The 246,706-nt window shown below is 45.6% G+C and overlaps 3 protein-coding genes and 1 pseudogene across 45 annotated transcripts; 3 read left to right on the top strand and 1 right to left on the bottom strand.

Moving 5' to 3' along the window:
* The first annotated feature begins 46,838 nt into the window (after positions 1–46,838).
* CMBL (carboxymethylenebutenolidase homolog) lies at positions 46,839–70,745 on the top strand. 2 transcript variants are annotated; one of them, XM_086361228.1, is made up of 6 exons: positions 46,839–46,977; positions 58,696–58,929; positions 62,237–62,344; positions 65,938–66,080; positions 69,050–69,141; positions 69,995–70,745. In XM_086361228.1, exons 2-6 carry the CDS (start codon positions 58,715–58,717, stop codon positions 70,172–70,174), a joined length of 738 nt encoding a protein of 245 aa, XP_086217354.1. In that variant the 5' UTR covers positions 46,839–46,977; positions 58,696–58,714; the 3' UTR covers positions 70,175–70,745. The 2 variants fall into 2 exon arrangements, with proteins under 2 accessions (XP_086217354.1, XP_086217352.1); XM_086361226.1 differs by lacking the exon at positions 46,839–46,977 and adding an exon at positions 50,684–50,846.
* A 6,916-nt stretch (positions 70,746–77,661) lies between these two features.
* On the bottom strand, positions 77,662–91,334 carry CCT5 (chaperonin containing TCP1 subunit 5). The gene is made up of 11 exons (XM_086361190.1): positions 91,176–91,334; positions 88,489–88,549; positions 87,792–87,956; positions 86,281–86,479; positions 81,761–81,953; positions 81,531–81,680; positions 81,206–81,325; positions 80,441–80,626; positions 79,683–79,820; positions 79,091–79,271; positions 77,662–77,857 (listed from the first exon to the last, which is right to left on the bottom strand). The coding sequence occupies exons 1-11, from the start codon at positions 91,278–91,280 to the stop codon at positions 77,730–77,732; spliced, it is 1,626 nt and encodes a 541-aa protein (XP_086217316.1). The 5' UTR covers positions 91,281–91,334; the 3' UTR covers positions 77,662–77,729.
* Positions 91,335–91,704: 370 nt separating this feature from the next.
* ATPSCKMT (ATP synthase c subunit lysine N-methyltransferase) lies at positions 91,705–180,032 on the top strand. 42 transcript variants are annotated; one of them, XR_015148614.1, is made up of 8 exons: positions 91,705–91,732; positions 95,847–96,136; positions 96,818–96,955; positions 98,782–98,832; positions 145,869–145,993; positions 150,819–150,917; positions 174,893–175,097; positions 178,777–180,032. XR_015148614.1 is itself a non-coding variant. In XM_086361212.1 (6 exons), the coding sequence occupies exons 1-5, from the start codon at positions 91,717–91,719 to the stop codon at positions 175,049–175,051; spliced, it is 654 nt and encodes a 217-aa protein (XP_086217338.1). In that variant the 5' UTR covers positions 91,705–91,716; the 3' UTR covers positions 175,052–175,097; positions 178,777–180,032. The 42 variants fall into 42 exon arrangements, 32 of the variants coding, with proteins under 32 accessions (XP_086217338.1, XP_086217320.1, XP_086217322.1 ...); XR_015148615.1 differs by lacking the exons at positions 174,893–175,097; positions 178,777–180,032 and adding an exon at positions 159,817–160,746; XR_015148610.1 differs by lacking the exons at positions 174,893–175,097; positions 178,777–180,032 and adding an exon at positions 159,817–160,746 and having other exon boundaries at positions 91,705–91,912.
* Positions 101,034–101,133, top strand: LOC147350077 (U2 spliceosomal RNA; annotated as a pseudogene).
* Positions 180,033–246,706: the final 66,674 nt, after the last annotated feature.

Below are 246,706 nucleotides of genomic sequence, written 5' to 3'. Positions count from 1 at the left end.
CCACCAGGTAACTATTTTCAGGTTGTGATTACATCCTTTTAGTTGACACGTTGTGCACAGGGCTTGATACATTGAGCTGTGGACGTTTACCTGGCCAGAGGTGAATTGCTTCTGCCTGATGAAAGACAGCCCTGCCTGGATCAGCACACACCTTTCCTCACTGTAATTCCTGCTTTTTACTCTAAAGGAAGAACTGTCACACAACATTTTAAATCAACCATACTCCAATTTAAAAGAAAAAAAAAACCTATTTAGAAAATACAAGTTATGTCACCATCTTTGAATTGCCTGAGTAGAACTAGAGATATAGGTAATCCTAAGAAAATATATTTCAAAGACTATATAAATGAATTGCAAAAATAAGAATGCTAGCAATACTTTTTCTATCTGTGAGAGTGAAGGAATTGGGAAGATCCCCGCTTCCTGTAAGCCTCATCAATCAGAATGAGATGTAGATTAAAGATAATGGAGGACTTCCAGAAAAACAGAAGCCTTTGAAGACTAATGCCATTGATTTTTCCAGTCACTCTTGTTGCCCAAGGTGGGAAAGAATTCAAATTCTTGATGCAATAATGGAGGCCCACTAATTTCAAGGGCTGACCTTGAGAATTGAACATATTTAAACTTTTCCTTAAATATGTTTGGACTATATTGTCTCCCAAGAAATTGTATCTGAAGGAGACTCATACCTCAGTCCCCACTCCTCCCACCCAACATGTGGAGCAGGCACGTCCACTCTGAGGCCTGTGGCAGGGCACGTCTCACTCAGCTCAGACTAGGGGCGCAGTTCACCACCACCAGTTCAGACCCAGTCTCAGGTGTCATAAAGCAAAAGGGGGTAGGATTCTGAGATGTAGACTTTGAGATTTACTGAGGGACGTGCTAGCGGTCTGTCAGAGCAGGTATGTGAACCTCCGGGCAGTAGAACAGGGTTAGAATTGGAGGAAGGTATGTGGTGTGGGTGGAGGGCTCCCTGCCTTTGTCTTTACGTCTTTCTGTGGTGCTCTAAGGAAAGTTACTTCAAGAATTAAGCACTGCCCCAATGTTTTTTCATTCAGCCTTTGGAGTTTAAAGATAAGAGTAATCAACTAACATCTGCTGAGTCCTTACTATGTGTCAGGCAGTGGTCCTTACAACAGGGCCTTGGAAATAAAGTCACTCAGCTAGCGGATGCAGTTAACCGTTGACAGTAACCCAACTAAGCCCGCAGACAAAAGGGAGGAGTGTACTGTTGACATGAACAAACTGTGACAAGTGTAGTGGTCCAGTGGGCCTCTGGAACTGCTGGAACTAGAGTCTTCCCTCTGCCCACACCCCTCAGCTCTGCTTCGTTCTGTACATCAGCTTCTTGTGGTCAGACCAGCTTCCTCCACGTGGCTGGGGACTGATAGCTCTCAAGGCCATATCTTCAGCTTCTCCATCAGACAGGCTGAGGGTGACGCTCTCCAGCCCCAAGTCAGTAATTCTCAGGGAAGGACAGTTAATTGGTCCAGCGAGGTGCACATCCCTGAACCCAATGATGAGGGTCTGTAAGAATATGTACGCTGCCAATGAACTCGGTTGCTGAAGTGCAGAAAAAGCATTTCCCAGGAGAAAAGGAGCCCAAAACTATAGAGAGGTGTTATAGTTAGAATTCTCATTGTTTTCAAACAAGTACACCAAGATTGTAAAAAAATATTTTAATTTGCCACACTTTTATCCAAGGAAACCAATTAGAATTCATACAGAATTTTACCCTGGGAAAAGTTATTTTAGTCAAAAGAGACACTTAAAGGTATAGCATATATGTGGTTCTAGCCTGAGTGTGTGTGTGTGTGTGTGTGTGTGTGTGCATGTGCGTGTGTATGTGTGTGTCTGTGTTACTCTGCCATGAGAATACTATAGTAATTCTGGGTTTCCATATAGCAATAAAATGAGCAACAGAGCTTGTGTGGGAAGACAACAGTATAAATTTTTGAGCACTAACTCTAACACACTAACAATAACAATAATTAACCCTAATCCCTATTATGAATGAACATTAGTAGCAATTTGTGAAGAAAATATTATACCCATTTTATAGATGAGGAAACTGAGACTCACAATTGGTAAGTAACTTGCTTTTGGCCATATGTAGAAGAGGAACCAAAATTAAAGCACAGGTCTTTCTGACTCCAAACCTCTGATTTTTAAACCTCACCTGTTTCCCATTAACAGCCATACTCTTAACACTACCATTACACTCTCAACTTTTTACTGTGAGCCCATGTTTACAGAGAACCCAAGACTTTGCAACAGTTACACAGAATTGCTTCTGATACAGCAATTAAGCAAAATGCCTTGCTATAAGCTTAGCATTATTAACATCCACAAATTATTGAAGACATTATCTTAACATTAAACTCACCTTCCTTCCTGTTCTCTTTTTCGTCTTATTTCATCTTCCCTTCCATTTTTCTCTTCCATTTCTCTTCCTTTCCTGTGATGAGATACAACAGTAATGTGGGCAAGAACATGGGTGCTGAAGGGAGAGGCACGCAGGTGGCAGAAAGGGGAAGACTGGTGGGGTTGGACAATTTTTTACATTGAATAATGACCATCAGATTTTCCATTGTTAGAGAAAATACTAACGTGGAAAAGGAGAAGGCTAGGAAGAACCCTGAGTCTTGGACTGGAACTATAGATATCATTAGGAACTCATTTTTAAACATATAAACAGATATAAAAATATATACAGTTGACCTCTGAACAATGTAGGGGGTTAGAGGCATGGACACATCCCCTCCACCCAGTCCAAAAGCTGACTATAACTTTACAGTGAGCCTTCATATCTGTGGTCCCACATCCTTGGAGTCAACCAACCTCGGATCATGTAATACTATAGTACATATTTATTGAAAAAGTCCAAGTGAACCCATGCAGTTCAAAGCCATGTTGTTCAAAGCTCAACTGCATATGTATGTCTACAAATATAACATGTAATACATATCAGACATTAAGTATGTATACTGGTAAATATATATTATGTAATGTTATATATGTGTTATATATATTTCTTAGGTCTGTCCCCTGAGAGGATTTCCATGCAGTGATGTCCCAGTAGCTATGAGCACACTGAAAATACAGACTTTGGTCTCTAATACCATGTCCCACTAAAAGGAACCAAGACTGTATGATACCATAATGATAGACATATGTCATTATCCATTTGCTCAAACCCACAGAGTGAAGTGTAACGCAAGTCATGGACTTGAGGTGATTATGATGTGTCAATTCTAGCAAATGTAGCAAAGATATCATGGGAGAATGTTGATAGCGGGGGTGGGGGGGCAACTATACAGGGAAGCCTGGTGTGCTAAAGTTCATGGGGTCACAAAGAGTCGAACGTAACTTAGTGACAGAACGACAACAACAAGCATGGGTACTTGGAAATCTGTGTACCTTCCTCTCCCTTTCTCTGTGAACCTTGCTGCTGCTTCAGTTGTGTCCAGCTCTGTGCGACCCCATGGACAGCAGTCCCCCAGGCTCCTCCGTCCACAGGATTCTCCAGGCAAGAATACTGGAGTGGGTTGCCATTTCCTGGAAACCCACTCTGGAAATGCTTTACTCAGAAAATAAATTGCTGTAGACAAAGTCAGCCACATAACAAGTCACTCTTAGATGCTTGAGCGCTTTCCTGAAGGAGACAAAGAGGCAGGTTTCAGCCGTCGGTACCATCGTGAGCACCCTGGGTCCTTAAACTGCTCTAAAAAAATAAAGGTCAAAATTTTACAAAAAAAGATTTATATGGGGAAAAAAGAGGAACCAAGACTCTGAGGAAATGTCAAATTTTAGGGCTAGGGCAGGAAAACCAAAGACAAGCCTAGAACATTGTGAACAAGCTAAGGAAGTGCTCAAAAATTGGCAGGGTTATGCTAAAAGGATATAGAAACTGGCCCAAAGAGGCTCCCACTTGCCATGCTGGGGACAATTTGAACATGAAAATACGTACTACAGTAACAGATTATAGCCTATTGAATAAAACAAGAATCCATGAGCTCATTGTGATATAAACCAGTAGGGAGAGAAAAAACTTCTTCCTCTGCAGTATAACGCCACCCAGTAAGTGTAAAAAGGAATGATACAAACAGAAAAACCACTTACCAACCTGACGGTGGTTCAAACTGGAGTTGTCAATAAAGGTTAAGAATGGGTAAAGTTTCAATGAGGAAGAGCATTTTAGCATATTACTGCAACATTTCCCAATCATTAAAAAGAAAAATAATAGCTTTACAGTGACTATACCAAACATAACTAGATGATCAAGGTTGCAGTCATCAGCTATGGGAAAGACTGACATAATGAGAAAATCAAAGTTTATCAGGAATGCATGCCTGAGTCTGAGAATAAGGACACATCCAATGGAATTGGGTTGAGTGCCAGTCTACAGGCCTGTATTCTCTTAAACTCTCAAGGACATGATAGACAGAATGACTGAGGAGCAGTTCCAGATTGGAGGAGGCAGAAGACACATGACAACTAACCACAGTGTATGAAAATCCTGGACCTGAAGACCAGAAAAGACATTTTCAAGACAAGTAGCAAAACTGAAATTCTAATAGGTTCTTTGAATGATAGCGTTGTATCAGTGCTGATTTCTCGATCTCTTGAGGGGTCCTCATTTAGAGAAATGCACATATTTAGGGGTGATGTAGAATCAGGTCTGAAGCTTGTAGTCAAATGGTTCAGAAAAAGACTAAATGTGTGTTTGTGTGTGCAAGTGTGAGAAAGAGAGAGAAATGTTAAAAGCTGGTGAATCTGGGTGAAGGAATATGGGAGCTTTTTTGGACTGTACTTGCAACTCTTCTGTGAGTCTGAAATTCTTCTGACATCATTTTTTAAATGAAAGTTGCTAAGTTCTGATAGAACTGTGAAGTAGTGGTTCTCAAATTTGGGGAATCTCAGTCATAAGCACCTCTTACAATCTGACAAAATCTGCGGGCTTTTTTCCCAGAAAAATTGCATAAACTCAAAATGTTGCATACAGTTTCCTGAGAGTTCATGGATGCCTTCAAGTCTGTGCGGAAACCTCAGGTTAAAAGAGTTTCTCATAAACCCACACACCTGTGAGCACCTTATCTTTGACAAAGGAGGCAAGAATATACAGTGGGGCAAAGATAGTCTCTTCAATAAGTGGTGCTGGGAAAACTGGACAGTTACGTGCAAAAGAATGAAATTAAAACACTTCCTAATGCCAAACACAAAGATAAACTCAAAATGAGTTAAAGTCCTAAATGTAAGACCAGAAATTATAAAACTCTCAGAGAAAAACATAAACAGAACACTATGACATAAATCACAGAAAGATCTTCTATGACCCAGCGGTCAGAGTAATGAAAATGGAAACAAAAATAAACAAGGGAGGCCTGATTAAACTTATAAACTTCTGCACAGCAAAGGAAACTGAAAAGACAGTCCTCAGAATGGAAGAAAATAATAGCAAATGAAGCAACTAACAAAGGAATTAATTTCTGAACTATACAAGCAGCTCATAAAACTGAATACCACAAAAGCAAACAACCCAATCAAAAAGTGGGCAAAAGACCTAAAGAGACATTTCTCCAAAGAAGACATACAAATGGCTACTAAACACATGAAACGATGCTCAGCATCGCTCATTATGAGAGAAATGCAAATCAAAACTACAGCGAGATACCACCTCACACCAGTCAGAATGGCCTTAATCAAAAAAATCCATAGACAATAAATGCTGGACAGGCTGTGGAGAAAAGGGAACACTTTTGCACTATTGGTGGGAATGTAATTTGATACAGCCACTCTGGAAGACAGTATGAAGACTGCTCAAGAAACTGGGAGGAGAACTGCCATATGACCCAGCAGTCCTACTTCTTGGCATATACCCTGAGGAAATCAAAATTGAAAAAGGCCCATGTACCCCAGTGTTCATCTCAGCACTGTTTACAATAGCTAGAACATGGAAGCAACCTAGATGTCTATTATCAGACGAATGGATAAAGAAACTGGGGTACATATATACGATGGAATATTACTCAGCTGTAAAAGGAATGCATTTGAGTCAGTTCTAATGAGGTGGATGAGCCTAGAGCCTGTTATACAGAGTCAAGTGAGTCAAAGAGAAAAACAATGTATATTAATGCATATGTATGGAATCTAGAAAGATGGTGCCGATGAACCTATTTGCAGAGCAAAATGGAGATGCAGACAGAGAATAGACTTGGGAACATGGCGGGGGAGGGAAGAAGAGGATGGGACGAATGGAGAGAGTGGCATGGAAGCGTATACACCATACGCAAAATAGACAACCAACAGGAATTAGCCGTGTGACTCAGAACTCAAATCCGGGCTCTATAACAACCTAGAGGGATGGGAAGGGGTGGGAGCTGGGAGGGAGTTTAAAGAGGGAGGGGACATACGTATACCTGTGGCTGACTCATGTGGATGTATGGCAGAGGACGACACAGTATTGTGAAGCGATTTTCCTTCCATTAAAATAAATATGTTTGAAGGGGGAAACAAACACAACACTTCTCACTTAAAGTATTGAGAAAAATTATGATGTTCACTTCCCCTTTCTAAGAATATAGCAGGCCAGGTTATTTAGACCAACAGTTGAAAATGCTTGACAAAATATAAAAAATATATTTGTAAAACCACTGACACATTGACAAAAAATAAAAACTAACAGGCCAGAATCTAAGGACCTGATGTAAACGGAACACAGCCGTGACTTTTCCTCTACTGATACAGGCAAACTTTGAACTTGTGTATTGACAGATTCCAGGGGCAAGAATAACATCAAAGCCCAGAGCCTGCCCAAGGGGAAACAACTATTAAAAGACCTTCTCCCAGGATCCTCCCCCAAGGCCCACAGAGCTGCTATCTCAAGAGGATTAGTGAACCAAAAGTCAAGCCCCCTCTCTGAAAGTTCTAGGAAAAGTTGGTTTTGCTGAGCCTTATGAAAATTGTACCCATGAACCAGCCCTGGAATGGATTGCATCTCAAACTCATGACACCCCAGTGACCAAATAATCTCAAGCAGTAAACGTCGTTGAAAATGATCTTGTGCTGCTGGGACCCCTAAGGATCTGGCAAAAGCAAACACAAATTCTCTCCAGAGGAAAGCACTTGATTTCTCGCTGCCTTAGTCTGCTGCTGCTGCTGCTGCTAAGTCGCTTCAGTTGTGTCCAACTCTGTGCGGTCCCATAGACAGCAGCCCACCAGGCTCCCCCGTCCCTGGGATTCTCCAGGCAAGAACACTGGAGTGGGTTGCCATTTCCTTCTCCAGTGCAAGAAAGTGAAAAGTGAAAGTGAAGTCGCTCAGTCATGTCCGACTCTTAGCGACCCCATGGACTGCAGCCCACCAGGCTCCTGCGTCCATGGGATTTTCCAGGCAAGAGTACTGCAGTGGGGTGCCATAGTCTGCTAGGGCAGCCCTAAAAGAATACTACACACTGGGGGATTCAACAACAGAAATGTGTTTCTCACAGTTATGGAGGCTAGAAGTCCAAGACCAAGGTGCCATAAAGGTTAGCTTCTCCTGAGGCCTCGCTCCTGGACTTGCAGATGGAGACCTTCTCTGTGTGTCTTCACATGACCTTTGCTCTGTGCTCATGCGTGTCTGGTGTCTCTCTTCCTATAAGGACACCAGTTCTACTGGATGAGGGCCCTCCTCTTATGACCTCCTTTAACCTGAATTACCTCCCTAAAGTCTCTATCTACAAATACAATCACACTGAGGGCTAGGGCTTCAACAAATTAATCTTAGGGAGCCAGCTCAGTCCGTAACACTAGCCTTCAAAGAATTTTCACAAATGGACTCACAAAGAAGTTGAGCTGCACATTAAACATGACCAAATATATATGTGAAGAAGACCAGACAACAAATAACAGAACCCATCCAACAAGGACTTCAGATATGGGGATTACCAGACAAAGATTTTAAAGAACCTGGGGGGTGTGGGGGAGGTTCAAGTGGGAGGGGACATATGTATACCTATGGCTGATTCATCTTGATATACGGCAGAAACCAATACAACACTGTAAAGTAAATATCCTCCAATTAATAATTTTTAAAAGACTATAAAGGAATCATACTTACTTGGATCGTTTCTTAAAGTGATGGAACAATTTAAAAATAGGAATTTTACTCCAGAATTATATCTTTGCTACCATTTAAACATACAATGAGAAACTTTATTTATCAAGAAATGAAGTTAATAATTTTTTAAGGTATGCACAAGCAAAATCTTTAGAGAATTCTGAACTTAGCATAAATGAGGCTACCTCTGTCCTTGTGCATTTGGAAGTCTGTGGTCTTGGATCTTCAACAGCAGTGCCCTCACCCACCCCCCACCCCCAACCACCCATCTTTCATTTATTGATGTTTCCCTTAGGCCAACACAGGCGTGGCATGTAGCAGTAAGTCAATAAATATTAGCTTAATAAGCAAAGCATAATTTTCCAGGAGATACTTTTTTGTTGCCGAAATAGCAACATGTGTATGAATGCCTTTCTTAGCAAGAGATTCAATTATGTGGCAGCTGAAATATCAACTGAGCAACAACAGTGTATTAGGTTTGTGTGTCTGTACTTTTATATCTGTTCTCAGTAATAATGAATTCAATTTCAGTGCTTCAAACAGTCTCAACAAGGAGGTACATTGAATCAAATCAAATCATCAAAACAGAGTATCAAGTGTTTCTTATCCCTAACGCATTCAGATACAACAGTCACATAAAAATGACTTGCAATTTAGGCCAAAGTGTTACTGAGATGAAGGCCCTCAAGACCAGGTTTTTTCCTGCACATTTTATTATGAACATTTTCAAACGTACAGACCTTGGAGAAGGAAATGGCAACCCACTCCAGTATTCTTATCTGGAGAATCCCATGGTCAGAGGAGCCTGGCAGGCTACAGTCCATGCGGTCGTAAGAGTTAGAGTTAGAAACAACTTAGTGACTAAACCACCAACCAAACGTACAGAAAAGTTGAAGGAATAACGCAACGAACACCTATATGCTCTCAGCCTAAATTCAATTATTTACATTGAATTAAACAATTATTTTAATGTTAAATTAAATGTTAAACAATTATTAACATTTAGTCATATGGATTTTTTAAAATAATTTTTTATTTGTTTATTTGTGGCTGCCCTGGGTCTTCATGACTGCCTGTGGGCTTTCTCTCGCTACGGCGAGCCAGGGCTACTCTCCAGTTGCAATGCGTGGGCTTCTTATTGCGGTGGTTTCTCTTCTTGCAGAGCACAGGCTCTAGGTTACACAGGCTTGGTACTTGTGGCTAGAGGGCTTAGTTGCCGCACGGCACATGGAATCGTCCTGGACCAGGGACTGAACCCACGTTCCCTGCGTTGGCAGGTGGGTTCTTAACCACTGGACCACCAGGGAAGTTGGAGCCATGTATTCTAATCATTGTGTTTTTCTGCGTCATTTGAAAAAATGCGTGTGAACAGCTTTCTGCCTAAGCACTTTAGCAAGTATCTCCTACAGTTAATGTCCTTTAAAGCCATCATATCTAGAACCTAAAGTCTCTATAATTGTCCCAAGAGTGTCTTTTCTAGTTTTGTTTTGATTTTTTCGAACAAGTATCCAACTGACCTTCATGCATTGCTGCTGATTTAAGCCTATGTAGTCTCCCTTAATCTAAAATGGTCCTTGTACTTTTCATTTTCCGATGACAATGCCTGTTGGAAAATCACAGGACACTTGTTTTATACAATATTCTTCATTCTAGATTTGTCTGATTGATTTGTCCTGGCTTAATTTAACTGTTCCGTCAGCCTCTGTATTTCCTATAAACTGGAAGATAGCCTAGAGACTTGAGGCAACTCAAGTTAAGAATCCGCCTGCAATGCAGGAGACCCTGTTTTAATTCCTGGGTCAGGAAGATCCACTGGAGAAGGGATAGGCTATCCACTCCTGTATTCTTGGGCTTCCCTTGTGGCTCAGCTGGTAAAGGATCTGCTTGCAATGTGGGAGACCTGAGTTCGATCCCTGGGTTGGGAAGATCCACTGGAGAAGGGAAAGGCTACCCACCCTAGTATTCTGGTCTGGAGCATTCCATGGACTGTATTGTCCATTGGGTTGCAAAGAGTCAGCCACAACTGAGCGACTTTCACCGTCAAGAAGAATATTTCATAGATGATGTGTTTTTCATATGGTAGCACATCACAGTAGCAGCAGCACATCAGGAAGTCAGAATGTCAGGTTGGACCATGATTACTGTTACTGAGTTGATCCGTTGGTTGAAGTAATAGTTACTGAGTCTCACCATTCATTAATAATCAATAGAGTAGGGACTTCCCTCCTGGCAGTGGTTAGGACTCTGTGCTTCCAATACAGGGGGCTTGGGTTTGATCCCCAGTCATGGAGCTAAGATCCCACATGCCTGTGGCACAACAAAAAACATATTATTATTATTATTATTTAGGCTGTACTGGGTCTTCCTTGCTGTGCAAGCTTGTCTCTACTTGTGGCTATCAAGGGGTACTCTTTAGCTTGATGTATGGGTTCCCCACTCCAGTATTCTTGCCTGGAGAATCCCAGGGATGGTGGAGCCTGGTGGGCTACCGTCTATGGGGTTAGGACATGACTGAAGTGACTTAGCAGCAGTAGCAGCATGGGTTTCTCTTTGCAGTGGCTTCTCTTGTTGCAGAGCAGAGGCTCTAGACCACAGGCTCGAGAGTTGTGGCACACGGGCTTAGTTACTCTGTGACATGTGGGATCTTAATGGACCAGGGATCAAACCCATGTCTCCTGCATTTTGGCAGGCAAATTCTTTACCACTGATCCACCAGGGAAGCCCCCAAAACATATTTTTTTAAGTAAAAACAAAATCTGTGGAGTAAAACATGAAAGCTACAGTCCTTCACTTATATCTTTTTCACGAGTAGGACAACCAAATTTTTTAATTATTCTTTCATTTGAAAGCACATGCTACCATTAAAAACTTTCTTGATATTCACAATGACAAGTGTATTTTTACAAAATCTCTTAAGCTCTTTATTAAAAACTTCTCCTGTAATTTTCCCAATGAAAGACAACCTTGTTCTGTTTGTGTCCATCTCCTAATCCTTGCAAAGAAAGAGTGAAAAAAGGAAAAGAAGAGAGAGAGAAAGAAAGAAAGGGAAAGGAAGGAAGGAGAGACAGAAAAAGAAAGGCAAATCACTGTTGACTCCTACAGGTCTTCCCAAGGGACAGCATCCTGACTGTCCATGCGATGTAACTGGGCCTTGAAAGTTCCTTCTGAAGAGACCCATGGTAGAAAAAGAGAAGTTGAGTGTAAGTCCCACAAATTTAAATTGAGTTACCGCATCTGACCTTCTTACTCAATGAAGCAGCTAAAGGAGATGCTCTATTTGGTACCATGGCCACAAAAGCTCACCCACATGCCCCTCGATGATTGTAAAAGAGCAAAATGTGAGGAGGACCACAGAGGATGTGCACAACAAAGGATTCTGTACTCTCTGCTGTAACTTCAAACAAGTCAGTAAGTCCTGGGCAAACACGGCTGAACCCTGGGGTAAAGCAGAGTGTCAGCAGGCAAGCTGGTGGCTAACAGAGACCAGAGTCCACTACAGTCAGCAGTTGGCCCAAGTTCCGAGATTGCAAATAAAGCCAGGAAGGAGGTGGAATCTGACATTCCCTCATTCTGCCAACACAGAAGACACAGTGCAAACATCTGAGGGTACATTTCCTCTTCAACAGGTCTCCCTTCCAAAGCCAAGTATGATTTCTGAGGGGCAAATACTGGGCTTCTCCACCATAGGATTTCTGAGTGCCTTTAATCTATTTAAATGTATTGAGGATCCACAGAGCGGGGATACAGTCACCAGTGTTGTTCACACATTCTTGATCACTGAACTCTTTTCTCAGAGGCCATCTCACACAGCTGGAGTGCCTGGGCATGCAGTCTGCAAAATGCTGAGCCATACAAGCCCCAAGGACCCCCAAGGATAAATGGACCAAGAAGTCCACCCTTGAGAGTAGAAAATCATCTATGTTGGCCATAAAAACTTCCATATCCAGAGGATCCTTTAGCCCAGGAATTTCATGAAACCCTGTTGGATATCCCAGCTATGTCAGATTACCACAGGCTGGCAACGAATGCCATCTCCAAGGGTGAATGGATGATGGGCTATTCCATTTGAGCTCATCGGTTCAGCCCTAGAACATTCCAGGAGCTCCATGGCATGCAACAAGCATTTTCAGGAGTGAACTCTGAACGTCTTAATGTTCTCGCCTTGGGAAGATGAGTGTCATGGGCTAAAGGTTAGCCCTCGAAAACACATCCTTGGAACCTGTAAGTGTCACCTTATTTAGAAAAAGTCTTTGCAGATGTAATTAAGGATTTGGGGATGAGATCATCTTGGATTATCCAAGTGTTAGTGAAAGTGTTAGTCACTCAGTCATGTCCAACTTTTTGCAACCTCATGGACTACAGACCACCAGGCTCTTCTGTCCATGGGATTCTCCAGACAAGAAAACTGGAGTGGGTAGCCATTACTTTCTCCAGAGGATCTTCCTAATCCAGGGATCGAACTCAGGTCTCCTGCAATGTAGGAAGATTCTTTGCCATCTGAGCTAGATTATCCGGGTGGACCATGAATCCACTGGCAGGTGTCCTTATTAGAATGAGGCAGAGGGAGATCTGAGACACACAGAGAAGAGGGCCACGTGAAGATGAAAGCAGAGATTGGCGTGGTGCAGCCACAGGTCAAAGAACACCAGCAACCACTAGAAGTTGAAGGAAACAAGGAATGAACGCTCCTCAGGGCTTCTGTAAGAAACGTTGTCCTCCCAGCACCTTAATCTCAGACTTCTCAACCCCAGATCTGTGAGAGATGAATTTCCATTGTCTTAAGACACCCAGTTTGCCACAATTTGCTACAGCGGTCACAGGAAACTAACATGCATGCCTCATCACCCATCTGAACCTCAGTGTTGACTCACTGGCTCCAGGGGCTGCAACCAAACCTCCAGGGTCAACCCTCTGCCACGTGTGGTTACATGCAGCCTCCAGAGGCAGCTCCCGGGGCCCCAATGGACGGTGGTCTCTTTAATCGATGAGTCTGTTGAAATATGCATTTTTCTCTGATACTTTGGGTTCTAATCTGAAATTGTGTAGTTGCCCTAAAGCGAGTTCTTCCCAGAAATTTTTACCTTAGGTAGTGTGGAGCCCAAAGGAAACTTCAGGGGTTACCTGGCACCCCTCACTCCTGTATTTATGGACACCATTATGCTCTTAAGCTGAATCTCCTGTTGTCCTCTTGTAAGCCTTCATTATCATTCAGTTCAGTTCAGTTCAGTCACTCAGTCGTGTCCGACTCTTTGCGACCCCATGAATCGCAGCACGCCAGGCCTCCCTGTCCATAACCATCTCCCGGAGTTCACCCAGACTCATGTCCATTGAGTCAGTGATGCCATCCAGCCATCTCATCCTCTGTCGTCCCCTTCTCCTCCTGCCCCCAATCCCTCCCAGCATCAGGGTCTTTTCCAATGAGTCAACTCTTCACATGAGGTGGCCAAAGTACTGGAGTTTCAGCTTTAGCATCATTCCTTCCAAAGAAATCCCAGGGCTGATCTTCAGAATGGACTGGTTGGATCTCCTTGCAGTCCAAGGGACTCTCAAGAGTCTTCTCCAACACCACAGTTCAAAAGCATCAATTCTTCGGCGCTCAGCCTTCTTCACAGTCCAACTCTCACATCCATACGTGACCACAGGAAAAACCATAGCCTTCGCTAGACGAACTTTTGTTGGCAAAGTAATATCTCTGCTTTTGAAAATGCTATCTAGGTTGGTCATAACTTTCCTTCCAAGGAGTAAGCATCTTTTAATTTCATGGCTGCAGTCACCATCTGCAGTGATTTTGGAGCCCCCCAAAATAAAGTCTGACACTGTTTCCCCATCTATTTCCCATGAAGTGATGGGACCAGATGCCATGATCTTGGTTTTCTGAATGTTGAGCTTTAAGCCAACTTTTTCACTCTCCACTTTCACTTTCATCAAGAGGCTTTTTAGTTCCTCTTTATTTTCTGCCATAAGGGTGGTGTCATCTGCATATCTGAGGTTATTGATATTTCTCCTGGCAATCTTGATTCCAGCTTGTGTTTCTTCCAGCCCAGCGTTTCTCATGATGTACTCTGCATATAAGTTATATAAGCAGGGTGACAATATACAGCCTTGACGTACTCCTTTTCCTATTTGGAACCAGTCTGTTGTTCCATGTCCAGTTCTAACTGTTGCTTCCTGACCTGCATATAGGTTTCTCAAGAGGCAGATCAGGTGGTCTGGTATTCCCATCTCTTGAAGAATTTTCCATAGTTTATTGTGATCCACACAGTCAAAGGCTTTGGCATAGCCAATAAAACAGAAATAGATGTTTTTCTGGAACCCTCTTGCTTTTTCCATGATCCAGCGGATGTTGGCAATTTGATCTCTGGTTCCTCTGCCTTTTCTAAAACCAGCTTGAACATCAGGAAGTTCACGGTTCACGTATTGCTGAAGCCTGGCTTGGAGAATTTTGAGCATTACTTTACTAGCATGTGAGATGAGTGCAATTGTGTGGTAGTTTGAGCATTCTTTGGCATTGCCTTTCTTTGGGATTGGAATGAAAACTGACCTTTTCCAGTCCTGTGGCCACTGCTGAGTTCTCCAAATTTGCTGGCGTATTGAGTGCAGCACTTTCACAGCATCATCTTTGAGGATTTGGAATAGCTCAACTGGAATTCCATCACCTCCACTAGCTTTGTTCGTAGTGATGCTTTCTAAGGCCCACTTGACTTCACATTCCAGGATGTCTGGCTCTAGGTCAGTGATCACACCATCGTGATTATCTGGGTCGTGAAGATCTTTTTTGTACAGTTCTTCTGTGTATTCTTGCCATCTCTTCTTAATATCTTCTGCTTCTGTTAGGTCCATACCATTTCTGTCCTTTATCGAGCCCATCTTTGCATGAAGTATTCCCTTGGTATCTCTAATTTTCTTGAAGAGATTTCTAGTCTTTCCCATTCTGTTTTCCTCTATTTCTTTGCATTGATTACTGAAGAAGGCTTTCTTATCTCTTCTTGCTATTCTTTGGAACTCTGCATTCAGATGTTTATATCTTTCCTTTTCTCCTTTGCTTTTTGCTTCTCTTCTTTTCACAGCTATTTGTAAGGCCTCCCCTTACAAATGTTCATTATCATTAAACATTTACTGATCATTTATTTTGTGAAATATGTTTTTAAACCCAGAAGATAAGCCCGTCTGGTATGTCTAAGACCTGATTCCTGTGCTCAAAGGTTATCACTGAATTAGTATGACTACCTAGTTTTAAGGGCATCCCTGGTGGCTCAGACAGTAAAGAATCTGCCTGCAAAGCAGGAGACCAGGGTTCAATCCCTTAATCGGGAAGATGCCCTGGAGAAGGGAATGGCAACCCACTCCAGGACTCCTGCCTGGAAAATTCCATGGACAGAGGAGCCTGGTGGACTACAGTCTGTGGGGTTGCAAAGAGTAGGACACAGTTGAGCGACTTAGTGTGCACACACACACACACACACACATCTAGCATTACTGGGAAAAAAAACTTTTTACAACCTCACTCTGAAAACCCATGTCATGATTAGTATTCTGACTGCTTAGATGTAACTCCGGGGTCTAACTAGAATTTCTACAGTTCTTAGGTTCTAAATTTCTAGATTTCTTAGGTTGAAGTCTTCTTTTTGCACAGACTTTAAGCATATGACCACACAGATGTGTTATCTGTGTGTGTAAAGCTCTTCATCCCCCCTTCTCCTAGCAACAAGATCTGCCTCTCTTTCAGAGAATGGCTCCTTCTTCACTCTAAACTCAGAGTTTTAGGGGACTTGCCAGGCTCCCCACTGGCCTATGCCCCACTTTCTCCTCTGCCCCTGGGGAAGGCATGCAGTCTAGGCTGAACCAAACATATATCCTCCTGGTGCCCACGAATGATGTGTTTCCATTGCTGGCCCCTTCAATCCACTCATCACCACCTTTCTTCACCCTAGTCTGCGGTTAGATGTTAGACCCTTCTACTGACATGAATCCTAATGGTACACTTAATTTCATTTTTTCACCAATTATTCAGAAACTCTAACATAATATTTTAAAAAAATTTAGCATTGACCAATCACTTGCCAAGTGCCAGGCACAGTCCAGTGAACTTGACCCACATTAACTCATTCAGTTCTCCACAGTCTGAAGGGAACACTTAGGTTCAGTGAGTTACTCAGTGAAGTGGCCTCACATGGCGTTTAGAACCCTGTGTCAGTAACAACCTGTGAGTTCCTGACTCACAAGAGACTCTGTGAATCCCCATCAGAGGTGCCCTACACCCTGTATCTCTGAGTTCAGATGGGTGTTTAACCTGTGATGCTTCAGTCCCACTTCTCCTGGGGTGGGCCTCAGAGGTGCCCCCCCCCACCCCGTACACTGCACAGTACCTCACTCCCTCCTTAACAGGACTGCAAGGACTCCTCTCCTGACTATCTCCCATCTAGGTATTCATTGAAACCCTGAATATTCAAAGTGACAACAGCCAGGCCGTATATGACAATAGAACTCTGACCACAACCTGCTGCAAACAACCCGGGGAAGCCAAACCACAACCTCTGCAGCAAGCAACCCAGAACGGTCAGCATCCCTAATTTTTGGCCCTGTTTCCAGTGCAGGACCAATCAGAGAACGCCAAATAAGCAATCCTGGCCAATCACACAGGATGACACCCCCCACCCCCATCCCCTTAGGCAGCCTCCAGCTTCCCCATGACAACCGCCTCGGATCAGGGCACACCTGCAGGCTTCCCATTTTCTTTTTTAGCGCTCGGCCACTCCTCCCCGAGTCTTTGAGCCTCTGCCAAACACAGGAGTGTGGCTGACTGCTCCATCAGCAAGCTCTGAATAAGCAGCGTTTGTTTTTCTCGTTTGGGTGATCTTTGCTTATGTCCACCTCTTTTCGGTTTTAGCTGGGCCTCACCTCCTTCTGTTGATGCCCTGACAACCCCTGCCCTTCAGATAACCTTCACCACATTCTCTGAGGCCTGGGTCCCCCCAGTCTCAAATCTGTCCCGTTTCTGCATGAGTGATCCAGTCTAATTTTCCTGCAGTGACTCATCAGTTCCCTCCTGAGGCCACACGATTCCGCAGGCAGGTGAGACCACCAATCACGGACTGACACCCACGGAGCCTCATTTTAGCCCCAGAACCCAGCGAGCAGTTGCCATAGCGATAGATGCGGCAGGCAGGCGGGATGGCGGCTCGCTGCAGCCAGCCCACTTCCGCCGGGGCGACCGAGCTGGTCCACCCCGGGGTCCTCACCTCTTCCCAGCCCCCTACCACAGAGCACAAAGGGGCTGGGGGTGGGGATTGTTCGTGCTGAGCACTCTAGGATCCTTGGCTTAGCAACATCCCCTAGGTTGGCTATCAAAGTAGGCGTCGCTTGGTTGTGCTGTTTAGACTGTGTTGCTTAGCAACGAAATAACAAACAATGTAAATCGAATCTCCATCGAGTCTGAGCGAATGCCTTGTTTACGTGGACGCAATCTCAGCGCGCAGGTCGAGGTGGGGATGGGGGCGGTCTAAACCTTTTCAAATGGAGCATACACGCAACAGGGTAAAAAGTGCGCAGAGCTTAATTACAACGTCTTGGAAAACTTGTAACTTGGGCACCCAGATCAAGACACAGAACATTTCCAGGACCGCCCAGAATTCACTCCTGCCTTCCCAATCAATGCCCACTGCCCCCCATATGGGTGGGATTTCCATCACCATCCATTTGTTCTGCTTGTCTATTATTATTACTATATATTTCAGGTGTACAGCATTGCAATTCGACGTTTTATAATTTTTATACTCTACAGTGAAGTGAAAATCGCTCAGTCGAGTCCAACTCTTTGCGTCCCCGTGGACTATACAGTCCATGGAATTCTCCAGGTCAGAACACTGGAGTGGATAGCCTTTCCCTTCTCCAGGGGATCTTTCCCACCCAGGGATGGAACCCAGGTCTCCCGCACTGCAGGCAGATTCTTTACTAGCTGAGCCGCAAGGGAAGCCCTATACACTACAAGGTGATCACCATTATAATAGTTACCATCAGTCACTGTACAGTTGAACCCATTTCGCTCACTCCCAACCCACTTCCCCTCTGGTTACTGCTAATCTGATTTCTGTATCTGTGAGCTGGGTTTTATTTTGCTTGTTTGTTTGTTTTTAAGATTCCACATATAAGTATTTGTCTTTCTCCATCTGCCTTATTTTTTCCCCACCAATCACTTCTGGGCCTGAGAGTTAGGGCATCTCAGGGCCAGGGGGGCCCAGACAGTTCACTGCATCTCAACCACAGACATTAGAAGTGTTTTCCCCAGACGGTGTTTCATTTCTTTCCAATTATTTCCCTCTTCTAATTAAAAAAAAACAACTTATTTTGAAATAATTTTAGACATTACAGAAAAGTCTGGGTAATTGTACAAATTCTCATATACATTACACCCACGTTCCCCAAATGTTAATGCTGGCTTTGCCAGTCTTTCTATACAGACATGGATAATTTGTATATAAGTGTATACATTAAATATATACTTTTTTAATATGTATAATATAAACCATTTGAAAGTAGATTGTAGACATGTTGCTTCTTTACCCCTAAGTACTTCACTATATGTTTCCTTTTTTTTTTAAAGGACACTTTCTACATAAGCACAGAACACTTATCAAAAAGAAAAAATTAACAATGGTACACCATTGTTGTATAATCTACAGACCTTATACACATTTTGCCATTAAGAATATCCTTTTACTAAGTTGCCATTTTTAAAAATTATTTTTATTATGGTAAAATATATTACATTTTACCATTTTAGCCATTTTTAAGTGTACAATTTGTGGCATTAAGTACATTTCTTATGTTATGCAACCATCACCACTGTCTTAGTCCATGTGGAATGCTACAATAAAAATAAAAATACCACAGGCCGGCTGGGTGGCTAGAAACAGAAACCTGTTCCTCACAGATGCAGAAGCTGGAAGCCACTGACCAAGGAGCTGGTGAACCTGCTTTCTGTTTCACAGGCTGCCATCTTCTCACCGTGTCCGGTAGTGACACACTGCAGTATTAGATACTTCTCAGATGTCCAATACTTTGACCACTTGATCTGAAGAGCTGACTCATTGGAAAAGACTCTGATGTTGGGAAAGATTGAAGGCAGGAGGAGAAGGGGGCGACAGAGGGTGAGATGGTTGGCATCAACAACTCAATGGATGTGAATCCCAAAGAATGTTCAAACTACCGCACAATTGCACTCATCTCACACACTAGTAAAGTAATGCTTAAAATTCTCCAAGCCAGGCTTCAGCAATACGTGAACCGTGAGCTTCCAGATGTTCAAGCTGGTTTTAGAAAAGGCAGAGGAACCAGAGATCAAATTGCCAACATCTGCTGGATCATGGAAAAAGCAAGAGAGTTCCAGAAAAACATCTATTTCTGCTTTATTGACTATGCCAAAGCCTTTGACTGTGTGGATCACAATAAACTGTGGGAAATTCTGAAAGAGATGGGAATACCAGACCACCTGATCTGCCTCTTGAGAAACCTATATGCAGGTCAGGAAGCAACAGTTAGAACTGGACATGGAACAACAGACTGGTTCCAAATAGGAAAAGGAGTACATCAAGGCTGTACTTCTATGCAGAGTACATCATGAGAAACGCTGGGCTGGAAGAAGCACAAGCTGGAATCAAGATTGCCAGGAGAAATATCAATAACCTCAGATATGCAGATGACACCACCCTTATGGCAGAAAGTGAAGAGGAACTCAAAAGCCTCTTGATGAAAATGAAAGTGGAGAGTGAAAAAGTTGGCTTAAAGCTCAACATTCAGAAAACCAAGATCATGGCATCTGGTCCCATCACTTCATGGGAAATAGATGGGGAAACAGTGGAAACAGTGTCAGACTTTATTTTGGGGGGCTCCAAAGTCACTGCAGATTGTGACTGCAGCCATGAAATTAAAAGACGCTTATTCCTGGGAAGGAAAGTTATGACCAACCTAGATAGCATATTGAAAAGCAGAGACATGACTTTGCCAACAAAGGTCAGTCTAGTCAAGGCTACGGTTTTTGCAGTAGTCTTGTATGGATGTGAGAGTTGGACTGTGAAGAAAGCTGAGCACCGAAGAATTGATGCTTTTGAACTGTGGTGTTGGAGAAGACTCTTGAGAGTCCCTTGGATTGCAAGGAGATCCAACCAGTCCATTCTGAAGGAGATCAGCCCTGGGATTTCTTTGGAAGGAATGATGCTAAAACTGAAACTCCAGTACTTTGGCCACCTTATGCAAAGAGTTGACTCATTGGAAAAGTCTCTGATGGACCTGAGTTTGGGGGAGTTGGTGATGGACAGGGAGGCCTGGAGTGCTGCAATTCATGGGGTTGCAAAGAGTCGGACACGACTGAGTGACTGAACTGAACTGAACTGAACTGATGGACAGGGAAGCCTGGCGTGCTGTAGTCCATGGGGTCACAAAGAATCAGACACGAAAGAACAACACCAACCATTTCTAGTATTTGCTCATCATCCTGAACTGAAACTCTCTACTGACTGAACCATGACTCCCCATCCTGCCCCCACCTCCACACACACACCCTCCCGCCGCCCCTGGTAACCACTGTCTATGCTGCCTCTATGAATCTGACTCTTCTAAGTAAATACTTCATAAAAGTGGAATCACACAATATTTGTCATTTTTTGGCTGGATTATTTCATTAAGCATAATATCCTCAAGGTTCATCCATGCTGTGGCATGACTAATGTCCTTTATAAAGAAGGGAGGAAAAACTGTTTTTTCCTGGTCCGGGATTCAATCCAGAATTCATCTTGCATTCAGCTGTCAGGCCTCTTTAGTCCCCTTGAATAAGGAACAACGTCGTCTTTCTTTGTTGTTCACGGTGTAGACACTTTTGGAGGGTGCAGGCCAGTTGCTTTGTGAAATGTCTCTCACTGTGATTTGTTTGGTGTTTCCTCACGATGAAGCTCAGGTTATGTGTCGCGGGCATGCTGTGTCCTTGTGTTGCAATTGTATCAGAGCCACCTGTTGCCAGTTTGTCTCGTCACTGGTCACGTTAACTTTGATCACTCGGTTAAGATGGTGGCCAGGTTTCTCCACTGGCAAGTTATAGTTTTCCCTTTTGTAGTATCCTGTGGGGAAAGAACTTGAGACCATCTACAAATCCTGTTTCTCATTAAATTTTCACCTCCCGCTGTAGCATACATTAATGATTCTTCCTGACAGGATTGTTACTATGGTAGCTCCAAATAGCATTGTCTAATCCTATTATCCCTTCATTAGTCAACATTCTACCATAAGGAAGCATGTTCCCTTTTCCCTATATATTTATTTTTATTTACATAATTATATCCGTATGCACTTGTGGATTCTTACTTTGGGTTATGCTTATAATAGAATCAAGGAAGAATAGTTATAATTTAATAATACCATTCTCTCAGATTTTCCAATGGGAGCTGTCCAAGCATTTATCCTTCTAATAGTTCCTCAGATTCTTTGGCACTTCCTCACTGTCTGGAGGAATAATACTTGGGGGGCACGTCTTGTATCTTTTCTGCCTGAACCTTGAAACCCGCCATTTTGCTATGGAGTTCTGATTCCTTTTAATGGAGCACAGTATTCGGAACCACCAGATTTGGGCACTAGGTACTGAGCAACTGAACTGAACTGAACTGAACTGAAGCATCGAGTCCCTCTTAGTGGGTACAATGGGAGATGCCAGCATTAGCTATATGACACTTAGCTTTTATAGATGACTTCTCACAGTTCTGGTCCTCAGTTGACTGCTGAGCTACAGATATTAAAAATCATGAGTTCGTTCTAGGAGGTGGACTATAGATGACTGATTCTCTTTTTCTCTTTGGCCACAGGACATGTGGGATCTCACTTCCCTGATCAGGACTGAACCCATGCCCCCTGCACTGGAATTGCGAGGTCTTAACCACTGGACTGCCAGGAAAGTCCCTGATTTTCTTCATTTTTAAGGTATACGTATTCATGTTTTCAGGCTTCCCAGGTGGCTCAGTGGAAAAGAATCCACCTGCCAATGCAGGAGACGTGGGTTCTACTCCTGGGTCGGGAAGATCCCCTGGAGAAGGACATGGCAACCCACTCCAGTACTCTTGCTTGGAAAATCCCATGGACAGAGGAGCCTGTCAGCCAACTGTCCATGGGGTCACAAAAAGTCGGACACAACTTAGTGAGTGACGAAACAAAGCAAAACATTTCTATATTTATGTCCCGTTGCTGCTGTAACAAATTGCCACAAACTCAGTGGCTTAAAATGACACATATTTGTGATCTTCTAGTCGTGGAGATCAGAAGCATGAATGGGTTTCCTGGCCTGCAGTCAAGGATTTCTACAGGCCTAGGTTTCCTTTGTAAGCTCTAGGGGAGAATCTTTCCTTGTCTTTTCCACCTTCTAGAAGCCATTTTCTGGAGAAGGAAACGGCAACCCACTCCAGTATTCTTGTCTAGAGGATCCTGTGGACAGAGGAGCCTGGTGGGCTGCTGTCCAAAGGGTAGCACAGAGTTGGACACGACTAAAGTGACTTAGCATGCACGCATGCCTTGAAGAAGGAAATAGCAACCCGCTCCAGTATTCTTGCCTGGAGAATCCCAAGGACAGAGGAGCCCGGTGGGCTGCTGTCTATGGGGTCACACAGAGTCAGACACGACTGAAGTGTCTTAGCAGCAGCAGCAGCCATTTGCAAATGGCTCTGTCCCCCATCCTCCGAGCTGGCAACAGCATCACTCCATCACTCCGGCCTCTGCTCTGTCCTCTCATTTCCTCTGACTCTGACTCTCCTGCCTCCCCCTGTTCAGCACCACAGCGGTTGCTCTGTCTCCCCCTGGATGGTACAGGGTAACCACCCATCTCAAGATCCTTAACTCAATCACATCTGCAAAGGCTCTTCATTTTTTGGTTTGCCGGAGGGGTTGGGGGTTGGGTAGGGTTGGCGGGGCCTTTAGCAAATGTACAGGTTGTCGATGGGCATCTTTGGAGGCCTATAGTTCTATTCCGTGTATTTTATGTATTGTTATTAATAAATAATGAGCACAAATTGTTGTGGTGATAAAAAAATTATAAGAAAGAAAGACCAAAGAGACAGCTGCCCGCTTGCTCCTCCCTCATGTCTTGATGAATCTGCCACCATCTCCTGAAGCATCCAGGCACTTGGAGGGCAGCAGAGACGGCAACTTGTGACAACTTGTGACAACTTGTGACAAGGGGCCTCAGCCAGCCTCAGAGGCGAAGCCCCAGGGTCACCGCCAGGCTGAATGACCTCAGACCTGGAGAGGCTCTCCTTTCAACCCCCAGCTCACCGGTGGCTCCCTCTTCTCCTCTGTCAGATTCATGGCTGGCGAGCATTTTAGAGGCAAACTCAGGACCCTGTGGGGCGCCTGGGACTGGGTTTCTATCTGAGTGACTGGGCTGCCAGCGCACAGTGATGGAATTTAACCTGTACCGGTGCACTCCGTGCACAAGGCGTCTACAGTTGTCTACACTGCTGTCTCCCTACGCAACCCCTCGTCTGGCTCTCCTGGGCCCACCCGGCCCGGCTGGGGTCCCACATGACCCCGGAGTCCCCAGCAGCCCCCCACTCTAGCTCCAGTCCGCCTCGCTGCTGCTTTCTCCGCGACCCCCAATCCGTAGTGCTTCGGACGCTGCTGTTTGCTTTTCTCCCTCAAACAAACATTGTCTTTCCGTGAACCTCCCGCCCTCCGGCCGCCCCTTTGATTTGACCCGGTCCGGCTGGAAGAGTCGGGAGGGTTCCGCTGACTCTGCGCCCCTTTCCCTGCGGCCCTCCCCGACTCCCGGGCGGCCCTCGGGGGGGCATCGCACCCACCCGCGGACACCACCCTCCTCGGCCCCACGGCGCCCGCGGGTCTCTTTCTCCCGCAGCCGGAGATCGGCAGCCACCCCGCAGGGACCCGATCCAGGGGTTGCCGCCGCCACCTGCGCCCTCGAGAAGCTCCTTCTGGACTGGGGGTCCGGTTACGGCTGGTTCCGGGGGTCTCCCGGGACGGCTGGGATTGCGCCTGGGGTCAAACGCCGTCGTTAGTGTCGCTGTCCCCCTTGCCCGCGACCGCAGCACTTGGGGCTCGGCGTGGGGGAGGGCTCCCCTGTACCGGGCATCCTGCCCCCCAGGGGAGGCGGCTAGAGGCTCCTCACCCACCCTCTGCCTCCCCCAACCCCACCCCACCCCAACCCACGTGGTGGAAGAGAGAAAAGGGAAAAGGGAGCCTTGCAGAAAAGGTGACCAACATCAGGAGGCTGTTTCTGAGGCGATTTTCTTGCACTTAGAACTGTTAGACCATGTACATCCCTCCAAGGACCAGAATACCCATCTTCAGTGCTCAATTATGTTTAACCTCTTTCCTGAGACATAACTCACATAACCATGCCATTCATCCGCCCGTGTCCGCTTCAGTGGTTTATACCTTCACAGAGTTGTGCCCTCACCATCACCATCAATTTTATAGGATTTTCCTTCCCATGAAAAGAAATCTATACCCATTAGCAGTGGCTTCCCATTCCTCCTTTCCCCGCAGCCCCTGGCAACCTCTAGGCTACTTTCTATGTCTATAGATTTGACTTGTTGTTCAGTCTCTCAGTCGTGTCTGACTCTCTGCGACCCCGTGGACTGCTGCACGCCAGGTTTCCCTGTCCTTCAGCATCTCCCGGAGTTTGCTCGAACTCATGTCCATTGAGTCAGTGATGCCATCCAACCGTCTCACCCTCTGTCACCCGCTTCTCCTCCTGACCTTTTCCTTAAAGGAGATCATAAAACACGTGATCTTTCGTGGCTGCCTTCTGTCCCTGAGCACAATGCTATCAAGGACCATCGATGCTGTAGCATGGAACAGCACTTCCTTCCTATCAGCAAATAATCTTTCCTGGTGACTCAGAAGGTAAAGAATGTCCCTACAATGCAGGAGACCAGCGTTCGATCCCTGGTTGGGAAGATCCCCTTCAGAAGGGAATGGCAACCCACTCCAGTATTCTTGCCTGGAGAATCCCATGGACAGAGAAGCCTGGTGGGCTACAGTCCATGGGGCTGCAAAGAGTCGGACATGACTGAACGCCTAACACACACAGAATATTCCACTGTATGGATACAGAACCTTTTATTTTTCTCCATTCATTAGTTGATACACATTTGGATAGTTTCCACTTTTCGGATATTGTGAATGATGCTGTTATAAACATTTACGTATGGACATGTGTTTTCAGTTCTCTTGGCTATATTCCTGGGAGTGGAACTGCTGGGCTCCATGGTAACTCTGACATTTCAAGTAACCATCAAAGACCTAATTCTAGATATCTGGGGAAGACGGAGGTGGGGCAAGGTCAAAAAGCAGATGAATAGACCTGCAACAGCACAGAATAAATGACCGCCCAGGTGTTGACAGAGAGCCTCCTGTACAGAAAGCCTACTCTACAGGGACCTACAGGAGGAATAGCTCACTATACTGAGAGGAATAAGACCCAGGTCAGGGAGGACCCTGTCCAGTGTGGGCATCCTTGTCCCGGTGTTGGAGGGAGGCAGACACTCCAACTTTCAGCTGTCACCCTTTTACACACAGAGGGCAGATATCCACAGGAATGCTCGGTAGTAGCTGGTTGGAGAGGGGGGTTCTGGTGAGGGCATGGGGAAAGCAAGCTGAAAGCTGAAATAATATTTGCCTCCACCTCCAGGAGACTTTGGAGCAGGATGGGGGCTCAGCATGGGTGAAAGCCCAGCCGTGGGAGAGCGCTTGATGCACTTGGCCGTGAGAAAAGGAGGACTGGAGTGGGGGAGACGGGCCAGGGGGTGGGGATAGGGAGACAGTCCCGGAGGGCAGACTGAGACCTGACTTGGATGCCACACTAGGGAGTCTGAACTTGAATCTTCAGGTCCTGGGAGCCACCCCAGGACTTGGAGCTGGACAGGGTGGTCAGCCCATGACCTGGACCCCAGCCTTGGTAGAAGAAGAGGGCAGCGGGGCTTGCCATCAGGAGAGAGGGCAGGAAAACATGGGGGCAAAGACCTGAGAGGGAGGGTGGGGAAAGGGACGAGGAGGCAGATGGGGACCGACACAGCTGTGGGGGACGGAGAGACACCTGAAGTCATAAAGGTTTAGTCGTTTATTTCCCAGGGAGAGAGAATGGCTGAACATTGGCAGTGCCCAGGGCACATACAGTCCAGGCGGTGCTAGTGGCAAAGAACCTGCCTGCCAGTGCAGGAGACACAAGAGATGCGGGTTCAATCCTTGGTTTGGGAGGATCCCTGGAGGAGGAGATGGCAACCCACTCCAGTATTCTTGCCTAGAAAATTCCACTTCAAAGGAGCCTGGTGGGCTACAGTCCATGGGGTGCGTGGAGTCGGACACGACTGAGCGCACGTGCACACGTTTATGTCTTCCAATTGAGCTACAATAAGAAAACAGCTTTGGATGAAAACTCAGATTCTTCTGGTTTGGGACAAAGTCTTCACTATCCATCTGTGTTGAGGGGATGGGAGTGCCTATTACATGGGGCACCCCCTTCTGTGGCACATACAATACCCCAACCCATGCCCATCCCCACATTTGCAAAACCCTTCTAGGCTCCTACAGGACAACTATTTAAGGGTCATCTTTGGATCAGCAGAAATGTGAAAAGAAAATACTTGTCTCCAGAAGCACACATTTTCTTCCTTCTTTCCGCGTTCGTCTGTTTCTGCGCCTCTCCTCTCTGCTCCCCTGTTCATCTGCAAGCACTCAGAAGTCCAGGTGCGCAGTATCTCTGCAGCACCTGTTCCCAGGGTGCTGTATTTCTTCTCCAGCACTAAGGTTCAGGCACAGGTCGGGGGCTGCAGAAAGGACCCCTGACTCAAGGGATCAGAGGAAAAAAACATTCCCTAAGGATGGATGAAGGCAGAAAATCTGGGCTGGAGGCAACAGAGGAGCAAGGCAAAGCACTTCCCAGGATGCCGAAGCTCTTGCTAAGGTTCGAGGTATGCTGCATTACCTACCCTTGGGGGTCAACTTCAAGGTCAGAGAGGACTGCTAGTGCAAAGGCTTTGCAGTGGAGGAGGGGAGCATGATGAACTTGGTGAGGGTGAGTAACGGGGCAGGTGTGGGGACAGTTCCCAACTTCGATGTTTTTGCATGGTACTTTCTTCCCAGGGAATTTTTGGAATTAGCCCAAACTAATTCCAAAGCACTAATTCGTGCTAGGTCGCTTCAGTCATGTCCGATTCTTTGCAACCCCATGGACTGTAGCCTGCCAGTCTCCTCTATCCATGGGATTCTCCAGGCAAGAATACTGGAGTGGGTTGACATTCCCCTCTCCCAGGGATCTTCCCGACCCAGGGATCGAACCTGCATCTCTTACGTCTCCTGCATTCGCCAGCAGATTCTTTACCACTAGCGCCACCTGGGAAGCCCAGACTGTAGAGGTGGTCAGATGTCGGTATAGCCCTGGTCGTCACCCAAGCGTTCCTCCTTAGTGCCAGCGTGTGACAAGATTTGGCAGCCCACAGTGATGAGGTGCCAAATCTGAGTGGTGGACACAAAGATTATCCTAGCCTTCTCTGTACCTTCAGCTCCAGGGACCTAGCAGCATCACAGTCCCAGTTCACTTTTATGTTCAGCTTTGCGCGCATCCTCTTGGGAATGGGATCTCATCGTTATTCTACAACATTGTGAAATGTTTAGACATCAGGAAACCTAAGGGAGTTGACATACAATTAGATAATAATAGTACATTTAAAAATAGCTGATGGATTCGCATTACTTTTCTCTCAGTTGATGGTTAAACGCTCCATAAAAATTGCAGGGTCAGATTTCTCTGGCTCTTCTATGAGAGGTTTCTGATAGTTTTAAATAAGGATTAACTGCATCAAAGCTGGACTGAATGCAAGCTTCTGATCCAAAATAGATCTTTAGTCTGATTTCACCCAGGTTACAGTTTCAGAGCTGAGAGCTAATTTAATTCATGTTTACATGAGCTTTAAACGTTACTCACAACAGCGTGGTGCACTGTGATGCTTGTGGGCCCACAAACGGGGTCCTGAGGCCTCCCTCCTTTGTGGTATGATGTTGCTGCTCTTCCCTAAATCAAGAGAGGAGACCTCTTTCTCCACCCCTTTGGCTCTGACTCTGACTCTGATCTCCTGGTTTACTCTGGCCAGTAGAATACAGCAGAAGTGACTTTGTGCAGTGTTGGAGCTAGGCCTTCAGAGGTGTTGTAAATTTCGTGTTCAGTGTGGTGGTACAGCCAGAGACCATGTGGAGGGAGAAGCCTATCCTGCAGCCCAAACAAGGTCCTGGGATCTGAGGCCACCTTTGACTCCAGCCTCAGCATCTCTACCGGCAGTCTGACCCCAGGGAGGCAGGCAGAAACTTGACAAACAATACCTTGTTGCTTTAAGCCATTAAATTTTAGGGATGTTTGTTACACCCAAGAGATAGCAAATACAACTAGGACCCTAAATGGTGTCAGAATGCAGTGATTTTCTAGAAAAATAGACCTCAATCCTAAAAACATTTCCCCGCTTTCCTGTAAGGTAAAGGAACGTTTTCACCTTTGAAAGAAAGAAAGAAAGCTAGCAAGCATAGTCATTCAAGAAGGTCTGTGCCTTCTGGTTTGAATGCCAAAATATAATGATATTTATCCATTTTTAAAAATTAAGATTTATTATTCAGACCAATAGCTATCAATTGTGTAGTAAAAGTGAAAGTGTTAGTTGCTCAGTCATGTCCGACTCTTTGAGATCCTACAGACTGTAGCCTGCCAGGCTCCTCCATCCGTGGGATTTCCCAGGCAAGACTATTGGAGTAGTTTGCCATTTCCTTCTTCAAGGGCTCTTCCCAACCCAGGGATCAAATCTGGGTCTTCTGCATTGCAGGTAGAGTCTCTTACCATCTTAGCCACCAGGGAATAGTCAGGGAGAAAGAAAAGGAAATTGATAAATGGATTCCATGATGGCCTGGTCAGTGTTTTGCTGGCTTCCAACTCGAAGGATTTGGAACCTGCCCTCCTGGCACCTGACTTTGAATGAGCAGAACTGGGCTGTCCCTTTCTGCCCTCTTTCCACACTGACACCACGCTGGTAGATACCGCACCTTCACCCTGACACTGTGACCTTTCTCACTTGCAGGAATTTAAATTAAAATGCATCTCCCAATACCTGGTTCATTGGCCAGATAGATGCACAACATGGCTGCTGAGATGCAGGGGTTTGCAGCAGAGAAAGGGTTTGTTCACGAGGCAATCAAGCAAGGAGTGGGGAGAACAAGTCTTGAATCTGCTCCCCACAAAGGCGAAGGGCTGGAGATTTTATAGGAAAAAGGAGGCTGGCCTGAGGTGTGGGGAGTAATGACTGGAGGCAAGACAAAGGTGACGTAATTGGTGTTCTACGCAGGTGTAACTGTACATGTGTGTGTGAGTTAGAATGTACTTCTTTATGGGATGCATGTTCAGGAAACGTCAGTGTTAGCCTGACCTAAGGGTGGAGTTCTTGGCTCTCTGACCTTAAAAGTCCATGCTTCTGACTCAAAGGCTCAATTGGAGGGTTAGTGGTCCCAACTAGTCTTAACTGATTCAAGTTTGGAGAGCTGTCCAATTCCTGAAAAACAACTTAAGCACCCATTACCATAGCGACACCATAGGTCAGAGTTCTCATCCAAAGGGAGTGTTAAAGCGATCCTGTGACATAATGTCTAAGCGACATGGAGCTTAGGGGAAGCACAGTTTATAAGAACAATAAAAGCGAGCTATGTCAGCAAGGACAGGTACAGCTATGTCAGCAAGGACAGGAACAGGTTACTTATTAAACAAGTTATAGTTTAAGGATTTCAGGAAGGACCTCTTTGGTCTTTCACTGAAAAAGAAACACATGATGATTATACGCCTTTCATGGGTTTCTCTTGAAATTAAGGACTTTGTTAACAGGATTTATTCCCTTGTTCACCAGAATACTGGGCAACAAATACTTAGAGAAAAATATCCAGGTAAGGAATTACTGCTATATTTTTTTATATTTGCCATATTTTTATATTTGTCTCCTTATACATTTTAAATTATTTTAAATATACATACTGTAAAATGCACATTTGCTTTTGGTACACAGTTGCATGCATTGTATCATTTGTATAGACCTGTGTATCCACCACAATCAGGATAGAAAACATTTCCAGCACCCCAGAAAATCCCTCTGGGTGCCGTTCTGTTGTCAAACCCTCTCCCAGGCCCCAGCCTCTGGCAGCTACTGACTTGTTCTCTCTTCCTATGGTCTTGCCTTTCCAGAATGCATAGCATGGGATCATGTCCTGTGTAACTTTTTGAGACCAGCTTCTTTCACCCATTCATATGGAATGAAGCGTCTATATAAATCTGAAAGGACAGGATTCAAAGGGTTTGGGTTGGTGGACATGTGGGGGTTGGAGAGAGTGCCTGGAGCTTGGAAGTTCATTGCCTGTCCCCATGCCTTGCCCTATGTATCTCTTCTTCTGACTGTTGATTCCTAATATGCCAGTAATCTTGTGAGTAACTGGGTTTCGCTGAGTCCTGTGAGCTGCTCTAGAAAATTAATGGAACCCAAGGAAGGGGTGATTTATAGTCAGTTGTTCAGAGGTACAGGATACAACCTGGACTTGGAGTTGGCATCCTGAATTAGAAAGGTCGTTGGAACCTCCAGTTTGTAGCCCGTTGATCAGAAGCACAGGTTTCCACTGAAGTCTGAGGTGGAGAGTGGTCTGGTGGGACAGCCCTTTACCTATGGAATCTGCTTTGATTTCCAGGTAGACTGAGTTGAATTCTTGGACACTCTACGGGCACCCAAGAATTGCTCGTTGAATTGGGGAGGCATCCACACACAGACATGAACACACACACTGGGCCTGGGAAGGAACCCTTTGCAAGATGTGTAAATAATATGTTCTTTTTTAATGAGTAGTATTCCCAAGCAAAAAAGTACCATTGTTTGTTTATCTGTTCACTCGTTGAAAGGTATTTGTGTTGTTACCAGCTTGGGGCAATTATGAGTTGAGCTGCTGTAAATGTTTCTTAACTTAGATTCATTAACTGTAATGCTATTTATTTCAAAACAACTTTATCTGCAGAAATGTGAAACTGTAGTTTATGATAGTTAATTTTATTTGAAGTGTTTATTCTAGTAATTTGGGGGGTTAATAAACATTTCTTTAGCATTCACTTTTATATATTTATATTTAGTTTACTAAATAACTACTATGACTTACTATGGGCTTCCCTGGTGGCTCAGATGGTAAAGAATCTGCCTGCAGTGCAGGAGACCCAGGTGCGCTCCTTGGGTCAGGAAGAGCCCCTGGAGAAGGGAATGGCTACCCACTCCAGTATTCTTGCCTGGAGAATTCCATGGACAGAGGAGCCTGGCTGGTTACAGCCCACGGGGTCACAAAGAGTTGGACGTGACTGAGCGACATCTTTATGACTTACTATGTCCCCACAGATTATGACAACTCAAGGTAAAGATCAAGCCTATATAATGCTGTTGCTGCTAAGTTGCTTCAGTCGTGCCCAACTGTTTGTGACCCTAAGGACCATAGCCTACCTGGTTCACGTTTAGTTGTACCACATGGTATAAGATATTTAGTAAAGGAAACAAGTGATTAAACTTAAAATGACTCACCATGGGGCATCTACCATTATGTTCCCCCTGCTATCCTAGAACATGAAATTCTTCAAACAACCTATGAAGACTCTTGCCAAAAATGTTTAACCTGAACCTCATCAACCCTCTAAACTTACCCTACAGTTTACAGGAAATAGAGCGGAGGGTAGTTAAATGTACAGTGGCTTGGTTAACTATTGCTGAGTAACTAATTACCCCACCTGAGCTACTTAAACAACAATGAACAGGGATTTCCCTGGTAGTTCAGTGGTTAAGACTCCACACTTCCAAGGCAGGGGACATGGCTTCGACCCCTAATCAGAGAACTAAGATTCCACATGCTGCACAGCAGGGAAAAAAAAAAAAAAGTAGTCTGCAACAATGAACGGTATCGCACACAGTGGTCCAAGAGAAGACAAGGAGAAAGTCACAATGTCTCACAGGATCTAGTCTCAGACGGCACAAGCCGTCACTTCTGCCATATTCCATTTATTAAAAGTGAATCTTTTATTAAAAGAGGATGGTGACTGCAGCCACAAAGTTAAAAGACACTTGCTCCTAGGAGGAAAAGCTATGACAAGTTTAGACAGTGTATTAAAAAGCAGAGACATCACTTTGCCGACAAAGGTCCATATAGACAAAGCTATGGTTTTTCCGGTAGTCATGTATGGATGTGAGAGTTGGACCATAAAGAAGGCTGAGTGCCAAATATTTGATGCTTTTGAACTGTAGTGTTGGAGAAGACTCTTGAGAGTCCCTTGGACTGCAAGGACATCCAACCAGTCAGTCCTAAAGGAAATCACCCCTGACTATGTATTGGAAGGACTGATGCTGAAGATGAAGCTCCAATACTTTGGCCACCTAATACGAAAAACCAATGAATTGGAAAAGACCCTGATGCTGAGAAAAATTGAAGGCAGGAGGAGGAGACGACAGAGGATGAGGTGGTTGGATGGCATCACCGACTCAATGGACATGAGTTTAGGCAAACTCCAGGAGATAGTGAAGGACAGCGAAGCCTGGCGTGCTGCAGTCCATGGGGTTGCAAACAGCTGGACACGACTGAGCGACTGAAGTGAACTTAACTGAACTGAAGGGTAAGCTTCATTTACATTATTACAAAATACTGACTATATTCCCTGTGTTGTACAAAAGGTCCTTGTAGCCTATCTTAAGGGCTTCCCTGGTGGTTCAGATGGTAAAGAATCTGCCTGCAATGCAGGAGACTTGGGTTGGATCCCTGGGTCAAGAAGATCTCCTGGAGAAGGGAATGGCAACCCACTCCAGTATTATTGCCTGGAGAGTCCCATGGACAGAGGAGCCTGGTGGGCTACAGTCCATGGGGTTGCAAAGAGTAGGACACAGTTGAGTGACTAACACTTTATGGAGCTTCCTATCTTATACCCAATGGCTGGAATTCCCCATCCTCCATTCCTATATTGCCCCTCCTCCCCTCTCTGCTGGTAACCACCAGTCTGTTCTCTCTATCTGTGAGCCTGATTCCCTTTATTAGCTTGTTGTACTTTTTTAGATTCCACATATAAGTAATATCATAATATTTGTCTTTCTCTGTCCAACTTATTTCACTTCACACAATGCCCTCCAAAGCCATCCATATTGCTGGAAATAGCAAAATTTATGGCTGAGTAGTATTTCATTGTATATGCAGCACATCTTCTTTATCCATTCATCTGTTGATGGTCAGTTAAGGTGCTTCCATGTCTTGGCAATTGTGAATAGCACTGCTATGAACACTGGGGTGCATGTACCTTTTCAAATTAGTGTTTTTGCTTTTTTGGGTATCTGTATTTAGGAGTGGAATGGCTGGGTCATATGGTAACTCTATTTTTGACTTTTTGAGAAACCTCCATACCATATTCCACAGTGGCAGCACCAATTAACATTCCCGTCAACAGCATATGAGGGTTCCCTTTTCTCCACATCTTAGCCGACATCCGTTATTTGTGGTCTTTTTGATGATGGTGGTTCTGAGAGCTGTGAAGTGATATCTCATTGTGGTTTTGATTTGCATTTCCCTGATGATTAATGATATTGAGCATCTTTTCACATGTGCCTGTGAAAGCCGAGTTCTATCCCCGGTAAATGGCTAGCCCTGGGAGGGGCAGTCTTTCTAGGCCCCAGAGATCAGTTCAGTTCTGTTCAGTCACTCAGTTGTGTCCGACTCTTTGGGACCCCATGGACTGCAGCACTCCAGGCTTCCCTGTCCATCACCAACTTCTGGAGTTTGCTCAAACTCATGTCCATTGAGTCAGTGATGCCATCCAACCATCTCATCCTCTGTCGTCCCCTTTGCCTTCTGCCCTCTATCTTTCCCAGCATCAGGGTCTTTTCCAACAAGTCAGCTCTTTGCATCAGGTGGCTAAAGGATTGGAGTTTCAGCTTCAGTATCAGTCCTTCCAATGAACACCCAGGACTGATGTCCTTTAGGATGGACTGGTTGGATCTCCTTGCAGTCCAAGGGACTCTCGAGAGTCTTCTCCAACACCACAGTTCAATACCATCAATTCTTCGGCACTCAGCTTTCTTTATAGCCCAACTCTCACATCCATACACGACTACTGGAAAAACCATAGCTTTGACTAGATAGACCTTTGTTGGCAAAGTAATGTCTCTGCTTTTTAATATGCTGTCTAGGTTGTTCATAGTTATCCTTCCGAGAAGCAAGCGTCTTTTAATTTCATGACTGCAGTCACCATTTGCAGTGATTTTGGAGCCCCCCAAAATCAACATCTTAATACAAGTGGTTAATACACATAGTGACTTTAAAAATTTTAGTGTGAGAGTCAGGAATCTGGGAGTGGCTTAGCTGGGTGGCTCTGGCTCAGGGTCTCTAGGTCACCATCCAGATGCTGGCCAGACTGCAGTCATCTGAAACTGGATGGGGCCGGAGGATCTGCATCCAAGATGGCCCAGGCATCTTGTTTTCTCTGTTGGAAGGAAGCCCCCATTCCTTGCTGACTTTGGCCAGCAGCCTCGGTTCTTCACCACATGGGCCTCTTCAGAGGGCTGCTGGCTTCTCCCAGGGCAAGCGATCTGACGGTGAAAGAGATAAGGCGCAAAAATCAGTTAATATCAAAAGTGACGCACCATCACTTCTGCCGTGTGCTGTTGGTCAGACAGACTAACCATTGTGAGGGGAAGGGCTGGACAGGATATGAATCCCAGGCAGGTGGGATCTCCATGTGCCAACTTGCAGACCACCATGGCCCACCAGAGATTTGTATCCTTCCCATGTGCAGAATACAGTCAGCTCCTCCCAGAGTCCCCTGAAATCTCACCCTGTGATAGCATCTGCTCAATGTCCGAAATCTCACAGTGCACATCAGGTCCAAGTGTTATCATAGTTCCTTAAATCCAATTGCTCCATTCCAGTTCTTCTTGCTAAATTATCTGCTCCACCCCAACCCTCTGTGTATTAGTCAGCTCAGTCTACTGTAGCAAAATCCCACAGATTGGGGGCCTTAAACAACAGACATTTATGTCTCACGTTTCTGGAAGCTGGAAGTCCAAGATCAGGGTACCAGTGCGGTTAAGATCTGATGAGGACTCTCCTCCTGGCTTGGAGCTGGTTTTTTTTTTTTTTTTTTTTGATTGCTTTTTTACTGTATCCTCACATGGAAGACAGAGAAAGAGAGACAGAACTAGTTCTCTGGTCTCTTTACAATCTAATCACTAGAACCCCACCCTTGTGGTCTCATCTAAACCTAATTACCTCCAAAATCTCCACCTCCAAATGCCATCACATTGGGAGTTAGGGCTTCATAATGAACTTTAATGGGCCATGGATATTCAGTTTATACACCCTGCCCTACTGAACATACCGTGGGACAGACACAGAATAACCACTCTAGACAATCCTACTCCAAAAGGGAGATGAGAGCATGGAGCAGTTGTTGGTCCATACAGGTTCCAAGCCAAGCAACTGTTGTTAAATTCCTTAATTTATGTCTCAGGGTTTGGGAACCACACTACAAGGCTCTGGTATACATATAGCTGAGTCCCTTTGCTGTTCACCTAAAAACATCACAACATTGTTAATTGGCTAATCAGCTATGTATGTGTGTTAATTGCTCAGTTGTGTCTGACTCTTTGCGACCCCCTGGACTGTAGCCCCCAGGCTCCTCTGTCCATGGGGCAAGAATACTGGAGTGGGTAGCCACTCACTTCTCCAGGGAATCTTTGTGATCCAGAGATTGAACCTGGGTCTCCTGCATTCGCAGTCAGATTCTTTACCATCTGAGCCACCAGAGACTATACTCCAATACAAAATAAAACGTTTTTTTTAAAAAGGGAGAAGACGAGAGTATGAAGCAGTTGCTGGTCCATGAAGATTCCAAGCCAGGCAAATGTCATAAGTTCTTTAATCATGTCTCAGGGCTTGGAAACCATACTCCAAGGCTCATGACTGCCCTCTGGGCTCTTGGTCCTTCCCTGTGACTCATCCTTCCTTTTTCATGAAGGTATCATGTGTTAGCAGCTGGGGAATATTCTCAGCCTGCTTCTTGTCAGTAGAACTGTGAGGGTCCAAAGACCTCCTTTTTCCTTGTACTACCTCTGTCCCTTTCAGTCCACATCGGTAATGATTCTGTGCATGTAATTCTCATAAAAACTTTATAGATTCTCTGCTAATCTCCACGGATCTCCTCCATTAGACAAAGACAATACGCCCAAATCTCTTCGAGATGAGATTTTCTCCACAAAGATAGGGCTTCTGAAGACAGCTGAGGGGCAATGAATGGGCTGAAGCTTCTGGGAGCACTAGGTAATTTTTTGGCTGCACCGTCTGACATGCAGGATTTTAGTTCCCCAACCAGGGATTGAACCTGTGCCCCCTGCAGCAGAAGCTCAGAATCTTAACCAGCAGGGAAGTGCCAAGGAGCACCATCCTTTTATTGCGAGGGTCTGTGAATGTCTCAGATCATTGGGGCTGCAGTAACAAAACACCACGGACTGGGTAATTGATGAACAACAGATATCTATTCGCACAGTTCTGGAGGCCGGAAGGGTTGAGTCCAGGGTACCAGCTTGGTTGGGTTCTGGTGAGGGCCCTCCTCCAGGTTGCAGACGTCTCCTTGTGCCCTCACATGGTGAAAAGGGCTAGAGGGCTCAGTGGGGTCTGTTTTATAAGAATGCTAATCCCATTCAGGGGGCTCCACCCTTCAACCACAAATTGGCACTGGGTATGGTGCTCGCTGGACTTCCCTCATAGCTCAGCCAGTAAAGAATCTATCTGCAATGCAGGAGACCTTGGTTCGATTCCTGGGTCGGGAAGATCCCCTGGAGAAGGAAAAACTACCCACTCCAGTATTCTGGCCTGGAGAATTCCAAGGGGTCACAAAGAGTCGGACACGACTGAGCGCCTTTCACTTTCATGGTGCTTGCCATCTACCTCCTCAAGGATTAGGTCATGTACCACTGTAGCTGCTGACCTCCGACACCCCCTGAAGGGGTTCAGGGCAGAGAGCAGAAATGAGGCACTCTGTGCTCCCGGAAAACTGGCAGGATGGGTCTTCAGATAATCAGATATTCTCAGGAGCTGACTTTATGAGCCCAATTCTTGTATCTCCTCATATCTAGAAAAGGACTAAAATCCATCATGGCGATGACTGTTTCTCATGACTAGCAGAAGCTTCACGAGACCAGTAGAAATGTTCTAAAAAGTAAACAGGCTCGATTGCATGTATTCTCAGTTCAGTTCAGTTGCTCAGTCGTGTCTGACTCTTTGCGACCCCATGGACTGCAGCACACCAGTTTGCTCAAACTCATGTCCATTGAGTCGGTGATGTCATCCAACCATTTCATCTTCATCATCCCTTCTCCTTTCACCTTCAATCTTTCCCAGCATCAGAGTCTTTTCAAATGAGTCAGCTCTTCGCATCAGGTGGCCAAAGTATTGGAGTTTCAGCTTTGGCATCAGTCCTTCCAACAGTCAGGACTGATCTCCTTTAGGATGGACTGGTTGGATCTCCTTGCAGTCCAAGGGACTCTCAAGAGTCTTTTGCCTTCACCCATACATCACACACATACTGACCTTCCCCCCTGCTTCTTTGGAGCAGTTTCTCAGAGCTAGCTGAGGTGCTATCTCCCAGACTGCAGTCCTCATTTGGCCCCAGATAAAACTTAACTTGAAACTCTCACGTGCATTTTTTAAGTTGACCTAAGCACCTTCCAAACACCCCACGTCCTAATGCCATCATGTTGGGGGGTTGGGATTACAATGTAGGAATCTGGGGGAGATAGGAGCATTCAGGCCACAGCAGTCAGGCACTTTTAATCTCGTTCAGATCAGATCAGATCAGTCGCTCAGTCGTGTCCGACTCTTTGCCACCCCATGAATCGCAGCACGCCAGGCCTCCCTGTCCATCACCAACTCCCGGAGTTCACTGATTTGTCTGACAAAAGTGCTCTGGGGGTAGGGCTTTATGTCTTTCTGAAACCTTTCAAAATGATTTATAGGCACAGTCTAGGGTCTATCACTGGACCACGGTTTTTCTGGCAGGGCTTTGAATTTGACCTTTTGCTTGGAAGCCATTCCTTGATTCTAGCATAACTTGTCTTCTGGCTGAGCTGAAAACCATCCAGTCTGAGCTCCTTTCAGCTTAATGGCCTTTCTGTTCATTTCTCTCTCCCCCTGACTTATTATGAGTAACTAGTGGAAACCAGGCAGCCCTGGCTCCGAATCTCCTTGACTAGATCACAAGCCCGCCGGGTGCCTTTCCCTCCGTCCACGTGGCTGCAGGCAGTGGCATCACCAGCATCTCCTTCCTCCAGTTTCTGACAACACTTCCCTCACATTCCTGCCAGCTCTCATCTGAGTCTTTAAAGGCCTTGGATCTTAAAAAAAAAAAAAAAAAAAAATTACTTTTTTAAAATGCTTGCCTTAAAAAAATATTTAGAGGGCTTCCTTGGTGGCTCAGTGGTAAAGAATCCGCCAGCCAATGCAGGAGACACGGGTTTGATCCCCGAGCCAGGAAGATCCCACATGCCCTGGAGCAACTAAGTCCGGGCGCCACAGCTAATGAGCCCATGTACTGCAACTACTGAGGCCTGAGCACCCTAGAGCCCGTGCTCTGAAACAAGAGAAGCCACTGCAATAAGAAACTGTTGCACACAGCGAACAGTAGCCCCCAATCGCTGAAATCAGAGGAAAAAAACCCATGCAGCAGCAAAGACCCAACACAGCCAAAAGTAAAAATACATAAAATTATTTCCAAAACTATGTATTTATTTATTTGGCTGTGCCCGGTCTTAGTGGAGGCAACTTTGATCTTCCTCGTGGCATGCAGGCTCCTTTAGCTGAGGCATGAGAACAATTAATTGCGGCATGTGGGATCTAGTTCCCTGATCAGGGATTGAACCCAGACCTTCTGCGTTAGGAATGCAGAGTCTTAGCCACTGGACCTTCCCTTGTGCCTCGGTTGGTAAAGAATCCACCTGCAATGCGGGAGACCTGGGTTTGATCCCTGGGTTGGGAAGGTCCCCTGGAGAAGGGAAAGGCTACCAACTCCAGTATTCTGGCCTGGAGAATTCCATGGACTGTGTAGTCCGTGGGGTTGCAAAGAGTCGGACACAAGTGAGTGACTTTCACTTTCGCTGCAGCCACTGGACCACCAGGGAAGTCTCAAGACCTGGACTGTTATTCACAGCTTCTTCAAGGGGCTCCAGGCTTTCACCAGTACTCTCAACAAAGCCCACTGCCAGGTGCCAAAGCCATTCCCACATTTTGAGTTTCCATTATAGGACCCCTTCTACAAACAGGTACTCTCTATGCTACCAACTTAGTCCCAAACTGTGCAGCTTGAAGCAGCGGAAATGATTACCTTGCAGTTTCTGACGCTCAGGTATCTGAGTGGCTTAGCCAGTGGTTCCCATGCAGGGTCTCCCAGGAAGCTCCTGTCCAGACGTTGGTGGGTGTTGCGGTCATCTGACACTTTACTGGATCTGGAGCATCTATGCCTGTGAGGCTTTCTTTCTACAAGGGCCTCTCCATGGGGCCACTAGCGACTTGGCAGCTGACTGCCCCTAGAGCAAGTGATGGGAGGGGAGGGAGTGAAGACAAGATGGAAGTAGCCACGTGTCTGTTGTAACTTAATTCCAGACGAGACCAGCATCACGATTTCTGTGTTCTACTGAACCAACCCCATACCATGTGAAAGGATGTGAAATCCCAGGAGCATGGAGCATTATGGGTCATTCTGGAGGCTGATGATCATATAATGATTTAGGGGCGAAATGTCATGCTGTCTATAACTTACATACTTCCGCAAAAACAAAAAAGAAGCAAACTTAGTAACAATACAGTTAAGCCCCTTCGTATGAACCTTCCAGTTGTAAACTTCAAAGATGTGAACGTGCATTCACATGCCCAATCATGTTAGCTGGTTCACGTGTCTGATGCACATTGGATTCACTCAGCTCCTGGAATTTCAGGCTGTCATATGCATGCACCCTCTGCAGGTGGTCGGGCTTTTGTGTACTTTGCTGCACAGTACTATGTAGGGTACAGCAGTGCGGTATCTTTATTTCAGGCCCAGGATGTTAAGAAGCAAGCATAAAAGCAGCGGCGATGTAGCTTGGTGATTGGGTGTGAGTGAAGTCACAGCTGACCCTCCGTCTCCTATTGCTGGTAATTCTTCAGCTCTGCCATCTCCCATCTCTTCTCCCTCCTCCAATCAGTACCCCCTTCTTGCCTGTTCTCTTGATGCCAGCCCGTGTGCCAGCTATTGTACTGCACCACTGGACTTTCAAGATACAGTACGGTAAGATTTAAAACATTTTCTTTATTTTTTGTGTTTGTTTTCTACATATTATTAGTGTGAAAAGTATTATAAACCGATTACGTGCCTGCTCAGTCAACTTCAGTCATGTCTGGCTTTTTGCAGCCCTACGGACTGTAGCCCACCAGGCTGCTCTGTCCATGGGATTCTCCAGGAAAGAATACTGGAGTGGATTGCCATGCCCTCCTTCAGGGGATCTTCCCAACCCAGGGATCAAACCTGAGTCTCTTACACTTCCTGCATTGCCGGTGGATTCTTTACCACTGGCGCCACCTGGAAGCTCCTATTAATGGTACAGGACTATACAGCCGATGGTGTTAGTCAGGTACCTAAGGCTAACGCTTGGGACTTGTGAACAGATTTCACTTGCTAACGTGTTCTCGGAATGGACATTCTTTGTTTGTAGAGGCGTTACTGTATGTGACCCTTTGTGATCCTATCGGTGTAGATCACCAGGCTCCTCTGTCCATGGGATTCTCCAGGTAAGAATACTGGAGTGCGTTGCCATGCCCTCCCCAGGAGATCTTCCCAATCCAGGGATCCAACCTGCATCTCCTGCATTGACAGGCGAGTTCTTTACCACTAGCGCCACCTGGGAAGCCCCAGGAAACTTCCTGTAATTATATCTAAATCTATGGGACTTTACTGAGCTTTTCTTTCTATTTTCTACATATTTGCATATTTTCATAGTAAAAAATGAGAAAGAAAAAACTCCAATTTAGGTTTTCTGCGTGGGGGTGACCAGATGGCTTACTGGTTCACGTATCATCTAGAAACCAGCTTTCCTTTCTCCCCAGCCTTCCGACATTCAGCAGCAAAGCCTGCACTGCACGGAGGACTCAATGCCTTCCCAGCTGGCTACCTGCAGCTGCACACAAAGGGGGGTTGGTGGGGGCGCTGAGTCAGCAACACGGCCCAGAAATAGAAATAGGAGCAGATGAACCGCAAGACGCTCTCCCCCAGGTATTCCTGGGAGATGTGCTCAAACACACCAGCACTTTTTCTGATTTCGCTCCTAAATTTCTTTAGAGGAGCAGTTACACGGAATACTTTTCCTGACCTTGCCTTCAAGGTCAGTGTTGCTCCCGGGGCTTTAGCAGAGTCAGTGGTCTTGTTTAACTTTGCCTTTGCCCTGTTTGTTAATTCAGCTTGGGTTCACTTAGTTCCTGGAATTTCGGTCCTGATTTCATAATAATAAATAAAACAACTTTGGAGGGATAACCTGCTGTGGCTGTTGAGTCACAACTCTAATTTATTAAGGAACTCTGTGAAATCCCAGTGTTCAGTAAGAGTTTCTGTAAGAACAGAGTTACAAAAGAAATTCTTTTTAGAGTTAAATATTAACTTGTGATCAATTTTCCAGAGGATTTTGAAACTGGTGAAGGTGAAAAACTGCCCTTTGGGGTATTGCGAGCAGTTTGTACATTTTAAGACAGAAGCAAACATTTATGTTTAGAGTTGACCTTCAATTTGTTCTGGGTGATAATACTTTGGTGACTTCTTTTACTTATTCAGATATTAAAAAAAATACCTACACATTATTTTGGAGAAATCCTGAGGCAGTTTGAAATAATTCAGTTGCAGATGTTTCAGATTGGCATGTGAGGGGTTCTGTTTAATGTTAAACTGGTGTATCTCTAGCAGGACACCTTTGCAGTGGGGAGGATCAGAAGGGAACCAGGCATAGGGTGATGGTTTGCCAGCTCAGCTATATTTCCCAGGATTCCTTTTCTTGTATGTTTCCAGTTTGATTGACCTATTGAGTCGTGCAGTTGTGTTTGACTCTTTGTGACCCCGAGGACTGTAGCCCACAAGGCTCCTCTGTCCATAGGATTTTCCAGGCAAGAATACTGGAGTGGGTTGCTGTTCCCTTCTCCAAGGGAATCTTCCTGTCCCGGGGATCAAACCCACATCTCTTATGTCACCTGCACTGGCAGGCGTGTTCTTTACCGTTAGCGCCACCTGGGAATGATCTCTAATTGAGCTATAAGAGATATTTTATCCTGAGAGTTGCACCTGCCTTCCTCCAGCCAGGCTTTCCTTGCCAAACATAAAATCATGGAAGGTTGACACTGGCATGGCCTGTACAGATTACCTTGTTCACTTGGATCCTAAAGTTGGTCCATCATAAGACTCATCTGGGAAGTATTTTTTGAAATATGGTTTCCCTAGTACCACCCTGGAAGATTCCAGGTCAGGAAATCTGAGCTCAGGACATCTGAATTTTATGAAGTCCTTAGGTGGTTAGAATGGTCAGCTAAGTGGGTTTGCTGGTCATTGCAATTTTCAAAGTGTGGTCTTTGGACCAGGAGTACTAGCATCATCACCTAAATCTTGTTTTGGACGCAGATTTCTGCACCACCTCCCAACCCCACCTTGGACCTTCTGAATCAGAGGCTCTGTGTTTGGGGGCCTGGCACTCTGTGGTTTAACAAACCCTCCTGGGGATTCTGATGCATGATAAAATTTGAGAACCAAATCGAGTTGAATCCCTCATTTCATAGTTAATGAAACTGAGTCTAAAGAGAAGGACACATCTTTGGATTAATATAAGGAGACAAGCCACTCTTTCCATTTTTTGGAAACAGTGACAGAACTTTATTTTCTTGGGCTCCAAAATCACTGCAGATGGTGACTGCAGCCATGAAATTAAAACACACTTGCTCCTTGGAAGAAAAGCTATGACAAACCCAGACAATGTATGAAAAAGCAGAGACATCACTATGCTCAGGAAGGTCCATAGAGTCAAAGTTATAGTTTTTCCAGTAGTCATGTATGGATGTGAGAGTTGGACTGTAAAGAAAGCTGAGCGCTGAAGAATTGATGCTTTTGAACTGTGGTGTTGGAGAAGACTCTTGAGAGTCCCTTGGACTGCAAGGAGATCCAACCAGTCCATCCCAAAGGAAATCAGTCCTGAGTGTTCATTGGAAGGACTGATGCTGAAGCTGAAGCTCCAATACTTTGTCCATCTGATGTGAAGAGCTGACTCATTTGAAAAGACCCTGATGCTGGGAAAGATTAAGGGCAGGAGGAGAAGGGGACAACAGAGGATGAGATGGTTGGATGGCATCACTGACTCAATGGACATAAGTTTGAGCAAACTCCAGGAAATAGTGGCCAGGAAAGCCTGGTGTGCTGCAGTCGATGGAACTGCAGAGTTGGACACGACTTTGTGACTGAACAACAACAACAACAAGGAGAGGAGAAGAGTAAGCAGCCTCTTAGGGCACTCAGGCATTTTGAGGAGAGAATACTCACAGCCTTTGTCTTGAGAAACCTCAAGTTACTACACTTGTGAAAGCAAAGTTGTCATCAACTAGAATATAATACACGATCCAATGAACCAGTTTGTAGTCCAAGATGCCAAAGGAATCTTTGCTTTTTAGGAGTGCATATCCGTTTAGTCAAGGCTATGGTTTTTCCAGTGGTCATGTATGGATGCGAGAGTTGGACTGTGAAGAAAGCTGAGCACCGAAGAATTGATGCTTTTGAACTGTGGTGTTGGAGAAGACTCTTGAGAGTCCCTTGGACTACAAGGAGATCCAACCAGTCCATTCTAAAGGAGATCAGCCCTGGGTGTTCTTTGGAAGGAATGATGCTAAGGCGGAAACTCCAGTACTTTGGCCACCTCATGTGAAGAGTTGACTCATTGGAAAAGACTCTGATGCTGGAAGGGATTGGGGGCAGGAGGAGAAGGGGACGACAGAGGATGAGATGGCTGGATGGCATCACCGACTCGATGGATGTGAGTTTGAGTGAACTCGGGAGTTGGTGATGGACAGGGAGGCCTGGCGTGCTGCGATTCATGGGGTCGCAAAGAGTCGGACGTGACTGAGTGACTGAACTGAGCTGAACTGATTAGGGAAAAATCAAGAGCTGTAGCACTAAGGCAAGCTTCATGGAGAAGAATTTTAAAAGCTGAAAAAGATATGCACCAATGGAAAAAGAGAAGGCGGCTCATTCCCCAAGGTGGGAAAACCACAGGGAGGAAAAGGCGGAGAAAGGAAAATTGCAGCCAGGCTCAAGTGGAAGGTGCAAGTTAAGACAAAGAGAAAGCTTGTGGGCTGGATCTTGGAGATTATTTTAGGAAAACAGGTGGGAAAACAGTAGATACAAACCGTTCTGAATGTGGCTGTTGTTCATTTGCTCAGTTGTGTCCATTTCTTTCCGATCCCATGAACTGCAGCATGCCAGTTTTCCCTGTCCTTCACTCTCTCCTGGGGTTTGCTCAAACTCACATCCATTGAGTCAGTGATACTATCTAACCATCTCATCCTCTGTTGCCCTCTTCTCCTCTTGCCCTCCATCTTTCCCAGCATCAGGGTCTTTTCCAGTGAGTTGGCTCTTCACATAAGGTGGCCAAAGTGTTGGAGCTTCAGCTTAGGTAGGAGCAGAGGTGTATTTCACATTATAAGGCTGTCTTGTAAAATCTGAATCCACCACACAACTTTGCTAGTTGGGACTGATCTGGAGGTTTCCCAGGTGATAAAGAATATGCCTGCCAATGCAGGAGGCACGTGTTCGATCTCTGGGTCAGGAAGTTACCATGGAGCAGGAAATGGCAACCCACTCCAGTATTCTTGCCTGGAAAATCCTCTGGATAGAGGAGCCTGGCAGGCTAACCGAGCATGCACGTGTACATTGATCTGGAGGACACTTAACAAAACAAAACTACTTTTAAGTATCTGTGTCAATTTAGCACTGGGTTGGTAAGTTTTGGCAAGACATGCATAGAACTTTGAATATGAAATCCATCATGTTAACTAGTGTTAATAAAGAAGAAGTTACTAATGATGCTTGGAGAGCAAAACTCAGCAAATACAGGAAAAATGATGCCTAATCAGTCACATCTCACACTTCCTTGTAAATGGTACTTACAAGATGCTTAGAAATAGTCTTATAGAAACAATTTTGTGTTTCCATGGAAACATGCTTGTGTGGAGGTCATGCTTCAGGCTGATTTTTGTCTTTCAGTGTCTGGGAGCTGTTTTACAATTCAGTAAGTTGTATGGAAATGACAGATAAACAAACTGACCTTTGCCTCTGTCTTGTGGGAAAAAAGCCAGTTTTACCTTCGTCTGCATTTTCCTTTCAACATTCCTTTACTCCACATAAGTGTGGACTTCCCAAAAAGTTTCTTTTGAACTAGTTTTAACATGTGCCTGGTGTTCTCATTAATTCATGAATAAGTAAAATCTTCAACACATGTCATTTTCACATCTGTGTTTTCCCTTTTTTGAAAATTACTCTTTAACAATCAGATTAAGTCTCACAAACCTTATTGCTGCAGGCTTTTTATATTATTGACTCATCATCCCTCTGCGGAAAAAATGTCTTATGAAAAAGGTCACCCTTAATCTGAATTCACAAGTTTTCCAATTAGAAGCATCTCAATTAGCAAGGCTCTGGTCTCTCTGGCCATCAGATTTTGGATGAAATTCTTATGGTGTCAAAAAAACTGCTGTTCCTTTTCCCTCTGCCACTTATTTTCTTAACCCTCATTCCTTCCTGTTTTCTCTCTCAACCTTCCTCTGTGGCAAGTTGCATTGGTTATCACACTCTCAGGTGAACTGACAAATTACGGAGTAGAGGCAGAGGGTGGGCGGTCAGGTGTGAATACCTAGTCACCTACTTTTTAAAACAGCCTAACTTAGATTTATAGTAAAGAAGCCACAGGCGAAGAGGGACGATGAGATGGTTGGAGGGCATCACCGATCCAATGGAGGTGAGCTTGGGCAAACTCAGGGGATAGTGTGGAAAAGGAAATGGCAACCCACTCCAGTATTCTTGCTTAGAGGATCCGGTGGACAGAGGAGCCTGGTGGGCTGCTGTCCGTGGGGTCGCACAGAGTCGGACACGACTGAAGCGACTTAGCATGCATGCATGTCTTGGAGAAGGAAATGGCATATTCCTGCCTGGAGAATCCCAGGGACAGAGGAGCCTGGTGGGCTGCTGTCTATGGGGTCGCACAGAATCGGACACGACTGAAGCGACTTAGCAGCAGCAGCAGGTGGATAGTGAGGGGCAGGGAGATCTGGCGAGCTGCACAGTCCACGGGGTCGCAAAGAGTCAGATACGACTTAGCCATTGAACAGCAACAAAGGAGTCACAGGCCTCCGGAACCAACCACACATGTAAATTTCAGGGGCTCGCGGTCTTCATCCTCCTGGTCGACCTCCCTCCTTCCCCCGTCCCTCCTCCTCCCTCCCTCCTCCTCCTCCCTCCTCCTCCCTCCAGGTCTCCCCGCCCCGCCCTCCGACTCCGGCCTTCCTGGAGGCTGGAATCCTGGACGGCCACTGGCCCGCCGGAATCCCGCCGCGCTTCGTCACCGCGTCCACTTCCGTCTCGGCCGAAGGCGCCTCCCCCCTCGGCTGGTCCCCGACCGGCTCCCCTGGGTCCCGCAGGGCTGCCGCGCTGCCCTCTCCTGTCCGGTCTCCTCCTCCTCGCGGGGTGGACAGCGGTCTTCAGGCGGCTGGAGGAGGTAAGTGTGTTTTGCTGGCCTGAGGACTCCGCTGCAGGTCGGCGCTACTCTGACTTGCGTGCGTGCGTCTGCAGGAGGCAAAGGAGGTCTTTGGCATGTGTGCCCAGGGAATGAACCTATCCAGTTCAGTCTCAACACCTGCTTACAGCAAAGCAGGACATTGTCCCTTGCAGGACCGCCACCCCGCCATCGTGCTTTGGAGTGTTTTCCTGTACTACATTTTCACCGTACATTTTGAAAAGAAAGTTGAACTCATACTCTGCATAAATTTGCAATCTTTTTTTCCCCCAATGAAACACCATGTCACAATCCTTTCCTGTATGCTATTAAATACTCTTCGTGCCTGTGTTCCTACAATTGAACATTTTGGTTGTAAAGTTCTTCCTACTAATGTAAAAGTGTGCGGGGAGGGGGGGAAATGAGCATACCCGGGTCCAGTCCGTTCTCCACACTTTGAAGCATTTATTAACGGGTGATGGAGAAGGGAGTGACAACCCACTCCAGTATTCTTGCCTCGGAAATCCCATGGACAGGAGGAGCCTGGCGGGCTACAGTCCATGGGGCCGCAGAGAGTTGGACACGAAGCAACTTAGTGTGATGTTAAAAGAGACTGGGGCTGGTCTAGGAGCGTGGCATCCTGGGTGCTGGCTGGGTCCTGCCAGCAGAGACTGTACAGTTCCCGCTGGGCCACGTGTATCAGGAGGTGAGGCCCAGGCCTTGCTGACACTGGGCCCTGTGATTTAGGGCCACTTGCTGATGGGAATGCCACCTGTTGTTTTCAAAGCCCATTTAAAGTAAGGTGGTCAGAAGTGAGCCTTGTGGGTATCAGTGGGAATGCCATCTGGGCCTCGCCACAGTCCAAGAAAAGGCCAAAGGCAGGTGTCTGGTTGCCAAGTTCACAGGCCAATCTAGCCTCATCCCATCTTGTTTTCTAATTAATGTTCTCAAGACTGTGTGCCCTCTGGAAAACGCAGCCCTGACTGTGTGTGTGCATCAGTCACGCAGTGGTATCCGTGTAGCCCGCTGGTCTCCTCTGTCCGAGGAATTCTCCAGGCAAGAATACTGGAGTGGGTTGCCATTCCCTTCTCCAGGGGATCTTCCAGACCCAGGGATTGAACTCGGGTCTCCTGCATTCCTGGCTGATTCTTTACTGTTTGAGCCACCAGGGAAAGCCATGTTTACTGAAAAACAAAAATAACTGGAGGAGTTGGTGTTCACAGGACCATCTCTAAGGGTAGAGACTGGAGATCGAGTGCCCTGCAAATTCCAATGTTTACCCTTAAAGGAAGCCCCCCAGGCTTTCCTGGCAGCCACCTTCATGGTCCTGTAACATTCCTCAGTGTTGCTTTCCATGTCTTTGCAGGGGTTTCCATCTCTAAACCTCTGAGGCTGCTGGCACTTTATTCCTTGACTTCTTTGCTAGTTACATTTCCCTCGATGCCAATCGGCTTCTCTCATTGAGATCTGCTTCTCTGTCTCTGTTAGAGAATCTTCATTGCTTTGGGAAGTGTGACTCCCGAGTTATTTAAATCCTTGGGAGTATGAAAGCAGGAACTAGCTTTACCACCCCTTTCTCTCATCTTCTGCCCTCCAGTGAGAAAAGGAGAGTGTTCAGTTACACAGTTAAAGGGTACTTTTCCGCGAAAGGCAAAATCATGAACTGAACTGAATACGAACATGAGCATGTGCTAAAGATTCTGTTTTATTCATTGAAGAGGGAACTAGGCAAGTGTTATCATTGCTTCAAAAGAAGAAGTCAAGAAGCACACATTCGTAACGAGTAAAAGAATGCCTCCGGAAGGTGCATCTTAGGGGAGGAGGGAGGACACAGCAGCCCCTTGACTTTGCAGATGGAACACGCCCCGGGGATCTCCGTGGGTCTGCTGCTGCTGCTAAGTCGCGTCATTGTCTGACTCTGTGCAACCCCATAGACAGCAGCCCACCAGGCTCCTCCGTCCCTGGGATTCTCCAGGCAAGGACACTGGAGCAGATTGCCATTTCCTTTTCCAGTGCATGAAAGTGAAAAGTGAAAGTGAAGTTGCTCAGTCGTGTCTGACTCTTTGCGACCCCATGGACTGCAGCCTACCAGGCTCCTCCATCCATGGGATTCTCCAGGCAAGAGTACTGGAGTGCGTTGCCATTGCTTTCTCCCTCTGTGGGTCTAGACTTGTAATTTGGTGGAGACATTTGCTGTGTGAAGGAGGACTGGAGGGTGTTAGAGAAAAAAATTAATCATTCGTGATGCTTGTTAAAAAACGGTAAGGTAGAGTTATTCAGGACCACTGTGATAGCTGCAGGGACCACTCCAGCAGGATTTTGCAGTAGGAGAGAGGCAAGGGGCTTTAACTCCAAATGTCAGGAAAAGTGGGAATTTCTAGCCAGAGAGCAGAGTAGGGGTCAGTGGACGAAAACAAGGGGATTCCGGCTTAAGCTGACCTAACAGGATTCTTACAGAAGATGATCCAGGGTGAGCAGACATCCCCTGGGGGGTGGTGGAGGAACAGGAACCGAGTCAGATACGGAGAGTGGGGGCTGAACCGACTTAGCCCGGAGTCTTACTAACACTGCATGAAGCCCAAAGTCAGAGCCTGGCTGAGAAGAAAGTTCAGAGGGTCCTGACTGGAATCGGATCAAGGAGAGTATCTTTGTCGAGGGATGAGAAAACTGGTCTGTAGAAGGTGGCTCTTGCAGTCATTCACAGTTGTGTGGGATCTTGCATGGATGTGGTGGGCGGATCGTGGGCTTCGCTGCTGCATTTTGGGTGGCCTTGTCAAAAGAAATGTGCCCCTCGGGGTCTCCCCTGCTGGGGTCTGTCCTGGCCACCCCTGGTGTCATACAGAGGACTCCGACTTCTGGAGGCGTCCGCGGTGAAGACTGCAGATCTGATCTCGGCGTGGCTGATACGTGTGGCTAAGCCCACCTGCCATGATCCAGAAAAGCCCTTCTCGGTACATTTTATGAGGCCCCCACCATAGGTGTCAGCCCACAGTCCGATCCCCTTACAGGAGGAAACCTTATCACTCACCATGACCTTGTCATGTCATTGGAGGAACTCTGTGTTTCAGTGGAAAAGTACCCGTCAACTGTAGCACACCCTCCGAGCTGTATGGTTCCAGCCCTGTTCACTGTATTGGAGCTGTTCTGCAGCTCTGTGAATGTTGGGGGTTGCTGATAGGTTTGTAAATTCTGTCCTGTCTGGTGATAAACTAATTGGCTTCCTCCTCTACGGTGGAAAAATTGGTTTGGTCTCCACGTACAGTTCATCTCCAGATCCCTCTCCTGGGTAGACGTCTGTGCCCTTTCCTTTTCCCCTTAGGCCCCGTTACAACATCTGCTTTATTTCCTCTTATTACACGAGTAATGCACAAGCCTTAACATGAAGTCTTTTTGATAACTCTTCGGGAGTCATAATAGTTTTACTTTGTTTCCTGAAAATTATGTTGTAACAAGTGTGTACTTAGGGGGTGGGGTGAGGGAAGGGCCCAAATCCTAAAGTGTCTGTGCAGAAAATTTATGTCTAGTACAGTCAGTCGAGTGTCAAGGGCATGTTTCCCAAGGCTCTGGCCCACAGAGAAACTGTCTGCCCTGCCCGCCGTGGCCTTGGGCTGGGGCACACAGGCTGGGCTGGGCTGCTGTGCCACGTGAAGGCTCTGGCAGGAGTCCAGCCTTCGTGTGTGGCATGGCCAAGCCTTCCCTGGCCACCAGCCCTTTCTGCGGGAGAAAGACCTTTCGGGATCAGCCCAGAGAGCGGCTCTCTTGGCTGTAAACATTCCTTTTGGAAAGTGGATAGCGGTGGAAAGTCAAGGAAAAAGATTCTGATTCGAGGTTGCTACTTTCCTGCTGTCTTGCATCCTCATTGGACTGCCCAGGTAAGAAATTAGCCAGAGGAATTGCTCTTCAAGAAATTGTGTGCAGTGGCACATGAAATTCACTGCTACTATTGCTCTGACTTCTCTTACTAATCCTCGTTCTATAATGTCGTTTATGGAAGCAAAGCCATGAAAGGTACAGTCAGATTTTTCTACGATCCAATGGCCCACTCTGTTTGTATTTTTTCTGGTTTCCAGAGCTCTGCTTAGCAGGCAGTCTTGTTGTTGTTGTTGTTTTTAGTCCGACTCTTTGCAACCCTGTGGACTGTAACTCGCCAGCTCTGTCCGTGGGATTTCCCAGGCAAGAATACTGGTGTGGGCTGCCGTTCCTTTCTCCAGGGGATCTTCTCGACCCAGGGATCAAACCCGAGTCTCCTGCATTGGCAGGTAGATTCTTTCCTACAGAGCCACCAGGGAGGTCGTCAAATGACTAACTCTTAATTTCTCTTTCCTTAAAATGTATTTATTGCTAGTTATGAACATTTAGAATCTGGTAGAAAGTACAGGATATCATGTAACAGCCACCTATAGTTACATGACACAGATTTAAGATATGAATATTTTGTCCTATGTACTTGAAACCAAAACTTAAAAAAAAAAATTTATTTATTTGATTTTGGCTGTGCTGGGTCTTCGTTGCTGCACAGGATTTTCTCTAGGTGCCGCGAGTGTGGGCTCCTCTCCAGTTGCACTGGGAGGACTTCTCACTGTGATGGCTTCTTGTTGCGGAGCACAGGCTCGAGGGTGCTTGGGTTTCAGTATTGCAGTCCGTGGGCTCAGAAGCTGCAGTCCGTGGGCTCTACAGCACAGGCTTAGTCGTTCTGGTGCATGGGCTTAGTTGCTCCGCTGCATGTGGGGTCTTCCTGGATCAAGGATTGAACCTGTGTCTCCTGCATTTTCAGGCAGATTGTTTACCCCTGAGCCACCAGGGAAGCCCCAAATCAAAGCTTTTTAGGGAAAGAAGATGTAGCAAATACAGTTAAAACCAACAGTCTCCATCCCTTACCTCCTGACAGTAACCACTGTGTAATGTGTGGTGTGTTTTATTCCCATGTGTTTCACTTTTCCTACAGTGTTCAGTGGAGTATTATTGTTTGGAGGTCTTAGTATTTGTTTAGCATCAAAAAGCCATTGTCTTTTTATAAAGCATTAGATTTCGAGATTGAACATTTTGGTGCATATGTATGGACTTTGTTCACTGAACTTGCAGTGTCCTTTATAAGAATGGATTAGCTTCCTATAGCTGCTGTAACAAATCACCACAAACTGGGTGATTTAAGACAACAGAAACTTACCCTCTCATTGTCTGGGGGCCAGAAATCTGAAATGAAGATGTTGGCAGGGCCATGCTGTTCCTGACACCTGTAAAGGAGAGATTTTCCTTGTCTCTCTCCTGGCTTCTGGTGGTGGCTGCGGTCTTTGGCGTTCCTTGGCATGTAGATGGCTCGCTCCAGCCTCCGCCTGTGTTGTCCCGTGACTGTCCTTCCTGTGTGCCTATACTACTACTACTAAGTCACTTCAGTCGTGTCCGACTCTGTGCGACCCCATAGATGGCAGCCCACCAGGCTCCCCCGTCCCTGGGATTCTCCAGGCAAGAACACTGGAGTGGGTTGCCATTTCCTTCTCCAATGCGTGAAAGTGAAAAGTGAAAGGGAAGTCGCTCAGTCGTGTCCGACCCTCAGCGACGCCATGGATTGCAGCCCACCAGGCTCCTCCATTCATGGGATTTTCCAGGCAGGAGTATTGGAGTGGGGTGCCATTGCCTTCTCCATGTGTGCCTATATCTGTACCCAAATTTATTTCTCTTCTAAGGACTGCTGCTGCTGCTGCTGCTAAGTTGCTTCAGTCCTGTCTGACTCTGTGCGATCCCATAGATGGCAGCCCACCAGGCTCCCCCGTCCCTGGGATTCTCCAGGCAAGAACACTGGAGTGGGTTGCCATTTCCTTCTCCAGTGCATGAAAATGGAAAGTGAAAGTGAAGTCGCTCAGTCATGTCTGACTCTTAGCGTCCCCATGGACTGTAGCCCACCAGGCTTCTCCATCCATGGGATTTTCCAGGCAAGAGTACCGGAGTGGGGTGCCATTGGCTTCTCCGCTTCTAAGGACACCAGTCATTAATTGTATTAACACCCACCCTCCTCCAGGATGTTGTTGTTCGGTCTCTCAGTCGTGTCTGACATTTTATGACCCCATGGACTGCAGCATGCCAGGTTTCCCTGTCCTCCACTATCTCCTGGAGTTGGCTCAAACTCATGTCCGTCGAGTCGGTGATGCCATCCAACCATCTCATCCCCTGTCGTCCCTTTCTCCTCCTGCCGTCAATCTTTCCCAGCATCAGGGTCTTTTCCAATGAGTTGACTCTTCCCATCAGGTGGCCAAAGTATTGGAGCTTTAGCTTCAGTATCAGTCCTTCCAATGAATATTCAGGGTTGATTTCCTTTAGAATTGACTTCCTTGCTGTCCAAGGGACTCTCAGGAGTCTTTCAGCACCGCAATTCGAAAGCATCACTTCTCTGGCACTCAGCCCTCTTTATGGTCCAGCTCTCATCTCTATACATGACTATTGGAAACACCATAGCTTTGACTATATGGACCTTTGTTGGCAAAGTAATGTCTCTGCTTTTTAATATGCTGTCTAGGTTGGTCATAGCTTTTATTCCAAGGAGCAAGCGTCTTTTAACTTCATGGTTGCAGTCACCATCTGCAGTGATTTTGGAGCCCAAGAAAATAAAGTCTGTCACTGTTTCCATTTTTCCCCATCTATTTGCTATGAAGTGATGGGACCAGATGCCATGATCTTGATTTTTTGAATGTTGAGTTTTAAGTCAGCTTTTCCACTCTCCTCTTTCACCTTCATCAAGAGATTCTTTAGTTCCTCTTCGTAACCTGGTTACCTCTGCAAATAACTTATTTCCAAATAAGGCCACTTTCATAGGTTCTGTGGGTTCAGACTTGAACAGTATCTTTGGAGGGGGACATGATTTAACCCATGACAGTGAGTAAATGACAGTGTATCCTATTCTTCTCCTGATGGTCCTTAGATTGCTTGCATAGGTTGCTTGAAATTGTTGCTACATTTTGATGGCAAGAACAGTCTTCCACATCCTCTGCGGGTGTGCGTGGGTGAGCACATACACACATATGCATGAATTTCTCCAGGGAATACACCCAGTGGGGGATTTCTGGGTTGCATTGTTGCCTTTGCTGACCTGCTTCCCAGAGTGTGTAGCAGTTTTTACTCCCTTTCTCCTCCCTACACGGACATCATCTCTTGGTGCTAAAAGACTTATTGCTGATCTGCAAGAGGTAAAATGGTATCTTGTGTTGTTCTTAGTATAATTTCCTTAAATACCATTGAGGTTGAGTATGCTTTCATACGTTTACGGACCATTCAGGTATATCCTGTTATGAATTGCCTATTCATACCTTTGGAGCATTTTCTATTGGAGTTGTCTTTTTCTTGTTAATTTCTAACAATTCCTCATGTATTTTATCTGGATACCACAGCCCCTGCTTTGAAAAGAGTAACTTCATTTAGTCTGTATCTTTTTTCCTCACTTTTTTTAATGGAACCTTTTATCTTACAGTGTTTAAAATTTTAATGAGAGTTTGAAAGCTTTTTGTTGTGGAACATCTGAAGGGTGTATGGAAGTCCAGAGACTAGTACAGCGGACCCTCCTGAACCCCTCACATCCAGCACTGTCAGAACTCGGACACTGCCACCGTCGTGGCCCTACTGGGAGAGCCCAGACTTCTGGTCATTTTATCAGTATGAGTGTTAGCATGTTGCTATAAAAGCTAGGACTCATCAAACCGAAACTTTTGCTGATATAATACTATTCCTCTTTCCCTCCCCCCACCCCCACCGTTAAAATGATTCTCAATATCACCAAAACTACGCAGTCCATTGATTTTCTCCAGTCTTTTCCAAGTATTTATTTACTTACTTGGCTGTGCCGGGTCTTAGTTGCAGCATGTGGGATCCAGTTTCCTGATCAAGGGGTTGAACCCAGGCCTTCTGCACTGGGACTTCAGAGTCTTAGCCACTGGACGACCAAGGGAGTCCCCCCAGTTTTCTCATTAAGTGTTTTTTTAGACTTGATTACATCAGCACCTTCTTGCACTTAGAACAGTAGACAGCACTTCAGCACTTCCCATGAAACCACCAGCAAAAAGCACAGAATTACAAAAGACGTGGCTCTAAATAGACCACGAGAAGGACGCTTGTTCACAGCATGAGAGCTGAAACAGGAAGTGAGAGCGCAGCCTTGTTCAACCTTGGCTGGGAACGCACGTCTCAGTGGCTCAGATTTTTCGCAGCTCTACACAGACCTGCAGATGACGCAAAAGCCCTGAAAGTATTGATTTTGGCCTTCTGAGTAAATGTAGCAAGTAGGCAAGTTCATGAATATAGAATCTGCAGATCATGAGGTTCGACTGTGTGTGCTGATCACTCTCAAATGCATGTCTTCAGCTTGGCCCCCGGCCCTGAACTCGTCATCCAACTGTCCGCTCAGGGTGTCTCAGAGCCATTTCAAACTCTCACGCCCCAGACTGAAGTCCTGGTCTCAAACCTGCTCTGTCTCACTCTCCCCTTCCCGTTGAGACCTTCTGTCCTTTCCCAGTTGCTCAAGCAAAAGACCTAGTCACCCCTGACTCTTTTTGGTCAAGGACCCTACCCATGCCATCTGTCAACAAAACCAGTTGGCTGCACCTGAAAAATCTACTCAGCCCCTGACTGTTCTCCCTCTTTTCTCCATTGCCCCTCTTGCAGAAATAATTTGGCTTTTCCTCCATATTAGATGGGAGCTTTGGGAGGGTGCTGGGAAGTGGAATATCCCCCACCGCCCTCCCTGATCTTTCTGTTCCAGTTACACTGTTCCTTGTTGTTCTTCAAAAACTGGAAGAAAGGACGTCCCGGGTGGCTCAGTGGTAAAGAATCCGCCTGCCGATGCAGGAGACACGGGTTCGATCCCCGATCCGGAAACATCCCACATACCACGGAGCAACTAAGCCCGTGTGCCACAACTGTTGGGTCTGTGCTCTAGAGCCCAGAGCCACAGCTACCGAGCCCATGTGTGGTGACTCCTGAAGCCCACATGTCCTAGAGCCTGGGGTTCACAGGAGAAGCCATGCGATGAGTAGTCTGCACACTGCAAGTAGAGAAAAGCCCGTGCAGCAGTGAAGACCCAGCACGGCCAGACACACACACACACACACACACACACACACACACACACACTGAAAGCAAGCCAAACTTGTATACCGATCACCTAGATTCAGTAAGTGTTTGCAGCTTGCCATAACTGCTTTATGTGTCTATATGTGTGTCTGTGCATGTCTGTTTGATGAATGATTTGAGGGTAAACTTCCGACGTTGATATTTCATCCCCTATTTGAACATACATCTTCTAAAACTAAGAATGTTCACCTGCATAACTATCACACCAAAGAAACTTAATATTAATTCATAATATCAACTATCATCCATATTCATTTCCTTGATTATTCCCCAAATGTCTGTTATAGATCTTCTTTTCAAAATAATTGTATTTCATTTATTTACATATTTTACTTATTTATAATTTTATTTATTTTATTTATTTTTGCTGGGTCTTCGTTGCTGCTCAGGCTTTTCTCTAGTAGTGGGGAGTGGCAGCTGCTCTTTGTAACGATGCGCAGGCTTCTCCTTGCCGTGGCTTCCCTTGCTGTGGAGCGCGGGCCTAGGGACGTGGGCTTCAGGAGTCGAGGTGCACGGGCTCAGTGGTTGTGGCTCCCCGGCTCTAGAGCGCAGGCTCTGTTGTGACGCACGGGCTTAGCTGCACCGAGCCATGTGGGATCATCCTGGATCGGGGATTGAAGCCACGTCTCCTGCATGGCAGGCGGGTTCTTTACCAGAGTCACCAGGGAAACCCTGTAACTGATCATAATTTGGAACCAGGATGTAGTCAAGACTCACACAGTGCATTTGGTTTCATTTCTCTTTAATCTCTTTTAATCTCCTGCTGCCTCATCCTTTATTTTTTCTTTTCCATTGATTTCTAAAGTTAGGAATGTTTCCCTCTCTTGTGTTCTGTATATTTGTCAGTTTTTTTTCTGTGTCCAAATTTAATAGCATGAAGTTGTTCATACTATCTATGAGTTCTAAAAGGAAAAATATGTCCTTTTTTCATTCCTTGTGCTGTTATGTTGTTGTTATGTGTCTTTGTCATTCTGTCCTTTTTACTGATCTGGTTTCCTGGAGATATACCTGTTTTATAACTCTTCAAAAAAACTCAGATTTTAATCATTTTCTGTTTTCTTCATTGTTTATTTTCATCTCATTATTTTCTTCTTTGGGGTTTATTTTGTTTTTTCCCCCTCACTTTTTTTTTTTTTTAAGCTGAGCTTTAAGGGATCTTAGTTCCCTGACCAGGCATTGAACCCAGGCCCCCTGCAGTGGAAGCTTGGAGTCCTAACCACCGGACTACCAGGGAAGTCCCTTCTCTCACTTCATGAATTGGATTCTTAGCTAATTTCTGTTCTTTCCTCTTGTCAATTACATACACTTGAAGAGGATCAGAGAATGCCATCCTCAAATATGGCATTTGGGCATATTGATTATTTTGAGCTGAAGGCAACTGAGAAACAGCAGATGAAAAAAGAGTTGTTTTTCACCCCCACTTTCTGCTTTCCTGCCTAAAATTAGGCCATAACTACCCCCCTACCACCCCTGCCCAATGAGAGGAGCAACTCTTATCACCAGAGATGAAGAGCTGTCATTGAGACGAGTCTGAATTAACACACTGGGCTCAAAGATCCTTTTCTTTTTATCAATTCCCCATGTCTTTCCTGGTCACATCTCCACAATTTATCACCCTTTGTTAAAATGGTATTTAAGCCATGTGTCTCCTTCTTGGGCTTTCACTTCTTTTCTGCAAAGCCCCTGTGTACTCATTAAAAACATTAATAACATGTATGCTCTCTCTCCTGTTAATCTGCCATTTTTTAAAAAGGAAAGTTTATTGAAGTATGATATATTCACTCCTTTAAAGTGTACAGTTTGATTGATGCTGAAGTATTGAACTAGGTAGCCACCACCAAAACCAAGATATGGAACATGTCCATCACCCCAATAAGTTCCCTGTCCCTTCGCAGTCAGTCAGTCTTCTTCCACTCCCAGCCTCTGGCAATAGTGATTTAATTTCTTTCTCTATTACTTTACCTTCCCTGGAATGTCATAGGGGCTTCCCTAGTGGCTCAGCGGTAAGGAATCTGTCTGCCAGTGCTGGAGATGCGGGTTCAGTCTCTGGATCAGGAAGATCCTTTGGAATAGGGGCTGGGTACCTACCCCAGTATTCTTGCCTGGGAAATCTTTCCTATGGACAGAGGAGCCTGGTGTGCTGCAGTTCATGGAGCTGGGTTGCAGAGTTGTACATGACTGAGCTTGCATGCACATACACTTGTGCTTCTCGTGTTTGTAGTGGGAGTGGATTCTGATCAGCCTTGATCTTATTACCCAGAACTAGAAGTGATCATTGACTTCATGCCTGAATACACTTCACTGGTGGCTCCATGGTAAAGAGTCTGCCTGCCAGTGCAGGAGATGTGGGTTCAATCCCTGGGTCAGGAAGGTTCCCTGGAGAAGGAAATGGCAACCCACTCTGGTATTCTTGCCTGGAGAATGCCATGAACAGAGGAGCCTGGCAGGCTGTAGTCTATGGGGTGGCAAAGAATCGGACACAACCAAGCAACTAAACAACAACATAGTTAAAATTAATTTTCCCTGTACTCTTGATTTCGTTTACTCATTGTTTGTAAGCTTTGGCTTTGCACCACTCAGAGTATAATGCCTGTTCTCTCCCTGTAGCTCGACCTGAGTACCTCCAATGGCTAACGAAGCTTATCCTTGTCCATGTGACATTGGCCATAGAATAGAGTATGGAGGGCTGGGGCATGAAGTTCAAGTGGAGCACATCAAGGCTTATCTCACCAAATCCCCCGTGGACGCTGGCAAAGCTGTGGTTGTCATTCAGGATATATTTGGCTGGCAGTTGCCCAACACCAGATATATGGCTGACATGATTGCAGGAAATGGATACACGTACGTATGAAATTCTGTGTTTTTTTTTTTTTTTTGGCTTAAATTCATGTAAATTTCTGTATTTTGTTTCCTTCAAAGGAAACAAAACCAAAAAACCCTGACTGTGTTCTGACATACATTATCTATTTTCTTATCTCACTGAAAAGAAAAAAGGAAGTGAAGTCACTCAGTCGTGTCCAACTGTTTGTGACCCCATGGACTGTAGCCTACCAGGATCTTCTGTTCAAGGAATTTTCCAGGCAAGAGTACTGGAGTGGGTTGCCATTTCCTCCTCCAAGGGGATCTTTCCGACCCAGGGATCGAACCCGGGTCTCCTGCATTGCAGGCAGATGCTTTACCGTCTGAGCCACCAGGGAGGCCCTTAAAATGGAGAATGTCATATGATAGCCAATATCCAATGGAAGCCAACTGCTCCCAACTCAGTCTCTGGCCTTCAGATCCTCTTTGGTTGGCTGGCCATGTAGACCTGCTGGATGCTGAGAGAGTTATTTCCCCATGTGGGGCCCCACATAGACACTAGTGCAGGACAGCTGGGACAGAAGTCAGCAACTCTGAAACAGACCCATTACTTGGCTCCTGAAGCATCTCTGCCTGGGGTCAGCTTTCACACACAGGGCACCCATGGTTATCCTGGTCTAAACACAAACTATCATGTCAGAGTGAGACCTCCCTCACCTCCCGAAGGTCATCCCTTGGTCATGGTGCGTGGCCACGACCACCTGTGGTGAATGCTGTCATCTGTTTGCTCCTCACCGCCCTGGTGTTGGTAGTAGCTTCAGTAAAGCTTCCCTGATAGCTCAACTGGAAAAGAATCTGCCTGCAATGCAGGAGACCCCAGTTTGGTTCCTGGATTGGCAAGATCCGCTGCAGAAGGGATAGGCTTCCCACTAGAGTATTCTTGGGCTTCCCTGGTGGCTCAGCTGGTAAAGAATCCACCCGCAATGCAGGAGACCTGGGTTTGATCCCTGGGTTGGGAAGATCCCCTGGAGAAGGGAAAGGCTACCCATACCAGTATTCTGGCCTGGAGAATTCCATGGACTGTATAGTCTACGGGGTTGCAAAGAGCTGGACACGACTGAGTGACTTTCACTTTCTTTTCAATAAAGCTTGGAGGAGAGAGGGGAGGGACCCTTCCTTCTGTCCAGCTTCGCTAAGTGTAACGCCCAGCAAGCCCTGAGTGTGGTGTGCTCTGATTCCCTTTGTTTTCTCAAGAAGAGAAGCTGCAAAGCAAAGGGAGCCCCTGCCTTGTTTTCCTACAAGGAGAACCCATTTAAAGGGTGCATGCCCACTGATGCGTGATGTGGATTTACTGTTGACTGGAGAGAGGGTCTTCATTTGACTTTTCCCATTTTCGTGCCCTCAGGTTTCTTTTTGAAGATGTGTGCTTAGTCGCTCAGTCATGTCTGACTCTTTGCGACCCCATGAACTATAACCTGCCGTGCTCCTCTGTCCAGGCAAGAATACTGGAGTGGGTTGCCATGCCCTCCTCCAGGGGATCTTTCCAACCCAGGGATGGAACCCAGATCTCCTGCATTGCAGGCAGATTACTTACCAGCTGAGTCACCAGGGAAGCCTCTTGAAGATGAAGCAGCTTAACTCTCCAGGGGCTACCCCAGTATAAAAACAACAGCCAATCCTGGTTGCCTTCTGGCTCGGCCAGACCATGGGCTAGGGTGGGTCCTGGGTGATTGCCCTTCATCTTCCCAACAATTCTGCCGAGGCAGGGCTGTCGCAGTTCTCATTTTGCTGGTCAGGAAACTGGGGCATGAAGGCAGAGGTCTTGGCGGGCCCTAGGTCACCTGCTGTGACCAGGAGGCTGGATAGGATGGAGGCTTCTATTGTCTCAGTTCCATTCAGGTCAGTCGCTCAATCATGTCTGAATCTGTGACCCCATGGACAGCAGCACGCCAGGCTTCCCTGTCCATCAGCAACTCCTGGAGCTCGCTCAAACTCATGTCCATCGAGTCGGTGATGCCATCCAACCATCTCATGCTCTGTCATCCCCTTCTCCTCCTGCCCTCAATCTTTCCCAGCATCAGGGTCTTTTCTACTGAGTCAGTTCTTCGCATCAGGTGGCCAAAGCATTGGAGTTTCAGCTTCAGCATCAGTCCTTCCAGTGAGTATTCAGGACTGATCTCCTTTAGGGTGGACTGGTTCAGGTGGGTCCACTAGCTGGAGATGGAACATAAAAATTGGGTAAAGACGCCTGTGGCTTACAAAGCCCTTCATACTTGTCTGTTTTCCCTTCAGAATAGTTTTCTGAGGTTGGGTGGTGCTTGGCGCCATCTCTGTCGGATCAAGAAAAAAGCTGAAAGTGATTAAGTGACTTGTTAAGGTTCCAGGGGGGCTTCCTTGGTGGCTCAGTGGTAGAGTCCACCTGCCAATGTAGGAGATGAGGGTTCGATCCCTGGGTTGGGAAGATCCCCTGGAGGAGGAAATGGCAACCCACTCCAGTATTCTTGCCTGGGGAGTCCCATGGACAGAGGAGCCTGGCGGGCTACAGTCCATGGGGTTGCCAAAAGGGAAAAAGTTGGACATGACTTCACAACAACATAAGGTTTCAGGGCAGAATGGGGAAGTACTGGGACCTGAACTTAGATTCTTCTGACCCGATTTCAGTGTTCTTCCTCCCACCCCACCCCCTACCCCCCCAGGAGGAGGAGCTGTGTTCCTCTGTCCATGGCCGTGACCTTTACTTTAGGAACTGGGTCTCTGGCTGGAGCCACGTTGCCCAGTCCCTGGGCTGATGCTCGTGGAAGGTTGACATGCCTGACATGACCATGGAAGGCTGACGTGGACCCCACAAGCCATCTTGTCCACTCCTCAGCCCTTTTAGAGCCTGCCCAAGATTAGACCCTCCAGGCGGGAGATTGTGCCCCGTTGGCCTCTTGAGTGGAGGCTGAGAAATTGCTTGGTCATGGTGACTGGACTGCTCAGAGGTGTGCCTGCTGGCCTGAGGCTAACTCAAAAGGCCTGCCGAGAAGTGCGGCTCCCCAGGGGTAGGTGCCACCCAGAACCTTTGTCCCCAGTGTCACACCTGTGGGCATTGTGCTGAGCCAGGCGTTTCCGAGGGGTTGGGCTCTGATTAGGCTTCTGGCGGCCCGTGCACCTTGGGTTGTGAAATCCGAGATGCTCTGGCCTGGGGCCAGCTGGCCCGTTTACCGTGATCACAGTCGGCCCGGTGGCCACTGCTTTTTCTTTTCCTGTGGTCCGGGGCCGCCAGCACGCCAGGTTTCGTAAGGAAGGTAAACCGAGACCGAGTCCCAGCAGCTCCGACACTAAGACGGGTGGCTCTCCTATTTTACAGAACCATTGTTCCAGACTTCTTTGTCGGGCAGGAGCCATGGCACCCCTCGGGGGACTGGTCCACCTTCCCGGAGTGGTTGAAGACAAGAAATGCCAGAAAGATCGATAAGTAAGTTTACCAGTGTGTCACCAGCCGGCATGGCAGTCTTGGTGGAGCCCCCAGGGACCCAGGAAGCAAGAGGCTGGAGGGAGGGGAGGGTCTGGCTTCTCCATCACGTAGGACCTTAGAGGCCACTGCTCACCGAGTCCTTCCTGAGGCAGGAAGACAAGGTCTATGCAGTGGAGGGGTAGAACCCCACAGGCACCCTGCTGCCAGCAAGCTCACTTGCTTTGCCTTCTGGGAGATTCTTCATGGTGAGGATGCTGAGGGAGCTTTCTTGAAGTCCCTGGGGTGCCCTGTCCCTTGGGCTCTTGGGGACCATAGACCAACACGCCTTCCTCCCCCTCGGGCTGCAGAACCGCTTGAAACAACAGGCAGAGAAGAAGAGAGACTTGAGAAAACCTCAGGCCCGTTTCTGCTCAGCGGACCGGAAACGAAGCCTTGAGTGCTGTTGTCCTCCCCAGCGATCCTCCCCACCTCCCTGGGGAAACTGCGGGTCTTTAGACCAGACCCGCCAGACCAGGGCTGCTGTCTTGCCAGGGTCCAGGGAACAGTGGGAAGAAAAGTGGGGGGCGGGAAATCTCCCAGATTGCAGCCTTTCCTTGAATTGGCTCCAGCCAGTCCAGAAGCAAGGACCAGAGTGCTCAGCTGCCACTCGGAAACCTTCTCTGTCTGGAGGGTGAAGGATGCAGCGGCAGGGGAAGAAGCAGGATGTTCTCCAGGGCCAAGCTCCTCCTGAGTTAGAGACCTGAGTCCCAGGCAAAAGACTCCACCAACCCCTAGGCCTCGTCTTCCATCACTGGACTTTGTTCTGCTACACACGTGAGCCTCGTGTTTGACAAGTTGCCCCCAAGCCCAGGCTGGGGCAAGTGCCATAACAAGGCTCCCTGCCTGTGACCACCTGGTCCCTGGACTCTCCACTCCTCTAGAGCTGACCCCGGGCTGCGGGCCCCTCCATCCCCCGACCCGGGGGACCCCACGCTGACCCCTGCCCCCAGCCCCCAGGGGCCCGAGAATGGAGCTGGCATCAGACAAAGGTGTGGAGATGGGCATCCCGGGGATACCTTCTGAGCTGTGGATCAGCCTTTGCTCAGAGTCAGAAGATACCTCCCCAGCCTATCCGCTGTCTGCTGCAGCTCCTCGGCTCCGTCTCACTCCCCATGCTCCCCAGGGTTCTGTTCTGGACACCCCCTCTCTGGGTGCCTGTGTGGAGCAGCCACACCACTCTATGGCTTAGGCCAGGGTCTCCCTCGGGCCCCTGCACAGTCAGTCTGGGGAGATGCTGCAGGCTGCCCTGGGAGCTCCCCTCTTGTCGGAGCGTATCAGCAAGTAGCAACAACCTCAGAGTCTCACTGCGGGGGAGACCAGGGCCAGCGGCTCCCTTTGGAATTGCCTCTAGGGTGTGAAGCACCTTGTCTTGCGTCCCATCCTGGGGAATCTCACTGCAGGGGTACGGAGGCCCGGCTCCTTCACCCCAAGCTGGGGGACCCTCAGAGGTCACCCCAGCTCCAAGCTCCCCGAGGAGCCAGTTGAGGCTTTTGTAGAGACTGTTCCACTCCCCACTTTCTGTCCCCATCCTGCTTTCTCCCCTCCCCAGGGTGGACCCTGAGATCACTGGGGACCCAAGCTCCCACCCATTTATCCATTTCCAGGCCTCCCTCCCAGGGGTTCAAGCTGCAAGCCGAAGAAAAACAAAATAAGCAGAGTTAAGAGTAAATTAGAAGTTGAAACACAAGAAAACCCAAGAGCCTAGGACATGACTGTGAAACTCAGCTTTGCGTGTGGGGGTGGGCTGGAGAGACTAGTTAGGACATTTTGAGGAAGAGCCCATGGGGCTGCCTCCCGTTTGTGAGCTCAGATCTGGGTGGTCCTTTCTGGCAGGCATCAGAGCAGCCCAGAGGAAACCCTTCACAGGGGATGAGGAGAACCACGCCTTTTCAATCAAAATGAGACATAAAATGCAAGCACTAATTTGGAAAGTAGACTGAAGTCCTTGTGCCTGGTCAAGTCTTTTGTTTGAAAGAAAAGCCATCTTGAACTTACTGCTTAAGCAGTCATGGGATTTATTGGCTAACAGAACCGAAAAGAGGTAGTTTCTGGCTCTGAGCAGAGGTTGATCCGTAGCTTGGAAGGTATCCCCAGGATTCGACCTCCACACCCTTGTCTGATGCTGGCTCCATTCTTGGGCGGCGTTTGCCTCTGGATGACAAGAAGGCTGCAGCAGCTCCAGCCTCCTGTTGACTCTTTTCCTAGTAACCCAGCAAAATTCCCATTTTGTCCTGATGGTTATGACTGGGTCACAAGTCCACTCTTGAACCAATTATTGTGGCCAGAGATCGCTTATGCTCTGACTGGCCAGGCCTGAGTCACATATTACACTCCTAGAACCAAGGCCCCCAAGGTATATGGACCAAGTGTGGGGAAGAGAGATTCTTCTAAAGCTAAATCCTGGTGTTCCCGGGAAAGTGGGGAATATTCGCAGCAACAAAAGCAAAGAAAGGATCACTCGAGTCGGTTGAAGAATTTTTACAGAAATGCCCTCTTCCTTCTTGTCCCCTCCAATTAAGGCACTTATTCTTAAGATCAGAGCATTTGAGAAAAACCAAAATGACACAAACAATGGCTTATTCCATTTCATTTTGCAGAATTACTCAGTTGCTGCTCTTCTAACATTGTGAAAATTACTTGCACCCAGAATGGTATGATACAAACGTTTAAATATGTTCCAAGATATCTTATGATTAAAGGAGAAAAAAAGTGCAAGAGAATTGTTTTCTCTCTCCCGTTCTTTATCCTTAATTGCAAATAGACAGCATTTCTTTCTTATCAGAACAAGCAGAATTTTCTGGGCAGGGCTTGCAGCCCTACCTCCATTTTGGCATCTTGTGTCTAAAAAAAAAAAGCTGCATGAGTTCCAAACGACCAATTTGCAAATAGAGGAGGGCCGCTGTCCCGGGTCCCCTCGGGCTTGCCTTGTCCTTGTGGCTTTCCCGACACCGCTGGGCTCCTGGGCACCAGAGGAAAGAGGCGAGGCAGAGTTAAAGTGTTGGTCAGGGAGCACGAAGGTGCCCGGTCAGACAGGGCTGGGGAGCTGCCTCCTGGTCGCGGCTGGGCCCTCCTGGGGAGGAGAGAGAGGAGCCGGAGGGTGCTTTCTGGGGCAGGACTTGGATTGAGCTGCGGTCGTTGGCTTTGATTCCGAGGCTGTGGGAGGCTGTTGCTCAGACTCGTCCTGTTTGTGCCGCCCTGTCGGGTGGTTGGAAGAGGCTGGGCTTGGCAGGGAGACTTCCCGGGGGATAGGGCACTGGTTACTCATCAGCTGGGCAGGAGGGCACGGCTCTGAAGGTAGGAATCTCAGAGCCTCCCAGACAGCTGCTGACAAAGCCCTGTAACCATTGGCATTCGCTGCCCGGCTCGCTTTCAGGGGGCCTCCACCTTTTTTTTTTTTTTGGCGGGGCGGGGGTGGGGGGTCGTGCCGTGCAACTTGCTGGATCTTAGTTCTCTGACTGGGGATTGAACCTGGGCCCTGGCAGTGGAGGTGCTGAGTCGTAACCACTGAACCACCCGGTTATTCCCCTTGAATGACTTTCCTTTCTGTTTCTTAGAGAGTTTGATGCAGTCTTGAAGTATCTGAAGCAACAGTGTCACGCCAAGAGAATCGGTGTTGTGGGATTCTGCTGGGGTGGAACTGCCGTTCATCACCTGATGTTGAAACACCCAGAACTCAGAGCAGGGGTGTCCGTCTATGGTAAATCTGCCTTGTGTGTTTTTACACAGTGAAAACCGGAGGGTGTGTTGAGTGACAATGGCCGCAAGCCTCTTCCCCAGCTGAGGGTCCCGGATGTAACACAAAACCCGGTTGTGTAGAGATGTTGTGCTGATCTTTAGGAAATGGTTTTAAAAGTCTGAAGCTAGAGGCGGATGTGTGTTCTAGCTGACCAGAGGAAACAAGGGCCCGACAGCGTGACTTTGGGGAAGCCCCCTAACCCAAGGGCTCAATTTTTTTCACCTAGGATGGAGGGGATAATGTTTCTTTCCACGATAACGGTTAATATCAATAGCGTTAGCCACAGCTTTGAAAAGATTTTTTTTCTAAGATATGAATTCTCAACTACTCACACATGTGTGCCCTCCTGCACACACACACACACACACACACACACACACAGAGGTTTCCCAGATGGCGCTAGTGGCAAAGAATCCTCCTGCGAATGCAGGAGACGTGAGAGATGCAGTTTGATCCCTGGCTTGGGAAGATCCCCTGGAGGAGGAAATGGCAGCCTGCTCCAGTATTCTTGCCTGGAGAGTCCCCATGGACAGAGGAGTCTGGTGGACTGTTTAGTCCATGGGGTCGCAAAGAGTTGGACACGACCGAGCAGCTGAACACACATACATGAAGAAAGGGAAAACCCATTCTAAAATGTAAATAGCAACATAAACATTTCATCCAGATAGACCAAAGGTATCACAGCAGTGACATAAGAACGTTGTTATCTGTGTCAGTCAGTTCAGTCTCTCAGTCGACTCTTTGTGATCCCATGAACTGCAGCACGCCAGGCCTCCCTGTCCATCACCAACTCCCAGAGTCCACCCAAACCCATGTGCATCGAGTCGGTGATGCCATCCAACCATCTCATCCTCTGTCATCCCCTTCTCCTCCTGCCCTCAATCTTTCCCAGCATCAGGGTCTTTTCACATGAGTCAGCTCTTCGCATCAGGTGGCCAAAGTATTGGAGTTTCAGCTTCAACATCTGTGTACAGAAACATTATTAAGTTAGGATGTGAAACGTTTGACTTTGGCTTTTTTTCATAGTCGTATATTCCACAGTTATGCTAGAGATTCTTGTTTAGTTTAATGGTTCCTCACTGTGGTATTTTCACTTACTTTTAGCATTTAAAAAGCCCTTTACCTGTTAACTTACACAAAGGTGTTAGTAAGCAGCTAGTTGCTGCGCGCAATGGGGCTGGCCACCCAGGTGCTCCGGCGTGGACTGCTCGCCGACGCCCCCTCGTGGCCGCTGCTGCGAAGTGCCGACTGCGGAGCCGAGCTGGTCTTAGATAGAGTCCTGGAGTCTCAAACGGGGGTCCAGCCACCCAACCTGGCCTTAACAGGATAGTGCAGAAAGCATGGCCTTCTTTCCCATGGCTCCTGACCTTCTAGAGAAGAACTGCAGCTAAAGGGAGGCTCTCCGGGTTACCTAACTTTGCTACAGAAAATGGGGAAATTTTATCTCCTCCCTCCTAACCAGGATTCCCCATGACCACCCTTGAGAACAGGCTCCTCTGTGAGTCCTCTGTCTGCCTAGGTCCCGACCTTGGGCTCTGTCCTTGGCCCACTGGGTCAGTTTAGCAAGAATCCTCCACCCTTGATACATGATCAGACTCCTCATGTCCCACCCTCAATGTCTTGTCACCCTGGCCTGCCTCCAGCAAGGAGAAAGTGTTAGTTGCTCAGTCCTGTTCGACACTTTGTGACCCCAAGGACTCTCCATGGACTGTATCTCTGTCCATGGGATCTCCAGGCCAGAATACTGGAGTGGGTAGCCTTTCCCTTCTCCAGGGGATCTTCCCGACCCAGGGATCAAACCTGGGTCTCTGGCACTGCAGGCAGATTCTTTACCGTCTGTGCCACCAGACGAAGCCCTGTCTCCAGCGAAGGCTTTGTCAAATGCTATCTGACCAGAATCCCCTTTCCGCTTGGTCCCTTTGTGACTTTCCGTCCACCAGTCCTCACCCTGCTTTATTGTCAGTAAATCCCTCTTGTCCTTACAGTGTGGTTGAGTCTGGTCTCCCTCCCCCACTGCAAATTCTCATTAAATAAAGTCATCCATATCGCGTTTAATAGGTGCCAGAATAATCTTTTGTTAAAGCTCATCTTGAGCTTCCCTGATAGCTCAGCTGATAAAGAATCCACCTGCAATGTGGGAGACCCCGGTTCAATCCCTGGGTCAGGAAGAGCCCCTGAAGAAGGGAAAGGCTACCCACTCCAGTATTCTGGCCTGGAGAATTCCATGGACTGTATAGTTCATGGGGTTGCAAAGTCAGACATGACTGAGCGACTTTCACTTAGAACTTCTCTTATTTCAAAATATCAATGGATGGCAAAACTTTTACAGATTTTCCTATAGGACTGAGCACACCCACAGTTGTCTGAATCGGTGAGGATTTTGACTAAATGATCTCTAAATTTCTGAAGGCATCTTTAGAAGGATAAAAGCTAATTATTATAAGTGACTTGCTAGGGCCCTGTGCTGTCCCCGGGGACTTCATACGCTTGGTCTCATTTGAGCACAAATACCCCATCAAACACTAAGTCAGAACCTCCGGGCTTGAGTAGACTGAGAGAAACTTCCAGAACAGCCCTGGTCAGATAGTCCAGGTTAGAAAGTTATCAGTTCTTGGTAAATGAAGGCACACTCCAGGAAGGAGCATTTTTCAGGCTGCTCTGCCGCATCTTTACCAGCCAGGCAGCCGGCAAGGCCTACAGTCATCATTTAATGACCTAATTCCTGGTGAGTGAGGTGGAGAGAAGGGAGAGCTGACTCAACAGCCTTCTCTTTGAGCCCAGTTGTATGGGCCAGGCCACTTCTGTGGAGCTGCTAAAAAATAAGAGAGATAAAACCCCCAAAGCACATGTCTTCCTTTGGAAAATCAAACTTGCGTCATTTTCTGTGGCTCGTGTACGGGAATCACACCTCGTGTCTGCCCCTTCTCCAGGCATCATCAAAGACGCTGAAGACGTGTACGGTCTGAAGAATCCCACGCTGTTCATTTTTGCTGAAAACGATGCTGTAATTCCTCTCGAGCAGGTAAGCTGGCATCTTGTTTAAGAGGATGACTTGACATTTTGGGGAAGACATCCCGAAGGACTTGTGTGTTGCTCCAGATAGTTTTCAACATTGAAATTTTAAAAGTGGGTTTTCTTTGGGAGGGATTGTAACCCTAGAGAGCTGCTGGCATGGAGGCTCCTGGTAAGCAGGCCCTGCCTCCCTGTCCCCCGTGTGTAATTGACCAATTACCATAAGTTCTCTGTCCTTGAAGACATGGCTTTGTTAAATCCAGTATGTTGATAAGGAAAGGCAGAAGGGAACTGTGGTTCAAAGCAGTTGTTTGGAAATTACTGTGGTTATTCACAACCCTTGTTGTTGTTCAGTCGCCAAGTCATGTCCAACTCTTTGGGACCCCATGGACTGCAGCACGCCAGGCCTCCCTGTCCATCACCATCTCCTGGACTTTGCCCAAGTTATATCTATTGAATTGGTGATGCCATCCAAATACAATACATCATATTACAACCAATGCATTATATTAATGTTGAATATACATTTCAAACAACTTATATTTGAATCTACTGAAGTACAGATTGAATCCACTGAATATTATGTGGTCAAATAGATTGATATTTTGAGTAATATGTGAATATATTAATATAACTTCAAAATAGTGGATGTATCATTTTCATCAACATACTGCTCTGAATTCTTTTTGCCAGAGGTTAGGATGGTGTCAGTTATAAAATTAAAAGTGAAAGCTTCATTCTAGCTCTGGCACTTAAAGCACGCACATTAAAGCTCTGTGATGAGCATTCAGGGAAGGAGTGGAGACTGGAACATATTGCTGGAGGGTTAACATCCTGTCTTCATGACATCTTTTGCCAACCAGGTCTCTTTGCTGACTCAGAAGCTGAAAGAGCACTGCAAAGTGGAATATCAAATTAAAACGTTTTCCGGGCAGACGCATGGCTTTGTGCATCGCAAGAGAGAAGACTGTTCGCCTGAAGACAAGCCGTACATTGACGAAGCGAGGAGGAACTTACTCGAGTGGCTGAACAAGTACGTGTAGCCACGGCCGAGGGCAAACTTTCTCCAAATAGCTCTCTTTCGGAAATGTGCTTTGACATGCTTAGATCGTTTTACTTTCACTTTACAGAAAATAAATCAAGGAATCCTAAAATTCATTGTGTCATTTGAAACACAAATTAAGAAGGAAAAGTTAATGTATGAAATACTTTCATTTTTAACATGTGCCCAAAATAAGATTTTTAACAGGTCAGTACCTAAAGAATTTGGGCAATAGAGTAATATCCTAACTATTAGCAAAAAACCTAGAGGTCCCCAAGGAACACGTGACTAGGTTTGGCCTTCCTGGCCTTGAATTGAGCACATTCTCCAGAACAACTAAATTGGCGAAACCATGAAAAGCATGAAAAGTAAACTCAGGTAGAGCAAGAGCCCACCTTCACTGTACTTTTATCTCTGCCTTTACAGGAGTGAATTTGTCATGATCATATACATATTGAGATTAAAGTAGGGTTCCATTGAACTAATTATATAAAGCTTATAAACTTGATTTTTTGGGTTTTTGAATCTGTGGCTTTTTCTAAAATCTAATAAACGGTGGATGAGAGTTGCCATCTTGCTGTCTCGTGGTTTTCCAAACACGGCTGTTTTTGGGCCCCTGGGGTTGGAGCTGCATCAAAAACTGCTTCTGTGTTCAACCAGGAGGCTGGCAGTGTCAGGGGTGAAGCTTCAGTGTTAACACTGAAATTCATTAAAATGAAATCAAAGCTAAGGGACTTCCCTGGTGGTCCAGCGGTTAAGAATTCACCTCTCCACGCAGAGGGGTGTGGATTCAATCCCTGGTTGGGGAACTGAGATTCCCACATGCCTTGTGGCCCCCAAATCAGAACATGAAACAGAAGCAATATGATAACACATTTAACAAAGGGTTTTAAAAAATGATTCCCATTTAAAAAAAAAAATCAAAGCCAAGCCCTGGCTCCTCAAGAGCCGCCCCCTGAGTCAAGCCTCAGTAGCCGCGGGTGGCCACAGCTTCTGAGTTTTTGCATCTGGCTTTTCCCACATCCCGTGGCCGCACCCTGCTGATGCTGTGAGAACTGCAGCTGTCCTTCTCGGCTGCAACCCGGTGACTCTCCACCCGGCCTCGTCCTCAACCTTCCCTCCCACTGCCCCTGGGGTCTGCAGACACTGAAGGCTGCTTGTGTCCCCCCGGGGGCCTGGGCCCTGCAGGGGTGCTCCTCACCAGCTGGGGGAAGGGGGCTTGCTTGGGTCCTGAGCTCCGGGTGGGCTTTCGGCCCAAGGTGCATGACCATTTCTTGTCAGGGCTAGGGTTTTGGGGTGGGGGAGAATCGGGGCCCTTTTCTTTTAGAAGACAGGGAGTGAGATGATCCCTTCAGCCCTGGGGAACCTCTCTTCTGGGCCTGCAGGGGCCCAGGGAGGGGGTGGTGGCTGATTGAAGCTCTTCCTGGAACCCAAGGGGCCAGGGCTGGAGGCCTGGAGGGCCGACCCCTCTGGAGAGCGAGGGGGCCAGGGAGCAGAGGTGCCCGCCTGGCCCTGTGGGGGCGGGGAGGGGAAGGGGTGCTCTAGAGCATTAGGAAGGGAGCTGGGAGGACAGAGGGTCACTTCAGGGTCACCTGAAGTCGATGAGAGACCATGCAGGAGCAGGGATACCATAGAGAAGTGGGGCTGTGGGGAACAGAGTTTGGTTTTGGTCCAGCCTGGAAAATCAGGTTTTCTTGGGCTGCAAATAACAGAAAGGCCCTCTAACAAACAGTGGCTCAGACAGTCAGAGCTACGGTGTTTCCAGTGGTCATGTACAGGTGCGAGAACTGGACCATAAGGAAGGCTGAGCACCAAAGAATTGATGCTTCTGAACTGTGGTGCTGGAGAAGACTCTTTGAGAGTCCCTTGAACAGCAAGGAGATCAAACCAGTCCATCCTTACGGCAGTCAGTCCTGAATATTCATTGAAAGGACTGATGTTGAAGCTAAAACTCCAATACTTTGGCTACCTGATGCAGAGAGGACTCATTTGAAAAGACCCTGATGCTGGGAAAGATTGAAGGCAGGAGGAGAAGGGGACGACAGAGGATGAGATGGTTGGATGGCATCACCAACTCAATGGACATGAGTTTGAGTAAACTCTGGGAGTTGGTGAGGGACAGGGAGGCCTGGTGTGCTGCCGTCCACGAGGTTGCCAAGAGTCGGATGTGCCTGAGTGACTCTGAACAGTAGAGAGTGATGGTGAGGTCTCCCCCAGACACCCTTAAATGGATCAGGAGTGGCTCAGGGCCTTCCTGATGTCAGGATGTGGTAGGTGCCTGCTGCTTTGGGCCCCTCTCCTCTAGGCCTCCTGGGGAGGAGGGGAATCCTGTCAATTTCTGTTAGGAGGGAGCTCTCCCAGAGCCTAGCCCCTCCTCCCCCCAGTTGTCTTCCCGCCATGAAGGAGGCTGAGTGAGCCTGAACTGAAGGGGGTCCGTGGTCAGGACTGATTGGTCCCTGGCGCACCCCAGGGCTGGGCCCAGTGGAGGCCTCCTGGTGGGTGGGCAGGAGAGGAGCCCCACGTGGACCTTGGGATTTGGGAACCAACTGCCAGGTGGCTGTGCCCACGTGGGCAGAGGCGAGCGTGGAGCAGGATGAGTGAGGTGGGCGGGGAGGGGTCCCAGTATCCAGGCCCCAGCATGCAAGCTCCTCTGTGGCTTTGGGAAACTTGCCCTAATGCTCTGACCTCTGGTGGTGGTGGTGTAGTTGCTCAGTCATCTAACTCTTTGTGACCCCATGGACCGTAGCTCGCTAGGCTCCTCTGTCCATGGCATTTCCCAGGCAAGACTACTGGAGTAGGTTGCCATTTCCTCCTCTAGGGGATCTTCCCGACCCAGGGATCAAACTCGTGTGTTACAGCTCCTGCACTGGCAAGCGGATTCTTGACCACCCACACCCTCTAGTTCTCAATGGGAAATCTACAAAATGAAGAAAATGACATTATTTTGCAGATGGGCAGAATAAACCCAGTCTCGTGTGGGCGTGTCATCAGGTGCCGGTCAGGGGGCTCAGCTGTGGTTGCTTCTGACTGTATGTGTCAACCTGTCTTCATGGGTGCTGCAGAGGAGAAGGGCGGTGAAGCCTGCGCTCAGGACCCAGAGGGCTTTGCTCTGTTTTGTGAGGTGAAATGGTGAGAGACTACTTTTTGGGTACCATCTCCAGATAGTGACTGCAGCCATGAAATTAAAAGACGCTTGCTCCTTGGAAGAAAAGCTGACCAACCTAGACAGCATATTAAAAAACAGAGACATTATTTTGCCAACAAAGGTCCGTCTAGTCAGAGCTATGGTTTTTCCAGCGGTCACGTATGGATGTAAGAGTTGGACCATAAAGAAAGCTGAGCACCGTGGAAGTGATGCTTTTGAACTGTGGTGTTGGAGAAGACTCTTGAGAGTCCCTTGGACTGCAAGGAGACCCAACCAGTCCATCCTAAAGGAAATCAGTCCTGAATACTCATTGGAAGGACTGATGCGAAGAGCTGACTCATTGGAAAAGACCCTGATGCTGGGAAACATTGAGGGCAGAAGAAGGGGACGACAGAGGATGAGATGGTTGGATGGCATCACCGACTCCATGGACGAGTCTGAGTAAGCTCTGGGAGTTGGTGATGGAAAGGGAAGCCTGGCGTGCTGCAGTCCATGAGGTCGCAAAGAGTCCGACACGCCTGAGCGACTTCACTTTCACTTTCAAGGGGGCAGGGTGAGGATGCAGAGAAGAGGTTCCACCTCTGCCCTAGGGCAGCTCGCTCCTGCTCTGTGCCCGTGGCTGCTGGCAGGAAGGGGCCAGGCTGGAGGCCGCCCTGGAGCAAGGCCCTGGCTGTGCCCAGAGGAAAGCGCCCCACAGGGCCCTGAGTGGCGAGCCAGTGCTTTGACCTGGGAATGACGCTTCTTTCTGTTCACGGGCCCGAGCTGCTTACATGGCCCACCGGCCACAAGAATCCATAAGTGTGACCCTGGTCGGGTGCCCAGAAAGTGCTGGTGTGACAGACGAGCACAAACTCTGTGGCTTAAGGACAAATGTATGACCCCACGGTTCTGTGGACTGGCAGCCCAGGTTGGCTCAGTTGGTTTCTCCACTCTGGGTCTCATGAGGTCCAAGTGCAGGTGCTAGCTGGCCAGGCTCTGGGGAGGATCCGCTTCCAGATACAGTTGACTCTTCCAACAACAGGCTTGAACTGCATGGGTCCTCTTGCAGATTTTGCAAACGAGATTTCTCAATAGTAAACCCAACACTACGTGTTTGATGTTGGCTGAATGCTCAGATGCAGAACCAAGCCCATGGCGGACAGCCTGTAATTTTTTCCCACATTTTCAACGGCATAGATGGTCAGTGCCCCAACCTGTGCTGTTCAAGGGCCAGCTGTTCCTTGTGGCTTAGGACTGAGCTCTCGTTTCCTTCCTCAGGACCTAGAAGCCTTCAGGGCCTGCACGTGGCCCCTGCATCTCAAGACCAGCAGGTGGGCTCCAGTCCTTCGCACCTACCTGCCCCCACCTTCTGCTGTGGTTGCATGGGGCCCACCCACATCAGCTTTCTAAGGTCTGCCCGCTAGTACTTCATTCCACTTGCAAAGTCCCTTCGCAGCAGCACCTGGATTAGTGTCTGACTGACTGCACCACCAGGCTGAACCCTGGTGTAGAATCCTGCCTACCACAGGGAAGGGGGTGGGTGGGTGAGACTAGGTGGGAGCATGGAAGCTGGAAATCAAGACCTTCGAAATGCCCTAACCCCTGCCGCTTGTTTATGCCAGTTACACTGACTGGCATTCAATGTGTTAATGTAATTTTATATTTTCCAAAATGAAAAAGTGAGTAGCAGCATTATTTCCCACTTTTGCAAACCTCAATGTCTCTCTTTACAGACGACAGACAGTAAGTTCTGCTATCTGCTTCTAACACGTGCTCAGTCCCTCAGTCATGTCCAACTCTTTGTGACCCCATGGACTGTAGCCCCCTAGGCTCCTCTGTCCATGGGATTCTCCAGGCAAGCATACTGGAGTGGGTGGCCATTTCTTTCTCCAGGAGATCTTCCTGACCCAGGGATCAAAACCACATCTTCGGCACTGGCAGGCAGTTTCTTTACCACCGAGTCTCCTGGGAAGCTCCATTTCTGTGTGATTGCTTGTAGTTAAAGATCGAGCCATTCAACCAACATCAAATAGGGACTTCCTTGGTGGTCCAGTGGTTAGAACTCTGCTTTCACTGCCAGGGGCCCAGGCTCCATCCCTGGCCAGGGAACTAAGATCCCAGAAGGTGAGCGGCATGGCCAGAAAACAATATCGAACTTGCCTCCAACCCCTGAGACACTGAATGAAGCTGGAAATGCAGAACTGGGAACCAACAGGACAGCGTTGGGTCCTGTGTGGGGATGTGGCCTCAGGGTCAAGGGCTTTAGCGGATGAGATGTTGCTGCTGCTACTGCTAAGTTGCTTCAGTGGTGTCCAACTGTGTGTGATCCCATAGACGGCAGCCCACCAGGCTCCTCTGTCCCTGGGATTCTCTAGGCAAGAACACTGAAATGGGTTGCCATCTCCTTCTCCTATGCATGCATGCATGCTACGTCGCTTCAGTCGTGTCTCACTGTGCGACCCCACGGACAGCAGCCCACCAGGCTCGTCTGTCCACGGAATTCTCCAGGCAAGAATATTGCAGTGGGTTGCCATCTCCTTCTTCAGGCATGAGATGGGGGTCAGCCAAAGCACAAGGGATGCAAACAAGCCATTTGGAACTGGAAGGTAAAGGGCGATGTGGTACCTAGAAGAGGTGCTTTTCCTGGGAAGAATCAAAAGCATGTGAGCAACACATCTAAGAGTCTGTTCATCAACCACGTAGTTTCTTTCAACCAAAACCCTCCAGAACGTCCGTGGTTCCCTTTTGAGGAGTGGTTTAGTCTTCATTCAACCACAAACCACTTCACATAAGAGACTCTGGTTCAAAGCAAGCTGCTGGATGTTCTTCACAGGCTGAAATCCGCCTTGTAAATCAACTCATCCAGACAACTAGGTCAAGACAGACTGGGTCTGTGTCTGCACTGAAACCAAACTTGAAATCGGTGCATTCTGACGCTGCACACAATAGGTAGTAAATTACAATCGAGCCACTTCAGAGGCCATTTCACGATGAGATACGTACTAGGTTGTATATTCACCAGGAAGAATGATGTTAGCACTCCCTGCTAAGTTTCCTAATGAAACCACCAATGCATTAACATGGAGCAAACACAACAACCCAACAGTTAAGACGGGCCAGGTCCAGGTTCCCAGGAGAAACTGACGGCTCCAAACCCTCTCCCCTGGTGGCACAAGAGTGCACTTCATCATCACATCTTCTAAGCAGCATGCTTTTAGAAAAGCAAACACAAGCCAGCAGGGGGCAGAAAGGCACGGGGAGAGGGGACCCCAGAGAAGTCGGCCAGGGTCTGACCCCACTCCACTGACTGCTGGCCAGAAGACGCTGGCCAGTGAGGCCATTTGTAAGATGTGAACAGTAAGAAGCCTTTCTCCATCACAGGGTGGTAACAGGTGAAGCGCTTGGAACACAGCCTGGCCTCTGCCAAGGGCTATGCCACTGTGAGCCAGTACCGTTTAGTTGCCAAGTCACGTCGATTTGCTTCTTGACTCCATGGACCGTGGCCCGCCAGGCTCCTCTGTCCATGGGGATTCTCCAGGCGAGAATGGAGTGGGTTGCCATTTCCTCCTCCAGGGGATCTCCCAGACCCAGGGATCAAACCCCCAGTGAGTAGAACTAATTCAATACCAACCTACACACATGGCAACCGCAAGGTGTTTCCTTCCACTCGACCCTTTGTTTCTGTTTCACTCTAACCTTCACTTGTTTTGTTCCCTGGCGAAAACCCCAACTGGCTTCTGAATGACCTTCTAAGCACCTGAGGGGGCGCCAGTCTGTGCCCACCCGGGCCTTCTCTGCATGACGCTGGCCAGGGCTCTGGGTGGAGCCAGGCCAGGATAACGCCAGGGGGCGGTGTGAAGATCACACCATTAATGCTGGTCTACTCAGCACTGTGGGAACACCCCAGTCAGTATAACCAAACAGCACAGAACACAGCCCACAGTCGTGTGCTGGATACTCATCTCTGAAGGGTCTCCACAAAGATTCACCCACTTAGACAGATGCAGCACTTAAATAAATTTAATAGGACCAAGCCCATATTCCTCAATGTTAAAGTAAATCTTGAGAACAAACCCAAACGTTTAAAACTGTTAAAAACAAGTCCTACATTAAAAAAAAAATTTTAACTCAAACCCCTTCAATTAAGGCATTTGATGAATGTTATAGTGAATGTTTAACTTAAATAGCAGAATATAAAGGCTGTTTAGAGTTCCCTTTAATATAACAAATACAAAACCTTGTAAGACCATACCTCTACACTTTCATGTCTCTGAACAAGTGAAACTATGGTTACCAAACAGCTACTGTTGTCACAGCATCTACTACAGTGTCTGATACGGGACGTAACAATAAATAGCTGTAGATGCAGCACAAGACACCCATTTATTTAGTCACAGTAGTGGATCTTACTCCTCATTTTACTCTAAATTCTTTACTCTTCAGATTCTCCAGGCTTACGGATGTCGTCAATCTTCAAAATCATTCTAACCATTTGTGTTGCAAGAGAGATCTGTTGCTTTTTGCCGATCAAAGTTTCTATGACGTGTTGATGTTTCATATCTGAAAAACACAAATTCATTCTTCTCAAACAGCATACAAACGTATCATTCTAAAACAGCATACTCCTATCATTAATGGAAAGTGAAAGTCGCTCAGTCGTGTCCGACTCTTTGGGACCCCACGGACTGTAACCCGCCAGGCTCCTCTGTCCCTGGTGATTCTCCAGGCAAGAATAATGGAGTAGGCAGCCATACCCTCCCTCCAGGGAATGTTCCCAACCCAGGGATTGAACCCAGGTTTTCTGTTTGAGCCACCAGGGAAGCCCGTTATTATTAATACCTTGTTCCCATTTATGAATCAGAGTAAAACTTAAAAGACATCCAACTTTGAAAGCCACTAGTCTCGGTTATGTTTTCAGAAGAATACAATTTCATTACTTCCCAGGACGTTCTGGAATGTGGGCCTGGTTACTGGAGCACTGTGGAGGACAGGGCGCCCTCTTCAATGACAGGGTGAGTTTCTCAGTGACTTGCTAAAGAGGGAATCATTCAGTGACTTCTCACCCCACAAAGTTCCCTTCGCTGTCAGTTAGTAAGCCCGAAGTAAGTGAGATTAGACGGTGCCTGATATGTAAAGTTCCTTCAGCAAAAACCCAGACATTCAAGTTAAAGCAATGTAAATTGTCTGACAAGAAATTGCTGCTGTTACTAAATCCTCAGGTTGTTAACCTAAAATCCAGAATACACCTGTAGTTCTGAGTAAAAAAATAAGCCATCGGATTCTGTGGTCAGGATTGAGACCGAACCCCAGAGATGGCCCAACTAGTATGATCTGGGGATTCACCAGACCCCCATCTCACATGCTAGGGCTGCGCCCTTTTCAGCGATGAGTGACAGACGTGCTACAGAAGCACAGCACACACTCCGTTTATAAAACACCCTGTGATTTACGGGACGCGCCCACAGATCAGCGGTAAACTGAAATCAATTTCAGAGCTGTTTTATAGGACATTCAGAACCCACACTGACAGACATTTATGTAAAAGAAATGAGATGGGAATGATTTTCTACACTGGAAATCACCTTTGGAATAAATACTGCACTGCAGTTTTTTGTCGTAGCTTGCTAAGACCAGCATCCTAACAATTCCCCAGGTAATTATATCAAACACTAAAATTCAGGACCTGGGTACCCAAAGCGTGTTCAAAAATTTAAAAAGCCAGGACCAGTTCACGGTACACGCTATGCGGCAAGTAATTCCCCAGCTTAGGTCAGACCGCGCCCAGCGCCTCACCATTGGTCCCCTTGTGCAGACAGTCGATCCCAAGGGCGGGGTTCACCTCCTTCACTTGTCTGGCCCGGACCTCGGTCATGGTCTGGATGGGGTTCATGCCGCTGTTCTCGGCCAGCGCCATGGGGATGACCTCCAGTGCGTCGGCGAAGGCGCGCATGGCATACTGCTCCAGGGTCGGGCACTGCGAGGGCACAGGGTTACGTCAGCATACTTGACAGCACCCCCAGCAGCTCTTTGGGGACATTACAGAATGACACCCTTGGACAAGCTAACTCAGGACGAGTCCTCAGAACAGGCTGTCACGAGTGCCGCTACAGGGCGAGAACGCAGAAAGTACACGTCAGGAGTCAAGAAAGCCAGTCTTCCCGCCGCACCTTTAGTTACAACGTCTAAGCAATTCTCAATTCCAGGTAACACTAAGCGTGCAGAGATCTGTGCCAAGGCTGCAGTGTGAAAAAGGCTGACACACGCTGGCCTGTGGTAACCCACATCCACATCCTCAGGCACAAGGATCAGCTCAGATCAAAGGCCCGGAGTCCAGCCCCCGCCACACACCATGCGGTCAGTCACACACCGAGGTCAGAGGCCTCACCTTGTCGGCCTCCTGGCTGACCGCCAGGGCGCAGGAGATCTCCGCGGCGCCCCCGCCATACACCACGCGGTTGTCCCGGATGAGGTTGCGGATGACACAGAGAGCGTCGTGAAGGGAACGCTTGGCCTCCTCGATGATCTGGGAAAGCAACGCTGCCCAAGTTAATGGTTCTATCTTCATTCTACTTTTCCTCCCTATAACGTACTTAGGGGAAAAACTCCCACAATACCGGGCAGCCTAGGACGCACTCCAGGACATATGACCAAGTGAAGGGGGTCAAACAAAAACAACAAAGCAACAGTCTTACAATGAGTCTTACTCATCGTGATGCGCCAGAAGCCCATCCCTGGGGAGTGGAGAGCACACCCATGCTCTCTCAGGTCCCGGTTTCTACCTGAGACTGAGGAAAGGCAAGTGTGTCCTGTGGGCCCAACAGTGCAACGTGGTCTTCAGGGTTTTACACTGTGACGCGACCTTGGTTTTTATTTGGGGGGGGGGGGGGGCGGGCCGGTGGGGGAGAGGCCCGCACTGCATGGCTCGAGGGATCTTAGTTCCCTGACCAGAGATCGAGTCCAAGCCCTAGCAGTGCAAGAGCAGAGTCGTAACACTGGACTGCTAGGGGATTCCCGAGGTGTCCCTGCTTCTCCAAGAAAGATGACCCTGTCCTTCTTCAAGTGTCCCAGCTAAATACATTATGTGAAAAGCCCAATCACATTCCAGAATCAGAAAAAATGCAGGACAAGTAAGTGAGTCCTTACCATCTTATTTCCTCCTCTGATGAAAATGGTGACGGCTCTGGAGTTCTTACACTGCTCGATGACCAGCATCTTGTCTTTGGTGGTCCCAAACGAGATCTCTTTCACAAGACCCGCAAAGCCCAGCTTCTCAGCTGTGAGCTCGGAGAACCGAGGGACGATGCGGCCACCTGTGGCGATGGCGATCAACTGACGGGAGGAATGGAAAGACCAGCGTGGTGAGCAGGGAACTCTCAACACCAGAACACAGATGAGCCAAACGTAACCCACGACCGCCATGCTCCCTAGAACCAATGTCCAGTGCAGCCTAAGAATCAAGGTCCAGCCCAACGCCTTGCTTAGGGAACAAGGTTCTGAAGAGCGGGCGACCTGCCACTATGACCCTGAACACACTCTCAGCTCTCCCCCTTCCCCTCCCGCGCCCATGAGGACCAACTAGGCCGTGTCTGCGGGGCCACAGACCATGTCTGGGCAGCTCTGAATGTTTATGAGGCTGACACAGAAGTGCACAACCAGCCTGCCACTTCAGAAGGCCAACCAGACAGCAGTGAGAAAGGAAAGCACCTGAAAATGCCATGGAACACTGCAAACACGTGCACAAACAGCAAGAAAGATTTTAGCATTTCCCCCCCTTGCGACTCAGCCTCTGGTCTGTGGAGCCTCAGCACAGTGTGGGAACCACAGCACAGCGAGGTCACAAGGGCTTTGAGCAGAGATGCTCCGTGAGCTCAAGCCCTGCATGCAGTCTCCTTGCAGGTAGCCTCCTACCTCAATTTCAGGTCCTCCGACCCAGCGAACCGCCGGCAGGTCATTCTGGAGAAGTAAATGATTCGCTTCATCGTCAAAGCCCCACTGGCAAATAGCTAGGTTAGCACCAGTTTCTTTAATCTGGGAAAGAAATGCCACAATCACGTTAACAAAAGTATTTTTTGTGTTCTTCTATTGGAAAAAAGGTTGAAACCAAGGCGAGAAACATAGTTGGGTGTGTAGGTGGGAGCATCAAAGTACAGAAAAGAGAAAGAAATACACAAGTGGCTATGTTCTGTCAGCTCTAGTTAGTTTAAATCTCACTAGGAGCCGTCTTAAGGCCCACCTGCCGGATCATCTCTTCAAACTTCTCCTTTTCGTACTTCTGAAGGGCTTTAAAATCTTCCACAGATGTCACATCCAGCTTATGCTTCGTCTTTGGTTTCGGTGGCTCAAATGGACACGTGAGGATTGCAATCTTAGCATCTTCCACTTGCTGCAGGAAGAGACAGAAACGTATGAACTACGTGGAGGGCTCAAGAGGGAAAAGCCCGATGCCATGGAGGCACGGCTCACCTTGGGCATCTGCGGGTGACTGAAGTCCTTGTCCACGATCACGCCCTTGATCAGCTTGGTGTCCTCCAGCCGCCCGCCCACCTTGCCTTCTACCTTGATGAGCTCGAAGTCAACGTCCCTGCGCTGCATGTCGGCCACGGTGAGGACGGCGTTCACGGCGATCTCGGCCATTTGCCGGTGACAGCTGTTAACCCTGAGGGGGGACACAACACTGACCTTTCATGTCTACTCAACAGTGACTGCAGCCAGAAAGAACACGTGCTGCAAAACTCAGATGACACGACAGTGTGACCCACAGGTATGTTACAGAACTAACCATGTTCAGGGTCCCCAGGGAAGAATGTAACCACTACCTGTACTTTCAACAGTCTGGGAAGGGTCGCTTTACCTGGGTCCAGGGATCCCAAAGGGAATCATAAACTGGGATGGGAAAAAAATTGTTAATAACTGAAATGTACTATTTTCTTCCATTATGAACGTACATGAAGAGACCACTAACGTACGCCAAGAACCAAAAATTTACCAAGACCACTACTTTGTAATACCACTAACACTTTCAAGCCAGAACAGAATAGGAAAGAGATGAACCCACCGAGGAGAAGCCAATCTTATCTATGGGAAGTGCACCACTTAACATTTGAAGAGACTGCTTGATAATTTCACATCTGATTCTGAAAAAACCACAAGGCAACTGTAGCCCTCCAAATACAGTGCCTGGAATCCTAAGTTACCTGGAAAAGACAGCCAAGAAACCACAAATCTTGTGTGTCCTAAGTAACTGACCAACAATGTTTCACCTTTATTGAGTGTATCAGGCCCTTGTTGGTCCATTTGAACGTCTATAGAAAAGATCTACGCATACCTGAGTTTTCTAAAGACTTGCAAATAAAGCTGAGTCAACCTAGAAAGCAGTAACACAGAATGTGTGCATTTCAAGAAAGGGTAACGCCTTCTTTCCAGGAGAACCAGAGTGCTGTACTTGCAATAAAGGCCACCCCGGGCAGTCAACCCTGCCGAGGAGTGGTCTCGGCTCAGACCTGCGACAAGGGGACAGCTGGCACCATGGAGGACAGAAGGAAGCAGGCGTCTCTGCTGCACTTGCCTTGTCCTCTCAGTTGAGCCCATGTCATCCTTTAGGGCACAAATTTAAATACTTCCTGAATTGATGCGGATTAAGACAAACCTAAAATGGACTGGATGGGTGAATTTAACTCAGATGACCATTATATCTACTACTGTGGCAGGAATCCCTCAGAAGAAATGGAGTAGCCATCATGGTCAACAAAAGAGTCCAAAATGCAGTACTTGGATACAATCTCAAAAATGACAGAATGATCTTTGTTCGTTTCCAAGGCAAACCATTCAGTATCACAGTAATCCAAGTCTATGCCCCAACCAGTAACGCTGAAGAAGCTGAAGTTGAATGGTTCTATGAAGACCTACAAGACCTTTTAGAACTAACACCCAAAAAAGATGTCCTTTTCATTATAGGGGACTGGAATGCAAAAGTAGGAAGTCAAGAAACACCTGGAGTAACAGGCAAATTTGGCCTAGGAATATAGAATGAAGCAGGGCAAAGACTTAAGAGTTTTGCCAAGAAAATGCACTGGTCATAGCAAACACCCTCTTCCAACAACACAAGAGAAGACTCTACACATAGACATCACCAGATGGTCAACACTGAAATCAGACTGATTATATTCTTTGCGGGCAAAGAAGGAGAAGCTCTATACAGTCAACAAAAACAAGACCAGGAGCTGAACTGTGGCTCAGATCATGAACTCCTTATTACCAAATTCAGACTTAAATTGAAGAAAGTAGGGAAAACCACTAGACCATTCAGGTATGACCTAAATCAAATCCCTTATGATTATACAGTGGAAGTGAGAAATAGATTTAAGGGCCTAGATCTGAGAGAGTGCCTGATGAACTATGGAATGAGGTTCGTGACATTGTACAGGAGACAGGGATCAAGACCATCCCCATGGAAAAGAAATGCAAAAAAGCAAAATGGCTGTCTGGGGAGGCTTTACAAATAGCTGTGAAAAGAAGAGAAGCAAAAAGCAAAGGAGAAAAGGAAAGATACAAACATCTGAATGCAGAGTTCCAAAGAATAGCCAGAGATAAGAAAGCCTTCCTCAGTGATCAATGCAAAGAAATAGAGGAAAACAACAGAATGGGAAAGACTAGAGATCGCTTCAAGAAAATTAGAGATACCAAGGGAACATTTCATGCAAAGATGGGCTCGATAAAGGATAGAAATGGTATGGACCTAACAGAAGCAGAAGATATTAAGAGGTGGAAAGAATACACAGAATAACTGTACAAAAAAGAGCTTCATGACCCAGATAATCACGATGGTGTGGTCACTGACCCAGAGCCAGACATCCTGGAATGTGAAGTCAAGTGGGCCTTAGAAAGCATCACTACGAACAAAGCTAGTGGAGGTGATGGAATTCCAGTTGAGCTATTCTAAATCCTGAAAGATGATCCTGTGAAAGTGCTGCACTCAATATGCCAGCAAATTTGGAAAACTCAGCATTGGCCACAGGACTGGAGAAGGTCAGTTTGCATTCCAATCCTAAAGAAAGGCAATGCCAAAGAATGCTCAAACTACCGCACAACTACACTCATCTCACATGCTAGTAAAGTAATGCTCAAAATTCTCCAAGCCAGGTTTCAGCAATATGTGAACCGTGAACTTCCAGATGTTCTAGCTGGTTTTAGAAAAGGCAGAGGAACCAGAGATCAAATTGCCAACATCCGCTGGATCATGGAAAAAGCAAGAGAGTTCCAGAAAAACATCTATTTCTGCTTTATTGACTATGCCAAAGCCTTTGACTGTGTGGATCACAATAAACTGTGGAAAATTCTGAAAGAGATGGGAATACCAGACCACCTGACCTGCCTCTTGAGAAATTTCTATGCAGGTCAAGAAGCAACAGTTAGAACTGGACATGGAACAAGAGACTGGTTCCAAATAGGAAAAGGAGTATGTCAAGGCTGTATATTGTCACCCTGCTTATTTAACTTATATGCAGAGTACATCATAAGAAACACTGGGCTGGAAGAAACACAAGCTGGAATCAAGATGGCTGGGAGAAATATCAATAACCTCAGATATGCAGATGACACCACCCTTATGGCAGAAAGTGAAGAGGAACTCAAAAGCCTCTTGATGAAAGTGAAAGTGGAGAGTGAAAAAGTTGGCTTAAAGCTCAACATTCAAAAAACTAAGATTATGGCATGTGGTCCCATCACTTCATGGGAAATAGATGGGGAAACAGTGGAAACAGTGTCAGACTTTATTTTTCTGGGCTCCAAAATCACTGCAGATGGTGACTGCAGCCATGAAATTAAAAGACGCTTACTCCTTGGAAGGAAAGTTATGACCAACCTAGATAGCATATTCAAAAGCAGAGACATTACTTTGCCAACAAAGGTTCGTCTAGTCAAGGCTATGGTTTTTCCTGTGGTCATGTATGGATGTGAGAGTTGGACTGTGAAGAAGGCTGAGTGCCAAAGAATTGATGCTTTTGAACTGTGGTGTTGGAGAAGACTCTTGAGAGTCCCTTGGAGTGCAAGGAGATCCAACCAGTCCATTCTGAAGATCGAATGATGCTAAAGCTGAAACTCCAGTACTTTGGCCACGTCATGTGAAGAGTTGACTCATTGGAAAAGACTCTGATGCTAGGAGGGATTGGGGGCAAGAGGAGAAGGGGACGACAGAGGATGAGATGGCTGGATGGCATCACTGACTCGATGGACGTGAGTCTGGGTGAACTCCGGGAATTGGTGATGGACAGGGAGGCCTGCGTGCTTCGAGATTCATGGGGTCACGAAGAGTCGGACACAACTGAGCGACTGAACTGAACTCAACTGAAGACAAACCGTGCAATAAGGTACCTTACATTAGGTTTTTATACTACATTTTAACAAGAGCCCCTAAGTCTCCACTGTTGTTCAAGGTGAGTGTGTCCCATGGCTGAGTCTCCAGGGGACAAGAGCTGTCTTGTGTCCCCAAGACTCAGCTCTAGGCCTGGCAAGTAATGAGCACTATGTAAATGTTAGCAACAGCCAGTTTAAGACAATTTCAAGCCTGCCCCGTCATACTCAACTAAAATTCTGGATTATTTGTTCCTTGTTGAATGAATAAGGAGAAGAACCTCTCCATTAAAATGCTTCCTAGTAAAGAAATGGTGAAAACTGTTAGAAAAAATGGGTACTTCCCACTCGTAAGACCTACCACCCTAGCCTATCCTGAGAAATAAAGAACTGTATAGCTTACAAAAACTATCAAGGGGACTTAACCAAACCTGGAAATCCAGCCTCTAACAAAACCACAAAATGCCTATGTTTATATCTGCAGTAAAGAGAAAGTAAACCCGAGTAACAAAACCAGAAGGGAGCTCATTAAATTGGTATGAAGCCACCGTGGTAATTCTGCTGCCTTTAAGACCCAGCACACAAGCACTGCCTCCCGCACGGACGTGCCCCGCGGCCCCGCACTGCACACGCACACTTTGGAGCCCAGCGTGGTCTTCGCCGTCTGGATCAGGGGCTCAGTGTTCTTCATGTCGACAAGGACACTGTCGCTGATCTTGTCCAGGTGCTCGATAGCGATGCGGGCGGCCTGCTCGTAGCCGTCGGCGATCCTGATGGGGTGAATGCCGCGGTCCAGCAGCTGCTCAGCCTCTTCCAACAGGGCGCCAGCCAGCACTGTGGACGAGACAGCACACCCGGCTCAGGGACCCGCTGGAACTCAAACACATGAGGTGCTGCGCTGGGAACACCAAGGCTCCAGATTTAAGCTGAAAGGGTCTCAGAGGTGGAGGCCATCCCTAAAAATGGGAGCCTCGTGTTTTGGTTCTAACAGGTACCCCTCACAGATAGGTGCTCAACTCTCAGTGACGTACAGGACGCAAAGAACGTAACACAAACATTTTTATAAGGGAAAAAAACTTCCTGTTTCCTAGGCCAAGGATTTCTATTCAGTGAAATTTATGCTGGCATTATACAGTATTAAATAGAATTTGTTTACTATCCCTCCCACAACCTGTTGCCTTCCCCTCTCATTTTAACATCACAAAAATAAGTTTGAATGCTGCTGCACTCCAAGTACATTCAGAACAGTGTTTGGTTCCCAATGAATGTATAAGATATTTGCTGAATAAATTAATTCAAATTTCAAATGCAGAAAAAATAACACTGAAGATATTCATCTCATCAATCCTCCCAAACTTAAAAAAATTTCAAACATTGAAAACAAATTTCAAGAGTAATATAATAAATACTAGTTTACTTATTAATATTTTGTTGCATTTGTTTTCTTTACGTACGCTTGCTTTTTCTGTTCAACGATTTGAAAATTAGTTGCAAAAATCAGACATGTCACTCCTGAATATTTTAACATTCAGCTCCTAAGGACAGGCACAGTTTCCTCCATTGCTGTAACAAAACTGTCACACTCAGGAAATCTTGACATTGGTAAGATACTAATACACGACCCACAAATGACCCCACATGTCCCAAACATCCTTCAGAGCTGGGAAAAAAATCTGGCACCCACCCAGGTTTCACATATTAGAGCTGCTGTCGCTTCTCTTGAGCTCCCTGAATCTACTTGAGCTGCCTAACTCGACTCCCCACCCCCTTCCTGTTCTTTTATATTGACCCTTTTGAAGCGCCTGGGCCATTTGTCTTGTATCATGTCCTTCCACATGGATTTGTCACACTGTTTCCCCATGAATAATAAACATTCAGAATAAACATTCAGCAAGTGTGTTAGGCTTGTAACATTCTTTGCGAGCCCACAGACTGTAGCCCATCAGGCTCCTCTGCCCATGGAATTCTCCAGGCACGAATACTGGATTGGGTAGCCATTCTCTTTCTCAGGGGATCTTCCCGATCCAAGGATCAAATCCGGGTCTTCTGAACTGCAGGTGGATTCTTTAATGTCTGAGCAACCAAGAAAGCCCTTAATGCTAAATAACTCCTCTCAAATGAGAAAGCACATTTTGCCTTTTCTTACCAACCACTCCTGTGGTTCCATCTCCGATCTCATCATCCTGTGATTTGGACAGTTCAACCATCAGCTTGGCGATCTGGTGGTCAACGTCCATCATGCTTAAGATGGTGGCGCCGTCATTGGTCACGGTCACATCACCATCTTTATCCACCATCATCTTATCAAGCCCTAAGAGACAACCGTGTTTAAAAGGAGGGTAAAAAAAAAAAAAAAGAACCTACACTAAATCTATAAAACAGTTACCCTGACTTCTTGACCCAGTACCTATCTATGAGCTTATTACAAATAATTCAACATACATGAAGGAATATCTCCATGAATACCTTTTTAGATTGGCTAATTTAAAGCAAAACATTGGGACAATTTAATGATGTCTAAAACCAGAGAAGTTGCAAAAAAAATAATAATAATTATGGAGCATCACTAAATGTAATATCACAAAATACAACGTTGCAAAAGACAATAGCTATGATTTGGAAAATGCTAATGAAATTATGTTAAGTGGAAAAAACACCCGACCTAAATTTGGATGTAGCATGATGACTTTAACTGTGCTGAAGGTCTGGGACACACCCTAAACATCTGACCATATTAGGGGGAGGACGCCCCCCTCTGTCTCCTAACTTTCTGTAAACAGGTTGAATTGACTATTTTATGTTATACAACTTTCCTGAAAAACACAGAATGTTAAGTCTCTTACCATTTGGTCCAAGCGATGTTTTCATTGTATTTGCTACAGCCTTTGCTGCCATTATATGAGACTAAATGAAAAAGAAAAAACCAATATTCAAGTTAGACATAATTTTAAGTTAACAACATATAACTAATGGCTGTAAAACTCACTTATGACACAGCTTCTATTCTCTAGAAAAGGCAGCAGACAGGTCCACATCTACCTGTGAAAACTGCACAACTCCTAGTGTTAGAAGACAATTCTTGTGTAAAACAGCAGAACCAAGTGCTCTGTGTTCTCTCTATAACCCTTAACACATCTAATGAGGCAGGTTCTCCGGGCCCGTTTTATAGCCAAGAGCAGGGACAGTCTGACCTGAGAGGCCGTGCAGGACCGTACGAAGCTAACTCCACGTGAGGAGTCCAGCCGTCAACATACAACACCCTGAACTGTCACACCATGGTTTACTGCACACTCCTCTCCCTAAAGGTCCAGTCAGTACACAACCCACAACCAAGAATCGCCCACCAAGGGGGTCAATCCTGAAAATAACAAAAGCCCAAATGCATCCTTTTCCCTTTCCGTACATAATTATGCTCATATTCCCTCCAAATACTTCGTTTCCTGCCTTCCTATTCCTGCCGTCAACGACCTAACTGATCCACTACACCATAGAGATTTCCAAGGTCTCTCATTCACCAATCCTTCACATTCATCCTCCATCCAGCCAAGCCATCCATTTTTCTGAATGTGTTGTTTTCCTCAGTCCCCTGCCCTTAAATGAGTCACCAGTACTCCGACTCTCAGGTCTGTAAGCTCCAGGTTTTCTTCAAAGTCTGAGACCTCGCTCTGTGCCAGTGAGGGCGGCCAAGGCCTGCTCCCCAACATGCCCTCTGACCCCTGAAGCATTGATGCACTGAAGACCTCCGCTCATTAAATCCTGACCAGTTTACAAAGCAGTTCAAATGCAATGTTCTGTGCAGCCTTCCCTTGTCACCCCGTCTCACAGGTTAACGAGACACAAAGTTCACTAGGTTTGTAAAAATACTGGTTATTCTTAAAATACACCTTTGACTGATAGGTCTACATGATGAAATATGTAAACAATAATGACCGCAAACAGGGGGTTCTTAACCAGGGGCCAATGTGCCCCCAGGTGACATGTGGCAATGCCTGGAGACATCCCTGGTTATCACAATCAGGGAGGGGACTGCAGAGGGTGGAGGCCAGGTGCTGCTATGCATCCTGTACAGGACAGACCCCACAACAAAGCAGGATCAGCCCCCAAGGCCGCGGAGCAGGCTTTAGACCACTGGCTGCAGAGTCAGGCAAGGCGGGTATGAACCCTGGTCCTGTTCTTTACTAGCTCTGGGGCCACATTTCTCTCTAAGACCTGTCTCAAGAGACCGAGGATCACAAAGATGTGGCAGAGGCAAAACCACCTGTGGCTTCTGTTATACTGGCATTTTGGGTGCATATATTGGGTGTTAGTTTCTCTGCTGGTTGCTTCCCATGAAAAACAGAACTGAACACGTAACGCAAGTGGCTTGAGTACCTACCACTGGTCAAAGGCTGGGTGACCACTTAAGTTACCCCATTTAATTCTTGTCCTCCGCTTGACAGGGATGTATTGCCCTCACTGGGAAAGGAGGTGTAACTCGCCCTAAGTCAAACAGCCCAGGACAGACCTGTAGCGCTTAATTTAAGTAAAACCTCAAGACACTAAGGGACACCTCAGACCTGATGACACGGTCATACACACCAACTTCATGGATTCCACCCCAAATGCCACCTCCTCAGGTACAGTTCTACTTAAATTGTTATTCTGTCCAAACGCCCTTCAACGGGCTCCCTCCCATCCCTGAGGATAACATGGTCATGTCAAGGCACTCAAGAACTTCCACCTGTGTGAACCCCTGCAACTTAGACTATGTTGCTAAAACCAGACTCTGCCTCCTCCTCCAAGGTACCACGCGTTCTCCTGCTTTTGCTGTTCCTCTCCCTAGCAGCTGGCTCTCTCCCGTTCACCACAGTGCTCCATCCCGGGACAGCCAATCCTCTACCCAAAGTATTAAGGACCCTCTCTGACTTTTTACCAGCACGCACGCCCTCCCAAAGCTGGTGATTCAGGTCACACACTGCCTTGTACTACGGTTACTGGTGACCACTTTTCACTCTTACAGTTGTATTTTCTTCCTTAAAAGTGTACGTTTTTCACTTTTACGAGACCACACCCAGAACACGCCATGTATAAAGGAACTCAAAAATGAAATTATGCTGTCAATGGCTAAACCTTTAGGACGCCACGACGAAAATGACTCTCATTTCCTTTGAGGTCGTTGCAGGGACACCGACAGCGTCCTAACCGGCCAGGTGACCTGAGAACACCCCCCTGCATCCTACTGACGAAAACACTGTTTGGAATGCCTGCAGGTTGGAGAAACCAGTGGGGACGCGCCTTCACCGCCTGAGAATTCAAGCCTCCCCACCCAACTCTGAAGAGCGCCCGCGGGACACCTGAACCCCCAAATGAGACTAAAGGCTTATACGTCGATTTTTCCCGGGCGCGGGGCGAGGGACTGGAGACCAGAGGGGGCTCCCTCAAGCTCCCCCCGGAGCACATGGCAGAACCCCTCAGACATTGCGCAGGCGCAGAACCACCGGCTTCGGCCGCCACCCATCATCCCACCGCCAGTGCGTCCCGGGCCCGTTACCTTGAGGGCCTCAAGTCCCATAAGACGAGACTTGCGGTCCTGATCCTTGATGATGAGGAAAGGACGGCCATATTCATCGAAGGCGAGGGTCCCCACGGAAGCCATGATGCGGCAGCAAGAGTTACACTCCCTCAACCAGCGGAGACCACGCCGGAACCCAGAGCCCGCCTTCCTCTCGCGGGAGGGCGCAAGAGCTCGCGCAGGCGCAGTGCAGGCCGCCCGAGACCTATTTCTCACTTGAGACTAGTTTAACGCCAGACAGTACCTTCTGGAAGCAACGGCCTTCGGAAACTTCTATCATCCAGGAAGCTGTGGGGGGGGGGTGGAAGTTTGAAGACACGGACGGGAACTTTAAAATCCAAAAGCCAGGAATAGATGTAAATTATACATTCATTAAAGCTTTAATATTGACTGTTTCTTGATAGTGTTTCCCAACGAGGAGCTCATTTACTTAGAACATTATTTTCTCCCTCGTTCCTCTCCCGGCTCTGGGAAGGTGGTAGAGTCCACTTCCGGTTTTCTAACTGCCGGAAATCTCGCGATGGATGGAGGAGGAGGTGAGGCCCGCCGGGGGCGGCGGGCTCTTTTGGGGCGCGGGCGCGGCGTCGGTCCCGGCGTGGGACTCGCGGTTAGTCCCCAAAGCAGCCCGTCCGAGTTGGACGCGGCGGGGCGGGGATCCGCGGGGCCGGTTTCCGGGCTCGCGGCCTGGCGTTCGGTGCTCAGTGCTCGCGCCTGCGGTGCGTGCTTGTGTTTGGCCCTGGTTTCTGACCGCCCGGAGCTGTTCTCTAGCGCCTTACGGCGAATAACTCAGTTTGGCACGATATTCCGAGATGTGGGCCCTGGAGTCCCGCTGTCCCGGTTGGGGAATCACAGCTCCGCTTCTTTTTCTAGCTGCGTCTTTGGGGAAGTGACCTGTCTGCAGCAATGGCAGTAATAACACTGCTGCTGCTAAGTCACTTCAGTCGTGTCATCCGACTGTGCGACCCCATAGACAGCAGCTCACCAGGCTCCCCCGTCCCTGGGATTCTCCAGGCAAGAACACTGGAGTGGGCTGCCATCTCCTCCAGTGCATGAAAGTGAAAAGTGAAAGTGAAGTCGCTTAGTCGTGCGACCCCATGGACTGCAGCTTTCCAGGCTCCTCCGTCCTTGGGATTTTCCAGGCAAGAGTACTGGAGTGGACTGGAGTGGGGTGCCATTGCCTTCTCGGAGTAATAGCGTCTCTCTTTACGGGTTCAGGGAGAACCGTGCCTGACCTTTGGCAAGCTGTGTTTAATATTGCACTGATACTTCGGTAACTAGCCCAGAGTTACGCAGCTCCTAAGAAGAAAATGGCCCTGGCCTTGCACTGAATTTCCACCCCCTGAAGCCCGGAGTTGTGCTGCTTCTGAAAGTTTTTTTCTGGCAACCCTAGCGAAGTCCCAGGTCCTCTGAATCCCTCCAGCTGCTTTTTTCTAACGAGTGCTGATTACGACCTAATCATTTGTAGGCTTAAATTGATTTGTTGTGGGTTTCCAGCCTCAGCTGGTAAAGAATTCGCCTGCAATGCGGGAGGCCTGGGTTCGATCCCTGGGTTGGGAGGATCTCCTGGAGAAGGCAAAGGCTACTTACTCCAGTATTCTGGCCTGGAGAATTCCATGGACTCTATAGACCATGGGGTCGCAAAGAGTCAGACATATGTATGTCCCCTTCCTCTTGAACTTCACACCCCGCCCCATCCCATCCCACCCTTGTAGGTTGTCTCGAGTACCGAGAGTACCGAGTATCGAGTTGAGCTCCCAGTATTATACAGCAGGAAAGTCTGCTTTCTTTAGAGACAAAGATTTGTGTTTGCTTAGGGCTAGAGGGGGCGGGGAGGATGAGGGTAATGGCTGAAGCGTAAGGGTTCATCCTATGGAAGTAATGAAGAAATTCTAAATTTGACTGGTGATGGATTTAAGGAATTGGCTCTTGTGACTGTGGAGGCCCATGCTTACTGAGTGCTCAGTCGCTCAGTCATCTCCAACTCTTTGTGACCCCATGGACTGTAGCCCACCAGGCTCCTGTGTCCATGGGATGCTCCAGGCAAGAGTACTGGAGTGGGTTGCCATTTCCTTCTTCAGGGGATCTTCCCAATCCAGGAATCGAACCCGGGTCTCCTGCACTGCAGGCAGATTCTTTACCAACTGAGCTACTAGGAAAGCCCCAGCAACTCATCTCGTGCTACACAACTCTTAAGTTCTGAGACTCCAGAGCTATGTGAGATCTTTCTGATCACTGTCCTCTACAGTTGAAACACCTGCAGAAGGACTTTTTCATACGAGGCAAGGCAGATGTGCCTGCCTTTAAAAAAAGAAAGCAAATCTTCCGTTGGCATGTTAAGTTCCTCTGCGCAATGCTGAAAAGTATGAATGAGAATGTACTTAAAACTCCTGCTTTCTATCAAACACCATCATTTTTCTGAACTTTCACCTCCATCACTGGCAGCACGAGTAGACTTCTGTTACTGTTTCTGAGTTGGTCTTCTGCCATGACACCAGTTGTAAAACTCACTTTAGGAGACCTCAGCCTTCAATAACAAAGCCACGCTGAGCGGGAGATGCTGAGGTGGGTCAGCCGTGGGCTTCCGGTGTGTCCTGTGTCCACGTTTGGGCCTCACTTCAGTTGTGACACATTACCACATCTCATGGGCTTCTCTGGGTGGCTCGGGTAAAGAGCCCGCCTGCCAATGCAGGAGATGCGGGTTCGATCCCTGGGTCGGGAAGATCCCCTGGAGGAGGAAATGGCATCTACTCCAGTATTCTTGCCTGGAAAATTCCATGGATCGAGGAGCCTGGTGGACTGCAGTCCATGGGGTCGCAAAGAGTTAGATATGGCTCGGTGAGCATGCACACACTGGGATGGTAAGCAGAAGTCCATCTCTTAATCCCAGCACCTGTGAGGATGCTGCCTGAGCCACTGGCCGGATGTGGTTGAGTGAAGGACTTCAAGATGGGAGGCTTATCCTGGCCTGTCTGGGTGGCCCAGTGTACTCCCAAGGAAAGGATTCCTTTTTTAAGAAGGAGAGGGGAGCAGGGGTGTCAGAGGAGGTGTCTTGTGGAGCCGGTGGCTGGACTGGCCTGGGGCCACTGGCCGAGGAGTGCGGGCAGCCCGTCCTACCCCAGGGCTTCCAGAAGGGACAGGTACGCCCACCCTGTTTCAGAATCTGACCTCCAGAACTGTGCTTTTAATAAGTGTGTATCGTTTTTAACCGGCCTAGTTTATGGTAATTTCTTATCACAGCAGTAGGAGACTAAACACAGTGACCTTTTGAACAGAAACGTCTTCAAATGATGAGACTATTCTGTGCCCCTTCCTCTTACTCTGTTTGTCTACAGATTCCTGTGGTTTTGGTTTTAGCGCCTCAGCTAGATCGAGAGCTGGTTCAGGGCAGGGTGGTCTCGTTCCCGTGGGGTTCAGTGCTGCGCGCTGTTGTGCATGCTCTTCCTGTATCCCCTTGTCTCATCCTCACAATGATCCCGTGATCCCCACTTTACAGATGAGGAGACTGAGGTTCCGAGAGGTGAAGGGTCACAGCTGTTAGTAAGGAGTGGAGCCAGGGTCCGACCTCGGTAGGCTCTGCATCTGTGCCCTTACCCTCTGTGCTGTGCCCATCATTAATCCATTTCAGAATTAATTTCAAATTTCATCGTAAAAAATGTGAGATCCGGTGAACGGCTCGGCCTGTGGCGCGTCCGCGCGGTCCACGCGGGGCTTTGCGGGGCACTGCGCCGCGCGGGCGGCCTCGCCCGAGCTCGGGGGCCGGCGCGCCCTACCGCTCTCCTGGTCGGGGCTCCGCGCGGTCCCGGGAGGCCGCCCTCCCGCGTCAAATTTAAAAAAAAAAAAAAAAATGTGAGATCCTATTACGAATCCATTCTGAAGCATAAAACTCAGGAGGATGTTTAAGGTACCATTTATTCCCTCGGTAATCAGTGATTGGAGTTTGTTTTGTTCTGTACTGTGATAGCACTGAAATGAGTATATTTTTGTCCTTTACAATCTGCCTTAAATATCTCCTTATTACCATGACTAAGATTTTTAGTAAAATTTTGTCTCCTCTGTTAACTTCAGAATTGAATTTGTACCACTGGATTTTTGATGCCTGACCAATTTTGATGTAGAATACTTTCTTCCTATTTGAAATAGGATAATGATTAGACATTTTTATGCTTATTATGGAGTTTTGTTCTGAACCACAAAAGTACAGAGTACATGGTTAATATTTGTATTAATGGATTGTTGTTTAGTTGCTAAGTCGTGTCCGAGTCTTTGTGACCCCATGAACTGCAGAACAGCGGACTCCCCTGTCCGTCATTATCTCCTGGAGTTTGTTCAAGCTCATGTCCATTGAGTCGGTGATGCCATGGGTACTGATTCATACTGGATACTGATTCATAAATAGATTTGAACACGTTGTTTTCTGGGGATGACTGCTAGGGGGAAAATCAGTATGTTGGAAAGAAAAGATTTCAGTCTCCCATTAGTATTGAATAATTTTCTGTTAAACACTCTAGTTGATAGGCTCTAGAACTCATTGTGGAATTCTACATTTGTAATTCTAATTGTAATGAGCAAAATTAGCCTTTAAAAAGCACGAGTTTATTTGTTGGATTTCTGATTTGATGTTTCATAAATCTTTTCCTGCTCTCAACCCAGGGACACACCTAGCAACACTTGAAGAAGGAAGGCCATCAGAATGTGTTCCACCTGCAAGTCTTGAAGCCAACAGTTTGAAGAAAAGCAGTTGGGGGGTCTTATTTACTGGCATTGTTGGGGGGACGCTGGTGGCTGTGTATGCTGTGGCCACACCATTTGTAACACCAGCCCTCCGAAGAATTTGTTTGCCATTTGTACCCGCCACTACGAAACAGATCGAAAACGTTGTGAAAATGTTGGAATGCAGGAGAGGAGCCCTGGTGGACATCGGTAGTGGTGACGGACGTATTGTGAGTTACTCGAAGACGTTTTAAGGTTTACGTTTTTTGGGGTTTTATGTTTTAAAATTTCTGTTTCACATTTCTTAGGAGGCTTATGCAAAGCCTTGTTAAATTGATAGCCTAATAAAGTATTCATTTAATTTTGTGTTTTCTTGGCTGAACTACTGAGTCCTTCAGCAGGACTTTGGAATTTATTTTTCTCAGATTAATTGTTCTTAAAGGGGAAAGTGCTCTGGATGTCTGGTAAAAAGCAACAATTGACTGATGATTATGAAATTGTTCATTAAAAAACTTAGGCCAACAGAAACATGTTAAGTCACGTAGTTTGACTATTTTACATTTTTTTCCAAGGGTGACTCCTAGGGAGAAAAAAAATCAGCATTTTGGGGAAAAAAAATTTCAGTCTTCCATTAGTATTGAATAATTTTCTGTAAAACCCTGTAGTTCGTATTGAATTAATTCTGCTGCTTGTGGGTTCAGTCCCTGGGTTGGGAAGATCCCTTGGAGGAGGAAAGGGTGACCCACTCCAGTATTCTTGCCTGGAAAATCCCAGGGACAGAGGAGCCTGGCAGGCCAGCGTCCATGGGTTTGCAAAAAGTTGGACATGATGTAGGGACTCAACAACAGTAACAACAGAAGTAGGGAGTTTTCATGTCTTTTTCTGATCTTGAGCACAACCTCTCCCCGCAGGTGATCGCAGCTGCAAAGGAAGGGTTCACAGCTGTGGGTTATGAGTTGAACCCCTGGCTCGTCTGGTACTCCAGGTACCGCGCTCGGCGGGAAGGGGTGCAGGCATCTGCCAGATTTTACATCTCAGACTTGTGGAAGGTACGTACAGCCGAGGACATGCTAGAGCACTCCACCCCCAAACTTTATGATTTTTGATTAGTATGACTGAAAACTGAATTAAAATAGAGAGTTGAAGTGTATATTTCGGCATTATGAAATGTGAACAGCTTTTAAATTGATAGATTTTACAAATCAGCCCTACGTTAGAGTAGAAACTTAAGGTTTATAACTTTACAGGTCATGTGACTTCTAAGGCTTTATTTACTCAATTTAAAATGTTCTCATTTCTCTTTATTATGCAGTGATAAAGATTTTTTTATCTCATTTGTAAGTCTTGTACATTGTCATATAGGCATTAACTTGTTAATGTCATTCTTGGTAAATAGTTTTGTGTGTGTGAGTGTATTTATATGCGCATATGAATATGTGTGTCTGAGTGTGTTTGAGACTGTGCGTCTGAGTTTGTATGTGTGTTTATGTGTGTGTGTGTATGTGAGTGTGTGCACGCTAATGTGAGTGTGTGTGGGTACATGTGTGTATGTGTATATATACCTAGGGAGAGACAGAAGTAGTGCAGGAGAAAGGAAAGGACCCGCCAACCGTGCTGTGATGCTCCTTTGCATCTTCAAAAAGTATAAGATATTTCCAAGTTTACTTGTTTTCTAAAAAGTGCCTGGTAATTTTGCTTTAGGAATGCTCCATAAAATGCTTTTTCTTAAATAAGAATTTTCCTTTGTAATAGTGTCATCAGTAGCTTATAAAAATTCACTTGAGTTTTGTTTGCATTGTTTTTTATTCCATATATACGTAAATGATCTCTCTAGAGAGTAAATAAAACTTTTATTGGGTAATAAGAATTTTGACTGGCGAAGCACTTTTCCCCCCAGTTTTCCAACTAAAGACCATTTTATTGCCATTTTTACTTAAGTGTTTTAGAGAAGAGGAGGGGGACCAGAATTCTAAGGATGACTCCATAGGAGAAACAGGTGGTTCTGAAAAACCTCGAGTTCTTGCTAAGCTTGTTTTGTGTAGAGCAGAGTAGAAAGTGGGCCGGGGTGCAGATGGCCCAGTCTACCAGGGTGACCACTGGTGGTCACTGGTGAGTCCCTGCTTTTCTGACCATCAATCTGGGTGGCCCTGTGTGGAGTGGCTGTGAGGATGAGCTGGGATAGCTTCTGTGGAAACTTCTGGAAAACTAACAGATGTGCTAACACGGGTGAAAGTATTAATACGGGAAATCTTAAAAAGGGCCACTGTTTGTGACAACCCACTATTTTTCTGAACTTTCTATTTTGTATTGGGGTATATATGCTGGAAAAGACTGAAGGCCAGAAGACAAGGGGGCAACACAGGATGAGATGGTTGGTTGGCATCACCAACCCCATGGACATGAATTTGAGCAAACTCTGGGAGGTAGTGAAGGACAGGCATGCTGCAGTCCAGGGGGTCACAAAGAGTCAGACAGCTTAGCTACTGAATAACAACCATGGCCGATTAACAATGTTGTGATAGTTTCAGGTGGACAGCAGAGGGACTCAGTCATACATAGACATGTGTCCATTTCCCTCCAGACTCCCCTCCCATCCAGGCTGCCACGTAACATTGAGCAGAAGTCCTTGTGCAACACAGTAGGTCCTTGTTGGATATCCACTTTAAATATAGCACTAGGTACACGTCCATCCCAAACTCCCTAACTGTCCCTCCCCGGTGGCAACCAGAAGTTCGTTTTCTAAGTCTGTGAGTCTCTTTCTGGAAAACCAACTATTTTTTGAAATGGGAAATTGCTATTCATTCCGAAATAAAGCTTAAGCTGATGTTTGACTTTCCAGAATTAATCTATGAATTGTTTTCTCCCTTCTCTTCAGGTCACTTTTTCGCAGTACTCAAATGTTGTTATCTTTGGTGTGCCCCAGATGGTGAGTATGCCCTTCCTGCCACCCAAGTGTCTTTTTCTAGGTTAGGAGGGGGCTTCTGGCCTGCTCCCCTGTGTGCAGAATGACAGATCATTGGTTTAACAAAGTACTTGAGGGCCTTGATAGTTTAATCATAAAAGATTCAGTCTTGTCGTTTAAAAGTTCTGCTTTAGATGAAGGTCTCAGTGATCTACCTAAGCCCTAACAATTTGAGTCTGAAAACTGCTTTATGAGCTCCTGGTGTCTAATGTGGGTTTTCACAGTTGCTCACTTATTATATCCAGCTGAAATCACTTGGGAAAGTTAACGGGAGGGGACTTCCCTGATGGCTCAGTGGTAAAGAATGTGTGTGCAATGCGGGAGACATGGGTTCAATCCCTGGGTTGGGAAGATCCCCTAGAGAAGAGAACGACTACCCGCTCCATTATTTTTGTTCGGGGAATTCTGTGGACAGAGGAGTGTGGCAATTTATTGTCCATGGAGTCACAAAGAGTTGGACACAACTGAAGCGACTTAGCATGCACACACAAGCCTTGAGTAGTTTCTGTTGACCTCAGTTGGCTGATTTGTATTGAATTCTGACTCTGTACTTTGGAAAGTAAAAATGCTGCAGCATTGGACTGCAAATGGTCCAAAATTTAGCCTTTGGAAAGATGACCAGAATGCGAGGCTTTCGTTGTAATTGTTGGTTTACTGACTGTAGAAAGAAATCCTCCTCCACTTTTCAAGCTCTATAATTGTAGGCATAGTAATCCTGGCAGATTTCGGTTGTTTGCCAAAATGCCACTAAGTAAGTGATACGGTTTTTATTTTTTTAAAAATGGACTTTTTTTGTTGTTATGCTTTCTTATTCATATCTTAATTTTTCCTTAAGATATCTCATGCTGGAGAAATTTTTTTCTATTAGAGTTTTCCATAAAATGCATTTTTCTCTATTTTTTAAAAAAAGTATTTAGAAGTGCTTTTGTTAAATACTCTTGAAAGTGATAGGATTCTGTATGTTCATAATTCTCAGCAAGCCTAACATGAAGATGAAACCTGGTTGTCTATACTTTTGTTATAAAAATGAAAAGAAGTAGAAAGGCATGATCTCTGATCATTAAAAAAAACACCTAAAAACGTATTTGGTATCAGAATTGCTATGGAATCTGATGGTTTTTTTCCCTACTTATTGTGAAGTTTGAGCATTCTTTTGGGATAATTGGCATTTTGAGGCAAAGAACCTTAATTTAAAATCCATGCTTTATACAAATAGAAAGCTGACATGTTTTGCGCTGTCTTGAGAGGCCCTGAGGTGCTGTCCCAGTAGGGGGCAGCACTGGCCTTCTCCTGGCTCCAGCTCCTTGGGCTTCTCACCACATTTGAAGTGTAGTCAGTTTTGGGAACTGTTCACCCAAGGGAAGAGTGTTATTTTGATAAATACTTTTGTGATTATGAGCCATTCTTCTGTACACAGAGAAACCTTAAATAAGGCACTTGCAGCATTTCACCATTCTCAGGAAGAAGGAAGCAGCTGAAATGCACAAAGTGCCCACGTCTCCTGGCACGAGAGGGATTCAGCCAACTTGGAGTCCTCCACGCAGGGGGACGGAGCAGGGTGCTGAGGCTCAGATGGCCTCGGTGGGTCTGAGAGGCTCGGTTTCCCTGGTGGAGGTCCCTGTTTTCCGCCCTCCCCAGGCCTTGCCTGCATGGAAACAGTGAGAGGAGGGAGGGGGCTGCCAGGGGCTGCCAGGTCAGCCCTTGGGGTCCTTAGGGTCCTGGGAAATTCTTTTAGGCTGTCTGGGCTCATTATGCCGTCTCCTGTTAGAACATATTTTACTTCTCCACTCACTAGCCGGTGTCCCAGTAGGGGCTTGGTGGCTGGACAGAGCCAGCATGGCAGGGTTTCCTGTGGCCACTGGGGCGCACGTGGGCCGTGAGAAGCCGGAGGCGGCATTGGGAGTGTCAGAGGGCGAGACCCTGGTGTTACGTGGCCTCCCTCTCCTGCTGCTGCTGGACTGGTCATCCCTCACAGCTCTGCATTTCCGGTGCCGGACTGGCGGTCCCTTACAGCCTTGCATTTCCGGTGCCAGACTGGTGGTTCTTCACAGTTTAGCGCAGCAGCGCTTGGCTTACAGTGGCCTGAGCCTGTGTCATGTGTGTGTGTCCAGGGTAGCAGGAGTGAGAGTGCCAGTGGACCTCGTAAACCAGTGCCTGGATGGGAGATCGCTTCTCGGCCTTTTGGCTAAGATCGAGTGTAGTATCTGTCCTTAGCAGTTTAATATCTGGGGCTTCCCTCATAGCTCAATCGGTAAAGAATCCGCCTGCAATGCAGGAGACCCCGGTTCAATTCCTGGCTCAGGAAGATGTGCTGGAGAAGGGATAGGCTATCCGCTCCAGTATTCTTGGGCTTCCCTTGTGGCTTAGTTGGTAAAAACTGCCTGCAATGTGGGAGACCTGGGTTCGATCCCGGGATTGGGAAGATCCCCTGGAGAAGGAAACAGCTACCCATTGCAGTATTCTGGCCTGGAGAATTCAATGGACTGTGCAGTCCATGGGGTCACGAAGAGTCGGACAGGACCGAAAGACTCTCACGTTCACCGTGAACTTAGCTGCCAGGAGGGTGGGACAGATTGGTCGCGTCCTTGTTGCAAACCGTCCGGTGACTTCATTGTGCTTTAAACCAGTGATGATAAGGCCCAGCCTTCCATCTGGCCTTGGTACCTGGCTGCCCCCAGCTCTCTGCGCACTGGCCCTGCCCTCCTCTTGGCTCCTGGACCACACTGTGTGGGGCTGTATCCTCCCCAAGACTCCAGTGCCCCCAACTCTGGGCCTGGTTAGCAAACGTTTGCTGACCACTCAGGTCAGATGTCTCTTCCTCCAAGAAGCCATCCTTGGTTGCCCTGTGTGATGAGCCCCGACACCACGATTTCTAAAGCTTGTTCCCTTCCCTGTGGACATGTGACTGCACTTCTGCTCATGTGATGGCTTTGGTGGCATTGGCTGTGTGCACTGCACTGTGAGCTCAGGAACAGGGCAGACCTGTTGAGCTCTGCCAGACTCCCAGCTCCTGGCTCAGAGTGATCACCTAGGAAACGTTTGTTAAACGAATGGATGAATATGGTGTAAACATGCGCGTTAAGTACACTCTGCCCGTGGGCTATTAAGTTTCATAACTTCAAAGGATGACTCATTTAATTTTAGTTACGAATTCTGTTATGAATCCATGAGTGAAAATAGTGTCATAGTGTTCTGATAAAGAAACAGGATTCATGACCATGAATCCTGCATTCAGTCATTCATTAAACAAGTGTTTACTCAGGGTCCACTAAGCATCAGACCCTGTTCAAGTACTTCAGTGAATAAAGAGAAAAAAGGAAACATCCCTGCCCCAAGGTATTTGCGTGCTAGTTGGGAGAGCAGGTATTCAGTGAGACGGCAGCGAGGACTGTGTGGTACAGTAAGGGGGTCAGTGCTGTGGGCTCACCAAAGCGGGAGAGGGAGACTGTCTTCGAAGATGGGACATTGGAAGTGAGGGGCAGCCGTGCGGCCATATCTGGAAGAGCGCTCCAGGTCGAGGAACAGCCACCGCGAAAGGAAAGGTGCTGAGGGGTGTGTGCCTGTGGGTCCAGAAGCAGCGAGGGGGTGGTCGTGGTGGGAGGGGGTGAGCAGGGGTGGCGGGGGAGAGTTATGGGGTCCAGGTGGGAAAGACAGGGCCTGCCGTGGGGAGCAGAGGGTGGGGGAGATGCTGGGAGACGGGTCTGAGCTCTTGCGGGCATCCAGGCCATCAGTGGGGGAAGCCAGTGCCAGGGTGGAGAAGCTGGTGACAGGTGGTGAGACTCTGGATGCTCGATGAGTACAGGAACAACAGGGTGAGCTGGCAGATCCAGTGGGGGGCCCCCCCAAGTGCCTGACCTGAGCTGCTGGAGTCTGCTGAGCTGGGAAGCTGTAGGCAGACTGGGTAGGGGTAGGGTGGGGGGATCAGGAATTCCTCATGACACACACAGTCTGGGACACGTGTGGGGTGACACGTGTAGGCATGTCAGGCGGGCCGTGCCCGGAGGTCTGGGCTCAAGGTAGGGGGCTTGTGGGGCATCAGCGCCCAGGAGCTGAAGCCGTAGGGGGCTGAGATCACCCAGGGAGGGGCCAAAGCCTTGCTGGACCTGAGCCCTGGCCTCAAACACATGCGCGGCCCCCAGCAAAGGACACAGAGGAGTTGGGGCGGAGAAAAGGGAGGTGGAGTGACCCAGTGGCTCAGAGCTACGGACGGACCTGGCTGTTGTCTTGTGCCTTTAGCTGGTTTCAGCTTATGTTTCAAGTTTTGAAGAGGTAATTAAAATAGGATGAGTTCATGTCACTTTGAAACGCATAATTGTATGAATTACTTTGAGTTTGATTAGGCAGAGATGACACATCACGGCTTCTCTTTGTGTAAGATATCAAGACCCAGGTTGTTGCATATTTATGTGTAATTTAGTCCGTTAATTTCTTATGATTGAAATAGAGCCTTTCATTCATAGGTTTATCTTGACTTAGCATATGACAGTCATTTGGAAATAAAAGGTCTGTAAAAGAGAAAAGAATAGTAATCTGAATAAATTTACAGTTGTCTTTTTTATGAACAAAATTAGCATAAGAAACCCCTGACATTTTGGAAAAACACATATTGTCTTATTCTTTGCTTCTTTAATTTTTCCCTCAAGGAACAAAATTTTTGCTTTTTTTTTTTTTGTAAAAGAGTTATCTTTTTGGAGAAGGAAATGGCAACCCACTCCAGTATTCTTGCCTGGAGAATCCCATGGACAGAGGAGCCTGGTGGGCTACAGTCCGCGGGTCGTAAAGAGTCAGACACGACTGAGCGACTTCACTTGTCTACTGACTATATAACATCCAGCTGAAGACTAGCAGAGGGGTACTCTTTCTGTCCCCTTCTGATGCCTATGTCAAAAGCTTTCTCTATCTCCTTTATACTTCAATAAAACTTTATTATACACACACACACAAAATAAAGAGTAATCTTTTACTAGCTGTTATAAGAATAAAAATATTCCATCCTTAGTGGAATTTATTCATTGTTACCTCAGTATTGATTCTAATAAAGAATCAGAAGTTTGGCTCACTCCAGCCACAGGTCATGTAGAGGAGTTTTTTCCCAAACTGCTTTTTAAAGACACAGGTGAGGAATCAAACTGTCATAGAAAATTTGCTCATCTTACTTTAACAGATCACTTTAATTAATGTCTGTCTGTGCCGGGCCCCCACTGCTGTGCTTGGGCTTCTCTAGTTGCGGCCAGCGGGCTGCTCCCTAGTTGGCGCGCACAGGCTTCTCCTTGCACTGCCTTCCCCTGTTGTGAGCACAGGCTCCAGGTGCGCAAGCTCCAGCTGTTACAGCTCACAGGCGCGGTAGTTGTGGTGCGTGGGCGTAGTTGCTCTGTGGCCTGTGGAATCTTCCTGGACCAGGGATCAAAACCCGTGTCCCCTGGATGGGCAGGCAGAGTCCTATCTGGCACGTTCAGTCTGGGACACATGTGGGTTGACACATGTAGGCATGTCAAGTGGGCAATGGCTGATGCCCGGAGGTGTGGGCTCAAGGTAGGGGGCTTGTTGAGGCATCCGTGCCCAGGAGCTGAAGCCAAGGGGGGACTGAGATCATCCGGGAAGGGGCCAAAGCCTTGCTGGACCTGAGCCACCACGGAAGTCCTGCTTGATTACTTTTAAAGAGAGTAGCTTTTGCACAGGTCTTGGTTTCTAAACATCGCTTCTCAGAGGAACCAGGAACGTTTGAGAAGTGGCTGATCCCGGGCCTGGGAAGGGAAGATGTGAAAGCCTGGAACATATAGTCGAGTGTGAATGTGAGGAAGTGCTCAGAAGGTTTGGTTGGGGCACATGCACAGGAGAGAAGCCAGCTTGAGGGGCTCCGGATGACAAACCGGACAACTTGAGCATTAGAAGAAATGAGGACGACAGCGGATCGTAACCCGTTGATGAATCCAGGAGTTCATGCTTGCAGTGATGGAGACAGTGAGGGGAACGCTCTTCCTTGAGATTCTGACTATTGATCTGAAAGAAAGGATGGGTCTGGCAAGTTGCTGCTTTCAACCTGGGTAGTGAAATTGACTCAGGCAGTCATCAAGATGGAGCACTCAGTGGGGGCCAGTTAGACGAGTAACGACATTTACATCTTTTCAGGGTGTCTGCCCACAGTATCTTGTTCATTTTGAAGGAGGAATAGTAACCACAGTGTGGAGACGCTGAGATGCCTCCTTAGCCGAGTGGTGTGTTACCCTCAAAGCAGAAGGACCCCACGGGGTCAGGACTGTCGAGTGTGTGAAGTTCACAACCCCTGTGCTGGGTCGTTGCCACGGACGCACATGCCGCTCATCACAAGCAGGCACCAGGGGGACTCGCCCGTGTGCTTCTTTTTTGAGTTAAAATTTTATTTGGGGGCAAAATGAGGACTGTAGCCTGGGAGACAGCCCCTCAGATAGCTCTGAGAAACTGCTCCAAAGAGGCAGAGGGATAGGGTAGTATTTATGTGATTTTGGTGAAGGAGGAATACTTACAGTCAAGCACATAGGCTTTTTTGCAGAAGGTTTCTGCTGGTCACAAGAGACAGTCATCACCACGAAGGATTTTTGTGCTTTTTTAGATATGAGGAGGTGCAAGAATTGGGCTCATGAAATCAGCTCCTGAAGACACCTGTCTCTGAAGGCATTTCCTGTCAGTTTTTCCCAAGCACAGAATGCCTTTCTGCTGTCCACCCTGAACTCCTTTCAGGGGATGTTGGCGGTCAGCAGCTGCAGCAGCATGTGATTTAACCCTTGTAGAGGTAGATGGCAAATGCCAGTTTGCAGTCAACAGGGCCTACTCATGGTCATAAATTCGACTGTCCTTTGGGCAGCATTTCGTGACCATTTCATCTGACGATGCTAGGAAGGCTCGTTCCAAGGGCCAGCGAAGATTTTGCAGACAGATCACTCAGTGTGCTCTTACTGGACTAGGTCTATCAGCAGTAACCAGAGGGCTCTGGACCAGCTGTCTTACTCAATCTTTCATGGTCCGGGCAAAACTCCCTCTTGTATCTTCCCGTATTTAGAGTTACACCATTACAATCATTGACCATATACAGGAGTATATATTTGATCAACTGCTTCAAGTCGACTGGCCTGTGTTCTTAAAGGAGGTTATTGTCATGACAGACAAAGAAAGGCGAGAGATTGTTCCAGATTCAAGGAAACCAAGGAACCATTACAACTCTGTGCACTGCGCGACCCTGGACTAGGGGAGTGTGTGGAGGACATTCCTAGGGCATTTGATCGGGTGCTGTTGGGATGATTGTTGTTGGGATACAGTGTTAAGTTTCCTGAATTTGATAACTGTGCTGAGGCTCTTTCTCAGAAAACACTGAAGTACCAGGGAGTAAAGGGGCATGTTGTGGGCAGCGTGTTCTCAGATGGTTTAGAAAAAGTGTTCTGAGAGAGGGGGGCGAAGAGCAAGTCAGATAAAGCAGCTGTGACAAACTGGAAACTGGTGAGCCCGGGTGCAGGAGTACAGCAGTGTTCTTGCTCTATTCTTGTACCCTTTCTGTAGAGGTGAAATTATTTGAAAATAATTAAAAAATAGAGAAAAATATATTTAAGAGGTGAAGCTGGTAATATATTTTTAGGACCTGAAGATAAAATTTTAAGCAGCTGTTAATTTGCTAATATAATCACAGTGTCAGTACTTTTAGTAAACAATAAAACTCTTTCCTCACAAATAGATTACTTATAAAGTTATGTGTAAGTGATACGTAACAGAATTTTACTTTTCGTAAATTATGTTGACTATAAAGAAATTAATTATTGGGATATTATGGATATCTTTTTAAAAGAATTGTGGAATGTTTGATCATATTTCAATTTGGTAGAATGTGTATTTTTTTTCATGGTCTAATTCCATGTTTCTTTAGTTAGGAAAGTGGAAATCTGTGATACACATTTGCTAAAAATGACAGATTTTATATTTGATGATAGAAAATAGTTTTAAAATGGTGGTTCACGTGACTTCTGTATTTTGGTGGCTTGTCGCCCAGGAGTGCTCTGTTTTACAGTCAATAATCTGGCGCAGATATTTTCAGGGAGACAGTACAGAAGGACACTGAAGGGCCCTTCCTGTGACCCCCCTTCCTGTGTCCCCCCTTCCTGTGACCCCCCCCTTCTGTGACCCCCCCCTTCCTGTGATCCCCACTCCCTGAAATGATGGCTGTCATTCTCCACAGATGGCGCAGTTGGAGAAGAAGCTCGAGCTTGAGCTTCAGGACGACGCTCGGGTCATTGCTTGCCGGTTCCCCTTCCCGCACTGGACCCCGGCACAGGTCACGGGGGAGGGGATAGACACCGTGTGGGCCTACGACGCGCGCTCTTTCAGGGGAGGAGATGGGAGGCCCTGAAGATCTGTGCACTTCTTGTCGGTTGTTCCCGTACAGGCTCTACCCAGAGTTTTCTGAGGTGTTGGAGTCTTTGATCTTCTAGAGACTTTAAGGCTGTGTCTTCAGCAGAGATTACATTTCTCACCGCTGTGGAATGAGAAATGACAATTACTTTCCCTGACTTTTGGAGAAAATAAGCAGAAGTTGAGGCCAGCAGGTAGATGAAAAGCCCCCTTTCACGGTGTATGCTAACAACTGTGCTACTTGGATGTGAGAAGATTCGAGTAGGCTCTGCTCACGTTGATGGCTGGGAAAGACACTAGCAGCTCTGCACATTGTCAAGGATGTGATTTGACGCCACAGATGACAAGAAGTAATTTTTAAAGAGGGAATGTGTTGTAAATGCAACTTGCTGTTTCCTATAACTTTATTCATACTTTAGATTTATCTTTTTTTTCCTTTCTTTCTGTGCTTGAGGACAAGATTAGTTTTCTAAAGGTTTAGAGAAGTGTTATATTTTATAACACTTTTTTTGGAATAACTTCTTCCAAGGCTGTTGGGTTACTGTATTTTGGCAATCTAAGATATATATGTGTGTGTAAATCTGTGTACATACATACACATTTTAACATTTTTGAATTGTGACATACCTTCCAATTGATGGTGTTTTGTAACCTAATTGGCAGTGTGGCGCTTCATGGCACAGTTGTATGTCAGCCACTGTTGGCAGAGTCTCAGATTTGATGAACTATGGTATTCAGAGAAGATACATGCTGTGGTGGAATAGTTGGTATGATTTGGTAGTGAAATAAACCATCCTGAACTTTGCGAAGGCAGACCTGGCTTCAGAGCCCCAATTCAGCAGCAGCAGGGCCTTGTCCAAGTGGCTGGGCCTTGGTTTCCTGAGCATCACTGTCATTTGGATAGTGGTATGCTGAACAGGGGGCTGGAGACCGATCTGTAGAACTCTCAGCACGGAGTCTGAGGCCTGTAAGTGGTGTTTATTATTTCAGACACTAAAGAAAAGCTTGTTCACAGAAGCTGCAGATTATTTCTGCTGGTCACCTCTTTATTTTATGAAAGCAGCCATTTATTTAATATTTCTCATTTGTGAGAAGAGATTTAACTGATTTAGATTAAAGACACGTCAAGGAAAACCTTTGAATATTAGTAGATAAACCTCACATATCTGAAAAATGAATATTGACTGTTGGCTCGCACAATCCCCGTGTATCACAGAAAGGAGTTAAACTCCCAGTAATATTACACCTGAAACCCGAACACCAAACCATGTTAAGAGAGGTTTGATCAAATGAGATGGTTAGCATTTTTAACTAAACTGATAAAAATATGATCAGTTTGATAATCTTCACTTTCATGAGCAGCAAGTGGGGAATCATTCATTCAACAAATGCTTATTGACTGTCTACTGTGTAATAAACTTCTCTGATTCAATGGTGAGTGACATGCAAATCCCCAGATCTTACGGGGTTTATGTTCTAGAAGAGAGACAAACAGGTGAGTGAATGTTACCATGTATGAATTTTCTGGAAGACGTAAGCGGTGTGATGGTGTAACAAGAAGCGAGTGTGTCTGGGGTGAGAGGGTGGGATATTGTGGACATTCGTCAGAGCGTATGGCAGAGTATGCAGAATGTACGGCAGGAGTCTCCTTAAGTCTCGACAGAAGAGCGGACAGACCAGAAGCACATCCCTTGGTTGTGTAGTGTGTCTTGTCCCCCACTGGGGCTGTAGCGTGTTGTTGTTGAGTTGCTGAGTCCTGTCTGACTCTTGTGATCCTATGAACTGTAGCCCTCCAGGCTCCTCTGTCCTTGGGATTTCCCAGGCAGGAATACTGGAGTGGATTGCCATTTCCCCCTCCAGGGGATCTTCCTGACCCAGGGATCAAACCGTGTCTCCTGAATTGGCAGACAGATTCTTCACCACTGAGCCACCAGGGAAGCCCTCAGGCTACCTTGTTAAGTGATAAACCCATGTTGTTCTTAAGCTGCTTTCACGTGGGTGCTGTGATATTTGCAACCTCAGCAGTCTGATGGAGACAGGAGGGGTGAGGGGGGAAGCCTGCTGACGAGGTTGGAAGGTGTGTCTGGAGTGTCCTAGAGGGATGGCGAGCCCCCAGGAACTCCCACCCACTCCTAGAGTGGTGTTTAGGAATGGTACCAAGTCACGGGGTCTATGACCTTGGGCCTGGCCTTCACAGCTGACATCCCATGAGAGCATCTTGTTCTTGGGGACATGGGAAGCAGAATCTCCTCTGTATCCTTGCCCCTGGGGAGTTCTGTTGGAGGAGAGATGATTTCTCAGGCTTGGAAAGGACTTGGGGAAAGGAAGGGAAGAACTCACCTTGGACTGCCCTTCTTAGCACGTAGAGGAGCTATTATGGGCTGCATGTTTGTTTCCTGTGTTGAAATCCTAACCTCCCCAAGTGTGTTGGCATCAGGAAGAGGGACCTTGGCTTTAGGTTATGAGGGTGGATTTGTGCCCTGATGAAAGAGACCCCAGAGTGCTCTCTCGCCCGGTCCACCCCAGAAGGTCACAGTGGGAAGAGGGCCGCCACCAGACCCCACATCAGCCAGCACCTTGATCCTGGACTCCCCAGCCTCTGGGACAGTGAGAAGTAGGCGCTTGGTGTTTCAGCCCCTTTCTGTGGTATCCGTCAGAGCGGCCCGATCTGATTGAGACCAGCCAGCGCTGAGAAGAGCCACACCAGCCCTTCCCAGACCTGTCTGGGCTCCAGCCAACATTTTCTTAGCCCCAGCGAGGAAGGGAAGTGGGAGGGAGCCTGGCTTCAAGAGGACTCTCCTGGGAACCCGCGGGAAGGGCGAGAAACCAGCCCACTGCCCTGATGAGTGGGGCTGAGTAAGCTCCCGGTCGGTTGGATGCTGTGGGTGGACGCTCTTAGTGAAGGCGGCCTCCCTGGGAGGGGTCTTCTCTCTGGATCTCCCCTCCTGACACTCACGGCGGGGAAGCTTTGAACACAGTTTGTCCCTCGACTAATGTGGGTGATAGAACTGGAAATAGGAACAGAAGAAACTGCTCTGAGAAGCAGAGTGAATTCTGGGTGGTAAAGGGTCTTGAGAACACACCCAAAGAGGCACAGTCATAGAGGTGGGGATGCGGGCTTCTCCGGTGGCTCAGTGATAAAGAATCCGCCTGCCAGTGCAGGAGACACGCGTTTGACCCGTGGTCTGGGAAGATCCCACATGCTAAGGGGCAGCTGAGTCTGTATGTCACAGCTCTGGAGTCCACGTGCCAAGACTATGAGCCTGCGTGCCTGGGGCCTGTGAGCCACAGGAGAAACTACCTCTATGAGAAAGCTGCACACAGCAACAAGGGAGTAACCCCTGCTGGCCATAGCTTAGAGAAAGCCCACACACAGCAACGAAGACCCAGTGCAGCCAAAAAATAAGTAGATTTATATTAAAAAATATGAGGCTGTGGTATTTACCTTGGGTGAGAGATGGTTCAGAGGAAAGATCCTTCAAAGTTTGCAGGGTTGCCAAGCAGCAGCAGAAAGCAAAGTGACAACACGGTCGTGCGGTTTCCATGCACTGGGAGAGCCCTGGTCTCGTCTTCAGGGAGGCGGCATTGTACTTATTTTTCCTTTTTAGCCAAGGGTGGGTGGGTGTGTGTGTGTGTGGGTGTGTGTGTATGTGTGTGTGTGTGTGTTCATTAACTTGCTCAGTTACAAACTGCTCCGGTTGTATGTATGTTTATGTGGGTATGTGTGTGTGTGAGATCATTAACTTGCTCAGTTACAAACTGCTCTGGTGTGTGTGTGTATGTATGTGTGCGTGTGTGTGTGTGTGTATGTGTGTGTGTGTGTGTGTGTATATGTGTGTGAGTTTTCATTAACTTGTTGTTACAACCCACTTCAGTGTGTGTGTGCGTGCGTGTGTGTGTGAGATCATTAACTTGCTCAGTTACAAACTGCTCTGGTGTGTGTATATGTATATGTGTGTGATCATTAAGTTGCTCAGTTACACCCCCCCCAGTGTGTGTGTGTGTGTGTGTGTGAGAGTGTGTGTGAGAGATCATTAACTTGCTCAGTTACAGCCCGCCTCGGGAGCTCAGGGTCTTACTACAGTTGGCTGGTTCTCTGCAGTTCGACCTGTTCTGTGGCTCCAAGGTGTGAACTGGGGTCATCGGGTGGGAGCGGACAGATGTGAAGTTCACGCTCAGGATGAAGTCCTTTCAGGACCTGGTGAGTCGCTGGTCACTGGAGACGCTGGAGCTGAGGCAGGCTGGCCACTGGGTGGAGATGTTGCAGAAGAGATCCGTCCTCCAGCAGACTGAGTGCTGAGATGACCTGCGCTGATGACGAGTTCCCCAGTCCTGGCAGGGCCGCCTGCGTCCTGTCTGCCAATCTCTGGGGGTCTAGGAGGCGTCAGGCTTCAGCTGTGAAGGCGAGTCCCACAACTCCACAGAACTCAGCATCCCAAACACAACCACCTTGGGATGTGCTGACAAGGTAGTTGAAGTGTTGAGGTGCAGGCGAGTAAAGAGAAACGTACCAGGGCCTCCAGCTGGGAGACGTGCAGGAGCAGAGAAGGAGGTTGGAATCTACAACCCATCAAGGGCTCAGCTGGAGAGAATGTGGTCAGGTTCACTGGGCACTGATTAACCCGGGGGACTGTTTCTGAAGCCTCTGGTGGAAACAGGACACTAATGACACCTCACTCCCTTCTGACATCGCCTGACCTTGGGACCTTGTCCCAGGAGCAGCCTGCTGAAGACCAGGAACCACCCCCCGACCCTTCCCCAGCTTGTCTGACCAGGTTTGGCATCTGGAACAGCTGGCTGGTAGATAGGAGCTGAGCTGTAGAGTTTTGTGTTGAAAATTTTAATTGAGGAACAGGAGGATTGGGGACCGCCAAGTGGGAGCTCAGGTCAAGAGGTTGAGGCCAGAGGACCTTGGAGAGGTGTGAGAGACAAGAGACAGGTTTCTTTCTGGTCAAGGGCTCAGTGCAGGGGGCTGGCCATGGTCCTAGGGGGTGGGAGTTCCTACCAGATGCCTGCCCTCAACCACCGACCTCTGGTTGGCTGGAGGAGCTGTCACTGTCCCTGGGATGTCCCAGCTCCCTCTTCATTGGATTCAACTGAGTGTCGGTTCCTTGAAGAACTCCGTTTAGGAACAGGGTTATTTTGTGATGGTTGACAATACCACTTGTCATAGTGGGTATTAAACACAAGGAAATAATTTTCCCCCAATATGTTGCAAGTTGTGTTATTGTTGTCATTTAGTTGATACATCATGTCCGATTCTTTTGCTACCCCGTGGACTGTAGCCCCCTAGGCTCCTCTGTCCATGGGATTTGCCAGGCAAGAATACTGGAGTGGGTTGCCATTTCCTTCTCCAGGGGATCTTCCTGACCCAGGGATTGAACCAACGTGTTCTGCTTTGGCAGGAGAGTTTTCTACCGCTGAGCCACCAGGGAATCCCACAAACTATATACTTGGATGGAAGAAGTGGATATTTGTATAAATGTAAGAAAATTTCCATCTAGGTAACACAATATAGTTCAGGTAGAAAACTTGAGTGGTCCAGGATCCCCTTGAGCAGGACTCCGTCTCCCTTTAGAGGGGAGTGTTCCTGTAAAAACACCAAGTTACGATTGTGTTGGAATCGTCCCACTTGTGACCCTGTGGACTGATGCAAATTGAACGTGAACAATGACAAAAAATACATTGGCTCCTCTAGGTGAGGGAGATTAGATGTCTTTTTCTAACTTAATATTATAGTGTGAACGTTATCCGAGAAGGATGGATAAAACAGTAGCTCGTCAATCACTGGCTTCAATTCAAGGATGCGAGGGAGGAATCAAGTGATTTTTCTTCTCTGTAATATTGTAGGATGAGCAATTGGGCAGCCAAATTATTTTTCCTACGAATGAATGCAAATGTCAAATGATTTTCCCAGAAACTCCATCTGTATCCCAAACTTGGTGGATGCATTTGCGTGATAAAATCTTGTAGGGTTTGCTATAAATACAGCTTTGTCGTGTTGTCCATGCAGAGCGTGACAGCTGAAGAAGGGACAGTGAGTCACAGTCTGCTGCTGCTGCTAAGTCGCTTCAGTCGTGTCCGACTCTGTGCGACCCCATAGACGGCAGCCCACCAGGCTCCCCTATCCCTGGGACTCTCCAGGCAAGAGTACCAGAGTGGGGTGCCATTGCCTTCTCTGTGAGTCACGGGACATTAGGCGAAATGCCGATACCGAGTAGCTGGCAATCAGCAAAATCGTGAGGCGAGTGAGGCTGATGGTTCCCTGTCTTCCCTTTACCTCCCCCTGCGCCGACCTTGTCCCAGACTCTAATCCTTTACCTTTTAAAAGAAAATAATATATTTAAAATTTTTATTTATTTTCAAGTGGACCAACTTTAAAGTCTTTATTTAATTTGGTACAATATTGCTTCTTTTTTTACATTTTGGTTTTTTGGCTATGAGGTATGTGGGATCTTGGCTCGACGACCAGGGATCAAATCTGCACTCCCTGCATTGGAAGGCGAAGTCTTAACCCCCGAACCTCCAGGCAAATCTCTACCCCCACCCCTTTTTTTGCACATTTTTTCACACTTAAAATTTCTTTTTTTTAAAAAAATAATTGAAGTATAGTTGGTTTATAGTGTTTTAGTTTCAAGTGTACAGCAAACTGATTCAGTTGTACATATATATATTTTCAGATTCTTTTCCTCTATTTATAGGTGATTGCAAAATATTGAGTATAATTCCCTGTGCAACACAGTAGGTTCTTGTTGTTTATTTATTTTATATACAATACTGTGTATCTGTTAATCCCAAACTCCTAACTTATCCGTACCCCTCATCACTTAATCACCCTTTTTTTTGCACCTCTGCTTTTAAGCATTATATTTGCTTGTATATATACAAACAAGATACTTATATTTTGTTAAGGAGAATGTTAATATAAATTTGAATTTTAGTAAGGCTGAAAGAGATGAATTTGTAATGGAGACGTGTCAGATTCCTTGCTTCTCTCTGCCCTTACCCCAGTCTTACCTAAACTACTCAGTTGGTGCAACTTGGAAACCAGAGCATCCATAGAAAGAATCACTGGTACCTGGGGAGATCCCTGGGCCGTCCAGACAGGCAGCTCTGTGGCGCTGGAGACTGCCCAGAGGAGAGTAATTTATACAAACAGCATGGGAACGCTGCTCTGGGGGAAGCGTAGAGCCACGATGAGCCCCAAAGGGCTTCCACTTGCTACCAGCCTGGGACAGCACAAGCCCCGGGTCATTGCAGACGCTGCTGTTACAGTTTCTTGAAATACAACAGAAAGGGCTTCACGTTGAGAGCCACGTCCCTTCCAGCCGAAGTTCCAGTTCTACTCTCATCATTCAAAGCTACGCTGTCCTTGCAGGAAAATCCGATATGAACCAGCATGACTTCCAGGTGATCCTCTCCTCTCTGCACCAGTGGTCTGCCAGCTGACTGGTGTTAGAGCAACAGGTATTGCTGCAGTGCAGGCTGTTGTCAGGAGTAATGAACAGGAGGCGCAACAGCATGGTTTGCTTCTATTTATGTCATCATGGGGCATTCACACGCTCACACGTGCCTTCTCGCTCCAACACACACACAGACACACATGCGTACCCTACCTGAAGTAATCTATGAATATATGAGAAACTGGTACTAGCTTTTGCGTCTCAGGAGGGTGGGTGGCGTTTGGAACTTGATGTACAAGGAAGACATCTTTCATTACATATTTTAAAATATATATACATTTTTGCATTTTTACCATACATAACTTTTTAATGAAGAGTTATTTTTTACAAGTTCACGCAAATGGATTAGCTCTGATTCACATACCAGACACCACTTTTTAGAGCACACTGGAGAGAGAACGGCTCAGCAGTGTGGGACCGAAGTGGGCCAGGCTGTGGCAAGACTCCTTTCTCCAGGCAAGAATACTGGAGTGGGTTGCCATTTGCTGCTAGAGGGGATCTTCCCAACCCAGGGATCAAACCTGTGGTCTCCTTCATCTCCTGCATTGGCAGGCGTATTCTTTACCACTGAGCCAGCTGGGAAGCCACGCTGGTAAATAAGAGCAGAAAATCGGAGAACTGGACCTTCCAGGGCAAATCTACTGGCTGTCAGAGTCAAGCTTTTGTGAAGATGGAGAACTCAGTTTCAGTGGTTTGTGTTGGTTACATACTGTTTGTGATTTTTTTTTTTTCATCTTCAGGTTTTTTTCCTTCTTTCCCCCCTGTTATATGTCTTTACCATAAAATGAAAGTGAGAAACATACGATTTGTGAGATTTTAGGCCAGTGGTCCCCAAAATTAGAGATGGAGAAAGGAGGCGGGTGGGCGAGGCGGTGGACTTGGTGGGCCAGGAGGAGAGCGGGCAGCCTGGACAGAGCCTCCCTTTGCTGTACCAGCCCTCCCCTTCCTCCCCGCCCCCTCCTGGTCACTGTAGGTCACGTCCAGCCCCTCCTCTCCCCTCCATTCTCGCTGTCCTTTCCTGCCACCTCTGGGAGATGGCCGCTAACTTCTAGAACAGGTCATGCCCAGCTGGCCTGGTCGCTTTCTCTTTTGTACCGTCTGAAAAAGGACATCCTGGGTAGATTAGCAAGTATCCCACACGAACAGTGCTGAATGGAACGTTTAGGTTATTGATTCTAAGTAACCATAACTCCTGTCTGAAGCCTTTCCTCTGTGTCTAGGGAGCCCCGAGGGGATGATCCCCGGGGCTGGAGGTTGGCTCCCAGCCCTTCAGGAAGCCCCGTTTACCGTGGACACCCCTGTTAGAAATGCCTTTCTTAAACCTGGCTGAAACCTGGTTCCCTGGCATGTCCCACACACTGGTCTAATTTTACACCCTGGGAACCACCCTGAACACGTCTAGGACTTCGTCCATGAGCTGGAGCTTCAAAGACTTGAAGGATTGTCTCCCGTCCTGGTTATCGTCTATTCTCATTGTTTTTGATAAAAATTAACCTGGGCTGGTTACCGCCCTCTGCAGAAGCTAGATTTGGTGTGATCTTTCTTAAGCGTGGCTGCTGGACCCAGACGTGGCCCCAGGCATGGCCAGATCAGCGCAGAAAACAGGCTCCTTCCTTATCTTCAAATTAGCTGAACACACGACACTCTCACTCATGTGGACTTTTTAGTTTTGCTCCTTAGTCATGATCTGTCCCCAGTTATACAAACCACATTCATGGAGTTAAAACATTTTTTTTTAATTTATTTTAATTAGAGGATACATTACTTCCTGACTCGGACCCCAGAGCTGGTGCTCTGTGACAACTTGGAGGGATGTTGTGGGGAGGGAGGTGGAAGGGGGGTTCAGGAGGGAGGGGACACATGTATATACCTATGGCTTTTGTGTTGATGTATGGATTTTTTTGGTGTGTGTTTGTGACCCAAGTGTGTTTTCATTTGTGAAGCCAATGAATAACCTTAGATACGTTCTGAAATCTTTTATTGAGCTCGATTTGCCCACCTGCCAGGGGATTTGAAGGGACTGCAGGATCTTCATCTCCATATCCGTCATCTGGTTGTCCCTGAACCACCGGCAGCTGTGCCAGCCATGCCATCAGTGTTTGCATCCACCCTGGGTGAAGGGAGCAGGCACAGCCTCACAGTGAGGCAGAACCCTGAAACCTCCCCTCCGGAAACCGCGTCACTTCCACCTGGGCTCTGTCGCTGTGTCCCAGCTGGGAGGGCAGTCTGGGCATGTCTTCAGTGGTCGGTCCATATGTATTTGTTGAATAAATGGGTGAATGAAGGTGTCGGGGGAGGCTGGGCCCCCGCCCCGCCGTCTTACTGAAGTGGTCTGTTTGCCTTTATCCCACACCCCGTGGTGTTGGCTTCCTGGTTAAGAAAGAAAACTCACTCCCCTGGCAAGGTTCATTCCTAGCCATCCACACTGTCTCCTGCAGTCTCTCCTGTTTTTATTTTTTTATTATGTGCTTTCTCACATTTTTCTTTAAGAAAAAACAGGTTAACCGAGGTCTAGTTGATATTCAACCCTCTCCACCCCAGCAAAACACAGGACATTTTGACGTATACAGTTTGGACATGTGTATATACCTGTGGAACCATCACCACAGTCAAGGTGATAAACATATCCGTCACCTCCAAGGGTTGTCTCTGGTTCTTCTGTGTTTTGTGTTGTTGTTTTGGTGGGAAGAACACTTGAGGTCTGCCCTTCTAACAGACTGACGTGTACAGTACTGAATTGTTCACCCTAGGCACTGTTTTGGGCAGTAGACTTCTAGAATTCACTCATCCTATACAACTGAGACTTTATACCCATTGAATATGTCTCGCCTTCACCTCTCCACCAAGCCCTTGGCAGTCCCCTCTCTACTCTCTGCCTCTGGGAGTCTGCCTCTATTAAGTTTCTTACGAAAGTGGAAACATGCAGTATCTGTCTTTCTGTGCTGACACGGTGTCCTCCGGATTCATCCGTGTACTCACAGGCGGCAGGAATCTCTGCTTCCTTTTTGCTGGGGTACCTACACCTCCACCCACCTCTTTCCTGAGGTCCAGCCTTGGTCAGTCTACAGTTTCCAGAGTCGACCTTCCTCCCCTTTTCAGGACTAATGTCTGCACACTGCCAGGAGATCGCCATCTCTCTCCTGTCGTACACAATTTCTCCAACATCCGCAGGGATAATATTTTATCCTGGACAATATTTTATTCTAACATGGGTTCATTAAGAGCCGTTAACTCACCTGGCTGTCTGTATATTAAAAAAGCCCAAGTTGGATTACATTTTGCTATCCATTCTGTTTTTTAACACTTTGTGCGTTTATATATAAACTGTATATAGTTTGGTGACTATAGAATTCTCACAATGCTGATTTCTTCCAGAGTGAAGGTGAAGTCACTCAGTCGTGTCAGACTCTTTGCAACCCCATGGACTGCAGCCTACTAGGTTCCTCTGTCCATGGGATTTTCCAGGCAAGAATACTGGAGTGGGTTGCCATTTAAATGAGTCTAAATTTGAAATTTCTAATGAAAAAATGTTTCTTACTATAATTGCTAATTGAGATAAGCTTTACCCCTATGAACAATTTTTCATTTACAGTATTTCAGTGCAAAAATCTTAAGTATTTGGGGAGTGGTGGATTCCAAAATAAAACAATGGATTTCACATTTACCACAGGATTCTGCTTGTATTTACAATTTACAAAGCACTTTCTGGGTAGTGGACTTGCCAGGTGGTGCTATTCCAAGTAATAATTTTTTTTTTTAATCTCTTCCCTTGGACCATCACCGTCATCTTACTTTTTGCCTTGGCTCTGGCATCTTGGAACCTGGCATTTGCTGTGTCCTCTTTCTGTTCTTGAAAGGGTCTTTTCCTTCCACATTTTAATGTTTCCAAATACAGTTTTTGATCTTGACATTCACGTTGTGACGAAGCCTCTTGTTTTGTTTTGTTCTCATTTAACTGGGTGTCATCTTGTTTCTTCACGTTTTGTTTCGTAGCCTGTCTGCTGACGCAGCATCACTTTTGTTTCCAGTAAATGAAAGGAAAACATTTCCACCCACTTAGTAGTTAGGCAGAGAGAAGGAAAAAAGCCTGAGTGCTCAGCAGTTCTCTGAGATAAGTACGCAGTGGATTTACATTTTATTCTGTTTCACTGTTTGGTTCACAGGTCAGTGTTTTGTGTCTTCAGTAGTTTGGTGATTGTCTCTTAAGGTTTTTACCTGATGCTTTTTAAGACATGGATTTTGAATCTATTTAAAAAGAGTTTCCATTAAAACAAAGTTCTGATTTTTTTTTTCAAGCATAAAGAATTACTTTGATACCGAATGCAGTGGATTATGTTTAGAGTAATAGGAACAAACAAATATTTCAAATTATCCATATGACTATTGGTCAAATCCTACAAACTGCTAAGCAAACGTGCAAATAATTTAGATGGACTATGATGAATTCTGTCCCAGAAGAAATGAACTATTGCTAGAATTAAGACAAGGAAGAGGATCTTACTGCTTGATTTGTATATGGAGGGAAATGATGAAGGATGGCAATTTGCTATTTACAATTTTTCCCCCACAGCAGGAGAAAGTTTCAAAGTGGGTTTGATTTTTTTTTTTTTTTTCTTTCAGTTTTCAATCCTTTGTTCAGAAAAAACCAATATTCTGGCCTAAGGAAATAGAAATAACTTCCAAGGGTAGGCCAGTAATGATACCATATAAAAGAACTGTTCAGAATGTTTTGACCTAATGTTTCAAGGTGTTAATGGTAAAATATTAAAGTTATATGCATAAAAATTTGCAGTATGATTTACAGAAAAAGAAAACCCTTTTTAGTTTACAGGGCTGTTAGTTTTGACAAATACATGCGGGTCACATAATTACACACAATGAGATATAGAATAATCCCATTATCCACAAAATTCCCTTGTGCCCATCTGTGGTAAGACCCTCTCCCAACCTCCGCTCCCTGGCAGCCACTCATCTATTTCCTGCCCCTCTATTTTCCAGAATATCCTGTAGATGGAACCTTACAGGATGTAAGGGCTTCTCAGGTGGTGCTAGTGGTAAAGAATCTACCTGCCTATGCAGGAGACACAAGAGATGTGGGTTCCATCTGTGGATTTGATACCTGGGTTGGGAAGATCCTCTGAAGTAGGAAGTGGCAACCCACTCCAGTATCCTTGCCTTGAGAATCCCATGGACAGAGGAGCCTGGTGGGCTACAGTCCATGGGGCCATAAAGAGTGGGATACAACTGAGCGACTGAACACATACAGAATGTAAACCTTCGAGTCTGGCTACTTTGACTTAGCATTATGCATTTGAGATTCATCTGTGTCGTGTGTTTATTAATCTTGATTGCTGAGTAGGGGTCTGTTGTATGGGATACACCTGATTTTATCATTCACCAGTAGAAAAACATTTGGATTTTTTTTTTGCAGTTCTTGGTGATTATGAATAAAGTCAGTGTAAAAATTTGCATAGTGTTTTTTTTTTGAACACAACTGTTTGTTGAAGTTGGGTAAATACCTAGAAATAGAATTGCTGGGTGTATGTTATGTTTTAAGAAACTGCCAGACTGTGCGCATATTAATATTGTCCGTGTTCCGACTGGCAGCTTTGGAGAGTTCTGGTAGCTTACCGTCCTCATCAGCACTTGGTTATCTGAGTTTTCTCCCCTTGTTCAAATAAGTTTGTACTGGTTTCTTTTTTTTTTTTTCTTTAATTAAATTTATTTATTTTAATTAGAGGCTAATTACTTTGTAATATTGTATTGGTTTCTTATTAGAGCATCATTTTGCATTTTTTTAAATGATGTCATGGGGAGCATCTTTTCATAATCTTAGCTGCTACCCATAACACATCAGTTCTTTAATCAAGTGTCTATTCAGGTATTTTGCCTGTTTTTAAAATTGGGTTGTTTGTTTACTTATTACTGAGTTTTGATAGTTCTTTATATATTTAGGATACAAATACATATGAGACATGTTTCATCAGATGTGTGTGTTTTGCCAATATTTTCTTCTAGTCTGTGGCTTTTCTTTTTTCCGTCACTTAGCAGTATATTTTGCAAAGCAGTTTTTAATTCTGGTGAAGTCCAACTTAATCTTTTATGAGTTGTACTTTCATGTCACATCTAAGAAATCTTTCCTAAAGTCACAAAGATTTCCTCCTATGTTTGCTTTTAGATGTTTTAGAGTTTTAGGTCTTATGTTAAGGTCTGTGATTTATTCTGGGTTAAATATTGTGGAGTAAGGTATGGATTAAAGCTTGTTTCTTTGCATGTGAAAGTGTGAAAGTGTTAGTTGCTCAGTCATGTCCAACTCTTTGTGACCCCGTGGACTGAAGCCCGCCAGTGCTCTTCTGTGCATGGAATTCTCAAGAAAGAATACTGGAATGCGTAGCCATTCCCTTCTCCAGGGTATCTTCTCAACCCAGGGATTGAACCCAAGTCTCCTGCATTGCAGGCAGATTCTTTACCATCCCAGCTACCAGGGAAGCCCATTTCTTTGCGCGCAGGCGCGCGCGCGCGTGTGTGTGTGTGTGTGTGTGTGTGTGTGTGTGTGTGTGTTAGTAGCTCAGTGGCTCAGTCCTGTCTGACTCTTTGCGACCCCATGGATTGTAGCTTGCCAGGCTCTTCTGTCCGTGGAATTCTCCAGGTAAGAATACTGGAGTGGGTTGCCATGCCCTCCGTCAACAGATCTTCCAATGCAGGGATCGACCCCAGGTCTTCCACATTGCATGCAGATTCTTTACTGTCTGAGCCACCAGGGAAGCCCTTCTTTGCATTAGGCCATTCAATTATTCCAGCAGCGTTTGTTGAAAAAATTGTTCTTTCTCTTTTGAATTGTCATTGCATTTATGTTGAAAATCAATTGACAAAATATATGTGAGTCTCTTCTGGACTGTGTATTTTCTTCCACTGATTTATGTATCTGTCCTTTCTTTAATTTCATATAGTCCTGAGGACTTCAGCTTTATAAGGTTCAACTTTATTTTTCGTAAAAATTGTTTTGGCCATGTGGTTCCTTTGGCTTTTTGTGTAAATTTTAGAATCAGCTTGTCAATTTCTACAAAAAAGTCTACTGGGATTTTGAAGGAATTTTCATTAAATATATAGATTAATTTGGGAGAATTGATGTCTTAACAATATTGAGTCTTCCAGTTCATGAACACAGTATGTCTCACATTTGCTTAAGTGTTTACATTTTTCATCAGTGTTTTGTAGTTTCTGGTGTACTGATCTTGCACAGATCTTGTTGGATTTGTACCTAAGTATTTCATGTTTTGGGGTACTATTGTAAATAATGCTTTAAAGATCTCAGTTTCCAATTTTTTTTTTATTACTAGTACATAAAAGTACAACTTATATATATTGACCATGACTTTGCTAAACCCACTTATTAGTTATAGCTCCTTTGTAGATTCTTTGGGATTTTTAATGTGCAGAATCTTTTTTATTTTGATTATTTCTTTTTTTAACATTAAAGAAAACCTTTTTATTTTGTATTGGGTTATAGCTGATTCCCTGGTGGCTCAGATGGTAAAGAATCTCCCACAGTGTGGGAGACCCAGGTTCGATCCCTGGATTGGGAAGATTCCTGGAGAAGGGAATGGCAACCCACTCCAGTGTTCTGCCTGGAGAATCCCAAGGACAGAGGAGCCTGGCGGGCTACAGTCCATGGAGTCGCAAAGAGTCGGACACGACTGAGTGACTAAGCAGGCACTAGACTTTTATCAGATGTATAATCTGTAACTATTTTCTCCTATTCTGTGGGTTGTCTTTTCACTGTTGGTTTTTTTTTTTTTTTTTTTTTTTTGAGGACTCTTCTGTAGGAGGCCACCTCCTCATTGTGTGCCTACATGGCCTTGCCTTTTTCCAGGTGTGTAGGGACAAAAGGAGGGGAAGGGAGCATGAGAACTATCTCTTCTTTTCTAAAAACTATCTATTTGGCTGTGTCGGATCTTAGTTGCAGCTCGTGGGCTCTTTGCGGTGAGCGGGCTCTTCCTCGCAGCCCCCAGGTTTTTCCTAGTTGTAGCATGGGGGGCTCGAGAACCTGTGGGCTCAGTGCTGGTTTAGATCTTAACTTCTTTCAACAATGTTTTATAGTTTTTCATGTTTCAATCTTGCACTTCTTAAGAGTATTCCTCCATATTTCTTTTCTATGCTATTGTAAATGGAATTGTTTTCTTAATTTCCTTTTCAGATTGTTCATTGTTAGTGTATAGAAATGCAGTTGATCTTGTACTTTGCAACCTTTCTAAACTTGTCTGTTAGCTCTGATTGTGTCCTTGTGAATACCTTAGGATTTTCTGTGTACAAGATCATATCATCTAATCTGGATATTTCAATTTCTTTTTCTTGACTAATTGTCCTGGTTAGAATGTCCAGTACAATGTTGAAGAGAAGTGGTGAGAGTGGATGTCCTTGTGTTGTTCCTGGTGTTAGGGGGGAAGGCTTTCAGTCTTTCAGCATTAACTATGCTTTTATCTGTGGGCTTTTTGGGTAGATATCATTTGTCAGGATGAGAAAGCTTCCTTCTATTCCTAGTTTAATGAATATTATGATGAAAGATACTAGCTTTTGTCGTATGGTTTTTCTTTATTCAGGTGACCTTGTGATCTTTGTTTTTAGTTCCTGGATTCCGTTTCCTAGTATTTTGTTGAGGAGTTTTATGCCTATAGCCATAAGGAATAATTTGTGGTTTTCTTTTCTTATGATGTCTTTATCTGGTTTTGGTACCATGGAAATGCTAAACTCATAGAATGAGTTTGGAAAATGTTCCCTTCTCTTCTATTTTTTTGGTAGATTTTGTGAAGGACTGACATTAATTCTTCTTTAAACATTTGATAAGACTCACCAGTGAAGCCATTTGGTTACCCGATGCTTTAGAAGCAAATAAAATATGTTTTATTTTTACATACATACTATATTTAGGTTTAGGGCTTTCCTGGTGGCTGAGCAGAAAAGAATCTGCCTACAATGCAGGAGAGCTGGGTTCGATCCCTGGGTTGGGACGATCCTCTGGAGAAGGGAAAGGCTACCCACTCCAGTATTCTGGCCTGGAGAATTCTAGTATTGTATAGTCCATGGGGTCACAAAGAGTTGGACATGACTGAGCAACTTTCACTTCACTTCACTTCAAGATAAAGCAATTTAAAATTTCTGTTGTTTCCAAGTCTGTTATAGCTGACATTTTGTTCTTTAAGTAATTAATTGTGATTTAACAAGGGTGATCTCACCTTAAGACTTTAAGTAACAGTTGTTTTTAAGAGATTTGGTACCATCATGAATCAAGGAAGATGAACATGAAAATATGATCCTAAGAAAATTTTCTAATTGCTAATTTGATGATTTCTTATAATTCACCTTATCATTGTCTCTCCTTTAAACAAAACCAGTTACAAAGAAAATATTCTTAGGTGAATAAAAACGTGTCCTTTCCTATGTTTAAAACATCAACAAAAAGTTTAACTGTATTACCCCCCAGTTCAGAGAATTCTAAAGTACTCTTCAGTCTGAAGGATATACTTAGAGGTGAAAAAAAAGGAAATCGTGCAACATACAGCAAAGCAAATGAAAGTCTCAAAGTGAAAAATCTGTAGTGAGATGAATCGTCAATCACTCTGCAAGGTCTAATTCTTCCTGTTGCATTTTCTTATTTTGGCCCAGTGACACATTCAGTGAAGGATCATGATTTTATGCAATTAATTCCATGACTATAAGTACTGAAAAGGAGAGGTTATTAAAACTCGGGAGACTTCTGAGTTCTAGCAAAACCATTAAAAAGGAACTAATGTGATAATAAAGTGAAAAGCAATTCAAAACTTATCAGCCTAATAAAGAATATTACCAAATATCTTACTGTAATAAAGATCTTTGAAAATGAAACAAAGGAAAAAAAAAAAAAGCTCACCAGCTCAGATTAACAATCTATTATGATGGGTTTGGCCCTCATTAAATCAGCCATGATATCTTGAAGAGGGTATTTAATTACCAAGTGATTTGTAACCAGATTCACTGGGGAATTATAGGAAGAATTGTAAACATGTTGACATCAACACCACACACAAAGTCTGGCCACAAACATTGTCTATATTTGGTACTCAGTGCTTTTTCTGTGACCCAAACAGAAGCAGTTCTTGCCTCTGCAAGGCAGTGAATTACACATACGATGCATTGAAATACCGCCATCATGCCAAGAAGGACAAGGTATTTCATCTCTATGAAGGGAGTTTGATGTCAAGAAACGCACTGTGGCAGATGGCAGTACATACAGGTCTCTTCCCTTCCCCACTGTAAAAGTGGAGAGGAGAATGCCGGGGTCCAGCCCCGGTGGAGTCAGGGGTTTCGAAGGGGAGACGGCATCGGTGATCAGGAAACAACAACTTATTTAAATGTTAATTAAAGATATAAAGAGTGGTTAAATAAGGATAGCTCAGTGAGAAAATTTAGTGGAGAAAAGAGGCTGAATAATTCAGCCAGAAGGTGAGAGAAAGAACGACATGGGGAGACCAAGTTTCGGTGAACAAGGCCCGCACTTTATTTTCCAAAGTAGTTTTTATACCTAAGTTATGCATAGAGGATAATGGGGGAAGGGGTAGAGTCGTGCAGTAAGCCAGGCTTTCTTCCTGCAAACTTATCATATGCAAAAGCTTAGGTGATTTGCATGATCTTCTGGCCCGGAGGCCTGTTAACATTTTAAGACCCTTTCTTCAGAAAACTTATTTTTCTCTAAAGGTGATTAGTCAGGTGCCACCCTCCAAAAGCATTAGATAAAGTTGCATTCCTATAGGGCAAAGGTGTGGTGGGCTACAACAAGAAAAAGAATTAACTCAAGGGTCCCAGGTTACAAACATTAAAGCTACTACTTACACCAATTATATTAATCAATACACTGCCAGGGACACAGCAGGTAAGAGATATAGAAACTTAGCAGCAAACATTGGCCCAACAAGTGAAAAACCCTTCACCAATACAATTTCTAATCAATCTTTTAACTGCTCAAAGGAATCTGTATGTAGACAGTTTAGAACATCTCATGCCTCTCACAGTTGGGAGGCTCTGAACAATCACATGTGGCCGGAAAAACCTATTCAGGCAGGCTAGAGGACTTCCAAAGGAGTTTGTAGGTTGAAATACTGTCACACCCAGGAATTATTAACTGAAGCTGTAAAAAGTTAACTTTTTTCAGAGAGAGGTAGTGGGGGACAGCCCCCCATAAAGTCAGAGGTGAAGGTGAGAGCACAAAACAGAAAGTAGGCAGACTCTGGTTTTGGGGGTAGATGCTTGAGAATTTCCAGGGGGACTCCTGAGGCTCAATCCCGCCTTTGCGTATGCCGAGCCTCTTTCCTCATGACCATTTGCCACGGGTGGAGCTCCTGTTCCCGACAGGAGAAGTCGGTTAAGTGTCCACCCTTGGACTCTAATCCCCAACCACAGAAGAAAGGCTGCCTTCCCCAGCGGAGATTTGTGCCCATTTTATCTTGCTGACACACAGGATTGTAGAGCTCACAATGATTACATTTCAAAACCACGGGAAAGCTTGAGAGGAGCCACTGAGCAAAATGCAGGTAATCAGAATCACAGAGATATCAGGTGCCCTCCTGCTCCAACAATCGTCAACTCTGCATATTCATTGGAACGACTGATGCTGAAGCTGAAGCTCCAGTACTTTGGCCACCTGATGCTAAGAGTCGACTCATTGGAAAAGATCCTGATGCCAGGAAAGATGGAAGGCAGGAGGAGAAGGGGACGACAGAAGATGAGATGGTTGGATGGCATCGTTGATTCAATGGACGTGCGTTTGAGCAAGCTCTGGGAGACAGTGAAGGACAGGGAAGCCTGGCGTGCTGCAGTCCATGGGGTCGCAGATTCCGACATGACTTAGTGACTGAACAACTCCTGCTCCATCTGCTCTGCCCTCAACATCCTTACAGATTTCTCTTCATTACTCTTTCATTCCTGTTTCACATCCTTCTGCCTCATCTCCTTTTTTCAAAGTTCTCCTCCTCCCAGGACCCCTAAGTTACTTCTGAGTGCTGTCGACTGAAAACAAATTCACAGCCTAAAAGCTGTCAGTTAGGTTTTATCTGGGAAATTACTGAGGACGGTGGCCAGGAATGTGGTGTCTCAGGTAGCTCTGAGGATGGCTCCAAAGAGGAAAGGGAGGAGCCAGGATACACAGTTTTGGTGGAAAAAATAAAAACAACCCTCGTAGAACATCAAAAGATAGCTGCTAATCACAAAACCCGGATATCTCAAGTTAACAATTTTAGTGCTTTTCTACGTAAGGGAAGAGGCAGGAGTCTGGCTCATTGCGATTACTCCTCTGATGTGCACATTCAGTATCTGTGGTCAGTATCCTGTTTATCTCCATCCTGAATTCCCCTCAGGGTGCACCGTCAGGCGGCTGCAGTGACTGACGGCTTGATGACTGCAATATCCTTTGTTTACTGAAACGGCTGGTGACACTCTTTGTCCACAGGATCTCAGAAATCTCACTGTTTTTGACTCCGCTCTCACAAAAACCATGCTTATGAGCTTTTCCATAGCGATCTCCAGTAATTATAAAATTGGAACAGACTTTAAGAAAATTTCATCAAACACCCTCAGGTTAGATGAGAGAGAACCGAGAAAGTGTGCCCCCCAGTCACAGAGAAGTGGCTGGACTGGAGTGGGAACACAGGGCCCTTGGACCTTCCTAAATGAGTTAATTCACACCAGATTGGTCATAGCAATGCTGGTGTGTTGTCAAGTCTCTAAGATGTTTTTTCAGAAGTGTATGGGCTTAGTGGCTCAGTTGTGTCTGACTGTTTGCAACCATGGGCTGTAGCCCACCAGGCCTCTCTGTCCATGGGGATTCTCCAGGCAAGAATACTGAAGTGAGTTGCCATGTCCTCCTCTAGGGAATCTTCCCAACTCAGGGATAGAACCCAGGTCTTTGGCATTGCAGGTGGATTCTTTACCATCTGAGCCACCAGGGAAGCCTCTCATGTTTCTCAGAACTGTTTCAGGAGATGTTTTCTCTGAAGTGTGTAGAGCCATGAAATTAAAAGGCTCTTGAGAGTCCCTTGAACTACAAGGAGGTCAAACCGGTCAATCCTAAAGAAAATCAACCCTGAATATGCGTTGAAAGGACTGATGCTGACGCTGAAGCTCCAATACTTTGGCCACCTGATGCAAAGAGCCAACTCATTGGAAAAGACCCTGGTGCTGGGAAAGATTGAAGGCAGGAGGAGAAGGGGATGACAGAGGATGAGATGGTTGGTTGACATTACTGATTCAATGGACATGAGTTTGAGTAAACTCTGGAGATGGTGAAGGACAGGGAAGATTGGCGTGCTGCAGTCCATGGAGTTGCAAAGAGTTAGACACAACTGAGTGACTGAACAATGTAGAGCCATTGGATGAATCCATATGGTACATCTTCTTGGAGCATCAATTCAACTAGAACTGATACTGGAGAAAAAAAATTAAAGACTGTGTTGATGAAGCTGTTGTCTCTCAGCTCCCCCAACCTTTCTGTGGTCAGTGTGCTGGTGTTGGGCTAAGTGTCTGCAGGGTGAAAGTTGCTCAGTTGTGTCTGACTCTTTGCGACCCCATGCACTACACAGTCCATGGAATTCTCCAGGCCGGAATACTGGAGTGGGTAGCCATTCCCTCCTCCAGGGGAATCTTCCCAACCCAGGGATTGAACCCAGGTCTCCCACATTGCAGGCAGATTCTTTACCAGCTGAACCACAAGGGAAGCCTGAGTCTCTCTGTTTCCAAGCTGCTCCTTTTAAGGCACTGCCAAAAGGGAGTGCCAGAGGGTGGCTGCTAGCCTGGAGGAGGAAGAAGGGTCCTCCTTGCTGCTTTTTCCTGTTAGTGACCTCCCAGTGACTGACTGCCTGCTGATGGTTCCTTACCCCTCAGCATCCGATGTTGCAGTAATAACAACTGCAGTTTTTCCCACGTGCACACAACCTGTTTCACTGATCCCCTTAGAAACACCCACACTGCTGTTCGTGTCTCCACCCCAGAGACCTTCATCCCCCGTGGGACTCGCTTCTCTGCTTCTAGGGTTTAATGATCCCAACCTCTTCCTTTTGTTTCCCAGCCCTGGGGTGTTTAGTTGCTTTCTGCATTACAACCTCTGGGAACCTCAGTTCAGTTCAGCTCCGTTGTGTCTGACTCTTTGGAGCCCCATGGGCTGCAGCATGCCAGGCCTCCCTGTCCATCACCAACTCCTGGAGTTTGCTCAAACTCATGTCCATTGAGTCAGTGATGCCATCCAATCATCTCATCCTCTGTCGTCCCCTTCTCCTCCTGCCTTCAGTCTTTCCCAGCATCAGTGTCTTTTCAAATGAGTCAATTCTTCGCATCCGGTGGCCAAAGGATTGGAGTTTCAGCCCTTCCAATGAATATTCAGGACTGATTTCCTTTAGGATGGACTGGTTTGATCTCCTTGCAGTCCAAGGGACTCTCAAGAGTCTTCTCCAACACCAGATTTCAAAAGCATCAAGTCTTCAGTGCTCAGCTCTCTTTATAGTCCAACTCTCACATCCATACATGACTACTGGAAAAACCATAGCTTTGACTAGACTGGGAACCTCACTGTCCCCTATTTGCATTTTTTAGGTCATACCAGTGCTTGGTTATCAAGCTTTTATGTTAAATTCTCAGTTAAAATAATGGGTGTGGTTTGTTTCCCCTATCAAACTATGAGTGATGTAAGTACTTCAGTCTGTATTTACAATTATATTAAGGATAAATATCTGTGGAGTATAGCACAGGAATTATTTACATTTAAAAGACAAAACAGGGACTTCTTCAAAGGAATTTGGCACCCTTTCAGAAATGCCTCCTGCATTTCCTTCCAGATACCTTCCTTATCTTCTATTAGGGGTACCCTAGTGAGGAAGTCTGGGAAACATTTTAATCGGTTGTTCTGAGGGCTTTTTAATGCCCAGACAGGGAACTTCCAGAGACTAAGACTTCATTTAAGGAGATGGAACAGGCAGTCTGACTGGGAGGATGACTTAGCAGCGCTTTACAAATTTTACCTCTGAGCAAGTCATACTGCCTTCAGTCTTTCCCAGCATCAGGGTCTTGAAGGCAAGAGGAGAAGGGGACAACAAAGGAAGAGATGGTTGTATGGCATCACTGACTCAATGGACATGAGTTTGAGCAAACTCTGGGAGTTGGTGAAGGACAGGGAAATCTGGCATGCTGCAGTCCGTGGGGTTGCAAAGAGTTGGACATGACAGCAGTTGAACTGAGCTGAAGTCATACTGTGATGATGAAAAGAGTATGGCTTTAAATGGCATTATTCAAGTAATGATCAGAAAACAGCAATGGGTTGTTATCAGAAGCAGTTTTCCTGAACTCTGCATAAGTGCTCAGTCACTTCAGTCCCGCTCTTTGTGACCCAAAGTTTGTGGACTATTGCCCACCAGGCTCCTTAGTCCATGGGGTTTTCCAGGCAAGAGTACTGGAGTGGGTTGGCATGCCCTCCTCCAAGGGATCTTCCTGACCCAGGGACTGAACCCTCGTCTCCAGCATTACAGGTGGATTCTTTATCACTGAGCCACCAAGGAAGCCTTCCTGAACTCTATAAAATTCTAAGAAAGTTTTAGCTTGAGCTGAGTGGCCCATCCCATATGGGCTGGGTAGTTCATGCGTGAATCAGAGCTTTAATCAGCCCTTGGAGGTGGGATAAGTTGCATCTTCTGATTCAAGCCAGAGCTAAACTAGCAGCTGTGGTTTGTTCTGTTCACTGATCAGCGAAGCTTCTCTTTCACATTGGAACAGCCCTGCATATGCTTGGCAGGCTGATGGTGTCTTGTTTGCAGCTCCCAGAGAAGATATAACCACGGAGCATCATCCTTCTTGAGCAGACTCCCAGTGTTCTTCTTGAAGTAAATAAGGCAAGAGAACAACAAGAGAGCAGACTCCTTCTTGAGAGTGTGTCACACATAAAATTGCTCACAATGCAGTTTAGTGTCTGGAGATAATAATCAGTCTTGCATTTCTAAAGTTGTAACCACGTGGGATGGGACTGAGTGGGAGGGAGGTCTCAAGGGGAGGGTATATATGTGTACATATAGCTGATTCATTTCCTTGTACAGGAGAAGCTAACACAACATTGTAAAGCAATTCTGTAACAAAAACCAGTTGTAAACACAATGGTAATGATGTAAACAGGTGCACAGCCTCCTTGTCCTCCAAACAGAAAACCAGGGCTTGGAAGTTACACTGTGGTCTAAAGCAAAGAAATGCCTAGCGACAGTTGGTAAGATGTGTGGAACAGGCTGGAATCAGTGAAGCGGCACAAGTGAGTCTGGGTCTGGTCCATGGACCTTATGGAATCTGGAGGACGCTTTCTTCTGCTGTTAGGTGAGTAAATGGCATGAATATGAATGACAAGATAGTCTTTATGGGAAAAGAACTCCAAAAAAAGGGCAGCTTGAGAAGAGAAGACCCACTCCATCCCTTTTCCTGATTAAGGCATAGAAGTAGAGAATAGAATCTGTGTTAGAAGAATTATCTACATATATGAAAATATTTTCCTATGTTAACTGCCAGGAGCCTCCTAAAATCATGGAAACACAGACCACGAAGCTCTGACATGCTAGAGCTGGTTCCATAACACAGAGATCTCCTTCTGTAGGAGGTCATTTTTTTTTTTTGGATTCCATGGCTCATATCCTCAAAAAATAACCAAGCCTAGAATAAATTCACCTGAGAAACAAAACTTAAACACAACCCAGATAATTCACTTACTGCCTTATATTCTTAGAAATGAAAGCCATTTTCTCTCCAAATGGGTTTCAAGGTCCTCTCATTCCATGAGGTGCTCCTGAGAAGTTCTGCAGTGAAGAAACCCATTTTAACTTTCGATCCATTTTTTTCAACTTTGTTGGAAGACGGAATTCTTTTTTTTCATGTATCATCTCTTAAAATCCAGTGGAAACTACATTTTAAAGACTGGGAGATGGCCTAAGGTATTCTCTTGCATATAGAACCACAGAGGAAGACTGGTGTCTTCTTTTTTAATATATAATTTATATTTATTTATTCAAGTTTTGGCTGTGCTGGGTCCTCGTTGCTTTGCATGGGCTTTCTCTAGGCGAGCAGGGGCTACTCTTGCTTGTGGTGAGTGGGCTTCTCATTGTGCTGGCTCCTCTTGTTGAGCACAGGCTCTAGGCGCACGGGGCCTCAGTAGTTGTAACCTGCAGGCTTAGGAATTATGGCTCATGGGCTCAGTCGTTCTGTGGCATGTGGAATCCTGTCTTGACCAGGGATCTAACCCAGGACCCCTGCACTGGCATGCAGATTCTTATCTACTGTGCCACCACGGAAATCCTGGTGTCTTCTTTTTGTGTGCAGTCTTTTGGAAAGTTTATTCGAGCTTATTCTCACGTGTCTTGATCTAAAAAAATGAGTATGATAATCATAAGGGCTATTGACTGTTATTTTCACAGTCTTCTTCCCTGGTGGCTCAGATGGTAAAGAATCTGCCTGCAGTACAGGAGACGCAGGTTTAGTCCCTGGGTCGGGAAGATCCCCTGGAGAAGGGAATGGCAGCCCACTCCAGTATTCTTGCCTGGAGAGTCCCATGGACAGAGTTGCCTGGTGGGCTACAGTCCATGGGGTCTCAAAGAGATGGACACGACTGAGCAACTAACTTTCACTTTTCCAGGCACATAGTAGGATTGGAATTCCCCAGCTCCTCTAAATTAGGTATGGCCATGGGATTCAATGTGGTCAATAAAATATGGACAGAATCATTAGGATTTAGTGCATCAATTATTACACTCCCCTGGTTGCTCAGATGGTAAAGAATCTGCCTGCAATGCAGGAGACACAGGTTTAATCCCTGGGTTGGGAAGGTCTCCTGGAGTAGGAAATGACAACCCACTCTGGTATTCCTACCTGGAGAATTCCATGGACAGAGGAGCCTGTGTGGTCCCAGAGGGTCGGACATGACTGAGCGACTAGCACTTTTTTCGCTTTTACTTATTTCTACCACAACAGTTCCAGATGGTGTTATGTTTGTCAGACCCTGCTGCTGCTGCCACTAAGTCGCTTCAGTCATGTCCGACTCTGTGCGACCCCATAGATGGCAGCCCACCAGGCTCCTCTGTCCCTGGGATTCTCCAGGCAAAAATACTGGAATGGGTTGCCATTTCCTTCTCCAATGCATGCATGCATGCTAAGTCACTTCAGTCGTGTCTGATTCTGTGCGACCCTATGGACAGCACCCACCAGGCTCCTCTGTCCATGGGATTCTCTAGGCAAGGATACTGGAGTGGGTTGCCATTTCCTCTCCATTGTCAGACCCTATCTCTTAGCAAAAATGACATGGAGCAGTGTCTGCTCTGCACCCCCTACTGGCCATTGCATCAGATCAGATCAGATCAGTCACTCAGTCGTGTCCGACTCTTTGCGACCCCATGAATCGCAGCACGCCAGGCCTCCCTGTCCATCACCAACTCCCGGAGTTCACTCAGACTCATGTCCATCAAGTCAGTGATGCCATCCAGCCATCTCATCCTCTGTCGTCCCCTTCTCCTCTTGCCCCCAATCCCTCCCAGCATCAGAGTCTTTTCCAATGAGTCAACTCTTCACATGAGGGGGCCAAAGTACTGGAGTTTCAGCTTTAGCATTATTCCTTCCAAAGAAATCCCAGGGCTGATCTCCTTCAGAATGGACTGGTTGGATCTCCTTGCAGTCTAAGGGACTCTCAAGAGTCTTCTCCAACACCACAGTTCAAAAGCATCAATTCTTCGGTGCTCAGGCCAAGGCAATGCATAGTGAACAGGTAACATGAGAAAACTAATTATATTTTCTAGCTGTGAAAGTGTGGGTCTTTTACTTACTGTAGCATAGTTTATCTTATTCTGACTGTAACAGAAATTGCTACCAGGAGTTTGATGCTAAGAGCAGGAAAATGATAATTTGTTATTGGCTTGAAGGACAAGTCGTAGGCAGTGAAGAAACTGTGAGAACGTCTGGAAAGATGACAATCCTTGTTATGCAGGTGGAAACATTTTGGTGAAACTGTTGCCCACAGTTATTTGGAAGGCAGATTATATGCCTAATGAATTTACAGCTAGAAAAAGATGCAGAAAGACAATACAGTTGACTCTTAGACAACCATGGATTGTGTAGTACTGTAGCATTTACTGTTGAAAAATACCTGAGTATAAGCGGACCTGCGCAGTTCAAATGTGTGTTGTTCAAGGGTCAGCTGTATTACTGACATGGTTTCCATTGGTTGCACTTGACAAAGTATTGTAAGAAACAAGGTCAGAAAAGAATTAGCTGGATTCCAAGCAGGAGTTCATGGAAGATTTGAGGCTTTGGAATATTGAAAAAGCTGACTGATTTTTAGAATCCAAACAGCAGAAGATAAAATCGAGAAAACCTCTTAGTAATAAAAAGGAATTAAATCTGAGTCTTGCAGCCCAGGGCGTGACCTCTGTGCCTACTGTTAAAAACCATTCAACCGATTATATTTCCTTGGCTATCACACCATTATTAAAATCTCTGCAAGGTTTATTTCATCTTGTAGAGTATTTATTTTTATTTATTTATTTTGGCCATGCCATATGGGATCTTAATTCCCCAGCCAAGGATCAAACCCATGCCCCCTGTACTAGGCAAGTCCCAAGACAGGTCTTAAAAGTAACTGGTTGTACCTGTTGGCACATGGAGTTTTCTGGAATCAAATAGATAAAAGACTGATGAAGTTGTGGCAAGAAGTATACTTCTAAAAGAATCACCAGGCTAGATTAAAATTGGATTAAAATAAAAATTGTTTAGGACCCTTGGACCCTAAACGTTTAGGTCAGGAAGTGGGCTGAGTAAACCACACGGCTCCCAAGCAGAGCATGTTCCCTGATGCTTACTTCAGATGGGTCAAAGACCCGTGTGTGAAGCCAAGGCCTGTGGAAGATGAGGGATAATGAGGCTTCTTGCAGGGAGCATATGCAGGGACTGATGTCCCCCACCCCCAGGGTGGGACTCATAGTACTGGGTTGGCCAAAAAAATAAAACTTTTGGCCAACCCAATATTTGTCCAGGGGATTTCAGGACTGGTGAAGACAACTGTCTGTTATATATCTCCTATTTTCCTTCTTTCCAAAGAGAAATATTTGTTGGTATTGTCTGTTCCTTGTTTCCTCTTTGTAAATTGGGTGTCTGTGTCTTTTTGTTTTGTAAGTCTCCAGAAAGAGAGAAGCCGTATGCGGGACCACTTTAGTTGCTGTGTACCACCTGTTGTCACGGGCTGAGCTGTGTCCCCCTATATCAAATGTTGTAGCCTTAACACCCAAGGAGACTCCACTCAGAGATAGGAACTTTAAAAGAGGGAATTAAGGTTAAGTGAGGTCCTAAGCTGATACGATCAGTCTCGGGCAGCTAACCCTGCTGACACCACAGCTCTCCTTCATAGCTGTGTGAAATAAACTTCTATTGTTTAAGTCCCAAGTCGGCAATATTTTTTCACACCAGCTGGAAGAGCCTAATATACCTTTGGATGAAGGGACAAGCGTACATCACCCAGAGGTGCTGGATCAGTGACTGCAGGGATCTTTATGTCCTTCTTGGGGAGGGAATAAGTGAATTTTGTCTAAAGGAAGAAAACAGAGCTGACTAGCCACCAGAGAGGCAGATTACCATTAGAACTCTTCAGCCATTAAGATGGTACTTCCACGACCCCTTGAAGATTGGCATGGTCACGTGGCTCCCTTGGCCAATCAGATGTGAGTAGATGTGACCTGGTGTTTGTCTAGGCAGAGTCCCTTAAGAGCTAAAGCATGATGTGCCGACCCCCCTTCCCTCTGCCACAGCGTCTGTGATGTTCCAGATGGTAGAGTGTCTGCCAACCTGTGTCCCTGAATACTGACGACACGGAGCAGGGTCCCAGCCAATCCATAATAGTCACGAGCAGGGTGAAAAATGATGTTTACGGTCGTTGAGATTTCGGAGAGTGTTTATTACTGCGGCATAACCTAGTCTACCTCAATTGATGTAATCAATAATATGGGTAGGAAAGATCTCCAAAATGCTCATAGAAAATTTGATTGTGTCATATGATTAATTCAATATATTGGAGCTTGTCCTTCATTAGATAAAGAAGTAGAGCTGATATTGGAGGATGCCCATCCATCACTGCATTGTCCTCTGTCTTCAAAGGTGATGCTGCTGAATGACTATAGGAAGAACATGTTTTAGGTTAATTTGTCAGTAGTGGTAATGGATTCTCTTATAACCATTCACTTTTCTCCACTCAGCTACCTCTAGGAAGGCAAGGGTTATATGTCATCAGAGTCAGTTGGGGCCTCAAATCCAGCATGTCAGTTCCATTCACTTTATGCCTCAATAAATGGGCACCACCAGTTGATAGCAACAAGGCGGAGTCACCAGGGAATCCTCAGGTCCTGTTTAGCTTAAACAGGAACCGGAAGCCAGGAGCACGGGGCAAGGTATGACCACCTACAGATTGCAGACATTTGCAAGGTCAAAGTGTAGTGACCCGAGGAATATCTGTTGTATACCTTTGTGAATAATGAGCTTGCAAGGAAGTTTTACCATGTGCATTACCAATAAGTTATCAATAAAACTCTTAGCATGTAGAGTGGTGTGTTGTTATAATAGGAGTTACGACTAGCTGAACACATTCTGTGGAGTAGACTGCATGGTTGTCTGTTGTATGGTAGGTTGTTTGCTCTCTAACAATGCTTCAGAAAGCAGAAAATTTCAAAGGTGTGTGTGTGTGCTGTGTAAGGTGTGTGTGTGTGTGTGAGACAGAGAGAGACAGACAGAGACAGAGAGAAGAATCTGAAAGAAGGAAACTTTGGGGAAAGATTGCATATGAGGTTGGAGAAGGAAATGGCAATCCACTCCAGTATTCTTGCCTGAGAAATCCCATGGACAAGGGGAGCCTGGCGGGCTACAGTCCATGGGGTCACAAAGAGTCGGACAGGACTGAGTGACTGAGCATGCATGCAGGCATATGAGGTTAGAAGGCAGAATTGTAGTCTTCAGTCAGAGCATTGTCCCTGTCTCCTGGAAGCTGTCTTTGGCCACGTTTTTCTCAATAGTCCTTCTGTGCAGTGTGGCCCTCCCGCCTCTGCCCACAGCTAATTGTCAAAGGGGGCTCTTGACCCAAAGAGCCTCTAGAGGCAGAAGTCATGAGAGATGAAGCTTGGAGTTGAGCTGACCGAGCAGTCTTGCCCCTCTGGAAGGCCTCTCGTGAGAGAGGGAAGAAGAAAGTGAGCTATAGAGGGGAAGGGCTGGAGACAAAGCCTGGAGGGTACAAGGGGCTGGCTTCCTCTAGTCTTGTCCTTGATGAACTCAAAGACAACCCAGCGTCCTTATGCATGAGTTTCCTGTGGCTGCTGTAACAAATGACCACAAACTGAAAGTGAAAGTTGCTCAGTCATGTCTGACTCTTTGTGACCCCAGGAGCTATACAGTCCCTGGAATTCTCCAGGCCAGAATACTGGAGTGGGAAGCCTTTCTCTTCTCCAGGGGATCTTCCCCAACCCAGGGATCGAACCCAGGTCTCCCAACATTGCAGGTGGATTCTTTACCAGCTGAGCCACCAGGGAAGCCCAAGAATACTGGAGTGGGTAGCCTATCCCTTCTCCAGCAGATCTTCCCAACCCAGGAATTGAACCAGGGTCTCCTGCATTGCAGGTGAATTCTTTACCAACTGAGCTATGAGGGAAGCCCACAAACTAAGTGGTTTAAAATAACAGAAATGTAGCCTTTCAGAGTTCTGGAGGCCAGAAGCCCAAGGCCAAGGTGTCAGCTGGGTTGGCTCTCTTCGAGGTCTCTGAGGGAGGGAATCAGTTCAGGCGCCTCTCCTGGCTCCAGGGGATGGGTGGCTGTCCCTGGCAGTCCCTGGCATGGGGCTGTGTCTGGCGTCTACTGTAACGCACATGCTCTCTGTGTCTCTTCACACTGCCTTCCGTCTGTGTCTTCTCCTCTATTTATTTATTTATTTTTAAAGATTTTTTTTTTTTTGATGTGGACCATTTTTAAAGTCTTTATTGAATTTATTACAATATGGCTTCTGTTTTACGTTTTGTTTTTTTTTGCCCCCGAGACATCTGTGACGTCAGTTCCCTGACCAGGGACCGAACCCACACTCCCTGAATTGGGGAAGGCAGATTCTTAAACACTGGACCACAGGGAAGTTCCTTCTCTCTTTATAAGGACACCAGTCATATCGGAGGAGGGCTACCCTAATGACCTCATCTTGACTTGATCCATGTCCGCCAAGACCCTATTTCCAAATAAGGTTCATTTACAGGTGCTAGGGTTCAGACTTGAATGCATCTTTTGGTTGGAGTGCGGGGGGAGGGGGGCACATAATTCAACCCATAATGCCTTGTATTCATCTTTTCCCTTAAGCTTCCTGGACGTGATCTCTGTCTCTTGCAGTGTCATCTGGGTTTGCGGGGGCGGTGACGGAGGGGCGACCTGAGGCAGACCTTGGGGGCCTGGAGGCAGAGCAGGTATAGGGGAAGAAGCGCTGACATGAGATATAGAACACCCCCCCCCCCCACCTGTATTGGGAAGGGATGTGTGATCAGGAGCTGAATTAACAGAATAACTCAAAGGAGAGCCGTGTGAGGCTGTCTATCTCTTGGCCCTGCAGAGGTGGACAGACAGGGTTAGAGCTACTGGGACTCTTGCTTTCAGAAGAGAGAGAAGCCCAGATCAAAACTGCTTAAGTAAAGGAAAGGGAGGTGGGGTTACTGACACGTGTAGCTGGGAAGACAGGGGACATTGTGTATAAACCAGAGTAAAACATAGCCAGTGCTCTGTTATGTGGAAATGTCAAAAAGAGCCAGGAAATATCTTATTATGTCTAGAAATGAGTAATAGCAATAATAATCATTTTAAAAGTGTATATTTGAATACGTTGTTGAATGGCCATTTTTTAAACTGAGTATGACACAACAGTGATTACTTCAATTATACATAATATTACAAAGGTCTAAAAAAAGAAGAAAGGTTTTTGCTGAAATAGAAACGGTTTCAGGAAGAGTTAAAATACCAGCTATCATTTGTCTGATGAATTACATTAGATATTTATCATAGGTCTGGAGCTGTAAAGAGTGACTTGAAGTTGGAATTTTTCAGGGCTCGTGATTTGAAACCCAGTTTCAGTGTTACTGGAATTCAAATTATCACCATTCCATGGAAGGCATCCATCAGTCGTCCAGTCTCTAGACAAGGATGAGAATGGTGACAAAATTTAAAGAATGTGGATTCTATTCCCAACTAGTCAAGGTACCTCTTTTTTTGTTCATTCTTTTTTCATTAGAGGTAAGATATTAGAGCAGTGAAATCAGTCTCTTAAATTTATCAACCAAACGACAGTAGGAACTTCAGCTCAGCAAGATAAAGAGCATGGATTTGAAATTTAAGTACTAATCCTATGTTGGGTTAGAACAGGGAGCATGTAGGTGTCCATGCAGTTTCTACCTCATCTTTGGGGTATAAGGAGAAAGTGTTAGACAGTGTGAACGGATGTAGAAAATTATTCTCACAAGAGTGAATGGACATTATTCTAAAATGGTCTAACAAGAAGGTCAAAGTCCTCATCTCCAATTCGTTTTAAATTTCAAGAAAAATGAAAAACAGAAAGAGAGGAAAAGGGAAGAAAGTATGTTGTCCAGTTTGTTGATTCCTCACTGGCCTTTCATGATGATTATGTCATCTGATTAATTAGTAGTTTATTTTTTGAAATATGTGCACATAATAGAATATTCAAGAGTCTTTCAAGAAAATGTCTTTGGGGTAATATAGCTCTACCTATGGAGAAGGCAACGGCACCCCACTCCAGTACTCTTGCCTGGAAAATCCCACGGGCGGAGGAGCCTGGTGGGCTGCAGTCCATGGGGTTGCAAAGAGTCGGACACGACTGAGTGACTTCACTTTCACTTTTCAGTTTCCTGCATTGGAGAAGGAAATGGCAACCCACTCCAGTGTTCTTGCCTAGAGCATCCCAGGGACAGGGGAGCCTGGTGGGCTGCCATCTATGGGGTCGCACAGAGTTGGATGCGACTTAGCAGCAGAAGCTCTACCTCCCACTCCTGATTCTTTAATTTTTCCTTAAAGGTACCCTTGGTCACTGGTTTCTTGTGTATACGTATACCTGGCAATCTTCTTTGTATTTACTACATGAATGGTAGCATACGAGATAAACTAATTTGAAATTCTTTTCATTGCGGATTGGCACACATGGACCCATGAAGCACTGTGCTTTTCACCCCCTAAAACTGGAAATGGCACTCTGTCGTGTAGATGCATCGATATTTTTAATTGTCCACTATTTATATATATATATATATTTTTTTTTAGGTCTCTTGTTATTAGAAATAATGTTTTGTGTATACATTTATGAGTATGCCTGTAGGATACATTCTCAAGATAAATATGTCAGACCAGGGTCAGTAGGAAAACAGAAACCAGTCCATGTAGTTCTGCTGTTAAAGATTTTAATAAAGGGAGTGAGGGCTTACACATCCTTGGCACACTCAGGTCAGCGAAGATTAAGTAAATGTTAGTGTCTCAGTCATATTCGACTCTTTGCGACCCCATGGACTCTAGCCCGCCAGGCTATGGAATTCTCCAGGCAAGAATACTGGAGTGGGTTGCCATTCCCTTACTCCAGGGGATCTTCCTAACCCAAGGATCGAACCTGGGTCTCCTGCACTGCAGGCATATTCTTTACTCTCTGAGCCACCAGGGAGCTAAGGTTAGAGAAGATGCAAAAAGCAATCTCAGGTTGAAGCCCTTGAGTGGGTGGTCCTTACAATGCTCACCGTGAAACTGTTGTAAGCTCCCAGAAACCCTCACCAGGGACCTCACACTGTAGTGCAAGGTGGTGGTTCTCAAGAGGTGCCAGGAGCAAGCCTCAGGCACCCTGTCCCCCAGCCTGGTTCCACCTGTGAATGCAAAACAGTGGTGGCCCCTCCCCTTCTCTTATCTGCAAGGGTTTCTCATTGGAGGAGTAAGTCAGAACCTGGGAGGGGCTTCTGGGGGATGTAGCCCCTCCCTTTTCTTTTATGATTCAGAGACTTTAGAAGGTGGTGATGAAGAGTTGACAGCAGACCATCTGGTGTAGGTGTAAGCGGTGTAAGCGGTGTAAGCGATGTGTAAGGAAGTGCTGGGTTGATGGGTACGTGAACTTTAACACTTTAATCATGACTGCCTAACTGCTGCTCAGAGAGGCTGTACGCATTTACACCTCCAGCCCAGAGCATAGAAGAGTATTTATAAGAATGCCTCTTTCCTTACACTCTTGCCAACACAACGGATTCTAAAAAAGATGTTAACTTTGCTAAGTTGATAATAAAAAATAATATTCTATTGTAGTTTCTAATTTGTATTTTTAAATGATGAGATTATTTTTCATGGTTTTAAAAACCACTTTTTCTTCCCTGGATTGGGAAGATCCCCTGGGAAAGGAAATGGCAACCCACTCCACTATTCTTGCCTGGAGAATTCCATGGACAGAGGAGCCTGGTGGGCTACAGTCCATGGGGTCACAAAGAGTCGGACAGGACTGAGTGACTAGCACACTTTTTCCCCTGTGACAAGTCTATTCATATCCTTTGCCCGTTTTTATATTATGCTGTTGCACTTTTTCTTACTGATTTATAGCAGCCTTTTGTCATGGTGCTACAAACATATACCAGTCCTGATTTCTTTTTTGCTGTGCATAAAATTTTAATGTTCTTTATCCAGATTTAAAAGAATCTCCTATTTATAGCTTTTGGATTTTGTGTCATCCATAAAAGTCCTCCCCTATTCTGAGAACATAAGGGACTTTGCCTGAATTTTCTTCAGCAATATTTATGAATTTTTTAAAAAATGTAAATGTTTGACCCACTTGTGATTTATTTTGGTACAACAAGTGTCACAGGGATCTAACTTAATATTTTCCACATGGACTAAAGGAAAGCAGAGAGTTCTAGATTAAGCTGTATTTTTTGTAGAAGTTGTGAATTGCAGACATCCCACCGGCAGGTTTGAGCAGCCCCAGGTCGGGTAGTGCAGGCAGAGGACAGGGAGAGACTTTTTTGGGGTTGGGGCAGAGCTGGAGGCAGAAGTGAGCTCCTCACAGTCACAGCTGGGAGTGAGACTGGCCGAGGATGGGGCTGGTGATGCGAGAGGAAGCAGATGGGTCCACCGGAAGGATGCTCCTCAGCATCAGCCCAAGGTGAAGGAACGGGGCTGTGAACAGACAGCTGCAGTCACTGTGTTTTTGGAAGTCTGGCCAGGTTGGGCACTGAGGGGAGGGCAGATGACACAGCAGGGGAGCCTGAGTGGACGTGCCCTCCCAGCGCCAGGCTGAGCCACCGACTCGGGGCTTCTTCCTCAGGGCTGAGACAGAGGAGCTGCTTGCAGACAAGGGGCACGTTTCAAACCAGGACACTCAGGTGCATCCCTGGAGTCAAGAGTGCAGCATCCTGGGGTGGGGCGGGGGAGGCTGCAGGCCTGGGGTTCTGTTTCTTCTCCAGACTCAGCCCCTGAGCACTTCGCATCAGACCGAGCGTCCTTGTGGGATCCGTGGCTCAATAACGAGACTAAATATATTTGATGTGGTGTTTTCGCTGTGCCAGGGTGTAGGTGGGCTTTCCATTCACCATCTCCTTGCATCCTCACCTGTTATCACCTGCTTGTATCCTCACTTGCTAGGCTTCCCAGGTGGCACCGTGGTTAAGAATCCGTCTGCCAATGCAGGAGATGCAAGAGACAGGGGTTCCATCCCTGGGATGGGAAGATCCCCTGGAGGAGGAAATGGCAACCCAGTCCATTATTCCTGCCTGGAGAATCCCACGGACAGAGGGGCCTGGAGGGCTACAGCCCTTGGGGTTGCAGAGTCGGACACGACTGAGCAACTGACAGCACATACGACAATTCTGCTACTACCGGGAAAGCTGAGTGGGATTGGGACAGATTGGGAAACTGAGGCTTAACTCCCTCAACGTCACAGAGATTGAACTTGAGAAGAGTGTCTCTGAGGCCAGAACTGAGCTCTTAACTGCTCTGAAGTTGTGTCTGTGACTCAAGGTCAGCTAATGTTTCTCTCTGCTCTTGGTTATGATTCATGTACATGTATAAAGTGTTCCATTATAATTTAAAATGTACCTAGATATTGGGCTGTATGAGAACGGAATTGCTGACATACATTCCAGTCTGAGCAAGTCAGTGCCTCCATAGGTTTTTAGGAACTTCTTTGGGGCAGTCATCCCTTTCTTCCCGAATTGCCTGTCCCAGCTTCTCACAGATGCCAGTCTTTCCTTCAGAGGAGACAGGGCTTTCGTAAGAGATAAGTTTTATTCTGAAAGCTGGATGGCTGTGTGTCCTTCTGTGCCCTTCACGTCCTCTGCAGGGCACACGAAGCAGCGGTTTGATTATTTTTTCTAGAATATAGGAGGAGAAAAGGTGACTTTTAAAGCAGTGTTTAGCTTTCACATCCACTCGCTATTTTTGTGCAATTATTTGATAAGAAAACCAAAGTTATAGGATTGACCGTGTTTCTGTGAAAGGGAGTCTCTCAGCAGTCTCTCAGCCCTTTCTCGGCAAACTCTGACCCTCCCTTTCACTAGCAGCGGGCTTCCCGAGGTCTGGAAACCAGGGCTGGCTGCTGGGACACCACCCCCCGGGGGTGGTACAGGGTCCCCCGCTTAGAAGGGCTCTGTGGGGGGGGTGTGGTACAGGGTCCCCCGCTCAGAAGGACTCTGTGCTTGGTTTAACACTGTCGCTGTCTTAAAAGTTTTGCATAAGGAACCTTGTGTTTCCTTTTACTCATGTTTATTCATCTTTGGTTGCATCGAGTCTTCGTTGTGGTGCACAAGGTCTTTCATTGCAGTGTGCAGGCTTCTCTCTGGTCGTGGCGCCCTGGCAGTTGTTGTGACCACTCAGGCTTAGATGCCCTGGTGGCACGTGGGATCTTAGTTCCCGGACCAGGGAACAAGCCCGTATCCTCTGCAATGGAAGGCAGATTCTTAACTGCTGGACCACCAGGGAGTCCCACCTTGCATTTTCTTTCCGCACTGGGTCCTGCAAATTACACACATGTTCCTGCCTGACATGACGTGGTGAGGGGGCTTGCAGAAACCTGGGACAGAATACTTTATTGACCTCCAGTGATGGCCTCATTCTCCCAGGTGCAGGGAGCCAGTCTGCTAAGGTATTATGTGGGCTGCGGCCCGCATCTCTCTACAGGCACCTCTGAAACCTTTCTGCCCTCTGCCCTGCTGTAACCATCCACAACCTGTAATTAAAGTAGCAGGGCTGTTACTGAGAGAGATGGGAGAAACAAGCTCGCAACTAGGACCTTTGCCCCAAACTCGCAGTTGTTTATCCTCCGAGATTCTGTGAGCCTGTCTCCTTGGGGCTCTTTGTATCTTGTGATATATGGTACCTGTCCATTAACACAGGGAGAATTTCCAGGAGGATCCTGTTTCTCCTGACAGCCTGGCACCGACGACAGCGCTTAGGTGAGTGGGGTTTCGATCTGGTTCATGTTAAATCATTTTTAGAGGCTCAGGAGATAAAACATAAAACAAACTCGTGCTTGTTGAAGCAGAGATGCCTCCACCGCTGCATCCCACCTGCCCTCCCACCTCCAGGATCCTAGAGAGAAAAGCTCATAAGCTCCTGGCTTAGATCCATGTATGGTCCTTCCAGTGTCAAAACCTAAGCTTACTTAGATACCTAAGCATTCCTCAGAGCACAAAAATACAGGAAGAGTGAAAAGTTCTCTATGGTGAAAGGTACCGCAGAATATTGAAACAGTTCAAGGGCACTGTTCAGCGGAACAAAGGAACTGAAGAGAAGAGGCCAGAGGTGTCCCAGGACGGGTTTTTCCAATCTCTGGGATTTAAGGCGTGATGATCTGAGGTGGAGCTGATGTAATAACAGAAATAAAGTAAAAGTGAAGTTGTTCAGTCATGTCCGACTCTTTGCGACCCCATGGACTGTAGCCAACCAGGTTCCTCCATCCATGGAATTTTCCAGGCAAGAGTACTGGAGTGGGTTACCATTTCCTTCTCCAGGGGATCTTCCGGACCCAGGAATCAAACCCAGGTCTCCTGCATTGTGGGCAGACGCTTTACCTTCTGAGCCACTAGGGAAGCCTAAGTGTACAATCAAATGTGATGTGCTTAAACCATCCAGAAAACCTCCCCTCCCCAGGTCCAGGGAAAAACTTGTCTTCCACAGAACTGGTTCCTGGTTCCAAAGTCAGGGGGCTGCTGAGCTAGGATATTTCAGCTTTGACATCTGTATAGATTCTTCAGGTCTTGAGTATCTACTTTTTCAGTCTTGTCATGATATTTCTTCATTTACTTCTTCTAACAACCGCAGAAAGTAAGGTAGCAGGGTACGTTGATCATGTGAATGGACCAATGAATGAGCCTGCCTCACCCGTAACCTTTTAGGCTCCTCCCACTCTGAAGCTGGGCTTGACCACGTGACTTGCTTTGACCATTGGGAAGTAGAAAATGGGGAGACTGTTGTTCTCTGCTCTATCAGTCAGGGTTCTCTGAAGAAATAGAACCAACAGGATGTACATTGGTATGCTGCTGCTGCTGCTGCTAAGTCGCTTCAGTCGTGTCCGACTCTGTGCGACCCCATAGACGGCAGCCCACCAGGCTCCCCCGTCCCTGGGGTTCTCCAGGCAAGAACACTGGAGTGGGTTGCCATTTCCTTCTCCAATGCATGAAAGTGAAAAGTGAAAGTGAAGTCGCTCAGTCGTGTCCGACTCCCAGCGACCCCATGGACTGCAGCCCACCAGGCTCCTCTGCCCATGAGATTTTCCAGGCAAGAGTACTGGAGTGGGTTGCCATTGCCTTCTCCAAGCGGAGATTTATCAGAGAAATTGACTTGCGTGGTTACAGCAGCTGAGAAACCCCATTGTCTGTCTCTGCAAACTCGAAAACCAGGGAAGCAGATGGTGTATTTCAGGCTGAGTCCCAAGGCCTGAGACCGGAGCGGTGGTCATGATGGTGGGACAAGGTCAGTCCCAGTCTAAGTCAGAGAGCCGGAGCACCGGGAGAGCCTTTGTCCAAGGTTCGGAGAAGTCGGGTGTCTCAGCTCAAGCAGAGAGAGACAGAATCCACCTTTCCTTTACCTTTTTGTTTTGTTCAGGATCTCAGATGAAGCCCACCTGCCATGGTGAGGACCATCTTCTTTACTCCGTATACTGGTTCCAAAGTGACTCTGTTCTGGAGACACCCTCACAGACGCGTTAGAAGCAATATTTTCCTGGCTCTGTGAGTATCCCTTAGCCAGGTGAGGTGAATACACAAAACCAACCATCACAGGCTATGCTGAAAAAGGCCGCCCTCTCCTCCCAGCCCCGACACTTCCGTCAGCAAACAGTTTCCACCCCTTTTTACTGTTTTCTCATGTATTTCCCTCCATAACTCTAAATAGGATGCTTTTACTGCTGTTTCTTCACTTTCAGCATAGATTACAGTTTTATTACTGTTGAATTTATATTATGAAAATGCAGGACTTAGCTGTGTTACATGATCATACAATCATCACATGAACATGTTTCCCTTTCTCATATCTCGCCTTAAAATGCTGAACACTGTGTGTGTGTGTGTGTGTGTGTGTGTGATTCTCTTTTTCTCCACATTCAGGGTTGGATGGGTTTGGAGATCTAGTGTTGTCATAATTTTAGCTGTGTAAATCTTGTTTACAAGTGAGACACATTATATCAGTGATTATATTTCATTTCCTGTGCATTTTTTCACTCCTTCTCCTGGAAATTGTTTTCTTCTCTCTTTTCTGTGTTTCTTCATTTCTCTCTCTCTCTCTCTCTCTCTGATCTTATCTTTTCACACTCTCAACCAGGTTTTTCCCCCAACTTTTATTACAATTTTCCATGAGGTCAAACCTCTCAGATAACTTCTCAGATATTTGTTTGGGTAAGCCACTGAGGTGTTATGGTTTTTCTCCCTCCCCTCCACTGGTTCATTGAGTTGCAGTTGACATGTCACATTGTGTAAGTTTAAGGTGCACAACATGATGATTTGATACACCTACATGTGCAAAATGATGCCTGCAAGAGGTTCATTAATACCTCAATCACCTCACATAATTGCTATTTAAGAATGTTATTTATTCTTAATTGGAGGATAATTGCTTTATAATACTGTGTTGGCTTCTGCCATGCATCAACATGATTCAGCCACAGGTATGTGTATGTCCCCTCCCTCTTGAACCTCCCTCTCACCTCCCACCCCAAAAATGGCGAGAATGTTTAAGATCTACGTTCTTAGCAAATTTCATGTATATACTGTCAAGTGTAGTTGACTGTAGTCATCACGCTGTGCATTAGGGGCCCAGGACTTACTCATAACTGGAAGTTTGTACCCTTTGACCAACTTCTCACTTCCCCCACCCTAGCGAGCCCCTAGCAGCCTCCATCCTTCTCTCGACTTCTGTGAGTTCTGCTTTTTTAGATTCCACATGTAAGTGAGATCAGACGATATTTGTCTTTCTTGGTCTGACTTACTTCATTTAGCATAATGCCGTGAAGTTCCATCCATCCGTCCATCCATCCATTTTGTTGCAGAAGGCAGGATGTTTTCTTTTTTAATAGGTGATTAACAGTCCATGGTGTGTGTGTCTCTCGCATCTTTATCTTTTCATCCATAGACTCTTAGGTTGTTTCCATATCTTGGCCGTTGTGAACAATGCTTCAGTGAAAACGGGGGTGCAGACACCTTATCAAAATACTGATTTGGGGGATTCCCTTGTGGTTCAGTGGTTAGGACTTGGCACTTTCACTGCTGGGGCCGAGGTTCATTCCCCAGTCAGGGAACTGGGATCCTGAAAACTGTGAGCTTTGAAAATACAGTTTGAAAACTGTATTTTCCAAAAAAAGGATATCAATTCCATTTTCTGTGTATTTATACCCAGAATTAGAATAGCTGGATCGTATGATAATTTGAGTTTTAATTTTTGAAGAATCTGCATACTGGGTTACATAATGTACCAACTTAGGTTCCCAGCAACAGCGCACAGGGCCTCCATTTCTACACCCGCGCCAGCGCCCTTCTAGGAGTCTTACAGTTTCAGCTCTAGATTTAAATCTTTAAAATCCATTATGAGTTAATTGTTATAAGTGGAAAAAGATAGAGATTGAGTTTCTTTCTTCTGCTTGGGATTATCCAGTTTTCCCAACACCATTTGTTGAAGGAACTATCCTTTCCTCATCAGTGTTCTTGGTTTCCATGTTGAATATTAGTTGACTGTTTATCTATGGGTTTATTTCTGGGCTCTTGATTCTGTTCCACGGTCTATGTGTATATTTTTATGCCAGCAGTGTCCGGTTTTGATTACTATGGCTTTGTAATGAAGTTTGAAAAACCAAGAGGTGTGAAACTTCCAGTTTTTCAAGATTTCTCTGACTATTCAGGGTCTTCCGTTGTTCCATACAATTTTTTTTTTCTGTTTCTATAAAAATTATCATTGGAATTTTGATTGCATTGAATCTATAGATTGTTTTGGGTAGTGTGGCTATTTTAACAATGTTCTTCCAATCCATGAGCACAGGATATATTTCTGTTCATTTCTGTCTCCTTTAATTTCTTCCATTAAGTCTTGTACTTTTCAGTGTACACCTTCTTGGTGTTAGTTTATTCCTAATTGTTTAATTGTTTTTGATGCTATCATAAATACTATTGTTTTGTTTATTCTTTTTCTGATATTTTGTTGTTAGTGTATAGAAGTGCAACTGATTACTGATTTGTTCATTTTGTATCCTGCAACTGTACTTGAATTTATTAATCCTAACAGATGGTGACTGCAGCCATGAAATTAAAAGACACTTACTCCTTGGAAGGAAAGTTATGACCAACCTAGATAGCATATTGAAAAGCAGAGACATTACTTTGCCAACAAAGGTCCGTCTAGTCAAGACTATGGTTTTTCCAGCGGTCATGTATGGATGTGAGAGTTGGACTGTGAAGAAAGCTGAGCATCAAAGAATTGATGCTTTTGAACTGTGGTGTTGGAGAAGACTCTTGAGAGTCCTTGGACTGCAAGGAGATCCAGCCAATCCATTCTGAAGGAGATCAGCCTTGGGTGTTCTTTGGAAGAAATGATGCTAAAGCTGAAACTCCAGTACTTTGGCCCCCTCATGCGAAGAGTTGACTCATTGGAAAAGATCCTGATACTGGGAGGGATTGGGGGCAGAAGGAGAAGGGGACAACAGAGGATGAGATGGCTGGATGGCATCACTGACTCGATGGGCGTGAGTCTGAGTGAACTCCAGGAGCTGGTGATGGACAGGGAGGCCTGGCATGCTGCGATTCATGGGGTCGCAAAGACTGAGCGACTGAACTGAACTGAACAGCTTTTTGGTGGTCTTTAGGATTATCTCTATATAAGATCATGCAGTCTGAAAATGGAGACAATTTTACTTTTTCCTTTCTGATTGGAATGCGTTTTATTTATTTTTCTTACCTAATTGTCAGTTGAGATTTTGTGGTTATTTTCCATGTGGGATTATTACAGCAATACCTGAGTGATAAAGAGGCTTTCCTTATATGTCTAGAGGTCTCTGGCTGGTGGCTCACTTTTAACAATGGAGCACTCAAGAGAACATACTCTGTATGATTTTAATACCTTTAGACCATGAAATTTTTGCACCCTGTTTTATGTCTGTGAATATGTTCCAGTGTCTTCTAGTTTATAGTCTATGGGAACCTGAATAGAATTTGTATCCTACTGTTGTGTGAAAGTTGTATAAATCTTAATTATGTTGAATTGGGTCATAGTGATTTTCAGGTCTACTGTATTCTTTTACTTTTCTGTATATTCATTCTGTTAATTTTTGAGGGTTGGATATTGAAACTCCAGCTAAAAATCTTAATTTATCTACTTAAAAATAATTGTAATATATAGTGGAACTGTATGTAACTTTGTTTTTTATTTTCCAAGTCTCCTGTAAATGTGTTGTCATGCTTTCATAACTTAAAAAAATAGGTAAAGCAATTTTCTTCCCCACCCCCCAAAAAGAATGACGCACGGAAAAGGGACCTGAGACCCTGGGTGCTTGGATGGGGCTTGGAGACTTTATGGTGACTGTGTGGGGGACATAGCCAGTTCATGGGGAGCCTCCAAATGTCAGTGTCTGCAGATCTTGCTATGGTGCCCCCACTTTTCCTGGGATGTCCTTGTCCCACTGGAATTTTACATCTTACTTCCTGCAATCTCATGAATGTCTCTCTAGTATATCCTCATATGGCAGGAAGAGTGAGAAAGCTCTTGTGTCTCTTCTTCAGTTCAGTTCAGTAGCTCAGTCGTGTCCGACTCTTTGTGACCCCATGAACTGCAGCATGCCAGGCCTCCCTGTCCATCACTAACTCCTGGAGTTCACTCAAACTCATGTCCATCAAGTCAGTGATGCCATCCAGCCATCTCATCCTCTGTCGTCCCCTTCTCCTCCTGCCCCCAATCCCTCCCAGTATCAGAGTGTTTTCCAATGAGTCAACTCTTCGCATGAGGTGGCCAAAGTACCGGAGTTTCAGCTTTAGCATCATTCCTTCCAAAGAACACCCAGGGCTGATCTCCTTTAGGACGGACTGGTTGGATCTCCTTGCAGTCCAAGGACTCTCAAGAGTCTTCTCCAACACCACAGTTCAAAAGCATCAATTCTTTGACGCTCAGCTTTCTTCACAGTCCAACTCTCACATCATACATGACCACTGGAAAAACCATAGCCTTGACTAGACAGACCTTTGTTGGCAAAGTAATGTCTCTGCTTTTCAATATGCTATCTAGGTTGGTCATAACTTATAAGGGCACTAATCCCATTCAGGAGGGCTACACACTCAAGAGGAAATCATCTACCAAAGACCACCCCCCCCCCGCCCCCACCCAACACCATCCCTTGGGCGTTAAGATTTTGACATATGAATTTTTAGGGAGCCATCAACATTCAGCCCATAATGCATCATGAGATAAAGAGTCAGATGTGGACAGTGCTGATCCCTGAGAGTGCTGATGCTAGCTCACCTCTCATACTTGTCAGGAAGCGCTTTCCTAGTCTCCTTGCCTCTTCTTTCTTTCCTGACCCAGAGGATTCAGAGCTGGATTTAAAGAGAAAAAGGGCAGCTCCCCTCCTGACTGCAGCAACCTGACGTGGAGAAGGAAAAGAAACCTGAACTTGGAATCAAGGTTTGAATTTTGATGCTTATGTGGGACTGAATATTTAAAATGTGGAACTGAACTTTTATTTTGTGATTAAGGTCTTTTTAAAGTTTTTAATTTAACAGTGGCCAGAAAGTTCAGGAGACTGAGTTTTTACCCAGGAGTAGAAGAACTTGTCCATTAGCGGTTTGAAAAGGAAAATGAGAGTAGATTAATAAGTTTCAGTTGCTTTGTGATTATATCCCAGAATCTGAATCAGTCAGTTTCGTTCAGTTACTCAGTCGTGTCTGACTCTTTGTAATCCCATAGACTGCAGCATGCCAGGCTTCCCTGTTCATCACCAACTCCTAGAGCTTGCTCAAACTCATGTCTGTTGAGTCTGTGATACCATCCAATCATCTCATCCTCTGTCGTCCCCTTCTCCTCCTGCCCTCAATCTTTCCCAGCATCAGGGTCTTTTCGAATGAGTCAGTTCTTTGCATCAGGTGGCCAAAGGATTGGAGTTTCAGCTTTAGCATTAGTCTTTCCAATGAATATTCAGGGTTGATTTCCTTTAGGATGGACTGGTTGGGTCCCCTTGCAGTCCAAGGGACTCTCAAGAGTCTTCTCCAAAATTCAAAAGCATCAATTCTGTGGCGCTCAGTTTTCTTTATAGTCCAACTCTCACATCCATACCTGACTATGGAAAAACCATAGCTTTGTCTAGATGGACCTTTGTTGGCAAAGTGATGTCTCTACTTTTTAATATGCTGTCTAGGTTGGTCATAATTTCTCTTCCAAGGAGCAAGTGCTTTTAATTTCATGGCTGTAGTCACCATCGGCAGTGATTTTGGAGTCCCCCAAATAAAGTCTCTCAGGGCACTCAGGTCCGGTGCACTGGGATGACCCTGAGGGATGGGATGGGGAGGGAGGTGGGAGGTGGGTTCAGGATGGGAGACACATGTACACCCATGGATGATTCATGTCAATGTATGGCAAAAACCACTACAATATTGTAAAGTAATTAGCCTCCAATTAAATAAATTAAAAACAAAAGTCTCTCACTGTTTCCATTGTTTCCCCATCTATTTGCCATGAAGTGATGGGACCAGATGCCGTGATCTTCGTTTTTTGAATGTTGAATTTTAAGCCAACTTTTTCACTTTCCTCTTTCACTTTCCTCAAGAGGCTCTTTAGTTCTTCTTTGCTTTCTGCCATAAGGGTAGTATCATCTGTGTATCTGAGGTTATTGATATTTCTCCTGGCAATCTTGATTCCAGTTTGTGCTTCATCCAGCCCAGCATTTTGCATGATGTATTCTGCATATAAGTTAAATAGGGAGGGTGACAATATACAGCCTTGACATACTCCTTTCCTGATTTGGAACCAGTCTGATGTTCCATGTCCAGTTCTAACTGTTGTTTCTTGACCTGCATACAGATTTCTCAGGAGGCAGGTAAGGTGGTCTGGTATTCCCATCTCTTTAAGAATTTTCCACAGTTTGTTGTGATTCACACAGTCAAAGGCTTTGGTGTAGTCAATAAAGCAGAAGTAGATGTTTTTTGGGAACTCTTTTGCTTTTTTGATGATCCAACGGATGTTGGCAATTTGATCTCTGTTTCCTCTGCCTTTTCTAAATCCAGCTTGAACATCTGGAAGTTCACGGTTCACATGCTGTTGAAGCCTGGATTGAAGAATTTTGAGCATTTCTTTGCTAGTGTGTGAGATGAGTGTAATTGTGCAGTAGTTTGAACATCATTTGGCATTACCTTTCTTTAGGTTTGGAATGAAAACTGACCTTTTCCAGTCCTGTGGCGACTGTTGAGGTTTCCAAATTTGCTGGCATATTGAGTTCAGTACTTTAACGTTATCATCGTTTAGGATTTGAAATAGCTCAACTGGAATTCCATCACCTCCATTAGCTTTGTTCGTAGTGATGCTTCCTAAGGCCCACTTGACTTCGAATTCCAGGATGTCTGGTTCTAGGTGAGTGATCACACCATCGTGGTTATCTGGGTCATGAAGATCTTTTTTGTATAATTCTTCTGTGTATTCTTGCCACCTCTTCTTAATATCTTCTACTTCTGTTAGGTCCATATCATTTCTGTCCTTTATTGTGCCCTTCTTTGCATAAAATGTTCCCTTGGTATCTCTAATTTTTTTGAACCGATCTCCAGTCTTTCCCATTCTATTGTTTTCTTCTATTTCTTTGCATTGATCACTGAGGAAGGCTTTCTTATCTCTCCTTGTTATTCTTTGGAACTCTGCATAAATGGGTGTATTTGAATCTGAATAGTTCATCCTAATAGCTACACTTATCTGAGAATCTTTTTATTTTGCCCTTCCTCTTGAGAGGATAAAATTCTAGGTTATTATTTTTTCATCACTTCAGTAATATTATTCCTCTGTCTTCCAACATCTCATCCTGTTGAAGAGGAGTCTATGTCACTGTAATTGTTATTTGTGTTTCTGCACATCTCATAAAGGAGACACTGACAGCTTCTGTTCCAGACTATCTTTTTAAGGGTATTTATAGAAAAAAACTGCTTTGGGAGATAGATATGGTGTCTTCTTCTGGAGCCACAGGTAGGTTTGTTTCAGGATCTTTAACTCTCCTGCGTGCATTGAGTTTTTTTTTTCCTTGTTGGTTGTAGGTGTTTTTTATTGATGTTGTGAGCTCAGCTTTGCCTTTTTTTTTTCATGGAGCATAGTGAGTACCATTTAGACAAGAAGTTTACCAAATTGAGTAAATAATCACTTTAATGAACTTTTCTTGAGTGTTTAATTTTAAGATAATGTAATTAATCCTGGAGTTGCAGTTGTCATAGCAATTAACTATTGATAATTCCCTCTAACAGCACTGATTTTAATTTTAACAAACACTGTGTTTACTTCTCAACATTTATTTGAATACTTAGTCTTTTCTCCTTAAGCTTAACTCATCCAGCCTTCCTTACCATACACTGTCTTGGGAGTTGCTGATCGGTGGTATTGCTGTTCCTAAGATTTTGCAGTGATTCCAGTCGCATTTAATGCTCCGCACACTTTCCTTTCCCCTTGCTCATGCTAGGTATGTTACATTTCCCATTTTATGACTTTTCACTTCTTCAAACTGCCCTTTATTGCTTAAAGTTCCACATTGTAATTTGAAAAGTAGAACAGTAAAATATCTATTTCTGAACGACCTGCTAACTACAGGGCTGTAATTGTATTCAAAATCGATAGTTCAGCTGAAACTTTATTTTATTCAACTCGAGAGGTATTTTTGTAGCTGATTATTCTTGCTTATGGCTTTACCTAGAGCTTTTATTTCATGGTTACATTTTGTACCATGTTAAATATTTTTTCATCTATTTTTCACAAAGCTAGATAAAAATGTTAACAAAGACATAAAAGCCATATGTTAAACCTGGAATAGTATTGGAATCAGAAATGATAGACTGCATCATCTTACTTTTATTGTTTTCTGAGATTTATTGCTGTGGAGAAGATTCAACCCAAGACTGTGATGGCTAATACAGTTAGACCAAATTTTCAGATATCTAAAATTATGGCACTAAAACTTCTTTCATATGCTGACTGGAAATGAAAAGGAAAATACGTTCAGATAAATGTCCTGAGGTAGGAAAAGAAATAGCAACCATACAGATGAGACAAGTCTTGCTTGTTATCTCTGTTAGATTGGCTGTTCTCCTACTGAGAGCTGCTCCATCATTCGAGTCCTTCTTCCTTCAGTGATAGCCCACAATACACTGTCGCCCCAGGGAAGCCAGGAAGCTCTGTGCAAGACGGCAGAGAGTCACTGCCGTTCTGTTCCTTCCCCATGGTCAGCCTGGGTCCCTGGAGTCCCTGGGGTTCCCTGGGCTGGCTTTGTGACCAAGGGAGCAGGGCACTTCCTATTTATGGGACGTGGGTCCACAGATTTCATTACATTCTTCAAGGGGTCCATGATCTTCCAGATGCCAAGAGTGGAGTGTAAAAGCATCTCTCTTTTACGGAAGACTCTCTTAGAAATTATTTTGATTATTACAAAAGGGCTAATGGGTATTTAAAAGCAGAAATATCACTTTGCAGACAAAAGTCTGTATAGTCAAAGCAACAGTTTTTCCCCAGTGGTCATGTATGGATGTGAGAGTTGGGCCATAAAGAAGGCTGAGCATCAAAGAATTGATGCTTTTGAATTGTGGTGCTGGAGAAGACTCTTGAGAGTCCCTTGGACAGCAAGGAGATCAAAGCAGTCAATCCTAAAAGGAAATCAACCCTGAATACTCATTGGAAGGACTGATGCTGAACTCCAGTCCTTTGGCCATCTGATTCTAAGAGCTGACTCATTGGAAAAGACCCTGATTCTGGGAAAGATTGAAGGAAAAAGGAAAAAGGAGTGGCAGAGGATGAGATGGTTGGATAGCATCACCAACTCAAGGGACATGAATTTGAGCAAATGGCTCAGATGGTTAAGCGTCTGTCTACAATGCGGGAGACCTGGGTTTGATCCCTGGATCGGGAAGATCCCCTGGATAAGGAAATGACAATCCACTCCTGTACTATTGCCTGGAAAATCCCATGGACAGAGGAGCCTGGTAGGCTACAGTCCATGGGGTCACAAAGAGTCAGACACGACTGAGCAACTTCACTTCTTCTGGAAGATAGTGGAGAATAGAGGAGCCTGGTATGCTGCAGTCCATGGGGTTGCAAAGAGTTGGACAAAACTTAGAGACTGGTCAACAAGCAATGACGTTGATATTAAGCATATTATTAATAATAATGTATGTGATTATGTGCCAGGACTGTCCTAAGTACTTGGTTACAAAATAAAAAAAACTTATGGATAACTGCAAATGTACAACAGGGAAAGCAAAAATATGATTCTCCATGTGCTTATCACCCAGCTTCAATCACCATCAACATTTTGCTAATTGTTGTTAGACTTTGAAATGCATGGCCTGATATAGTTTCCATTAGTACTCTAGGGGTAGGTACTCTTGATAAACCTTTTGTAGATGAGGATCCAGAGGCTTGGAAAAGCTCAGTTGCTGACTGATGGTTGCACACCTGGTGAGTAGAGTGTGGACTTGAACTAAGGGCTGGCCAGCTCTGGATCCACCCTCATCTTAGGCCAGTAGGGGTCTCCCTTCTCAAGTGACTGCCTCCTACCTTCACATGCCCGTGTGTGTGTGTGTGTGTGTGTGTGTGTATGTAGTTGCGCAGTTGTGTCCCACTCTTAGGGACACTTTGGACTGTAGCCCACCAGGCTCCTCTGTCAATGGGATTTTCTAGGCAAGAATACTGGAGTGGGTTGCCATTTCCTTTTCCCAGGAGTCTTCCCCACCCAAGGACTGAATCTGTGTTTCCTGCTTTGCAGGAGGATTCTCTACCTGCTGAGCCATAGGAGAAGCCCCTGTGCCTGGCTTCCCTGCAAATACTTGCATTTTTGGAGTAGCTCCATTTACTGAGCACCTCCTCAGCCTTTTTTTTTTTTTTCAAGTTTAGTAAAAGTCACTCAGTTGTGCCTGACTCTGCGACCCTATGGACCCCATGAACTATACAGTCCATGGAATTCTCTAGGCCAGAATACTGGAGTGGGTAGCTGTTCCCCTCTCTAGGGAATCTTCCCAACCCAGGGGTTGAACCCAGGTCTCCCATTTTACAGGTGGATTCTTTACCAGCTGAGCCCCCTGATAGCTGGGGGTTCCCTGATAGCTCAGTTGATAAAGAATCTGCCTGCAATGCAGGAGATCCTGGTTCAATTCCTGGGTCTGGAAGATCTGCTGGAGAAGGGATAGGCTACCCACTCCAGTATTTTTGGACTTCCCTTAAAGCTCAGCTGGTAAAGAATCCACCCGCAATGCCGGAGACCTGGGTTCGATCTCTGGGTTGGAAAGATGCCCTGGAGAAGGGAAAGGCTACCACTCCAGTATTCTGGCCTGGAGAATTCCATGGATTGTATTCATGGGGTCGCAAAGAGTCGGACACGACTGAACAAGTTTCACTTCACTTCCTCAGCTTTATGTGTGGTTTTATTCTGTTGTTTTTTGCCTGCATTAAAAAAAATGTATTCTTCCTGATTTTAATAAAGTGTCTCTGAGAGATGTATTTTATCCTCAGTTTACAGATGAGGAAACCTCAGGACAGATGTTAGACAACTCAGCCTGTGTTGTACCTAATCAGTGATGGAATTGATGCTGGAATCCAGACAGTCTGACTTCTCTCCAACACACACTGGGCTCCAGGCTCAGTTAAATGTGGCATGAAATTAAAAGAAAAATGAGTGTATTTTCTAGAATTGAAAAGTGTTAGTCACTCAGTCGTATCCAACTCTTTGGGACCCCCTGGACTGTAGACCACCAGGCTCCTCTGTCCATGGTGTCCTCTCGGCAAGAACACTGGCGTGGGTAGCCATGCCTTTCTCCAGGGGATCTTCCCAACCCAGGAATCCAACCTGTGTCTTCCACATTGTGGGCAGGTTCTTTTCTGTGTGAGCCACCAGGGAAGCCCATTTTCTAAAAGGGGGTTTGTATTCATGGAGTCAACTAATGGTGGCGAGAATTGGGCACCTAGCTGGAGACTGCAGCTATTTCAGTGCAGAGGAGGGTGTGCGGCTCATGGGGTTCCCCCCTGCCTGCCCATGGGGCACTGTGATGTCTCCAGGGGCCCCCTTCCCCACTCACATCAGATCCTCAGGGTCCAGGGCAGGTTCTAGATTCCCATTTCTAAGCTGGGCCTCGGGCATGGACGTGATGCTCCCATGGCTTTCTTCCATCTTTTAGAGGACAAAGAGACTTCCTGCAACTGGTGGGTTTAGGACCATCCCTCACCCCTGGGCAGTGAGATCTGTCCTCTGAGACCAGAGGCAGCGTCACTCATCATCAACCAAAAGGTACCGTGGCTTCATCTTGCTTCTAGGAGCACCCAGGCCAACAACACCCCAGCATTCGGAAGACACTCCTGTCCTTCAGGGGGGTGACTGGCCCAGCTTAGTCTGTGTCATCCAACTGCCTCAGCCAAACATGTCACCTTTATGCACAGAGATGAGGAAACCAAGCATTTTGCTTTGCGTGGAGGTAGGTAGGAAAGAAAAAGCTATAGGGAAGGGACTTCCCTGGTGGTGCAGTGGCTAAGAGTCCCAGTGCAGGGATTCTGGGTCCAATCCCTGGTTGGGGAACTAGATCCCACATGCCACAACTAAGACTGGGCAAAGCCAAGTAAATAAATAAATACTGCAAAAGGACTAGGGAAAGTATCAGGAGCCTGAAGATTGTTATTAAAAGCTGAGTTATGCTTATATTAATTAGTTAGTTAGTGTTAGTTGCTCAGTTGTGTCCAACTCTTTGCAACCTCATGGACTTATGAATAGCTATAATTAATTTACATTTTCACAGTATTGCAAGCTCACATTACTTCTGGATCATTAAAACGCAATGATCGTTTGATCATAGAAAAGTCACATATATTGATACAGGTATAGAAAGTGCTACTGGGTATACATCTACTAATTACTGGGCTGGCTACCGTCCATGGGGTCGCACAGAGTGGGACACGACTGAGCGACTAAGCACACAAACATACAATGAGCACGTGCTATTTCCTGTCATCAGAAAAAGAAACCCCCAAATATAAAGCACAGACTAGGGAGGTGAGATTTCACTTTTTAACCCCTACAGCGCACCTGGGGAGGGTTGCTGTCAAAGTCCCCTGGCAAGTGGCAGGCTCCTGTCACCCCACTTCCCTCTCCCATCACTGCTTCCTGGTTTGAGTAACTCCAGGCACACCGGGACAGTTACCCTTTGTTAGGACAACACTGTGTGGGAGTCCCAGTGGAGAGGACTTCACCCGTGCTGCACCCCAGCCCTCATCTTACTCGAGCAATCCTTTGAGAATTCAGAGGCTTGCTGGAGCTCGTAGCCACCCTCTTTGCTGTTGCAGTAGCATACTGATGGGGACTGAACTCACGCTTTCCATTCCAGGCAGTCTTAATACCCTGGCTAGACTCCGTGGTCTGGCCCAGCTCCCAAATCCATGCGAAAATCAATCTCCATGGCTGGCGGATGCAATAATCTGTTTGACTTTAGCCAGGCAGGCATGGACCTTGAGTGAGGGGCGGGGAGGGTGGAGTCAGGCTCTCAACCACAGAGTTGAGTGGTGGAAAATTTTGTAAAGCCCTTCAGGATTCTGTGCCTTGAACAAGGGAAATAGTGCTGGGGGAGGGGAGACATGGTGGATGTCTGCTTCACTGATGCGTATTTTCCAGATTTTATGTGCTCATCAGATGGCTGGACCAGATACTCCCAGACTTCGGTGTTTTCATTTCTTTATGACCTTTTCCTTCAAATGGAAAGTATAAGTCTTATTTTGTTTCTCTGAGACCTGGGAGAAACTGTGGATAGCTTCACAGGTACAGGTGTTGCATTTGGGTTATTCAGTTAATGACAGAGCAGTGGGGCTTCCCTGGTGGCTCAGTGGTAAAGAATCCACCTGCCAATGCAGGAGGTGTAAGAGACCTGGGTTCAATCCCTGGGTGGCGAAGATCCCCTGCAGAAGGGAATGGCAACCCACTCCAGTATTCTTGCCTGGAGAATCCCATGGACAGAGGAGTCTGGCAGACTGTAGTCCACGGGGTTATAAAGAGTCAGACATGACTGAGCACACGCACATGTGCACACACACACACACACACACAATGCCTCCCGTTATATAGAACAAGGCCATATGTAAACATTTTATTTCCCCCTTATATCTGTTTCTAATAAGCTATTTCTTGTTATTAGTGATGCTGTTAAATTTTATTTACCTCATTGCAGTTCCTGTTCTCTGTCTTTGTCTCTATTCCTTGGAAGAAACCAAATCCAAGCTTGTACTGAAAATTTGTAATGTACCAGGTTCAGATTCCCATCCCCTTCCCATCAATTACAGCAACACACCTGTAAGTATTAATACTTCCGTTTTACAGATGTGGGCCCAGGAAGCATGGGACATGTCAAGATGGTGCCTCAGTAGAGAGAGCTGTGTGTTTGTTCGGGTCACACCAGCTGCTGGCCAAGCAGACGTCTAAGTCTCAGGCATTTGTTGCTCATTCATGGGACAACCCACCGGGGGGCTCCCAGGTGGTGGGTGGCATTTGTCCCCCCGCACCTTCTGCCTTGTTCTTCTGCGGTTCTCTGGGGCCTTGGAGCACTCAGCATGTAGCTGCCTTCCACACACAGTCAGGCCTCTTCATTATTCTGGAATCCCATCTTTCCCTTTATCGTCCGACTTTAAAGAAGGCTGAGCACCGAAGAATTGATGCTTTCAAGCTGTGGTGCTGGAGAAGACTCTTGAGAGCCCCTTGGACAGCAAGGAGATCCAACCAATCCATCCTAAAGGAAATCAACCCTGAATATTCATTGGAAGGACTGATGCTGAAGCTGAAGCTCCGATACTTTGGCCACCTGATGCGGAGAGCTGACACATTGGAGAAGACCCTGATGCTGGGAAAGATTGAAGGCGGGAGGAGAAGGCAGTGACAGAGAATGAGATGGTTGGATGACATCATCGACTCAATGGACATGAGTTAGAACAAACTCCGGGAGATACTGGCGTGCTGCAGTCCATGGGGTTGCAAAGAGTCAGACACGACTGAGCGACTGAACACCAGCAACAGCATCTTTCCCCATGAATATACTCGCACACGATGACTTTCATCTTTTCACGGTGTCTGGTAAACAATGCCATTAACAACATTTTTAAAAACGAAGTTTGTAAAACTTAATGTAGGTTTATTGTGTCTCCCAATTTTTAATTCCCAAACAATAGCAGAGAAGTCATATATTTTTCTCACTCTCAAATATTAGCCTTGTATTTCCCTTTAGCTTTTTTCTTTCAGTAAAACTGTATTTCTTGACAACGTCTGTTTTTTTTCATCGCTCTCCTCTCATTTCCCACCTCAAAGGTTGCTTCTGTAGGTGTTTTGACAGTTGCCTGGCTTGGCCAGGCTCCCGTGGAGAATGGATATTTCCTGGCTTTTCTGTGTTACTGCTCAGGCTATTAACAGCTCCTTAAATGGACTCAGCTTTCAAGTCACCACTGGCCTTTTCAAGGTTGTTGGCCATGGGTGGGGAAGTTTCTAGCCCTTTCTAAAGCTCTCTGAACCTTGTTCGGCATTTAGCTGCTTTTCATGAAAGTCCTGGGATCCCCTGGTGGCTCAGACGGTAAAGAATCTACCTGCAATGCAGGAGACCTGGATTCAATCCTTGGGTTGGGAAGACCCCCTGGAGAAGGGAACAGCAACCCGCTCCAGTATTCTTGCCTGGGAAATCTCATGGACAGAGGAGCCTAGCGAGCTACAGTCCATGGAGCTGCAAAGAGTTCAACTTGACTGAGTGGCTAACACTTTCATGAAAATCCTAGATTGGTTAGGAGGAAAAAATTTCCACCTAGTCCTGGGATGAAGACTTTGAAAAGAGATGTCTACAGTGCATCGTTTTTGATTTTTCTTAGTGAGTTATGCTGAGGCCCAAGATGCGAGGTCTGAGATTTAATAGCCATGGAGGATGAATGAACAAGAGGATGAAAGGTAACAGGTGACCCCACCATGCGGTGAGTGAGTCCCTGCTATTAGCTCCATCCCAGCACCAGATCAACATCATGCCTGGGCTCTGGATACTTTTCTCCAAGACGATCATTGTCAGTCAGGTGTTTCCAAGAAATGGACCATTTTGCCTGGTCGTTCCTGAAGCTGGGCTGCTGAATGAGGAGGCAGCTGAGCTTTCTGCAGCACTGCAGGGATGCTGACTCACTGTCCCCAGGGCCCCAACAGAGGCAGAAGGCAGCGGTGGCCTTGGGGCACTCCTTTCTTAAAATCAAGAATGTGACATGGGCTGAGCTCAGAGGTTTAACTCCACCCCTCTGTCTCTGCTTGGTGTGCCCTCTGACTGATGAGAGATGGGCTATTCCTCGAGGGGTGGGGGAGAGCTTGGGCAGGAGGTCTATCTTGCAAGGACTTAAGTGAAGGCTTTGTTGTTTTTTAGTTGCTGAGTCATATCCGACTCTTTGCGACCCCATGGACTGTAGCCTGCTGGCCTCCTCTGTCCACGGGATTTTCCAGGCAAGAATACTGGAGTGGGTTGCCATTTCTTCCTCAAGGGGATCTTCCTGACCCAGAGATTGAACCTGAGTTTCCTGCACCTGCAGGCAGATTCTTTATCACTGAGCAATCTGGGAAGCCCAAGTGTAGGGTAGGTCTAATAGTTCCCTGGAAATCCCAAAAGTTGAACCTCAAGGTTGCTGGAAAAACTCTTGACGACATGGATGTATGTGGGAAGCAGCACTTAGCCATTCAGTATTATTTTTCTAGTTGTTCTGTAAGATACTTCTTAACTCATGGCAATTACTGATTTTCCTAGATCCTCAGATATCACTGATTGTAAAATGCATTATCAGTTAAATAACAGTATTTTTGGTGTGATGAGAACGAAATACTATTGCTTAAAATGGGCTGTTTGCAAAACACATTCCAAATTTTAGAAATGATAAAATGTGATGAAATGGTAATATTTTAGCTCAAGGAAATATGTTAGAAAAGGTTTTCTGCCCTAGACTAGAGCAACACCAGCTCTGTAGGTAGTGGAAGAGGCTTTTTGTTTTTTGGTTTTTTTTTGGTCCAGGTTAGTTATCCCTTTTCCCGCAGTTTGGGGTCTGCAATTACAGGAGCAGGCAGAAGCCAGTGGCTTTGGTAGTGAGGCTCCCGCAGGGCGATTTGTGGCTGTAATTTCTTGCTGTTGTCTGTTCTGCCATCCTCCTAGCTTGCACTGAAACCCGCTATGAGCCAGCGGACCCCTAGGGAGTGAATTTGCAGGAAGATAAATACCCCTGTCCCTGCCTACCTTTGAATGCTATTGTGGAAACTGAATAGAATACAGATCACCCCCAAATTGAATTCTGTGTACCTGCTCTGCTAAGTAGAAAATTGCATATCAAATAGGTTCCTAGACTCAGCTCGGTCTAGACACAAAACTTGCTTCCAGTTTTTAATGTTCTCGGGCATTCAGGCATATGACACCCATTTGCCCCAATCATTTCAGGATCTCAGGCATTTTATTTGGGGGGAAGTTATCACTGCCTCCTGCCAACCCCTGGCCCTGCCCTACCCGCGATGTTCTCGAGAATGCTGTGTTTATCTCTGTTACAGCATCAGCAGCCTCAATTGGCACTGCTTAGACGTAGGGACTGGGTCTCATTTTTATCATGTGTTTAGTATTAGTAGCAGCACACATCATTGTGCAAGAAACGCATATTAATGCGTGAGGGCAGGGAGAAATGGCTGGCATTAGGGCCTCTAAAGATCCTTCTCACATGGACTTAGCCCTGAAAGGCAGCCCAGTGCCCCTCTCCTGTGTAGAGCACGTGGGTAACATAACTGGTGTCTGATGAGTGTTTTATGATAATTCTCTCCTTGACGTAACTCCTCATTTGGCCCTCTGTTTCCTCTGAACACTAGAGGTGCCTCTGTGGAGGAAGTTACAGAGCCTGGTTCTGCTGCCGCAACTGTGGCAGTTATGCTCCACCTCCAGGCGGCTGCGCATTCTGCAAATCAGGAAGGGAGATGCCAACCGCAAAGTGAAAATGCACAGACACTCAAGTTCCATCCGGGATCAGTGCCAGTTGTTGGCAGACTGAGTGTCTCCAGGCCGGGGATTATTTGGGGACCATCAAGAAGACCAAGGATCGTTCCCTCACTGGTGTAACAGCACATCAGCTTTGTGCTTTGCTCCTTTGAGGTGGAAACCTTTCATCTTCAAGTGCACGCTCAGCCACTTCAGGCCCGTCTGACTCTTTGTGACCCCATGGACTGCAACCCGCCAGGCTCCTCTGTCCTTGGGATTCTGCAGGCAAGAATATTGAAGTGGGTGGCCCTGCCCTGCTCCAGGGGATCTTCCTGACCCGGGGATGGAACCCGCATCTCCTGTGTTGCATGTGGATTCTTTACCTGCTGAGCCATCAGAGAGTCCTAAGTAAATTTACCTCCATGGTAGGGATGTATGTGGGGCAGAGCATAAATTGAATGTCAAAGAAATTAGAACATAAAATGTGAGTTTTGTCCTGAGATGGCTTTGCTAAGAGGAACCTTTGCTTGTGTTCCGAGACTTGTGAGACTCCCGGGGCAAGGGCTTGGGGGTGGAGCCTGAGCTGTTTGATTGGCAAGAGGCAGAATCCCAGATAAATGCACCCCACCTCCCACCTTCTTGATTTTTCTCTCTGGATCTTATGGCTTAGATCTTAGCAAGCCATTTCTCGTGGCTTGCTGTAGGAGTGATTTTCCCTGAGCAGTGCTACACTGTGGAAATTGGAGGAGGCATTTTTGGTTGTCACAATGATGGGGAGTGTGCTAAGTCACTTCAGTCGTGTCCGACTCTGTGACCCTAAGGACTGTAGCCCACCAAGCTCCTCTGTCCATGGGATTCTCCAGGTGTGAATAGAAGGGCCTGTGCTCTTGATAGCATTTAGTGTGCATGGCCCAGCGACATTGTGTCTTGCAGAGTGTGGGACAGTCCTGTCTGTGGAAGGATCGCCTGGTGTCCTGCCTGACTTTCTAATGTCCCAAGGGACTTTCCTATGGCTGAAAATACCCTCTGTTTTCCTCAGGCCATGGGTGTGATCTAGCCCTGGATAATGCTGACCTGGGATGCCTTTTGTAGCTACCGTTTTCTTAATAACCTTCTGTACAGGTCTCCCAAAGAAATTTTTCTGTGATGTGTCAGGGACCAAAAAAATATATATAAAAGAAAATCATTACAATATTTCATGTGAGATTGTGTAGATACTGACAAGTTCCTTTTTTTTAAAGTAGTATATATGGCCGCTCAATTAAACAGTCACCAAATAACAAGGAATTCACCAGTATTTCCAAAGGCACCGTCTTGGTGTTTGTAGCTCACCATATGTTTGAAGTATGACATAATCCTTATGGAACACATTCAATTGGTTGCTTCCCAGTTTCAACAGGAGCAGTTAAATCTGTCTCCTTTTAGACAAATTGTTAATGAAAAGGCAGCAGAACAATCATTTTCCTGTGATATGCAATTCTGTCCCCTTAAATACAGGAGCCTGACAGAGCCATTCAGCACTGATCGCTTTCTCCTCTGTGCAACTGAACTCTCTCTGACCCTCGGATACTAACAACTGGAGCAAAAAGGGAAGAAAGAGGGGGAAAGTTAGCTAAAACTAAAAACCCACCTGTAATACACAGAGTCCCAAAAGTTGAATGGGAATTATATTTTACCTTATTGTTGTTTTCAGATACTATGTGCTTCTGCTGCCAAATCTATTCTTATCGATTTTAAAGTATCTCAAGATGTGGGGGCAGTGTTTGGAAGATAGTGAGACTGTCTGAAAGATTCAGAATTTAGAGTCCCGAGTTTTCCTCTCTTTTAGTAGTGAGTCAGCGCTGCTGCTAACGGCACAGATGCACGGTGTTCCTTCTTTCAAGAGACCCTATGGATTACCCAGTCCACAGGAATTCTCCAGGCCAGAATACTGGACTGGGTAGCCTTTCCCTTCTCCAGGGGATCTTCTCAACCCAGGGATCGAACCCAGGTCTCCCGCATTGCCTGCAGATTCTTTACCAGCTGAGCCACCAGGCAAGCCCAAGAATATTGGAGTGGGTAGTCTATTCCTTCTGCAGCAGATCTTCCCAACCCAGGAATTGAACCAGGTTCTCCTGCATTGCAGGTGGATTCTTTACCAACTGAGCTATCAGGGAAGTCCTCAAGAGACCCATGCAGGAGAAAACAAAGATTAGCCATCCATCCAAAACAAGTGTGTGATTTGACCTCATTTTAATATTTATTTATTATATTTTCTTGAATAGAATTGAACCAAGACAGTTTTACATCTCATTCCAAAAAAATGAAATATTCAACCACGTCTTTAGAACATAGTGTAGAATAGTGACAGCCGGTGTTTATTGAGTATTTATTCTCTGCCCCTCTGTACCAAGGTTATCAGCTGACCTCACCAATGATGGGTGGATGGTCATGATTATCACCCATGCAGAAACTGATGCAGAAACGTGAGTCAGAGAGGTTGTGGTTGAATAGTATCACGGACTCAATGGACGTGAATCTGAGCAAACTCTGGGAGATAGTGAGGAACAGGGAAGCCTGGCATGCTGCAGTCCATGGGGTGCAGAGAGTCTGGCACGATTCAGTGACTGAACAATGACAAGGAGATCACTCAGCAAGTTTGTGGCAGAGCCAGCTTTTACACTCAAGAAGGCAAACTGAAGTTAAGATGCTTAACCCTACTTGATGCCACAGCTGGAGATCACTTCACACAGTAAAACCTTGTCAATCCGACTGCTTTGGAGATCTGGGAAGGAATGGTCTGAATGACAGGGTGTTTGAAAAGAAATGCCATCTGACACATCCAAGATATGTGTGTAAAGTAAATACAGATTTTAGAATCAGGCAAGAAGTCTTGACAGTCTCATTTTATTGTAAAGGAAGGTATCTGGTTTTAAAAATACTGAAGCATTTAATTTTAAGGGTCTCGATGCTAAGTGGGTGCTGAGTTGCTTCAGTCGTGTCTGGCTGTTTGTGACTCTGTACACTGTAGTCCGTCAGGCTCCTCCGTCCATGGGATTTTCCAGGCAAGCTTTCTGGAGTGGGTTGCCATTTCCTTCTCCATGGGACCTTCCCTACCCAGGGATCGAACTCTCCTCTCTTATGTCTCCTGCATTGGCAGACAGGTTCTTTACCACTAGCACCACCTTTCATGATTCTAATCCGTGATTTTTCACAGTAGAAATCCAACCTATTCGAGTGTTGATTTCACATAGTGCCGTGTGGACCATGGAAGGGCTGCGCAGACGTGGAAGTTACAGATGGTGGAATCTTTGAGAGTGTAGACTCCAGGCTCAGGGCTGGATTCAAGGCTTGTATAATGCCCCAGGGTTGAAGACTAGATGGATCAATAGGTATTCAGCAGCCCTTAGTGCAGAGAAAGGGCTCAACTGATGCAGGCAGTCATCACTACTACAACCAAAGAGGACCCTGGGCTCGGGAGTGAGCAGGAGACAGATACCACAGCTAACCTCTCCGTAGTGCATCAGACGTGTGCAATCGTATTGAAGGAAGCGAGTCTGGAAGGGAGATGTGGCCTGACCACAGACAGCCTCAGCACAGCGTTTGGGCTCCATTTCTGCTGGCACTAGGGAGCGGGGATGATGCTGGTGTGAAACGGTAGGATTTAGGAAGTGATCTGATGGGGAGGGACAATAGAAACCTTGTCCAGAGGAGAACAGAGAAAGGAGACCAGAGCGAGACAAATGTTCACAGTGCCTGTGAGGGTGCCCAGGTAGGAGGTTGGAGGCTGGAGCACATCAGACCCCCAGTCTGTGCCCACCATGCAGGAGACCACATGGGTCATAGGGCCTGACCTCCTGCTCACCAGTAACCACTCATAAGTTTTCTCCCCAGGTTACGCAGCAGAGACTGCAATGGCCACATGAAACAGGGTTTAGGCCACGTGACAGTTGTATTTCTCCTTGTGAATTTGTAAGTCTGGGTCTGGGCTTGGTGGTTCAACAGTAAAGAATCCACCTGCCAATGCAAGAAATTCAGGCTTTAACCCTGGGTTGGGAAGATCCCCTGGATGAGGAAATGGCAGCCTACTCCAGTATTCTTGCCTGGAGAATCCCATGGAGAGGAGCCTGGCAGGTTACAGCCCATGGTGTAGCCAAGAGTCAGACACGACTGAGTGACTAACATGCACACAGGTTTTGTTTGTTTACTCAAGGTAGAGACTTGTGGACATTTTCCACTCTCCTGTTCCTCCCATTCATTTGGACACCAAGCCCTTGGCGAAAGCTCTTCTTAAATATCACTCCCAGCCCTGGATCTTTATCACCTCCACTTAGAACTTGGGGTTGGTGCCCATGCCCAGGGGTGGCCTTTAGCTGGTCCCCTCACCTCTTTCCTATCTCCAGCACAGTCATGCTCTATGTTGCTGCTCCATAGATGACTTGCCATCTCTGCTTCCTATACGGGGAAGCAACACCACCCGCAGCAACCAGCTAACCCACAGAGCCCACAAAGCCTCTTCAGTGGCCCTCTGCTGCCTGCACGGTGAACTCCTGGATTCACAGTGAAGGACGCTTGTCATCTGGCCCTGACTTTCCAGGGTCTTTCCCGTCTTACAATGCAGCCACTCCACCTGCCTCTCTGCCCCTGTTTCCTGAGAAAGCTGTGCATTTGTGAGTTAGTTTTGTTTTTAAACGCACCTCTGTGCTTTTATACCTGTGGGGGATGCCGTTTCTCATACCCCATCTCATTGTTTGCTGGTTGAATTCGTGTTCACCAAGGCTTGGTTCAAAGGGGCATGTGTGTGTGCTCAGTCGCTCAGTCGTGTCCAACTCTTTCTGACCCCATGGACTGTAGCCCGCCAGGCTCCTCTGTCTGTGCAATTTCCCAATCAAGAATGCTGGAGTGGGTTGCCATTTCCTACTCCAGGGGATCTTCCTGACGCAGGGATCGAACCTCTATCTCCGGAGTCTCCTGCATTGGCAGGCGGATACTTTACCACTGAGCCATCGGGAAGCCAGCTGGCAGACATTCCTTCCTCTGTGTTTTCATGGTGCAGGAATGCACTCGTGTTCCCTTTGTATTGCACTTGCTTCTCTGCCAGTGGCTTATGTCGTCTCTGAGCTGCTGGAAGGCAGGCCCTGTGCGTTGCTGTGTGCACTGTGGGTGGCCCCGGCGGTCACTGGATGGAGGGAGGGATGGTGGCAGTGTACCATGGCGGGGGGCATGAAGAAGTGTAAAAAAGAGTCAGAACCCATGAGCTGTCACAGCTCAGGACTGTGGGATTGACTTTTATGTGCCATAGAACCTTGCCCTATTGCCAGCAGTTTTGGGAAGAGTCTCAGCCATAACGCTTTAAGCACGTTGCTGTAATTCCACTCTCCATCAAGTGGTCTTTAAATTGTGTTTTGAGGCTGGGAAGTAACACATCAGTGACATGCTTAACTGTACAGCCGCAGCAAAATGGGGATCTAGACCTATCTGTATGCAAACACCAGGCTTCAAGTTCATCATTGGTATTAGGAAACAGAAATACAGCCGGAGCAGAAACCACAGTATATTTCCCTCTGCCTGTGTTGTGTATTTGTCAATGGGGCTTCGGAAGGACTAGGCATTTACGAACCCATTAGAATGAGCAATTTTATATCCTAATGTAAAATTAAAGGAATTAAAGGATCTGCCTGAGAGATACACTTGTTTAAACCTCTATTAATGTCTCTCTCTCTTGGTTTTGTTGTCTAGGTTAGTGATATATTATTGGAGTAGAAAATGTCCCAGTTGTGTGTATACTTTCTAAATCTCAATGTATTTTTTTTTCTGACAAGGTGTAGAACTGATTTTCTTCTCTTCTGTCCAAAATATAAGACGTAGGGACAACAAAACTGTTCTTAAATGCAAAGCATACTATAATTCTTTTTTTCCAGTTCTTTATTATTATTTTTTAAAAATCTCATTTGTATCATCACATTGTCTATTTTCCAAAGATGTATGCTCTTGTTCTCCAGGCTCTCATCTGTGAGCCCATTAATTCCTTTTCCTCAAGCCCATCAAGCGGTATTTACTGTGGTGTTTACCAAGGCCTCCCCTAGCTTGTGTGGGATCCGGGGTAAATAGTCTTTGTGAGGCCTCTGGCCATGTTAACAGTTCGATTGAAACATGTGTTCAAAAATGCATGAGGGGACTTCCCTGGTGGTCCAGTGGTTATGAATCCTCCTTGCAATGCAGGGGACGTGGGTTCAATTCCTGGGTGGGGAACTAAGATCTCACATGCAACTAAGCCCAGACTTCACAACTCCTGAGCCCACACACCAGAGCCTGAGAGTCTGTGCACAGCCATCAAAGAGCCTGCATGCCACAGCTAAGACTTGACACAGTCAAATAAATAAATATTTAAAAAATGCATGGCTCCATTGAGGTGTATTGATTTATCAATGAAGGTTTAGAATCATGCAGAGAAGAGATACTGAGGAACTTTTTTTTTTTTCCCAATCAGTGCACGTGAAGCTGCTTCCTCCTCTCCAGGCACCAACTCTATCTGTTCAAGTCTAGGGACCATAACTACATTGTGTTCATGGTCCAAGGCACCAGTTCCTGATGGTTTCACACCCCCCACCTTGCTGTCACACACAGTACATGGCTCTTTGGAACCTGTTTACACTGAAACAACACAGTTCACCTTGCCCGTGTGCTTTCCTGGGGCACTAACCAAGGCCACGCTGTATTACACACAGTGGACATTGTCCCTTCAGCCATCCAGGAACACTGGCTTCCAGCGGCAATCTCAAGGTGTTACTGTGCTTTGTCAATGATGGTTATGAAGGCAACCCTTCCCCAGAGGATGCAGTAACGCTTGGATGATAACTTCTTTGTGGTCGTGTTCAATGTGCTGATTTTATAGTATACGGTAGAACAGCACATCTTCTGTGTCTTGAACTCTTTAGATGCTCATCTCTGCAAGCTTCGATGTGCTCTCTCGCAGTGTCGCTCACAGCTTTCTACTCCACAACCCAGGGGCCAGGCCAGGGGAGAGGAGTGGTCTCCTGGCTCAGAGAGCATCTGTCCCTTTTCCTACACTCACCTAGGAAAGTACAGCCATAAAAGATTTCCTTTGGATTTACTGTTACTTCTATAAAAATGTCAACCTGAAGGTTTGCAGATAGTCTCCTGAGTTATCCCAGAGACAGTGCACAAGGTATTCTCATATAACTGGGAATCTTGACAAATCCTGAATTGTCCAAGAGCCCAGTAGTTGATAAAGAATCTCATTCTTATGTCCCAGCCATTGTGCATGTGTGTTTATGCGAGTTATTCTAAGTGCTTCAGTTCAGTTCAGTTCAGTCGCTCAGTTGTGTCCGACTCTTTGCGACCCCATGAGTCACAGCACGCCAGGCCTCCTTGTCCATCACCAACTCCCAGAGTTCACTCAGACTCACGTCCATAGAGTCGGTGATGCCATCCAGCCATCTCGTCCTCTGTTGTCCCCTTCTCCTCCTGCCCCCAATCCCTCCCAGCATCAGAGTCTTTTCCAATGAGTCAACTCTTCGCATGAGGGGGCCAAAGTACTGGAGTTTCAGCTTTAGCATCATTCCTTCCAAAGAAATCCCAGGGCTGATCTCCTTTAGAATGGACTGGTTGGATCTCCTTGCAGTCCAAGGGACTCTCAAGAGTCTTCTCCAACACCACAGTTCAAAAGCATCAATTCTTCGGCACTCAGCTTTCTTCACAGTCCAACTCTCATATCCATACATGACTACTGGAAAAACCATAGCCTTGACTAGATGGACCTTTGTTGGCAAAGTAACGTCTCTGCTTTTCAATATGCTATCTAGGTTGGTCATAACTTTCCTTCCAAGGAGTAAGTGTCTTTTAATTTCATGGCTGCAGTCACCATCTGCAGTGATTTTGGAGCCCAGATAAATGAAGTCTGACACTGTTTCCACTGTTGCCCCATCTGTTTGCCATGAAGCGATGGGACCAGATGCTATGATCTTAGTTTTCTGAATGTTGAGCTTTAAGCCAACTTTTTCACTTTCTTCTTTCACTTTCATCAAGAGGCTCTTTAGTTCCTCTTCACTTTCTGCCATAAGGATGGTGTCATCTGCATATCTGAGGTTACTGATATTTCTTCTGGCAATCTTGATTCCAGCTTGTGCTTCTTCCAGCCCAGCGTTTCTCATGATGTACTCTGCATAGAAGTGAAATAATCAGGGTGACAATATACAGCCTTGACGAACTCCTTTTCCTATTTGGAACCAGTCTGTTGTTCCATGTCCAGTTCTAACTGTTGCTTCCTGACCTGCATACAGGTTTCTCAGGAGGCAGGTCAGGTGGTCTGGTCCTATCTCTTTGAGAATTTCCCACAGTTTATTGTGATCCACACAATCAAAGGCTTTGGCATAGTCAATAAAGCAGAAGTAGATGTTTTTCTGGAACTCTCTTGCTTTTTTTGATGATCCAGCAGATGTTGGCAATTTGATCTCTGGTTCCTCTGCCTTTTCTAAAACCAGCTTGAACATTTGGGAGTTCACAGTTCATGTATTGCTGAAGCCTGGCTTGGAGAATTTTGAGCATTACTTTACTAGTATGTGAGATGAGTGCAGTTGTGCGATAGTTTGAGCATTCTTTGGCATCACCTTTCTTTGGGATTGGAATGAAAACTGACCTTTTCCGGTCCTGTGGCCACTGCTGAGTTTTCCAAATTTGCTTGCATATTGAGTGCAGCACTTTCACAGCATCATCTTTCAGGATTTGAAATAGCTCAACTGGAATTCCATCACCTCCACTAGCTTTGTTCATAGTGATGTTTTCTAAGGCCCACTTGATGTCACATTCCAGGATGTCTGGCTCTAGGTGAGTGATCATACCATTGTGATTATCTTGGTCGTGAAGATCTAAGTGCTTAGCGGTTCTCATAATTTTCTGCACCCATTTGTGAAGTGTACTTTGATGTTGATTTTATTTTTCCTTTGTGAAAAAATATAATAATGGGCATAACAATTTTCCAGATGGATACTGATGGTGAAGGAGGCTCTGTGTGTGGGATGGGGGGGGGCAGGAAGTATGTGCAATGCTCTGTTGCTCTTGTTCAGTCGCTCAGTTGTGTCTGACTCTTTGTGACCCCTTGGACTGCAGCACATCAGGCTTCCCTGTCCTTCACCATCTCCCAGAGTTTGCTCAAACTAATGTACATTGAGTTCATGATGCCATCCAGCCATCTCATCCTCTGCAATGTTCTGTAGTTTTAGCCCAATTTTGCTGTGAATCTAAAATTAAAAAAAAAAAAGTAACATAAGGAAAATACTGACTCAGAAGACTGTGATGTCACCATGTTAATGGAAGTGGGAGAGGATGTTTTAAAGTCACACAGTGTGTGGGGCAATGATATGAAAAGTCCTAGCAGGACATGGGTGCAGCCGCCTCTTAGGACTGCCAGACATATGACCTGGAGACTGAGGGACACCAGACTAAAAGACATCTGCCACCACCCCAGCTGCTCCTGGGTGCTAAGGACCAGAGGCAGCAGTGTAGTTGGAACACAGATGGGCAAAAGCCAATCCACAGACCTACACACTTGGCTCCAGTCCAAGGATCAGCAGTGACCCTTCGTGAGCTCAGAACCCTGAATTTGCCCTGTGTCTGACATGAGTAAGAATCTCCAAAATGGGCACATAAGCACTGTTCTGGCAGCCTGTGTGGGTGCCCAGTTGTGTCTGGTGTGTTGTGACCCCATGGACTCCTCTGTCCATGGAATATTCCAGGCAAGAATACTGGAGTGGGTTGTCATGCCCTCCTCCAAGGGATCTTCCCGACCCAGGGATTGACCTGTATCTTTTGCGTCTCCTACGCTGGTGGGCAGATTCTTTACCACTGCTCCACCAAACCTTTGAGACCAATATGGTACCACCTGGTGGGAGTCATCCGCTGGCCAGGCTGCCCTCCTGGAACCAGAGCCCAGTCAGGGCTGACAACCCACCAGCATGAATCTCTTTGCTCCTTGGCGCATCTGGTTGGCCCATTTCCAGACCATAGTGTCTGGAAATTAGACATGTTTGCCCCTCTGGTAGTGGAGGAAGCCTGTGCTTCACTCCCCGTATCTTTTCTCCTCCAGCAGCTGAAGCATGAGGGGTCGATCCCAGCTGCATGTGGTCTTTCCTGAGGTCCCCTCGCAGCCCTGGACCACTTTCCTGACTGGCCTGGTCAGTCAACTCACTGTCAGATTCAGAGCTGCCCTGTACAGCCGTGCAGGTTGCGCACTGCACAGCGGTGCCTGTTCCAAGGAGGCGCCACTCATGTCACAGACCGTGCAGATACTTCACTACAGCAGATGGCGCTAAACTGTCTTGTTCTAAAAAAGATCTGTGTATTATGATGATTTGTTTTTTTTTTTTAATAAACGGAAATCTTGAAGAAGGGGGCACCTTTTAAGAATTTGCAGGAAATAGCCATATAGGCTAGCGGTGCCTTGAGCTACACCTGCCCACTCTCTGCTGGCCAAGCTGTGGAGGCACCTTCATTTTCCCCTGGTTAACATCATTTGTTCATGCATTCATTTATTCACTGACAGTTATCCAGTGCCCACTGTGTGCCCAAACCCTGAGAATTTGGGAAGTTTTGTGAGCAGTTCCGCTCCATGTGGCGGGGGGGTGGCCCGTTGTCTAGTGGCCCAGGCCCCCTAGGGCATGTCCAGTTTTGGCCAGCAGACCATGAACAGGAAGAGCAGCGTGTGACTCTGGGCCAAGCATTTGCGAAGAGGTGTTGCTCCCACTCCTCTTCCCATCCAGGTGGATGCACAAGCCTCAGTGGCCTGCGGAGGCCGAGCCACGGAGCTTGGCCTGTGGTCACACAAAGTCCTGATGAGAACAGTCAACGTGAGCACAGCTTCCTTGTCAGATGGACGTGGATTCAAGCCCTAACGTTGTCACTCATCAGCTGTGTGGCTTGAGTCTTCAACCCCAAAGTCCTATTTCCTCACCTATAAAATGCAAAGAACAATCCCCCAGCGCCTCTATGGTTGGAAGGAACACAGGGTGTGACACACTCACACACAGTGGGAGGAGAGAAGGCACTCAGCAAATGGCCCCCACGTTGCCCTAGGGCTGGGGTGTCCATGGTGATTAAGGCTGTGGGCTCTGGACCAGGCAGCTTGGACCTGAATCCTGGGTCTGCCCTTCCGTGCTGTCTCGGGAACGTGACTTACTCATCTGTTAGATGGGGACAGTAGCAGTCCTATGTTATAAACAGGTTGGGAGGACGAAATTGAATTGAGAACAGGGCCAGGCACAGGGTGAGCACTGGGTGAGGTGGGCTGAGTGGCCGCCTCCCGGATGGTAATGCTAATCCATGCACCCCTGACTCTGACCTTATTTGGAAAAAGGGTCATGGCTGACGTCATTAAGTTGATCTTGAGATCAGATCATTCTGGATTATTTGGATGGGCCCTAAGTCCAGTGACACATGCCCTTGTAAAAGGCAGAAGAGAAAAAGGTGGACCACAGAGAAGAAAGCCGTGAGGAGACAGAGACTGGAGTGATGCAGCCAGAAGCCAAGGAATGCTGGCAGCCCCGAGATGCTGGAGGAGGCGAGCAGGGATCCTCTCCAAGAGCCTCTGGAGGGAGCTTGGCACCTTGATGTCAGATATCTGGCTTTTAGGACTGTGAGAGCATCCATTCCTGAGGTTTGTATTTTTTAATTTTTTGCTGGAGTATAATTGCTTCACAATGTTGTGTTAGTTTCTGTTTTACAACAGTGTGAATCAGCTATCAGTTCAGTTCAGTTCAGTCGCTCAGTTGTGTCCGACTCTTTGTGACCCCATGGAGTGCAGCACGCCAGGCCTCCCTGTCCATCACCAACTCCCAGAGCATGCTCAAACTCATCTCCATCACGTTGCTGATGCGATCCAACCATCTCATCCTCTGTTGTTCCCTTCTCCTCCTGCTTTCAGTCTTTCCCAGCATCAGGGTCTTTTCCAATGAGTCAGCTCTTCACATCAGGTGGCCAAAGTATTGGAGTTTCAGCTTCAGCATCAGTCCTTCCAATGAACACCCAGGGCTGATCTCCTTTAGAATGGACTGGTTGGATCTCCTTGCAGTCCAAGGGACTCTCAAGAGTCTTCTCCAACACCACAGTTCAAAAGCATCAATTCTTTGGTGCTCAGCTTTCTTTCTAGTCCAACTCTCACATCCATACATGACCACTGGAAAAACCATAGCATATGTATACATATATCCCCTCCTTCCTGAGCCTCTCTACCATTGCCACCCCCCACCCCCCATCCCACCTCTCTAGGTCATCAGAGAGCACAGAGCTGGGCTCCCTGTGTTATACAGCAGCTTCTTGCTAGCTTTGGAAAAGGGAATGGCAACCCACTCCTGTAGGTTCTTGCCTGGAGAATCTCATGGACAGAGGAGCCTGGTGGGCCACAGTCCATGGGGTCGCAAAGAGGTGGACACGACTGAGCGACTAACACTACTGATACTGTGTGCCCCTAGCTAGCCATTTTACACATGCTAGTGTACATATGGCCACACTACTCTCAGTTTGTCCCACCCTCTTCTTCCCCTCCGCTGTGTCTGCAAGTCTGTCTTCCACATCTGTGTTTCTATTCCTGCCCTGCAGACAGGTCCCTAACTCTCCTCAGTGTCCCCAGAGCCCTGGGAGAGTCCCTCCCGGAGGAGGAGCCCTGGACCTCACTGCACCTGTGTTTGCCAACCCACTGCGACCACACGTGGTGAGGCTGGTGGTGCGCGAGGCTGTTCCTCGGAAGGAGACCTGGCTTCTGTTAGAAAGGGGATGACTGCTTAGTCATCCAAATGACAGATGTGGATTCCAGGGACCCGGGACAGGAGTCCCATTGGAAGGAGGTGGGTGGTGGTTTCCTGAGGTCGGGGTGAGATCACGGCTTCCCCAGGGGAGGCAGAGCCAGAGGGTAGTCAGGGAAGCAGGTGAGCACACCTGGGTCCTGACTGCCTGGGTGGGATCAGGAAGGAGGAGGGTGTGGACGTGTAGAAAGAAGAAGAGCCCTCAGAGACCGCCTCACCTCCTGCAGAGGAGTGGAGAATGTGCTGGAAGAACCTAGTACCCTGGAGTCACCTCTCACGGAGGTTTGAAGGACCTAGCACACTGGAAGGGCGGCGCCTTGCGGCTTTAGCTTCTTGCTCCTTGAAGATGGAGACTGCTAGCCCTTACCTGGCTCCCTTTCTGTCTCTAGCTAAGAGTTTCAGGGGTGAGATGGACAGGGCATCGCAAGCAGCAGCTGCTCTGCTGCGCATGCGCAAGGAATGCAGGTGGGCTCTCTTTTGTTCTCATAGCTGGGGATACTGGCCCCCAGAAAGGTCCTGCCTGGGCCATTCAGGGAGCGGGGGTGACAGGTGGGGACCACAGCCCTCCCGGGACCGGTCCTCCTCCTTGAGCCCTTCTCATCCCTCAGCGCACTCCCGGAGGCATCTGGTCTTCAGGTGAAGACGCTGGGTAGGTCTCATCACCTTACCAATTTTTTTTTCGTCTGGCAGTTCTGAATTCGTGGATGCCCGGTCACCTGCTTACAGGAATGGAAACTGGTTCATAGAGTGATTTAAACCCCAGACCTGAGGATTACGTTCCAGGAAAGCGTGGGGCGAGGGTATCTTTCCATCTGGTTTACGGCCTCCTTCGCTGAGCGGCTCTGCCCTTGGCCTCGCCGAGGTTTTATAACTGGCTCTCATTTCGGGTCCGGCAGAGACCCCCTCCGGAGTCGTAGGAAGAGGACGCCGGCCCCCCACTTTCCCTGTGAGCGGATCTTTTCTCTTGCCTGATACAACAGTCGTAAGCAAGACTCCAGTAAATAAATCGCTCAGTTCCCACCGAAATTGCCTATGCTGGAATTTGTGCCTTTTAGAGACACATGAATGATGACTGGGACACAGCAGCCTTTTATGTGAACCCAGATGATTCCAGCCCAGATAGTAGAAATGTGAGAAGCCTCAGCGAAGTCTGTTCTCTAGGTTATAAATTCCTTTTCTCTCTAATGCCTTGGCCTTATCTGGAGATTCTCTTGGCTGCGCTTTCTTCTTTCATGGCTGTCTGTTTATTCACCCTGTTCCTTCTTTTTGTGGATTTTACTAGCTCAGCAGCTGCAGCTTAATTGAGCCAAGAATATTTGCTCAGGTGGCCGAGAGATGGTCTCACACCGCCTCCGAGGCCCTCTCTCCCTGGCACACTGGTGCCCTTCTGTAACTCTGTCCTTTTCAGAATCAGTTCTGCTTGAGCTTGGTTTTTAAAAAAAAAAGTCAGCGAATGACAAAACAATTTCAAATGACTGGGTTTGTTCACCTTTCTTTAGCTGCCCTTAAAATCACGTCCCTTTCCTAACTAACTTTCAAAGTATGTTTTTTGGCTGTGTCTACAGGATGTTTTAAAAAGTATTATTATTTTTTTAACAAAAGAACAGTGCGACCAGATGCATTTAAAAATAGCTTGCACACTTGAAATATCAAGCCAGAGGTTTTGTTGCTAGAGCCTTGGAAATAATGGTGGGGTTCTGACGAAATGGAAAAGTAACTGGTCATTCACACAGTTCTCAGAACTTATGTACTTTGGGGGCAGTTATGACATTCTTCAGGACGACTTTGGTCACCCGTGGTAAGGAATCCGCCTGCAATGCAGGAGATGTGGGTTCGATCCCTGGGTCAGGAAGATCTCCTGAAGAAGGAAATGGAAACCCATTCCAGGATTCTTGCCTGGAGAATCGCATGGTCAGAGGAGCCTGGAGGCCGTAGTCCATGGGGTGGCCGAAGAGTCTGAGACGACTTAGCAACTAAACAACAATAATGGCATTCTTCATAGAACCTAAATCTACTTTGGGAGTTGTAATTGAACTTGAAAACACCTGAGGCTAAGGCTTCGGGTGTGCAGAGGGGTAAACTGAAGTCAGGTCTGGGGAAAATAGGGTCAAAAGGAGCTTAGAGAAAGTGGGGCAAAGGGAAAAAAAACATGTTGTAAAGTCAGAGAGAGGCCCAACTTTATCAGCTGTGATGATGCAAAGATAAAATAAAAACTAAGGCTGAAATAAAACGACTCTGAAAGTTTTAGAATTAATTGAAAAGATAATGTAGCAATATTCATACAGATAAATTAGAACTCGAAATGAAAAGTGTTAAGGACAGAGACAGACAATTCATAAAAGTGAAGTTGCACCAAAGAAATATAACAGCTTTGACATTGTAAACACCTACTACCACAACTTTTTTGTTCTTGTTTTTAGTGCCGCCCATGTCAACATCCTCAATTCATTTAGCCTTTTTTAGTTCCTATTGAACAAGTAAAAATTGGAGTGTTTTTATTTTTTAAAAGATGCCTTTGTTTCTTTTTCTTTACAGCTGTCCTGGGGCCTCACTGCCTGTGGACTCTCAGTTGCTGTGCGCGGAGGCTGCTCGGGGCAGTGGCTCTTGTTGTGGAGCACAGGCCCCAGGAGTTTTGGACGAGGGCCTCGCTGTCCTGCTGCATGTGCGATTTTCCCAGGCCAGGGGTCAAACCCATGTCCCTTGCTTTGGCAGGCGGGTTCTTTATCACTGAGACATAAGGAAAGCTCCTGAAGTAGTTACTTTTAAAAGACACTGAGGGATTTTCTGGTGATAAGCTTACATACCTTCCTATCGTATACAAAAAAAGTTTTATTATTTTTGTATACATACCTTGCAAGCACATGTGCTAAGGCACTTCAGTTGTGTTCGACTCTTTGTGACCTTATGGACGGGAGCCCCTCCAGGCTCCTCTGTCCATGGGATTCCCAAGCAAGAATACTGGAGTGGGTTGCCGTGCCCTCCTCCAGGGGAATCTTCCCAAGCCAGGGATCGAACCTGTGTCTCTTACGTTTCCGGCATTGGCAGGCGTGTTCTTTACCACTGGTGCCACCTGGGAAGCCCTGTATACATGCCTTATTCTTGTATAATTAATGGTCCATGGATCAATTTGACTTATCTCCTCTTAAATTCCAGTGTCTACTTATGGCTTAAAGTAACCTGATAATAGGGCCATTATCTTGCCACATCTTTGAAATATTTACAGCTAAGTTTCTTTGAAAAAGAAATTGACTAACCTAGAATTGAAGAGATGTTAACACACTGCTCTTGTAATGGGGAGAACTGTGAACTGTGGCCTGAAGATATGCTTACATACTGATCCCTCGAGCCTCTAAATACTACCTTACTCGTGAAGAGTCTTTGTAAGTGTAATAAAGTGAAGAATCTTGAGATGAGACCCTTCTGAATTACCCAGGTGGACTCTAAGCACCATCACAACGCCATCACAAGTGTCTTTGTAAGAAGGAAGCAGAGGGGAATTGGAGACACAGAGGCGGAGGCGACATGAAGATGGAGGGAGAGACTGAAGTGAGGTGGCCTCCAGCCAGGGTGGGCAGCCCCCAGAAGCTGGAAGCCATAGACAATGGATTGTCACTAAGGGTCTCAGGAGGAAGCAAGATCCTGATGACACCTTGATTTCAGACTTCTGGTCTCCAGAACTGCAACAGAATAAATTTCTGTTGTCTTCATGCAGATGTATGGCAGAAACCAGCACAGAATTGTAAAGCAATTATCCTCCAACTAAAAATAAATACATTTTAAAAAAGAAAAAAGAATTTCTGTTGTTTAAAGCTACTAGTGAAAGTGTTAGTCTCTCAGTCATATCCGACTCTTTGTGACCCCATGGACTGTAGCCCACCAGGCTCCTCTGTCCATGGGATTTCCCAGGCAAGAATACTGGAGTGGGTTGCCATTCCCTTCTCCAGGGGATCTTCCCGACCCAGGGATTGAACCTGGGCCTCCTGCACTGCAGGTGGATTCTTTACTTCCTGAGCCACCAGGGAAGCCCTTAAAGCCACTAAGTTTGTGGTAATTTGTTATGGCAGCCATAGGAAACAAAATTCTCAAAAATGAACAGATTAAGAAAAAGAAAAACTAATTAGAATATCAAGGATTTGAAAAATGGAATTAACTCTACATCCAACTGAGTGTGCTCCTTTTTAATACATACATAGAAAAATTTATTAAAATTGACCTACGCCACAAAGGACATGTGAATTTCCCAAGTTGAAGTCATCGAGTCTTCATTCTTTTGGGGGCAGTGCAATAAAAACAGCAACCACCCACAAAAAGATGGACAGAACATCCCCTGAATGCATTGGGAGATTAAAAAATATCTTCTAAATAATTCATGTTTTAATGAGAAAATCAAAATGGAAGTTATAGTACTTAAAAGCAAATGACTACCCGAGCTGTGCATATAAACTTGTGAGATAAAACCACAGTGTTACTCAAAGGAGAATTTCGAGCTAGGAATGCATTTATTAGAAAACAATAAAGATTGAAAAGAAATTATCTAAGCTTTCTTAGCTGTAAAAAAAAAAAAAGAACAGCAAAACAAATCTAAAGAGAGAAGGAAGGAAATAATATAGATTAGAGCAGAAATTAATGAAGTAGAAACCCAGAAAGTCCAGTAGCATTAATCAACAAACAGAAGCAAGTTATTTGAAGTGATTAAGAAAACCAGTGAGTTTTGGGCAGGTATGATCAATAAAAAAGAAAAAATATAAATAAATATTATGAGGAAACAAGAAAAGATCTATAGTTGTAAATATTTTTGACTCAAAATATTTTAAAGAATTAAATATCTTTATACTAATACTTTCAGTAGCTGATATTGAAAAGTTCCTAAGATACAAATAATCAAGACTGACCCAAGAACAAGTAGTGAAACAATCATAAGTGGAAATGATAGACAAAGATCAATAAGCAAGAGGAGTTGCAGAGTCAGACATGACTTAGTGATCGGACATGCCTTAGTGACTGAACAACAAAACCAAGTCCATACTGCTTAATGGATGTGCTGTGTGCTGTGCTTAGTCACTTAGTCGTGTCCGACTCTTTGTGACCCCAGGGACTGTAGCCTGCCAGGTACCTCTGACCATGGGGATTTTCCAGGCAAGAATACTGGAGAGGGTTGCCATGCCCTCCTTCAACGGATCTTCTGACCCAGGGATCGAACCCAGGTTTCCCTCATTGCAGGTGGATTCTTTACTGTCTGAGCTACCAGAGAAACCCCAATAAATGAGTTCTACCAAACAGTCAAGGAGAAGATAACTTAGATTTGGGGAAACTATTCTAAAGTATAGAAAAAGATGGAAAAAAGACTTCGTAGCCATCCGGTGGCTCACACTCTGTGATCCCAGGGAAGACCTGGTATAGTCACATAAATACATAAATAAAAATATTAGAAAAAGAGAAAGAATGCTTACCAACCCATTTTATGAAGTTAGTAGAAAACATGTTATCAAAACTACACAAGGAAAGAATAAAAAATCCCAAAGGCTCATTACACTTATGAATGTGTATGCAGAAATCATAAAAATATTAGCAAATTGAATTTTACAGTTTATTAATAGGACAATACACCTTGAGCCAGTTAGGGTTGCTTCAACAAAGAATATTAATCAGTGTGGTTAACTGCCTGAAATTAAAAGAAAAAACCCCAAGCCTCCATGATTTTCATAATAGATGCTAACCTCTCTCCCCCACCCACAATAAATATTCATTCACCACATAAACCCTGAGAAAACTGAATAGAAGGAAGCTCCTTGAACTAATAATAAAGAACATATACCCCCTTACTTACATAGGAGTCCCCTTACTTAGTGACATAACAAAATTTAAGTAGTTACTGCTCCTATATGTCTTAGCTACAATTCAAGAAAAGAAATAAAAATTTAAAGGAAGAAACAAAACTGTTATTATGTTCAGATGTTATAATTGCTCAAGTTGAAAAACCAAAGGAATCACCTAGTGAATGATGAAGACCAATAAATTAGTTTAGCAGAAAGGCTGAATGTAAGCTGAGTATATAAAGAGCTTTAATTTTTCTTTAGCTAGCAATACGTAGCTAGAGATTACAATAGAAGAAAAATGATCTCCTTCATAATAGCAATGAAGTACATTACGTACCTGAGAATAGACTTGTGGCCACCATGCCAGTGGCATAGCCAGCCTCCTTCCTTCTTTACTAAACAACTGCAAATTATGTTTCTGTTGGCAATACTCTAAAAAAAAAAAACAACAAAAAAAAAACTTGATCTCCCACCATACTTTGTAGCTAGGGTTGCCCATGGGATAGCAGTCACACGCTCCAAGAAACGTACAGAATTCCATGGGAGGGCATTCCTTACCAGATAAGAAGAGAATGTCACCTTCTTCCTGCCTGGGAGACAGATAAGATGCTAGGAGGCACAGCAGCCTTCTTGTGGTCACAGCATGAAAGCTTCCTGCTGGGGATGGTGGAAAAAACAGCAGAAGATGCTCTGTTCCTTGATGATTTCCTGGGGCAAGGCATTGGGCCTGGACTGCCTTGGGCATGTTGGAGGGAGGTGGAAAGGAGGAAGGGGCGGGGGGACAGGACAGGGGCGAGAGGGAGGGAGAACCTCACTTGTTATAGTCACTGGTGTTTAGATTTTCTCTACCTCACAAGTGAACACATTGCTAACTGATGCAAAACCTAAAAAATGTTAAAACCCAGATGAACAAATCCATAAAATTTCATAGTAGAACATGAAACGTAGCCTAAAAAATGGAGAGCTGTACTCTGATCCCAAATGGAAAGATTCCACATGGTAATGAGGTGGTTGTTGTTGTTACTGAGTTGCTAAGTTGTGTCTGATTCTTTGCAATCCCATGGACTGTAACCTGCCAGGCTTCTCTGTCCCTGGGAATACTGGAGTGGGCTGCCATTTCCTTCTCCAGGGGATCTTCCCGATCCAGGGATCGAACCCACGTCTCTTTTGTCTCCTGCATTGGCAGGTGGATTCTTTACCACTAGCGCCACCTGGGAAGCCCCAGACCCCTCCTGGACAGCATGAGTGATCGCTTTCTTACCAGTTACATCTTCATCTGCACTCTAGTTGGCTGTCTCCTCAGACAAGTTATGTTGAGGTGCCCCTCATAGGCTTGCTCTCCTCTCTAAGAGCATCCTATCTCAAGAGGACCCCTCCCTTAGGTCCTCATGCAGATCACCAAATCAAAGCCCAAATCCTATAGGTGGTTCTTTCTAACACCCTCTTCCTGACCATCCCACCTCCCCCAGTTCTCCACAGTGCATGGTCTCTCTCCTCACAATGAGTAATAAACATGACTTGTTTACCAGAAATTCAAAGTATATTTCTGGTGGCTTTGCCTGGATGGCACTGACAATACATGTATGTGAAATATATGAAATAGAAATTAAAAGTGAGCCAAAATATGTAATATTAAGAATAGCATATTCCTGTTTATTAATGGTGTGAAACTTTCTAGACCATTTCTTTCTGCTCTCATTAGAGTACATTAAGAACTTTATTGATGTTCAGTTGCTAAGCTGCGTCCATGGACTGGGGCATGGCAGGCTTCCCTGTCCTTCACTGTCTCCTGGAGTTGGCTCAGACTCATGTCCACAGCCTTGTGTAACTCAATGCAGCAATGAGCCGTGCCATGTAGGGCCACCCAAGACGGATGGGTCATGGTGGAGAGTTCTGACAAAACGTGGTCCACTGGAGAAGGGAATGGCAAACCACTTCATTATCCTTGCCTCAGGAACCCCATGAACAGTATGAAAAGGCAAAAAGAACTTCTAAAAATAGTAATATAATCAAATATTCATTATGAAAGAAATCTTGTTTACTTTGTTGTGATACAGTGATCTGAAAGCTAGATTCCAAGTTCAGTTTATTTTGACAAGGATTTTAATGTTGTCTTAGCTGAGAGGGCGAAGAAGGCGATGGCACCCCACTCCAGTACTCTTGCCTGGAGAATCCCATGGATGGAGGAGCCTGGTAGGCTGCAGTCTATGGGGTTGCAAAGGGTTGCAAAGAGTTGGACACGACTGAGTGACTTCACTTTCACTTTTCACTTTCATACATTGGAGAAGGAAATGGCAGCCCACTCCAGTATTCTTGCCTGGAGAATCCCAGGGATGGGGGAGCCTGGTGGACTGCCATCTATGGGGTTGCACAGAGTCGGACACGATTGAAACGACTTAGCAGCAGTAGTAGCTGAGAGTGAGATTTTCCAAATATAGGTAGATCCAAATGGTTTTGCTTACTAAACCATGAGATTCATTTTTTTTTTTGACAGTGAAAGTTTTCCTTTATTGAACTTTGTCTATATGGTTATGTTAGTAAATGTTTAAAAAAGTGAAAAATAAAAATTGCAATGAAGAAGAAAAAATTATGGACTCATATGTTTAAAATTCCATTAAGATACTTCTAGGAAAAAGAGAAAACTTACATGTACATAATAGTTTTTTTCCCCCTCAGTGGCAGATAGTATAATTAAATTTTCTGCTCTTAAGCCATAACTTCTGCAAATTTGTCAATGAGTTTTAAAAAATTCGATCTTGTCTTATTTATATGTAATTTACCATAGAGCCAGCTTTGTTAATCTATTTTCATTTATAGTTGAAGGATACCTCTTTATCATTTACATCATCTTTCCTTCACATGAAGAAGGAAAAGTCATGTTTAAGGCATTAATGGATGTTTGGCAAAGATTTATAAAAATTCCATTTTACAATAAATTCCAGAAATTGAATTCCTGTCCATGGTGAAAAATTTAAAAAAAATCACATCTACCAGTTATGCAATTGAAAACTTGTGGAATCAAAAATCCATTCAAAATATTCTTTTGTAAGTCTTTTAAACAGATTAGAAAATTCTGTTTTAAGTGTACAGATAGGAGAGTTTAGTGGATGATGTATTATCTCATTTGGGGCAGTAAAGTCATGTAATAATGAAAACATTTCCATTTATCTTTATTCAGAAGCTGTCTGTATAACATGGCTCTTTCTTTCATATGCATTTTAAAAATGTTACTTTTACTTTGAAGGGACAGATGGAATGTGTCTAGTTTTTCATAAGTATGATAGTGGATTACATACTAGTGGTTTTTAAAGTGGTTTTTTAAATTGGGAAAACTTACTTTTTTGGTGCAAGTACTGTGTAACTAACCGCTTTATAATTGACAACTGTCGCGAGCGCTTTGCCTTGGCTAATCAGTCTCTGTGAGGTCTCAAGAGGGCCTCGTGGACCTCATTTCATTGCTCATTCTGCTCTTGGAAGGAGTGCAATGTCCATGTCTCTAACTGGGCAGATATAACTATTGAGCCACCAGACCCCAAACAGGAGCCCTCATGTAGGGTTACCGGCCTGACCTCCCCAGCCTGTCCACCCACCTCTCCTCACTCCAGGTGACCTTGGGATTGGCCATCACTGGACTAAGTGGGCTCCCCAGGATTCACCTGTATTTCACACTGATCACGTGGCCTTGAACAAGTCACCCACTCTCTGGCCCGAGTTCGATGACATGAAGACCATCAAGTCAGAGTGCTTCCTGGTGCCTCTGAGTGGATGAGATGGAGCCAATATGGAGACAACTCAGCAAGTAAGTAAGGCTTGAATGTTGGGCCTTTATGATCCTTTAGAGACAAGAGAACAAGGTCATTGTCCTATCAGAGAGTATAGAGGACAGGGGAGCCCAGAGGCATGAAGTCAGCACTCGGCTCGGGGATTGGGGGCCTTTTTGCTTCTTGGGGGAATGTGGCATTTTATGGGGTCCCAACAGGTGGGTTTGATTTAGTTAACAGGGATTGAGGAGAGGAGTCTTCCTCTGAGTTGACAAAGCAAAGCAGACAAAGGAATCGAGGTGGAGAAGGCAGGCTGCCCTCAACAGTAAAATGGGGGAGGCTGTCTAGACCAGGGGATGTGGCCATGGTCTCTTAGTAGACCCTGAGACCCCCCGGGAGTCACAGGCCCTGTGAACCCCCTGGTCCTTCCCCTTCTCCCACAGCACCCTCTTACACTTGGTATGGTGGGTTAAACTCTTCTGTGTCCACGCACAGGGGGACAACTGGCCCAGTCCCTTCCTCCTTCCTCGTATACCTGCCCTTTAGCTGTGCCCTTGCACTTGTCTGATTTGGCTATAAGGGCCTAGTGAACTTGCTTACTTAGAAAGGGATGCTGAATGATGATCTTTAAATTATTAATGATTTCAGCACTTTGTAATTAAAATGCTCATTTTCTCCATGAATTTCAAGCACACATATATCACAAATACAGACAGAATCTATTTTAATGAATAACATTAAAACACTCAATTCCAAGTAATGAGGTTATTTCCATGTCTTGGCTGTTAGTTCATATTTGACTCATTCATTTATTTATCCACTCACTCACTGAATACTTTTGCCCCCTGCTTGGAGTAAAGTATTAATACAGCTTTGTAGATGTAACTGCCATCCATTACCTTGAAACAATATCTCTACACCTATTTGCCATGAAATGATGGGACCAGATGCCATGATCTTAGTTTTCTGAATGTTGAGCTTTAAGCCAACTTTTTCACTCTCCTCTTTCACTTTCATCAAGAGGCTTTTTAGTTCCTCTTCACTTTCTGCCATAAGGGTGACGTCATCTGCATATCTGAGGTTATTGATATTTCTCCTGGCAATCTTGATTCCAGCTTGTGCATCTTCCAGCCCAGCATTTCTCATGATGTACTTAGAAAACTAAGATCATGGCATCTGGTCTCATCACTTCATGGGAAATAGATGGGGAAACAGTGGAAATAGTGTCAGACTTTATTTTTTGAGCCTCCAAAATCACTGCAGATGGTGATTGCAGCCATGAAATTAAAAGACACTTACTCCTTGGAAGGAAGGTTATGACCAACTTAGACAGCATATTGAAAAGCAGAGACATTACTTTGTCAACAAAGGTCCGTCTAGTCAAGGCTATGGTTTTTCCAGTAGTCATGTATGGACGTGAGAGTTGGACTATAAAGAAAGCTGAGTGCCTAAGAACTGATGCTTTTGAACTGTGGTGTTGGAGAAGACTCTGGAGAGTCCCTTGGACTGCAAGGAGATCCAACCAGTCCATTCTAAAGGAGATCAGTCCTGGGTGTTCACTGGAAGGACTGATGTTGAAGCTGAAATTCCAATACTTTGGCCACCTCATGCGAAGAGTTGACTCATTGGAAAAGACCCTGATGCTGGGAAGGATTGGGGGCAGGAGGAGAAGGGGATGACAGAGGATGAGATGGCTGGATGGCATCACCAACTCGATGGACATGAGTTTGGGTGGATTCCTGGAGTTGGTGATGGACAGGGAGGCCTGGTGTGCTGCAGTCCATGGGGTTGCAAAGAGTCAGTCATGACTGAGCGACTGAACTGAACTGAATGAGACATATGAGTGAAGATATCTCAAGAAGATTTCAGTCCCCAGTTATTAAATCACACCCAGACTCTGAGGTGTCTCAGACGAGGTCCCAGAAATCCTGGAGCAGAAAAAAGTTGTTCTTATTGTGCCCTGTTTCCTGATCCCTAGAATCTTCAGCATAATACATTAAAAATATTTTTAAAGACTTCAAGAGAAATTCTAAGTTTGCAGCTAAATTGACAGGAGGGTAAAGAGATTTCCCATATTTTCACTGCCTTAAAAATATGCTATGATCTACCTACTCATTCCTTCCTATTCGCCCGCAGCACCCAACTTCTGACAACTACTTTTTACCTGACTTTTCCAGAATGTTATAGAGTTGGAATCATACAGTATTTAGCCTTTTCAGATTGGTTTCTTTCATGTACTAACATGCATTTAACATTTCTCTATGTCTTTCATGGCTTCATAGCTCATTTCTTGTTAGTGCTGGATAATATTCCATTGTCCATTATTCATGGAGTGAGTAATATTCCATTTCATGTATACATATCCAGGTATATGTCTTGGATATACCATGATTTATTTATCCATTCAGCTTCTGCAGGACATCTTGGTTGCCTCCTAATTTTGGCAGTTATTAATAAGGCTTCCATAAACATCTGTGTGCCAGTTTTTGTGTGGGCATAAGCTTTCCACTCATCTGGGTAAATACCAAAGAACATGATTGCTGAATTGTATAGTGATATTGTATTTAATTTTTTAAGAACCCATCAAACTGTCTTCCAAAGTGGCTGAACCAGTTTGCATTTCCACCAGCAGTAAATGAGGTTCCTCTTGCTCTCTCTCTCTCTCCCTCCATCTCCTTTGCTATATAAAAATGGGTTTCAAACACAGGATTAGGAAACCAAATAGTACAGGGGGCCATATAATGAAAAGGGACAGTGCTTTGCTTGGCCCCCCTTCACCATAGTTGAATGCTTCAAACAGAACTGCTTTGAAGCGTTTCTGTGTTTCAATCTCCTGGTGGTTCCTCTATGTCTCTCAACAAAGCACTGACCTGGCTCTCTCCTGATTTATCAGTTCTGAACACCATCTACTGGCTTCCTACTGAGAGAGATGGGGTGGGGCCTGGGGGGAATTCAGCTCTCCCTTCTTCCCCATCCCAACAGCTACATCATGTATTTCATTCTGCCCCTAACTGTGTCACTCTAAATAATGCATTTAAACATCTAATTTCTGTTACTTCAGCTTCAGAAACCAACATACTGTCTCTCACTCCCTTTCTTTCTCTCTCTCTCCTCCCACACAGATGTTTCATTATCTGAATTTAAAAGGAAGATCAAACCCATTTATGCACAATTCCTCTACAAGGACCCCTGCCAAGCATCATTCTTTCTACTGAGGTTTGCAACAGAGGCGCCCTGGCCGCCAGATGTCATAGGCAGGCAGACGCTGCTTTCCTGGGGTTTTCCTCCCAGCTTGGTATTTTGGGTCCTTGTTTCCTTCCTCTTTCAGGGGTCCCTCTCCAGATGCTCCCCAGCTTTGGGTGTGTCCTATGCTTATGCCTGCCAGAGGCTGATGGTTCCCTACTGGGAAGTGAGCTCAGCCTCCCCAGCCTGTTGGTTTCCTGGAGGCTCTGACCTGATAGAGTCTCTTTATCAGGGCACTAATCTTATTCATGAGCACTCCACCCTCATGACCTAATCACCTTCCTAATACCATCACCTTGGGGATCAGGATTTCAACAAATGAATTTTAGGAGGACACAAACATTCATTCCATAAAAGTGTCAATGTCATAAAAGACAAAGAATGGCTGTGGGACTATTACAGATTGAAAGAAATTAAAGAATCCTAGTAACTAATACCTGAGCTGGGTTGGATTTTGTAATGGAGGAAAAAATTCTCAGATGTTACTTTTGGGTTAGTTGATATAACTGAACTAAGCAGATTGGATAAAAATACTGTTTCCATCTGGAGATTGATAACTGTGGTGATTATGTAAGACAGTAAGTATTCTTACATTTAGGAAATACACACAGAAGAAATTAGGATTAAAGGGCTATGATGTAAGCAGTCTTTGTTCAAAGGGTTGAGAGAGGCAGAGTTAAAGATGATAAAACAAATGAAGCAAAATGTTATCAGTCAGAGACTTGGGGTAAATGGTGCATGAGCGTTCTATATACTATTTTCATTCCTGACACTTTTCTGGGTGTTTGAATTATTGCAAATAAAAGGCAAGAAAAAGTGAGCAAGGGACAAAAAAAAGGCTGCAGGAAACGTGCACACACATGTCTTCGAGCCCTTGGGTCAGTACTTTTTGGGGAAAATTCTCTGGATTCTTGGACATGGAATTGCTGGATCAAAAAATAGTCACACTTAACAAAATTTGGTTGATATTGCCAAATTGCCAGGCAGTTTTTGCTGCACTGTATGTCTTAAGATAAAATGTGGTTGAAATTAGCATCACTGATGGAGGCTGAAGACATCACCACCAAAGGGTGTGTTGGAGGCTTCTTGGGCATGGATCCCATTTTCAAAGGCCCTTTAAGCACCTCACGTGCCTTACAGTGGAGGAGGAATCATGGGAACAGTCATCCCAGGTGTATTAATCTATCTGGACTGATGTAAAAGAGTATCACAGACTTGGGGGCTTAAATAACAGAAAAGTATCAGTCTACAGTTTTGGAGGTCAGTCTCTGATATCAAGGTGTCTGCAGGGTTAGTCCCTTCTGAGGGCTGTAAGGGAAGGATGTACTCCAGGCTTCTCTGCTGGGTTTGTAGATGGCTGTCTTCTTCCTGTCTGTTCACATCATCTCCCCTCTGTGCGTTTCTGTGTCCAAATTTCCTGTTTTTATAGGGATGTCAGTCATATTGGATTAGTGCCACCCTGGTGTCTCAGATGGTGAAGAATCTGCTCTGCCTGCAATGAAGAAGATACGGATTTGATCCCTGGATCAGGAAGGTCCCCTGGAGGAGGGCATGGCAACTCATTCCTGTGCCTGGAGAATCCCATGGACAGAGGAGCTTGGTGGGCTACAGTCCATGGGATCTCCAAGAGTTGGACTCAACTGAGTGAATGACTCACTTTTCAGTGACATCACTTTAACTTGATTACCTCTGTAAAGACCCTGTCTCTGAATAAGGTCACATTCTGAGATACTGGTTGCTGGGACCTAACATATGACTTGGAAGGGGTGGGCCCCACTCCACCCATAACAACAGGGGTCTGTGTGCTCTTGAGCAGTTCTTAAGTTCTTCCAGGCTTACCTTGCATCTGCCTTGAGCCCTGTGTCTGGACTCCATCTATTTGGCCGCATAGCTTAGCTTCTTTTTCATCTAGCCTTGCTCACATTGGCAGCTGGGCTTGAGGCTTGTTCTCCTGGCTCTCACCAGGCATTCACTTCTGGTAGGCACCCCCAGAACCACCGGAGGAGAGGCCCTACAAACTGTGAAAGAGTTGGTGGCCAGAGACAGGAGAGAAGAGATGAAGCCTGCATCTCAGTGACACCCCACTTTTCTCAGCATCCTCTCCACTGCTGGAAACCCATCATTTGTTACTGTTTGTTGAATACAGGGTGCGCTGAATATGGTTTTCTGGTTGTGAATACAATCCCACCAGCACATCCTATTCCTTCTATTCATTGTACCCCATCTGCTAAACCCCTTCTGGGCACAAGGCACTATGGCAGGAAGTCTGTTAAAAGCTGTAAGGAACAAGAGGGAATCACACTGAGGACAGCGTCATCAGAAGATGGGGGACTTGGGAAAAGACGCCTGTGCACGTCCCGCGTCATGTCATCAGTGGGGAGCGTCTGCTCCAGAATAACCCCTGGATGAAAGATGCCATGGCCCATCCTCTTAAGGACAATTAGTGTAAAAAAGAGCTGGAGCCTCTGGAACAGCATGGGCCAGCCAGTCAAGGCTCTCATTGTGAATCATACCGTAAAGTCTGTGATTTGCACACAAGGCCCTGTGTTGCCTCTTCACTCTTAGTAAACTTTGCATGAAAACAAGCTGCACCGAATCAGAGGGAGGCAACACAGATTTTGAATGGCTTCATTTCCTTTGAGGCTTCTCATTTAGCACCAGAATTCTGATGATAACTCTTAGACACAACTACATGTCCCCATGGGCCAAGGAACAAGTCAGCGGTGGGCTTTAGGGGGCCTGTCTGTTCACACTCCACACTCTGCAGCTCCCCAGGATGCTCCAAGTGTCCTCATCCTAGAGCTGTCCTGTGGGCATCGCTGCATCAAAATATTTTCTTTCAAATTGAAAATCCCAGTAGCTCAGAATCACCCAGATGTAATGAACCAGGTGAAAATCTGATTTAATACCTGTCTGCAAACTGAGCACTGTGGGGAGGAAGGCAGGGGCTGGAAATTCCTTCAGGATGGAAAAGGAAGCCAGCGACCCAAGGCAGTCACTCATCTGGACAGCAAAGGACAGAGGGACGATACAGCCAAGGCAAGGATGTCACTCAGGATTTCAGGGGGTCCTCCTGGGGGGCTCTTAGCCCTGGAAATGAAGTTATAGAAACTGGAACAACCTTGCTGTCAATCCTAATGCCAAACATTTTTCCTTCCTCTTACCTTTGCCTCTATATGGGGTTGAATAGTGTCCCCCCTGCCACCCCAGTTCATGTCCACCTGCAGCCTCAGAAGGTAACCTTATTTGGAAATAGAATTTTTTGCCGTTATAATTAGTTATGATGAGGTTATACTGGAGCAGGGCCGGAATATGAGTATCTAATGGCTGATCCTCATAAGAAGAGAAAGCGGGTGCTCAGATATGCAGGGAGAAGGTCATGTGATGACGGGGGCAGACACTGGCTGATGCATTTAAAAGCCAAGGGATGCTAAGTGCTGCTGACAGCATCATCAGATGCCAGGAAGGGGCAAAGAAGAATCTCTCCAGAATCTCTAGTCAGCTCACGACCCTGCTGGCACCTTCATTTTGGACTTCTGGCCTCCAGGACTGCAAGCAAAAAAAAAATTTCTGTTGTTTCCAGCCACCCAGGTGGTAATCATTCTTTTTGGTATCCCTCGGAAAACAATGGGGCTTCCCTGATGGCTTGGCAAGTAAAGAATCTACTACAATGCAGAGACACAGGAGATACAGATTTGGTCTCTGGTTTGGGAAGAGGAAATGGCAACCCGCTCCAGTATTCTTGCCTTAAAAATCCCACAGACAGAGGAGCCTGTGGGTTGCAAAAGAGTTGGACACAACTGAAGGACTAAGCACCTACACGCAGGAAAATAATGTGTGTGTGTTAGTCGCTCAGTCAGGTCCAACTCTTGTGACCTGTGGACTGTAGCCCACCAGGCTCCTCTGTCCATGGGGTAGCTATTTGGATATAGTTTAAAAGATCAGAAACTTCCTTTTCTTCTTGGGAAGCCAAGGGGAGGTCTTATTTGCACTCACAGGTGGGTTGTAGAGCTGATCACAGGCGGGTTGGGGATCAAGGCTGCTGAACTGTCAGGTCTGTTTCAGAGGTGGAAGATTGTTTTGTCTTTCTCTTGTTCGAGGGCTCGCTGGAGCTGAGACTCTGATGGCTTTTCAGTCATGTGAGAGAAGCAGCTACTCAAGTATTTAATGAGGTTCTTGGTTCCATAGCGAGTGCCATGGGGTTTCTCCTGGTTTCAGGAGGAGGCTAGATGGGCAGACATGTGTGAAGGGTGCCAAATAGAGGTGTGTGGTGCAGAGGTGAGTGAGTACTCTCCAAGTCAAGAGAGGGGGGCGTACCATCAGCTGGAGGAAGTCAGGATGGGCTAGAGGGCACAGGGCCTGGGGAGTCCCTGTGGAAGCCTGACTTGCCGGAACAGGTGTTGAAGAACTGTCTTAGTATCAGTTTGCCGACTCATTGGAAAAGACCCTAATTCTAGGAAAGACTGAGGACAGGAAGAGAAGGGGGCAACAGAGAATGAGATGGTTGGATGGCATCATCAACTCAATGGACATCAGTGTGAGCAAATTCGGGAGATGGTGAAGGACAGGGAAGCCAGGCGTGCTGCAGTCCATGGGGTCGCAAAGAGTCAGACACGACCGAGTGACTGAACAACAGCGGTTTGCTGGATGGGTCAGCTGAGGGGAAAGCTGGCAAATAAGAAGGAAGAGATATCCCCATGGGCATCTAGTGTCCCCAAGTTCTGTGCTGTGACAAAGCTCTGCCAGCTTCAAAAAACATCACCACCCAGATGGTCATGGCTGCTGAAAGGCAAATGGGGCCCAGAACCTTGCTGCTTAGGGTTCTGAGTTCTGGTTCTCAGTCTACGGTTTCAGCAAGTCTCACTGACCTTTTTGTGCCTTTCTTTCCTTCCTTAAAATAATAAATCACCCACTGTCACATCCAGTTTCAAGCAGCACATAAATGATCATAAAGCAGGCTGGAAATGTAAATTATCAAGAAATGATAAATGGTGGGTCCTAGGATGCTGCCAGCCTGGCAGTATCTTCTTTCTGCAAAGCTTTCCACTGGCCTTTCCCTGAATATTTAGACTACAAATAAGTTTCACTTTTTTTTTTTTTTTTTGGTTGAACACAAGCTTGAGCTCCTCTGTACTGAAGTAAGGATCCTGGTTTGTTTTTCCTAGTCAATTGTCTTTCTTTTTTTTTCTTTGGTGAGAGGAGGGTGAATGTTAATTAATTATTTAAATTGGGGTATTGGGGGCAGGAGGAGAAGGGGACAACAGAGGATGAGATGGCTGGATGGCATCACTGACTCCATGGACGTGAGTCTCAGTGAACTCCGGGAGTTGGTGTTGGACAGGGAGGCCTGGTGTGCTGCCATTCATGGGGTCGCAAAGAGTCGGACACGACTGAGCGACTGATCTGATCTGATCTGATCTGATGGTTGCTTTACAGCGTTGTGTTAGTTTCTGCTGTACAATGAAGTGAATCAGCTACATGTGTACACGTATCTCTTCTCTCTGGGACCTATACCCTCTCCATTTCCTTTCTAGCTCCCTCTTTAAGGACAAATTTCCTACATCCTTGAGCCCCTTGGAAGTGACAAGGAGTGTAGCAGGGTTATATGCATATAAATTGCCATATTTTTCAGAATCAGACTCTGCAAAGCTTCTACAGTTTTTGAGAAGCTGCAGAGGTGTGGAAAGACAAATGTGAACCCCTGTGAGGCGGGGTCATGAATGGGGATTGTGCCATGGGTATCATCATAGGACTACCATCATGCTCATGGCTGGGTGCCTGATTTAATTTTGCTGTTGTCATTGATGATGGTGCTTTTATTTTTTCCTTTTTTAAAAAATTTATGTGAAATTCACTTAAGAAAGTTTTTTTGGGGGACAAGTTTTGCAAATGTTCAAATCAAACCGGATGAAGAATACCGTATTCTAATGTGATATCATTTTGTCAAAAATATATGCAAAATCAATACCTGATTTAAATTTTTTACATAAATTTAAATATTTAAACAACAATTTTATTTAAAGGAATATTATAGATTATGAAATGCAAACTGAAACTCCACACTAGGAAAAGTGTTTTTTTTTAAAGAAAAAAAATTCAACATTATTGCAACTATTTACTGTGAAATGTTTCTTATTTAAGTGAATTCACTACAAATGAATTTTATTGGAGTATAAAATGCACCCCTTTTAAATATACCTATTGATGACAAATAAATACAACTGATGGTTTTCCCAGGTGGCGCTAGTGGTAAAGAACCTGCCTACCAAAGCAGGAGATGTAAGAGATGTGGGTTCAGTCCCTGGGTGGGGAAGACCCCCTGGAGGAGGGCATGGCAATCCAGTCCAGTATTCTTGCCTGGAGAATCCCATGGACGGAGGAGCCTGGAGGGCTACCGTCACAGGGTCTCAAAGAGTCAGATGCAACTGAAGTATGAGCATGCGTGTGCATACATCTGATAATCACTACCACCAGCTTCCCAGGTGGCTCAGAGGTAAAGAATATTTTTGCCGATACAGGAGATGCAGGTTTGATCCGTGGATTGGGAAGATCCCCAGGAGAAGGACATGGCAACCCACTCCAGTATTCTTGCCTGGGAAATCCCATGGACAGAGGAGCCTGATGGGCTACGGTCCATGGGGTCATAAATTGTTGAACACGACTGAGCAACTAAACAACGATCCTCACTACCACAGTCAAGAGGAAGAGCACTCCACCACCCTCACCTGGAAGTTTTCATTGGCTTTGCAAACTGCTGCCCCTCTTGCCCCTGCCCCTTGGCTATCACTGTGGATTAAGTTTTAGAAGTGAATGATTTCATGGCATTTAGTATATTCACAATGCTATGCAGCCATCACCTTCATCTGGTTCCAAAACAATTTCAACACCCTAAAAGGGAACCTCGTACATTAAGTTGTGGCTCTTGTTCTCCCCTCCTGTACCCTCCAGCACCCACCAATCTGCTTCCTTTCTCCATGGATTTTCACCTTCTGGACATTTCATGCAATTGGAATCAGACATCCCTTTGTGCCAGTCTTCCTTCTCTCAGTATAGCAATTTTGGCTTTTATCTGTGTTGTATCAGCACAGATGTAGCTTGGACATATTACAGGTTTGGTTCTGGACCACCGTAATAAAGTGAATACTGCAATAAGATGAGTTGCATGATTTTTTTGGTGTCTCAGTGTGTGTAAAAGGTATGTTTACACTATACAGTAGTCTATTAAGTGTGCAATAGTGTTATGTCTAAAAGAATCAAGGCTCATACCTTAACTAAGAAAAACTTTATTGTCAAAAAATGTTCCCGCCTTGGTGACCAGGCTCCATCTGTGAGGGAAGCGTTGGATTTGCTGTTGCAGGTTAGGTATGCCCTGTGGACCCATCTGCACAGACAGGAGGTGGGGTCTGTGAACAATTGGCATCCCCTTCTTGAAACACATGGTTAGAGTGGACGGGGGGAGGGGAGAGTGGACATTTACTGAATGAAGAAAGGACACGTGGAGGAGTGATGGGAAGACTAACAAACGCCCATCAAAGAGTTGGCGGGGCGCGTCATCCAACTGTACCTCCAGGCCCCAGACCATCTAACATAGGAGTCTTCTTAGAGTACCTACTGTGAGAAGGAAAAATGGGAAGTTGATTGTATTAATACATAGGGAATGTCCCAACCTTTGGAAATTTGCTTAATAGTATTTCTGTTTTCTATGAAATTGACCTGTAAATTTCCTTCAGATCAGTTCGGTCGCTCAGTAGTGTCTGACTCTTTGCGACCCCATGGACTGCAGCACGCAGGGCTTCCCTGTCCATCGCCAACACCTGGAGCTTGCTCAAACTCATGTCCATTGAGCTAGTGATGCCATCCAACCATCTCATCCTCTGTCATCCCCTTTTCCTCCTGCCTTTCATCTTTCCAGCATCAGGGTGTTTTCCAGTGACTCAGTTCTTCACATCAGGTAGCCAAAGTATTGGAGTTTCAGCTTCAGCATCAGTCCTTCCAAAAAATATTCAGGACTGATTTCCTTTAGGATTGACTGGTTGGATCTCCTTGCAGTCCAAGGGACTCTCAAGAGTCTTCTCCAGCACCACAGTTCAAAAGCATCAATTCTTTGGCACTCAGCTTTCTTTATAGTCCAACTCTCACATCCATACATGACTACTGGAAAAACCATAGCTTCGGCTAGATGGACCTTTGTCAGTAAAGTAATGTCTCTGATTTTTAATATGCTGTCTAGGTTGGTCATAGCTTTTCTTCCAAGGAGCAAGCATCTTTTAATTTCATGGCTGCAGTCACCATCTGCAGTGATTTTGGAGCCTCCAAGAATAAAGTCTGTCACTGTTTCCATCGTTTCCCCATCTATTTGCCATGAAATCATGGGACCAGATGCCATGATCTTAGTTTTCTGAATGTTGAGTTTTAAACCAGCCTTTTCACTCTCCTATTTCACTTTCATCAAGAGGCTCATTAGTTCCTCTTCACTTTCACCATAAGTGTCATCTGCATATCTGAGATTATTGATATTTCTCTGTGCAATTTTGATTCCAGCTTGGGCTTCATCCAGCTGGCATTTCACATGATGTACTCTGTATGTAAATTAAATAAGCAGGGTGACAATATAAAGACTTGTTGTACTCCTTTCCTGATTTAGAACCAGTCTGTTGTTCCATGTCCAGTTCTAACTGTTGCTTCTTGATCTGCATGCAGATTTCTCAGGAGGCAGGTAAGGTGGTCTGGTATTCCCATCTCTTTCAGATTTTTCCACAGTTTGTTGTGATCCACGTAGTCAAAGGCTTTGGTGTAGTCAATAAAGCAGAAGTAGATGTTTTTCTGGAACTCTTTTGCTTTTTTGATGATCCAGCAAATGCTGGCAATTTGATCTCTGGTTCCTTTGCCTTTTCTAAATCCAGCTTGAACATCTGGAAGTTCTCGGTTCATGTACTGTTGAAGCCTGGCTTAGAGAATTTTGAGCATTACTTTGCTAGTGTGTGAGATAAGTGCAATTGTGCTGTAGTTTGAGCATTCTTTGACATTTCCTCTCTTTGAGATTGAAATGAAAACTGACCTTTTCCAGTCGTGTGGCCGCTGCTGAATTTTCCAAATTTGCTGGCATATTGCATGCAGCACTTTCACAGCATCATCTTTTAGGATTTGAAATAGCTCTGCTGTAATTCCATCATCTCCACTAGCTTTGTTTGTAGCAATGCTTCCTAAGGCCCACTTGACTTTGCACTCCAGGATGTTTGGCTCTAGGTGAGTGATCACACCATTGTGGTTATCTGGGTAATAAAGATCTTTTTTCATGTGAATGTCCTTAGCTTACCTTATGTTGTAGCAGTGCTTCATAACCTCTTTTCACATCATGGTATGTGCAGAAAATGACAGCATTTGTACCAACACTGGGGTAACTAGAGGCTGCTGCCCATGGCCAGAGGTGAGGGATCTGGACTCAGTCCTGGGACTGGGGAAACCAGATCCCACAATCATCTTTAATCCATTTGCCAAAAGCCACTGAGCTATGGTGCCCCACTTGGGAAGCTCTCTTTTCAGGGGTTGTTTCAGGATAAAATCTGTATATTTATTAAGTTGTATCAATATTATTTATCAGTCAGACAGTCATGCACATAGTCAATGTCTGTACCATTAAGCAAAAAGTCCTTATCTTGAAGGAAAACGGTAACCTGCTTGTTCAAGGAAGTGTAGTGACTTCACCGACATTTCGTGCTAATTTTTTAGATTTGTCCTTCATCCAAATGTAAAATCCCCTATTGCCTTATTTTCCCCTGAGTTGAGTTCATCCAAGCAAGAGTTAAGCTATAATGGAGAGTGTCTCCTCCTTGCTTTGGCCACTTATTGCTTCTAGATGGCTTATTATATGAAAAATGTTGCCCATCCATGTGACGCTCACCGCAGAAGTGGAGATGGTTCCTGTGGTTAGGTGTAGTATCTATTCATTGGTTTATAGATCCAGGAGACCACAGAGAGTTCCATGAAACCACGTGATTCGGGAGGCCTGGAGTTTGTATGATAAATCAGAACTAACTGGAGAAGGTCCTGGACTGTTATCTATGCTGCAGAGAACACTTCCTCTGTGGAAAGCGCACAGTAGATCTCCTTAGCAATCATATTTGTTTTTGTGGAGGTAGAGGTGGAAAAGGACGGGGTTTCGGCGTCAACACCATGGATCCCCACTTCTACAAAGTGAGCTACATCCTGGGAGCAGGACAGGCTTTGGTCTTGCGAAGTCTTGGATAAAGTTAGCTTATTGGGGAAGTGGGAGGACCAAAGGAATAATCACTAAATGTCAAAACTACCCATCTTCCCAAACCAAGGAGCAGGAATCATCAGATGCTCCTCAGGAGAGTCATGACGATAGGGTAGAAGGAGTGAGGAATAAAACAGCAAAGACTTGGGGAAAGGCTACATGCCTTGAAATAAAATAAAAGGCAAACTAAAAAAAGCAAGAGGTAGCTCCTTGTTCTCATCTCCTAATGTCCCCCAGTATTGGGAAGTGTCTTTGGAGCCTGTTGAGGACCCAAGGAATGTTTGCTGAATGAATAAATAAATGAACCCAAACATTCCTCTCCACTGCTTGTCCACAACCTGGAAAAACATCTCCCAAAGCAGAGGCTAAAAATCTAAATAGATTCAAGTTCAAGAACAAAAGTGAGTATTAGAAATGTGAAATACTTTAAAACTTGAGAAAAAGACAATGTTTAAATCAAAAGTCACACAACATTATTAATCAGCTATACTCTAATATAAGTTAAAAATTAAAAAAATCAAAAGTAATTTAGTAACAACTTGGTGAAGTAGTGGAATGATCAACAGGTTGGGAATCAGGAAGCCTGGGTTCTGCATGACATATTTTTTCAATTTGATACATGCCATGACAAGGTGTTTTTGATCACTAGGGAAGGGGAAGAATATTCAATAAATGTTGTGGGGAAAAGTGGTAAGGAAATAGGAAGAATATCGCCATAGGACAAGTCATACCACACAACTGAGTAAATTCCAGTTTTAAAAATCAAGTGAAAAGTGATAAAAGTAGCAAGCTGAAGTAAATAGTATTGCGTACTTATTGAGCTCCTCAGTTCAGTTCAGTTCAGTCTCTCAGTCATGTCTGACTCTTTACGACCCCATGGACTGCAGCACACCAGGCCTCCCTGATCATCACCAACTCCTGGAGCTTACTCAACTTCACGTCCATCGAGTCAGTGATGTCATCCAACCATCTCATCCCCTGTTGTCCCCTTTTTCTCCTGCCTTCAATCCTTCTCAGAATCAGGGTCTTTTCTGGTCAGTCAGTTCTTTGCATCAGGTGGCCAAAGTATTGGAGTTTCAGCTTCAGCATCAGTCCTTCCAATGAATATTCAGGACTGATCTCCTTTAGGATGGACTGGTTGGATCTCCTTACAGTCCAAGAGACTCTCAAGAGTCTTCTCCAACACCACAATTCAAAAGCATGCATTCTTCAGTGCTCCTAGTGGAAGGAAATTTTTGTTGAAACTTTTGGGATTAGTGTTGGTTTTAAGAGCTCTAAAATATTATTTTCTTATTTTTGTTCAAACGTTTGTTTGGATTTGTGAGGAAATTGTATTTGTAAGATAAACTGAGAAATACACAGGCAATATGCAGACTAGCACCTATTTTGACTAGATTCTCATAAGGCCAGTGCCGCCAGGATCCAGTGGTGGGTCCCTTTCCAGATTCTTTTGATATAAAATGTGTTACACTTTATAAATGACTATGAGCCTTGTAGTTTTCATTCAACGCGGTGCCTTGGAGCGCTATCCATTTTAGTACCGATCGATCTGTTGCTTTCTTTCTAACTGCTCCACTCAGGATATGAAGACAAATAGGGCAGCACCTCGAAAGTCCTGAGGGAAAGTGACTTTGCACTAGAATAACAGTGGAATTCTATGCCAAAAGGAGGCATTTTCAGATGTGCAAGAACAGAGTGTGCTTTCCAGCGTTACTAAAGGGTGCGCTCCAAGAGGGAGAAGCAAGCAAGCAACAAAGCAGGAGGAAACGGAGTCCCCCAGACACTTAATATTCCTTGTTGTTGTTGTTTAGTCACTAAGTTCTGTCCGACCTCCTGGACTCTAGCATGCTGGTCTCCTCCGTGCTTGGGATTCCCCAGGCAAGAATAAGGGGATCTTCCCGACCCAGGGATCGAACCTGAGTCTCCTATGTCTCCTGTATTGCGGGTGGGTTCTTTACCACTAGCACCACCTGGGAAGCCCCAGAATAGTGAATGACAGAGAAACCAGGAAGTCGATGTGATAATTCAAGTAAGAAATGCTGAAGCCTTAACTCAGACCAACCTTTCAGGCAAGAAGTACTGGAGTGGGTAGCCATCTCCTTCTCCAGGGGATCTTCCCAACCAGGGATGGAAACCTCATCCACTATGTCTTCTGTACTGCAGGCTGATTCTTTACCCACTGAGCCATTGGGGAAACCCACATTGTTCCTTAGCCCTCTCGTTATATCGTTACTGCTCTGTCTGTCTCCATCTCTCTCTCTCTCTGCTTTTCATATTTCCCATTTCCTCTCCTCTTTAGAACCCTCGTTCCTCATCTGAAAGTGTGTGAAGTCACTCGCTTGTGTCTGACTCTTTGCGACCTCATGGACTGGAGCCCACCAGGCTTCTCTGTCCATGGGATTTTCCAGGCAAGAATACTGGAGTGGGTTGCCATTTCCTTCTCCAGGGGATCTTCCTGACCCAGGGATCGAACCTGGGTCTCCCACACTGCAGACACTTTACCATCTGAGCCACCGGGGAAGCCCCTACAAAGCCGCCTCGCTTTATTATACCAGGCAATCCAGTCCTCTCTTTATCTCCCTGGCCTGCCCTGGTTTCTCCCCGGAAGCTTTCGCTTGACTTTCCCGATTTGTCAAGTCCCTCTATTGGAAATTCTTCCTCTTCCCTGCTGTACTGCAGGGTCATTTAACATTGTGCAGACATTTAAGTCCAAGCACTACTATAAAAAATGACTCAGCTACCAGAAGCTCTTCTCTGAGCAAAACTGGCTTGCAGATTTATTTTCTCTATTGTTTTTCTGTCTTCTAACTTATTATTTTCTACTTTTTTCTTAAATAATTCTTTATTTAACTTCCCTTTAGCTTGCTTTGCGTCCCTCCACCTTTGTGAATTGGGCACTTAATCCATTAGTTTCCTTCCCTTTGTTTTTCTTCTTCTCTTTTAATGGATAGAATGTAAGTGTTTTCTGCTAAGTTTGCTTAGCTCTTTCCTATGGATTTTTACCTCTGACCATTTCATTATTGTTTTCCAGATGTTATGTATTTCAGTTTGTCCACTTTCTTTGACTCAAAGGGAACTTAAGAGTATTTTTTTTTTCCCTTCTAGGTGGAGAGATTTTGTGTGTTTTGATTTGATTTTCAGTTTCTGGCTTTCTTTCACTGTGATCATAGAAAGTTTTCTTCCCTGTTTTTGTTTTCTGGAGATTTTGTTTTTGGCATGAGTCCAGTTTTTATGATAATTTCATGGGCAATTCAATTGAAGGTGTTTTCTTTATTTTCAGAGTGTATGTGTGAATATATTTGTGTATACACAAAAGCTTCCCTGATAGCTCAGTTGGTAAAGAATCCACCTGCAATGCAGGAGACCCTGGTTCGGTTCCTGGGTCAGAAAGATCCGCTGGAGAAGGGATTGGCTACCCACTCCAGTATTCTTGGGCTTCCCTGGTGGTTTAGCTGGTAAATAATCCGCTTGCAATGTGGGAGACCTGGGTTTAATCCCTGGGTTTGGAAGATCCCCTGGAGAAGGAAAAGGCTACGCCTGGAGAATTCCATGGACTGTATAGTCCAAGGGATTGCAAAGAGTCGGACATGACTGAGCGACTTTCACTTTCTGGGCTTCCCTTATAGCTCAGTTGGTTAAGAATCTGCCTGTAATGCAGGAGACCCCAGTTCAATTCCTGGGTTGGGAAGATCCCCCGGGGAAGGCATAGGCTACCCACTCCAGTATTCTTGGACTTCCCTTGTGGCTCAGCTGGTAAAGAATCTGCCTGCAATGTGGGAGACCTGGGCTCGATCTCTGGGTTGGAAAGATCCTCTGGAGAAGGGAAAGGCTACCCACTCCGGTATTCTGGCCTGGAGAATTCCATGGATTGTATAGTCCATGGGACTGCAAAGAGTCATACACGACTGAGCGACTTTCACTTTTCAAACCAAACTTATTTATTAATGATTTACTTAATTACTTTACTAATTATACTATTTTGGTCTTTGGTAATTTATTTATTTACTTGTCCTTTTTATGTATCAAGGACAGATGGGTGTGCTTAGGGCTGTTACACCTGTACTGTGAAATTGTACCATTGTGCTCATTTTTGTCTTTTTATAAATACAAAATGGTGGTCTTGTGCTATTAAGGTCACAACTCTTGTTTTTGGTTTGTTTGTTTGTTTGTACTCGAGTTTTGGAAACATTTTATTCAAAAGTCAAAAGACTTCCCAGTCTTTATAAAGTATTTTGTTTTTGGAATGGCTCTTGTGTACAGCCTAGAATTGGGTCTTGCTTTTGGTATCTGGTTGCTTCCCCTCCCCGCTCCCTTTCCCCTCCCTCCCCCTGCCCCCTCCCTCTCTCCCTTCCTTCCATTCATCATAGATGAGTTAAGCTTGTTTACCTCTATTAATCGGACTTCCCTGGTAGTTCAGATGGTAAAGAATATACCTGTAATGCAGGAGTCCTGGGTTCGATCCCTGGGTTGGGAAGATCCCCTGGAGAAGGAAATGGCAACCCACTCCAGTATTCTGGCCTGGAGAATCCCATGGACAGAGGAGCCTGGTGGGCTACAGTCCATGGAGTAGCAAAGAATTGGGCACGATGGGGTGACTGCATATACACACACATACCCAGTTTTGGTCAGTCACACCCGTCTATCTTAGTATTTATCCTTGTAAGGAGATATGTTTATATTTCTACCACTTGACTTGTCAGCTGTGATGCCTTTGCTGTCTTTTGGCTGTTTTAAATGAGGTGATTGACAAACTTACTGTGCCTTTTACCTTCTCATCGCCTGCGGCCTAGTCTTGTTTTTGTGTCATCCCTACACAGTGGTGGCATATGGCGTCTACTTCTGCTCTGTGACCCCAGCCTACACATTTGCTTTAGTCTTATTTTACAGTTAAATAAATCCAACGCCACTGCTAGGCTCTTTGTCTGTGGTTTTCCTGGTCTTCGTCGGATGGGCAGAAGTTCATCCTCTAGCAACTTTCTCGAAAAGGGCTCATGATAATAATATTCCATAACTTCTTGCAATTAAACACAAACCTACCCTTTATACCCAAAGGACAGGTTGAACTTTCTGTATGAGTATCTTATAAATGCTGGTCCATTGTCTTTGGGTTTAATGGTGAATAAATCTGAAGCCAGACAGATTTTTTTGTCTGGATTTTTTTTTTCTTCTTTTAAACTCCAAAAGTTTTACTATGATTGAGCTGTAGTATTAACCACACTAGGTCAACTATTTTTTTCCCTGGTACCCTTTTGATTTTGCAGATTACATTATTCTTTTTAGATTTCATGAGCATTTTGTGGACTATATCATTAAATATTCACTTTTTAATCATTGCTTTGGGTTTTTTCAGGATTCAATTCTGTATATGATTATTCTCCTTTACCTATCTTTCAGATATATTATTTTTTTCTTTAATAAGAGCAGAAAAAGCTTTTCTCTAATTTTGTTTTCTAATGCTCATGTTTCTCATGATTATTCTTTATGTTTCTTATTGAGTTTCTAGAGTATCTAAACTCATTTCTGTTCCTTTCAGTATTTTTTCTTTATTCTTTTTTGGAGCATACTAGCTAGTGTTTTATTTCTTTCTGTTGAATACTCACATCTTTTTTAGGTTCCTGTGTTTCTGATCTTCCTTTGTAGAGACCAGAAATCATCCCCAAAAGAAGAAATGCAAAAAGGCAAAATGGCTGTCTGAGGAGGGCTTACATATAGCTGAGAAAAGAAGAGAAGCAAAAGGCAAAGGAGAAAAGGAAAGATATATTCATTTGAATGCAAAGTTCCAAAGAAGAGCAAGGAGAGATAAGAAAGCCTTCCTAAGTGATCTTACAAAGAAATAGAGGAAAACAATAGAATGAGAAAGAAAATTCAAGAAAATTAGATACCAAGGGAAAATTTCATGCAAAGATGGGCACAATAAAGGACAGAAATGGTATGGATCTAACAGAAGCAGAAGGTATTAAGAAGAAGTGGCAAGAATACACAGAAGAACAATGCAAAAAAGATCTTCATGACCCAGATAACCATCATGGTGCGATCACTCACCTAGAGCCAGACATCCTGGAATGCAAAGTCAAGTGGGCCTTAGGAAACATCACAACGAACAAAGTTAGTGGAGGTGCTGGAATTCCAGTTGAGCTATTTCAAATCCTAAAAGATGATGCTATGAAAGTGCTGCACTCAATATGCCAGCAAATTTGGAAAACTCAGCAGTGAATACAGGACTGGAAAAGGTCAATTTTCATCCCAATCCCAAAGAAAGGCAATGCTAAGGAACGTTCAGACTACCATAAAATTGCACTCATCTCACATGCTGGCAAAGCAATGCTCAAAATTCTCCAAGCAAGGCTTCAACAGTACATGAACCTTGAAGTTCCAGATGTTCAAGCAGGATTTAGAAAAGGCAGAGGACCCAGAGATCAAATTGCCAACATCTGTTGGGTCATAGAAAAAGCAAGAGAATTCTAAAAACATCTAGTTCTGCTTCATTGTCTATGCTGAAGCCTTTGACTGTGTGGATCACAATAAACTGTGGAAAAATCTGAAAGAGATGGGAATACCAGACCACCTTACCTGCCTCCTGAGAAATCTGTATGTAGGTCAAGAAGCAACATTTAGAACCGGACATGGAACAATGAACGGGTTCCAAATTGGGAAAGGAGTATGTCAAGACTGTATATTGTCACCCTGCTTATTTAACTTAAATGCAGAGTACATCATGTGATGTAGCATATGGATGAAGCATAAGCTGGAATCAAGATTGCATGGAGGAATATCAGTAATCTCAGATGTGCAGATGATTACCACCCTTATGGCAGAAAGCAAAAAGGAACTAAAGAGCCTCTTGATGAAAGTGAAAGAGGAGAGTGAAAAAGCTGGCTTAAATCTCAACATTCAAAAAATGAAGATCATGGCATCTGGTCCCATGACTTCATGGCAAATAGATGAGGAAACAATGGAAACAATGAGAGACTATTTTCTTGGGTTCCAAAATCACTGCAGATGGTGACCGCAGCCATGAAATTAAAAGAAGCTTGCTCTTTGGAAGAAAAGCTATGACCAACCTAGACAGCCTCTTAAAAAAGAAGAGATGCTACTTTACTGACAAAGGTCCATCTAGTCAAAGCTATGGTTTTTCCAGTAGTCATGTATAAATGTGAGAGTTGGACCATAAAAAAGCTGAGCACCAAAGAATTGATGCTTTTGAACTGTGGTGTTGGACAAGACTCTTGAGAGTCCCTTGGACTGCAAGGAGATCCAACCAGTTCATTCTAAAGGAAATCAGTCCTGAATAGACATTGGAAGGACTGGTGCTGAAGCTGAAACTTCAATACTTTGGCCACCTGATGCGAAGAACTGAATCACTTCAAAAGGCCCTGATGCTGGAAAAGATTGAAGGTGGGAGGAGACGGGGATGACAGAGGTTGAGATGGTTGAATGGCATCACTGACTCAATGGACATGAGTTTGGGTAAACTCTGGGAGTTGGTGATGGACAGGGAGGCCTGGTGTGCTGCAGTTCATAGGGTCGCAAAGAGTCGGACACGACTGAGCGACTGAACTGAACTGACTGCCCACCTCCGCATCTTTCACAACTGCTGTGGATGAGGGACATGCCCATTATAGTGAGGTATCAATCCTTTCTGCTCAGGAGGTGTGTCCTGGTGGCATTTTCTGAGTCCTGGCTGCACCCTGTCCCCTGTCCATTCTCTGTGCTTTTCCTTTTCCTTCCTCTCTGCAACTTCTGCTCAGTTTCAACTGCATTTGCCAGTGTTTACACATATTTTAAAGTTCATTGATTATATTGTTCTTCAAATTTCACTGAAAATGAAGTTTATGCATTGTCTTGGTAATGCTGCTTGTTGTTTTATGATTTTGAGGAGGAAACAGAGTTGCAGACTTAATCATGCTTACACTTGAAGTCCATCTATGTTTTCTTAAATCTTTATGAGTTCATTTTGACATACAGCTAAGCCATCAGACATTTTTTTGTGTGTATGTGAACTTGAGGTCTGATATATTTCTTTTCTAGTTGTTCTAATTTGTTTTGTATTGAATAATCTGATCTTTATTCCTTGTTTTGAAATGGTATATTTATCATAGGCTACAATCTTGTATTTACTCCTTGTGGAATGTATTATTATGTCTATTCCTTCAGTTACTGTTACCACAGATTTTTAATACTGAATATTTATAATCTGCTTTTTTATGTCTACCTTTCAGAATCTATTTGCTATTTTGCTATTCTTCTAGATTTACTCCAGTAAGGTACATTTTGAAACTCCAAAATGGGAATACAATATGTATTATATCTGTATTCATTGAAATATAGAATTCTTTCAATAGTAGAATAAGAATTTCTTTCTTTTGAAGCTAATATTATATAAATCATAGTTTGAGAAATGCTACTCTGATATTTTAACAGTAAGCAGCATGCAGGCTGTTGGTTAAAAAGAAATCATTTAAAAAGAAGTATGGGTCTACTCTTATGTTTTCCAAATTAAAAAAAAATCAGAAAGGAGGTTAAATTTGGCACCTATTGAGAAAGAATCATTTTCCTTCCTTGATCTGTTAATATAATGTATTATGTCCAGAATTTAGTTCTCACTAGGAAATATTTATACATTCCTATTGTAAATTATGTGTGTTCAGGGAATATTATTATTTTAATGTATTTCTAGATTTTATATAATAAGATTTCTGCATCTATGTTTGTGAGATTTGGTTTGCAGTTATCTTTGTCATGTCTCGATTTAATGTGATTCAGGCTTCTTAAAATGGAACACTTCTTCCTTTGCTGTTTTCTGAACCCGTTTAATCCCATAGACTTTATCAGTTGCTCAAGAGTTTGCAGTAGCCTGCTGGGGAAATCATGTATCCCTCTGTGTCCTTGCGGGGTGCTCTTTGACATAACATTCAATATCTTCTGCACTGCAGAAGTAACAATGGTGCCAGTCACTGAACTGCCGGGGTCAAGTGCTCCAATTCCAGTTATTGGAGGGTGTGAAGTGTCTTAATTTTTCTTGACTTCTCTGTCTTCATCTGAACAAACAGGCATAATGACAGGATCTACATCATAAAGTTGACGGGCAGATAAACTGAGGCAGTACCAACTGAGACAACCAATGAGTATCTGATACCAGCAAATGCTGGAGAAACATTAGCCCTGTTCTTATTATTGATCTGTTCAGATTTGCTGCCCTTTAAAGAGCAAAGTCTTCAGTACATAGACTATTTCTAGACAATTAACTATTTCATTGAGAGTTAAATGTTTATTACCATACTATCATTTATAGAATTTGCTTATGATTATCAGAAGTATTTTCTATATCTGTGGCTGTGATTTCTTTCTAACACTTAACAATATGTATTTGTGCTTTCTGCCTCATTTTTCTTGATTAGCTGTGTTTGGAGTTTGTTTTGTTGGTCTTCTCAAATATTGGATTTATTTATCAATGATATTGTTTTTCTGTCTTCTATTTCATTAATTTCTATTTTTACTGTTATATTTTTATTCTTGCTTTCTCTGTTTTGCTGTTCTTGATATTTTATTTTTCTAGTTTCTAGAGTACATTACTTACTTCATTGATTTCTATTCCTTTGTGTTTAGTAACAAAAACAGGTAAAGTTAGGAATTGCTCTCTAAGTGGTTAACAATTAATATAAACCTGCTGCTGCTGCTAAGTCACTTCAGTCATGTCCAACTCTGTGCGACCCCATAGATGGCAGCCCACCAGGCTCCCCCATCCCTGGGATTCTCCAGGCAAGAACACTGGAGTGGGTTGCCATTTCCTTCTCCAATGATGAAAGAGAAAAGTGAAAGCGAAGCCGCTCAGTCGTGTCCAACTCTCAGAGACCCCAGGGACTGCAGTACCAGGCTCCTCTGTCCATGGGATTTTTCTAGGCAAGAATACTGGAGTGGGGTGCCATTGCCTTCTCCATAATATAAGGCAGGGGTTGGTAAACCAAGGTTATGGGCCAAATCCAGCCTGTGGCCTGTTTTTGTAAATAAAGTTCTACTCGACACATCCACATCTGTTCATTTGTGTGTTGTGTATGACTGCTCACACTCCCATGGCAAAATTGAGTAGCTGTGTGTCTGTGTGTGACTTAGCACACACAGACATCCGTGGGTTTCCCTGGTGGTTCAGACATTAAGGAATCCACCTGCAATGCAGGGGACCCAGGTTCAATCCCTGGGTTGGAAAGATCCTCTGGAGAAGGGAATGGCAACCCACTCCAGTACTCTTGCCTGGAGAATTCCATGCACAGAGGAGCCTGGCCGGCTAAAGTCTGTGGGGTTGCAAAGAGTCAGACACGACTGAATGACTAACACTTGACTTGACACTTGATAGACAGCCATGGGCCACAAAACCTACAATATTTACTGTGTGGTCCTTTACAGAAAAAGTTTGCTGATCTCTAATATAGAGCAGTCTGTAGTCGTTGATATATAATTTTGTCGTTATTTTTATTTTTAAATAGTCTGTAATTATAGACCCCACATATTATCTAGGAAAGAGTCTTAAATTTCCATGTGGTTTGAATTCTCTTGTTTATACTTTTGTTAATTTCTACTTTTATTGCATTTGGCCAGAGAATATTGCCTATACAACTTACTTTTCCTTTTCTTTATTTTAGATTTACTGAGATTTCTTTTATGGCCTTGAAGTATGATCAAGTTTTGAAAATGTTTCAAAGATATGGAAAAAGGATGCATATTCTCTGTAGAAAACAAAATTTGATATTTGGTAACCTTATTCATTATGCTATTTGAATCCTAATTCTTTTGTCCATATGAAGATTAAAAACTCAAGATAAAGCTATGGTCGTGGTGTTTTGTTTCTTCTATTTCTGAGAGCCCTAGTTTGACTTTTTGTGTATGTTTGCTTAGTCATGTCCAACTCTTTGCAACCCCATGGACAGTAGCCCACCAGGCTCCTCTGTCTACGGGATTTTCCAGGCAAGAAGACTGGAGTGGGTTGCCATTTCCTTCTCCAGGGGATCTTCCTGACCCAGGGATTGAACCCATATTTTTGTGTCTCCTGTATTGGCGGGTGGTTCTTTACTACTGAGCCACCTGGGAAGCCCTCTAGTTTGAGTTATTTTGATGCTAAGTTATTTATGAATATGCATGGTGCAAACATGGCAGAAGCATAGACTGAAAAGCACCAGCCTGCTGGAGCTTCGCTGCTCTGGGGACTCCCACCACCACGGCCATGTGACCATCCCTGGCTAGCCTGCTGGGTGAGGAGACACACGTGGCCCCCATCCCCACTGCTGCTGGTGGCCCTGCCCACAGTCAGCCAGCCCCAGTTGCAGCCCCTGGTGGCTGATCACAAATGCAGACTGAGCCCAGCTGAAACCATGAGAAGAACTGACCAGTTGAGCCCAACCCACATCACCAACTCAGAATGGTGGGTTCAACAAATAATCGCTGTTTTAGGCCACTATATTCTGGCATGGTTGGTCCCATAGCAAAGACTAACATGTCCTCTGGGGATTTTTATCTTCCTTTAAAATATGATAACTCTCTTTATCCAATGATAAATCTACCCATGTATTCTATTTTAGCCATACTGTTTGTTTTGCTTCCTTTTAATTACATATTTTTGTGGATATCTAAAGTGTACAATTTGGAAAACTCAGCAGTGGCCACAGGACTGGAAAAGGTCAGTTTTCATTCCAATCCCAAAGAAAGGCAATGCCAAAGAATGCTCAAATTACTGCACAATTGCACTCATCTCACATGCTAGAAAAGTAATGATCAAAATTCTCCAAGCCAGGCTTCAGCAATATGTGAACCATGAACTTCCAGATGTTCAAGCTGGTTTTAGAAAAGGCAGAGGAACCAGAGATCAAACTGCCAGCATCTACTGGATCATCGAAAAAGCAAAAGCAACCAGCAAAACATCTATTTCTGCTTTATTGACCATGCCAAAGCCTTTGTGTGGATCACAATAAACTGTGGAAAATTCCGAAAGAGATGGGAATACCAGATGGGAATACCTCTTGAAAAACCTATATGCAGGTCAGGAAACAACAGTTAGAACTGGACATGGAACAACAGACTGGTTCCAAATAGGAAAAGGAGTATGTCAAGGTTGTATATTGTCACCCTGCTGATTTAACTCCTATGCAGAGTACATCATGAGAAACGCTGGGCTGGAAGAAGCACAAGCTGGAATCAAGATTGCCAGGAGAAATATCAATAACCTCAGATATGCAGATGACACCACCCTTGTGGCAGAAAGTGAAGAGGAACTAAAAAGCCTCTTGATGAAAGTGAAAGAGGAGAGTGAAAAAGTTGGCTTAAAGCTCAACATTCAGAAAACTAAGATCAAGGCATCCAGTCCCATCATTTCATGGGAAATAGAAGTGGGAAACAGTGTCAGACTTTATTGTTCTGGGCTCCAAAATCACTGCAGATTGTGATTGCAGCCAGGAAATTAAAAGACACTTACTCCTTGGAAGGAAAGTTATGACCAACCTAGACAGCATATTAAAAAGCAGAAACATTACTTTGCCAACAAAAGTCCGTCTAGTCAAGGCTATGGTTTTTCCAGTAGTCATGTATGGATGTGAGAATTGGACTGTAAAGAAAGCTGAGCACTGAAGAATTGATGTTTTTGAACTGTGGTGTTGGAGAAGACTCTTGAGAGTCCTTTGGACTGCAAGGAGATCCAACCAGTCCATTCTAAAGGAGATCAGTTCTGGGTGTCTATTGGAAGGACTGATGCTAAAGCTGAAACTCCAGTACTTTGGCCACCTAATGCGAAGAGTTGACTCATTGGAAAAGACTCTGATGCTGGGAGGGATTGGGGGCAGGAGGAGAAGGGGACGACAGAGGATGAGATGGTTGGATGGCATCACTGACTCGATGGACATGAGTTTGAGTGGACTCCAGGAGTTGGTGATGGACAGGGAGGCCTGGCGTGCTGCGATTCATGGGGTTGCAAAGAGTCGGACATGACTGAGTGACTGAACTGAACTGAAAGTGTACAAATGATGATTTGATATACATATGCATGGGGTTAGGGCTTCCCTAGTGGCTCAGACAGTAAAGAATCTACCTGCAATGAGGGAGACCCAGGTTTGATCCCTGGGTTGGGAAGATCCCATGGAGAAGGGAATGGCACTGCACGCCAGAATTCTTGCCTCGGAAACCCCACGGACAGAGGAGCCTTGGGGGCTACAGTCCATAGGAGAGCAAAGAGTCAGACACGACTGAGTGACTAACATTTTCACTTTCATATACAGTGAAATCAAAATTACAATCAAGTTAATGAATATGCCATCTCCTCATGAAAGTTACCTCTACCTTCATTTTTTTGGTAATGATGTGCAGCAGAACTCTATGGTAGATAATCTCTGAGAGCCTTAGTCATATAATCACAGCTAACTGACTTCTGGCAACAACCAGTGAGTTTGGAGATGCGCCCCCAGCCTTGGTTTAGCCTGATGCAGACCTGAGCGGAGGACCTAGCTAGCCCATGCCAAGACTCCTGACCCATGGGGAGTGTGAGACAGTGTGTGTTGTTTTAAGCAACCATGCTTGTGACACTTGTTACACAGAAATAGAAAGCAATTATGCTTCCACATTTCTAAACAAAATGGCTTTTGTTTCCATTTATGGAACTGTTCAGTTTGGTTTCCTGTATCACTTCTTTCCGTGATGGATGAAGAGTAGCTCCCTCACAAGACTTGATTTCCTCCCTGCATTTCTACCCTGGTAGAGTCTTAAACAGTGCACTGCCCAGGCTACTTGATTTCATCATTGCCCCAAGAATGAGTCTTAACTGGGTTTAGTAGCTGAGGGCCTCCCCAGTTTTATCTTTTACTGGTTAGAGATGAGAAGCAGTTCTATTTTCTAATCTGCAAATCGTGAAATTTATGGCCTCTCCAAACTCTCTTTTGATTCTGCTGCAAAATGGCCATTTCTTCTATGAGCTTCTTTCTTTCTTACTGTGCCTTGTCAAAAACAGCCATTAGCAAATAGCCAGCGTTACCAACATTCTCCTTTCCCACTAAACCCACAAGTTCATTCGTGCCACTCTGTGCTTCCCAGATGATCTCAGGTGACGGTTTTATCAAATGCTTCACCCCTGCATAAAAAGCCTTTACTATCAAGTCTGTTTTTTTGACCACATGCCACTCCACCTGAGGACTCATGCACGTATCTTGGGTTTATTACAGTGGCACCTTACTTCCAGGTATCTGTCTTCAAATTGTTCAGCTCTTTTGCCATAACGTCAACATCAAAACCAAACCACCCAAACTGTGACTTATAATAGAGAAGTTTTATGTATGCAGAGGTGATGGGTGGGTGGGGATCTGTTCCATGAGTCTGCTTCGTTCCAGGATCCAAAGCAGCAGCTCCTCTCTGAGAGCAAAGTGCATGGCAGTTTCATGCCATGAATCTTGCCCAGGAACTGAACCCAGGTCTCTTGCATTGCGGGCAGATTCTTTACCAACTGAGCTAAGAGGGAAGCCCTGTTTTTTTGTAAATTCTATTTATTTATTTGTTGGCTGTGCTGGGTGTTCGTTGCTTTGCAGGCTCTTCCTAGTTGTGGCAAACGTGGGCTACTTTCTAACTGTGGTTTGCGGGCTTTTCATTGTGGTAGCTTCTCTCACTCCTGAGCACCAGCTCTAGGCTCTCAGGCTTCAGTGGTTGTGACACGTGGAGTCCCTGTGTCAATAGTGCAGTTCCCCAGTTCTAGAGCACAGGCTCGTAGTTGTAGCACACCAGCTTAATTGCTCCATGGCAGGCGGGATCTTCCTGGACCAGGGATTGAACCCCTGTCTCCTGTATTGGCAGGTGGATTCTTTACCACTGAGCCACCAGGGAAGCCCCATGCTGATCCTGAATCTTTTGCTTGAAAGGATCACATATCAGCTTTGCTCACATTTTACTGGCCAAAAAAAGTCATATGGCCAAGTTTGTTATCAATGGGACAGGCATGTGTAACACTCCCTTGGTGGGGGGCAGCACTTTATCCCGACATAATAGCCAGAGTTAACAGACTGAGAGAAGACATTTGTAAAAGACACAATTGATAAATAATTAGTTTCTAGAATATTTACCCGTAAATCAACAAGAAAAGGGCAGGAAACCAGTAGAAATATGGCAAAGGACAAAAAGAGGCAATTCGGGGAGGAGAAGGCTAATGGGTTGTAAGAAATCTCAGTAGCCATCAAAGAAATGCAAATTAAGTCAAGACATCCATCCAGCTGCAGAAAGCTATAGAGCTGGAAAATATCAAATATTGACGTGAACAAGGGGAACCCTTTGAATCCTGCTGATGAGAGTGTGTAGACTGGAACAGCTATTTGGTTGATTAATTTGGGAGAAATAAGTGAAGTGGGCATAGACAGAGGGAAGTGCCTGGAAAGTTCTAGCTCTATGGGATTATTATCATAGCAGCTGCCCACTTTCCCCCCTACATCCTTATCCAGTACTTGGGTGATAAGCAGATCAAAAGATCTAAGAGGCTGGGACCATGTCTGATTTTCTCATCATTGTTTCCCTGCACCTTGTACAGAGCATCCCAGAGGTGAAAACTTTGTATGTATTTGGTAAATAAAAGCATGTTTGTTTTTTTTTTTAATTCCATTATACCTAGAGACTTGCTTCCTCTAGGACAGGAAAGTATGGACTTGCCAGGGTATACCTGCATTGTCTGAGGACTCCTTTGGGATCTGTTTTGGACTGAACTGTGTCCCTCTTTCTTTCTCTCTTGATTAAAATATTAAAGTCCTGATTCTCAGTGTGACTGTTTGGAGATGGGGCCTTTGGGAAAGTAATTAAGGTTAAATGAGTGTGGGAGACCTGGATTCAATCCCTGGGTCAGGAAGATCCCCTGGAGAAGGGAATGGCAACCCACTCCAGTATTCTTGCCTGGAGAATCACAAAAACAGAGGAGCCTAGTGGGTTACAGTATATAGGTTGCAAAGAGTCGGACACGACTGAAGCGACTCAGTACGCTCTCATGAGGTAAGAGTGGGGCCCCGATCTGATAGGGCTGGTGTCTTCATAAGAAGAGGAAGAGACATGCAGAAGTGCCTCTTTTTCTCTCTGAATACATGCGCAGAGAAGAGACCAGGAAGAAGGGGGCTATTTGCACCAGACACTGTTCTTGACTGCACCTTATTCTTGGAGTTCCAGTCTCCAGAACTGTGTGAAAATAAATTTCTAATGCATAAGCCCCGCAGTCTGTGGTATTCTGTCATGTCAGCCCAAGCTGACTGATACAGGATCCAAGGTACCATCTCATAGAAATCTGCCCCCTTGAATTTGTGCTTCTCCACCACAAAGTGTAAATTAAACTATATTGTTGTTGTTTAGTCACTAAGTTGTGTCCGACTCTTTGTAGACCCAAGGACTGTAGCCCACCAGGCTCCTCTGTCCAAGGAATTCTTCAGGCAAAAATACTGGAGTGGGTTGCCATTTCCTCCTCCAGGGGATCTTCCTGACTCAGGGATCAAACCCATGTCTCCTGCATTGACAGGTGGATTCTTTACCACTGAGCCACCTGAAAAGCCCCTACATCAAACTATACCAAGGCAGAAAGACATCAAGTTCTCAGGTCTCTCCTATTGATCATAATTTGCTGAAATAGAAATAGATTTGGGGAAGCTTTCTGTTTGAGGTGGTTGGGAACTTGATGACACAAAGTCCACTGGCCTGTCTTAGCCATGGTTTGAAATGGTTGGATAGTTTTAGGGCATGTAGTTCTTTCAGAGAGGATGGGGAGTTTTCAGATCACCTCCTTCTTGGCAGGCTAAGTCATGGTTGAATTGAGCAAACAGTATATTCAGAAGCACTCAAGGCCATTCCGAAAAAAAAAAGGAATTAAGTATTATCTTAAAAAATAACCCTGGGTGTGCCAGACCCATGATACAGCAGTTCTTTGCCTGATTTTGGGGTTAGGCTCCTCTCCTCCCTGGTGGCTCAAACAATAAAGCATCTATCTGCAATGCAAGAGACCCAGATTCGATCCCTGCATTGGGAAGATACTCTGGAGGAGGAAATGGCTACCCACTCCAGTATTCTTGCCTGGAGAATCCCACAGACAGAGGAGCCTGGTGAGCTACAGTCCATGGGGCCGCAGAAAGTCAGACATGACTAAACGGCTAACACTTCAAGCACCCCTCTTGGTCAAGGGCAGCTGCTGTTGCCTATGGTCCCGGATGCCCCCGATCCCGTCTCCTCTGAACTCTCAGAGCACTCGTGTGTGTCCCTGTGTCTCCAACCAGGAGTGCATCCTGGACCCTCTCCTGTAGATCCTGATGTATTGGGGGTGAACTTGGGCTTCTACTTTTTAACAAACTTCCTGGTCATCCTGAAGTACACTGGAATTTGAGAACAACTGGTGTATCACGTGTTTGCACTTAATTATGTTTTGTTGTGTTATTCTTGACTTTTGTTTTTTATGTTTTACAATGAATTCTAAACCAGTTTCACAATCCTCTGTGGGCAGCTAATACATCTTGATTTTCCATTTATCCCACATGGCCCTGTAACAGGCTTGGAAGAGGCTCTTAGCAAAGGCTAAATGTTATCAGGTAACTGGCAAGACTCATGGACTGAAAGCTTTTTTCTCTGTTCCAAGAAACCCCGTCTTTCTTGTGTCTCTTTTGTCATAAGGTTCTCAGCTGTTCCCTTAGATTCCATTTTTGCTACTTCTGAGTCCACATCCCCGTCTCATCATCTGATGGCACCCAGACTTTTCACAGGCATCACTGGGTTTCTTCTTCTTCTTTTTAAAGTTTATTTATTATTTTTGCTGCACTGGGTCTTCTCTGCTGCACGGGCTTTGTCGTGGACGGTGGTGGCTACTCTTCATGGTAGTGTGCGGGCTTCTCACCGGGACAGCTTCTCTCGTTGCAGCTCTCGGGCTCTAGGGTGCTTGGACTTCATTAGTTGCAGCTCTTGGGCTCGACAGTTGTGGTGCAGGGGCTTTACGGCTCCAAGGCAGGCATGTGGGATCTTCCTGGACCAGGGATTGAACCTGTGTCTCCTGCACTGGCAGGCAGATTCTTATCCAGTGTGCCTCCAGGGAAGTCCCTGGGCTTCTTTTAGATGGCCTTGAGCCCCCACCTCGAGTGGTCATCAGTTGGCTCTAGTAGCCAACACTGAGATGCTAGGACAGAGAGCACCTCTTCTTCAAGCTGCCCACTGACCAGAGCTCCGTCTGTCTCTGGTGACCTGTGTTGGGCCCAGTCCAGTGGTGAGCTGTGCACGGTTCTGCTTGGACATTGTCTTCCGACTGTGCATCATTTGGGGCTGGGCGAGGCTGTGGTCACTAACCGGGATAAAAGTTGCTGCCCTCTGCACTCCTCATCCTATGACAGCCTTGGTGGCCCTATCCTTGTGACCATGCTCCTGGAAGCACAGTTTTTTTCAGGCAGCCCCCACTAGGCTTGGCATGGACTCCCACAGTTTACCCATGAAATGCACAGAGTTTGTCCTGGGATGGCCAGTGACCTTCCCTTGTCTGTCTCCAAGTTGTGTGTGGGGAAGGTAGCCTTCCAAGAATGTTCTTAGCCTGCTCTGAGAGAAGCCATGGGCTGTTGCCCCCCAGGATCCTCTGTTCGTGGGTTTCTCCAGGCAAGGATACTGGAGAGGGTTGCCATTTCCTCCTTCAGGGGATCTTCCCAGCCCAGGGATTGAACCTGCATCTCCTGTGTCTCCTGCATTGGCAGGCAGATTTTGTTTTTACCCCGAGCCACCTGTGAAGCCCATATACATGTATATGTATAACTGTATATGTATAAATATACATATATATACATATGTATATATAATATAATATATAAATGTAAACTGTATAAATGTATATGAATCACTTTTTTGTGCACCTGAAACTAACACAATATTGTTAAACAATCATGAAAGAAAGAAAGTGAAAATCACTCAGTCATGTCCAACTGTTTGCGACCCCATGGACTGTACAGTCCATGGAATTCCCCAGACCAGAATACTGGAGTGGGTAGTCTTTCCCTTCTCCAGGGGATCTTCCCAACCCAGGGATCAAACCTAGGTCTCCCGCATTGCAGGCAGATTCTTTACCAGCTGAGCCACAAGGGAAGCCCAAGAACACTAGAGTGGGTAGCCTATCCCTTCTCCAGAGAATCTTCCTGACCCAGGAATAGAACCGGGATCTCCTGCATTGCAGGCGGATTCTTTACCAACTGAGCTATGAGGGAAGCCCATTAAATGACCATACTCCAATATAAAATAAAAAGTTAGAAAAAAAAAAGAAACACACACTTAAGTAGCCTTGGGAAAGTGTTTGTCAGCCAACTTACCCAATATTCAACAAACCTTCCAAGTGACAGTAGGGTAAAGTAAACAGTTCTTCTGGAACAAAGTTAATCTTGCCATGATGCTTTGTAGTAATGATATATCATATGTCTGAGCCTCCTTTCAGATCAAGTCATGACCAGGGAATGTAAGACCAGGGGGAGGGTCTGGCCCTGGATTCTGCAGAACATGGAGCCAAGGGAGATGTTAGAGGAAGCTTTCTCTTTGAGTGTTGGAGGATGGGGATTAAAGTAGCGAGCAAGCATGTTGTCTACCAGAATCCCAAGAGTCAAGACATGACCTAGGGACTAAACACCACCACCACCACCAGGCTAGGGAAACCAAGTTCAGAGGAGTGTCCACCTGGGGATTCTGCCCAAGAGGCAGAATAGAACATAATGGGCCACAGAGCATGTGGTCTTACCCATGGGTCCATGGGTGGGGGGCAGCTTTACAGTCTTCCAAGTGCTCTTAAGTACGTGAGTTCCATTGATCTTTCCAACGTGCCCGTAAGGTGGTTGGGGCAGGAGACGCTGTCCCTGTACGGGTTAGCTTTTGCTGTATAACATCACTCTGAGTTACTGATGCTCATGGATGGTTGTTCATCTCATTCGCTGCTGTGGGACAGGAGTCGGCTTGACTTGGCAGGAGAGGTGTGGCAGGACACATGTGGCCCTGGTCCACGCGTCTCTCACCTTCTTTAGGGGCTGAAGCCCAGGCATGTCCGTCCATGGTGATGGCAGAAGTTCAAGAAAGCATGTTGCCATGTGCAAGACCTCTTGGCTTAGGTTTGGAACTGATGCCCTCTTATTTCCATGGTATCCTATTGACCAAGATCAGTGGCCAAGTCTGGAGTCAGACTGGGAGAGTGTTGCTAATGCACTTGGCAAGGGTGAAGATACAAGGGGGGTGATGAATTGGGCCATTGGTGCATCAGCTACTGTGTCCCAAATGCTGAAACACAGGCTGAGACAGGAAGTGACTTCCTGAGTCTACACCTCCTTGATAAAGCACGTCACCTGTCTATCTAACGTGTTCTTAAATAGCCCACATGGGAACAGTGGGTTGGCTGTGGTTCCATTACAGTGCCTGGTGGCAGTGAGCCCTTGCATAAATTCTCTGAAAAATAAATTCAATTAAAAAAAAAAAAGCCTTGGCTGTCGCAATATGATTTCCTGGTTGAACGAAATGACTTTGTTGTTCAGATCCTTTGGGACAAAATGTATTTTACATGAATTTATTTCAGAGATTGATTATGATTCCCCCTCCATTTGGTCCTGAGGTTTGTATAATTGGAAGTTTAGATGGAAAAGACAGAAATGACTTTAAACTATTCATGTATCCCCCTAAAATTTGCAGAAGGGTAAAAATATAGGCGACTTTAAGTAAAATAGGCTGCGTTAGACTCTTTTTAAGTTTAATTATCTTCACTCTTTTCTGACATCCAAGCACATTGGGTTTTTTTTAATCTGTTTATTTTGAGAAACCAACTCAAAGCGCTTTGGCTGCTTGCTGTTCATTTCACTTTACAATTTCTGCGCACGTGTCTCTCGGAGAAACTTGAAGCTGTGCTCGATCGCCACCACATGCCACTCAAGAGGAACTCCCCTCATCTCTCTCTGTGCCCCTTGCTGTCAGGGTGGAGATGTCGGGGTGTTGTTCAATGCTTTTCATTCACTCAAGACCTATCAGAATTGACACTTTAGAGGAACATCTTTGGGGATTTGGGCCAAACGTTTGACACCATAGCATTCTTAGTACACAGGGTCTTACTTGGGGGCAGCCACTCCACTTATAGCTAATGGACATAGGAAAATATTTGGAAATTTTGACTTAAAAGTGAATCTTAACCTTTTTGGAGGTGGACCAGACTGAAGGAAATGACTTGTGGGAAGAACATATCACGTGACGCTCAGGTTTTGAGCTGAAGGCCCTAGGATGGGGTAGCTCTTTCCCCAGGGAAGTCCTGGGGCAGCCATGGCCACATTTTTGGCTTCCAGACTTGGGGGTCTCCATGCTGGCTTCCTTGGTGGCTCAGATGGTAAAGCATCTGCCTGATTTGTGGGAGATCCAGCATCAATCCCTAGGTGGGGAAGATCCCCTGGAGAAGGAAATGGCAACCACTCCAGTATTCTTGCCTGGAAAATCCCATGGATGGAGGAACCTCATAGGCTACAGGTCATATGGTCACAAAGAGTTGGACAAGATTGAATGACTTCACTTTCACTTTTCCCTTTCATGTTGTATTCAAGGAATGCATTCTTTCACTAGTCAGGATCCTTTAGCACCAACCACGGGCACCAGCATTTGGTTCTTGGGACCCATAATTCTCCTTATCCATCTCTTTGTTGCCACCCCTACTCTGGTAATACTCACTGTGGTTAGGAATGTATCTCATGGGGGGTGGGACCATGTTATAGTACAAGCTTTCCATGTGCAGCTTGGGTTCTGAACCTTTTGCTTTTCCTGTCTCCATTTTCCATTCTGCTTCTGACCTTCCTGTCTCCTGGCAGGGGAGCTTTCTGTCTTGTTTCTATACTTTCCCTTGGGCTTAAGGCTTTGCCCATTTTCCTGACCATGGCCTTGCCCCCCTCCCCCTAATGCTGTGATCTCCCATCCTTATCACTGCCGCTGTTGGTTGCCTTGCATTTCCATCCCCATTCAATCAGCCTGGGGACTCTCCTGAAGCAGGGAGGAATTCTCACTAGACCTAATGTGCCCAGGTCTAGTGAGGGACAGTTGGACATCTCTGATCTTTCAGAGATGGGCAGTGGCCACGAGGAGTTACCCCACGTCCGAGATCAGGGGCAGCAGCCGAGAGTGCCAGGCTGTGACGGCACAGGAACGGCTGAGAAGAGCTACCCAAGTCCGAGGTCAGGGGTGGCAGCCGGGAGGAGCTACCCCATGTCCGAGGTCAGGGGTGGCAGCCAAGAAGAGCTACCCCACGTCCGAGGTCAGGGGTGGCGGCCGAGAGGAGATACTCCATGAACCAGGCCAGGGGCAGCAGCTGGGAGGACCAACCCCACACCCGAGGCCAGGGGCAGCGGCCGGGAGGACCAACCCCACGTCCAAGGAGCAGTGGCTGCGCGGGAGCAGGAGGGCCTAGAGGAGCTACCCCACGTTGAAGGTCAGGAAGGGCGGCGGTGAGGAGATACCCCTCATCCAAGGTAAGGAGCAGCGGCTGCGCTTTGCTGGAACAGCCGTGAAGAGATACCCCACGCCCAAGGTAAGAGAAACCCAAGTAAGATGGTAGGTGTTGCAAGAGGGCATCAGAGGGCAGACACACTGAAACAACACTCACAGAAAACTAGTCAATCTAATCACACTAGGACCACAGCCTTGTCTAACTCAATGAAACTAAGCCATGCCCATGGGGCAACCCAAGATGGGCGGGTCATGGTGGAGAGATCTGACAGAATGTGGTCCACTGGAGAAGGGAATGGCAAATCACTTCAGTATTCTTGCCTTGAGAACCCATGAACAGTATGAAAAGGCAAAATGATAGGATACTGAAAGAGGAACTCACCAGGTCAGTAGGGGCCCAATATGCTACTGGAGATCAGTGGAGAAATAACTTCAGACAGAGTGAAGGGATGAAGCCAAAGCAAAAACAATACCCAGCTGTGGATGTGACTGGTGATAGAAGCAAGGTCCGATGCTGTAAGAGCAATACTGCATAGGAACCTGGAATGTCAGGTCCATGAATCAAGGCAAATTGGAAATGGTCAAACAAGAGATGGCAAGAGTGAATGTTGACATTCTAGGAATCAGCGAACTAAAATGGACTGGAATGGGTGAATTTAACTCAGATGACCATTATATCTACTACTGCGGACAGGAATCCCTCAGAAGAAATGGAGTAGCCATCATGGTCAACAAAAGAGTCCGAAATGCAGTACTTGGATGCAATCTCAAAAACAACAGAATGATCTCTATTCGTTTCCAAGGCAAACCATTCAATATCACAGTAATCCAAGTCTATGCCCTAACCAGTAATGCTGAAGAAGCTGAAGTTGAACGGTTCTATGAAAACCTACAAAACCTTTTAGAACTAACACCCAAAAAAGATGTCCTTCTCATTATAGGGGACTGGAGTGCAAAAGTAGGAAGTCAAGAAACACCTGGAGTAACAGGCAAATTTGGCCTTGGAATACGAAATGAAGCAGGGCAAAGACTAATAGAGTTTTGCCAAGAAAATGCACTGGTCATAGCAAACACCCTCTTCCAAGAACACAAGAGAAGACTCTACAGATGGACATCACCAGATGGTCAACACCGAAATCAGATTGATTATATTCTTTGCAGCCAAAGATGGAGAAGCTCTATACAGTCAACAAAAACAAGACCAGGAGCTGACTGTGGCTCAGATCATGAGCTCCTTATTACCAAATTCAGACTTAAATTGAAGAAAGTAGGGAAAATCACTAGACCATTCAGGTATGACCTAAATCAAATCCCTTATGATTACACAGTGGAAGTGAGAAATAGATTTAAGGGCCTAGATCTGATAGATAGAGTGCCTGATGAACTATGGATGGAGGTTTGTGACACTGTAGAGGAGACAGGGATCAAGACCATCCCCATGAAAAAGAAATGCAAAAAAGCAAAATGGCTGTCTGGGGAGGCCTTACAAATAGCTGTGAAAAGAAGAGGAGCGAAAACCAAAGGAGAAAAGGAAAGATATAAGCATCTGAATGCAGAGTTCCAAAGAATAGCAAGAAGAGATAAAAAAGCCTTCTTCAGTGATCAATGCAAAGAAATAGAGGAAAACAACAGAATGGAAAAGACTAGAGATGTCTTCAAGAAAATTAGAGATAACAAGGGAACATTTTATGCAAAGATGGGCTCGATAAAGGACAGAAATGGTATGGACCTAACAGAAGCAGAAGATATTAAGAAGAGGTGGCAAGAATACACAGAAGAACTGTACAAAAAAGATCTTCACGACTCAGATAATCACGATGGTGTGATCACTCATCTAGAGCCAGACATCCTGGAATGTGAAGTCAAGTGGGCCTTAGAAAGCATCACTACGAACAAAGCTAGTGGAGGTGATGGAATTCCAGTTGAGCTATTCCAAATCCTCAAAGATGATGCTGTGAAAGTGCTGCACTCAATATGCCAGTAAATTTGGAAGACTCAGCAGTGGCCACAGGACTGGAGAAGGTCAGTTTTCATTCCAATCCCAAAGAAAGGCAATGCCAAAGAATGCTCAAACGACCGCACAATTGCACTCATCTCACATGCTAGTAAAGTAATGCTCAAAATTCTCCAAGACAGGCTTCAGCAATACGTGAACCATGAAATTCCTGATGTTCAAGCTGGTTTTAGAAAAGGCAGAGGAACCGGAGATCAAATTGCCAACATCGTCTGGATCATGGAAAAAGCAAGAGAGTTCCAGAAAAACATCTATTTCTGCTTTATTGACTATGCCAAAGCCTTTGACTGTGTGGATCACAATAAACTGTGGAAAATTCTGAAAGAAATGGGAATACCAGACCATGTGACCTGCCTCTTGAGAAATTTGTATGCAGGTCAGGAAGCAACAGTTAGAACTGGATATGGAACAGACTGGTTCCAAATAGGAAAAGGAGTACGTCAAGGCTGTATATTGTCTCACCCTGCCTATTTAACTTATATGCAGAGTACATCATGAGAAACGCTGGACTGGAAGAAGCACAAGCTGGAATAAAGATTGCTGGTAGAAATATCAATAACCTCAGATATGCAGATGACACCACCCTTATGGCAGAAAAAAAGCCTCTTGATGAAAGTGAAAGAGGAGAGTGAAAAAGTTGGCTTAAAGCTTAACATTGAGAAAATGAATATCATGGCATCCTGTCCCATCACTTCATGGGAAATAGATGGGGAAACAGTGTCAGACTTTATTTTGTGGGGCTCCAAAATCACTGCAGATGGTGACTGCAGCCATGAAATTAAAAGACGCTTACTCCTTGGAAGGAAAGTTATGACCAGTCTAGATAGCATATTGAAAAGCAGAGACATTACTTTGCCAACAAAGGTCTGTCTAGTCAAGGCTATGTTTTTCCCATTGGTCATGTATGGATGAGAGTTGGACTGTGAAGAAAGCTGAGCACCGAAGAATTGATGCTTTTGAACTGTGGTGTTGGAGAAGACTCTTGAGAGTCCCTTGGACTGCAAGGAGATCTAACCAGTCCATTCTGAAGGAGATCAGCCCTGGGATTTCCTTGGAGGGAATGATGCTGAAGCTGAAACTCCAGTACTTTGGCCACCTCATGCGAAGAGTTGACTCATTGGAAAAGACTCTGATGCTGGGAGGGATTGGGGGCAGGAGGAGAAGGGGACGACAGAGGATGAGATGGCTGGATGGCATCACTGACTCGATGGACATGAGTCTGAGTGAACTCCGGGAGTTAGTGATGGACAGGGAGGCCTGGCGTGCTGCGATTGATGGGGTTGCAAAGAGTCAGACACGACTGAGCGACTGAACTGAACTGAACTGATCTTTCTTGTCTAAAAGTGTATTACCGCAACATCCTTTCTTACATCTCAGAACCCTCTCTGTATCTTGGCTTTGCATACATGCCCCATTACCTACACTCATGGGATTCTGAGCATCTATTCAAGATGCTCACACGGTTTTGTAGTTATGTGTTTTTAACCACTATATGTCAGCTGCTTCAGGTCAGCCACTGTGGCTTAATAACACCAGCTGTTACTTCCTGAATGCCCTTCATGTACTGTGAGGGTTCATTTTACGCACCAGCTGTGCTGGACCATGGTACCCAGATATTTGGTCAAACACATCTGAATGGACATTGCTGTGAAAATATTTTAAAGACAAGAATAATGTAAATCAGTAGACACTGACTAAAGAGGATTACTCTCCGTAATGTGAGTGGACCACATACCATCAGTTGAAATCCTCAGGAGTGAATGGACTGACTTATGAGACTTCCCTGGGAGTCCAGAGGTTAAGAGTCCAGACTTCCACTGCAGTGGGAGCCAGTTTGGTCCCTGGTCAGGAGACTCAGGTCTCACCAGCTGTGTGGTGCAGTCAAGACTGACTTCCCCCAAGGAGGCAGAATTTTGCCTCTAGATGGCCTTTGGACTCAAGCTGCAAGATCATCTCTCCCCTGGGTCTTCAGCCTGCTAGCTCACCCTGTAGATTTGGAATTTGCCCCACAACCCTGTAAACCACATCCTTGAAATTAATCTCTCTTTCTTTCTCTGGAGACCCTGACTAGCTCATGGATTAAGTACTGCATTCAGGACCAATACATGTATCATCTCACTTAGCTCTCATGACAGCCTCTTGAGGTGAGTATTAGTATTCCCATTTGACAGGTGGATAAAGTGAGTCTCAGAAATCATGAGGAACTTGCCCAGGGCCATATAACTAGTAAGCGGCCGAGAAGCGACTCAACCTGAAGCTTGCTTTGCTAAAGTCTTCCCTTTGTCTTGGCATGTTCATGGCTCATCCAGCGCAGACACCTGGTAGGAGCCTGGCAAATATTTAAGTGAATGAAAGAAGTCAAAGGTGTCCCTCTGTTTGGTCACCTCTTCCTTCTGTGGAAAGTAAGTTAAAAATTTTACAGATAGTCCATACGGCCTGAAGCTTGGTACCATATACAGATCTGTAAAATCATGAGCCCATAAATGTGGAGTCTTCATCTAGATAAACACGTGATAAGGAATCAGAGGGGGTTACCGAGGGTGTTACCGGTGTCTTCCATCCCACCTATTCTGGACATGGTGGACTGGCACTCAACCACCGTTCTAGCTTCTTTCTGGAATGCACCTTCCCATACTGCAGAGCCTAGATGCTCCCTCACAGCTCTAATCATGAATGTGAGTTGGGTTCCCACCATCCAAGGCTGCTCACTGAGATTGGGAAGTACAGGAAAAGGGAACCCCTGGGTCTGTGTTTTGGCTGTGGCTGCTGTCAGGAGGGTCATGGTGAGTGTGAGGCGTTGCCGCAGGAATGGCTCAGGTGTGACCACTGGCCTCCCAGGGTGGGTGAACATCACGTCCACCCTGGCCTTGGCTCGGTGTTTGGGCATCACCCGTTTGAGGGCTGGGGGCACTGAGCATCACAGTGTGCATGTCCATAGCTCAGAGCAAGAAGAGCTGGTTTCCCTGTAGCGAGTGGAAGGTCCAGGCTGGATTTTCAGTGCCACACTTCTAACTGTGGCAGAGTTATAGCACCTTCCCCAGGGCTGTTGATGTCTTAAAAAAATTTTTTTTAATCTTTTAAAAAATGTTATTTAAAAATTTTTTATTGAGATGTAGTTGATTTACAATACTGTGTTAGCTTCAAGTGTAAAGTGAAGTTCAGGAAGGCCCACTGGAGAAGGGAAAAGTTATCACTCCAGTATTCTTGCTTGGAAAATCTCATTGACAGAGGAATCTGGTGGGCTACAGTCCGCAGGAGTGGCAAAGAGTCGGACATGACCGAGCGACTAACACTTTTACTTTCTTATACATGTATATACCTATTCTTTGTTAGGTGTTTTCATTATGGTTTATTACAAGACATTGTGTATGGTTTATTATAAGCTATTGTGCTGTATAGTAAGTCCTTGTTGCCTACCTAGTTTATATATAATAGTGTATATATTTTAATCCCATATTCTTAATTTATCCCCCTCCCTTCTTTCCCCTTTAGTAACCATATGGTTTGCAGCTGCTTTTAAGATGGCTTAGTTTTCTTGTTGTTGTTATTTATTTTGTTTTCTATTTTTTTTTAAACTTAGAACATCTGTGAATTGAAGTATAGTTGATTTACTAGAGTTAACGTGTTAGTTCCAGGTGTAAAGCAGAGTGAATTCAGTTGGCACCTTGTTCTGGGAGTTATTCCAGGAGCACCGGCTCTATCATCCAACTCTTCTGACAAGTTTTATATGTACCTGGTTCTGAATAATAAGTTGTGTTCTGCTTGAAATAGTGGTTTGTGTTGCTTGTAAATGAGTGTGTCCAATGTGGAAGATTTAACAACTGTAGAAATGAGTGGTTGATCTGACTGTGGGCTCATCAGAGGATTTTCTGTTTTTTGCTTGTAGGTACAGCTAACAATTGTCTGTGGCCATTTGTCCCGCTTGTTGGGAGAGTTGGGAACGGGAGGAAGCCTATAAAGAGGACTTTCACCAAAGTGACTGGAATACGGAGGAGCCGTATCAGAGAATAACCGTTTGCTAGAGTGTTTCTTGGGGATGTTTTCTCTAATTTTCACTGTTGTTGATCCTCTGTCTTGAAATATTCTGTTCTCTCTGTTGCCCTTTGTATCCTTGAAGGTCTGCATTCTTTTAAATCAGTTTATTTGGAGCTTTCTGCCCTGTGAATGTTTCTATTAATATATAAGCCCCTCATATAGTCACGGCTGGGGCTTCCCTGGTGGCTCAGTGGAAAGAATCTGCCTGCAATGCAGGTGACCTGGTTTAGAGCCCTGGGTCAGGAAGGTTCCCTGGAGGTGGGCATGGCACCCCACTCCAGTACTCTTGCCTAGAGAATCCCATGGACAGAGGAGCCTGGCGGGCTGCAGTCCATGGTGTCGCACAGAGTTGGACACGACTGAAGTGACTAAGCATCAGCAGCATAGTCAAGGGTATGGTCTTCCCAGTGGCCACATATGGTTGTGAGAGCTGGACCATAAAGAAGTGCTGGAGAAGACTCCTGAGAGTCCCTTGGACTGCAAAGAGATCAAACCAGTCAATCTGAAAGGAAATCAACCCTGAATACTCATTGGAAAGACTGATGCTGAAGCTGAAGCTCCAATACTTTGGCCACTTGAAGCGAAGAGCTGACTCATTGGAAAAGACCCTGATGCTGGGAAAGATTGAAGGCAGAAGGAGAAGAGGGCATCAGAGGATGAGATGTTTGGATGGCATCACTGACTCAATGGACTTGAACTTGGCAAACTTCGGGAGCTGGTGAGGGACAGGGAGGCCTTGTGGGTTGCAGCCCATGGGGTTGCAAAGAGTCAGACACAACTGGGCAACTGAACAACAAGAGCCCCTCACTGTTAACTGCTGAATACAGGAAAATTATCCCAATGCCAAAACCATGGACTGCTTTGTCTCTTGTGCCGTTCCATCCCAGGGCAGTCAGTGTAAATGCTGTCTTACTTTTGACATTTGCGCATTGAAAAAGGAGCAGAACAACCACTTTTGTATTAGAGGATTGTGTCGTAGACATGCTCAAAACTGCAAACTGTTGGCTGTGTCAGAACTTTGGCCATCAGGTGGAATCTGTTCCTCTCTCCATTTTAAACTTGAATTGTTTTTTTTTTAATTTTATGTTTTGGTCATACCACGTGGCGTGTGGGATCCTAGTTCTCTGACCAGGGATAGAACCTTCACCCCCTATGGTGGAAGCTTGGAGTCTTAACCACTGGACCATGAGGGAATTTCCTTTCCCATTTTAAAGATGAATAAAAGAGATGTACAAAGGTCCAAAGAGATATACAAGGAAATGCTTCAAGCTCACAGGGTTACTTGACAGAACTTGGCTCAGAGCATGGGGGGATGACTCTAAGAAGAGTTGTTCCCACCATGCCACTTGGCTGCACTCATACAGAAGGCTTGGGTTTGGTTTGCTGATTTGTTGTATTTGAGCAGGAGCACATAATAAGGGAAAGATGCAGGTTTTTTACTGTCTGTTTTTACTACGCATGCATGTATTAACTGAGATGATTTCCTAAATAGAATAATGTTTTCTAATCTTAGGAAATGGCATATGGGTGTTCTTTTTGAGCAGGACTACTGCAATGCTAAAATCATACATAAACATTTGCTGAATATTTAATATAGATGGTTAACTTCTAGCCATTGACTTTGGCTGGTATTAATGATCATCTTATTTACTTAAAGAGCAATAGAGACATGGAGGATAGTTTAGGAGAAGTCAAATATCATTTGAGAAGGGCAAGGGCAAGCTGGCCCCATTCCCTCTGGTTATGGTCCAAATGTGCCAGAAGGTATGCAGAACTGAGTTAGCCAGAGGAAAAAAGCGTTCCAAGGGGGCGACCACTGAACCCGTAGCAAGTTGCCCACGGTTCAGTGAACTTTGCTGAATTTTTAGAAAATGAGAGTTTAATGAATTCCAGATGGGGAGATTATTAGTTCTGCAGAGTTTTAAATCTTCTTTACAGAGCATGTAGAACAGCACTGTATTTGGTTTGGTTCTTTGGAGAAGCAGAATTAATAGGATGTGTGTATATACAGAAAGGGATTTCATATAAGCAGTTGGCTCCCAGGATTTTGGAAGCTAACAGGTTCCAAGATCTGGAGTCAGCAAGCTGCAGACCAAGGAGAGTTGCTAGGGAGCTGCCAGGGCTGTTCTGATCTGGAGCTCATCGTTTAGAGTCAGATGGTCGATGAGCCTGTGTAGAGCGAGGCCAGAAGGAAAAAACTCTGAGAAATGGCAACATTTAAGAATGAGTGGAGATGAAGAGCTAGCATGGGGTCAGAATGGTAGAAGCAAAGTCAGAGGAGTGTGGCGCCGGAGGAAAAAAGGAAGGAGAAAGGAGTAATGTGTGCTGTTCTGCTGCTAACTGTTCCTCAAAGCATCCTTGCCTTTGGGAACACAGAGGTCCCTGGTGATCTCGAAAGAGCCATCCAAACGGAACATCACAGAAGGAAGTCAGGCTGGAGAGGGTCAAGGAGAAGGGAGCAGAGAGCACCTACAGAAGTGGGTGACAGATAAGCAGGAACCCCGGGTCTATTCTAGCTCCTTAAGAACGGGTGCAGCACGCAGCCGACCCATCAGAATGGGTGCAGGCTGGTAGAGGCCCAAAGGCTTCAGACTGATTTCAGGCATGACTGTGGTTCTGATGGACACACTTTCCAAATAAAAAGGCAGGATGGACATCTAGGTTGCTTCCATGTCCCAGATACTGTAAACAGTGCTGGACAAACTGAGGGAGGGAGAGGACAAGCAGAGAATGTAACTCAACATATATGCACTATCAGGTATAAGACGGTAGCTGGTGAGAAGTCGCTGTGTAGCACAGGGAGCCCTGTCTGGTGCTCTGTGGTGGCCTGGTGGGATAGGATGGGGGAGGAGAGGCAGGATAGAGAGGGTGTATGTATAATTGTGGTTGAGTTTCTCTGTTGGATGGCAGAAACGGGGCTTCTCAGGTGGCTCAGTGGTAAAGAACCCATCTGTCAATGCAGGAGAAGCAGGAGGTATGGGTTCAATCCCTGGGTTGGGAAGATCCCCCGGAGGAGGAAATGGCAACCCACTCCAGTATTCTAGCCTAGAGAATCCCATGGACAGAGCAGCCTGGTGGGCTACAGTCCCTGGGGTCTCAGAGAGTTGGACATGACTGAGCACACATGCACACGTGGCAGAAACTGACACAACACTGTAGAAATAAAAAAAAAAATTTAAATTAAAAAAATAGGGGAAAAAAGGCAGGGTAGCTTGTTTGGACAATACAGTCTGGCAAAAACAGATAAAAATTCTGGAACATGTGGTTGCTAAGGAATGGTCCATCCCTGGAAGGACGGCAGTTTACTGATTCACTCGGTACAGTGTATGATGGGATGAGAACCCAAGATAATGGCAAAGTCATTTGAAAGTGACCTCAAGTAAGGTTTCTTAACAGTCACACCTCTGAAATGCAGGTATTTTTATCTTTAACCTAATTTGCAGCACTTCTACAGAAAATTATTAGCTATAGAGAATAAAATGCACTGAAAAGATGAAGCTTTCTATGTATTTTAGATAAGGTTTAAGTTTCAGCCAGCAAGACACTTCCATTAACACAAAAAATAATGGCCTTTTTCAACAAGATGACTGTCAAAAAGAAAAAATGTAGACAGTCAAATGATTTATTTCCCTATCCATACTGAGTTTATTCATGGGGAGATTCACCTTGTGAACTAATAATTTTCTGGGCTTAGAAAGAGCAGCGGGCATTTTTCTTTTGAGGAAATGCCCCCCTCCTTTTTTAATCGCGGGTTTCTTTTGGTCTAAAAAAATTATCTAAGTCTATGGCTTTGATATAAAGGAAAAGGCTTCTTTCAATTGCTTTAACCTTTTCCAAAAAGTGACCCATTGGGATAAATGTTCTCATGCTGAGAATCAAGGTTTTCTCTGATAGCAGAGTGAGAACAGGAAGCTGAACACTTTCTTGAAGTGGTTGAAGAAAAATTCGAGATTTCAAACTGAAGATAGGAACTCTTTTGAAAGGTCAAGTTTAAGACCTGTACTTTAAGCAACTTAAAAAAGTAAAGTAAACCTCAGTCTCATGTCACATGGGGAATGACATCAGAACAGGGTATCAGGTCAGAGCTAGAGACCCAGGAGGCAGCTGAGAGGAAAGGTGCTGACTGATGATTTCTTTCCTTGGGGCAAGCAAAGGACCAAATTCCTGGAGGCCAGTTTCAGGGAGGAGGTGTGGGCCAGCACAGGGGCAGGTCTGGTGGCGGGGTTCAGAGTTCTGGGGGTTGGAGTTCAGTTCAGTTCAGTTGCTCAGTCGTGTCTGACTCTTTGTCCATCCCATGGACTGCAGCAAGCCAGGCTTCCCTGTCCATCACCAACTCTCGGAGTTTGGGTAAACCCATGTCCATCGAGTCGGTGATGCCATCCAACTATCTCATCCTCTGTTGTCCCCTTCTCCTCCTGCCTTCAATCTTTCCCAGCATCAGGGTCTTTTCCAATGAGTCAGTACTTCGCATCAGGTGGCCAATGTATTAGAGTTTCAGCTTCAGTATCAGTCCTTCCAATGAATATTCAGGATTGATTTCCTTTAGGATAGACTGCTTGGGGGGGTGGGATTGGAATAGCCAGAGCTGAACTTATATCACTGATTCCTGGATTTATGATTAGAGGTGCAGAAATCTCCTCCTTCCCTGCCTTGGGTTCTTGACTGCTGCTGCTGCTGCTAAGTTGCTTCAGTCTTGTCCGACTCTGTGCGACGCTATAGACAGCAGCCCACCAGGCTCTCCCATCCCTGGGATTCTCCAGGCAAGAACACTGGGGTGGGTTGCCATTTCCTTCTCCTGGGTTCTTGACAGTGATGCTCGAATACCTCTGCTCAGCGAGCAGGCGCCCCTGTCTTCCCTGCACTCCAGCCCCTTCCTTTCTTCTTCACAGTCTCCTCCCTCCTGCCTTTCGGCCCTAGCCCTGCACTCACGTGGCGTCTGGCCTCTTGCACGTGCTGTGGGTTTAGCATCTCATATTCTGTCTTGACTGTGACTTGGGCTCGTATTCATTTCCCAATCACATTCTCTCTCTTCTTGGCTGTTGTTACCTACCTGTACCTTCTGGATCCTGACCTAGGCTAGGAATGCTTTTTAAGATTTATATATATACCTCTCACATGTCACTGCCTGAAAGGTCATTAATGATAAAACCGGGTTTCACCTCTTGGCTTTCCTGATAGCTCAGTTGGTAAAGAATCTCTGTGCAATGCAGGAGACCCCAGTTCAGTTCCTGGGTTGGGAAGATCCGTTGGAGAAGGGAAAGGCTTCCCACTCCAGTATTCTGGCCTAGAGAATTCCACAGACTGTATAGTCCCTGGGGCCGCAAAGAGTTGGACTCGACTGAGTGACTCTCACTTTCACTTTCACTTTTAAGGTGGTATGTATATTCCAGGAGTGTCATGAATACCAGAGCGTCTGTAATCCTGCAAAGAAGGAATCTCTGGGGATTCAGGTGTATGAGCGGGGATTGGGGGAGGAAGGCTTGGAGCACAGGTTATATGACACATCCTGTACAAGTATCACACCCAGAGCTCTTCCTTCCCAGGGCAGGGACTGGCCCTGGTTACCCAGGCTTCCTTGCAGGCAGGTTGGCAGTGGGACCGGCAAGAAGTGTGGGCAGAAGTGATGAAACCATCCTACGTGACTCTTTGGTCCCCTGCTCCCTAGCTGTGTGGCCCCCTTGCCGGACGTGTGCTCTAAGGCATACACAGCTGTGAGGTGTGGTAGCACCGCCAGCTCACACTAGACTCCACGAGCAGGAGCACCTTCGTGATGTGGCGCCAACCCAGAGTCTGGGTTTTCTTGAAAATGAAAGTGTTTGTCACTCAGTCATGTCCGACTCTGCAACCCCACGGACTGGCCCACCAGGCTCCTCTGTCCATGGAATTCTCCAGGCAAGAATCCTGGGGTGGGTTGCCATTTCCTCCTCCAGGGGATTTTTCCAACCCAGGAACTGAACCGAGGTCTCCTGCATGGCAGGCAGATACTTTACCGTCTGAGCTTGTGTGGCATCATTTAGCTTGAACTCATCATTTAGCTTGAACATCATTAAGCTCTTCACTTTCAAGGTCTTTTTAGGAAATCTAAACACAGCAAGGGCATTTCCCTGTGACTAACTGATTCACACATTCAGCCCCTTACTGCAGCTCACGATTTGGGATTTGGAAATCCTGAGCCGTGGTGTCCTTGCCCGTGTTCCCCATGACCTGGGCTCCAGCACCTGTGGCCATGATGGACGCATTATAGAAGCTCAACGGAAAAGCAGCTTGTGTCTCCTATGAGCCCTTGACTGACCCTCATTTGGTTATGGCGCCATTTGCCTTTTTAGTGGAAATGCTGCGTTTATACACACACTTCTCAGCAGAGCGAAAGCAGGTTGGGTGGAGCTTAAGGCAGGTTCTTTGATATGAATGGTCTGCTCAGGAACAGACATCCTTAAAGGGCACGAAGTCCGAGGCTGGGCTTGATGACTCCCCACCTGCTTCTCCCCAATTTGGGGACCCAGAATTCTGAGATTCCTATTTGCCTCTATTGGCTTCTGGGTTCTATTCACCTTGTGGAGAGGAAACGAGCTTTGGTTAGGGTTTGCCTGCTTCACGTATAGGAACCACCAGCGAGAAGCTGTTCCTGACTGTAACCATTTTCCCGTCCAGCTCATCTCCTTGTACGTGACCTTGAATAATCTCCTTGAATATCCCTTGAATAATCTCCTGACTTCGGTGAGCTTCCCCTGTTGAGTCCATGGGGGTGGATGCAGCTGGCCTTAGCTTGAGTGGCTTCTTCAGAGCAAAGGTAACTTGTCCTAGACCCATCTCTGTGAAGCTTACAGACACAGTTCAGTTCATTTCAGTTGCTCAGTCATGCCCAGCTCTTTGCGACCCCATGGACTGCAGCACGCCAAGCCTCCCTGTCCATCACCAGCTCCTGGAGTTTACTCCAATTCATGTCCATTGAGTCAGTGATGCCATCCAACCATCTCATCCTCTGTCATTCTCTTCTCTTCCTGCCTTCAATGTTTCCCAGCATCAGGGTCTTTTCCAATGAGTCAGCTCTTCACATCAGGTGGCCAAAGTATTGGAGTTTCAGCCTCAGCATCAGTCCTTTCAATGAATATTCAGGACTGATCTCCTTTTGGATGGACTGGTTGGATCTCCTTGTAGTCCAAGGGTCTCTCAAGAGTCTTGTCCAACACCACAGTTCAAAAACATCAGTTCCTTGGTGCTCAGCTTTCTTTATGGTCCAAGGCTCCCCCGTCCCTGGGATTCTCCAGGCAAGAACACTGGAGTGGGTTGCCATTTCCCTCTCCAATACATGAAAATGAAAAGTGAAAGTGGAGTCGCTCAGTCGTGTCCGACCCTCAGCGACTCCATGGACTGCAGCCTACCAGGCTCCTCCGTCCATGGGAGTTTCCAGGCAAGAGTGCTGGAGTGGGGTGCCATTGCCTTCTCTGCAATAACCTGGCAGGATTGTCTTATTATCTTTCTCTTTCAAGTAAGGACACTGAGGCTCCAAGAACATCTGTACTTTCCGAAGGTCAATAGGTAGTAAGTGCAGAGATGTTGACCCCAGCGCCTGAGCTCAGAACATCTCCACTGCCCACTGGATTGGACCCAAAGTGAATAGCCTATCAACTGGTGAGAACTGTGGCCAGCCCAGCAGATTTCAGGAACTGGCTGAGGGTGTCCTCAGGGTGATGTCTGGACCTCGTTAAACTGCTGGTCTGACTCCTTTAGACCTTGATGCTGGGAAAGATTGAGGGCATAAGGAGAAGAGGGTAGCAGAGGATGAGATGGTTGGATAGCATCACTGACATGAGTTTGAGCAAACCCCTGGAGATAGTGAAGGACAGAGAAGCCTGGAGTGCTGCAGTCCATGGGGCCACAAAGAGTCAGACACGACTCAGTGACTGGGCAACAGCAACAACCCAATGATAAGAGATCAGTGCAAAATGTGTTGATAAAGGTGCCAGGTATCTTGAGAGAATCTGTCCAGGTGAGGAGATGAGTGTTGGATTGAGGTCATCTTACAGCTGCCCAAAACTCTGGCCCAGGCTGGTCCTCCAGCTGTCCCCCTCAGATGCGCCCACCATGGATCAGCCATCCGGGAGCTGTGGGTGGGGTGCTTACCTTGTGTGTGCTGGTGTCTTCCTTGCCTGCCTGGACCATGGGAGTTGATCTTGGCATGTCCCGTTGGTGGGGGGACATCCTCTTGGGGCCACTCTGTAGATCCCAAGGAAGTCTTCTTTTTTTTCTGGGCTTCACCTTTCTTCTCTGTAACAGCCATTTGCATCAGTGCAATTTATTGATGAATTTGATGAACTTCAGTTCCTTGATCATCTTCATTTAACACATCATTTATGAGACTAATATCAGCACACAAGGATTGACTGTATTGGTTGGGGTGTGGTGGGTGAGCGACCCAATCTCTGGGGCCAGACGGGTCAAACTCTGGCTTGGGCACTGTCAGGCAATTGATTTGCCCTATCTGTGCTTCGGAATCTTTCTCTCAGAGTAGGAATACAATGGTATATGCTTCACAGGACTGTTGGAGAATTAAATGAGTTAATCTATGAGAGGATTTCCTCCCCAGCCAGCTCAACTGAATGGCTTTATGTTAAGGTTTAAATAACAATCTTTGTTTCTAGAATTTTTTGTTTTCTTTTTGACCACATGGTGTACTAGTTGGACACTGCTGGCGAATGTGGGAAATGTTCCTTAGTGGTAGAGGATTTGGGGGAAGGTGGATGGATGCGGAGAGCCCACTGAAAGTGGCGTAAAGACACGCCTCATCAGGGAACACTAAATGCGATCGGGGATCTTTAAGCCATTGCTGACTGGCTTAGTTCTCACCATCTTTATTTGAATCTCACTTTGCTAAGTACTGTCCATCAATTTCTGAATATCGAAGTTATTCGAGGTCATTCATTCAAGGCAAACTGCTGAAAGTAAAAGCGAAATCAAGAAGAACCCTGGGGCTCTGAAGGCTTTTCTTAACTCGTGGCCATTTTCCACCTTTAAAAGCACTGACTTGACTTTTACAGGAGCCTGTAGACTAATCTAACAGAAAATGGAAACCACGAGCATGGTCATTCCCTTAAATATTTTATACTGTGTTCAGATGTGCATTTTTCAAAGATCACTTCCTTGACATTTTCTGGGGGTATATTTCTTGGGAAATAAATATGTTTGGTGGAGGCCCATACCAATTTATTTAGACCTATAAATAAGATAAAGATGCCTCCTGTCATTTGTACTAAAAAAAAAATATATAAGGATTAGAGGAATATCTTAGAAGGTTAGGGCAAAGAATTAATAATACTGTTCAGGTCATGCCGAGGTCGGCTGATGCTTTAAGCAATTTCAGCTGATCCTCAAGTGAATTACTCTAAGAATGGACAAGAAAGACCCTTTGGCCAAAGCATGGGCCAGAGACAGTGCCCCAGGCCAGACATTTCATTAAGGCCCACTGAGTGAAAGAATCTGATATCCTGGCTTTCCAGTGGATGAACACTGCACAACCTCCCAGCTGTTCACTCGATTATCTGGTAGCCATCGCTCTGAATGTTTCCCAGGTGCTGGGAACAACACTTGACAGGTAAGAAATCCAATCATTCCGTTTGGAGCCTGTGAAAGGCAATCTCCCAGCAAGGAATCTATTCATGCAATGATTCTATTCAATCATTGCATTGCTGCTGTGGGAGATATGACAGAAATGGTTTTCCTCAGGGAATGGCTGGAGAAGGGTGGAATATGCAAGAACCATAGGCAAAGTATGTGACTTTAGGGCGAGAGTGTATATGTGTGCGTGTGTGTGTGCGCGCGTGTGTGTGCGCGTGTGTGTGCTCTGTTGTGTCTGACTCTTTGTGACCCCATGGACTATGTAGCCCACAAGGCTCCCCTGTCCGTGTCCTCAGGTCCATTTCCAGGCAAGAATACTGGAGTGGGTTGCCATTTCCTCCTCTAGGGGACCTTCCTGGCCCAGGGATTGAATGCACATCCCTTGCATTGGCAGGCGGATTCTCTATCACTGAGCCACCTGGGAATCCCTTAGGGAGAGAAGAGGCACCAAGTCTGGGTTGGACAGGGAAGGCTGCAGAGGGCAAAGGGGCCAGATTATGGGTCCAGAGGAAGGGAGGATGCTATCTGGATTTGGTATCCTTGAGGGCAAGTTATCCATGGCAATAGGAGGGGCGACAGGATAAAAGAGAGCACTTGGAAAGACAATACTTGGGCCACCTGATGCGAAGAGTTGACTCATTGGAAAAGACCCTGATGCTGGGAAAGATTGAAGACAGGAGGGGAAGGGGACAACAGAGGATGAGATGGTTAGATGGCATCACCGACTCAATGGACATGAGTTTGAGAAAGCTCCGGGAGTTGGCGATGGACAGGGAGGCCTGGTGTGCTGCAGTCCATGGGGTTGCAAACAGTCAGACATGACTGAGCGACTGAACTGAGATTGGCTCCATCTGATCCTGTGGAGGATGGAGAGGGAAGAGAAGCCTGCTAGGCGGGCTGCATTCAAGATGCATCCCTAAATCTCCGGGAATTCAGTCTCAAAGGCAACAGGAAGCATTAGGTAATTTCTAAAATAAAACAAATCAGATATGAAAAACCTCAGAGGAAAACAATCTTCTAAAGAACTCTTTTGTAAATCCTTTTAAAAACGAAGAGAATCTTTCATCATACAAATGCAGTGAAAATGGTAGCTTTCAAATTCAATTATCGTGTAAGTTTCAATTTTGTGTCTCACTTGCTTTCCTGAACTAAGTGAAGTACATCTTCATTTTTTTTATCCCATCACTAAAGTAATGGCATCCTGAAAGAGAGACATGGTGTGCAGAGAAAAGGGGGAAATAAATATTTAGTAGAAGAAAGAACAATGCCATCAAGTACTTCTTTTGAGTCTCACCTCAGAACTGAGAAAAAGATTTTCATTTTTATATCAGTATAAGGGTCCAACTCACTCCAGAAATTTGGAACCTGTTTTATTTAGAAGCACTGATATGAAGGAAGATATGGTGGTGATGGTCTATGAGCCTGAAACTCATGGGCTGGTTTTTAAGTGCCTTACAAGTTGCCATCCTCTTCTTATTCCCAGGAGATTCCTCATTTTAAAATCAGAGCTCAGAGTGTGCTTCAGAATCCTTCTGAACACAGTGCTCTTGGTCAGTCACTCCCAAGTGAATTTGCAGTTAGGTGGAACCAACTTGTTTCCTGGCTTTAACTCTAGTAAGAGTGGTTCTCGGGTTTTCCAGGTGACACTAGAGGTGAAGAATCCACCTTCAAATGCAGGAGACACAATCCACTCCAGTATTCTTGCCTGGAAAATTCCGAGAACAGCGGAGCCTGGTGGGCTACAGTCCATGGGGTCACAAAGAATTGGACATGACTGAGCAAGCATGCACACAGACACATGCGTGCAAGAGTGGTTCTCACTTTAGTGGACATCAGAAGTCTCTGGAAGATGAGTTTCAACATAGGAAGTGGGCTCCACTCCCTCTGATTTAATAGGTCTGGGGAGGAGGGCCAAGACTGCTGTTGATGCTGGTTGAGGGGCAACACACTTTGAGAACCAACTATCTTAGATTTTAGGGCTTCCCAGGTGGCGCTAGTGGTAAAGAACCCACTTGCCAATGTGGGAGATGCAAGAGATGAGGTTTCCATCTCTGGGTTGGAAAGATCCCCTGGGGTAGGAAATGGCAATCCACTCCAGTAGTCTTGCCTGGAGAATCCCATGGACAGAGGAGCCTTGCAGGCTACAGTCCAGTTCAGTTCAGTTCAGTCCCTCATTGTGTCTGACTCTTAGCGACCCCATGGACTGCAGCACACCAGACTTCCCTGTGCATTACCAACTCCCAGAGCTTGCTCAGATTCATGTCCATAGAGTCAGTGATGCCATCCAACCATCTCATCCTGTCATCCCCTTCTCCTCCCACTTTCAATCTTTCCCAGTGTCAGGGTCTTTTCAAATGAGTCAGTTCTTCACATCAAGTGGCCAAAGGATTGGAGTTTCAGCTTCAGCATCAGTCCTTCCAATGAATATTCAGGACTGATTTTATTCAGGATGGACTGGTTGGATCTCCTTGCAGTCCAAGAGACTCTCAAGAGTCTTCTCCAACCTCACAGTTCAAAAGCATCAATTCGTCGGTGCTCAGCCTTCTTGGTGTAGGCCATAACTCACATCCACACATGACTACTGGAAAAACCAGTTTTGACTAGACAAATATTTATCAGCAAAGTAATGTCTCTACTTTTTAATAAGCTGTCTAGGTTGGTCATAGCTTTTCTTCCAAGGAGCAAGCATCTTTTAATTTCATGGCTGCAGTCATCATCTGCAGTGATTTTGGAGTCCCCCAAAATAAAGACAGCCACTGTTTACACTGTTTCCCCATCTATTTGCCATGAAGTGATGGGACCAGATGCTATGATCTTAGTTTTCTGAATGTTGAGTTTTAAGTCAACTTTTTCACTCTCCTTTTTCATTTTCATCAAGAGGCTCTTTAGTTCTTCTTCACTTTCTGCCATAAGGGTGGTGTCGTCTGCATTTGAGGTTATTGATATTTCTCCCAGCAGTCTTGATTTCCAACTTGTGCTTGATCCAGCCCAGCATTTCACATGATGAACTCTGCATGTAAGCAAATAAGCAGGGTGACAAACACAGCCTTGACAATACTCCTTTCCTAATTTGGAAGCAGTCTGTTTTTCCATGTCCGGTTCTAAGTGTTGGTTCTTGACCTGTATACAGGTTTCTCAGGAGGCAGGTAAGGTGGTCTGGTATTCCCATCTCTTTCAGAATGTTCCACAGTTTGTTGTGATCTACAGAGTCAAAGGCTTTGGTATAATCAATAAAGCAGAAGTAGATGATTTTTGGAATTCTTTTGCTTTTTCAATAATCCAACGGGTGTTGGCAATTTGATCTCTGTTTCCTCTGCCTTTTCTAAATCCAGCTTGAACATCTGGAAGTTTATGGTTCACATACTCTTGAAGCCTCACTTGGAGAATTTTGAGCATTGCTTTGCCAACGTGTGAGATGAGTGCAATTGTATGGCAGTCTGAAAGTTCCTTGGCATTGCCTTTCTTTGGGATTGGAATGAAAATCAACCTTTTCCAGCCCCGTGGCCACTGCTGAGTTTTCAGAATTTGCTGGCATATTGAGTGCACCACTTTCACAGCATCATCTTTTATGATTTGGAATAGCTCAGCTGGAATTCTATCACCTCCACTAGCTTTGCTCCTAGTGATGCTTCCTAAGGCCCATTTGACTTTGCATTCCAGGATGTCTGTCTCTAGGTGAGTGGTCACACCATTATGGTTATCTGGATTATTGAGATCCTTTTTGTATAGCTCTTCTGTGTATTCTTTCCACCTCTTCTTAATATCTTCTGCTTCTGTTAGATCCATACCATTTCTGTCCTTTATTGTGCTCATCTTTGCATGAAATGTTACCTTGATATCTCCAATTTTCTTGAAGAGATCTCTAGTCTTTCCCATGCTGTTGTTTTCCTCTATTTCTTTTCATTGATTACTGAGGAAGGCTTTCTTATCTCTCCTTGCTATTTTTTGGAACTCTGCATTCAAATGGGTATATCGTTCCTTTTCTCCTTTGTCTTTTGCTTCTCTTCTTTGCTCAGCTATTTATAAGGCCTCCTCAGACAACCATTTTGCCTTTTTGCATCTCTTTTGCTCAGGGATGGTCTTGGTCCCTGCCTCCCATACAATAGGGTAGCAGGAGCTGGACAGGACTGAAACAACTCAGCATGCACGCACACATCTTCGATTTTAGAACAACCATCTACAGACGGCAGCTCAACTTTCCACTTCCATTAGGATTAGATGGATGAAGAGAGTAACTGCTTAGAATTCCCTTACATTTTCTCTCATTTCCTTCTCTTTCTCTGTGTGTGCTCAGTCGTTCAGAGGTGTCCGACTCTTTGCGACGCTATGGACTGTGTAGTCTTGTTCTTTGTAGTTCTTCCTTTTGATCCTTCAGTGAGAGGCTTTACAAACCTATGACCTTAAGTCAAGAAAATGTCCAGGATACTCAATTCTTGACATTTCAGTGATCATGGTACCTTAGCTAGAATGTAAGTTAATGTTTTAGAATATGAAGTGGGTAGTTTCAGAATATAAAAAGAGCTTGTAAGAAGAATGTGCTGGAAATTTTGGAGATATTCCCAGGTTTTAATCCAGATCAAGTGTTTCTACCAATGGTGATGCAACTGGTTATTGGAAGTTGAGATGATGTTTATAAGAACAACAGAGGGTGACTGTTTCCTGGGGCTACTCAACAAAGCACTACAAACCAGGTGCTTTAAACAACAGAAATGTCTTGTCTCCCAGTTCTGGAGGCCAGAAGTCTGAGATCTGAGGCTGTGCGCGAGGATCTTTGTGTCCTAATTCCCCCTGTAGAAGGATAGCAGTCCTTTTGGATTAACGCCCCCGCTAAGGACCTCACCTTAGCTAGTTACATCAGCAACGACCGTATTTACAGATAAGGTCACATTCAGAGGTATAGGGGCTGGGGGGTGGGGCAGGACCTCATGCATGGAGGGGCACAGTCCAACCCTAACAGCGACCTTGAGTTTAGTTCCTGCTCAGACCATGTGCAGGAGACCCGGCCACCGTGAGGAGCCGCCAGGGCCCAACTTGGAGCTGTGGCACTCACCCTTCTCTCACAGGCTCTGGTGATTGGCCAAAGTGCCACAGTATGTATCTGGGACATGCTTGTGACTGTAAATATCCTAGTACGTGGGAAGCCTAATTCCTTTCATGTTCTAGCATTGTCCTTTGTCTGATACCATCTCAGACTGGAAGATCAATTCTGAGGCTGGAAGAAGCATTGCTTTTAAAAAGGCAGGACCTTGTTATAACTGATACTGCAATTAAGGGATTCTATTAACCCTCAGCTTCAAGACAAAGCCTTGACTCTTCTGAGATGAGATGTCTGCTTGGGGCCGCCAGGGACGATAACAGCAGTAAATCTGTCAGTGGCTGCCAAGTGTCTGCAGGGGACACGGTTACCCGAGGTGCAGCTCTGATGCACGACAGGTCTGCCAAGGCCAGTTACTCAGCTTGTGTTTTGATCTGAGGAGCTGTTGCTTAGCTTCATGGGGTGAATTGTCCCCTGTATCTGTCAAGAGTATTACCTCGTGCATTAATGTGTCACTGAAATTTAAAATGCTACCTTTCTGCTTCTCGGGTAATTATTGCAGACAGGTTTGAGGCTTATTGTGAAAACATGGTTCTCAGCAGGACCAGATCCCACAGAATGTTGGTGGGAAGTGTGCTTGGGTTTTAACTCCTGGTGTCCCCTGGACTACAAGGAGATCAAGCCAGTCAATCCTAAAGGAAATCAACCCTGAATATTCATTGGGAGGACTGATGCTAAAGCTGAAGCTCCAATCCTTTGGCCACCTGATGTGAAGAACTGATTAAATGGAAAAGACCCGGATGCTCAGAAAGATTGAAGGCAGGAGGAGAAGGTGATGACAGAGGATGAGATGATTGGATGGCATCACCGACTCAATGGACATGAGTTTGAACAAACTCCAGGAGATGGTGAAGGACAGAGGAGCCTGGTGTGCTGCAGTCCATGGGGTTGCAAGGAGTCAGATATGATTGAGCAACTTTCATTCACTTTTTCACCTCAGCTTTACCTTCTTTGCTTTATTGTCTTGCCTGTTTTTATAGGAATTCTTTTTAGAAATGGCCATAAAAGTGTGGCAATAGATGAAGATCTACCAAATGACAGCAAGCACAGACTATTTATTCCTTACTTACTTCTGGCGAGGGAGGCAGCCACCTTCACTGGGTTTTGGCAGACACCCAAAGGCAGGCTGGGGTTTGAGGGAAATTTCCAGGGAAAGAACAGGACGACTTCAGGTTGACCCTGATTGAGGCTGCTGGCCTGGGGAGCGGGAGGTGGGCTTACATAGGAAGGGGGGACCTCCTATGTGATTGACTAGGGAGGCGTATTCGTCTTCTCTGGTTGATCCTAGACTGAAAGTGGGGACAAAAATTAGGGAAGCTGTCAATTATTAACCAAGTCCTGGCTATCTTTGGCTAATTGTTATAGGGCTATTGGTTGGCTTCTGAAATCAGTCACTAGAGATGTGGTTTGACTTCCTACATCAGAAGTCTTGACTTGCAGAGCAGGCTGGCTTCCTAGGCTGGTGGTCTCAGGTTGTAGATCAGAGTTCTGTTCTCATACATGACCTGGCCACTGTCCATTTATATATTTAGTCTCTCGAAAGCAATCATTGGCACCAGTTGTGTTAGTTAACTTTATTAACTTGCTGTTGAGTCCTATTATCTTTCCTTTTTTCATCAGATCATTTTAGATCTGTCGTCAGTGAAATTCACATACAGTATGTGAACTGGTGGAAATGTTTATGAACACAGTGTGTATGTTACATGTACAATATGTAACAGTGGAAATGAATCCCTGCCTGAAACTGCATGTTAAAGGAATAGATATCACTGTATACAAACTGTAGTCATCATTCTTACAAATGGAATTTTTTAAAGGAGAGTAGTTTTAAGTTATTAATGAAAAAAATGATTCTGTAATGATATTTCTGTCATAGGTTAATTTTAACACCCTTTTAACTCTTAAATGTTAAATGCCATTTACTAAAAGAGTGACCCACTTGTGTTACTTTATTTAAGGTTTGCTTGTAGGACACATGTACACTGGGGCCTCAGAAAGGCCACCTCCACCCTGCCAGTGAGCCTACTGGTCCTTTCCTCTTTCTTTGACTTCCTCACTCTCTTTAGGGCTTATTCAATATTCCACCTTTGAAATCACACATCACGAGTTCCTGTGCTCCTCCACAGACCCAGAAACCTTGTCAAGAATTATGTTTTATAGTGTGTGGTCCCCAGTGGCTCAGCTGGTAAAGAATCTGCCTGCAATGCAGGAGACACAGGAGATGTGGGTTTGAGCCCTGGGTCAGAAAGATCCCCTGGAGGAGGAAATGCAACCCACCCCAGTATTCTTGCCTGAAAAATCCCATGAACAGAAGAGCCTGGTGGGCTACAGTCCAAAGGGTCGCAAAGAGTCTGACACGACTGAGCAGCAGCATGAAAACAGCAGGTATTAACTTTTTTTGGCTGTAAATTTCCAACTCTAAATTGCATCTACAGTCCTTTATCAAACCACACATCCTCCCCAAGTCCCCTGCCACCGAGCTTCTGTCTCAGGCCATTTGCCAGCCTGCTGATTGGCTGCCCTTGGGCCAGGTCCTCATTGGTCTGATGGAGTTAATCACCGTGGAGGGGATGCAGGAGAGTACTTTCAAGGTAATTTCTTCCCTGACTTCCTTCTCCAAAGGGAATAGGTCCAGACACTTCTGCTAGAGTCTGCAATTCAGTAGAGAAGGGCACCAGCTCATGGAGAACATGTGCTCCAGGGAGAAGACAAATAAGGATGCATTTCAGGTCTGGAAATCAGCAGTGGAGATTCAGGTTGTGTGCTTGACAAGAGCTGAACGCTGGCAACAGCAGCAGAGCCAACGTCCTTCAGAGCCAGCATCCTGTTCTCTGTAAAGCGATCAGAGGAAAGCGCACAGGGACCGAGTTCTGGATTCCTATAGCCCTGAAGAGAAGGCCACAGGGGCATACGCACAAAATAGTGAAGAACATTTAATATGGAAATGGCTGGCCACTTGGCATTTAGATTCAGGGGGCATTTGGAACTTTGAGGGATGGAAATTAGACTTGAGGGTATTTATCCATTTGTGTAGGTGATCAGAGGACTTCACTTCGGTTTGCTAGGTTCCTGATAGAGCCCTTGTTTATGGAGAATGATTGATCCATTCAGATCCGGTTTGTACTTTAAACCACCCCTCCAGGGCAGACGTAGTCCTGGTTTCGGGAGATCAGATATCTTGTTATACTCTAGGTGCCCCTTGTCGTGGATGAGATCCTGCAATGCAAGAGGAACACCTATGTTTTGCTGATGATTCATTCATATGGAAATCCCTTCTGGAAGTTTCCCATGGCATAAGCCTCTCTTTGGTCGTTATAACACTCAATTGAAATTTTAAATCCTAATGTGCTTCATTGTTCATCCTCCTGTACCGTGGAGAAGGTAATTGGCTGCAAGCTATTCCCTCATTACTTTTGGCAAATTAGGAGAATTCCTTCGAACCAGCCGCAGGTGAGTGCAGAAATTTCCAGACAGAGTTAATAAGCTGTTCTCCTCCTGTGTGTTCTTTCTCCCCACTTGGATCCTGCTGCTGGTGGCGCCAGCATTGGCAGCAGAAAGAAATATGATGTTTGGCTAATGGCTTGAGAAGGGGAGGGAAGGACTCTGGGTCACCTGTGGCAAAACCTATTTTGAGCTGAGCGAAAGGAGATTAATGCTGTCAGTTGCTTGATTAGCATTGCCACTTGCCTGGCTCTCAACTTCGAAATGTATTAATTCCGAGAGCACAGCTTGCTTGGCGTTGTCTCATTCACGTTTGCAACTCACCTTGTAAAATCGCATGGCGGTGGGCTGACTGGAGGGAGAGGTTGAGACGCCCGCAAAGCTGCTCTTGTCTTTGGTTGGATGTTATGACAAGGGCTTTCAAAATCAGGCTAAATTGCTTAAGCTTGAGCCTGCAAAGTAATTGGAACTTTGTGTCTCAAGTTAAACCTCTTTTTAGCAAAGCGTTCTAGAGCGAGCATCTTAAATCTATTCAGATGTATACATGCATTTATTCATGTGGGTGTCAGGGAATTTCTTCCTAAGATAACTTTCCTAAGCACATCATTGTGCTGAGAATTGGTAATGTGTTCCTATAGTCAGAAGTCATCTGTGAGTGAGCTTTTAAGTGCTCACTGTACTGTCTCCTTTGACTGGGAATCATCTGGGTTCAGATGTTCTGCAGGTCAAAGTGTGACTTAG

Source organism: Bos grunniens, chromosome 20 (assembly GCF_055505025.1).
Source record: "Bos grunniens cultivar Pamir isolate PY7600 chromosome 20, Bosgru_T2T1.0, whole genome shotgun sequence".
Classification (NCBI taxonomy): Eukaryota; Metazoa; Chordata; class Mammalia; order Artiodactyla; family Bovidae; genus Bos; species Bos grunniens.
Note: the sequence above shows the minus strand (reverse complement) of the source record. Positions and strands in the feature narration are given on the sequence as shown.

Bases quoted from the DNA above. Each gene is read 5' to 3' on its own strand.
- ATPSCKMT (XM_086361191.1), top strand. From the start codon at position 91,717: ATGGATGGAGGAGGAGGTGAGGCCCGCCGGGGGCGGCGGGCTCTTTTG. The intron at 96,137-96,817 runs GTGAGTTACTCG...CTCTCCCCGCAG, and splicing joins GTAGTGGTGACGGACGTATT to GTGATCGCAGCTGCAAAGGA. The intron at 98,833-178,776 runs GTGAGTATGCCC...TTTTCTTTACAG, and splicing joins TCTTTGGTGTGCCCCAGATG to CTGTCCTGGGGCCTCACTGC.
- CMBL (XM_086361228.1), top strand. From the start codon at position 58,715: ATGGCTAACGAAGCTTATCCTTGTCCATGTGACATTGGCCATAGAATA. The intron at 58,930-62,236 runs GTACGTATGAAA...CCTATTTTACAG, and splicing joins ATTGCAGGAAATGGATACAC to AACCATTGTTCCAGACTTCT. The intron at 62,345-65,937 runs GTAAGTTTACCA...TCTGTTTCTTAG, and splicing joins AATGCCAGAAAGATCGATAA to AGAGTTTGATGCAGTCTTGA.
- CCT5 (XM_086361190.1), bottom strand. From the start codon at position 91,280: ATGGCTTCCGTGGGGACCCTCGCCTTCGATGAATATGGCCGTCCTTTC. The intron at 81,954-86,280 runs GTGCGTGTGCAG...GTCCCCCCTCAG, and splicing joins ACCACGCTGGGCTCCAAAGT to GGTTAACAGCTGTCACCGGC. The intron at 81,681-81,760 runs GTGAGCCGTGCC...CTCTTCCTGCAG, and splicing joins GTCACCCGCAGATGCCCAAG to CAAGTGGAAGATGCTAAGAT.